At 40.7% G+C, this 288,358-nt stretch overlaps 13 protein-coding genes and 2 long non-coding RNA genes across 24 annotated transcripts; 7 read left to right on the forward strand and 8 right to left on the reverse strand.

Annotated features, from left to right (window-relative positions):
• The first annotated feature begins 2,618 nt into the window (after positions 1-2,618).
• fndc7a (fibronectin type III domain containing 7a) lies at positions 2,619-13,605 on the forward strand. Its single transcript, XM_051953449.1, has 14 exons — positions 2,619-2,675; positions 3,154-3,172; positions 3,540-3,797; positions 5,034-5,294; positions 5,848-6,105; positions 6,195-6,446; positions 7,150-7,404; positions 7,877-8,134; positions 9,641-9,898; positions 10,512-10,766; positions 10,935-11,198; positions 11,305-11,334; positions 12,272-12,308; positions 12,922-13,605. Exons 1-13 carry the CDS (start codon positions 2,619-2,621, stop codon positions 12,301-12,303), a joined length of 2,457 nt encoding a protein of 818 aa, XP_051809409.1. The 3' UTR covers positions 12,304-12,308; positions 12,922-13,605.
• Positions 13,606-26,221: 12,616 nt separating this feature from the next.
• LOC127535504 (fibronectin type III domain-containing protein 7-like) lies at positions 26,222-46,030 on the forward strand. The gene is made up of 8 exons (XM_051953681.1): positions 26,222-26,315; positions 30,010-30,270; positions 37,028-37,282; positions 37,497-37,637; positions 39,255-39,509; positions 42,111-42,368; positions 45,413-45,670; positions 45,762-46,030. Exons 1-8 carry the CDS (start codon positions 26,222-26,224, stop codon positions 46,028-46,030), a joined length of 1,791 nt encoding a protein of 596 aa, XP_051809641.1.
• Positions 46,031-50,535: 4,505 nt separating this feature from the next.
• On the forward strand, positions 50,536-54,771 carry LOC110953513 (fibronectin type III domain-containing protein 7-like). The gene is made up of 6 exons (XM_051953682.1): positions 50,536-51,172; positions 51,269-51,529; positions 51,624-51,914; positions 53,018-53,254; positions 54,251-54,292; positions 54,515-54,771. Exons 1-6 carry the CDS (start codon positions 50,935-50,937, stop codon positions 54,769-54,771), a joined length of 1,326 nt encoding a protein of 441 aa, XP_051809642.1. The 5' UTR covers positions 50,536-50,934.
• A 558-nt stretch (positions 54,772-55,329) lies between these two features.
• prpf38b (pre-mRNA processing factor 38B) lies at positions 55,330-61,135 on the reverse strand. 2 transcript variants are annotated; one of them, XM_022223209.2, is made up of 6 exons: positions 60,693-61,130; positions 59,711-59,779; positions 59,318-59,469; positions 59,080-59,140; positions 57,555-57,793; positions 55,330-56,714 (listed from the first exon to the last, which is right to left on the reverse strand). In XM_022223209.2, the coding sequence occupies exons 1-6, from the start codon at positions 60,900-60,902 to the stop codon at positions 56,036-56,038; spliced, it is 1,410 nt and encodes a 469-aa protein (XP_022078901.1). In that variant the 5' UTR covers positions 60,903-61,130; the 3' UTR covers positions 55,330-56,035. The 2 variants fall into 2 exon arrangements, with proteins under 2 accessions (XP_022078901.1, XP_051809407.1); XM_051953447.1 differs by lacking the exon at positions 55,330-56,714 and adding an exon at positions 58,430-58,484 and having other exon boundaries at positions 57,650-57,793; positions 60,693-61,135.
• A 703-nt stretch (positions 61,136-61,838) lies between these two features.
• On the reverse strand, positions 61,839-69,825 carry LOC110953514 (protein FAM102B-like). Its single transcript, XM_022197562.2, has 12 exons — positions 69,456-69,825; positions 67,470-67,590; positions 67,149-67,178; positions 66,545-66,661; positions 65,969-66,015; positions 64,926-65,029; positions 64,557-64,652; positions 64,234-64,438; positions 63,593-63,729; positions 62,943-63,006; positions 62,584-62,674; positions 61,839-62,477 (listed from the first exon to the last, which is right to left on the reverse strand). Exons 1-11 carry the CDS (start codon positions 69,599-69,601, stop codon positions 62,632-62,634), a joined length of 1,110 nt encoding a protein of 369 aa, XP_022053254.2. The 5' UTR covers positions 69,602-69,825; the 3' UTR covers positions 61,839-62,477; positions 62,584-62,631.
• A 2,788-nt stretch (positions 69,826-72,613) lies between these two features.
• LOC110953516 (calcium-binding mitochondrial carrier protein SCaMC-1-like) lies at positions 72,614-80,557 on the forward strand. The gene is made up of 10 exons (XM_022197563.2): positions 72,614-73,238; positions 73,395-73,521; positions 73,642-73,729; positions 73,851-73,962; positions 74,929-75,087; positions 75,164-75,316; positions 75,414-75,521; positions 76,852-77,019; positions 77,190-77,340; positions 78,974-80,557. The coding sequence occupies exons 1-10, from the start codon at positions 73,059-73,061 to the stop codon at positions 79,153-79,155; spliced, it is 1,428 nt and encodes a 475-aa protein (XP_022053255.2). The 5' UTR covers positions 72,614-73,058; the 3' UTR covers positions 79,156-80,557.
• Positions 80,558-81,555: 998 nt separating this feature from the next.
• On the forward strand, positions 81,556-91,929 carry prkab2 (protein kinase, AMP-activated, beta 2 non-catalytic subunit). Its single transcript, XM_022197564.2, has 8 exons — positions 81,556-81,693; positions 84,859-85,041; positions 85,143-85,300; positions 85,485-85,578; positions 85,971-86,085; positions 86,698-86,831; positions 86,949-87,017; positions 89,232-91,929. Exons 2-8 carry the CDS (start codon positions 84,883-84,885, stop codon positions 89,307-89,309), a joined length of 807 nt encoding a protein of 268 aa, XP_022053256.1. The 5' UTR covers positions 81,556-81,693; positions 84,859-84,882; the 3' UTR covers positions 89,310-91,929.
• LOC110953519 (myomegalin) lies at positions 91,788-143,782 on the reverse strand. Of its 5 annotated transcripts, XM_022197572.2 has the most exons (47): positions 143,503-143,782; positions 139,605-139,651; positions 138,627-138,694; positions 134,299-134,409; positions 128,387-128,463; positions 125,113-125,236; positions 124,868-125,025; positions 124,610-124,766; positions 123,388-123,441; positions 115,004-115,141; positions 114,787-114,906; positions 114,611-114,703; positions 114,260-114,484; positions 113,997-114,155; positions 113,799-113,900; positions 113,104-113,241; positions 112,729-112,908; positions 112,386-112,580; positions 112,098-112,280; positions 111,898-112,014; positions 111,739-111,813; positions 111,515-111,618; positions 111,249-111,391; positions 108,663-108,784; positions 108,373-108,548; positions 107,978-108,290; positions 107,069-107,267; positions 106,835-106,951; positions 106,472-106,722; positions 106,156-106,370; positions 105,830-105,947; positions 105,607-105,724; positions 105,436-105,490; positions 103,119-103,366; positions 102,263-102,520; positions 101,946-102,077; positions 101,741-101,857; positions 101,457-101,664; positions 101,203-101,324; positions 99,762-99,998; positions 99,536-99,637; positions 99,107-99,324; positions 98,879-99,022; positions 98,647-98,785; positions 98,246-98,292; positions 98,012-98,066; positions 91,788-95,089 (listed from the first exon to the last, which is right to left on the reverse strand). In XM_022197572.2, exons 1-47 carry the CDS (start codon positions 143,550-143,552, stop codon positions 94,950-94,952), a joined length of 6,669 nt encoding a protein of 2,222 aa, XP_022053264.2. In that variant the 5' UTR covers positions 143,553-143,782; the 3' UTR covers positions 91,788-94,949. The 5 variants fall into 5 exon arrangements, with proteins under 5 accessions (XP_022053264.2, XP_022053261.2, XP_022053262.2 ...); XM_022197569.2 differs by lacking the exons at positions 123,388-123,441; positions 124,610-124,766; positions 124,868-125,025; ... (4 more) ...; positions 139,605-139,651; positions 143,503-143,782 and adding an exon at positions 116,556-118,617 and having other exon boundaries at positions 111,249-111,388; XM_022197570.2 differs by lacking the exons at positions 123,388-123,441; positions 124,610-124,766; positions 124,868-125,025; ... (4 more) ...; positions 139,605-139,651; positions 143,503-143,782 and adding an exon at positions 116,556-118,616 and having other exon boundaries at positions 101,457-101,646.
• Positions 143,783-148,334: 4,552 nt separating this feature from the next.
• Positions 148,335-149,427, reverse strand: LOC127535463 (uncharacterized). The gene is made up of 2 exons (XM_051953574.1): positions 149,168-149,427; positions 148,335-149,046 (listed from the first exon to the last, which is right to left on the reverse strand). The coding sequence occupies exons 1-2, from the start codon at positions 149,370-149,372 to the stop codon at positions 148,805-148,807; spliced, it is 447 nt and encodes a 148-aa protein (XP_051809534.1). The 5' UTR covers positions 149,373-149,427; the 3' UTR covers positions 148,335-148,804.
• Positions 149,428-150,056: 629 nt separating this feature from the next.
• Positions 150,057-154,550, reverse strand: LOC110953511 (uncharacterized). 2 transcript variants are annotated; one of them, XR_002595858.2, is made up of 3 exons: positions 154,021-154,550; positions 153,170-153,256; positions 150,057-150,841 (listed from the first exon to the last, which is right to left on the reverse strand). It is a non-coding gene; the product is annotated as an uncharacterized LOC110953511 (long non-coding RNA). The 2 variants fall into 2 exon arrangements; XR_007944219.1 differs by lacking the exon at positions 154,021-154,550 and adding an exon at positions 153,355-153,749.
• A 799-nt stretch (positions 154,551-155,349) lies between these two features.
• tm6sf2a (transmembrane 6 superfamily member 2a) lies at positions 155,350-160,530 on the forward strand. Its single transcript, XM_022197573.2, has 10 exons — positions 155,350-155,659; positions 156,488-156,591; positions 156,675-156,772; positions 156,852-156,955; positions 157,038-157,120; positions 157,211-157,335; positions 158,881-158,982; positions 159,088-159,180; positions 159,269-159,388; positions 159,493-160,530. Exons 1-10 carry the CDS (start codon positions 155,568-155,570, stop codon positions 159,700-159,702), a joined length of 1,131 nt encoding a protein of 376 aa, XP_022053265.2. The 5' UTR covers positions 155,350-155,567; the 3' UTR covers positions 159,703-160,530.
• A 1,529-nt stretch (positions 160,531-162,059) lies between these two features.
• Positions 162,060-212,785, reverse strand: LOC110953544 (neurocan core protein-like). Of its 2 annotated transcripts, none has more exons than XM_051953211.1 (20): positions 212,343-212,785; positions 200,522-200,601; positions 194,574-194,771; positions 192,566-192,748; positions 191,794-191,968; positions 190,577-190,704; positions 188,830-189,114; positions 188,132-188,275; positions 187,925-188,014; positions 187,672-187,829; positions 185,779-185,941; positions 181,078-182,193; positions 175,860-175,976; positions 170,384-170,497; positions 167,313-167,364; positions 167,004-167,110; positions 166,557-166,639; positions 165,922-166,066; positions 164,712-164,894; positions 162,060-163,318 (listed from the first exon to the last, which is right to left on the reverse strand). In XM_051953211.1, the coding sequence occupies exons 2-20, from the start codon at positions 200,592-200,594 to the stop codon at positions 163,200-163,202; spliced, it is 3,633 nt and encodes a 1,210-aa protein (XP_051809171.1). In that variant the 5' UTR covers positions 200,595-200,601; positions 212,343-212,785; the 3' UTR covers positions 162,060-163,199. The 2 variants fall into 2 exon arrangements, with proteins under 2 accessions (XP_051809171.1, XP_022053306.2); XM_022197614.2 differs by having other exon boundaries at positions 194,574-194,777.
• Positions 212,786-237,612: 24,827 nt separating this feature from the next.
• On the forward strand, positions 237,613-265,423 carry LOC110953521 (uncharacterized). Of its 2 annotated transcripts, none has more exons than XR_002595861.2 (3): positions 237,613-237,751; positions 247,629-247,723; positions 265,177-265,423. It is a non-coding gene; the product is annotated as an uncharacterized LOC110953521 (long non-coding RNA). The 2 variants fall into 2 exon arrangements; XR_002595860.2 differs by lacking the exon at positions 237,613-237,751 and adding an exon at positions 244,664-244,915.
• Positions 265,424-268,906: 3,483 nt separating this feature from the next.
• Positions 268,907-282,635, reverse strand: LOC110953524 (mitochondrial coenzyme A transporter SLC25A42). Of its 2 annotated transcripts, none has more exons than XM_022197575.2 (8): positions 282,229-282,635; positions 279,318-279,474; positions 278,000-278,111; positions 277,802-277,827; positions 275,846-276,012; positions 275,620-275,736; positions 274,606-274,757; positions 268,907-273,279 (listed from the first exon to the last, which is right to left on the reverse strand). In XM_022197575.2, exons 2-8 carry the CDS (start codon positions 279,396-279,398, stop codon positions 272,954-272,956), a joined length of 981 nt encoding a protein of 326 aa, XP_022053267.1. In that variant the 5' UTR covers positions 279,399-279,474; positions 282,229-282,635; the 3' UTR covers positions 268,907-272,953. The 2 variants fall into 2 exon arrangements, with proteins under 2 accessions (XP_022053267.1, XP_022053266.1); XM_022197574.2 differs by having other exon boundaries at positions 279,306-279,474.
• A 219-nt stretch (positions 282,636-282,854) lies between these two features.
• armc6 (armadillo repeat containing 6) lies at positions 282,855-287,347 on the reverse strand. The gene is made up of 8 exons (XM_022197577.2): positions 287,230-287,347; positions 286,825-286,966; positions 285,498-285,583; positions 284,839-285,409; positions 284,581-284,726; positions 284,364-284,495; positions 284,070-284,207; positions 282,855-283,968 (listed from the first exon to the last, which is right to left on the reverse strand). The coding sequence occupies exons 2-8, from the start codon at positions 286,943-286,945 to the stop codon at positions 283,756-283,758; spliced, it is 1,407 nt and encodes a 468-aa protein (XP_022053269.1). The 5' UTR covers positions 286,946-286,966; positions 287,230-287,347; the 3' UTR covers positions 282,855-283,755.
• Positions 287,348-288,358: the final 1,011 nt, after the last annotated feature.

Raw genomic sequence — 288,358 nt, forward strand, 5'->3', positions numbered from 1 at the left:
GTAGCCGTCCGGCGCTGGGCTGCACTCAGGGTTTGTTGTGGAGTGTTGGGTTCCTCTGTTGTTCTAAAGGAGGTATCAGGACAAAATTCTTGGTCATTATTAGGCCACCAACAGGGCAGATTGGTCAGTGTGAAATAACATTCTCAATCAGTGCAGTTTGTCACATTTAAACACAAATAGAGAATTACCCCCACACACCAGCTCACGCCCTAAGAGAGTGCACTACATTCTATCTACATAGATAGGTCATTTTATATATGATGAATGTACATTACATCAGATGTACAGTACAATGGTGTTATTATTTAAGGAATTCACATTAAATTATTGACTGCACAGCGGCTCAGTGGTTAGCACTTTCACCTTGCAGCTAGAGGATCCCTGGTTCACATCCCTGCTTTGCTGGAAATCTTTCTGCATAGAGTTTGCATGTTCTCCCTGTGCATGTGTGGGTTTTCTGCAGGTTCTCCGGCTTCCTTCTACATTCCAAAAACATGCTGAGGTTAATTGTAATTCTAAATTGTCTGTAGGTGTGAATGTGAGAGTTCTTATTTGTCTGTATATGTAGGAGTAAAGGATATTGTGCAGTAAAATACCTTTTTGAAATACTGTATTACTGAAAAATGCTCATAGTCAACCTGGGAGGGTGTTTCCTTTTCTTGGTTCTCCCTAAGGTGTCTTAAATTTCTCTCTTTAAACCACTTTATTGTTTAGTTTTGGAGGTTAAGGTTGGGATGTTTTTGTAATTCAATTCCCTTTCTTTTTCTCTTGAATCAGGATCAGCAGCTTCCCAAACAAAACTAGAATATGTTTTCTCTTTTTCCTTACATTTTTTTCACATTTATAAAGATCCCCTTTATCACAATGTAAGCTCAGAGGTCTTTTCCACACACACATACATACATACACTCACACTCACACATATATACTGTATATATATATATATATATATATATATATATATATATATATATATACACTGTACAACATAACATAGAGACCCTTTAAACTTAGGTTCTGTATGTTAAAAAGAGTTCCACCATTAATGCTAACCTACTCTCACTAAACCTAAAACTTGATACTTTAATGTCGCATCCATCATTTTATTTCAAATAGAATGTCACAGTCTTAAATTAAGTCTTAAAGGTGCATCACATGCTGATGAACCATGATGATCATCTGTACTGAAGGTAATTTATGAGGTAAAACCGACTCTGTTGCTTTTCTGTTCTCTTTAACTCTTTCAAAGCGCTCATCATCTCATTTCTGTGAAGTCGAACTTGATCAGCATTCTCCTCTTGGCTTTTGTGCACAAAGGAGTTCGTCCGTCGCTGCACCTTTGGGATCCACTGAGCACCTTTTCATAACACACACCTGACGCAGATACTCAGCCACTGGGGAGTAGAGAAGCTATTATTCTAGTGTTGTCTTTGTCGCTTTAGCTGAAACTAGTTGCCCATACAGTGATTCTATAGAGCACAGAAAGGTTTGCTGTAGTTTAAGTTTCTAAATGTTCTCCAAATCCAAATGTACCAAACCAGTTTTCTATGTGGTTACTTAAGCCAGTTTGTTTCTGCTTATTTGTTCGTTAGAGAGTGGCAGTGAATCCTAGCCTCAGGTGACTCTGAAGCGGGAAAATTTACTGCACTTAAGGGATGACCTGATAGCTGGGTGGTTCTGGTTGATCTCAGATGGTTGTGTATGTCCTGAGTAGTGAGTCCCTGCTTTGATTTCCTGTCGCCTTGTCATTCCTTTACTTTTTAGTCCACATTTCCTACCTCTGTCCACTGTCTGATTCAAGTCAGCACAAAAACACTCCAGAAATCAAAAATAACTTTAAAAATATACAATTAACAACACGTGTGTTAGAGAAAATAAATGTGTTGTATACTGTAGAGCAACAGTCTTCCAAAATGAACTAAACCACAATGCCTATATTTACAGTAATCAAATCATCAGCGCTCTTGATGACCTGATAAATCTGTGTAAACTCAGACATTGACAAATTGAGGACAGCATGACCAGTTACTCAAAAGCAGGTGTCATCGATCACGAGATATCACAAGACAGAAAATCAGGAGAAATCAAATACTGTCCTGCTGAAACCTTAACCAGCCAATAAGCTTTAACTTCCTTCCAGTCACCAAACAACAGAAGCAGGTCATCACTTGTATCAAGTTGTTTCTTTATATAACACGTTCATATTTCTCAGCTGGGATGCTAGCAGAATTTCACTGGTGAATGCAAAACATTTAACTTGCAGAATGTAATTCACACCAATTAATGTATTTCAATTGAATGGTTGCACAAACAAAGCATGAACAGCTTTTAATGTAAATCTTTCTCTTTATCAAAGTCCTAATCTCACAAAGGTGAGCTCCCATCTCGCGCTCTGATAGGCCACCCAAACACCCCTGAGGGGAGGAGTTACAGCCTTTGGGCTCTTTGGTATTTTGCTGAAACAATAAAGCACCTGTCGCTTCATCTGAGAGAGGAAGGGAGAGAGGAGGGGGAGAAAAAAAAAGTTAAATCTAAGCCTGAGCTGCTGCCCTGAAGTCACTTTGAGAAACAGCATCACACGTCTGGCCTCCAGGCTCAGCAGGACAACAGAGGAAGGCATGGGGACAATGCAGTTAAAGATGCTGAAACTTTTGCTTTTATTAACTATCACAGAGGTAGGTGATGATTAATTTGAGTAACAATGCACCACAAAGAGCAATCTTAACATACTAAATGTGAAGCAGTTGCATGTTTCTCTTTCTTCGATGTTAAGGAAATTTTACATCTGACTAAACCATGTTTAAAGGACGAAATATACGAACACTGGCTCTTTTGAGTGTCGCTGCTTTCAACAAGTGCGCGTGGCATGCCCAACCTTAGCTCAATAGACAAATTCATTCCGACCTGAAAGAAATACCTGCGCTGACCAGTCCTGAAATCTGTGTTGAGTGAAGGTAATGTGCAGCCTGCTGCCTCTCGTGCTCTGAGAATATGATACAGGGCATAATTTGCCTCAGGATATAATGTGAAATACCAACAGCTTGCTACCCTTGGAATGATGTCCTTGTCTTGAAAACAGTGTATTTCCTGTCAGTTGTCATCAAGGTATTTCCACGTTTCATTCATTAACCTGCCATGTTTTGTGGTTTTCAGATATGCACAGCTCAGAATGGTAAGTGATCTTCTTTCATATTTTCTTTTACATGCAGAAATGATCAACAGTATTTTGTAAATGCAACACCAGACATTTCATGTAGCCAAAAGTTTGGACACACCCTGTCATTCAATGCTTTTTATTTATTTGTATTATTTTCTACCTTATACTTAAGATTAACGCTATTTGTCTTCAACATAATTCCACATGTATTCTTTTATAGTTTTGATGTCTTCATTATTAATCTAAAATGTAGAAAATAATTAAATAAAAACCACTGAAAGAGAAAGTGTGTCCAAAAATTGACCAGTAGTGTATATCTAACAGCACCTCTAAGTCGTTTTGAATCCATTCCAGTCTTTCTTTTCTTCTTCATCTCATTCAGACATCACGCTGTCGGTGTTTACGGTGACATCAAAGAGTTTAGCCGTGCAGTGGAGCTTCCCCGCCGGTGCCAACTCCTACAAGATCACAGTGATCCCCAAGAACTCTCCAGGACAACTGGTGTTCGCCCAGTTCAGTGGCAACACGGTGTTAGGCTCAGTTAACTCTATGTCACCAAACACAGTATACACTGTGATGCTGGAGGCCATGGACAATGACGGCAATGTCCTCAGCAGTGCAGACATTGAGGTGACAACAGGTCAGTAGCTGCAGCAGAGAGAGTGAAACTGACTCCTGGTGGCAATGCAGGTTCTTTATAACACATGAAAGTACAAATGTGGACACACTCAAACTTCATGGGAAATTTTTAGTGGTGGAAGAAGTAAAAGAGGCTATTCCACGTTACAGAAATGCTCCACTATGAGTAAAAGTCCAGCATTCTAAGTTATACATGGCAGTTCTAACTATGGAGGGACTTGATTTTGAAGGTTTAATGCATTGTTTGGCAGTTTTATTCAAAGACAAGCCTCATATTTATAATAGAGCTAAAACACTTGATCAGAATGTTGCAGTGAATCATAGCAGGATAATTTAAAAGTGCACCAGCTTCTCCAATTGTTTTTTGTTACACATCATTAAACTGAATATGTTTGGGTGCAGACTTCACTGGAGATTTTTTTCCTTTTTTTGACAGACCAAAAAATTAATAATGAGATGGGTTCAACACATATTTATAAAATATTCTCTTATTTTGCAAATAAAATTGTAATCTGTAAACTAACTACAAATGATTATTATTTAACAATATGAAAAAATCTGGTAAAAAAAAAACCCACTTAAAATCAGGCAGCAAGGATTCCAGAAAAAATGCAACAGAAAACGGTGTAATACTGCAAAGCTCAAAAACTGTGAAAATAATTTAATTTTATGTAGTTTTAAAGCCAAGAATAGTAAAAAAAAAAAATTACTTTTTGTCAAATACATATATTTTTATGTGTACATTATGTACAGTTTTGATCTGATTTTTTGAGGCAACATCTACATCAATACTTTTTTTCTGTAATTTTTCTATTTATGTGTACATTCACAATATTTTTTCAGATTTTTATAATAGTAAAAAAATAGTGTTTTAATTTTAAGTTTTTTTTAAATGGATGTTATTTACAGTTTTGGCCAATCTTTTATGGTGAACATCTGAATACAACTTGCAAATAGTTACTCCAGGAAATCTGTAAAACAACTGCAGATAATTTCAAAATTACAGTTAAAAAATTTTCAGTCATGTGAGCTATAATAAAAGTATGAGAAATACTAATAAAATAACATATATACATTCTTTATAACTGTGTAAATAGAGTAGGCCTGTAAATGTTCTCTGTTACATTCGACCATTTATAATATCATATAAGGGCATAACAGCACTCTATTAACGTAACTTAACTCTGTTTTAAAGGCTTTTATTTTGCCATTCATCTGTCTGTCATGTGCTCTTTAGCTCCTGAGGTACCGAGCATTGAGGAGGCCTACTCCAAAAAAAGCGACAGCATCACTGTTGAGTTCACAGAGGTTGCCGGGGCGACCAACTACCTCCTGAGGGCAGAGTCGAGGTCAGGTGATTTCTTCTCTGAGACCAATGTGAGTAGTTCTCCGGGCACCATTCGGCAGCTTCAGCCCTACACAGACTACATCCTGAGAGTCATTTCCGTCAACTCTGGAAGGAGGAGTCAGCCGTCACTCGCCACTGAGAACAGGACAGGTACGAGAGAACGTGTTGTACCACACCACACACCATGACCTGAGCGTTCCCAACACCGATAGAAGACCTCTTTTATTGTTGTTACTATTGACAAAATTTCTTACTAAATCTTCATCCCCTTTCACTTGTCTAGACACTACAGGTTAGTAGGAGTTTACTGAAGATGCTAATCAGTGTCTGAAGAGTGAAACGCTGTCTTTCTGTTGTTCCTTTATAACAATAAGTTGTTATCTTACTCCGCCGGCCATAACGGCTTGTCATTTCACTGTCCATTGTCACTGGGTCTCTACGCTTTGCAGCCAAAGCAGGACGGTGGAAACTGTATCCATCCCTCTGCACTACAGCATTTTCAGAAAATGAAAAGAGAAACCATGAGAACTAGGCTGTCTCCCTTCCTGAAGGAGAACTGATTGTAATATGACCCCAGCAAAATTGTTTCCATTTCACACATACTAAAAAAAACGGCAAAGGGAGGGCTGAAGTAAGACATTGTGTTTGTCAATTCCTTCCCTTTTTGTTTTTTAATTCCACTTATTCCCCTCTGACTCTGTAGTTGTGATGGCGCCAGAATTGGAGACGGACGCCCCCACCAACAACACCATCAATGTGACCTGGCCACGTGTGGAGCACGCCGTTTTCTACACGCTCTGCCTCTTCCAGCAAGGCTCCAGCACCCGCCTCAAGCGCAACACCACCGACACCATGGTGGTTTTTGACAACCTCACACCAGGAACTCTGTACTGCATCAAGGGCACGGCCTGGGATGCCGAGGGCCGCACCGGTGACGACCTCACCGTCTGCCAGATCACACGTAAGATGAAGAATAACAACAAGAACCCGCAGCAGCATCAGCTCGGTGGTCACATGGTTGTAGCAGACGGTGTCGCTTGTCATTTCCAGGTCCTTCAACCCCAGATGTGACCCACGTCCAGATGACGCAGGGTCGGTCTCTTGGCATCGCTGTGTACTGGTTGTCCGTGCAGGGCGCGAGGATCTACGTGGCCTTGACGTCCAACGGCAAAAACTGTTCTAGCCAAAGCAATCACTGTTTCATTATACCTGCGGAATGCGGCCAGAATCGCTCCGTCACTGTCGTAGCGTATAATGACGCTGGACCCAGCAGCCCTTCACAACCGGTTACCTACATTACATGTGGGTACATCACACAGACACTTGTAGCACACTTATATACAGCTGTGCTCATAAGTTTACATACCCTCATGTTTTCATTAAAGAATGCTACATATTACAGATTCTGCCAGTACATTTACCACATAATTTATGTTTAACCTTTGAGTTGTGCTGCGGGTCAAAATTGACCCGTTTTAAAGCTTGAAAATGTGGGCAAAATATATATTTTGATAGTGAACTTCTGATGTCCACATTTTCAACATTTTTGGGAAACATTTTTTGGTGGAAAAAAAGAAATGTTAAAAATGTTACTTAAGAACATTCACAAAAAAAAATCAACCAAAATCCAGAGAAATTCGCTGGATTTTGGTTGATTTTTATGTGAATGTTCTTAAGAAAATATTAGAAGTTTTACAGATATATATGTGATCACTTTAGATATGTTTAGGATTTTTTTGGGGAAGATTTTTACTCATTTTTTGAGAACATTCACAAGAGTTTTATAGCTAAATTTTTATTTTTTTAAAATACATTTTTAAGGGAACCTTTTAAGGAATTACTGGAATTTTCTTCCTGAAGGTTTTGCAAATTTTCAGAAATTCTGGGAATCTTTTTGCTGATTTTTTTCAGACAAGGAAACAACATTTTTTGGTGCCCGTAAATGAGGACAACAGGAGGGTCAAAAGAGAGTTTCGGCTTATTGGGAAATGTCTTTCTCTCACAGATCCATGTCCTCCAGAGAACATCTGGGTGGAGGAGCCCACAGCTGGTAACTGCTCAGTGATGTGGGACAGTGTACCGCTGGTGGAGCACTACATCACTTACATAAAAAGGGACGACGGGGCGGAGCACTCATGCAACACCACCGAAACCACCTGTCAATTCTTCTGCATGTGTGGCTACACCTACCTCACCAGCGTGTTCCCCCACAACCAGGCCGGATCCAGCCTTTTCGCACACGTCCGCAACTACACCACCAGTAGGAGCATCACACAGAAGCGCCTGCGTATACAGTAGCACAACAGATACAGTCATACAACTGTATAGCATCTACTAACAACCATCCATCCATCTAATATCTTTACAGGATTCAAAGAAGTATTCTGTGTACTTTACATTAATGGCAACCATTTTGTAAAACATACTTAAACATCTAAAATTTCACTTGTAGTTACTGAACAACCCCTTTAATTGAAGAAACCCTAAAAGCTACATTGCCCCTTTCGGATTCTAACATTTCTGGTTTGTTATCTGACATAGCTTATGGCTCAAGGGCTTTTTCGAAAATCTACAATCTTCACTGACATCTCCACCTTGGCATTGTTGCAAAAATATACCGTTTTAACTCAGATATTTTTAAATGTCACGATGGGAAAAGTTTTATATATATATAGATATTTTTTTTGTTAGTTATATTTTTCACCTTTCTTTGCATTTCTCCTCTCCTCCAGTTCCTTGTTGTCCACATGATGTTACCATAAAGCTGGTTTCTACCGAGACCCTGGAGATCATGTGGTCGCCTGTCAAAGGGTCCGAGCTGTACAAGACGACAGCAGCAGAGACTCACGAGGTCATCCACTGCAACGACACATCACCAGTGTGTGCTCTGTCAGATCTGAAGTGCAACACAGGTTACGCCGTGACAGTGACGTCGTGCTGCGAGTTACGAGGATGCAACACCACCTGCAAAGCACAGATACATGAAACGGGTACAGATTGGAGATATTTTGTAGTGACATCCTTCACTATGAACACACATTTGCCTGGACACACACTTATAAGAGAAGAAGGGAAGATAATCCTTTGAAATAAGCTAATAAAGTTACAATATCCAAGACAGTAAGGCATGAAATTATCCCTTTCTTGCTGAGCATTACAGTGCCTAAAAACGCTTTTCATCTTTGAGCCAAAGTACGGTAAATAAGACTGGGCTTTTTATGTCAAGAATTTACAACAAAAAGACTCTTTATTGTCAAAGTGAAGACAGATGATACCAAGTTTGAATGCTTCATGGTGGGAGTTCTGTGTTTGTGATGATGTGCAGAGTTTGTTGTCTGCCTAACACAGCATCTGGTGTGATGTCTCAACATACCAAAAAAGACGTCTTCCAATTGAATTTAGTCCCTAACATTCCTTCCAGTGAACTCTAGTTGGGCTTTTTTCAACAGTGATTGTCTCTTTGCCACCCTCCCATAAAGTTTTGACTGGTGAAATCCAGTTTTCCATCTCCTATAACTCATTGAGAGGAGTCATAGGTGTCTTGGTGTCCTTCCTCACTAGTCACTTTTTAGTTTTTGAGGACAGCCTGCTATATATTCCTTCCATTTGCTAATGGTACCTTTAATTGTACTCCAAGGGATTTTCCATATCATTCCCTGACTAATGCTTTTCTATAACCTTTTTATGGTGTTACTTTGAGTGTTTTCTTGTCATCATGGTGTAGTTAAAACTAAGACTACTGATTGGTCAAAGACTGGATCTCCCAGATTCAGGTTTCTTCATAATACAGTCACATGAGACACATTCGCTGCTCTCACATAATCTTCATCTCACTAAGTTGTGTCACTTCTCGATCCAACTGGCTACACCTGTGTTTAAAAAAAGAGCATACATACTTGTGAAATCACTTATTTTACTGTTTATATTTGAAATGAATGTACATTATTTTGTAAAAATCCATTTCACTTTGACGTAAAATAATCTTTTTTAAAAAATTCCTGTCAAAAAAGCCTAAATTTGCCATGATTCAGTGTTGAAAATCAATAGGAAGGAAAAGCTTCGAAGAAAGTGAAGACTTTCTACAGACACTGTAGCTATGATGACTGATACCTCTCTCCTGTTGGCATTCAAATGCTACCTCACTAGAGAGGCAAGAGTGGAAATGGAGGGAGAAGAACCCTGTAAAAGTTGTTTCTATTTATTTCTTTTTGTACAGATTTAGAGGTAATATGTTAATTAGAGAGCTTTCAAAGTTTGCTGCCTGTGAAGAGAGCCAGACTAGATTTTCTAATGTTCTGTTTCCAGCATTTATGCTAAGCTAAGCTAACCTGCTACACAGGGTGACTTCAAATTGACCATACAAATGTAGGAGGGGTATTGATTTTGTCAAACGCTCTTTCTACAGAGCGAATCAGTGTATTTCCCAAATTGTGAAAGTATTAATTTAACATAATTTCTCTCTCTACAATAACGTATTTTTGATTTCTTTCTTGCAGCTCCATGCACTCCAGAGATCATGAGTTTGGCTCAGGTCAACAACTCCACATACAAAGTCCTTATCACAAACCCCAACACAGGCGATACAAATTACACCGTCACAGCCACCGGACGCTATGACAGACACACTTGCCACTCGACAAATGACTACTGTGAGCTCACACAGCTGCCCTGTGGCAAGACCTATGAAGTGACAGTGGTGGCCACCTCGGCAGCGGGGAAAAGTCTGCCTGGGTTCAGTAAAATTCTGGAAACAGGTACCACCTCATGACTGGTTATTACTGCATTTAAATGTTACGTTTATATGGCCCATATTCAGATTTACACAAACACCCCTTATTTATATGTTAATGATTGATATATGATTAGTTTTTTATATGTTTTCTCATTTACAGAAAACAAAGCGTATGTCTTTCAGGTTACAGGTGTAGGCTGCTTTCAATAGTGCAATATGTTTGAGTGCTACATAAGCAGTGTAAAAAAACACATAAAAGTCAGGTCCTTATGGGCAATGGGGTTCCAATCTGTAGAAGTCCTTTTCTAACAGTATGAAATGAAGACTTTCAAAGACACCCAGCCCTCTTAAATGATTTTTTTCTCTTAATTTAAAAAAAAATGATGACTACAGGTTGGAAGACTTTTATTCTTTACTCGAAATAGTATTTCTAATGTTTTTAAGTACACAATATCTAAAAACTTTTAAGGTTCAAGACTCTATAAATACCTTACTAGTAGTTTCATGATAGGAAGCTTTATTTATTATTCTAATAACTCTTTTCTAGAGTTCAATTATAGGGTCTATATTTGTTCTGTATGTCTTTCCCCAAACCTCAACACAATTAATCATAGCTCTGTATATCTCTTCCCCAGGTCCTTGCTGTCCCATGTATGTGAATGTGACCCAGGTCACCCAGGCTATGACCAACGTGACGTGGTCTGCTGGCCACGGGGCTCGCTCCTACGTTGTTGCCCTGACGTCCCTTCGAGGACACGCCTCATGCCACACTCTGGACACACACTGCCTGATGGGCTGCATCACTTGTGGCACCAACTACAGCGTTTACCTGGAAGCCATCAGCAGCTCAGGGCACAAGTCAGAGTGCTTGTATAAAGGATTCTCATCCAGTGAGGACAAATACATACTTGTATATTTGTAACATAAATACAGTGGAGGAGAAAAGTTCATACATTAGATAACATGGCATAAAGTAGAATCTGCTCACTGTTAGCAACCCTATGAAAGTAAAATATATTTTACATATTGAAGTAAATAATACTTTCTCTTTGTTCTAGGTGCCTGCTGTCCAACAGGCGTCAAGCTCTATCGCAGGAGCAACAACACCCTCAGAGTATACTGGCGTTCTTTGGGCACTCAGGTCTACAATCACACAGTACAGCTGTCTGGAACCAGAGCCAACAACACCTGCACGGCAGCTGCAGGCAGCATGTACTGTGACATGGAGGAGGGCCCGTGTGGAGACGTCTACACCGTGGTGGTGGCACCGGTGGGTCATGACGGGACCATAGTGGTCTTCTGTCAGGCCAGGTGGTACTCAGGTGGGTCACAGTGGAGATGATTTATATGACACATTTAAATTAGTGTAGAAAATGCAAGAGTCTGTTGTAAACGCTGCTCATGAGCTTGTCTTATTTCTATTCTCAGTTCCCTGCCCAGGAAGTAATGCGGGTATGAGTAAGTATCACTCAAACTATCAGCTTCTGATTCTGGTTTGCTGCAGTTAATGGCGTACTGTACATGTTATGTCATGGGCACTCTTATTGCTGTATAGTGAAGGAGCTGTTTAGCTTAGCTTAGCATAAAGACTAAAAAATAGGCAAACAGCTAGCCTGATAGCATAGGAGCAACTTCAAATGTTACTTATTAACATGTTGTAACTGGTTTAGGGGTCTCATGATGTCCCGGCACTGATGATGACTAATCAACTAAGAAACTTTTATATCATGTCAATAATACACATATATTATTAAAAATCCAGCAACATAGCAACAACATACCACACAGTTATAGTTATAGGCTTTCCTCACGTCCCTACACTCATGTCTTGAGTGTATTTCATTATTTAATTTGCCAAAAAAGCAACAAAACACACAATAAGCATATAAACATGACTGATTTCATTGTTATTATTGGCTTTTTCAAATTTTCTATACATAGTATAATAGTATTTTTACTGTGATTTTTTTCTTATTTGAATTTTTCTTATTACATCTGATATAACAAAATGAATTTATTTTAAATGTAATATTATCAATTAAATTATGCAGAAAGATCCCATGATTATTATTATTATCGTGATTATTACATCATAAAAATCTCATACTGTGACGGCCCTATTTTTGTTAGCTGAATCCTTACAGAAACAGAAAGAAGAAAAACATCATATAGTTTTGTTTATAATGAATATGGACATCAAAATTCAGACATTTTGTCATCACTTTGATGTTTCCAAGTTAATCAGCTGTTGGCTGGAGCTTCATATTCACCGTACAGACTTGAGATTGATATCAGTCATTTAATTGTTAGCAAGGAAAGGAAGCAGCAGATTTCTTATTTATGAAATGCTTGAAAATACCTACTGCACTGACATGTCATCTCCCTCTTCCTTAAGTGATCTCTCATGGCAAACGAAGAATGAATTAAACGTGGTGAGTTCATTTTTCTATCCAGATCGCCGATCATTTTACCTTAGGTCACACGAAAACATCATTATGTAACAGCCTGAGGGAAAAAAGTAATCCATGTGCTTTCCTGTAAACTAGGGTATTAAATGTGAACACGTGAAAGAAATTGATAAAAGTTGCTTTCACATCCATTGTCACAGCTTGAAGGGTATCTTGTGACAGCATGTCAGGGCTCATAAAGTGATTGTACCACAGATAGAATAGAAGGGAATGTTTAAATGGAACAAGAGGGAGCAGCACCGGTTAGACTGATCTTTATCAGTCATCGCCTTTGACTTCTATGGATGCACGTCTGTCTCTAAAACATGAACAAGAATGAGAAGAACGTGACTCGGGTAAATGTAGATGAAAATCTGCTGCTGGAACATTATTGTGTCCGTGATAAGCGGCTGTAAGATGATATTTAACAGCCCTTTACTCTGTACTCAGTGTCTCTAGTTTATAAAGTTTCTCCAAGGACATGATAGGATTCTTGTTTGCACAAAACAGCCATTAGTATGATGGATTAGTTTGGAGCATACTGGAGGTACTAACCCTGTTTAGTTTGATTTTTTCTCTCATCTTTCTTGCCCTACAGTGAACACCTGCCACCACTGACACAAGAGGAAGAAGAGGAACGTGTTTACAATAATGAAACTAAAGGTTTAATATACCCAAATATTTAGGAATTGCTCTGCTATGTTGAACTGTTCGCAAGAAAAAAACTCTAAGAAATATGAAAAGCAAAGCTAAAGCTATACAATTCAACGTGAAATGAGGGTTTTGGGGAATTATAATAACTGTGGGTGTTTATTCGAGATTTTGCTACTTGATAAAGAAGAGATGCATGCCTGATTGTTTTTGCTTTCAGTTGTGCTGGATGTAATTTTAATGAGATTTACTGAAAATGAAAAAGAAACAGAACTTTAAACTTTACACTAAGACCCCTCATTCACATAAATAAAATCATGGCAGTGATCATTAAATGGCAAAATACAAACAATACCTTAGGACTTCTCCAAGTAGAAGACCTCCATACGGCTGCAGTCTGAAACCGTATGACTCCTGGCTGTGAAGCTGACTCTCGGTGACTCAGATCGGGGTCAGTCTGAAAGCGGGGCAGCAGGAATCCATCTCGTTCGCCTGGAGTCATGCGTGGCAAGTCCTGTGGATGATACATCTGATCATAATGCTGGAAATAGGTTCAGTGTTGCTTGCATTGGATTTGTTTGCTCCAAGTTGACAGATGAGAACAATAAAGCACAATGTTTTGGCATTTCAATGCGGTGTGCAGCCAGTCGTCTTCATAGAGGACAGATGTTTTGTTGTGGTGTGGGTGGTTTGATTAGTGAGCTCAGTCCTCCAAAATAATCCAGTGATCAGAGAGGCTTCCTAAGATGGATCTTACTCATACAGCAAACCGGTTACAGAGCCAACTGTCCTTGACCTTAAAAGTTGTGTACCTGACCCAAGTGTCTCTGTCTGAACTTACTGTCACTGTGTTTTATTCGAAGTTTGAATTCAGGTAAAGACATACCCAGCTGAATAATTAAATATTAATGTGAAATACCAGTTTTGTTTGCATTTAAGCACAAAAATGGATAATAATGTCTGCTGCATCAATGGCAGGCAGATTGGTGAGATGACAGGAAACCTTAGGATCAAATTAAGAAGCACAAACTCAAGTGACCATAATATCAAAATATTAAAAAACACAACATCAAAACTGTTCAGTCGTGATGAAATAAACATAAATTCTCTCTTACATTATTGCAAGCTCTTAATAATATGGGCAGAATGAATCTGAGAATGGCATTTGCAGGATTAATTATGTGATTGAATTCATTTGAATTAAAAACCTTTAAAGTGAGCACACTTTAGCACAGCAAACAGACACACTCATCATACATTCATATTACGATGCTTTACAGGGTGAGGTTACAAAAAAAGGAAAATGTACAAGATAAAATACAAAATACAGCAGAATAAAATAAAATAATTAAAATTTTGAGTTCAATAAAGTGTATATTTTTTTAAAGAATAAGTAAAAGTGATTGAATAAAGCAGTAGCGTCCAGTTGGTTGGGCGTTTCAAACAATGGCTTTCTCAAGGCATCACAGTGTATTGTCTTATCTCTGATAAAGGGAGACGAGACAGTTTTCAAAAATTTAAAGATAACTACAACTTAGAAAACGAAGACTTCTTCAGATACCTTCAAGTTAGAACCCATTCTAACCGTGATATAAAGACAACAGAGGAAGGAAATTTTGATTTAGTGAATATTTTGATCGACGCATACAAATCTAAATTAAACCGGAAACTGACTACTCGAATCTACTCCTGTTTACAATCACTTAATGACTCCTCCACTCTTTACATTAAATCCAAATGGGAAAGAGAAGCACAAACAACAATTTCAGAAGAGGAATGGCTAAACATTTGTAAATTCGATTTTTTTATCACTCCAAAAATTAAACAGCTTCAGAAAGGTCAGCCAAGTTATGGTAGGTGCTGGAGAGAATGTGGAAACGTTCAAGCGGATCACTTCCATGTTTTTTGGGATTGTCCGATTATACGATCTTATTGGAGGGATGTAGTAGAGGAAATTAAATTGATTATAGGCTTTGAGATAAAACTTGATTTCTGTACAGTCTACCTCGGTAATATCTCTCCTACAATCAGCGTTCCTGATAAATATCTGGTTAAGATAATGTTAGTAGCCAGTAAAAAAGCTATCGCACGAAGATGGCTATTAAAGGACCCTCTGTCAAAAGAGGAGTGGATTGGAATTGTCAAAGAAATATATGACATGGAAAGACTGACTTTCTCCTTGAACCTGTGCATGGACAAATTTAATTCGTATTGGAGGAAATGGACAGCTAATATCGAGTGACTGCCCCTTCATCACAACAAGATCCGGTAACAGCTGCTGGATAGGACTAACCTCACGTACTGCTGGATATACTCTTTAGGTACTGATTAAGTGCCTAAGTAGGGAGACTTTTGCCTCACCTCGAGGTAGTGAAGAGATTGTGATCGGAGGGAGCTGCAAGAGTCGATATACTTATCTATCTATATTCACCTGGCTCTGGACTTGGCCCTGCCTCTTAATGTGTACACATGTCATCGTGATTTGCCTCACCCCCCTCCTTCTTCCCATCTGTGCCTTTTGTGGGTTTTTTTGTGTTTTTTATATATATTGTAAAATAACTGATTCTATAAAAATAAAGTATAAAAAAAAGAATGAAACAGTAGCAAAACAACATGCAAAAGATAACACACACAACACAATAGAAAAAATAAATAAAAAATAGTGAATTAAAGTGCATACAAAACTGATAACTTAAAAGCAGTGGGGAAAAGATGTTTTTAGCTTACTTAAAATGACTAATTGGAGCAAATATAGGTTCCAGAGAGAGCTGGTTCCAGCAGCATAATGATTAAACACCATTTCATCATGTCTTGTCTAAACTCCACTGACTCGTTCCTGCACATCTTGAAGACCTACAAAGCTTCAGCAAGCATATTTCAGAGACTATAGATAATAAGTAGGTTGCTTAAATTTAGTGGTTTTGAGCAGGGACCTAAGAATCAGAGTTATGCGTGTCTTTGTTGGTGTCCGTCAGAATTCTGAAAGCAGCATTTAGAATGAGTTGCAATTGTCTGTTGTTCCTATCAGTGAGGGATTTAAGGAGAGTGTTACAGTCCACTCTAAAAGTAATAAAAACGTGAATAAGTTTTATTAAATCTTACCTGGAAACCTGTATGGACACTAACATGTAAGGTGAATCAATAAATCAAAGTACAACACAGAACTAATATGAAAACATAAGCACAGCATGAAAATGATCTCGTTTTCTGACTTAGGGTAAAAGTTAAAAATCTCATTATTATTGCTCCTTTTAGAAAAGGGTTCACTTTAGCCAATTGTGAATAAAAAGGGAAAAGATCTGATAGTGTGACCAGTACAAAGCCAAAAGTCCAATCAGATTTATTTAGATGGCCTGATGCTACAGATGACAAGAGAAAGAAGAAAAAGGTTTCTTGGCTACAGGATGCTGCATGTCAGTTAGGCACTTGAATGTCCACACCTCATCATTTGTCACGTAAGGAGATGTTTCAAAGAGCATGATACGATGGAGAATCTGCCACAAAATGTTCTGAAAGTGTCCAACAATGTGATTCTGTTCCTCAAAATGTCCCACTCAGCTTCACCAAGTAAAGATGAGCAAGACAACAGGCCACAAGCAGCATCAAGAATCCCATTAAGTCTTTGTGTCTCAGATGTCTGACCATTACTAACTTGTGATTTCCGCACATTATCATTTCCATTATAGTAGTACTTTGTTGTTTCATCATGTCCACTCTGTTGTAGGGATGCTGTGTGGTGGAACAGAAAATGCCTTTTCTTGTATTCTTAAAAATAATAGGTCGAATTTAATAAAATATTCCATGTTGCGTTTATGTTTTTCTGTAGTACAATAATCACATGGCGTTGCTGTACCCCTGTGACAGTGGAGATACAAGAGTGGTGTTGATGTTATCATCTCATTATCAGCAAACAGTTGGGTTGGATTATCTTCTTTACAGCATACACCACAATGTGCTTATATTCCTCCACATAAACGTGTTCTTATGTCTAAACGCGCACGTGTCAGCATACTGTACTGATTCTGTGTTTTTCCCACCAGAACTAAACAAGGTCATCACAAATCCCAAAGGTGGACTTCCAAAAACAATTAACTGGCTGAATTCGCAAAACGTGCTTACTTGTCTGCACGCATGTGGCAGACACAAGCTGCTCGACACTCTGAGAGATCCATTTCAACGTTGTGACTTTAACGCTCACAATGGGAGGTTTAGCACCGAAGGCAGAGACAGTTCAGGGTGGAGGCAGAGGTGTGGACCTTTTGTCAACAACTGTCTTAGTTACACACTGCAACACGCAACAAGCTATCATGTTCATTTACGTAACGCCCTCACAAAGATACACTGAATTTAAAAATGGGATGCTGTACGTGTTATGAACCCCTCTAGCAATGCATTTTTGGTGGAACAAAGTTATGAGTTCATCATGATCTGGTTCACAAACACCACCTTCATTTACAAGATATTGAGATGTCTGATTGATTGATTTAGAAAATCGAATGAGTCAGAGTTAAAGGACTTAAGTTCATGCTTGTAACAAGTTCCTTTTGTTACATCGTCAAATAGTTTTTTATAATAGATTTAGATTACATGTGTGCAGGAAATGAGGTTTTCGCAGGAATACTAGACGATAGCTGGTGACTTTTGACAGGATATGAAACCTGATTCAAAACTCCTCACTGAAGTGTCCATTCAATTCAGTTTCTACTTGTGTGGCACAGTCAGTCATCAGATCTCTGTCATTCTGTATCTGTAAGCTCCATGCACATTAAAAAATAAAAATTATGTGAGGTTAAAACTTTATGCTGATGACACCTTTCTTTAGTTACATGCTTGTATTTTCAGAGACCTTCTAAAATGTTCGGGTACCCATCAGGATTTCGATCTTATAGATGCTCTCTGGCACAATATTTTTTTAAAGTTTCACTTTTTTAACATTCATTTGTGTCCTCTGTACTCGACATTTGTTTTTTTTTAATCAATACCTGCTGACTCATTTGAGCTACCGTATGAAATCCTGATGTGCTCAGGACATCCTGGCCTTTCTAATCAAAGCTCTTATGATTGGGTGGATCGAGGGGAACTTTGTTTTCATGCTGAGACAAAACAGAGACTGAAGCAAAATGCAGGCCTCCTGATTGTTGAGTATAACTTATGTTCATGTTCACTTTAATTAAGTTGCTTCAAGTTTCATTTAAAAATGGATTGACATTCGTGTTTTTTTGTCAGCCTGCTTTGACTTCAACGTGTCATGTCTTTTTCCTCTCGTTCTGTTGTCTACTACAGAGGATGTGCTGTAAAATCTAAATTAAACACATTTTTCTTCATTCTAAATTGTAAGTTGTTTTAGCTCCAAAAAGGAAGAAAATCCAACAAAAGGTTAAACTGAATGATACATTTTTTCCTCGGTCCTCAGGAGGTTATAGCGGAGGATACATCATGAGTGAAACAAGCAGCCACTGCCATAGCTAAGCCACAGCGTGTCAATGATGATCTCAAAAACAGACTCAGACTTCCAGGGATTCATACATGAGAATTCTAAGGAATCATTTTTGCTTTTTCAAAATCGGTTTCCAGTTCAAACACATATACCTGAATTACTCCAGTATTTCTACTTGCCATTGTGTCGTGTAGAGTAGTTTCAGAGTGGTTCAGCAGAGTCGTAGGTGAGCTGGTGTGCCTGAGCTGCAGTAAGTATGGGAAGGTGCATGTAGAGAGAGTTATATGGATTTCATAGGTCCTCATATTTTAAAAGAAGTAGAGTATGGTGTAGTTCGATTATTTTCATGGAAACGCTTCTAAATGCTGATTTAGTTTATTATTTGTTTATGCAGACAGATGTGAAATAGTTTCTTTCTTTGTACCTTTTCCACTCTCTGCTATAAAGAGATTTTGTTTTGGCTACAGAATTATTTTAATAACATCCAGTATATCTGTATGGCACTACGCTGTCTCTAGCATTTCATTTTTGAGAAATGCTTGTCAATGGGGCTGCACAGTGGAGTAGTGGTTAGCACTTCTGCCTTGCAGCAAGAAGATCCCCGGTTCAAACCCCAGGGTGAGCCTGGGATCTTTCTGCATGGAGTTTGCATGTTCTCCCTGTGCATGCGACCTTCTGGTTGCAAGACGGCTGCTCCACTCATTGAGCCATGCTGCCCCTCACCCTCCCATGCTTTCACTTATTACATTAAATAAGTGAAAGCATTTCCGTTGTACGCTGTATGACAATAAAGTGCATTCTTTTTCTAGTGCCACCAGCTGATGCTTTCACTTATTCCATTAAATAAGTAAGGCACTATAAAAAGAATGCACTTTATTGTCATTATACAGCGTACAATGGAATTGCTATCACATACTGATGGGGGAAGCTGCCATGCAAGGCGCTAACCACAGCTCATCAGGAGCAGCAGTTAGGAGTTTGGCATCTTGCTCAGTGAAACCTCGACATGAGCTCTCCAGGCCAAGGACTGAACCAGCGACCTTCTGGTTGCAAGATGGCTGCTCTACTCATTGACCCTCCCAACTACCAGAAATCAGTATGTTCATCCTCTGTTGACCACCAAATGACAGCACTGTCATCCCTGGAGCTAAGGATGAAATGTTAGAAGTGTTTTCTGAAGGGATGTTGATTTCAAATGCACTATGAGTTGAGTAAGGAGAATGACCTTTTAATGGTCATTGATTAAACCCCTAAAGACTCATCTCCGTCTATCAAAATTCCATATTTAAAAGATTTGTTCCATTAAAACAATCCTCTCCTGCTTGAAGTGGCTCAGTGGAGTAAGTCAGGCAAACATGTTTAAAGCAGACACCTATTCTGAGGAAGAGAAATGATCCACAATGATTGGTTTCTTGGGTTAATTATGTATGAAACGCTGGCCGTCGGAATCTGCATATTTGAGACATTAAGTGATGGCTCTAAATTGCCCATAGGTGTGAATGTGAGTGTGATTGTTTGTCTGTATATGTAGCCCTGTGACAGACTGGCGACCTGTCCAGGGTGTCCCCTGCCTTCGCCTGAGTCAGCTGGGATAGGCTCCAGCACCCCCCATGACCCTAGTGAGGATAAAGCGGTGTATAGAGAATGGATGGCTGCTTTGTCAATGATGTTTACTGGCCTATTTGTTGGCTCTAATCTGCTCTTAAGTTTCGTCTGATATTTTATATAATTTTATTGGTTATTTTAGGTGATTTTTATCTGTTTTTATTCTTCTGAAATCCATTTTTGTGTTGTTGCAGTGAAGTGCATTTTTATTGTCAGTGCTATAACATATAATTCTATATCAAAATTAACTAAAACATGGCAAGACACGACCACAGGATATGTTTTCGTGTATACCTGTTTTTGCCAACCAGGGTGTCCTTTAGATAAGAATGCCTTATGACAGAGAATTTACTAGAAAATGACATCAATCCAGGAAGGACGTATCATGAATCAATTCACCTTTCAGTCAATGTCAGACAAAAGAGTTCAGATTACTTTACAGTCGGCTGATCCTCTTTTCTATAGGAAGGTTATAAAAGAAATATTGAAAAAAAGAGAGTTAAAGCTTCTGTTTTTTGCCTTCAAAACTAAGTTGGTTGGGTTCAGATTAGGTTATAAGTCACATAAATGAAATGGAGGAAGTGCAGTTTGACTGTAATGGGATGGGGGAATGAACGCGACCCCACCTCCAAACCACACACTTGTTTCCTTCTCATGATGACAGGCAGCCCACGGGCATCTACCTGTCCTAATTTCGGACGTCCTGATTGGTTCCCATGAACTTGATCTACAGCACTCAGGCTGTAAAGATTTCAGAAGAGCTGCTGAGTGCAGTAACCACGTATAGATGTAACTTACTGGAGCCCTCACACTGAGAACAGAAAAGATGTGGACGTTTTATTTATCAGTTACCCTACTGTCTGTCATACAGGTAACTACACAATTTAAACATTTCATTTTATTATTCTTTTTATCTGTGTTTTGTAATAGTTCTGCAATTCACTTTGATTTGATTTCTTTGGTTCATTTGTAGATACAACATGTCGTGGCTACAGGTAAGTTTGTATTTTTGATATTTTGCATTTTATGTTTTTATTAGTTTTCATTTTCTTAACTATCTTGAACAATATATAACATTCAGTGTCTTAACCACAGTCTCAGTAGATGCAGAAATAGGAAATACCATAGCAAGTAAAGAAAAAAGATTTATGAATGGCAGTTCAGATGAGGCTTTCCTAGATGACCAGCGTCTTGAGCCAAGAAACACTGACAGAAAACTGAAGGATTGAACTGGATGAGACTTAAGATTAAAAAAAAGATATTTTCCAATATATATATATATATATATATATATATATATATATATATATATATATATTTTTTTTTTTTTTTTTAGTTTGAGCTCATCAAAATCCATTATCCATCATTTGAATACACCCAACAATATTTTAGTCTAACTGTTCCATGACCTAATTAGAATTAATTTGCACATATCTGTTTGGTCTTTTGTCTTTATTAATTTCATTATTTCTTTTTAATGTTCCTTGCAAAACAAAATATCTATTTTCTCTTTTCTTTACTGTACAAAAACATATCAAATGTCTTCTCTCTCTCTTTTTTAGGATGTAATATTGTGTCAGTGACATCTCCTTCAGCATCAACACTGAAAATCGTATGGAGCAGCTTCAGTGGACCTTCTGTTTACTGTCTCGACTTGAGAGTCGTGAACTCTACCACTGTTTCCCCAATAGTGGTGATGCAGTCAGCGCCTAGCACACAGAGAATGATACAGGGTTTAAGACCCGGACACGTCTATGAAGTCACACTGAAGGTCCTTCAGTTTTTTAATGTCACATGTACAGTTTCTGAAATAACCAAGACAGGTAAAGATGCAACAAAAAAAAATTACCAGCTAGCAGAGGTGGACAGAGTAGCCAAAAAAAAAAATCGCACTCAAGTAAGAGTAATGTTACTTCAGAATAATATTGCTCAAGTAGAAGTAAAAAGTAGTCATTCAAAAAATTACTCGAGTAAAAAAGTATTTGGTGGAAAGACTACTCAAGTACTGAAAGTACTGAGTAACTGTTTGACTGTAATGTCTGATTTATATCTTTAGAAATGATGTGATCAGACAGACAAAAATGTAAAATAATGTGCAAATTCTGGTATTTCCAAATAATAAAATAAAAAATAGCAAAATTAAATAACATCTTTAAAAAATGACGAGTTCAGGCACAAGAAACACAAATTTCCAAATCTTGGTTTTTCATAGCATACAGCCAGTCAAACAGTTACTCAGTACTTTCAGTACTTGAGTAGTCTTTCCACCAAATACTTTTTAACTCTTACTTGAGTAATTTTTGAATGACTACTTTTTACTTCTACTTGAGCAATATTATTCTGAAGTAACATTACTCTTACTTGAGTACGATTTTTTGGCTACTCTGTCCACCTCTGCCAACTAGATACAGAATCTTTTTGATAAATGATGCTGATTGTATTCTCTCACATCCCCACAGTGCCTGCTACATCTCAGATCACATTTTCCAAAGCTATTTCAAGCACATCTTTAAAGTTTGAGTGGTCCAGTGTGATAGGGGCGGACAGCTATATCTTGTTTGTGGAGGAGTTGTTTAGTCAGCCCGTAAAGCGATTCAACCAGACCTTGACATCCCTCAGTGGACAAATGGATGGTCTGACTCCCGCCACAACTTACAACTGCTTCGTTTACTCCTCCAATAGCGCAGGAAGAGGCGCCAGGAGTAATATAAGGACAATCACGACATGTAAGTACACAGAAGACGCTGGTCTACAAGGCATCTTTTACTGCCAGTATTTATGAAATCGTGCATAGTGATCTGTCAGTGCATTACATTAATGCCTATATTTTCTGTTGGAAGTGGTGCAGCCACCGACGGGTGTGGCTCTAGTCATAACAGGAAAGAGCACAGCCACAGTGACATGGAATGAAGTGAATAAAGTCCTGCTTTACCAAGTGGCTGTGAGGGATAATGACAACCCCAGCAACCCTCCAGTCATCAGAAACACCTCAGGTACATCCATGGACATCAGTAATCTGGAGCCCTGCTCCACCTACACAGTGGGAGTATCATCAGTCAACGTCTTCCTGATGCCTGGAGAGCCGTCCAATGTTACACACACTACCTCCAGTGAGTATCTGAGTGATAAAATTCATTTTTCAGACTCAGTATAATCCTACTGTTTTGCTGGTGTTGCCTTTACTTCTGGGCCCTGCACGCCTCAGTTTTCTATGTGCGAAAATAATTATCAGAAATTTATATCGGTCAACACATACAGAAGTACTGAAAGTAACATCAGCCGAAGTAATGAAATATGGAAATTCGCCTAAAGCATGATGATACAAAAGCCCTATTCCTATTGTTTCCCAAAAGTGAGTTACAGACAAAGAAGAGTACGGTTATTCTACACAGTGTTGTTCTTTGTGTGGGTCAGTCTGACTAACAGGATGTAGACCGTGGGTATAAACTTGCCACTGGCCATGTTTTTTTACACGATATTCTCTGTTGCACTATCCACATTACAACCTCTGGGCCAGACACCAATCACACAGAAAATGTCAAGTTTTGTAGAGGATTGAAATTGTTCACTAAGGCAGCCATGCTAGTTTTTTTTTCTTTTTTTTTGGTGGATTAGCCATTTATTGACAGTGCTCGCTTGGCTGTCTGCAAATGTAAGAAAAAAAAATCTAAAATTACAATAATTTTGCAGGAAAACTGTCAGTGTATAACACTTGACCTCAGCTATGTTCACTACAATAGCGTTGCAATGCTAATGCTAAACTGCATTTCATTGTTCTATAACAGTGCGATAAGGATCTATTCGATTCTATGCTTTGCTTTGCTCCACCTGGGATGATTGTGATTGGTTGCAATAAAAACAAACAAGCCACAGTGTTTTTTCCATTATAGCAGAATGATACTGAGGTGCAGCTAGACCATATGCGATACTAGTATATTATACTGTATAGTTAAGATTTTTAGATAGATATAAATGAAAATTCATTTGTAGCATACCTGGGTCATCTTCACCCCTCTGCATCACACTCTCCATGTTGTAGATACAGACATGTCCTTTGTTACTGGAAGTGAAAAACAATAAAATGCTTGTTATTAAGAGCATCTAATAATATCACATTTTGATTGGTTTGAGTTTAATCTGATGCCAGACAGATCTAACTCCTTTTCTGGCTGCTGTTACAAAACTCAAACAGAAATCCTAACAGGATGAGCAGGATTTATGACGATAGTGTTACTCCTATCACATACATATATAATATAAAAAACACTGTATTTACACCCTGTGCCAAATTATTAGGCAAGTAGGTTTTTTGGCCAAAACATAGTCTTAGAAATAAGTCCATTCCTTACTACTTTTAAATAGTCTTCTCCTACGCTAACTTTGCATTTGTCAGACATCATTTCAAATTATATTACATTTAACGCAAGAAAATCACCACATATGTCAAAAGTGCATGTGCCAAATTATTAGGCAAGTTTTAGCTTTCATCAAAATGGGACAAAAAAAAAAAAAAAAAGGACTTAACGGCTACAGAAAAGAGCCAAATAGTTCAGTTGCTGTAAGAAAAACTTACTCCCAATAAAATTGCCAAGAAATTGGAAAGACATACTAGGACCAAGAAAAAGTATATCAAAAACAGTCAAGATGACAGAAAAAAGCGAGTTGAAAAGAAAAGAAGAATGTTATCATCAAAGGATCTGAGAAGAATTAAGCAAGAAGCAGCCAGACGACCACTGGCATCAAGTTCTACCATCTTTAAAAGCTGTGACTTACCTGAAGTTCCTAGAAGTACCAGATGCCGCATCCTAAGAGAGTACGGAACAGTCAAGAAATCACCCAAACAGCCTCCACTCAAGAAAAACCACAAAGAAAAACGGTTGGAATGGGCAAAACAACATCTAAAGACCAACTTCACGCATGTTTTATGGACAGACGAGATGAGTCACCTTGGATGGCCCTGATGGCTGGGCAAGAGGACGGGTGGCCAATGGACAGGAAACCCCACGACGTTTACAGCGGCAGCAAGGTGGCGGTTGTGTCATGGTTTGGGCAGGACTTATTAAATATGAAGTTGTGGGTACCTTTCGAGCTCCAGAAGGGGTAAAAATGAACTCTGAGACATACTGCGAGCTACTAAGCAACGCCCTGTTCAAACAATGGTTCAACAAGAAGCCTGCTTCTTTCAAAAAGGCTGTCATTCTGATGCAGGACAACGCACCATCCCAGAAGTTGGTATTTAGATGTTGTTTTGCCCATTCCAACCATTTTTCTTTGTGGTTCTTGTTGAGTGGAGGCTGTTTGGGTGATTTCTTGACTGTTCCGTATTCTCTTAGGATGCGGCATCTGGTACTTCTAGGAACTTCAGGTAAGTCACAGCTTTTAAAGATGGTAGAACTTGATGCCAGTGATCGTCTGGCTGCTTCTCGCTTAATTCTTCTCAGATCCTTTGACGATAATGTTCTTCTTTTCTTTTCAACTCGCTTTTTTCTGCCATCTTGACTGTTTTTGATATATTTTTTGATGGTCCTAGTATCTCTTCCCAATTTCTTGGCAGTTTTATTGGGAGTAAGTTTTTCTGACAGCAACTGAACTATTTGGCTCTTTTCTGTAGCCGTTAAGTCCTTTTTCTTGTCCCATTTTGATGAAAGCTAAAACTTGCCTAATAATTTGGCACATGCACTTTTGACATATGTGGTGATTTTCTTGCTTTAAATGGAATATAATTTGAAATGATGTCTGACAAATGCAAAGTCAGCGTTTTTAAAAGTGGGAAGGCCCAGACCTATTTCTAAGACTATGTTTTGGCCAAAAAAAACCTACTTGCCTAATAATTTGGCACAGGGTGTACATATGGCTTACAGCTGTAGCAGACTTCTGACACCTTATAAACACATAAAATGAGGAAAAGTCATGAATTATTACATTTATAGAGGAAAGTTAAATTTAGTTTTGTGATGCATTAACAAGAATTTTGAGTTACGCTGAATTAATCTGAATATCTTCATCATGTGTTTACATTTTTCCAATCTTTTCTCCAGCTATTAACCCGGTGACGACAGTCTCTGTGGATTACAGCTGCTCCAACGGCATGGTGACAGTAACTTGGGATCTGGTGTTTGGGGCCAACATGTACAGGGCGACGGCTGTTGATGGCACCGGCGCGTCCCTTAACTGTACATCAGCGTCCACCAGGTGCCAGATCACCATGTTGAAATGTGGCGAGAAGTACCAAGTCCACGTTACAGCCATCTCTGATGACTGTGAGAGCACCTCCAACACCTCCGCCGTGTTCGAGACAGGTGAGAGCAGCACTTGCACACGTGAAAACAAAAGTATTAGTGTGCCGCTCCCGTTTTACTGCTCGCATTGTCTGCAGCTCATCCCCTGTCTGTATGTATCCACCTTCTCAGTTTACCTCTTATTTCCACACACACACACACACACTTCTGGACATCCTCTAAGCTGTTTATCATAAACTGCACCATGGCTCTCCCCCGTGGGAGGCTGTATAGGTTCTTCCCATGGTGTCCTGTGCGCTTTTCTCATGCTTTGCTGCCTAACACACCCTCACATTAAATCTGCCATCCAACACCAGCCAATTTGAAGCCCTTTACACTCTATTGAACTCAGGGAATTATCTCAAAGGTCAGCTATAGTATCAGTCTAAAGAGTGAAAAGCTGCTGGAGACACAGAGGCTAGCTAAGGAACTGATCCAGAAACGAACACACACACCGAGCACACAGGTCTTTCTGTGATGATGAATGTCATGCAGGCATAGATGGAAAAAGGAGGTGATCAGAGGGCATTAATGAACAATAGAAAGTGAATTCATAGTCTGTGAAATACACAAACACTGCATCACAAAATTCACTGGTCAATACAAACTTCTATGATGTGGAACTAGTCATATCTTCTCCACCATACAGCCATATTTTTGCTCAGATTTCATGCCACTCTTTGCTTTTATTTCCTCCCATTAACTGTGTTTTAATGTCTAATTCTTCATCTCGTTCCCTTCAGTCCCCTGCGCTCCAGCTAGTCCTCAGACCATCCACACCTGCTCCAGCAATGTGATCGTCTTCAGCTGGCAGCCCACCAACAACACTCTGTACTACGTGGCCAAGGCTGTGGACAAAACTGGCAAAGTGACTGAGTGCAGGACACTAGACAACACGTGTTTCTTCACCAATACGGGCTGCGGTCAGTTCTACACCTATAATGTGTACGCCGTCAGCTCTGGATGCAACAGCGAAGTCAGCCAGTCTGAGTTTGTCCGGACCTGTGAGTAGAATTTGTTTTGGTTTGCTGACTTAGATGGATGAAAAGGAGTCTTTGTTGTGGTTTGTCTGAAACTTTAATGAAGTAGTGTGTCACTATTTTTTCAGTTATTCTTTTGTTCCATAGTGCTTAATTGTTATTCCAAAACTGTTGTAAACAATTAATGAGCCACAGTGGGTGACAATTCCCTTCACAATAAGATAAACACTTTGGAATTATTATCACATACCGCATCCACTTTTAAATTGCCAAAAAAACTACTAATGAAGTGTATTAATCCACAGCTGATAATAGTCCAACAAGTGCAGCTTCGGAAAAATTACACTTCTGTTGAGCTTTTTCTAATAATTAAACAGTATGTTTGTGAACCATTATTTGTACCGAATGAAACAGACTCACACACTGTTAGTTTCTGTCTTTTCATGATATATTCTCACTCAGTAAATAAAGGAAAACATCAACTTTGTCCTGTAACTTATAAATCAGTACTGTTCAGGATCTTGTTGAATAGAATTTACAGTAATTTAAAGGTATTTGAAAGTTTCGTTGTAGGATGTATCAATAACTGTGATATTTTTTTAAATAAGACATTTCGGTCATGTTATAATAATAATCTTTTTTTCAACAATACAAATTCTTTTGTTATAGCTAAAATCTGATATCATGACAGGCCTATTTCAAAGTTTTGTAGAATTAATAAGACAGTAAAACTGATAAAAATGATAACAATAAAACAAGTGTAAATTGATCTGCATCATCATTGTAATATATTAAAATTAGTTTGACTGATTACTTATTTGGTCACTTAAGTGGCTGAATTAGTGACCAGCTTTCAGGAATTTAAGTAGCTTAAAAAAAGAAAAAAACAAATGTTTAATAAATCAGAGACAGGAGCATGCAGCTAATAGTGTTCTATGTTCCTCCTCCAGCTCCTTGTCTACCAACAAATGTGACGACAGGAGCCGGGTGTCACTCCGACATGCTGATCACAACCTGGGACTCTGCTGCTGGAGCTCTTTCTTACACTGTAGAAGCTCAGGGGAACACTGGGGAAACCTACAACTGCACCTCCTCCTCCAACAGTTGTGCACTTACCGGTGTGCCGTGTGGTGAACACCTCAGTGTGTGGATTGTCGCCTCCAATGACAACTGCTCCACTGAAAGGGTGTTGGGAGACATTGCTCAGACTGGTATGTACTGGGAGCCATTACTTGATATTTTTCCTAGTTCCTGTTACTGCTGGAGTGATGGCAGGGATTACACTGTTATTCTGAGCTACTGCCAAGAAGATGTGGTCTTAGACTCTAACCCTTCTTCTCTGTTTAGTTCCATGCAACCCCAAAAATGTGTCCGCATCAGTGGAGTGCAGTCAAGATACCGCAAGAATTAACTGGATGACGAGTATCGGGGCCATTTTCTACATTGCTGTTGCTCGGGATGCAAATGGAAATTCACACAGCTGTATTTCAATGGGGACCAGCTGCTTGATTGAAGGCCTGGCATGTGGACAGAATTACACAGCCACCGTTGTTGGGACTAACTTTAATTGCAACAGCACCACCAATCAGGAGATTTCCTTTAGGACAGGTAGGTCAGAGGGTTGGTCACATGATTGTGTCACTTCACAGGATGAAGACTCAAACACACTTGCTTTAAAAAAAAAAAAAAAAACAATACCTGGCTCCTCCTTCTCCTCTCCAGCACCTTGTCCTCCCACCAACATCGAGGCATTCAGAGACTGCGATGCCAATCATGCTCTGATAGTGTGGCAGAACCATCAGCCCACAGGCCGCTACACAGCCACCATAGAGGATCAGAACGGGACTCAGCTCTCCTGCACCAACAACACAGCCAACTACTGTAAAATCAGCTCCCTGCCTTGTGGAAGGAAATACAACGTCACCGTCACCTACAACGATGGAAACTGTCCGTCCACCTCTACACCGATCAGCATGTACTCAGGTATTTACAGCATTACATTAACTGTGTTTTAAAACAACATTTAAGCAAAGGAGCATTCATTCATTCATTTTACGAGAACACTAATCTCAACCAGGAAGTGGACCTTGTATCAAACAATGATTATTAATCAAAGCACAATAGAACCAAAAGAATGAAACACTTGAATTAAACATCATACCAATACTGAAAAAAGACTGTAACTCTATATACTATCGATATTTTACTTATATTTATAATAAGTTCCTGTACTTTATCCTGTTTGCTCAGTGTAAACACAGCATGCAGTTCAGCCTAGTTTACCTGAAAAGTCACTGAACCTTTATTACGTGACTTTTGTCCACAGCTGAGTCACTAATGAATTTGCCAAGAAGTGCAGAATTTTTAGGTTTTCGACAGAATCTGGTCAAAGACAAAAATGTATTTTTGCCCTGATTTTAAATGAGACATGTAGAATAAAGTGATTTGGATGAAATATCCGAATTTTATATGTTCTGCTTAGATTTGATTTTTCCTGCTGGAATCACATAAATGTTACAATCAAGGACTTTTTTTTTTTTTTTTACAGTTTCTAGCTCCTATAAATGGCCTGATTGGACTAATGTGTAATTAAAATATGCCTTTGAAGCTCAACAACAGGTTTTGGGGGTCAGTGTTAAATAGACCAAATGAATGCATCAGCTAAACTACATGCAAAGGTTATATCAGTTACATATTACATAATCAGATATCAATCTTGTGTCTCCCTGTTTCAGTGCCATGTGGTCCTGAGGATGTGAGGGCCAGTGTTACGTGCGTTACCGGAGAGCTGACGGTCACCTGGAACATCTCCATTCCTTCAGAGAACTACACCACCATCATCTCCAATGGGATGGGCCAGCCTCTGCACTGTAACTCTACAGAGACCCAGTGCACCAGGGGAGGGTTGTTATGTGGAAGCTCCTACGTGGTGACGGTCTTCTCTGTCACCGGGACGTGCTTTAGTCTGCCGAGCCCTGAGGTCACAGTGCAAGCATGTGAGAATCTCATGATTAGTGACGTAGATACAGCATTAGGACCTAAAACACCCTCAAACCTCTGCTTCATCTTTCTGTCCCTTCAGTGCCGTGTCCTCCAACGAACATCACAGCAGCTCACACATGTGCCCCACATCCTGTCCCTGTGTCATGGGTGCCCAGTGGCGGCGCCAAACGCTACACTGCAGTCGCTGTGAGCAGCAGAGGTCACAGGTCTGAATGCATGAGCAATCAAACTTCCTGCAGCCTTCCTGGGCTCCAGTGTGGGGAAGTTTACACTATTGGCGTTTCAGGAGCTGATGACTACTGTACAGGTCAACAGAGCGACACTGTTTCTCTGAATACAGGTAACACAACACACACCAACACTGACATCACTAATGTGTGGCTCAGTTAGATTCCTGCAAGAGCATTCAATGTATTTAAAAAAAGGCCTCTCTACCAGCAAATGTTTTATTCCTTTTCACCTCCAGCGCCTTGCACTCCATCTAATGTGTCCAGTCAGCTGATCTGTAGCGCCAGAGCTGCTCAGGTGTTCTGGGCCTCCAGTACCAACGCAGTGAGCTACTCTGTAAAAGCCACCAGTAATGGACAGACTCTCACCTGCAACAGCTCCAGCTCCAACTGCACCCTGAGCAACCTGGTCTGCGGTCAAGCTTATGATGTTCTCGTAGCATCTTCTGATGGCACCTGTGTTAGCAACTACAGCGCTCCCTTCAGGCAAGGCCAAGGTACTGAGCGGGAAGTTGGACCGCATCTTTCCAGATCTGGCATCGTCTGTGACCGGCTTTTACTCTGATGGAGAAAAGAACATTAATGTTTTATGCAGCAAGTTCAACTGCCATTTTAATTATTTAAAATGGCTTTAGATCAGTGTCTCCAGTAGGGATTCCCAGAACATCCTCACCAAGTTTTCTCAATAAAGTGGCACTGTTTCTTTCCTTTTCTGTTTCAATTTTCACTTGCACGAACACTTTGGAAACCAAAAGGGCAGGAGATTTATTTCATAAATTAAATGAAAACGCTCACTCAGACAGTAGGGAATGATGATGAAAGTTGTGGCGAGTGGTGCTTCCACTCTGCATAGATCCATATCATTAAAAAAAATCACTGTGGTTATACAAAGTGCTGCTGTCACTTTTTATTCTGTCTTAATTCTGTCTGACATAATATGCATGTAAAATCACACAACTAAATACAGTGCATCAAAGGAATAGTTTGAAATTCTGAGAGACTGGCAAATGAAAGGATTAAACAGCATAAGGGACTACAACTATCCCAAGCAAGCAGTATCGCGCATATCTGAATGTTCCTGCACTAAAGAAGAGAAATTCAAAAATTTTAGAAACTTACATCACATTTTACCCATTAAGTAACTGGATCCCACCAAGAAATTGCACGACATGTTCATTAGTGAGCTTCAGAGGTGTTGACAGGTGGTCAGGCAGATTACAGATTCACATTCAAACTGAAATCTTCTCATTTAAGTCAGCAAGTTTTGATTTATGAATTTGTTTTCCAAATATTCCCACTATGTTCTGTCTCCTGTAGTACCGTGCGCTCCAGGAAACGTCACTACAAACCTCATATGTGGCACCACTGACTTAAACGTCACCTGGATCCCTGCTGCTGAGCCCCTCAACTACAGCGTCATTGCTCAGCCACTGACTGGAAATCTTAGCTCAGTCACCTGCCACAGTAACAGTGCCGACTGTGTTCTGAGTGGCCTTCAGTGTGGACATGCTTATAACGTTTCTGTCAAAGCCTCCTCTGGCAGCTGCAGTGGACCATACAGCCCCCCACAGACTGTTCAGACAGGTAATAACAATACTGATTCTAGAAGTAAAATGACATCCATGAACCATATTCTATTACTGTGATTAATTTCACATGCTGTGGTGTCTTCTTCCAGCTGCCTGCTCCCCTCAGAGCTTGACAGCAGTGACAGAATGTGACACAAACGCTCTTCTGGTCTCCTGGAACGCCTCTCTTGGTGCTACCACGTACGCAGTGACAGTAACAGGCCCAAATGGCTACTCTGACACCTGCTACTCAGCCAATCTCACATGTTCTTTTGCCGGCCTGCAGTGTGCCGGTCAGTACAACGTCACATTAACATCGCAGGACAGCCACTGCACCAGCTCTCCCAGTCAAACTGCTGTGATCACAGGTGGTGTTTGTACATTTTGAGGCATTTATGAATCACAGAATAGTTTTCTTCATTTGGAACACATCATGTGACACCTCATTTTAATCCTGCAGGACCCTGTGACCCCGTCAGTGTGACCGGCGTCCTGCAGTGTGGTTCAGACATGGCCACAGTGTCCTGGGCTGCAGCTCCCGGGGCTGTGGCTTACACCGCGATCGCTCGACAAGGCAGCTCTCATCTTTATGCTTCCTGCAGGAGCAACACGACTTCATGTCAGCTGAATCCCCTACAGTGTGGAAAAGTTTACAACCTGACTGTGATGGCCGAGGACGCCACCTGTAACAGCACTGGAGCAACTACAGGAGTCCTAATGACCGGTAAAAGATGAGAAGGGCTGAAAAGAGCAGGAAAAATTAACACATTTACGCCAAACACTTCTAATCCCTGCTCATTTTTCTCTCACACTCAGCTCCGTGCTCTCCCTCCATCCAGAGCAGCACTCTGATCTGTGGCACAAATTCCTCTTTTCTGTCTTGGTTGCCGATGGCCGATGCCACAGGTTACACGGTGAATGCAACAGCTGCAAACAGACATAAAGTCTCATGCAGCTCAGCCACTGCTTCATGCAACCTAACAGATCTGCTGTGTAGTGAAACCTACACGACCACAGTCACTGCGAGAGGAAACCAGTGTGACAGTTTACCTGGAACCAGCACCAACATTACTACAGGTGAGTGTCTTCCAAAAACAAATATAGTCATTTATGCAAAAGTATCTCCTGCCTGGTAAACACACAAACTGTCTTTTCCATTCTTTGCAGCTCCCTGTCCTCCAGTTATCACATCTAAGCAGTATAACTGTGGCACTAACACAGCAGTGCTTGGTTGGACTGCCCCGGTGGGAAGCCTCAGCTTCATTGCTCAGGTAGCAGGAGAAGGATATCAGGACAGCTGCCGCACTCCAAATACCACCTGCATGTTCCAAAATCTTCCCTGTGGCCTGGATGTTAATGTAACCGTCGAGGCTCAGGGAGCGCAGTGCAACAGCGGCCTCAGCGTCAGCGAATCCATGGAAACAGGTAAATGTAGTTCAATAACACTCTCATAACTGTCCAGTATGTGCTATATGGTATAAGGCCAGTTTAGCTTGTCGTAATAAATGGAAACAACAACCAGCCAGCCCTCAGAAATTAGCATGTTTTATCTTATTTTAAATTAATCTGTATAAAAACTCGTCAGGTAACCAACACAGACTTCAGCTCAGAAATCTGTTATATGTTCCACCTTAAAATCCAGATTTGAAGGTGATATGCTTTTGGGTTTGTTAGGGTTAAACAACAAAGATTACTGCGCTTAATAGGTGCCATTAGGGGATTTTTGCCATCTATGGACAGGAACTAGACTTGTTTCTCTCTTTTTCTGAATCTTTCTACATATATCCACAGTGGTTTCAATCTTCTCATCTGTTTTCCTCCAAGTGAAGGAAGGTTTGGCCTCTCTGAAAAAGGCACGAGCACCACTGAAAACATTGAAATTTTAGGAGGTCTTTAAAATGTTGACAGTACCCAATTTTTTGTCATGCATTTCAATTTTTCTATATCGCCATCATCATGGATCCTGTGTAAAATGAGGCTGTTATTGATGTATGATTCATGCTCAAGAGTGAATCATCACTGATTCACTTTAACAAAGACATGCTGTTGTTGTCATCACCATCGAAGCATCAGCTAATACTTAAATCATTTGCTCACTCACTGCAGTACACACACAGGCTGTTCCATCCATCCTTCCTTTATCTATACACCACACAGAAAAATCCCAGGCCCAAGCCAGGATACAAACCGGGGATCTTCTAGCTGTTAACCACTGATCCACTGCGCAGCCCTATATAGTCGCTGAAGTTCAGAAAATCACAACTAATTCCTTATGTATGTATTTAATTTTTGTCTCCTCAGTCCCGTGTGCCCCTCGGAATGTGAGTGCCACGCTGATGTGTTCCAATCACTCAGCCATGGTGATGTGGATGGAAAGCCCCAGTGCTGTAGGATACAACGTGACAGCAACAGGCCAGGACGGACACACACACCACTGTCACACAAACTCCACCAGATGTGAAATCTCTGACATCCACTGTGGTGAAACCTACAGCGTCACAGTCACACCATACTCTCAGACCTGCACAGGAAACCCAAGTGCAGCTTACAGCTTTAGTGCAGGTGCGTGAAAACTTCAAGTTGCATATTCTACCTGTGGAAAAATATCCCCACAATTCAAACCAGAGAGACAACATTAAACCTTTTCTCCCATCAGGTCTCTGTGCTCCCACTAACGTCACAGCGTCTGCAGCTTGTGAGGACAGCACCGTCTCTTGGTCTCATGTGACGGGGGCTGATATGTACATAGCAACAGCAACTGCAGCTGATGGACACACTCATACTTGCAGCTCTAACATTTCAAACTCATGCAATTTCACTGACCTCCACTGTGGGGAAACCTACACTGTCACTGTGGTAACTGTGGACAGGGGCTGCTGGAGTGACCCCAGCTCAGCAGCAGTGCTGAAAACAGGTGAGAGAAAAGTGAAATGAGGATATTTAAACATTGCAACACAGATGTAATAACTCACCTTTCTAATTTCATGTATCATTGTAGCTCTATGTCCACCCACTAACCTGACGGGCCACGTCAGTTGTGATGCCAACACACTGACCCTCACATGGACTCCAGTGACCGGAGCCACCTATGTTTTACATACCGAGTGGATCGGTGGCACACTCCCTCCTGTAGAGCACATAACCCCAAACACTTCAATCGTGTTGTCCAACCTGCTGTGCGGACAGAGGTATGCTCACCGCATTGCAGCCCAGGATGGACAGTGCCGCAGCAGCTACAGTCGGCCCATAGAAATAAGTACAGGTGGGGTGTGTTTCTATAGCAACAGCTGCAAGAGCTTTTCGTGCCGCAGTGGAGTAAAAAATTGATCATAATTTAAAATCAGCATACATAACGTATCCATTTCCCTTTTCTCTATCAGCTCCCTGTCAGCCCACTAACTTGACGGCTCGTGTGAACTGTGGGACCAACATGGGGAATTTCTCCTGGGATGAAAGCAGCGAAGCAGGTTTCTACATTGTCGAGGTGACAGGGGAGCACGGCCATGTGGCTTCCTGCTCCTCCAATGAAACCTACTGTGCTGTCAAACTTCAGTGTGGTCGCTCGTACTCTGCTACACTGGTGGCCTCCACAGAGAGTTGCAACAGCAGCAAACACACCGATATTAATTTTGAATCTGGTGAGAAACAAGAACAGGCTCAAGTTTCTATATATGTTTGTAACTGACAGATGCACATGAATACCTGTTGCAGTAGTAGTCCCATGTAAATTATATATGCACACGTATGAGTCTGTTTACTGATATCAATGCAGTCCACATGTCTACAAAAGAACCAGAATAGGTCTCAAACTTTGTATTTTCTTTTTGAGTAAGTAGTTCATAACTTTTAAAGCAATATACAGTTGTGTGTAAAAATGTGAGATTTAACAGAAAGTTTTGAACAAACTAAATATATTTTGTGTATATCACACACAACACACATCATTTTACTAGATATAAAACACTTCACACATTTTTTTTTGCACACTCATGGTTGAACCTGTGACATTGCACTGATGAAATTTGACTCCAGTGTATGACTCAGAATTGCAGTTATTCATCTTTCTTGGTAGACAAACAACCAGACGTGCTCAGCTAAACATCTGCCCACACATTATTTCAAAAGGTTTGGCCTGAGTCAGCCTCCCAAAGACACTTAAGTTGACCTGTGCTCTGTTGGAATGAACAGAACATTTTAAAAATCCAGTAATGTGGCAGCATGAGAACGCAACCTAAGTTTAAGAAAAAAAGAAAAGAAGTCTGGAGATACATACATATGTATGTATGTATGCATCTCCAAATTTTAATATTTGCTTAATATTAAATGAATTGCTTTATTCATTGGGAGGATTAATCTGTATAACTCTGTGCAGATCAAGAGTGACTGACTAATCAAATTTAACAGTGTCACAATGTCTTCCCCTTTATGCAGTTGAGCTTAGTGCTGGGCAATATGAAAAAAAAAAATCATATATCACGATAACAATATGCATCACGAAATACCACAAGTTTTTCGTTGACCTTCTTTAGGCGATAGAAGAGGTTTGTTGTCTTGGCATCGGGCGTGGGAATAGTCTTGTAGCATAGTTTGCATATGGCCGTCTTTTGCTCCATGTCCGACTTCTTGAACCTCAAAAAAAAGTCAATGACCGCTTGAAGTCTTTTGTGACAACTGTGGATGAGGGTCTTTATTTTCTCAGATGGTAAAGCTATCCATTCTTCTTGGGGAAAAAGTCTCCAGTTCCTGTAAATTCCTGGGCTGTCTTGCAGAGTAAACACAGTTGTTTGACAATAAATGGCTTCACCCAATCACTAACCATGAGTGAAAGAAGTTTGTGTTATCAGTCATATACTCTGAAAGATGGTCAAAGAAATCATAAATTCTGGGTATGTAAACTTATGAGCACAACTGTATGTATACCAAGTTCTTATCTGTAATCAAACTGTGTCCTGCAGCTCCATGTCTACCAGAAGATGTCCTAGCAGAGTTAGATTGTAACACCAACGTGATGAATGTGAGCTGGACTCTGGGATCAGATGACTACACCGCCTGGGCCATCAGCACAGACGGACACAGAGCCTCCTGCAACTCAACATCCGACTACTGCTTCATCCACGATCTAAAGTGTGGCAAAATCTACGAGGTGGCTGTCACCTCCTCCTCCATCCACTGCCAACGCATAGCTGGATCTGACTACAAGATTCAGTCTGGTGGGTGCAGCTCCTTTTATTACAACACAATGCATGATGTAGAATTAATAATCTGATTCTGAAGAACATTTTTCTTCTTTTCTACCACTTGTAGCTCCGTGTAAACCTGAGAACACGTCTGTGGACCAGAACTGTTGCTCCAACGCCGTCACAGTTAAGTGGAACCAGGACAGCACAGCACAGAACTACACTGTTAAAGCCATGTCTGCCTCAGGTGTAAACTTCACCTGCGACTCCAGTGTGAGCAACTGCTCCTTCCTGGACCTGAGCTGTGGTCAGCGCTACACTTTCAGTGTGATGGGACACACCAACGTGTGCATGAGCGAGATGAGCACTCCTGTAGAGATCATCACCGGTACATTAACTTTTCTTTCCAGAACTTTCTACTTTTACTTCACTATTTATCAGGTGGAAATATTGAGTTTTATTTTATTACATGATTCTAAAAGCTTTGAAAACTAGTTACTATGCAAATTAAGATTTTTGCATGCAAAAACATACAAAGATCTTAGAAAATAATTTTGTTTTAATGAATATAACAACCCAACTAACCCAACTGCAGCTAAAATTATTCATTGATTTATCAATTGTGATCAATTAGTCAACTGACAGAAAAGTTGATTGTTTCGAATACTTGTGATGGAATTTGTTACAATTTTTAAGATTTCTTACAAACCAAATAATACATTGAAAATGAATGGAGAAAATAATCAGCAGATTAATACATCATGAACCAAATCATTAGATGCAGCATTTTACAAAATAGTTCAACTACAACAATAATATCCTGTTCTTTATATGTAATAGTATAAAAGTTATCGGACATATTTTTTGCATTCAGTACTTTTAATTTTAATACTTTAATGTACATTTTAAGGATAACTTACATACTTTTACTTGCACTGTTACAGTTCGAGTGGGGTTTGGACCCAAAGTGAGAGCAGCAGAGCAGACAGCAGGCAGGAATGTTTGTACAGAGTTTCATTCACAAAATTTCACAAAAATACTAACAAAAACTATTCACACCACTTATGGCAAAACTCACTACGAGCCGGTTCTTGGACAGGGCCGGGTCGACCGGAGCAGGCTGAAGGTTCATGCCCTCTCTTCACTAGAGCGGCAGGGGAAAAATGGCGGGTTGCTCCGGTAGTTCTATACTGTGTCACGCACCGTTGTCTCTCTGTGACTAGCAGTAGAATCCCATGCTGAACGGGGTGAGGAGACGGTCTTTTTACCGGAGGTGATTAGGGTGAGCTGCAGCTGTGCGCACCAGCAGCTGCTCTCCATCAGCGCTAATTACCTCCACCGGCTGTGACACAAACATTTTTAAGGCAGGACTCTCACTTGTAGCAGAGTACTTTAAGAATGTGGAATACGTTTTTTTTTTAAATTTAAAATTAAGGATGTTAATATTTGTTCCACCACTGCAGGTTTTGTATGAATTAAACAAACATGATAGTGGAATCAGTCTTATTGACAAGAAAGCAAATGACATATTTCCCAAAAACTAAAACACTTTCTCGAACTTTCATGTATTCTTTTGATCTCCCTCCTTTTTGCAGTCTTTTCTTCTAAACCTCTACCTCTCTCCTTTCTCATCCAGCCCCATGTCCTCCAGTCAATGTGTCGGCTAAACTAAACTGTACTACACGTAACGGACTGGTCAGTTGGAGTAACACTGCTGCAGCTGCAGCTACAGCCTATAGCGTTCAGGCAACCTCTACTAATGGACACAACTCCTCCTGCAGCAAGATGGGCACATTCTGTACTCTGAACAACCTGGTGTGTGGACAGGAATACTCTGTAGTTGTGGAGGCTATGCATAGTGGCTGTCCTGGACCTGCCAGTGCCCCTGTCACACTCACGACAGGTGAGTGTAACTCAAATGTTTGGACTCCCAATAGCTTTCAAACAGGAACAAATCTGAGGGAGTCCCTTCAATCCTAATCTAATGGACTTTGTCTCCCTCCAGAGCCCTGTGTTCCAATGAATGTGTCTGTTTACTACAACGTGAGCACTGCCCAGGTGATGTGGAGCGCAGCAAGCGGAGCCACATCGTACTCTGTTGAGGCTGTGACGGACCAGGGACTGACGGTCACCTGTAACAACACCAACACCAGCTGTTACCTGAATGGTTTACAGTGTGGTCACATCTACAACGTCACTGTGAGGGCACGTAACCAGGCCTGTGACAGCGTGACGTCTGAAACCTCCCGCCTCATGACAGGTCAGTTAAGGGATTCCTGCAGCTACAGCCCGGTGTGGTTATAGAAATGTCTTTTTTTTTAATATTCACCTGCTTGTTTCCTCTGCTTCAGAGCCCTGCCCACCAACGAATGTTCGAGCCAGTTTTGCATGCAAGGAACTAACTGCGACTGTGTCCTGGCAGCTCAGTGACCTCGCTGTTGGTTATGTTGCCTACTTTGAAAACCAAAATGGCCACTCCACTTCCTGTGTCGGCACAAACATAGATACAAGTTGTGTCGTCTCAGGGCTGATGTGTGGAACAGTGTACAGCGTCTGGGTGAAGGCGACAGGACAGAAGTACAACAGCTCTGACAGCTCTGTGGTCTCTCTCGCATCAGGTAAAGAAATACTCTCTATACTGTGGCCACTGCAACATCTGTGGCATGTTACTGCTTATTTATGCACAGATGTTGTTGACTTTTGGTGTTTGGTAAGATCTGTCAATCTACTTAAAGCTCAAAGATTCACTTTAATGTTGTCAACCCTCATTTCAAAAAAGGTTCATCCGATTGACAAAGATATTTGCAGCAAAAATTGCTACAAAATTAGTACATATTTATAGTATTTTGCACTTTAGCTGAGTTAAATCTATTAACTAACTTCAGTCCTGATTATAACTGTGAAATATGTGTTTTGAATTCATAATTTGAACCTTTTAAATGCCTGTTTGTTTACAGAGGATTTAAAATAGGAATGAAAATCACACAAATTAATATATTGAATATTATACATTATGTCAACAACAACATTGATTTTGATGCATTTTTGTATTGTTTAATTTTTGTGCAGTGTCAGTTTTAAAAAATCCTACTTGTTACCTTAGAGGACAAAAGTTATAAAAATATTATATATTAATTTAATTTTCCACTTTCACCTAGTCAACTAACTTCAGTCCGTCCTGATTTCATTTCCAAATATTCCTTCAGTTTCCAAATTTTAACTCTTTACATACCTTTTTTCTGTTTTACACAATCCCATTATGTTCCAAATTGGAAGAAATCACAAAAAAATTAAACTTTCAACATACTAAATGTTAGATGGATTTTTTTGTTTCACCATCACAGTGAATTTTTCAATGATTAACAACATTAATTTAAAATTTTGTGCATTTTAAACAACAGTATTGCCATATTCTTATTAACCCCACAGGACCTTGCCCACCGAGCAGCATCGAAGTCGTTGTGGACTGTGAGGGTGGCTCTGCTATCGTATCCTGGCAGCCCAGCGTTGGAGCCCGGTTTTATGTTACAGTACTTACAGCCTCGTCAGGCCACACCGCCAGCTGCACCACCAACCACACCAACTGTGAGCCGAGGCCCCTACAGTGTGGAGAAAAATACAACGTCACTGTAATGGCTCTCGGAGACGCTTGTAACAGCAGTGCCACGATGACCGGATACCTCAGCACAGGTACAGTACAGTATGTTCAGCTTGTTCCACGATGATGCGCTGCACAAACAGAAATACCTCCCCTCAAATGCACAAACCATAGACGTACACGATCACTATATACAGCAAATATAAGTGTCAAAACCTTATTTCGACTCCATTAACATGTTATTTCATAAGCTAAAACTTGCTTTTTTTTTACCAGACGGTTACAAGCCCTGACTGAGCTTTCGCGCGTGCATGCCAGAACAAGTCTGCCATTACTTAGCCTTTACTTTGTCGCAAACTAGCTAGCTAGCAAATAGGTAACTGTCAGCCAGCAGGTGATTGCAGACTAATGTTTAGTTCAAACTTCTTTTCGTTTTTTGGGTTTTTTTTTGCTCCTGTCACGTCTGAAGCATTTGTAATCTAAATAAACTTCCGCCGACGAAAATCTTCCTTATGGACAACAGCAGTGCAATAAACTAATTCGCCATTTCAAACTTCCATAAACATAATGGATAGCATAGAGAAAAACACGGTAATGTAGTCATATTCACAAAGCTTTGTCAATATGCTGATTTTATTTCATTTTATCACAGAAGAAACTGACATTGTTATTAAATTTTATCTACACAAAGTTAAAAGCACTTTTAAAAGATAACTTGAGTTTTTACCTTCTTGCTGCGTCTGCTCCGCCCTGCTCAGTTGCACTCAGCCTGTGTTAAATTGCAGCTAGCTTGAAAAGTGCCTCCCTCCGCAGCTGGAAGTAGTCCACTGCTGTTTTCTCTGTTGTTGCGTCAACCACTAAGATTTGGTTGAAGTACTATGGTTTATCCAATTGAGAGAACTGGTGAGCACCATAGCTCTTCGGTATCATAGCTTTTATTTTTGACTAACCCCAAAACTGTGGTGTTTCTTCAGCAACCTCCCTTCTTCCTCCCCATTTATTTTTTCAAGATACAACTTACAGAAATAAGTTAAATCAGTCCTGACAAAACTTACAAATAGTCAAGACAATAAATTACTTTAAGTTTAATTTTCTAAATCTTATAAACTTGATATTCAAATCTTACTACGAGAATTTGAGTTAAAGAAAACAAACAAGTTCACATAACTGAATGGAGCTCTCATGTTTTACAGTGTAGCATCTCAGTCATTGTGTTTACATCAGAGAAAGCAGAAACTCTCATATTACTGTTTGTCCCTCCAGAGCCCTGTGTTCCTATGAATCTCTCTGTTCACTACAACGTGAGCACTGCCCAGGTGATGTGGAGCGCAGCACGAGGCGGCAGTTCGTACTCTGTAGAGGCTGTAACAGACCAGGGCCTGACGGTCACCTGTAACTCCACCAACACCAGCTGTTACCTGAATGGTCTGCAGTGTGGTCAGATCTACAACGTCACTGTGAAGGCACAAAACCAGGCCTGCAACAACACCGTGGTCTCTGCACCCTCCCGCCTCATGACAGGTCAGATTAGAAATGATGTGGAATAACTATGTAATGTCTCAGTGGAAAAAACACCCCTCTCAAAACAAGAAAAAAAAGTTATTTCAAGGAACCTTTACCTTGAAATATGTGAAAAAATCTGCCAATAGAACAAGTGCAAAATAGTTTGGTAAGATTTCTTGAAATAAGATATATTTAGAATATTGAGATCTCAAAATTCGCTGGGAAAACTTATTTGAAGCTATATTTTACCAGGATTGTCAAGCTTAGGTGTCTTAAAATAAGCCAGACATGCTAAAAAAATAGCAGTTTTTTACTCAAAATTAGATTTTTGCTTTCATGTAACCTCCTAATTTGAGATGTATTAACCCTCCTGTTGTCTTTATTTACGGGCACCAAAAAATATTGTTTCCTTGTCTGAAAAAAATCTGAAAAATCAGCAAAAAACATTCCCCAAATTTCTGAAAAATTGCAAAAATTTCAGGAAGAAAATTCAATAATTCCTTAAAAGTTTCCCTTAAAAGTTTTACTTTTAAAAAATCCCCCCAATTTGGCAAAAAAAATTCTTGTAAATATTTTTTTTAAAAATGAGTAAAAGTCTTCCAAAAAAATCCTAAAAATATCTAACGTGATCGCATATATATCAGTAAAACCTCTAATAATTTCTTTAAGAACATCCACCAAAAAAATCAACCAAAATCCAGCGAAATTCGCTGGATTTATTTTATTTGTGAATATTCTTAAGAAACATTTTTAACATTTCTTTTTTTTCACCAAAAAATGTTCAAAGATTTCCCAAAAATGTTGAGAATGTGGACATCAGAAGTTTGACTGTAAAAATGTTTTTTTTCCCCACAGTTTCCAACTTTAAAACAGGTCACGAGGGTTAAACTTATTTTGAGTTTTCTTGTAAAATTCAACTCAATGCAAGATAATTTCAAGATTGTTTGACTTAACAAGATATTTAAGCTGCGTTGCCTTGAAACGAGTCCCTCCATCTTGCTGAAATGTCACTTGTTAAGTGAATTTATGTTAAATCAAGTGGAATGAGACATTTTGACTAAAATACGATAAACAGACTTGGTAAGATTTTGAGTTTTTGCCGTGCTCTGTATTTCTGTCATGCATGTTTCCGCTTCATTCAGAACCGTGTCCACCTACTAACGTTCAGCCCAGTTTGATGTGTGAGCTGCTCACTGCGACTGTCTCCTGGGAGCAGAGTGACCTCGCTGTGGGTTACGTCGCCTACCTTGACAACCAAAACGGGCACTCCGCTTCCTGTGTTAGCACAAGCCCACACACCTTCTGCACCGTCTCAGGGCTGATGTGTGGAACAGTGTACAGCGTCTGGGTGAAGGCGACAGGACAGAAGTACAACAGCTCTGACAGCTCCGTGGTCTCTCTTTTATCTGGTATGGAAATACTCAATGTGTGATTTTCTGTCGGTTTTGGGGTTTCCATTCATTATTTTCCTGTTTCCTCAGCTCCATGTCTGCCCCAGCAGACAGTGGTAGATGTTGACTGTAACTCTAACGGTGCCGCCGTGGTGTCCTGGAATTCCACTGACGCCGCAGCAAACTTTTCCCTGATGGCTGTCGTTGGTGGAAACCTTCAAACTCTGTGCAGAACTCAGCACGGCACCTGTAATGTAACAGGCTTAAGCTGTGGGGAAACTTACAATCTCAGCCTCACGGCCAGCAATGAGCAGTGCAGCGTCACAGCACAGACACACACGAACCTCACCACACGTGAGTTTGTACGCTTAATCCCTGTACAGTTATTCTGTGTTTCATTTATTCACAATTTAACTCGTCCTTCCTTCAACACCTTGTCTAGGACCTTGCCCTCTGCAGCGTGTAGCTTCCAACCTGCAGTGTGGCTCCAGCACTGCTGTCCTGTCTTGGGAAGAGAGTTCTGATGTCGAACTGTACATTGGAACTGCCATCAAGGCGTCTGGAGGGGAAGTGAAAACATGTAACTCTACAGGCTCTACCTGTCAGTTCCCTGGTCTGGACTGTGGAGAGATGTATAATTTAACTGTCATGGCACACATTCAGGGCTGTGGAAGTGAGGCCAGCAGAACTGTGTTCATCCAAACAGGTACTTTTAAAGCTAAAGTGTGTTTGTAGACCATACTCAGCCATATAAAGTAACAGGTGCACATATTCCAGCATCATTTTACTCGACTTGAGTGCACTTTTGAACATTTAATTTTAAGTATTTCCAACTTATAGCAAAATAAATAAATAAAACTAATAATAAAACTAATAATAATAATAATAAAGTATATAAGGAAGCCCAAATATAGAAAAAAATGAAGCTAAAAATAAAAAAGTTTTTTTTCTGCTCATTTCTTTCTATATTTGAGTTTATATATATATATATATATATATATATATATATATATATATAATAGAAAATAATAATAAAAATAAACTGTTGTGTTTTTTGTATTTTTGCAGTGTGTTTTACTGATCAGAGTATCTTTATTTAATTCCTAATAATTATTTTAATACATATTTTTGTCATTTAATGTGGAGAGTGTATAACATGTCCGCAAAAAATACAATATGTTTAGTCTCACTAAGAGTCCAAAAAAATAACATACTTTATTTACTGTAATTGAAATGAGCAAAAGCAGAAAATCCTTATAATGGATTAATTTTCCTGCAACTATTATCTAAACAACAAGTTGATTATTAAAGTACAAACTGGTCAACAACAAGTGCTGTAATACGAAGAGAGATGTGTTCAAGAAAACTAAACAGATAAATCAGACTATAATGAAGCAATTAGAAAACATCTTTGGTTTCCAACGCTGCCAGAATTTGTCTAATTTACAATGAAAAATACACTTTTTAACCAGAAATAAAAGAATTGCTAACTGAAGTTTAGTATTTGTGGTTAAAAAAATGAAGGTCAAATATCAACAATAAAAGCATGTGAGCTCTAACAGTAGTTAAGTCAAGGATCTGAACAATGCTGCCACTAGTTGCCCTCCTCCTCTCTGCTAATCATCTTCATGGGTATATCTCTCTCTCTTTTCTGTCTCTTGTTCCTCTCAGAGCCTTGCCAGCCTGTGATAGTTTCAGCTCAGGCGCTCTGTCAGAATGAGGAGGTCCAGATCTCCTGGAGCAAAACAAACGGCGTATTGATCTACTTAGTTACAGCCTCAGGGAGCCTCGGATATGTGGAGATCCACAACACAACCCAAACCCTTCTGACAGCCACTTTACCGTGTGGACAGCATTACAGCGTCACTGTACAAGGACGGGGCAGCGAGTGTGACAGCATCCCCAGCAGTCCCGCCTTCTTCAGAACCAGTAAGACTTTTGATTTTACATCACGCACACATTACATCTGAGCTCATATGTAAGTTTTAAATATGCTTTCCTGTCCGTCACTTTTCCACAGCCCCTTGCATCCCCTGGGATGTGTCGACCTACGTGGAGTGTGAGTTTAATGTGGGCTCAGTCAGCTGGGGGCCCAGCGATGGTGCTGAAGAGTACGTTGCCATGGCGACGGGCCTCGACGGCCACACCCACCAGTGTCTCACCAACACCACCTCCTGCACCTGGAGCGACCTGCACTGTGGGGACGAGTACACTGTTGTGGTGAAAGCCAAGGGAGACAACTGCACCAGCCGGCCCAGCAACAGCTCAGTCATACATATGGGTACGTGATGGAGAATTTACAGGAACACATCACAACACTTTGCTTTATAGGTCTGTAATTGACAGATAATGTCTACGATGTAGACTTATTTAACCATCCTGCTGTCTACATTTACTGGCACCAAATAATGTTGTTTCTTTGTCTGAAAAAATCCAAACATTCAGCACAAAAATTCCCCCAAATTTCTGAAAATTTGCAAAAACCTTCAGGAAGAAAATTCCAATAATTCCTTAAAAGTTTTATTTTCAAAAATCCCCCAAGTTTGGGAAGAAAATTCTTGCAAATATTTTTTTTAAAAATGCTATAATCTTCCAAAAAAAATCCTAAAAATATCTAAAGTGATTACAGATATATCATAAAAACTTCTAATATTTTCTTTAAGAAAATTCACAAAAAATCAACCAAAATCGAGCAAAATTCATTGGCTTTTGGTTCATTTTTCTATGAATGTTCTTAAACATTTCTTTTTAACATTTTTTTTCCACCACAAGTTGTTGAAAAATTTCCCAAATATGTTGAAAATGTGGACATCAGAAGTTTCACTGTGAAATTTTTCATTTTTTTCCCACATTTTCCAACTTTAAAATGGCCTGCAGGACAACATGACAGTTAAATGTAGAAAAAATGGGGCAAAATAAAGGGAAAAGAGAGACTGCGTTTATTCATAATAAGTGGATATAGCATAAGAAACCTCTGTTGCATCCTCTCCATCATCTTTTTTTCCTCCCAGATCCCTGTGTGCCGCAGAATTTAACCGCCACTGTGAACTGTGATTCTGAAGACATTTCTCTGAGCTGGGACGCCAGCGACAGGACAAAGACCTACATGGTGTCAGCTGAGGCAGGAGACAAATCGGTCTATTTCAGTACTAACGTCACCACAGCCCGCCTCTCCGAACTTACCTGTGGACAAAGCTACAACCTCACAGTCACACCTCACAATCGGCACTGTCCTGGAAACCACAGCGCATCGGCATTCGTACAGACCTGTGTGTACACTTCATATATGATTACTACAACTTACTATAATAGAACAGCAGAAGTGAGCTCTGGATTTAATTTGTGTCTTTTATCCAGGGCCGTGTCTTCCCATGGGAGTCTCTACCATGCAGGACTGTCTCTCTGGCATCGTCATGGCAACCTGGCAGCCCAGCAACGGGTCCAACTACTATACAGCCACCATGCAGAGCGACTCAGGCATCTCTGAAATGTGCATGTCAGAAACGAGTCAGTGCAGCGTCCCTGGGCTGATGTGTGGACACAACTTCTCCGTCTTAGTCACAGCTTCCAATCAGCAGTGTAACGTCACCTCTAGTCAGACCACAACTCTGCAGTCAGGTGAGCGTTACAGGACTGTTGGGAAGAAAAAAAATGTGGTGTTCTTAACACAGCTTACGTTTAATAACATACAAGCAATCTGATAATAAACTGATCCTGAACTTCTCATCTGCCGTTATTTGAAATCACTCTCTTTTGTTTTTTTTTGCTATTCCAATGAGTTTTTTTTTCCTTGAAATTTACAGACTGAGTGGAAAATCAGTTGAACTGAGCTAAACATTCGACAGAGGCAGCCTTTAAGACACAAATAAGCATTTCGATATGAACATGAAATTCATCCAACAAACCTTCAGCACAAAGATGGTGCAGTGCAGCCAATTGTACTCGGTAAAATTATATGGTTGTGTAATTTATTTTGGTGACCAATTGTGTAAAAGGAACTATTTTTGTATGGGATGCCTTTATTTTACTTTTGAAGAGATTTCCTGTAACACTTTTGTTGAAGTTATATTGTTTCAATACATTTATGGAAAGTTTCATTTCAACGAATAATTCTTGTACTAAACTGTAAAGAAAAAAATGTAAAATAGTTGAACCATCACATAATAATTTACCATAATTAAATAGTTTTAAATTTTTATGTGATAAAAGGTCATATATATTATTTTTGTTTTACTTAATAATGTAATCTAGAGGATATTTGCATGTGTAAAACAAATTATCTGAAATTATGGTCAAACACTACTATAATGCAAATAATCAGGTATAAAATCACAGAAAAGTGTTATTATTCATTATATCATATTTTTTAATGAAAAATGTCAGAATACTGTTTCAGAACTGGTAATGTGGGCTTTAATTGCCACAATACAGTATTATTTTTTAAAATAATTAATTAACTGAATTAAAATGGAATGGGTGTTTTTACATATAACTTTACATTAAAGTGGTGTGCTTTTTAATATGTGCTTTAATGTGATAACGTACGTCCACTTTTAGAATTATTGGATTTAAGTTTTTAAAAAATGTAAAACATTTTAATTACATAAATAACTTGATCTATAGTTACAATAATATATTGTAAACTTTACATCATAACAATAGTATAATGTAACGGATGCAGTAGAATATTGATAAATTCATGTTCCATACTGTGTTAGAGTGTGTGTGTGTTATAGAGATCATTAATTATGCATCGTGTAATGAATAAATACATTGTTGCAGCATGTTCTTCTCACACTGTGTTATTTATACTTTATCTGCAGTGCCGTGTGTTCCCACTAATGTCTCCGTGGTGATGGACTGTCTGAACAACACTGTCCTTGTGTCCTGGTCTGCCAGTCGCGGTGCTGTACAGTACTCGGTGACAGCTCACAGTAGTCATGGCAACGACAGCTGTCAGACCCCCGGTCTCAGCTGCACCCTCAGAAGCCTCACATGTGGAAACAGCTACACTGTTCAGGTAGTTGCCACGGACGACGACTGCTCCAGTATCCCCAGTCAGCCTCTGATATTCAGCTCAGGTGAGAGATACAAAACCAGTGAAGGGACTTTACTACACAATACCAAACATTTTCAATTTAAAACTTGTAGCTGAGGTATCAAGCTGTCTTTGTTTTCTCAGGCCCCTGCCCGCCTCAGAACGTGAGCGCCCGGGTCAGCTGTTCATCCAATGACATAACAGTTTCCTGGGATGCCATCAGAGATGCTGACCACTTTTTGGTTTCATTAACTGGGGAGAACGGAGGAACCAGCGAAATATACAACACCACAAACACTGCATGGTCCTTCAGCAATGCCACATGTGGAAATACGTTCACAGTTTACGTCACATCTGTCAGAGGCAGCTGCCACAGCAGACACAGTCAGACCCGGAGCATCCAGTCAGGTATGAACATTTCAAAACCCCTCCATTTTTTTGCATAAATCGTTCCATCCAGCCTCCAGTTTAACTTTGATGTTTACCTTCTAGCTCCCTGCCAGCCTCAGGGAATCACAGGCCGCCTCGACTGTGTGACCAATTCTGCCTGGATAACGTGGGACACTCCTCCTGGGGTAGACAGCTACTTCGTATCAGCTGCAGGTGGAGACGAGCATACAGCCAACTGCACCACGTCAAGCAACACTCCATGTGAGGTGGAGGACCTGGCCTGTGGTGTGCTTTATAACTTCACTGTCACTGCTAAGAACAGCCAGTGTGAGAGTCCGCCTAGTGCTGCCATCGAGCTGCAGACCGGTATGTCAGTCCTAGTGGAAGTCATGTTAAGGATTCCTTCATGCTGCAGTGTTGAACTAATCAAACCTGTGTCTTCTCCAGCTCCCTGCTCCCTGTCCAGCATCACCGCCTTCACTCAGTGTCACAACTCCACCATCCTCGTGATGTGGGAGCTCATGGAGGGCAGCGAGGGGAGCACGCAGTACGTCGCCACAGCAGAAGCCAGCAACCAAACCTACCTGTGGTGCCACAGCACAGGCACCAGCTGCTACCTCCAGGGAGCACAGTGTGGCCTCCGTTACACCATCATCGTAGCTACTTCTTCAGACCGCTGCAGCAGCATGAGGAGTCCACCCTACAGAGTCAGCATGGGTGTGTCGACCAGATCCGTACATTTTGGGAAATACACCAAAGATCAGTGCCACTCGAACACAAAGGCAATTCAAAGTGCTTTAGACATCTAATAACAGAGGCATAAATACAGGAAAGGAGGGCGAGATGTTTATCAGAAGTATGTAGGGTTCAACAAAACATGTAAAACTATTTTTAACCTGGATTTAAAGGTGGCCAGTTGGATCGGGTCTGATTTGCTCTGGAAGTTTCTTCTAGTTTTATGGTGCTCAGTAACTAAATTATGAAAAACTACATTTCTATGTTGTTGTTGAGACAGAACAGCTACTCTGATTCTGTCCAAAGGCAACAAAATCTGCCTGCGAGAGACTGCACAGCTCCCCAAGTAAAGTATTAAAGTGTGAAAATACCACTTTGTGGTTTTAGGAGAGGTTATGTGGAGGACTTTAAAATTCTCTTTAAAATTACCGAAAAAACTTTAACTTATGACTGATATCTTCAACTAGGATTCTTTTTCTGATTCTCATCAATAGTAGCCACCATGAGCCATCATTTGTAGTAGCTACATCCATCAGAGGATTTTTAATCATGTAACTGTACCTAGCTGGCACCTTTGTACCTCTTTGATGATTATGAAAATATTTTATACTTTGCAACAGAGAAAGAAAAAACAAAACATATTTTTCCATCTCACCAGTAATAGGATCTGAGGTCAGTGGGTGTTTCAGGTCTTTTATCTTCATGCTGTGGTACTCTGGTGACCCGACTGAGACTGATCAGCCTGTCAAGAGGTGTTAGTCCTGATTCGCCCTTTCTGATCTACAACTGTTCAGCAAAGTTCAGAAACTTACATTTATCATGTGATGCACTGGAGGAGTCCCTAACCCTGGATCAAGGAACACTAGATAATTAAAAGCTCCTTTAAAATTGTGGCCTAATTGGAAAATCTGTAACCCAAACTTCAGGATAAGAACTTCATATCCAAATCTACTAGTTCAGACTGGAAAACACTTCTCTTTTTTCCTTTTTTTTTTTTAAAATCACAGAGCCTTGTCCGCCCGGAGACGTGATGGTTAACTCCTCCTGTGAGGACCACAGTGTGCTGGTGTCCTGGACTCCCTCTCCAGTTGCTGAAATGTACCACGTGGTTGCTGTAGCTGCAGATGGACACGTGCACACCTGCAACACCTCCTCCAGTAACTGCAGCGTATCAGAGCTCCACTGTGACCAGCAGTACACGGTGTCTGTGACTGCTAGCCACGAAAACTGCTCCAGCAAAGCCAGTCAGAACACGACAGTGCACACAGGTGTGTGTTTTCAGACACGCAGGACATCAGTGCAAGCACTTAAGAGATACAATCAATGTTTTAAAGTTACACCTTCTTAATCATGTTTCTCTTTAGGTCCTTGCCAGCCAAGTGAACTCTCAGTTATTTTGCACTGCACCAATCAATCTGCGATGCTGACATGGACTCCCAGTGATAATGCTGTACAGTATTATGGCTGTGCTCAGACTGGAAATGGAGACATGCTCTGCTGTCACGGCACAAACCCCACCTGTACTATCAACAACCTGGACTGTGGCACCGTTTACAACTTCTCTGTGCAGGCCTCAGATGGAACATGCAACAGCTCCTTCAGTGTCCCTGAGCAGAGAGGAGCAGGTACAAAGATCAGCATGAAACTCACCAAACGCTCCAAAACTTTGTAATATTAACACTTAAATAACTCGTCATCACACTCGTGTCTCTCCCTCAGCTCCTTGTCCTCCAGAAGCTGTCGAGGTGAAGCTGCTGCCGATGCAGATGGAGATCCAAGTGATGCAGTTCAACTGGACAGCGGTCAGCTGTGGAGACACTGAGTACCTGCTGGCTTTAACAGGAAGTCTGCTGGGAGACAGCCAGGCCCTCTTTGAGATCACTTCCTACTGGACAAACAGGACCAACTTTGAGATTCCCCTCCCCTGTGGTTCATCCTATAATGCCACAGTGCAGAGCAGAAACACTGGAGGCACCAGCAGTAAATCTGTTCCTCTCAGTGGAACAACAGGTAGACTACACTTAAACGAGAGCTATTATTCAGACACATCTTTACATTTACAAGCAAGCCCGAAATTATTCAAATTATGACTTAAAGTTATTTTGCTTGGAAATGACAAAGGTGTTTCCCAAAAGATAATAAGATGATGTACAAGATGCATCATTGTGGAAAAAATAATTTCTCAGCTTTTATTCACATTTAAAAGTAACTTTAAGTTAAAATTTGTTGAATAATTTTGGACATGACTGTATTTCTGGGCTAAATATAAATGTCTTTAATTTAGCAAAGTATTTATTTATTACACATAAGTCTGCACTTACCTCACTGCCACCTTTATTATAGCTGCCATTTTCACTTCTCATACATAGAAGTCAGTAGTAATAAAACTAAATCATACCTTACATTAATGATAATATGATGTTACTGGAGCTAAGAAAAGCCAGACTAAAGAAGATATCAGTAGTGCAAAGTAATGGAGTATATTTATCTGTTACTTAAGTACAATTTTCAAGTACTAGAACTTTCCTTGAGTATTTCCATGTTATGCTACTTTATACTTGCAATCCACTAAATTTGAATGAAAATTGTACTTTTTACTTAACTGTTTTATCACACTGTCAAAGATAAAATCAGTGGTTTCCAAACGTTTTGCAGCTTATAAAAAGCAGTGTATTCAGAGTCACATTTTGGTTAGCAGCTCCACCAAATAGTTACTTTCCCTTCTAAACTTCTCATTTGATTTCATTTCAATATATGTTCAAAAAAATATTGCAGCAAAAAAAACAACAAAGATTAGAGAAGACGAACAACCAGAACTTATTTTTTTCCTCTTTCCTCTTACATTAACCATCTTACCAACTGTGTATAAAGTGGTTCAACCTGATGCTTCGCTGTAAATAATCTAATGAAATCCTAACAATATAGCATTCAGGAGAGCCAAGCTAATACTGCTATTTTAATCATTTAACTACATTTTGCTGCTGCTTTTGTACTTTTACTTATGTAGGCTTTTTTACACGGCAGTATTGGTTCTTTTACTTTAGTAAATGATCTGTAGGACATTCAAAGGAAAAGAAAACCATCAGTTTAAACTCCTATCTCTCCTCTCCCAGCTCCTTGTCCACCATCAGGAGCGGTCTACAGCGGTAACAGCTCCTTTGCAACAGTTTCATGGAACACTTCAGTGTTTGCCACCAGGTACACTGTATTTGACAACAGTGTCACACCAAAGAGGCGGCTGTGCAGTGTACCAGGACTCTCCTGCTCTCTGTCCAACATCTCTTCCAACAATCTGGTGATCACAGCCAGCAACACAGCCGGAGAGAGCGAACAAACAAATGTCACAACTGGTAAGAAGTGATGTGTCTGAGTGCACATGGAGAGGATATACAACAGGGATGTCAAACTGTTTAGTTCAGGAGCCACATTCAGACCAGTTTGATCTCAAGTGGGCCGGACCAGTAAAATCATAACATAATAATCTACAAATAACCACAACTCCAAATTTTTTCTTTGTTTTAGTGCAAAAATGTTCACATTTAAGGAATGATCTTTTCACTAAACATTATGAACAACCTAAATGCAAGTTTACCATTTACACATTACGACCTACAGATCTAAAGGCACAAAACATTTAGTCACAGGTATCAGGAACTGAAAATGATTTAGTATTTTACTTTGTGATCAAAACGACAAAAGTAAGACAAAAACAAGACAAAATATTACAAAAATGAGACACAAAATGACAAAAGAGAAACAAAATGACAAGCATCAAATGACACAAAACAAGAGACACAAAAAATTAGACCAAAAAGTGACAAAGTGACAGAAACATGGACAATCAACACAAATGAGACAAAAAAATACACAAAACGACAAAAATAAGACAAAAAACACAAATGAGACAAAAAAATACACAAAACGACAAAAATAAGACAAAAACCACAAGTGAGACAAAAAGGAAACACAAAACGGCAAAAACAAGAGACAGGGGACAAAAGTTGGACAAAAAAATATAAGAAAACAACAAACACAAGACAAAATGTTACAAACATGAGACACAAAATGACAAAATATCATTGAACAAGCTCGTATTTTACTTTATGGTCAAAAGAACTTGTCATGGTCTGGAAATTATTTTAAATTTACGGTTTGACAAATTTGCAGTTGAGGTCTTCTCTGTAATTTTTACACTTTACAAAGTCGTCCTGTGGGCCGGATTGGACCCTTTGGAGGGCCGGTTTTGACCCACGGGCCACATGTTTTACACCCGATATATAAGGATTGTGGGGTGGGGAGTAAACACGTTTTATTGGCTTTTTAAACATTTAAACTTTGCTCTTTAGTGGTGGCACAAGGACGGAGGAGGAGAGATCTACAAATGGATGGTAAGTTTGAATTTGTAAGAATAAAAATGTAGCATTTTTAATTTTCAGTTTATATTGTAAGATGTTAAAATAAAACAGTCATTGAAAGCTAAGAGGGTTCAGACAGCCTTTACTTTCAAAGCTATACTATTTTCTAAATATATTATCTTTCATACAGTCTGTATTCATCAATAGTGTAAAGGAAAAACCTCGTTCTCAACTCTGGCTCGTTTCTCCCGTCAGCTCCCTTGCTGGATGTCACACAACCATCAGCGACTGTTGTTTCCATTGAGTGGTCTGAAGTGGAGGCTGCTTCCTATTACAGCCTGTTAATATACAAGCAGGACAACTCCAATACCCAGGAACAATACACAGTGTACGGGGAAAGCATCATCCTCACCGATCTGAGCACAAACACGGCCTACTGTTTCTCTGTGTTGGCTGTTTTCTCTGTTGCTAGTGGACCAGAGTCAGAGCGAGTGTGTGTTCAAACAGGATGAGCCATTTCACAATTAAATGGGAAAACACTTCGGTGAACTGAGCTACAGGTTTCTACACCCCCTCATAAAAATGTGAAGGTCTTACTCAGTCAAACAGCAGCACTGTTGAGCGACTCGTAATACACCAGAACGTTAGATCTGGAAGAAAACGGGAATTATTGTGAGAAGCTGCACAATTTGATTTTAGTGCATCCTTGCTAAATGTAAAGACTTTCATGATTTTAAAATGACTATAAAACCCTTCATAGAAATAGGTTTTGTCTGATGTTGGTTAAGGTTGCATATTCTATTTTGGAGCTTCGGTCCTGCTGTTTTTTTATACCCACTTTTGTAAATTATATATTAGGTCTCTCAAAGGTAATATATCAGGAAGTGTTTTAACATGTCCAGTGTATTTACTTTTTGCCATTTCTAAATGTATATTTAATATTGAAGGTATTTTCAGACTGCATTGTAATAAAATTAAAATATCTGCATTCAACCTTCATATTTCCAAACAATGACTGATGTAGTTGGTTTTTTTTACATTTTCATGGTGTTTTACGTCAAAACAACGTATCATTTGTAAAAGTGTTTTATTAGAAAACAAAATGCAACAGAGCAAGAACCCAAACACAACACAAGCAGGACTCAAGTGTGTGTGGTAAAAAAAATTACCCTTTGCAGACTGCCCTTTAGAGGATTAAAACATTCTCAGACCGTCTACACATGATCCTGGACAGAGTTATGTTTGTGCCGGTTGAGCCGCATCGCCACAATACTCAGATCTGAACGTTAACCGTTCACATACACACTGCAACTTTAGACTTTTTTTTCCTCATTTTAAAGTGTGTATTGACTTTTGCACAGCCAGAAAATAATAATCGCTATTCCTGTAGTCCATTACGACTGTGGAGCTGAACCTTCAGCAGCGACTGCACCCAACCCAGCAGGAAATCCAACTCCACCCATTTACCGCGTGTAGTCAGCCTCCAAACATTATGTACAAACCCATGTCTTCCAGGGGCAAAAAACACGAACCATAGAAAATTAAAATGCCATTTTTACCACTTTTCAGATTTAAAGTGGAGACTAACAATGGTCTAACAGGGAGTGAAATAGCAGGAAAACATAAACGTAAAGCAACATTACATTGGCCAAAAGACGAGAACTCCAAAGGTCCGACGTGCTAACATTCCTTCTCTTTAGCACAAGTGACAGACTGGGTAGAAAACAGGAAGAAAAACACAGGAGTAGAAGAAGTAATATTGCTGCGAGGCAACATTTACTCAGTGCTGTGACTCCTTCTGCGTTCGCTGTGTTTACTGTGGTCGTTGCTGGACTCTCGCTGATGGTGGCTCCTCTCTTTGCTACGACTACGTTTGTGAGAACGCTGCTCTCCGTCTCTCTCTCGATCCCTCTCTCTGCTGTGGCTTCGATCTCTTTTCCTGCTCTTTTCTTCTCCTCCACTTTTGTGCCTCCTGTCTCTGCTTCGACTCCGGCTCGACCTTTTGGCCTTCCTCTCCTCCCTGTGCCTTTCCCTGTCTTCTTTGTGCCTCCGCTCGTCAGTCTCTCCTCTGCTCTTCTTGTCCCTGGACCTCTCCCTCTCAGTGCCTCTATCTTTATGGTGATCCCTGTCCTTCCTCCTGCTCCTGTCATCCCCTCCTTCTCTTTCCTTCTCTCTGCGTTCGCTTCTTCGCTCCCGGCTGCCGCTGCGACTTCTTCTGCGTTCTCGCCGCTCCTGGTTTCTGTCTGCGCTACGAGATCGCCGCCTTTCCCTTTCCCCTCGGTCCCCTCTATTATCCCTGTCTCGGTCCCTGCCCTCCCTCTCCTTCCTCTGACGGTCACGCTCTCTCTCTAGCTCTCGGTCAAAGCTGGGGCCGTGCCGGTCTCTCTCGCGATGGTGGCTCCTGCTTCTGGACCGCTTGGGCGACCGTCGGGGGCTCGGCGTCCGTCTAGGTGTCCTGGCAAGAATAATACTATTAGCTTAAAATCAAACAATCTCAATTACAAACACACATACCAGTGCATCGATTCTTATGATTGAATTTCAAATCAATATAACAGATATCCACACAGACATTTTTATAAAGACAAATGACGCCACTTCTGCCAGTTTCGAAATGCAAAGAGACACTTTTTCTAATCATAGTGAATTTTGGTGATGTTTTGGTAATTCATATATCTGAAATTAAAATTACTAATAACTGAATTGAGGACATCTGAAATCTAAGCTTTTCTTATTGAGTATTCTGTTAAGAAATCCTAAAATTTCACACTGGATATCCGACATTGAAAGTTCGATGCACATGAAAGGCAAAAATAACATGATTGATCCTAAGAAGAATGACATTTTGAAGAATAACAACTAAACAGTTCATTCTGACAAGGAAGAACTGAATTATGGATATCTGGAATATCCACACTAGCCTGAAAATGATAAAATGGCTTTCTATGCAGCACTTAAATCACACGTAGTTTATCACAACATGGATCAAATATGACAACACACTTATATAAAGTGTAGCATTAAATGTGTTATGGTTCCCAGCCTTAACAGAAGAAAGTGATCAGCAGAATTGTCCTGCGCACTTCATAGAAAAGATGCAATTGGGCAGAACAACTGACAAAATCTTAGTAGGTATGCAATGAGTGTATGGACCAGTCAATTAATAAACTGTTAAAGCACTGAGAGAAACATCCAGGATACAGCTAATTCAATGCGTCTTCATTCTAATTAGCTACACAAAAGAACGGCAAAAAATAAGCAAACACAAAATATGTTGAATCATGAGCTGTGTCACCTCGAGCGCCGCCGTTCCCCTTGCCTCCCCGACTCTGTAAAAGTGGCCTCCTCCTCCTCCTGTGTCTCCTTTTGAGCTACCTTACGCGGCCTCGCTTTTATCTGCTGGTCAATAATCTTTTGCACAGGCACTGGGATACGAGGGAACAGAGTGGAGAACCACTCGAGTTTGGTCAGGAAGGAGCGCAGCATTTCTCCGACGGTCATAACACAGCCGCCTCCCGCTTTCACGTCAAGCTCCTAGAACCAAACGGTAGGAAAAAACACATAAGAAAACTTAATTAGTACACATGGTTAGGACACAAATAAATGTAATTGCTTTTTCAATCTTGCCTCACATCAAAAAGCAATTTGTGATGACCAAGTACTGAACCTTCACCTCTGTTCATCTAGCTTAATCTCTTATATCAATCAAATGTGTCTGGCTTTACTTCTGCTAATTGTTAATAGGAAACAAAACTATAAATATCACAAAAGGTTTGCCTCATCTAACCTGTCTGGCAGTTTCTGGGATCTGTATTTACAGTGTGAGCTTTAACAATTAAGCAAAAGTTTTGGCATCTGAAGAGCCAACACCCTTCCTTCCCACCATCTGTTCAAAACGGTATCTTTAAAAAGTGGCTGCTTTCATTCTACAGACAAAAGGTGAAGGGAAGGGAGAGCAAAACACAGAGGCACATCCTCATCATGCTGAGGGGACGAAGAGAGAGCAGCCTTGGCTTCCTTCTTCCGTCTCCCAAAAGCAAAATGAACTCTAAGCAAAGATTTTAAAAAAACTGCCCACAGTGTAAGCACAGATCAGAGCAGGCAGGTAAGTGCACACCAGTTGAATAGTTATCAACTTTATATGGTAGAGAACAGCCGCTTTGCACTCACGCAAACCAACAGTGCTGAGATACAATATCCAATTCACCTGCTGCACAATGGGCATCTAAAGAAAAAAACAGGGGAATTAACCAGTTGGGTAGGATTTCATAATGATCAATTCAAATATATTGCAACAGAACATCAAATTAGGCCTGGTTGCACAGCCTGGGATCAAATTATATTTTATGTCAATATGGAAAAAAAAGAAAATCACAAGAGACTTATGCAAGATTTGAAGAGTTATACATTAGTGGTTGTGTTTGTGTGAGTATACATGTGAATGTTCCAAATGCCATCTATCCCAAATTTAGTTTTGTGCAACAAGTCCTGACAAAAGCTTGTCCAAAAAAAAAAAACAAAAAAAAAAAACAAAACAAAGGGCATGCCTTAATATTTACAATGACTAAAAGATTTACTCAGCATCACACATGGTACTTACCCTGATACAAATCAGCAGCAGAGCAGTGAGCAAGTAACCTAGCTACTCAGGTTTAGAGGACAAAAAACTGGGGACAATTAAGCCAAATGAAGGCAAAGGTGAAAAATCAGCTATGAGCATCACAAGGGGGGGGTTAACGGATGGCTTTTAACGTGTGCGGTTTAAGTGTGCATTTCATGGAGAGAAAAAAAACATCAAATTATTACCCGGGCTGACATACCTCCTCATCATCCAGGAAGCCATCGTACCATTCTATCAAGTCTGTAGGGGGCTGAGTGTATCTGCGACACAATGAACAGAGAGCACAGTGATCAGATGTCACACAGATATTTGTTCTTGATTTGTTTCATAATCAGCCTTCAAACATGTCAGGCTAATACAGGCAATAGCTTAAACAAAACTTTCTATGATCTAAAACCTCTACATGTAAGATCTAGAGTAACCAAATCTGTTCATACCTTATGTACATGAAGCCAAGTGCTCTGATGTATGGAGAGTCTGTGTGAGTGATCAGACCCATCAGCTGTTTGCGAGTCAGCTTGAGAGTAAACAGTTTGTATAGAAGACAGAAAGCAGTAGATACAATCCCACCAGTCCCAACTCCACGCACCTAGTAAGGATGAAGAACACATATTCATAAAGCACATCACTGAACAATGTTTACCGCTAACCTTTCATAACTAACTATCAGACTTAAGTACAATAATTGGAACATTATTTGACCAAGTACCAGTAAATTGGTCTCACTCGTAAATCATTTGTTTTCAACAGACTGGTACCTCCACACTAGTACAGAAAACACAGAGGGGGGAAGAGATGGGGAATATAAAAAGCACGTACTTCTCACTTACCCCTCCGCACATTCCAGTCTGACCGGCAGTCTTTCTGCTTCCCTTTTCCCAGGGCTCAACGTGAGTCACCTGTGGACAGAATGAGAACATGAAGGTAGTTCACACACACCTGTCCGCAAGACACGTTCTGAGTCGCCTCCATTCACACCACAAATAGAATGATCCCACCCGTCATCCAGACGCTTCATGAGAAATGCCAAGAAGAATCATCTCAGCCATTAACAACACAGCTTTACTGATATCTTTTCAACTTAAGAGGTACAAAAATCAACTATCAAATTGTTGACTATTCCAAATATTTTACTCCTTTATGACAGTAAAGTATTTGTAACTTTGCTGTAGACAAAACCAGACACCTGAGGACGTCACCTTGGGCTTTGGAAAAACACTGATGGACATTTTTCACAATTTTCTTATAGATTACAGACCAACCAATTTATCTAGCAAATAACTTAAGTGCCTCAATACTTCTTTCTCTTACTACTCACTACTTTCTCTATAATTTTGTAAGGTTTTCATCTTTCTACGTGAAGTGCCTTGAGATGGCATGTGATGTGAATTGGCGCTACAGAAATCACACCGAATTGAATGAAAAGGCAGACCAGCATTGACGAAAAACTAACAACATATGGTAACAAACAAAGTCTGATTAAACGTACCGTTAAAATGCTGTCTATTGTATAAGAGAAGCCCACTGATTGGACCTAACTGATCCAACTTAGCTTAGACGCTATTCTGTGTAATTAATGATACCTTGAAGTTACTAGTTAGCACTCAGTGGTTTAAAATATTCGGTGCGCAGTTACATGAAAACAGCAAATATCTCCCCGTTTCTTAAACTATAAGTTAGTTAAATCCAGCGCAACCTGACCCCAGTTTAACTTGTTACCTGACCAATACTGTACATTATCACCACAATAACGCTAGCTTGACTGGACGTGCTTATCTAACTAGCATGCGGGTTAGCATAAGCTAACATTACCTTGAAATAGATTTCGTCCACAACTTCGTGGTAGGTCTTTAGTTCATAAAGCTGAACTTTGAAATACGGCGAGGACAGTACATTGGTAAGAATCATTGGGTTGAGGTTCATAGTCTTTTCGTTACCCCACAGGGGCAGTACATTTCCATGTTTCCCTGCTGGAGGCTTGCTAACGGCCTGTGCTGGTAGTTGGTTTCCGACGTTAGCCATGTTAGCTGAATCCCACGCCGCTAAACTCAGGTTACCGTTATCGTACCTCCGTCTACACAGCCATCAATTACGGATAGTCAACTGTCGACCGTCAACAATTTCGTCCGTTTAGTTATTGCAGAATTTTGGTTTAACTGATGATAATAACTTCCCGCCGTTGTTTTCGCTGTAGTGTCGTTGTGAGGTGGAACCGGAACTGTAGTGGTGCAGTGTGAACGGATTTCTGCCGGGACTGACGGTGCGTCAACACGGCGAAGGTCTCTTTTCAAAATAAAAGCATGGGCGCTTTACAGCGCAAACAAATGCACATAACACTTGTAAACAGATAAGGTGTAATTATAATTTACTAAAATAATTATGCATTAAACATTTCTGGGATTTTCTGACTTTTCATTTTAAATTAATTGGTACTTTGATTTATTTTTTTCAAAAAAATATTGACCACAATATTATTGATACATGAATGGTTTCATGGTGTCTTTGTCAGGACTTTAAAGGTCCCATATTGTGCATTTTTCCCAAAAAATTAGTCACCCTCTCCACTAAATGTGTCTTTGAATTTTCAGCTTAAAATACTGCAAAGTGGGTTTATTTTTATCATGACTATATCACCCCTAGTTTTAGTCCTGTGATTTTTTTAAAAATAAATTTGCAAGGTGACTTTGTCAGATAATGTTGTGGTTATAAAATCAGTAGTGTAGTAGTGCATAGCATAATATTGTAAATAACTCTTAAGTGAGTGTTGATTGAGATGCAGTGCTAATAGGCTGCAGTTAAGTCAATATTTCATAGTCATTCCATTACGTGAAAACAGAACAGAACTTATTTCCTTGTGAATGTTTATGTCCCGACAGTAGAAAAATCTTATAATTCAAACCATCGTTACACTTAGCCTAAACAACTTTTAGTAAAAAGACAAATGAAGTGCAGCAAAAATAGTGGTCCGAGTGGATGTTCTTTTCTTTATTTAAAAATTTGGCCATGAATACAAATAAATATCAACACATGGAACGTAGTGTATGTACTAAAAAAAATGTAAATAAAGTCTCCACCATCCGTTTTCTATCATTTTAAATATATGGACAGGAGGGACAGACACTGTTCTCTCTCCAGCCACTTATGCTATTATAAATTATCACTGATAGAGAAATTAACCAGTGATTGCCTGAGACTCTCTCCTTGCATAAAATCCTGCGTCCTTCATCCTCCAAAACCCTCCATTAGAACGTCAATAAGCAAAATACTAATACAAAAATGTGTGGTACATAAGGCCTTTACAGTACAGACATTTGACTTTTTGTCTCTAACAATGAAACAAAATCACATTCATACCACAGTGGGTGAACAGAGAAGTGGGATACTTATACCTACTTTTGAAAAACATGGGGCAAGCCTGGCAGCTCAAATGGCACCAAAAGGGCTGAGCAGACTTACAGTAGGCATCCCATGTCCTACCATTTTTCACACAGCTGAAGAAGACCAAGAGATATGTCATCTTAGGAGACACAATGTTTCAGTAACTTGGCCTTCAGCTCCACTTCTTGAACACTAGAGGGCTGTCCCGGCCAACAGAAGCTGCAGGTCAGATGGGAAGGGATTGCATAAGAGAAATTAAATCTCCTGGAGTGAAATGGGAGCAAGTTCCAGCGGCACATCCACTGTTCAGACTTGCGGCCCTTACATCAGTGTAATACGGCACCCTTTGTGAGAGACACATGCTTCCCAAAGCCTAGCGGTTGATCACCACCTGCTCGAAAGCTCCAGTTGCGACCCTGAAAGAGAATGTCACAATGTGTTAGGTGACGGGAAATGAGGGTGGTTATCCGACCTGGCCGAGTGACATTCTTTTATGTGCAAAACTACCACAATGGTGTGAAATTTAAATAGTTTGGACATGGAAATAAACATACAGCATAAAGACAACATACTGTACATGGTTAACTTAAAAGCTCCTCATTTAGCATAATTGTAATGCCCCATATTTGTAGGAAATGCCTGGTGTGTGGCACCCACGATACACAGTTACATAATCAAACCCACCTTGTGTGCTGACTTCCCAAGGCTGTACTCCCACCAGGACCCACAAACAAGCTGAGCCCCTCCTCTGCAACAACACACACACATACAATAGAGAAATGAGAAAACTGGCACACAGTTAGGGTTTGAAAACGCCTTGCTGACACTTTGTAGTTTGTCGGCCTTCAAAAATAAATGACTGGTAACTGGGGGATGTTATAGGGAGCTGGTGAGACAGCTGACAACAAACCAAACAGTCTTAAAACTTTAAATATTTTGAAGGAACATTCAGGGAGGTAGTTTATATTTGAGGGTAGAAGACGACGTTTTGTTCTAAAATGTGTGCACCGTTGCTGAACACAGTAAATGTCTGTCTTCTAGAAACACGACGGCCTTGGTTGAGGACAGAGTTTGTAATAGGACAGCTATCCATCCATGAGGTTAAACTGCCCTTGTGGTATTCATAGAACAGATAACCTAAGCTCTGTAATCAGCAATGAAATACAGTTTACATTTCTGTTAAACTACCATCATAATAAAATCTTTTTTTGCCTTGGGATGTCGCACTGAGCACTTAAGAGACACTGTGTTGTTGCATTGCAATGCCTTCAAGTAATTTGATCTCATCTGCAAGATGGTGGGCAACTTTCCACATCAGGATTAGGTGTACACACCCTCTGCACTGGAGTCCAAGAAGCCATGGCTGAAATCCTGGCTCTGTAGAATTTTCTCTATTATGTCATCAGCATCCACCCTGGTGGCATCAACTCTCTTCAGCTGATTCTCCATAGAGTTCTGCTTTACTGGGTGTCTAAGGGGGGAAAAGAAACAGGATTCAGTGCTACAGATACTGACAAAACATGACATGACCAAACATAAGTAACCAAACTCGGACACACTAGTCTATTCATGAGTTTGTTTCCAACCAAATAAATATGCAATGCTTCAAAACTCCAGAGAAAATATGTGAGAAAGAAAGCTCACAAGGGAAGAAAAACATGTATATTAATGTTATTATTGCATAGTTTGATTATTTCTGGTCATTATAAAGTGTAGCTGAGTCAGACAATAAATTACAAATACAAAGTTTCATTGTTCTGGATTTTGTACATGATGGGAACTATGTGCTCCAAATGCAGTACAACTTGTTAATCGAGAACTATTTTCTTGTAAAGTTGCAACATGCTGCGTTTCCAGCAGCTTGCCCATAACTGATAAACTGTGAGTTTCAGAGTATTGTGGATATTTTAAACTCCAGTCAGAAAACAGGCAAAGACATACATTTTTGGATGTCACTGAGAGAACCAGGCATTACCTTAGAACTTTGGTAGGAGTGGAGGGGTTTTCAGATGCATGATGGCAGATTGCAGAGACTGGAGGAGTGCTCCTAAACTCCTTCTCTCCTCTCTCCGTGTGATCACTGGGTTCAAGGATGCTGCCGATGCCTGTAGAGGCAGAACCTCCTGACCCGCTCCGTCGATGGCTCAGATCTGTTAAACTGGAGTGATTCGAGCTGTAACCTTCAGGGCAAAAGAAAGAAATCTCCACAGTGTTAGTTGAAATGTTTATGATTTGTGTTTAGAAAGTGTGGTAAAATGGTTGCATTTGTTTAAAAGGAATGTGTTGCTGTGTTTGTACCTGAAATTTTTGACAGCTGACTTGCATAGCTGGATGTTCTAGAGTGACCATACATTATAAGCTCATCTGGGACTGACACTGACTTTCCTGGATGGTCTAAAAAAGAAAGACAAGACACTCAGTGATTCACTATGCAAATCACAGGCTTTATGACAACTTTTGTTGTGATCATTTACAAAGACAATTCTCATGCCGCGACTGCAAAACTTGCCAGGATTTTAACCTTTTAATGTTGATTTTTGAATTATAACAGAAGCTACTACCATCTCCCACAAAATTTGTGCTTTTTATGTAAAAGTATTTAAAAATAAAGGTTATATACTGTAAACAACAAAGCGCTCTTTAAAGCCACAGTGTACATATACATACATGTGAACGAATGGGCTATGTGGATGTCCCCTCCTTTCCTGTCCTCAAGGAGACACTCTGCTTCAGACTGTGGAATTCCCAGAGTCATGGCTGTAGATGGGGGACTAGAATGTAGAAACAAATCAAATTATCTAAAGACAGGATCATGCCACTGGAAAATATTAACCCTACAATTGTCAGTTGTTGTAAAATAATTTTAAAGATGTTACAATCACATAAAATGCACACATAAAATAAGTAATTAGTCTATGCCAATTGGGTTTCTGATGCAACAGTCACTAACACAGGAAACTCCACTCCACTTCTGCTGAGGTAATATATTTAACTCGGTAATGAGGACAGAGATGCAGACACAGAATTTAAAAGAAAACAACAAAACAAGTACAACGTCATCTTTCCTCTGTGTACAGTTGAAATTACTCCACACACACACAATGAGTAACACTGTGTGGGATGAATGACTAAGTTTTAGAAATCTCCAAGGCAGCCGCCTGTGTATTATTACACAAAGCAGAGTTGGAAGAGGAATGAATATAAAGGCGCTTGTTGGCTGAAGAAAGCTTAGTGTTTGCACATGGAACAGGCTTTGCCAGGAGTGTGACGTTACATCACATCCTTTGTGACAAACAGCTCTACATACAGCTCTTGATTTTCCTGAAAATGTGTCCTCTGGGCTGAGCTGATCTCATATCAGCTGTTGCTCACTGCTGACGTTGGACAGATGAATGTCTGGGTGAGGTGCTGTTAGCGCTTCGATAAGAAAGATAAGCTCTGAGCTCTAAAATTGATCTTAATTTTAAACTCTGTGGCTGTTGCTAACAGCAGACGAGTGACAGTTTTCAGTTTAGTAACAGGATGTGATGAAGACATTGTCCTCTGTGGTTCAATGCAGACTTTCGGACTTTTTTTTGGTAACCACAACCTTAAGGTTTTGCAGTTGAACAGAGTTGAATGTAACAAACAGTTTACCAGTCCCTTAGTTTCAACGTGAATTCATATTCAGTTGAAATGAACAAATGAATGAGGTCAGGAAGAGCTCTTACGTTTTAAAGCAGGGGTCCCCAGACATAAGTTGTGTGGTGATGACAACCTGTAAACAGACACAACAACAATATTACAATCAGTTTTAGGTAGGCAGGCAACTGTGTATATGAGATCCGGCTTCCTGTGCAGTGTGGTTTCACAGGGTTGCTTTTAATGATGGTTTAGAATAAGATCTTTCAAAGAAATATATGGCGATTGTAGGTATGTGCCCCAAGAAAAATATGCACATTTGAAATACATTCCCATGGTTCAGGCAGGTTGCACACCACAGGCTCAGACATGTCTTGTATCAATCATCGTTAGGTGTTCAACTTTTCCATCTATGTCATCCTTTAAACTTTCTCAAACAGAGAACTCAACAACTGGGGATTTGCTTGGGGGCAATGAGGTCTTGCAAGACTGGGTGGTGTACTAATCTCTGCAATTCTACCATTGTTATTCCTGCATTCAAATTCAGTTACTGCTATTAAAATGTACAAACAATTAAGAGTGAATCATTCAGTGTGCTAGACACTCCTAAGGACATTTAGCACACTGCTTAAAGAGGTCTGTTGAGCTGTGCTTCATTAACATACCTTGAGTATTGAGTTGTCCTGTCTGGTGTTCTTTGTGTCATATCCTTCGAGGAGACATCGTCGAATAGTGCTGCCAGACCCAGCAAACTCTGACAGGTTCAAATCAGCAAAGCCCAGCTGCACAGGGTTAGAATGGATTCAGAACTAAATTTAAACAGCTTAAATATAGATTGTACTAATTAGCCATTTGTGTGCATTTCTTTAATCAAGTGTTTTTGACCGTGAAATCACAATTGAAAATTTATTTTCCATTAAGAATCGTGTTATGGGAATGTGTTGTTAAAAGAGACAGTCTACAAATGATAGGAAATCATGCATATGTGTGAGATGGGACCTTCTAAAATACATTGGCCCCATTCTCTGACCACCGTTAAAGTTAGTGGTTAACATGAGGTATGTTTTACTGCTTTTTCAATCAGTAACCAAAGCCGGAAACTACAACAAAAACATTCTTAGTCATTAGACTCGCCCAACTATAAAGTTCTCTAAGGACGTCTGAAGGACTGCTATCATCTACATTTTTGATAAGACTGTTTAACTGATCTCTTGAACTTAAGCTGCTTTGTTTGCAACATATCTACAGATTTTAATAGAGAAGTATTACCTTTGCAAAAGTCTTTCCACCCTTTAATTCCTGAAATGACAAAAACAAGTGTTATTACATTTCTTTGTTTGTTTTGTTACTATCTTGCACAGTATATTGATTAAAACATTGGTAACTCTTTGCAGTATGATAAAAGTCTACACAAAACCCTTCACTGTAGTGGTGAGGTTACAAATTAACAGCTCCTCTGGTATTATGTAGACTTTCTTCGCACATTCAAGTCTTTATTAACTGCCTGTATTCCGCTATGGGAAACTGCTACTGTGCATTTTTGTAGTGCCAACAAAGCAGAACTTGATGTCAGAGAAAAATGTCCTGTACCTTGCGCACAGACACCCGGCACATACAGGGGTCCAGCACACCTGTCCCAGCACTGGCACTCATCTTACACATGAAGGAGAATCTCTTCTTCCAGTGAACACAGTTGGCTTGGACGGGTTCCCTGTGACACGAGTACAATATTAAGGTGCACTGCTTCATACAGAAACACACAGGCATGCTGGATACTGAAAGAATAGATATTAATCCCAAGTCTGCATCTACATTAGCCTTAAATTATATCAGAAAGATGTGTCTCATACCATTAAGTTGATGAAGAAATGTGAAGTCTATGTTTCAAACAACCCCTCACAAGTTTTATTAGATGACAAACTTTTGCTAACTGATGCTGGGTTATGTCTAATCTCAGATTATTTAAATTAACTAGTGTTATTGCAGATTGACATAACTTCTAAGATGAGATGTTCACAATAATTTTCATACAGCCCTTTGAAACAAATTTGTGATTTTGGGCTACATGCGCAGTCCTTGAACTCTGGGGAGTGTTAGTTAGAAAATGCAGAGGCAACTCCCAGAGCAAAAAAGAAAGAAATGAGATTAAAGTTACAGGAAAAAATTATTTTGAATAATGTAGCATTGTTTATGATGCGGCATTTCTTCTTTTTGCAACATGCCTGCTGAATAATAGATATCATAATAGAATAATAGAGTCATGTTGTGGCCAAAGGAAGAATAATGTTACTTCAGTGCATTCATTCTTCACTGTTGTTGAAGAGCAGGAATTTAGATGAGTTTCAGGCAAACTATAACCCCATACAGGTCCTGCTGGTCACTGTATTTTAATGGCTTAGCTTTTTGATTGCAGAAAACTTTGGTGAATGTTTTTTAAGTGTGCTTTGGAGATAAATCTGGCCTGACTTGGCTGGTAAAATTGACTTGTTAGGGAACATGACGAATGTACACAGTGGACAATGCTAGTCATTGGAAAGACAATAAGGGGATGTAGGTTTGTAGTACATATTTTCCACATGGACAGGGAAAAATGTAGGGATTATTTTTAAAATAACACTGCAATAAATAGAGATAATAACAGTGTCTTGACCCCATATGTCATAAACAAAATTGTCACTATGCTTGTATTAGGAAAAAAAAAGAATAAAAGCAGTGGCTGGACCAGGACAAAAACTAAGAACACAGTGTTTATAGTTTTTAGTGGCTGACAGTTACCATGGTAATGAGGGCCAGCGGTTGACATGTGCTAGCGGTGTCCGTTTTTCCACAGTGACTCATTTAAGTTCTACAAGCAGTTATAATTATGGCTCCACGGAGGAGACTGGCATCATATGCTCCTTTTGCCATGGAAGAAAATCACGTTTTTGAATGTCACTGTCAGAAATCTAAAAATGAGACGGTAGCATAAATGTATAAAATGATCCATCATAATTATTATTATTATCATCATCATTATTATCACCATTATTATTATTATTATCGTTATTATAGTTATTATCATTATTATTGTTATTATTAGCTGGTGTTTTATTGTTTATATTTTATTGTTTAATATCTGACTAAAAAGACGTTCCAGTAAAACCCACCATTAACAGTACTTGTTGCCTATGGACACCAGTATAAACATAGGTTACCGATTTTTGAAAACTCTAATTTCTATCAGTATCTGTGTTTCAATGATAAAACAGACGTCTCTGGCTCTTAAAATCACTTGAAATCACTGTAGCCCTAACTTTTATCGTCTTCTTGCATACAAGTCTTGAACTGCTGGCTGGTAAGTAAAGTTAGCGGACAGCTGGTGTAAGCTAGCTACACGTTAACTAGTGTACACATTACTCTGAAAGCTGTGCACTGTTGTACTTATTGAACTTTAAAAATGCTAAACAGGTGCTTAATAAAAACAAAAACGAATATGGACTTTTAAAGCGGTCATAAGTTTCGCTTCAGTTTAACGCTAGCTTGTTGGGGCAACATGCTATAAATATTAACCTCGCCAAAAATAGAAAAAAATCTTACCGACTCGATTCCTCGCCAAATCCTCCATCCAGGAGCCTCACTTTACAGAACAGTACTTCGTTCACGAAGGGAATCGATGACAACTCCTCCAAGTCGAAATCTACTCTGAATTTGAATCTCTTCTTCTTCATAAGAATGAACGACATGGTCCTAGAAAGTTGTGTGAGGGCAGCGGGTCCTGGCTGACAGACAGCTGGACACTTTCTCTGCTGTCACTGCTGCTCTCTCAGCTGTTCAAACTGCTGCTGCTGCTGCTGCTGCTGTGGACACGATTCAAAGTTCAAACCTCTTCCTTCACACCCACTGAAAAATACCAGCCGTGACGTGGCGGACATTCCGTGGTTTCATTGGACAACTGGGGGGAAAAAAAGGGAAATATCACGACCGATTGTAGTGGCTGCACTGTGGGTTGGATAAGGCACGTTACAGTCTGGCTGAAATTTATTATAAGCGCCTGCTGAAAGGAGAAACAGGGTCTTCTGCAAAAGTGAATGCACTGAAGTACCTTTCTGCTCCCGTGACAACAACATGACTGTACAAAAAGAAATAGGGATAAAAGGAGAAGGAAGAATATCTATTAATCAGCAGGCATGTGACAAAAAGAAGAAATGTTACATCATGAAAGAAATGCAGTTTCCTATTTTAAATCTGCAGTTGTTAGTTTGATTAACAATTAAAGCAATATATGGATGGAAAAATTGCCCACAACCAAAGCTAATATATACCTTAAGTGCTGCATTGTTTTAACATATTGAGCAAAAGATACTTGGAATTTTTCTGGCAAACAGTGGTGGAAGAAGTATTCTCATCTTTTCCTTTCAGTCAAAGAAAATTAAAATTTCTATAATGACAAATTGCATTAATGTGCTGTTATACAAGGTGTCCCATGAAATTTGACATCATTTCGCAGGCCAATAATTTGGCAATTCTTGTTGAAATAACCTCAAATTTTCACAGAATATATAGAAACAGATCAAGATTTTATGTTTAATGTTCAGTTTTTGTTCTGTTTTCAGGTTGAGCCATGCCGTTCAGTCCCAAAGAGAAGTCATTTTGCATCTTGGAATATGCTGATGTTGATGATGGTCAACCAGATCCTTTAGCCCTGCACAAGCAGCCTTCCTCTTTAAATTTTTGGCACCAAGCCCAAATTCGTTTGCCAGTTGGTGAAGTTTTGGTGATTGTGATTGTGTGCGAGCATATTCCAAGACGCAAAATGACTTCTCTTTGGGAATGAATGGCTGTGAAAATTTGAGGTTATTTCAACAAGAATTGACAAAATTATTGGCCTGCGAAATGATGTCAGTTTTTTTTGGGACACCCTGTATTTTTACTGCATTCAACTGTTTCTTCAAAAGTACAAGTATTCACCAAAAATGTGCCTTAATAGCAAAAGTTCCCAATCATTGCCGATTTCATAGAAGATATGTTATATCAATGCTGTATGCCCAGTGTTTTTATATTACTAATGAATCCAGATATCAGTGTCATTTAGTCGTATATCGGATAAGGTGGGGGTTCTATTATCTGTTATATAGACTGATTGATAATTTGACCAAATCAACACCAGTCCAACAATTTAGAAGCAGATCAGGTGTTGTATGTAAAATCAGTTGTTGGAGAAATGTAATAGAGTATTACAGTGCAGCATTTTCTGTGTCTATGACATGAAGTTAAATACCAAAAGTGAAAATACTCCAAAAAAAAGAAAAAAAAGCAGAACTTAAGCACACTTGAGGTAACTGAGTTCAAGTCAGTTCAGATTAATGTGACATCAAACAAAACACACAGAGCAGTATCCACATGAATTTCCTTTCTGACTTAGAGAAAAGTGTTAAAACCTCATTTCTGTTGTTAGAAAATAGTTAAATATAGCCAGCTGTATGCAAAACGTTTCTGAGCTGTTCCACTGGTGGCAAAGTTTTGATCACTGATTTTATCCACATCCTAGTCAGGTATGGCTTGAAAGGATCAGACACTGTGACAGGTACACAGACACTCCTTTGACCAGTGACTATAAAACAGCACTTTAAAACATAGGGCTATTCGTATGTTGATTTACGGCATGACAGTTAGTGAGGTACTTGAATGTCCACAACTCCACCTTTTGTTATCTATGAAATCTCCTTTATACAGCACGATACAACAGACAGTCTGTCACATTATATTCTTGACTGGCATGTACAACAATGTGATCCTGTTGCTTGAAATGTCTGCTGACTTCACCCAGCACTTACAATTCCACCGGCCAGTATGATAACCTCAATAACACTATCCCTCACAGATAAGTGACTCATTACTCATTGCTCTATGAACCCACTCTTCTTATTATCATTTCCCATATAGCGCCTACTTGGTTGCCTCATGATGTCCATTCTGTTGTACGGTAGAATAGAATAGAATAGAATAGAATAGAATAGAATAGAATAGCCTTTATTAGTCCCACAAGGGGAAATTTGCAATGTCACAGCAGCAAAGTGACAGTAAGAAAAATCAAGAGAACACATCTATGAATTAAAGACATACGATATATCCACTATATATACCATATAAATAAGAAAAAAATACACATTAGGATACTAACAACACAATATTTAAGAATATATATACATAGTAAATACACAAAGGAATTGAATTTGGTTTTATTACACATGGCAGTTTGCTAAATGTCATCAAGATAAGTCTTTTATTTCTCCCCACGCCAGAGGAAATTCACATTGTTACAGCAGCTTATGTAGCAATACACATAGTAATAGTAATAAAATAATAATAAAATAGCAGTACTACTATTTATAATATGTACAGGGATGAGAAATGAGAAGGAAAGACACTAAAATAAAAAAAGGAAATGATAATGAAGATTGAAGTAGTATTACACTTTATTATGGAATATTGCCCTTGAAAAAAAGAAACCAAACAAATCTAAACCATTTCCTTGAAGTTTCTTTCAAACATTGTGCCTAAAGCCCGGAATATATATTACATTTTTTAGAAAATATATACTGTCACATTTATTTTGCTCTGTACAGCCTCAAACATCCGGTGGTTTGTCTTTATTAAAATCCAAATAACTTGACCTGAGTGTGGTCCTGTTGTGGTGAAACGTCGCCCCCTGCTGGTGAGCAGCGGCGCTGTGTGAAACTCTACTCTGTGTTTCTCTACTGACACGTTCTGCTAGATGAAGAGATTACATTTCCCCTGCAATGCACCGTCACGATCACAGGAGGGGGGTGGGACGGGCAAAAAGGGATGATAAAGTTAGCTCTGATAACCCTAATCCGGATTATGCATATGGTTAATCCAGGGAGTGTTTCATTTCTGCTCTTCTCTGACCATCCTTCCCGCTTTTCCGTATCGTGCAGCTACGTCGCCCTCCTCGCTCCGCCCTGGACTGCTGCAGTTCCCCCTGAATCGCTACGGAGTACACCTCTCACCAGGGCAGCAGCTTGATCATTTAACTGTCTGAAAGCATATTTTTTTAATCGACAACGCAGAGCTCATGTGTGGATTTTTTGGATTCATGCCTGATGACCATTATGGATTAATAATCGGACCCTGAGCGCAGGACGGCTCGTCTGGACGCTGCTTCACATTAGCTCCACCATGTATCAGACCTTACGGACGCTCTTACTATCAAATGCCCGGTGCTGGGATTCCGACAGTCAGAGGTCATACCAGGACCTGTTCGAGAGGCTTGACACCAACAAAGATGGCAAAGTGGATGTGGCTGAATTACGAGCGGGCCTCAAGGCGATGGGCATATTCCGTCAGGGCGCAGCACAGGTACCTGGGGGGGCCAAAGGGATCCTATATGAGTTTCAAGTCCTGGCCTGCTCGGTTTTGCATGAAATTCCGGAGTAGCACAACTGATCCTCTCCCACACTGATATCACCCCCAGGACGCCAACGTGAACCATAAGATTGTGTGTTCTCTCTGCAGAAAATCGTGTCGTCTGGTGACCAAAACAAGGACGGCTGTCTGGACTTCAACGAGTTTACCAAATATCTGAAGGAACACGAGAAGAAGCTGCGGCTGACATTCAAGAGTCTGGACAGAAACAACGATGGTAGGAGATGCGTGAAGTTGTAGGAGCAGCTGACACATGCCAATGAATGTTTACACTGTCACATATCCGCTGTTTACACTGCACCATATCTCAACAGAGTGTGTTTTTTTCCTGTGTCAGGACGCATTGATGCCTCAGAGATCCAGCAGTCCCTTGCAGAGCTGGGCATAGATGTCAGCAGGGAGGATGCACTGAAAATCCTGCAGAGGTTTGACCTCCATTTCTCAGTTTGTTTACAATCTGACCAAGCATATTGCATGTGCACAGTGCAGCTTAATTGTCCATCATTTGACAGGTGAGAAGTTGTGTGTGTATGTGTGTTTCCTCAGTATGGACATTGATGGGACCATGATGGTGGACTGGAATGAGTGGAGAGAACACTTCCTGTTGTACCCCGGCCACAACCTGGAACAGATCATCCGCTACTGGAAGCACTCCTCGGTATGAGTCACATCACTGTGCAACACTCTGGAATGAATCACATGCAGCAGCGTCCTCATGTGTTAGATATTATGGATTTTCTGGGCAGCTCACACCGAGGCAGCAGCTTTCAAAGTCCAAACCGGTCGAGATAATTGGGTCACAGCAGTGTGCTTGCTCCTACACCTCTTCCTTGTGCAAAGAAAGACACAATTGACTGGTTTGTTGCTTGTGGAGCACGAGATGTTTTGCTCCATCTTGAGCAGAACAGTGGCTCACTTGACAGACCTTCTTTCTGCTGAACCAAACAATACACGTGTCATGGTAGTGACTGCAGGACAACTTGGGTGTCACTGCAGTGTTGTGCTAAATTGCCATGTGTGTCACAGACGGCTTCATGCTTTTGGAAAAACATTGGTTTTGTTTATCTGAAACAGCTTAGGTGTGTGAGACGAGGGCGCATTCAGCTCAGTGATTATGATTTCACAAGCAGTTCTTGCAAAAGGTTAAGGAGCTCAGACCTAATTGGTAAAAGAGAAAATATACTTAGGACTTTCCGCAATCACCTTTTTTACATTTTCAGGTGTACAGTAGAAAAAGTCTGCTATTATCTTGATTTCTGAGATTTTTGGCTGAAAATGTATGTTGCAGGTTGTGTAAATGTTGCTGCTGTGTGCAATTGGTGAATTTGTCAAGGTTGAAAAGAAAGTAGTTGCTGCACGACAAGTAAAAATACCTCAAAAGGAGAAGTTCTTACACGGAAGTTTGTGGGGTTTTTCGTCACGGAGATATATTATCTAAGCCAAAGTAACCTGATCTATGATAATACTCTATTTACCATTATTTACTATACACAGACAGGCATACCATGTGTTTGTGTTTTAAGTGAGAGGAATTACTGAGACAGACAATTCAAATGTACGAGACTCCATGGTTTCAAGTGATTTGAATAAGTGATTTTAAATACTGTGTTTGTGCAATCACTAGGTGCTGGACATAGGTGACAGTCTTGCCATCCCAGATGAGTTTACAGAAGAAGAGAAGAGCTCAGGCGTCTGGTGGAAGCAGCTTGTTTCAGGTGCAGTGGCGGGGGCTGTTTCTCGCACCGGTACTGCCCCACTGGACAGAGTGAAAGTCTTCATGCAGGTGAGTAACATGAAAGAAAAGATGAATAGATGTGTGTATGAAGCTGTCCTGCTGAATGCTTTTATTTGTTCTGAAGGTTCACTCTTCAAAGAGCAACCGGATAAGTCTGGTAGGGGGCTTCAAGCAGATGATTGTAGAAGGAGGTCCGGCTTCACTGTGGAGGGGGAACGGAATCAATGTTTTGAAGATCGCACCTGAGACAGCAATCAAATTCATGGCGTATGAACAAGTAAGGAACTCCACCTCTAAAATGTCCAAGTTTGTAGACGGTGTTCATAAGAAACACTGTGACTACATGTTATTTTCTCTGTGTTTTTCTAATCCAGTATAAAAAGTTGTTAACATCAGAAGGAAAGAAGATTGAGACACACAAGAGGTTTATGGCTGGATCTCTGGCCGGGGCCACAGCACAAACAGCCATCTACCCAATGGAGGTAAGATTAGTCGTCTTACAACATACCTATGTGGCATAGCCGCATGGGATGTAATGATACCACATTAAAGCTCTTTAAAGGACTCAGTGTGCTCTTTGTCAGCATATTAATAAATGTTCCACATGTCCCTAGATGCCCACGAGATCTTTCAGTTCAGTTTCTCAGATCAAAACACTGTAAAGGTGGATTGCGTCCTCATGACTGTTTAACTCTCAGTTGCAGCCCTGGTCTAAATGGGCTGCTTTAGTGTCCATAGCTTTAAATGCAGCTGATCTGCTGCTGTCCAGACAGTCTTCAGGAAGAAGGCTCTCTCTGTAAATGACAGCACAGAGAACAACAATTGCCGCAGGGGAGCCAACACAGATATGAATGAATGTGAGATCAGAAGTGACAATTCCTTTTAGCTTGGGATGTCAATATTATCGGCCCAATATTGGCATAAAAGCGTAATATTGGGTAATATCGTTATCGTTTTTTGCCTATCATGAAAACAGATAAAATAAAGCCTGTATTTCGCCAGCATTTACCGGACTTGTAGAAGGAGGGAAAGTATGAACTGTTGTTTGAATCAATTAAAAAAATAAAAATCATGAATATGGCATTTATTCTATAACTTACGTCGAAGTAGTTTTCTTATTTTGCACAAACAATGTTTAATTTTGGAAAGCCGTTTAGCATTTTAGAGTGCATCCAGTGGGGCATCACAATGAAATTATGCATTATGTGTTCATTCCACGACAGAAGATATGTGATGTCACCTGAAATTAGTTAAATAGTCCACATATGTCGGTATTGGTTGATGTCAGAATTGGAAATTAGGAGTTGGACAATATCAGCATATCGGTTATTGGCAAAAAAGCCGATATTAGACATCCCTACTTTTAGCTTTCTTTCTGAGTAACCATTTTATGCGGAAATATCATCAAATTCACAAAACAGCTGTTATCTTTACCTCATATTTATGGTGAGTTTGTCACACAACTTTGTGAGTATAAAGTCAGTATTTTAGTGGTGCAAAGCAGCTGCTTGGAAATGAGTCTGAACTGACTGCAGATTAATATATGATCTCCATGGGCTGCATTTCAGTCACTGTTTCTTACTCGTTCCATTGTCTGACAACAGAAACAGAAAATACGTAAATGACAAGAGTTTTATTTGGGAATTCAGCTGTATTAAAATTCAGTACATGTGAGCATGAGAGAGGCCACCACAAAACACAATAACAGTTGATTTTCTTATTATGGGACTTCTGCAGTTTCTTCTTTGAAGCAAAACACCACAGAAACCGAAAGTTCAGAATTTGACCTCTTTTGTGTTGTTTGTCTCTCAGGTATTAAAAACTCGACTGACCCTGAGAAAAACAGGCCAATACACAGGAATGTTTGATTGTGCCAAAAAGATCCTAAGGAATGAGGGCGTCAAAGCTTTCTACAAGGGCTACATTCCCAATTTACTGGGCATCATTCCCTACGCCGGGATAGACCTTGCTGTTTACGAGGTATGCAGGCACTTGTGATGTATGCTGCAGCTTTTAGTGCACTTTGTTTAATTACCTCATTTATATGCTCGATTCGTCTTGTACTGCAGGGTTACATTAAATTTAATCAGGGGAATTCATTACAGTAGTTGAGCTCTCAGTTCTCGTATCGTCTCTCTCGTGTGTCTCAGAGTCTGAAGAACACCTGGTTGTCGTACCACGCAAAAGACTCGGCTAACCCTGGGGTTCTGGTGTTGCTGTGCTGCGGGACCATCTCTAGTACCTGTGGGCAGCTGGCCAGCTATCCTCTCGCACTCGTACGCACACGGATGCAGGCACAAGGTAAACTCAGTCTGGCATTTGATAACAGTGATGACAAAAATGAAATGGCACATGATTACACTGTGCAGAATATTTGCCAAGAAAGACAAGATGTTTATGTGGTAGCAAAGGTATACTATTTATTTATTTACTTGATAGGGAGAGTGCACGTTAATGAACGTCTATTTAGACAGCAATGGATGTGGTTATGCCGGATTATAGCAACAATGCTAATTTACATCTGCAGTTCCTAGGCAGATTTAAAAAAAAACAGAAAAAGACATAACAGTGATACATAAGACATTAAGTCACAATAAAAGCACATTGCACAAAGTACACAAAGAAAACATAACAGTAAAACATGCAAGAAAACATAGAACAATAGGTCTCAAAAAAGGACAATATATTACAATAAAAGCATGTTGCAAAAAGTACACAAAGAAGTAGAAGGTCAGTGTTCACAAGACTGATTCACTTTCAGCCACTGTTTAAGGTAACTTTTACAGGTTGGTAACGTTGGACACTCCCTCATGGAGAGTGGAAGACTGTTCCAGATCTTACTGGCCTTCACAGAAAGAACATTTTGTCCTGAGGCTGTTTTTCTGTGTGGGACCTCACAGTCCTCTCCAGAGGAGGCCCTGGTCCTAAAACCGCTGTGAACCATTAATAAAGTCAGACATGGGGATTACAATCTTTGGTGTACAATACAATGTTTGTGTTAGAGCAGATATGTAGAGGAGCATCCTCCAGAGAAGGGCATCCTGTTTTATTTTCACGTAGCTTCTTAGATGAAATCATGGTTTTTAAGTACTTGCTGGTGTAAAGTAAAAATGACTGAAACCAAAAATTGACATTTGAAAACAAAACAAGATGTAATATTTAACTGACACCAATTTGCAAGCGTTCAGGGGATCAGTATTATTACTCCACCAAGGAATGTGGGGGAGTTATGTGATGACATTGCTCAAAAACGGACTAACAAATTTTGACGACATTTTCAGGGAAGGTCAGAAATGAGGCAAGGAGCAATTGAGTAGATTTTGGCAGTGATCCGGCTTATAGTCTGGATCCATGGATTTGTTATTTCTGTATCATTGTGAGGTAGCAGCACAACGTTACTGTAACTGTGACAACAAGTGACACTATGTCAGCTGCCTGCTGATGATCACATGATGGCAGTCCTACTAAAAATCAAGTAAATTGTGGACTTTTAAGGACTTATCCGTCGGAAATGATGCAAGGAACAATTTATTGAATTGTGGGGGTGTTTCTGAGTCCTATCACTTCCTGCCGCACGCTAAATATTTAGGTCACATGATTCAGCATCCCTGCAAAACGTACGCATGGATAACACACGCCTGTGCTCAGCGCAAGTTGATTTTGTTTGTGGGTACATCTATATTAAATGGTCACATTCTATGTCGCCGTGATTTCCGATCATCAGTAACTAATAAACAAATGCTGCATTTATTTTAAAAAGGCTACATTTCCGACAATGCCATATTGGGGAATAAACAGCTTTGGCGGAGTACTGTGCTCTCTGAGTGCTTTTTTTATTAGTTATTAGTATTTCATTTGTGTTACAGACAGCACCGGAATAAATAGTGTGTCTTCAGATACAGCATGACCTCCCTAATTTAATATTTCTTTGCAGCGTCTCTGGATGCATCAGACCAGCCTACCATGACTTCCCTGATGAAGAAAATTGTAGCCAAAGATGGTTTTTTTGGACTTTACCGGGGTATCCTGCCGAACTTCATGAAAGTCATTCCTGCTGTCAGCATTAGCTACGTGGTTTATGAGTACATGAAGACTGGCTTAGGAATCTCCAAATGATGCTGTGAGCCAATGGCGAAGAGAACTTCCTGACTGAAATCACTCCAAATAGACCAACAGACATCAAGCAAACAGAGCATGACTTCCATCAGTTGACAGAAGTTCATCGCATGGAAACCTGTGTGTCACAAAAGCTGTCTGCCAGTACCTAGAGCATTAATCAGTTATGGTGTGCATGCTTTAAATTTTGTCCTAATGCTATACACTCCTCTCATTTACACTCTCCAAAGCAAAGCTTGTCACAAAGACAGTTCTGCACGTATAAAAAATGGTAAGTATATTTTGTTGGTTAATTTATGTCACTGTCATTCCTTGAAACTGTGATGAAATACAAACGGGGCGCAATGAAGGAAGATTTATTTTTTTCTGGAGAAAAATGGAATTTATCCCATGCCATGTTTGTGGTTTTAGAATGAGAGAAATAACACTATGTCAGTTTAAATGTTCACACGCTGTAGTGGTAATCCAACACTTCTGTAGCTTGTAAACACTTGTCCCTGGAGTGACATCAGCTCCTGGCAAACAACACTCCACACGCAGCTGTCAACTAAAAATAAGTGGTCCTCAAAAATCAATACTTTAAAACACTGGACTAGAGTGTGTATGAAGACACACATCTTGTGCAATGTGAAAACCACTAATCCCACATTCTGTATTTGATAGCTATGTGCCTTATAGCCTCTTGGTGTGAACCTTATAACATCAGGAGATTCATTTTGTAGCAATATATATACTGTATTTATGTACTGTATATACATAAACATGTTTGCAGTTATTCATGGGTTCAATAATGAAAACTATAATACGTGATCACTGGACTGAAATACTTGCAAGGAACATATTTTTGTCACATGTCACTTCTCATTTCAACACAACAAACTGCCTTCTACATGCACAGACATTTTGTTACCTGTTCTGTCATACAGCCAAGCGGTGAGGCATGCAAGATGACAATCAGCCTTTTGTGTTCACAAAAATTTAACGTTCATGGGGATTTTAAGAGGCTGAAAGTGATCTTTAGTTATTGTTCCACCTTCATATCAATGGTCTTTTCAGTGCCAGCTTTTCAAATATTGTGGGGATCAGTGGTTTGAAGATCACTGAGATGTGTTGAACGGTCCACCTGATGGTCAATAAAGACAAAACGCGTGGGCGCATTTCCACGCAGAACTGGAATTTGATCTGTTGGCATCCGTACTGGTGTTAAACTTCAGTTATCCAAGTAGCATCCGGTGGAGATACCGTAGTGCAGAGGTGGAAGAAGTAATCAGATTCTTTGCTGAGGTAAAAATATCACGACAGTGATGTAATATACTCCATTACAGTTAAAGCTCTACATAGAATATCTCACATAGCATAAATACTAGAAGCAAGATGTAATAAAGTGCTGATTTGGTCTCTCTGACTGATATATTTTTTGATGTCATTAGATCATAAATGCTGGCGCATGACGATGTGTTTCAGCAGCATGCTACTGTTGTAGCTGCTGCAGGTGCTAGTTTGAATCACTTGATGTACAGTTTTATATACAAGGACTGCAGATTAATGGGCTCAGATGAAAAATGGGGAGAGGAAAAAAGAAAAATAAAGTTCTGAAACATAAAACTAAATTCAGTTTTTTGTAATTTTTCACTAATCTTATGTTTTTTGTGAGAAATTAGATAATTTAAACAATATCATTGGGTAATCATCACTATCTGTTGGAATTATTAATGGCATCTGAAATAAGTCCCTGAGTAAGATATCAGAAGCTAAACAAAAATGGAAGCCACTGGTCTAATCTTTAACAATGTATCTTAATAACTTATCCTCTGTGTAAAATATTTATTTTATTCACAACTAAACTAAAATGTTGTGTAGTGCAATAGTAGAAGTACAATACTTCCCAATGATGCAAAAAAAGGGGAAATACTCAAGGAAAGAACATTCCCTCAAAATTGTCCTTAGATACAATACTTCAATAGATGTACTCAGTTTCTTTTCAGCCCTGGTGCTGTAAGGAAACAGATAAAACAGAAGAGGAAGAAAAGAACAAACAATTCGTTCCATCAGCTTTTAATTGCAGTAGAGTAAAATTCTCCAGTGTAAAATAAAAGATCAGTCATATAGCCTCAATCGACCTAATAAATCACATTTCTTTCTGATCTACCACAGTAGTAATTTTTTCATAACAGGCACTAATTTTATTGTTAATATCTTTATCCATATTACTATTCATATTCGGTTTAGATACAACAGAACAACTGTCGCCCTATACTTACTCTGCTCTAAAATAATATATTTTAATCCGGTATTTCCTCAAAAAAACGTGTATTTTTTTATATATATTTGTGGCCAAACTTTCCCACAGACGACCTCGTAGTCCTTCACCCCATGCTTCACCCTGCTGATAGCAGCTTGTCAAACACAGTTTTGTCCTCACGGCTCGCCGTACTTGAGACTCCACGGCGCTGCAGTTGTGAAGAGGTGGGCTCAGACACACGGAGGAGGGCCCTCCGCTAACTCACAAACCACTGACAGAACAACCAGCTGCTGTCGGTGAGTTTCTTCGTTTTATCGTTCCTACAGGGTCATTAACTGTGGTTTCTGTCGCTTTGCATTAATCGACACTGGAGTCTTAAATGCGTCAAACAACTTGTTAGTTTTCAGACAGCGCCGCTAGCAGCCAGCTAACTTTAACAGCAAGCAGCAGCTAAAAATATTCTGCTGTCGAAGTGACCTGAAGTGGACACAGCGGAACTGCCAGCGGGGATACGGTAGGATACAGCTAGCAAGCTATGGACAATTACAACTATACATTTGTGGCGTAATTTTACCAATTATTTAGTTTGGGAAGTGCGGACTTGTTGATCGTGAAGATGCTAAGCTAGTGGGCGTTTACTGCAGTCTGACAGATGATCGATGAGAGTTAAGCAGTTGTTGTAGTCTGATCTGTTCTGGCCAGTCCAGGTTCACAGACAGTAACAGCCAAGACTTCAGTTGCCTTTCTTTACCTGTCTAGCCTGCTGATAAGCCCTTTAGCCTCTCTGGAAAGCCGTTTAGCACTTTGCATGGATCTGGCAGCTGCTCGCCGAGCTAACGATGCTGTTTGTCACATTAAATGTGGTTTAAATGAACCGTTGACCATGTAAATTATGATAGATGACACAACAAACTGTGGCTAGCCTCAGTATGTGCCTGTCATGTATTGTCATCACGCTGTACTAATAATACATGAGGGGTAAGCCAAGGGAAGTATGGCCGTCATTCACTGTAACTGATCTTAATGATTATCTGCTTGTAATCTGTTGTCAATAATATCTACAGGTTTGTCTTGGTTCAGATGGTCTGACATGAAATAAAGTAGACTTAAAATAAAACAGCACGGCATTAATTCTGCTGCTTTATTAAGTGACAGAGAGAGTCAGCAGGTCCGATTTGTGGCACTGGCAGCGAGCAGTGACACTTATTGTGGCACCACCGTGGTGCCACGGTTAATGCCACTGTTTGGGCAAGATACCACTGCCGCAGCGGCATTTCCAGTGGCCTCTGGAGATGCCAGCAGAGATGCCACGGTTAATGCCACTGTTTAGGGAACATGCCATGGTTAATGCCAGTACTTTTCCCGCTGTTTGGGCGAGATGCCATGGTTTATTCCGCTGTCTGAGGGAGATGCCACCAGGGGTGAAAGTAAGCCGGAACGGTCCGGAACTGCGTACCGGCAAAAGATCTGGTGGCAGAACGCAGTTCCGGGAAAAGATCTGCTGGCGGTACGCCGCTCTTCCACCGGTATCTATGGGTACGCCGGTACCTTAGACTGTATATATAGTGGACGTAGCATCTGGCTCCAGAATTGAAGCCAACCCAGAAGTGTCAAAAAATTGCAATATCACGCCATCCGCTAGGGTTGGCTCCAAAAAGCTTTTTCTCCATAGACCCCAATTCATTTTTGGAAAAAATAAAATTTGATAGACTGATTTTCTACAGCTCAGGATTTTTTACCCGTTAGTTTTCATGGTCAAAATGAGAGATCAGGTGGCCGATCTTAAAATAAATCAATACTGAATTTTAAATAAATGGTTAAATTTGGCTGAGCCAGGGGGCGTGGCTATACTTGATAGACAGCAACAGAAGCCTCTGCGGTAAAATGTGGGCGGGATAAGAGAGTCCTCAGCCAATCCTGCCCCTAGTTGCTCTCCGGTCCAGCCTGTTTGATGACGCTTTTTACGTCACTGGCTCCAAAAAATCCAAAACGGCGACCAGGAAGTAGCAAAATCCGGGCTTCATTTTCTCGGCGTTGAAACCAACGGGTGACGTCACGGTTAGTTTACGCCTGGTCCCAGTGCAATAAATCAAGCGCACATATTTGCTATTGGCTGCTACTGGCCATAACAATTGCTGTGTTACGGAAGTAGACACGCATGCGCACTCACGTACTGCTGAGTGAACTCCGGTCGATATCTATGGATAGGAGGCAGGCCGGGCAGCGTACCGCCGTACCCATAGATACCGGTGGAAGAGCGGCGTACCGCCAGCAGATCTTTTACCGGAACTGCGTTCCGCCACCAGATCTTTATACAGTCTATGACTGGGACGAGCAATAAATTACACGTGAAATTCCACACGTTCTTGTGATTGGCTGAAAAACTTTCAACAGGATTTACAATGGTTAGCATCGACGGAATGGGGTGAAAGTAAGCCGGAATGGTCCGGAACTATGACTAATAGTTCCGGCAAGAATTTAAAACTACTTTCACCCCTGACTGAAGATGAATTTGTTTCACATTACTCCAGTCTGCCAGCATTTGGCAGCAGTTTCTTCCCTGAAATAACTAGTGTCTTTAGCGCCCCTAGGGGCAACGACCACTAGTTCGTTCAGGTTAATACGGTCACCGGACAAACAACAGAATCGGATAACCCCATCCAGATAGTAGTAGTAGTAGTAGTAGTGGCATCTCCCCAAAAGAGTGACATTAACCGTAGCATCTCGTCCAAACAGCGGTAAAAGTAGCCTACTGGCTTAAAATGTGGCATCTGTACCAGACCGTGGCATTAACCGTGATATCCCCTAAACCAGTGGTCGGCAACTCTGGGCCAAGGTGTTATGGTTCATGAGTTGAGGAGTTGGACCGCCCTAGTTACTGGATTAGTTTTGTATAATAGCAATGGCAAGAACAGCATTTCCAAAATTGAAAAATATACTGACAAATAAGAAAATAGCAATTAGCATCTGTATGAGGATGCTCAGCTGTTACATCCTACCAGTTCTGATGTACGGATGTGAGTCTTGGAACATAAATAATAAATGTCAAACAAAATCACAGCAACAGAGATGTGATTTTACAGACACATGCTGCGTATATCTTACATGGACAGAGTAACCAATGAAGATGTTTTAAAAACACTAAACACAAATTATACGCTACTGAGCAAAATTAGGAAACGGCAAGCAAGATTTTTTGGACACATCTTAAGGAAAGAGACCCTGGAATATATTGTCACAACTGGAAAAATTAATGGGAAGAGAGGACGAGGCAGACAGAGAATGAAAATGATAGAAGGACTGACATCATGGTGACACATGGAACGGGCAACGTCACAGTTCAGAGAGCAAAAGATCGGAGGAGCTGGAGAGAAATGATCGCCTACGCTGAACGGCATGGCACTTGATCGATTGAACACCCAGGTACTTGTAAGACATATAAGATGTCCTTTTTTCCCTAGTGACACCGTACATAGTGAGGCATTATGGGTAACACAAGCGACAGGGTGTCTGGAGATCGTCATGGAGGCAAGGCCCACCGCTCAGACAGCAGCGGGAGTCACAAAGACCAAGAGCAAAGCAGCAAGATGGTGGACAGCACAGACGACCCCAACATCTTCAACACCCACGGACCAGATTCCAAGGTACACATACTGATCTACAGATGTCCCATAACATCCTTAGATTTCAAACAGTTACTCGCAAAATGGCTTGCAGCTGACATTTGCATATTTTTTGCTTCCAGGCATCAGGAGAGAAAGAATTCACGCCAGATCTGGATGACCTGGTTAAAACTGGCCCTCAGGCTCGACCCACTGTGATCCGCTGGGCTGGAGGGGGGAAGGAGGTCTACATAGCCGGCTCCTTCAATAACTGGAGCACAAAAATACCACTAAATAAGAGGTAAACACAATTTTTTTTTGTCGCAAATTTAATTACATTCTTCTATTTAATTTCTTGTGTGAGTGAATCCTTTGGTAAATCTATTTACTACTTTGTGCTGACTGCAAGCATGAGTGGAAGTTGTAGGGTTGCAGATTATCATCCTGATGTTGCACCAATACCCTTTCTCTTTCTCTCTCCAAAGCCACAATGACTTTGTTGCAATTCTGGACCTGCCTGAAGGAGAGCACCAGTACAAGTTTTTTGTAGATGGGCAGTGGGTCAATGATCCCTCAGAGGTACAGCAGTGTTAATATTATTTCCATTTTTGCCATTTTCATGAGCATGCACACGAAAGCTGAAAGTATTCCCTGGATGTGAACGGTCAAATTCAACTTACTCATTGTTGCAAACCTCTATGATGGTATAAAAAATAAAACTTAAATGGCATCCATCCATCCAAACTGTGATGTGTCATACTAGTAGACTTTAGCCAGCAAAAAAACATATAAGAACTTTAAAAGCTGTGCTGTGTGAAGGGCTTCTGCAGTAACTGTGTGAAAGTGGTTTCACTCACAGTGTTGTTCTCTAAACCTCTTTATAAACCCAGTGAGATGTGTGCAGTTTCATACAAATGCTTGATCCTTACCTCTGGGATTGTTGCTTTTTTTTTTTTTTTTTTTTTTTGTAGCCGGTGGTAACCAGTCAGCTTGGCACCATCAACAACCTGATCCAGGTGAAGAAGTCCGACTTTGAGGTGTTTGACGCCCTACAGGTCGACTCTCTGGAGTGCTCCGACACATCAGGTCAGACTGCTGTTGCTCTGCTTTTTGTTCAGACAAATAAATGTCATCAGTGATGTAAAAGCCTGGATTAAACATCCAACATTTTCCCAAGTGGCCACAGGTGTCACTGATACTGAGATTAAACAGAGACTGTACAGATATTTTATTAGTATTTTATTTGAATTTGGTACCATACATGTCTCCTGTCTGCTGTGTGTGAACACAACTTGCAGTTCTCCTAAAGAGTCCTTGAATTTATGTCACATGACGGTTGTTTGCCCCTGAATGGCTTCCCAGTGTTGCTACAGATGGCGGGATCTTTTGTTTTTACAGAGCCTTGTTGGAGCAAACTGCTTTTTTTTGGCAAAATTGTCAGACAGAACGTCACAGACGAGTAGGTCGATGACCGTCAGAACATTAATAACCCACTGAGTCCTTCTGTTTGTGGCTCTGATGTTATTTTGGTTTTTGCTGTTTTTTTAAAGACAACATGCATTTTAAAACTGCTAGCAAGTTTTATGGTTCACTGGAGGAATGAAAGCTTTAGATTAGTCTGCAGCTATCAAATCATAAGCAGCAGTTCACATGCGTAGAAGTGTCAGTAGTGTAACTGAGCCTGTTGCGTCTTCACAGATCTGTCCAGCTCTCCTCCGGGTCCATACGGGCAGGAGCAGTATGTCTTCAGACCTGAGGAGCACTTCAAAGCTCCACCGATACTCCCGCCTCACCTGCTTCAAGTCATTCTCAACAAGGACACCAATATATCTGTCAGTGTCCCCACCTTTCACAGTTTACATTTCACATTGATGCTCTGTGATCCCTGACATGCCTGGTGTTTGTTGTCTCTGACTGTTCTCTCTGTGGTTTGTTCTATCTGTTGACAGTGTGACCCTGCCCTGCTGCCTGAACCCAACCATGTCATGCTAAACCACCTTTACGCTCTTTCAATAAAGGTAGGTTCACTGACAGAAGGACTCTTTCCCATAATTTGCAGATGTGATCGACGGAGTATGTGACATTTTTACTTTTATGTTATCGGTGGTTTCATCCGCTATTATCTTCAGTAGTTTAAGAGCTTATTTAAAGTTTTGTATTTATCCATCATTTTAATTATTTTGCTTATCATTTCTTCCAATAAATGTTACCTTTTATTTTATTGGAGCGATTAAACCACAGTCCTTATAGGCAGCCCCCTGCAGTTATTTCAGGTCATAACTGCATTTTCATTTATTGTCATGACAAAAAAAAAAGTCAAATCTTATAAAAATGCTTGAAAACTTTGGCGCAAAATAAGGTTTAAGAAGCTTTTTCCTTACAGCTTTTACTTCTACTGTTTCATCATATTACACAGTGCAACAACATGATTGGCCAGATGTTTCCTAGTTACACAGCAGATGGCTGGCTTTAGTGTCACAGAAAAAATCTCTCACTTAAGCAGAGCTGGGCAAGTTAAGGCGTTATTAATTAACATCGACAACTGTTTCAGTTTTTTTTTTTAAATTACTATTATTGTGAAAGTCCATTGCTCATTGGCTCTGAATAAACAGACAAACCATGGGTGGCAGGAGGGCTGGATGTTGATCAGGACTCAGGATGGGCGTCTCACCCAAACTAACAGTGGAGGGAGGATTCAGCAGACTGGTTGAGAAGTAGAGATAAACTAAAACAAGAAAAGCAAACAAATGCCACAGCGAAGTAGTTATCTATAAACTGTTTTCTGATTAGCATTGTGGAAGATGTCAATCTGAGGAACGTTCCTAGGACCGCAACGTATGAGCCTCATCCTGCATCACTGGAAGGTTTTTTTTTGTGTGTGTGACGATATATACCAGCTATTTGCTCTTTTCCCCGCGTTTCCTGTCTCTCTCTCTCTGTCCTATATATTAAAGCCGAAAAAAGGAAAAAAAGAAAAAGAAGTGCAAACATTGACTAAAGAATAAAAAGTCTTCTGTCACAGTTTGTGTTGGACCACTTCACCTCACTCTAACAGGGACAGCTGCTCCTGAACATAAACTGTTTCTGCTGCTCCCTGATAAAGAAAAATGTGTCTGCCTGTTCCTGTTAAGAAAAAAAGTAAGATTACAGATGTATAAATGTTAGCTTGCTGTTGCTGGGAAGCTTCCTGTTACAATGTTATGATCTGGACTCTGAGGGTAACTTGTTTTTCTATAACAAAAAAGATAAAAAGTTGAGGCCCTTGCCATGACAATTAAATTTGGTTTGATTTGATTACAGTAATGTTTGAATTGAGATTTTAACTGCTACTGTGTAAAGGGAAGACTGCTGTTCAAAAGCGTTTCATTTGTTTAAAGTTTTTAACAAACCAAATGCGATTGCATTTTTGTTCATATAGCAATACTTTTAAAATAAAAGTGCAGAATAGACTTCTAGCAATGAGATCATTCAAAATAAAAATGATTAAATTAACCTTCTTGTCATGCTGCAGGTCAAAGTAACTTTAAAGTTTGAAAATGTGGAGAAAAATAATTTCACTGTGAAACTTCAGATGTCGACATTTTCAACATTCTTGGGAAATGTTTGAGCATTTTTTGGTGGGAAGAAAAAGTTTCTTTTCAAAATCAACCAAAATCTAGTGAATTTCGCTGGATTTTGGTTGATTTTTTTTTGTGAATGTTCTTAAAGAAAATACTAGAAATTTTCCTGATATATATGGAATCATTTTAGATATTTTTTAGGATTTTTTGGAAGATTTTTACTCATTTTTTTGAAAATAATTGCAAGAATTTTCTTGCTAAATTTGGTGGATTAAAAAAAACGTTTAAGGGAAACTTTTAAGGAATTATTAAATTTTCTTCCTGAAAGTTTTGCAAATTTTCAGAAATTTGAGGAATTTTTTGCAGAATTTTAGGATTTTTTTTCAGACAAGGAAACAATATTTTTTAGTGCCCGTAAATGAGGACAACAGGAGGGTTAAAAATTTTAATCGTTGATCAGCACTACTTTTAACGTCTTCTTGTCAAATTGTGTTCAGAAACACTGTGCTGAATATGCTAATATACAAATATTATTATGATTGTTATTCTCTTTTATACTATATGCGGACTAGTTGGCATTATCAAAATTGTGAGCATCTGTTTTTATTTGCTCTATGGATGTAGATCTCACTTATAGCAGCTTGTCTTTGTGTTGTCTTTTCATCTCTGTAGGACGGGGTAATGGTGCTGAGCGCGACTCACAGATACAAGAAGAAATACGTCACTTCTCTGCTTTACAAGCCTATTTAAACCTCAACCTGGGTGCTCCACAGTGCTTTTAGAGAGCAGCATGTTTGTCTTCTGCTGGTTTTTGTGCGTGTGTGTCATCACATTTAGCCAAATCTTGCACTGAAACAAGTTTACAGGAGAGCTGAAGGCCAGCGGCTGTGGCTGAGGTCTGGGTTTTAAAGAGGTTCCACTTCTGACTACATAGGGCTCTGAACAAAAGTAGTGAAGTGTGTGTGTGAGAGACGACAATCATCCTGTGGCTTTTACCTGTGACGTCAACAGATCGACAAGAGACTGACTAAATCACTGTGTGTATTTAAGTGTTTGGTGCACCTTGCGATTATATTCATGTTGGTGTTAAAAAATATATTTTTGTGGTGCACATCCACATCATGTTTGGCCCCGTACGGTAGAGGAGCTGTGGGATTTTAAGTGTTACTGGTGTGGAGCAACAGTTTGACTTTGATACGTGTTGTGTTGTCACATCGTCTCTGATTCTGTTCAGTTTTTAAACTAATTGACTTGAGTGCAGAATAACTTAATCTGGCCTGTATTTATGGTCGAGGTGCTGAAGAGGGCACCAGACTTGCTTGAACTTAAAGTGCAATAATGTGCTGTAAAAAAAAAAGGACTGAATTTTGCCTGTTGGTAGACCCTGAAGCTTGATGTCCTGTTCTTCAGTGTTCACATTGCTTATTACACAAGTTAAAGAGCCCATATTATACACATTTTAATTTTATTTTTGGGCCTGCTAGGGTATGTTTACAAACTTTAATGTTCAAATACTTTTTTTTTTTAATACTGTACATTGCTGCAGCACCTCTTAAAGGCCCCTCTGCTGAAAATCCCAATCTGGTCTGATTGGTCTGACAAAAGCAAGGTAATGACTGTGACTTGCCATAACCCAAGATCTTTCAGTACAGGGATGCATGACTGGGAGGAACAATAATAGTGAAGAAGTAAAAGCAGAATATGAGGCAGCTGGACGTTTTGAAGGCGCACCAAACCTTTGGTGTTGCGGGATGATGTAGACAAGTAACAGGAGAAAAGCTCAGACCTCAAACGAAGCATTTTGAGTGGTGATAAACTGTTTTCTGTGGGGGGAGAATGACTCGGTTTGGAATCGGGCATTCACATGCAGAAAAATGCAGCTACACTGTACACTTTCGAAACCCCAAATAGCACAATATGGGCTCTTTATTTTTCTCCCAGTGGAATCTGCCCCATGAACTGAACTACAATGGAAGTTGTTGGTTTCAGCTTTGTTAATGTAACGGTCACTATAGACAGAGTGCTGCTTCAACAGGGAAACTGGTGTTCAAAGCTCAGTGTTTAAGCTCAGTGTTTAGTTCTGCTGTTGCCTTTATCTTGATGTAAGTTTGTGAGCACTTTACCGTTGTGTGAGCAGGAGTGTTGATGTAAGCTTTTAACTATGCAGCAGACAACTCTGGTACTGTAGCTTCTCTGGACTACAGGCTCTAATTTACACTTTTAGATCTGGTGAACTTGCTGTGCTTCGTGCGTCTGCATCTGTATTGAGATCAGCTGATCAAACAGAAATGTACTGTATTTATCTGTCATGTAGATAGCTACACACAGAGGCCTGTACACTTAAACAGTTTCAACTCGCTGCTGCTTTGCATGCACTGAATGTCTGCAGCTTGTGACGAAATATGGACGCATTTACAGAATGTAGTTGTAGTTTAGAAGATGAATGACAGCACACACCTCAAAAAGTGATCAGAGGCACATTACCAGATAAATTATAGGGCTATGAGGGTGAACAGCTGCCATGAATTTAAATGTTGTACAAAGTTTGCTCACGTGTGTATTCATGGAAACCATTCTGTATTTTTTGGTGTGATGGTTTTATGTTGTTGTTGTCACTTGAAAGCGTGCTGTTGAGTCTTCTTCACTTACAGGACAGTATATGCTCACAGTTGATGCACTCTACAGGCGTATAAAGGGGCTTTCATTAATCCTGTTGGTGTTCAACTAGACAACCTGAAAGTATTTTGTGAATGTTCAGCCTCGCTGTGCCGTTTTGTCCAAAGAATTTTTAAAACGTACAGATATGATAAGGGATTATGGACATGAAAAGTGGCTCGGACAAGGAGTTTCAAGGCTAAAACCAAAACTTGAATTTTACAGCGGTTTTGTGAATGTTTTAAAATGCTTTGCAGAAGCAGTGTGAAGATTCACTGTACAAGGGTTTACTTGTTTGCAAATAAAGAGAGGACGTGTTGGTCCTACTTCCTGTCTGGTTGTCTTCTGTTCTGAAGCTCATAACCTGTATTCTGGATCAAAATCACTCTTCTGGGCTCATGATTAAGGATTCAAGTACAAAAAACAAAAAAAAAAACATAGTGTAGTGATGTGTTGCATTAGTACTTTTACTTAACTATCTCTTTACTACTTCCTCCACCACTGGCCTGTTCTGATGTTCCTCTAATGGATTTGGCACCAGTAAATAGCGGAGTAAACAGTGAAACCACAGGCTCATTTGAAGTGTTTTATTAATTCATTCTCAAAATCCTTCAGCGATAATACTTTTGCCAACACAACACACGGTTAGCTGTCATCAGAGACAGGATCCATACGAGTCCTGTATCGGCTTTCTAGTTCATTATGCACAAACTCAGAAGAAAAGCTGCACCAATCTGATAGCACTATATACATATGCAAGTCAACAACACGTTGGTTCAAACCGACGTTTGATTCCCTTCTTAAATACAAATAGCAAAAAGGCTTTGTTTACGCTCTAACAAGGTGCTCTGTGAAGTCAACGTTTCACAATCTTTCCAGTCATTGGCTTTTTTTTATAGTACACAATTTCCTTAAAAATTTTCCCTTTAACTTTTTACTCATCGAAATACTTGGCAACTTTTGTCCTTTTTCTGAAGACTCAAGCGCAAACAAAACCTCATTTGGCAGAACTCAGGTAGACGCTTGTTCAAGGCCATTTCTACCACTGAGAGCAGACTGAAGAGGCTCTCCAGCTAAATTTAAAGGCAAGCGAAGCAAATACTAATCAGAGCTTTGTTATAGGTGGATGATGTGATCAGTGTCTTAAATATGATGAAGGCATAGTTTGTGGTTACTTATCAGACAGTCTATGTGACTAATTCCTCTAACATACACTGCATATGAACCATACACAGCAGGACGTGAATGAAGCAAATGGACTCGTAATACAACGATGTTTAACATCAAAATAAAAGATATCAAGCTATTGCACAGCTACCCAGATAATCAACTTTGCAAAAAGCAAATGTTGGATGTTTTCACACACATGGACACTCACACACAAGTGAAGTTCATACAGAAAAGCAGGTTATTTACAGCAAAGAAATGGCAAATGTACAGCTGGAAAACACACATTAACCGTAAGGTCGGTCTGCTCTAAATGAGTGAATTATGGAACGATAACCCAACCAGCAACCTGCCAAAGTTTGTATCATCTGTACGGATTTAATAATCCATATTGCCATTGCCGTGGGAATGCTGAGATGGCCTGAACCAAGAGAAATAACAAAAAGACACTAGCATATGGCACTGTGGGAAAAATCCACTTTGCAGAGTTTTGGTCCAAAAAAAGGAGCTAATTTCTGTCGCACTTTGAATAAACTGAACCAGCTGTCTAACGGTTACCGTCTCTGTGGTTCTGAAGGGCCTTTAAAAAAAAGACACCGTGGCAACCCTGCGGTCTGATCCGACCGGGGTTTTGTCATTCGCATGGATAAGGCAAGTCAGAGAGTTCAAAGTTCAAACTTTGGCAAGTATTGGCACTCCTCTGTTCCATAGCTTCGATTTTTTTTACCATTTTACAATCTCTGTCATGCATCAACACTCAAGAAAAAAAAGTAGAACCGCAACACTGGCTGTGTCCTAACATTAGTATGAGTGTGAATAATAATCCAGTGTCACGCAAAGAAATAATAACCCGGTGCAGCATTCAAGAAACATCATTATTGCACATGCTCGTATGAGAACTCCTACAGAGGAGTGAGTACGCGTGTTTAGTCTGGTTCCATTTGAGTACTTGAACCTCTTTGTACATATTGTCGTGAACACAAAGCTTGTGAATCAAAATCAACCGCACGGATAGACCCAGCTTCTACGTCTTTAACCCTCGTGTTGTCCTGCAGGTCAAGTTGACGCGATTTAAAAGTTGGAAAATGTGGAAAAAAAAATATATTTTCACAGTGAAATTTCTGATGGCCACATTTTCAACATTTTTGAATGTTTGTTGGAAAAAAAGAAATGTTAAAAAAACAATTTTTAAGAACATTGACCAAAAAAAATCAACCAAAATCCAGCGAAATTCGCTGGATTTTGGTTGATTTTTTTTGTCAATGTTCTTAAAGAAAATATTAGAAGTTTTACCGAAATATATGTAATCACTTTAGATATTTTAGGATTTTTTTGCAAGATTTTTACTCATCTTTTGGAAATATTTACAAGAATTGTCTTGCCAATTTGCAGGATTTTTTTTTTTTAAATGAAACTTTTAAGGGAAACTTTTCAGGAATTTTTGGAATTTTCTTCCTGAAGGTTTTGCAAATTTTCAGAAATTTGGGGAATTTTTTTGCTGAATTTTTGGATTTTTTTCAGACAAGGGAACAATATTTTTGGGGCTCGTAAATGAGGACAACAGGAGGATTAATTTAAGTTTGCAGTTTAATGCCAATAAAGCATCCATTGGGACCTTAAAGAGGAGGACTTTTTGAGACATTAATGGAACCTTCCTCTGGCTTTTTTTTTTTTTCTGTTATTAATAACGCTTGGCTAATGGCTCATCCAGACGCCTCCCTCCACAAACACAGATACAGCTAGTGCATGACTACTTAGCAGGGATCACCTACCTACTGTACATTCCTCCACTGTGTGTAATTGTTGGTAGGTGTCGGTTTCTTTGCATTGCGTTTGCAAAAAGATGTCCTTGTTAATAAAAGGGCCACGAAAAGTAAACTTGCATTTCTGTGGCAGTCAGAGTTGAGACTGTCTTTGAGTGAGCTGTGCTCAATCACACACATGTATGTGTGTGTACATGTGTGCAGAATTCCTTTCACATACCATTTTCAACATGCATGAACATCTTCTCCGTCCACAGGCTGTCTGGTTCTCAGGAGAGGATGCCCTTAGATGCAGATGGAAGGCTGCATTCGAGAACTTTTGGATGAATTTTTAAAGTTTCCAATGTTACTTTTTCGCCCAAACTTCTAAAAATACAACCTTCTGTGATAAAAACTTCAAACCTACTAGTTTTAGATCTGCATCTGAGGGCATCTTCAACCAGTTCCATCAGTAGGACGCTCATCACTGAAACCACCAGAGGCACATTTCAAATACCTTCTTCTGTCACACACATGACAAGGCAACCTACTGACAGTCACTCAAAGACAATAATAAGTGTGGCGGTGGGGGAGAGAGAGTCAGAAACAGGGGAGAGAGTGTCGGGAGTTGGTAAGGCTCAAGGTGCAGATTACACTGTGCACATGTTGCCTGGAGGAGAGGAGGGTGGAACGGGGTTACAGGCGGAGCTTTGGGACGTTGGATGGGACAGGGGGAGGCTGGTGAGGGACGGGCAGGAGGGTCAGTCTTGGCTGTTTCAGCATAGAGGTCAGAGGTGGTAGCGTTGAGGCTGGTTCTTTTAAAAGTCTAAAGCAGGCATTGGCTGCTGCGCTTCCTTGCTGCTGGACGCTGATTGGCTGCAGCTCCAGCGCCTCCAGAAGCACCGCTGGTCTTCAGGAAACCGTGATCAGCAGGCCGCTCTCTTGCAGCACCTCCGGATTCCTCAGCTGGATTTTGGAGAACGAGATGGAAGTTATTATTCAACAATCCTGGGGAGTTATATGGAATAGTTTGACATTTTAGGGAACACGCTTGTTTGCCTTCTTAGCAAGGGTTAGATGAGAAGATTGACACCAGTCTTATGTCTGTAGGTTAATATAAAGCAGAAACGGTCAAACAGCTGTCCTGCCTCGGCCTAACACTGCAAAAAAAGTCTATTGGTCTTATTTTTAGTTAAAATGCCTCATCCCGCTTGATTTAAGATAAATTCACTTAGCAAGAGACATTTCAGCAAGATAGAGGGATTTGTTTTAAGATAATGCATTGTAAATATCTTAAGTCAAACAATCTTGAAATGATCTTGTTTTAACCCTCCTGTCATCCTGCGGGTCAAATTGACCTGTTTACAGCTTGAAAATGTGGGAAAAACATGTTTTCAAAGTGACAACTTCCACATTTTCAATTTTTTTTCGGAATTTTTTGAACATTTTTTGATGGAAAAAAGAAATGTTAAAAGAAGGTTTCTTTAGGAACATTCAGGGAAAAAATCAACCAAAAACCAGCAAAATTTGCTGGATTTTGGTTGATTTTTGTGAATGGGCTTAAAGAAAATATTCGACATTTTACTGATATATACGGAATCACTTAAGATATTTTTAGGACTTTTTTGGAAGAATTTTATTCATTTTTTGAAAATATTTACAATTTTTATATATTTTTTAAATTTTTAAAAGAATATTTTCTTTCTTTCTTTCTATGTAAGTAATAACCCACATTATTGCATGTGCTTGTATGAGGTCGATGCTAGCAGTTTCCCTTTGCTTCTAGTCTTTATGCTAAGCTAGGCTAATTGTCTCCTGTCTCATTCGTCAAATATTTTTTTTGCATTTAGCCAGAAATGTTACCTATATCAATCCTCTCATCTAACTCTCAGCAACAAGGCGAACCCATGTGTTTCTCAAAATGTCACAGTATTCATGTAAAAACAACCACGGCGAGAAGAAGTCTGCTGTGCAAAGCGTTAGTCGTAATAAAATTCCCAAAACACAACACTTTGCAGATGAAAAGCCGAGTATGAGTGATTAAAGAATAAGTCACACAGACACACACTCATTTGCAGTGTTTCTGCTGTCTACTACGATGTGTGTTGTGGATGAATCCTGGTGTTTATTGCACCACTCGCTCCTCAGCCTAAAGGTCAGCAGTCTGAACTTTCCTAAAGCGGTCACTAGTTTGTGCGTACATCCTTCAGCGATACTGTGACAGCAACCATACAGAATGGAAACTATGCTGCAGGCGGTTATTTTGGCCTCGCTGTCGGGGGTCTGAAGCTGTAAATAGACTCAGCCATAATACAGGAGACGTGTTGGAAGTAAACAGTAAATGGGTGTGTATGTAATTTAGGGTTAGTGTTGTGGCTTCAGGGACAACTTGTGGCCTTTTAGAGCCTCTATTCAACCAGCGTTGGTCTAAAAATACAGGCGTTTACAAGCGCAGAATATCCCTCCTGTTGTCCTCATTTACAGGCGCCAAAAAATATTGTTTCCTCATCTGAAAAAAAATCCCGAAATTGAGCAAAAAAATTCCTCAAATTTCTGAAAATTTGCAAAACCTTCAGGAAGAAAATTCAATAATTCCTTAAAAGTTTCCACTAAAAGTTTGCTTTTTTAAAAATCCACCAAATTTGGCAAGGAAACTCTTGTCAAATATTTTCATAAAGCGAGTAAAAATCTTCCAAAATAATCCTAAAAATATCAAAAATGATTCCATATATATATCAGGAAAATTTCTAATATTTTCTTTAAGAACATTCATTCATGAATGTTCTTAAAGAAACATTTTTTTCCACCATCAGTAAAACTTCTAATATTTTATTTAAGAAAATTCACAAAATAATGAACAAAATTTGGCCAGAAAATTCTTGTAAATATTTTCAAAAATGAGTAAAAATCTTCCAATAAACCCTAAAAATATCTAAACTGATTACATATATATCTGTAAAACGTGGTTGATTTTTTGTGAATGTTCTTAAATGATTTTTTTAATTTGTTTTTTCACCAAAAAATGTTAAAAAATTTCCCAAAAATGTTGAAAATGTGGACATCAGAAATTTCACTGTGAAAATATTTTTTTTTCCACATTTTCAAACTTCAAAACGAGATGACGAAACAAAAAATTTGTAAAAATCTTCCAAAAAATCCTAAAAATATCTAAAGTGATTATAGATATATCAGTAAAACTTCTAATATTTTATTTAAGAAAATTCACAAAAAAATCAACCAAAATCCAGCGAATTTTGGTTGATTTTTTTGTGAATATTCTTAAGAAACATTTTTAACATTTCTTTTTTTCCAACATAAAAAAAATGTTGAAAATGTGGACATCAGAAGTTTCACTGTGAAAATACGTTTTATTTCTCCTTAAACTTTAAAACGGGTCAATTTGACCCGCAGGACAACACGAGGGATACTTGCAGAAGAATATCTAGATCTGTTAATACACACTTTGTGGTTATAACAGTGTCTTGTGCAGGAAGCAAGGTGATTTTATCAATCTTTTAACCACACTTCATCAGGAGAAAGGCAAAGAGTGGTATCATGACATTATTTCATGGAGCTCTATCTGAGTGGTTAGCTTGTGTTCTGCTCCACAATAGTAGCATGCCATCTAATAATAATAATAATAATAATAATACACTCAAAGTAAAAACCAAGACGGATGTCGCTGTTAGACGAGATGGAAAAGCAGTGATGTTCACAGGATTAGACAAGGCAAAAATCCACACGAAGGTAAAAGCTGCCTCAGATTACAGAATCGCATTTATTTTAACTCCTAGTTTAGGAGGGTTAAATTATACAGCCAGGTAATGTAAAAGACCACCTGGGGCAGCAGCTACCTCTGTGCAAGGCCGCACGATGTCAGACAATTACCAGCATAAGGAGAGGAAGAGGAGGAGCTTAGAGAGGAAAGTCTCAGCTCATTCTTCTGGAGGTTGTGAAGGAGACAAATTAAGGACGAAGGAACAAGTGAGACAGAAAAGCCAACGGTGGAGAATTTACAACAGACATCTGGGACACGAGAGACATCACAACATACAGTATAATCCTGATCAACATAGAACCTATGGAATATGAACACAGATTTAGAATATGTAAGCTGCTTACCTCTAAATTTGTCCTCGCTTTTTTCAGCACATCACGAGTCCTTGACACTGAAAAGCAAAAAAAAAAATATTGTTGCTGCATGACTTTCATATGTTACTACAGAAGCTCAAATGAGTAAAAACGCCTTTTTTTTTTTTGTTGCCTGAGTACCTGAGATACGCGAGGCAATCTTGTGTGTTTATGTAATATCATCAGAGGTCTGTGTATTCAGCCTGAGACGTGACAAATCACAAAGTTTATAGTTCCTGTCTAAACCCCAAGATCAAGTTTCTCAGTTCCAAGAAGGGACATGCAGTGTTGTCTGCTGAGAATCTCTCTTTCTGTCTTACCTTACTCGGTCATTTGTTTAACACTCATCCCTCTTACATTTTTTTCACCCTCGCACACTCAGAAACACTCACGCTGGTTGACTATGAAGTGCTCCATGCTCTCCTTGGTGCGGCTGGTGCTCCTCAGTCTTTGTATCGTCCCTTTAAGAACCTCCTCCTGCTCAGAAATTCGCAGCTTCAGGGACAAGATCTCCTCTTGCATACACTGCTCCTATAAACATACATATGTTGAGATTTAGTTCAACGTAAAGTGTTCAACTGAAGCCGTGTGATGTCATTCAATGTCATATCGTGTTCTTCAAACCTTCTTAAGGTTCTGGATGGAGGGGTCAGAGTTCGGAAGAGCTGCTCTCCAGAACATCTTCAGCAGAGACATCGCCTCCTCCAGGATCTGCCTCAGAGTCTTGGTGTTGGACACAAGACTCTTCACACATGAATAGTCCAGACCCTGCCAACAGAGCTCAGTTAGATGCGTGAGTTATTGCTTTTACTATCATTTGTCATTGCTGATGTTCGGACACTGGTAACAGACCAGCTCGCTGCTCTGTCTCTGGCTGTCCTCCAGCAGCGGTGGGCCGAGGCAGGCCTGCAGGGTTGCCTCCATGCGCTGGATGAGACTCCGGCCTTCCAGAACCTGCTGCTGCAAAGCACTGAAATCATCCACATGACCGATGGCGTGGCGACCATTACGGTTCGCAAAGGATCCGTCAGGAGCCTCTCCCTCGAGTTCAGAGTGCGGATCAAGAGGGTCTGTTGGAGATAAAAGAGCTGGAATGTAGTTTGGAAGGACTTCTTTTTTATAATTATGAACCGTGTTGTGTTTAGTGGTTAAACTATGAGGTCACATTACAATCAAAACAAGATGTTATTACTGTTACAAGGCATTCCTTTCTCTTTATAACAAGCCAACAAGTAAAACTTAGATTAAGAAGCAGTGATGAAGTTGCAGTTAAAGTCACACCATTGGCAGTGCTATGGCTGTCATCCAGGTCTGAGTATGGAGGACCAGGAGATCCACAGTTAAACAGACCAATGTCCCTGACTGGTGGAGATGGAGCTGGGTCTGTGGAGCACACAGATACACAAACCAGGCTTGGATACACAGCAAACCACACCACAGCACACCGAGCCTCTCAGACATTTCAGTTGTAGTACGCCGGGGTCATGTTCACAGGTTTCTGACTCACCATGAAGCAGCTGTCGCCTGTAGAAGTTTTCTCTCTGAGGACTGGCAGTGAGGGCGGAGAGAGAAGGAGTCCGAGGCGACCCGACACCCAGCTTCTGTTCCAGCTGTTTATGGAGCTCCAGCTGTTTGAGGGCGCTGTTCTCCTGGACGCTGTTCTGCAGCTGGGCCCGCAGACTCCTCACCTCCCCCAGCAGCTCGCCCAGCTCCACCGGTAGACCTGGGACCTCACACAGATACCCTGAAGGTAAAAAAACACAATAGCTGGAGAATGATGGACATGCCTCTGCTAACACAGTGTGCATTAACTTTCTAAATCCCCAAATTTTCCAGCAGGTTTCAAAGAAATGTTATCTGTACAAAAAAATGGCCAAAGTGACAACATTTATCAGCCAGAAATTGCAAAAACTGAAAGAGTCAATTCATTTTTGACTTTCCACCACTCATCTGTGAAGTACTGCTCCATCGAAAACTTAAAATCTGAAGCTTAATGTTGTGATATTTAAACAAAATCACTTAATTCTACGAGTCACATTTAAAAAATTAAACAATAAAGTTTGCTTTTTACTGCCACTATTTTTTTCCAGTATTGGCAACACTTACTGCCACTTTGAAAATGTTGTGCATTTAATTTAATGTTATAATCAGAGAAATTACACTTTAAAAAAAATAAAAAAAATTTGTAATACTGCATAAAAGGTATTTTTACATTCTCTCTACTTCTAGCAGTGGTTGTGTTGTTTCCATAGAAAGGGAGGATTTTATATTACAGTGAAAATAACTGTGTGAAAACAAGAGGGTTAAAGCTTTGATTTAGTTTGCTGTGAAAACCTGGGTATATATGTGTAGAATTTGTAATTAGATCACCTTTCAAACTCAAAATAACTGAGGGGTCGGTTTACTTCAATCCTGAATTTCTATCCGTTCATCTGCCAGCAGATGGTGCCAAAGTAAGGAATTCTACAGAAAAACTGCACATTGTGACTTTAACCCTCCTGTCGCCCTATGGGTCAAATTTGACCCGTATCACAGTTTGAAAATGTGATTTAAAACATTTATTTTCACAGTGACATTTCTGATGCCCACATTTTCAACATTTTTGAATTTTTTTTGGGTGGGAAAAAAAGCTTCTTAAGAACGTTCACAAAAAATCAACCAAAAAAGCGAAATTCTGATTTTTTTTTGCCTAATTTGGGGGATTTTTCTTATTTTCTAAATAAAACTTTTAACAGAAACTTTTAAGGAATTATTGGAATTTTCTTCCTGAAGTTTTTGCAAATTTTCAGAACTGTGGGGATTTTGTTTTTGCTGAAAGTTTTAGATTTTTTTCAGACAAGGCAACACTATTTTTTGGTGCCCATAAATGAAGACAACAGGAGGGTATGTTTTTATATTTAAAGAAATTCATATATTGTGCGCATCTGGTTGACAATGAATAGACTGACCTTTGTTGGCCTTTGTGCTGGAACACACTCGATCATAAACATGCAGTTCACTCTGCAGAGAGTGGATGAGTTCTCTGCTCTCACACAGCTGCTGCTGCAGCAGAGAAACTTCGTGCTGGAGCCTGAAAAAGCAAACATGCATTATAAGAAATTATAATCAGAGAGCAAACATGTAAACACACATTCAGAAATAGCTTCTATCTGAAAGCCAGTGATGATCTGGTTGAAGCTGGACACAATTCAGACACACCAACCTGTTGGTTTTCTCCTGACCAGCCTGTCTCTCCTGCCTCAGTGTGTGAATCTGCTGCCCTTGTTCCTGACTGTGAGCCTGAAGACGTCTTAGCTCTTCCTTCCACTGCTCAGCTTCCAGCTCTGATTGCTTCAGTCGGGCCCGGGCTGTGAAGACGGCCTCCCGCAGCTGCACCACTTCCTCATTAGAGTCTAAAGGAAATGGAGAGACTAAAGAGAGTCACATAAATATCCCCTAAATCGACATCCTTTCATTGTCTGTTAGGTTTAAAGTGAAGTACTGTACCTGTGCTGGCTTGCAGCCGTGACTGCAGACCCAGGTTTTCCTCCTTCAGGACTCTGATCTCATTGGACAGTTGAGTGACTGTGTCCAGTCCCTGAATATAGATGTTTGTTGGGGCTCCTGGACAAAAAAATCGACATCATGTAATTTCTTACAAAGAAAGAACTGTTGCTTTTTGGTGTAACTCAAGTGTAAGAGGTAACCACACCTCCATCACGCCCAGTGGTGGCCAGTTTCTCTTCCAGCTGCTGTCGGAGTCTCTCATTGGTCCTAATTGACTCCTCCAGGCGCTGACGGAGACACCTCACCTCCCGTAGGTGCTCCTCTATCAAATTTACCCCTAGAGACAAACAATAATACATCAATATATTGTAATATTCACCGACTCTACTGAGACTGCTTGTTCTAGGATTTTCAAATAAGTGTGGGTTACATCTTCAAAATATGTGAAAAACACTTCATGGATGTTGTTGGTCTGTAATGTTAAACATTATATAGGATAATATCATGATAGTTCGTTCTCACCTGCTTGGCTGCTCCCTGGTTGGTGCCCCGATGATCCAGAATAGCCTCCAGCTGGCTGAACCAAGTTCTCCACATCCCACAAAGGCCCTCCTGTCATCAGACCTGAGTCAGAGTTCAACGAGTGGCCTTCAGGGATGCCACCCAGCTGGTATTGTTGAAAGGCATGATGGGATAGCTGGCTGTAGCTTGAGAGGTCATGCTGGTTGTGGGCACCAGGTGAGACGGTGAACAGTGTCTTGTCATGGGGGACTGTAAAGCCTGTAACCACACGCACAACGGGAAGAGACAGGTAAACATGACGCGAAAACACTCGCAGTACAGCAGAGGAAATTAATTTACAACTGAGAAAGTAGAAACAGGCTTTTTCTCCACACACTGCACACTCCCTGGCCCCTCACCCCTGTTCTGCTCATTCATCTGTTTGTATAGCGTGTCCAGCTCTGGGCGAACAGCGATCACAGACAGGGCCCTGGGCCGGGGGTCAGAAGTGACTTCGTAACCCCAGACGTCAGGGCCAGAGGGGACAGAGAGGGAGGAGACAGGTGCACTGAGGAGGGCTGGAGGAGAATGACAGGAAGTGTCACATAAAGGACATGAAGGATGAGTGAAATAAAGAAAACCAGATTTTTTTTCGATGCTTTGCAGCCGTCTGTGGGCTCCGTACCTCTGGAGGACTGACTGGTCAGAGACACAGTGGCTGAGCAAAGCATGTTGGGACAACTGCTGGAAGACTTGAGGAGGCGATGAGGAGGAGGAGGAGGAGGGACAAATAGACAGACTAGAAGAGGGGAATGGAAGGTGAGAGGATAGACTGATATAGATCACAGGCAGACAGAGAGATTAAAGGCAACAATACCATCTGGTTCTGATCCAAGTCCTGTCTGCCGCAGCCGGTGCTCCTCATGATATTCCCTGGCATCTAAATCCGAGCACAGCTCCAAGTCCTCATTGGTCTGGTACTCGTCAGAGACCAGGGAGGTCCTGTCTGAATGGTCGGTAGTCTCAGAGAGAGCGTGGCAGCTGGACGGGGTCTCAGGACGCTGCTGCAGCTTAGTGTGGAGCGACTCAATGATTTTATCTTTCTGCTGTAACTCCTTACTCAACCTGCACGTGCAAACAAGGAAGAGAATCAACTGTTACATTCTGAGCTGATGGTACTGATGAAAAATGTCTGCACTGCTTAGCACAGTTTCTAGCGGAGGTCTTTGTTAGGTTTAAATTACATTATTGTCAATAATAACAAGAATAAGAATTTTTGAAATTTCTAAGGGAAGAAATAAATAAGAAATTTTTCAGTTCCTGCTTCCTCAATTAAAATTTGACGCATACACGATGACTGAATTTCCCTTCGGGGATGAATAAAGTGATTCTATTCTATTCTATTCTATTCTATTCTATTCTATTCTATTCTATTCTACAAAGTAAACACCTTTTGTTATTTATAATTATTTATTGATTGTTGAGCAGTCAAAACTAGTCATTTCAAGACATGATCTTGTTTTTTTTTGTTTTTTTTTTACTATTTTCTGGTATTTAATAAACAAAGCAAATATTAAAGAAAATAGCTCGAAGAGTAATCCACAACAAAAATAACTGTAAACAAGTGCAGCCCTAAAAGAATGGAATTAAATTTTGTAAAGGTGAGAGGAAAACCAGCTGCTATTTTCGGCATTCAAAGAACATATAATACCTGTTGCCCTTTTTGTCACGATGAACAATTAAGAATAGTACATGTGCACAATTTGCAATTTTAAAAATAAAACTGAACTTTCTGTCTCATGAGACTTTGTGATTATTTTAAGCAAACCTTCTGCAGCCATGTAATGACAGAGCACTTCAAACACCCATAAAGTCTAAATTGTAGTGGAGGTTCAGGTTCTGCCAGGCTGGACGACGCACAAACATGAAGAGTATGATCATTTGGCAGAATAAAAAGTAGGTTTGACCATTTGAACACTGAGTGAAAACTATTTTTACAAGTTCAAAGCTGCTTAAAGGGAACACAAAAGGGAAAGCCAAATGCTAAATGGTTTATACGCCTGTGTAACTACGTGCTAGTTTCTCTTACTGTTTCAGCTGTCGAAGCAGGAGCTCCCTGTCTCTTTCCAGCAGCATTTTTAAAAAGCCTTGCTCTCTCGCTTGACCCCGAGCAGTAGAAAAAGACCACAAAGAGTCTCTGTATATGGAGCTGTTCTTAGAAATCATAGTTTTCCACAGAGGAGCCATATGAGAGTCAGTCGACGAATGAAAACAAAGACCAAGACTTGATGCGGTACAGCCTGAGCCAAGCGCGGTTAAATGTAGTGAGAGAAAATCCAACAAAAAATTCTCTGCTATCTTTGGTTCTTCTTTCACGTCTGGAAAATGTTCTGACGAGCCATTAAACAATGAATTCAGGACAGAAAAATACGAGCATGAACAGATGTCAAAAGAAAACTACAAGTAAGTGATTTTAACTAAATCCACCAGAAACAGTCTGCTGCCCAGCGGGGAACGACTGAACGAGGATCCGCAGTTAAAGAAAACAGTAAGACTGAGCGTCTTAAGCCCGCCTGGCAGGACACCTGCAAGTTGACTATTTTGCTAAAGCGACTTAAAGCGCAGGCCTGTGTGCGGATTAACAGCAACCTTCTGTCTCCTACCTACCATAAGCAGACATGTGGACAGCTCCTCGCATGCAGCAGCGGGTCACGTGACCGAGTAAACTAATTAGAGAACAGAGTCTGCAAAGTAAGCTAATAACTTACAAGCAGGGTCCACAGATTACAGTGCTGAGAGTGACACTGCAGTCTTTTCTTGATGAAGTTTGTACAGTTTTTCTGTGGAGGTAATTGTGCGCTTTGTGGGTAACTCGCGAGGAAGATTCTAAATTAGTTGTGGGTCTGAATGCGTACTTCTCATCTGTAAACTGGTATCAATGCTCAGTTGACAAAAGCGTAATGTGTGATTAGACTATGGTACATTACAGTTCATGCCAGCAGCTACAGTGAACTCTGCATGCTGATATCTAGTGCAAATCTTTGAAACGGCCATATGTGCATGTGAGGGGGGTCTCAGAATGTTTTGATGTGCACAAATTACTTTTTTGCACATCATGCTCGCACCCTAAGTCGTGGTAAAAATGCTGCATCTTACATGTTACATTCACACACACAAACATTTAACTGACTCACCTTAAGGCAAGCAGCTCATGGCCTGTCTTGTCATCATGGCTCTCTGCACGTTCTCCTGTGGAAATAATAAAACAGGAAATAGACTAGAGGGAAAAGGACAGAAATACTGTGACAAATTGAAAAACAAAGTCAGTTTCGTGTGTTCGGCTGTGATGGGAAGACGCTCCTTACGTCCACTAATCTTGGTGACCACTCTTTGTGCCAGTGCAGTGCTCTGTGCCAGCTGTTCCCTAAAGCTCTGACCCATGTAGTAATCGATGTCGTTGGCCCGCAGGAGCTCCTCGAAGGCCTGAAAGTTGTTGAGAGTTAGTGTGAGTATGACAATATGAACTTTAAAGCTTCTCAATCTTTGCTAAAATTAAGAAATGAATGAATGAAGATGCATTTGCAGCACCTTGGTGGTGTCTCCCAGGTGTTGGGTCAGGATGTGACAGACTCCTTGCCCTTCTCTCATCCTCTGCCTCAGGTGGGAAAGCTCACGAGCTTGTGCCTGGATCAGAGTGTTGTACTTCCTACAAAGAGAGGAAGGAAACAGCCACAGTTGTTAACAGAGACTGTGGACTATTTGCTGACTAAATACTCCATGTGCATCTGTGGACAGATTCTAGATAAATAAATGATTCTTGAGAGGAGATTGGAATTATGGATAATTCAGGTGTAATAACTAGAGTAAAAGCCCTTCCCAACCCACTCTTTCACTTCTTTATTCTTTCCACTTACCCGGGCCAGGTGGCACATTTTCCCTCTTCGGCTTGGCCTTTACCCTCCAGCCTGGTGCTCTTCAACTGAGCCTCCAGTGACGCAACCCGTTCCATCAGTTCTTTCAGCTCCCTGCTGGGCTTCGACCCAGAGCGAATCCCTTGGTTGTCAGACATCCAACCTTCATCCTCTTCCACACCGCTGGGGGCTGGTGATCTTTCAAATGCCCAGTTTACCTAGAAGATGAAGATAAAACAGAAAAACATGTATAACGGGTACTGCTCTGAACCTGAAGTAAACCTAAAAGTCAGCAGATAATGCAGCAGTCAGTGAGTACTTTGCGCGGTGTCCGCTCCAGGCTGGAGGCATAGTCGCTGGTGGCAGACAAGGATCGAACACGTAGCTGCAGCCCACGAATCACTTTGTGGCAGCGGGTCAGCTGTGAGCGCAGATCCTGGACCAGATGCTGGAGAGACGCTGACTCATCGCCCATTTCATAAGCACCTCTGCAGCTTCCAGCGTACCAACCTCCACCGTCACAGTCCTGATGATGGGACAGTGATGTGCACATCTCCAAGTCGTCAAACTCTGAAGGAGGGAGAGATGAGGACATACCGATGAATGACGAATAAAGATTAGTGAGTGTTATAGAAGAGAAATAATATGATCTGTTTTGATACATCTGATCTGCGTTGATCACCTGGGCTGCTGGTGTCTTCTCTCTCAGCTTCGTTTTCACTGCGGCCACAAGTCTCATAACCCAGATCCTGCAGATCCACCTGCACCTGCTTATTGGCCTGCTGGACAGACGTCTCCGCTGCAGGGACACGAGACAGAAGTTTCTTCAGTCATGTATCGTGTATATCAACAACTACTTTTTGGTTGATGGTAGCTGCATGCCAGCCTTCCTTCATATATGTTCAGAGCGACTCACTGAGCAGATCCCTGTAGTCCTTCAGCTGTTCAGCCTGAGCGTGCACCGTAGCCTCAGACACCATCAGTCTCTCCTGCAGCTCTCTGTTCTCCTGGTGGCTCAGAGCCAGATCAGAGCGAAGACGAGTCGCCTGCTCATGGAGACCCTCCTCTATACCCTGCCACAGCGCTCCCACCTCACTGCTGGAAGGTCCCACCTCCTGCAACAGCAAAGTGTTTAACCAACACCGATACATAAGGAGGATTCACAGGTATATTATTAAATGATTTTAACTTATGGGAGCTCGTGTTTTAATTCACATGAATTAACTGCATTAATATTATGACATGGAAAATCAGGCACACAAACAAGGTATTTATATAAAGAATCATGAGACTAAAAGTGAGGTCAAGAGGAAGGGCCCACAGGCGAAGCTGCTTTAGAAGAGCTCTGCTTTACAAGCAGCAAACTGAGGTTTTATACTGAATTAACACTCACAGAGAACAAATCAACAAACCACCTTGTGCTCTTAAATTTCTCTCTGGATTAATAAAGTATCTATCTATCTATCTATCTGTCTATCTATTAAAATAAACAGCTGCAATTCTTTCAGAGTTTAAAAATTTTGTTCATTTATAAATGATTCAATACAGCAGTAACCTTGATTATTGATGTTATAATGTTACTTCATGACAGGTACACAAATAGCTAGTAATACTTGGCTTCCAATACATTTATAACTTTACCTGTCTTTATTTATGAATTTAATTAGGAGATTTATTGCCCCTTCCATCCAGCTGTTACATCTCTGTCAACTCTGTAAATAATTTGAGGACTCTCTCCATCACCATGCATTAAATCATCTGCTCATTTCTTGCCTTAACAACTTTTTCTGAATAGCAACTGTCACATAAATGTAGAATGTTTTACCGTCTGAAGCTGGTGTGTGCGATGGTGTGAGCTCCGTGTGCCCAGATCCAGAGTGTTTGGCCTCATGCAGTGCCTCTTCCCAGATTCCTCACTCAGAGTAACACTAGGAGCGCCTCGCTTCCCCACCGGCATCGGAGTTGTTTCCACTTCCTCATCTTCTTCCTCAATACCCTGATCCTCTTCTTCTTCCTCCTCCTCCTCCTCTTCATCTTCTTCCTCTTCTCGGTTCAGACTCCGGTGATTCTTCCCTCCAGCTCGTTCCTGGTGTTCTTTTAAAGTCTGGTTCTCCTGCTGCAGCCTCTCCAGGGCGCTCCTAGCAAGAAAACAGATAGAACCATAAGCACAGCAATAACGCTGAATCCAACAACATTAAAACAAATGTGTCACATATTTACCTCATCTGAGCCACAGAGGTGTATCCATCCCTCTCCAGTTGTGACTTTACTTCTTCAAGCTCGACTTCAAGTCTCTTCTTTGCTTCTTCAAGCTGCTTTACATCAGCTCTCTGGGACAAGAACCCCCTCCCCAGCTGTCCGGTAACACTATTAAGTCCACGAGCCTTCATAGGTGCCTGAAAAGTCATGGGAAAAATTCTTCTATTTAAGTCACGAGGTTTTCTGAACGCTCTTCACAGTCACTAACTGCATGAATTTAAAGGAATACACGAAGGAAAGTAGTATTTTACCTGAACAGTGGTCAAGCTTCTGGTCGTCACGTTGTCGTCATCCTCCTCTATGCTGTCTGTGAACTCGTCACTGCTGCCATCTTCATCGTCTCCCTCCTCCTCTTCTTCCTCTGTGCTGAGCTCTGGAAACACAATAACCATTTAAGGTCAATATCTGTAGATCTTTTCTTTAAATCTTAAGCCGTTCGTCTTCCTATTCTTCCACTTTAAACGTCTCTCCCGCCCTAGTATCCACTCTATATGCCATTCTTTCCATAGTTCTGCCTCTGCACTGAATCACCACTTTGGCAGTCATGGGACTGAAGGGAAACGTTATGTCATACAGACCCTGGCAGCCAAAAACACACTCAAGCTGGTGGTGCAGCCCACTACGAATGAGTATACATATTAACTTTGAGCACTTAAAAGTCATACAAATGTAATTAATCCTGGGTAATTCATATTCAAACACATTAAAGGAGATAGTAGTGATTGTGCAACATGAATCATCTGTGTTTTGTGTTACTAAAATAAGATAAACACACACTCTCACACACACAAAGAACAAGGGAGGGACACATAAATACATGTTGGTTTGGAGACGCCAGAAGTTCAGTGGAAAATGACTTAGAGGAATTTTTAAAGGGAAGCTGCTTAAGGCCTCATGATACACAACAGACACACACCACATAGCACACATGTATGTGCAGTGTTGTGCCTGAAGCAAAGCTGTGGGTGTGTAGCTACAGTTCCTCACTGCATTGCTGGGGCTTATTATAGGATTATATCAGTAGGAGGGAAAGTTCAATGGCACCTAATTACTGAAATGTCTCCACCCAGGTATGAAAGTTAAATGTACTTAATGTCTTTGTGCCGCTAGAGAGAGGGCAGGGAATTCATGGAGCGAAACCGTTGGGCTATTATTGATTGAACAATGTGCTCTGTAAGCTAAACTGGTGATTGTGGGGCCCTGTTTACACTCTGTGGCACTACATAATGTCACCACTTATACTTGGGTCATGTGGAAAGAGGTTTTTTTTTTAAACCAGTGTTCTCATTTTGTGTCCTCAAAAATATCAGGGATATTGAGAGAAAGGACACCCAAGCGTCCCTATTTGTTGAGCTGTGAATAACTGACTGGGCATTGCAGCAGAACAGCCATGCAAACATGAAAATCATGCCACAATCTCATGCATGAGGGACCAGGAACATGAAGATAAACTCATTTGGACTGGATATGTCTTGTAATATGCATTATTATTTGATGCTGATGTTTACATGTTGTTCACATTTGAATTTGTGGCATTTCAACACATTTATAGGATGTGTTCTTATACAGTTGTACATTGGGACAAACAAGACAAACTCAAGACTTTGGTAATGGTTCGGAAATATAAAACAGACTGTGGGTTAATATCTGGGGAAAGGAAGGAAGGAGTATTAAGGACCAAGTGGGGAATTTCACACTTGGGACATTTTTAAAGCAAAATTCCCAATTAAACACAATAAAGAGAAATCCATACCAGAAGTGCTTTTGACAAAAAGCCAGCACATGTTTATTTGTGATGCATTTAAAATACAAAAAAGAAGTGTTGACAACGACTCCATCTCTGAGGCTAGGTGAAAGATTGGGGCACAAATCCCTGGAAAATGTATTCTACCCAACATAAATATTTAATGTGCACGTATTACTTCTGGCATTCACATCTCCAGTGATTAATAGAGAGCACTGTGCAGACTGCAAAATGGCTTAACATTATATTTTCCTGCTCAACTGACAAGCAGATCTACTGAAAATTATGCAAATATTAAGTCAGCATAGCGTTAATTTAAAGTAATCAGCGTGCACCTACCAGTGTACATCTACTGTGGCTCTGCTTCTGTTTCATGCATATCTGTTAGACTAAAACTAGAGCAGAACAGGTTCATAAAACTGTGTATAAAGGCTGAAGCTCAAGGCTAACACCGAACTAAAGGAAAGTAACGTGGCCATCTTTTAAAATCAGTATCTTGGGCCCTTGTTAAGTGTGTACATCCTCTTGACAAACAGATGATATAAAACAAAAGATGGATGGTGAGACGTTTCACTGTAAGGCATGAGCTTGAGTTTCTCCACAAGACGTAACTTCACTGTGACAGTAAGGCTGGAAGAGTGACACTGGTGAGAGACGGTACACAGAAATGGCAATACAGAACAATCAAACTACAAAGCAATTTGCAGGCAGTTTTCAAAAATAATATAAAACCTTTTTCACACCACGCTCACAAAATATATTAATAAATAAAACTCTGCGTTGCGCATTTCCACTTCACACCGTTAAGGTTAATCTGAACACTGAGTCGTGCTTGAGCTATCTGGACGAAGCTGCCTGCAGACTGAAGGTCAGATTATGGTTAAAATTCATACTTCAAATGGACTGCATGTCATTGAATTCACTTTAAGACCCTAACTCTTTACAAACCTGACCATTAGTGGTTACAGACAGCTTCATCTCACATTAAGAGTGTCAGTGTGACTCAGTGGTGCCATGTTCAGACAGAGCATCAAGGAGCGTTAGTGACAAGTGCTGCTTGCAGCCCTGGAGGCTGGACCCTGCCCATTCCCACCTCCAAAGTCAGTCTGCCTTTTAGCTGCCCTTTCCAGCACCAGGGTCATGTTACGGGTCCTGGCCAGGACCTCCTCCAGCTGCCCACGGAGTGCCTGAACAGAATCTAGTTCAGTGTGGAGGGCCTGGGTCTTCTCTGAGCTGCTGCAAAGTCAAAAAGAGGGAAACAAAAAGGGTTTCTTTATAGCAAACACACAAAAAAAATTCTAACTTGGTGTATTGACAGGATTCTGGGCTTCACAAAAGACCTGGGTGCAACATTCCTACCTGTCACTCTTGTGAATGTGAGTGAGATTTTGGTATAATCTCTTCTCTGCCCTCAGGGCCTCATTCAGCTTGTTGTACTCTGACACTAGCTGCTCCAGCACACACTGGTATCACAGTGGCAGGTATGGTTGAGAAGGACAGAGATATATATTAAAATTAGTCATTCTTAATTAGCACAAAGGCCTAAACATTGTCTCAGTGACACAGAAGAAGCAAAGCCCTACTTGGTAATCAGTGTTGTCTTCTTTGGCAACTCCCTCCGACTGAGTTAAAGATAAACGCAGAGCAGAGATTTCTTTCTGCAAGGAGAGAAAACAAACTTATGACTTGAAATTAAAAAATAAAAACTGTTTTGTGTATGATCTGAATGTCCACACAGATACCTGAGCCTCTATCTCCTTCTTCAGAACCAGCTGCATCTCCTCCTTCAGAGTCTTCATTTCTGCCTCATACTCCTTAGAGAGCGGCTGCATGGCCTCTTCCTGGGCCTGCATCAGCTCCTGTACAGTGATGCAATATTATATGAAGATCAGGTGACAGGAGACACAGACTCAAAGGCCAAGGGATATGCACTGTCACCTACCTTGATAAACGCTTCCTTCTCTTTGAGCAGACATCGCAGTTTTTCCGCCTCTCCTTCGGTCTCCCTCTCTTTGTCTCGTCTCAGTTCACTCAGTTCCTGCTCTTTCAGTGACAGCTGTCTGCGGAGCTCCTGCAGCTGTCCTGTCCGCTCATTAATTACTAAGGAAAGCCTGTAGGAGTAGTCCTGACAGAGAAAGAGCAAAGAGATTGAAGGCATATAGTTGGGCACAAATCTATTAGCTAATAGATGCAGTCCCATATCGACTTCCATGCCAGGCACACGGCCTACCTGCAGATACTGATCTTTGGAGCTGAGAGTACTGAGCAGATCGTGGATCTGTGCTTGGTGTTCATTAGACTGGCGGCTGCGATCTGACAACAGCTCCTGGAAGAGCTTCTCTTTCAGAGCCAGCCGAGCCTTCAGCTCCTCTACAACCTCAGAGGGACTGGCCTGAACTCTGGCAACAAGGGCGGCTGTCAGATCCTGCACGCAAACACAAATCATCAGACACCCAGAAAGAGCAGTGTCAGCGCACCTGTTGTATTTGTGAAACAAGTAACACAGGTTTGCCTACATGGGCATGGCTTTTCATTTGAAGCCGTGAAAACAGAGGCCTGTATGTGTGTGTTACCTGTGTCTCCTGACTGCGTGTCTGCAGAGCTGCCTGTAGCTGGTTAATGATGCCGTCTTTCTCTCTCAGAGTGCTTCTCTCCTTCTCTTCAACCTGCTGTTTCAGCCACTGGAGGTTCCTGTAGGCCTCTGCTGCTTGCTCCAGCTCCAGCTCTTTGCTTCGCCCCAAACCATCCAGGCTCTGTTGGTCCAAATCACAGGTGTAACCAAAAGGACAAATATACCACCACATTTACTGTTAACAAGATGCACCCACCACACCACCTGTCTATTTCTGACCAGAATCGGGTGACAAAGCGACTCTTATCTGGTCTTTTCTTCTCAAACAATCGTACTTCATGGATGGGCAGTTCTGATATGTTTGTAAGGAGCGTACCGTGATGGTCTCCTCATTGTTGGACAGAATGCAGCGGAGTCTCTCCAGGTCTCGCTCCTTTTCCCTAAGGGCCAGCTGCAGCGTCCTCACCTGCCCCTCACGTTCCTCCAGACAGTGGAACTTTTCATCGATGGAGCGCTGTGGGCAGCAGAGGGGGAGGAAATCACACTTCATCATGTTCTCGACAGCATACTGTATTGTGGTTAACAGCAAAAATAAGGACATTTGCGGTGCTTAATTCCTTATAGAGAAAATAAATCAAATGTATTAGATTATGGAATTTGTATTATGTAAATTAAACTTCATTTATGAAGAAGCTACTGTAAAATCAGAGCTTTTTATGCTTACTGCTGCACAGTAACAACTCCCAAGATATTTTACTATAACGGTGATGAAACTTTATTGTATGCTGACTTATTGGTTTATGAGGAGCTTGCATTATTGTGCAGCACTGGATCCTGACTGCTGCAACATGCACACTTAGCTATTTTATGATAAAAAGCCTGTCTACTATCCCTGCACCAAATGCACTGCAGTTTGTACTGTCCCACGTAAGCGGTACAGTGAAGCAGCTGGAGCAGTGGCTGAGAAACAATGTTTTCAGCATTAAAAGCATTTTTGGGTTGTACCATTATTTCTACCAAGCTGCCACAAATCCCTGGTGTATATATGAATGTACAGTACATGTGTTTTACCTCCAGAGCTCTGTCTCGGTCTTTAATTCGCTCCCTTAGTTTTTCCAGCAGGGCATCTCTTGGTTTGGAGCTTCCTGCTGACTCCAACATGTCTGAGTACTCCTACAGATATGAACATTTTTAGTCAGGATCAGAAATCTCTGCATGTATGTATATCTGCGTATATGTATGCAAAGTGTGTGGGATTATGCTTGTCACCTGTAACTGTTGCTCCTTGTCCTGCAGAGAGCGCTTGAGCTGTGCGATGCTGCTGTCTTTTCCCTGCACCACAGTGTGTTTCTCAGCCTCGCTCTCCTTCAGAGCTGCTTCTTTAGCCTGAAGCTCAGAGCGCATTTTCTGCAGGGTGCAGCGCAGGTCCTGCAGCAGAAAGACTAGAGGTTAAACGTGCTGCCTCATTCCTGCTTACAAGAGTTCTTTCAGTTGTTTGGTTTGCTCACCCATTTACAACCACCCTAACTAACCTGGTTGTGTTTTTCGGTGACCTCCCTGTGCTGTAGCGCCTCCTGCAGATCAGAGTTGAGTCTGTCTTTAAACCTCAACAGGTCGTCTCCTTGTCTCTGGCTCTGTCTCTGGCTCCTCTGGCTGGACTCCAGCTCCAGGCCGAGGGAGAACAGGGAGCTCTGCACTGCCACCAGCTCGCCTTGCAGCTGGGCCAGCGACAAGGACTCACTCACTCCCACTGGAGGCTGCAGAAGGAATGACCACAGACCAAGGTCAGACAGACAGTATGACTTCACCTTGAAGACAGGATTTCTGATAAGGAATGATTCTGTATCAAGGTTTCCACCACTACTGTGTCCATCAGGTCTCACCTTGCATTGAGAAAGCTGGTTGCGATGGGCCAGTTCTTGCAGCTTACATAGTGTGGTGTTCTGCCCTTCAATCAGCTGGTACAGCTCCTGGGCCTTTGAGCAGAATGAATCACAGGTGTCAGCACATTTAGAACAGGTTCAGATATAATCATGCTGAGTATTCAACAAATACACACCTCACTGTCTTTGGTGCTAATGGACTCAGTGAGGCCCTGAATGGTTCTCTCCTGGCTCTGAGCAGCCTCGCGGAGTGAACGCAGCTCACACTCCATCTCATTCAGCTTCTCCTGCAGCTTCTACAAGATGGAGACAAACATGATAGACTAGCATCAGGCCTCAAACGCACAATAATAAAGTCAACCAGCCAATCTGAGGCGACTTGATGCGGCGTACCATATTGTTGGCCTCGCTCTCATGGATTTTGGCCTGCAAAGATTGCACCTGAAGCTGGGCCTTCTGTAGCTCGCTGACACACTGACCAGCCGCACACTCATACTGGTTCAGTTGACTCTGCTGCTCTTCGACGAGGCTCTGTAAGAAGTAAAGAAAAGAAAATATGAGAGTTTCAACTTTTCAACCCCTGCTTACTCTCCTGACCAAATCCAGCAACTGAATTATTTCTAACTTTTCTTTTGCTTAAATTCATAAAAAATACAGAGGCTGCAGGCTGCATAACCACCACAGTGGATTGTGTAATACTCTGTGTGTACAAAATACACATCTGCTCATTCATGTGTGTAATTTGTAAAAAGCTATGAGAAGGTAAGAGCTGCTGGAGTGGTTTGTGAGCATCTGTATGCATGAGTGAATGTGCTAAAGTGCTCTGTGCTCTGGTTATCTTTACATAACCAGAGCGCTTCCAACTTTCACTAACTAGAGGAAAATCTCCTCACGTGTTTGCCCATGCACTCATTTACACTAAAATTAGCTTGTAGTATAGTGCAGTTAAAAAGATTCATTTAATAAATGTTTGTTGTTTCGGTTTTTCTTTTTCTTTCCAGATCAAAATGACACTGTTAACACATCATAAAATAGTGTTACTGTAGTAGCCAACCAGTGGTGAGGCGACTGGGTGGTCTGACATTGCGTGGATCACTTTGCCTCAAGGGCTCAGAGTGAAAATAGGCCAGTAGGGGAGTCACTCTGTCTTAATATCTCCCCACATCTAACCTACTTCAGTCCGTGCACAAAGATCACATGCTCTTATTATGGAAAAATATCTAATTCAGAGAGAAACACCTACACTATGTACTGCAGAGGAATATTACTATTGCAAACCTACACTTGACCTTTCATAAAGGGGCAGTAAATCTTGCGCACAACGCTCGAGAAACTGTGAGACTCATCTGTATGAAGGCTGTGCTCGGGATAAAGTATTTAGCAGCTCTAATGCTATAAATCCTCAGCTTCCTTCAATGCTAATCTAACATTAATGATTTCGATTAGAAATTACATATTAACTGTTGATCTGTTGATAATATTACAATATTTACAGCTACTACATATAAAAAAACAAAACTGTGCTTTCATGCTCTGCTGTCAGCTGTATTGACATTACTAATAGGCTCTTTGTATGTGCAGACTCACGCCCACTCACTAGCTAATTAGGCCATGTCGTGTGTCACCGCTTATGCACACCTGACTGCTGTTCTAATACGCGGCATCTCCACACCACCGTAGCTCACATCCTCCTAAGTAAAAGCTAGTTGGTGCAGCTGTGGCTAGAATATAAGTGACTGACAGCAGGATTATGTGGCTAGCTGAGCTTAAAAAAGCGGTGAGAATAATCGTTTTGTGGGCAGGCTTCACTGTCAAACATCAGAGGCTGTTGGGTTGCTTTGCTCAGGGTAGCAGCTGCAGACGCTGCAAAATGCACTACTACACTAAGTAGCATCATCCTGCAGTGGTGAAACACCTCTTTTCCATTCTCATCGAGGTCGTATACCTGGTGGGGAGGTGGGGGAGGATACTCTTTGTACAAATCTTCCAAATAATCCTCCATGTCAGCCATGTTCAGGTCATGGTCCACCTCAACATCCAACCTGATCAGAGGGGTCTCGAGCTCAGGTGTTGGCATGTGGTTGTCTCTTTCGACGTATGGGGTACCATAAGACAGTCCCAGAACGGGATCAGGGAAGGCCAGCCTCGAGCCTCCGTTACGGGGGCTCTGTCGGTGCAAGACTGGCAGCTTGCTCCCCTTGTTGCTCCGGACGGGTCTGTAGACAGCGTAGCTTTGGAGCAAACAGAGGGCCAGAGAGAGGCTGGGTCCAGGTGACGCTTGGCCGTGTGAAGTTCCCATGTGCTCCTCAGACATGGAGTCAGATATCCGGTCTTCTATGGCTTCCTGGGGGGAGCTCAGTGGTCCATCTGTTACTGCTCCAGGCCGCATGTATTCCTCTGCTGTCTCCAAGGATGCGACAGAGGGGCTGGAGCTAGCTCGTCCGGCCAGCGTGCGATCGCTGTCGGATGTCCTCGATGGGTCCTGAGATCCAGGGACCAGAGTTAAAGAGGAGGGGGGTTCTTCTGAATCATCCACAGTTTTTCTCTCTCCTTCACCACCTCCTCCAGTCACGCTCCCTCCAATAATGCTGGCTGAATACCTGGTTGACGGTCCGCAAGAGATGCTCCGTGCCACCTTTCTGGGCACCTTACAGACAGCTTCATAGTCAGAGTCAGCCACCCTCCAATGGGAACATCCCAGACACCTCCTGGGAGTGCTGGGTGCACAGCGCTGAGAGCCTGTGACCTCTGACCCTGGACCAGCAGGACACTGAGGGTGGTGGTGATGCTGGCAGTCCAGGCCATCTTCTGCCCACGACTCATACAAAGAGTAGACCAGATCGTCCTGGAGCAGGGCGCAGTACTTAGCATGGGTAAGACCAGAAATATCCACCATCCCATCTCCTCGTCCTTCATTCGGTCCAGTTACTGTCACAGCTCCCTCCTCTGAGTTGGTTTTCCGGTAGAGCCCGCCGATACACTGCCTCAGCCGGTGTTTCTCCTGCAGGAGCCGCTGCAACCTTTCGATGGACAGGGCCTCCACCCGGGCGATGACCGTGTCGAAGCGGTACATGCGGTCCAGCATGAAGATGCACTTTGAGCAGGCAAACTCCCCCCTGCCGTCTCGGGTCAGCTCCTGGCCCAGAGCGTGAGACAGCAGCACCTGCAGGTTGAGCTTGGCAGTCGGGTGGAAGATCCATCGCCTCTGGTTACCGCAGAGCTCCCGTCCACAGATGCGACACGCCTCCTTCATCCTGACATCAAGCATTCCCCCCAAGCTTGTAATTATCAAGGAGTGGCTGAATCTACTACTGACTCTAACGTGAGGGTGTAAGAATACCTGGATCCTTATAATGAATCTGATCCTTTAGAAATAAGAAGCAAAAAATGTCCAGCTGCATCAGATTTCACAATAAAAGAAACAGTGTGATGCTCTTAAGGACACCACATTAAATAAAGTGAGATGAGGTAGAAGAAAGAGCAGTCTTGGCTTGTAGAGGATGGTTGCACTTGTGGTTCTTGGCAGGACAGAAAACCAGGCAATGAAAGCGGATCAATAGATAATGTGACTATAATTGAAGGTTTCCTTCAGCTCAGGACCATTTGTTTTAGGAGCAGGTGCACTGGGAATATGGCGCACACCGCTCATGTTATGTCCCTTCAGTCAGATGTTGGGTTTAGAAGTAAAATGTCACCAAACCACCGTTTCGCATTTTCCAACACCACCGCACGCGCCTCTGCACCATCACTCTGCTGTCACGGACACGCGAACCGCACCGCGCGCCGCCGGGCTCATCATGAGGAGGGAGGAACCGATAATCCACCGGCCTGCACGCGGACACGCAGCGGTAACACGCGTCCCGGGACGATCCTCTTCCGTCGGTGTCTGCGTCCGACGGAAAGACGGTCCGTTCATCTCAGGGCTGTTACTGACCGCTACACAGACACACGCCGGTGCGCGGTGCTCCGCTCAGACGGGGATCCTCCGGGCAGATAACGATGTGGCTGCCCGAGTCAGACCTGCAGCGGCGGAGCGCACCATTCTGGGCAAACGGAGGGGTGGAGAAGCCCGGTGCAGTCACACAGAGCTAATCATAGACTGATATTTAATGTGACACTGACTCAAAACCGCTATTCCCCTTCTGAAACACACACACAAATTCAATCCTAGAAAAAAACACTCCTTATTTTGTGTCTATTGGTAAAAAAGACAAAATGTGGTTCCCCTGGGAAACTGTTACTTCCTCCTGCCCGGTTTACTAAGCTCTGTTCGCCTGACTGAACAGGTGAAATGATCAGCAGCACGACGCTGGGAAAAATTGAATATCGCTGAGACTCTATTCATTTGAGCAATTATTTACTTGCAAATTAAAATTAGCTTTATTTACACAGCCACAGAGCTGACACACTGTCACACCATGCCATGCAAAGCCCAATTAGGCAAGAAGTAATTAAAAATGCACGTTTATTCAATAATAAAATTACTGAATGTGTCAAAATATGCGATTTAATAGCAAATTTATTCTGCTATCTCTTCCATTCTATTGTATATTATGTGTTAAAGCAGGTCAAGGAGGGGGAGCCAAATACTATAACATAGATATATATATAGGCCAGCAGAGCAGTTCAGTAACAATGCCACAGCTTCTCTCCCTCAGTCACAACCACACAATAGGTTCTGCACAAAGTCAGCAACAATTGTACAACCTTTACAAGTCATCAGGTCACTACACACAATTATAAAGTACAGAATCAATTTCATGCTTTTCTATTAACGAGCCCTGAGTCATGCCCCAGACCTTTAGTCCTTCATTTCATCAGCTAAAGAGGCAGATTAAAGGCAAAGAGGATGCGTCCTCTACTACACACATGATGATCAGTGAGCGATAAACATAACAAAATGATGTATATATTGAGGTTAAACAAGGCTTCTATTCAGTGATCAACGACGTTGTCTGAGGCCCCATGTTGTGCTAAACTCTCAGTAGAGGTCATTGTCAAAGTAGCCGCATATTAAAGTCACTGCTTGACAGATATTCATTTTGATATCAATAAATCACTTGAGTCAGTTGTCATCAAATACTTTTAGCTGCAGGTTTATAATGCGATTTCTGTTCTCTATAAAGCAAGCAACAGTAGTGGCATTAAGCATGTTTGTGACAGCTCTGGAGGCACGGCTTACTTGTAGAATTTGTAAATATGTAAATATGTTGGTAAATGTTACATGTTCATTTGTTGACTGTATTAAACATTATAGTAAAGGTATAATCTAACTGTTGTAGCGAGTTTTGCATCTTAATAGCACCCCCGTCACACCAAACAGAAGCGTCCAAAACATGTTGTTGCCTCAAGGTTATTATTGTTTTTACTTCCTGTTGCCATGGCGCTGATACTCAAACAATGATTTCAATGTGATGTACAAATAACCAAACCTTTATCCTGCATTTGACTGTGTTAGTTCATCTCCACAGTGACCATCGCTTTAATTTTGACAAGGGAGCACAAACAGATGGTCACGCTGTCACGCTGTGACTTCCAAACTGATACGTAATGTAAAATCCCGTCGGCCATTTATAGACTTTCATCCTCAAAGCTACGTCAACGTCTTTGATTGCTGAATATTTGAAGGTTAATTACTGCGGCTGAGTCATTTTATCAAACACAGATGTTTTTGCTGCAGACAGCCACATGTGAAAAAGATGCAGTTGGATATTCTTTCTGGTTTCACTGAGAAATCTAATACTAACAAATACAACCATATTTCATGCTTTAGAGTTTCTCAGTGTATGAGTTACTATGATATATTCTTTTAAAAAAAAGAACCCTCGGAAATAAAGGTTTCAGATTAGATTTATTTCCAGCTTCCTCCTCTCTGTGGTCATATATTGACTAAATGTCTGTGGTGTCTGGGGAACTAATTAAGAGCTCTTATGGCGGGTGCCTGTCTGAAACAACACAACTTGATATCAGTGTCGGGATCCCTGAGCACTCAAAGGTCACTCTGACCTATCGACAACCCGACTGAAACCAGAGCTGCTAAACTGCCAACCAGAGAGATGAACTCACGCACATATGAAAGGAGGCACCTCGTGAAAATGTACAAACTCACACACATGCACATGCCAGACCCCAGCTACAATGATCCATGCATTACGTGTTTTGAACTCTGCGAGGAGATGCACATGTAGCTCTGAACAGACACACTGCATCAGTTTCTGTCACTGATTTTAAAGACAACAATATTAGAACCTTTTAAATCTATAAGATACAACTATGTTTCCTAAATTCAGTATCCAGCTATGCCCTGTAGGATGCACAGAAATGCAGAGAAGTTCATTTTGATTTAGCATTAAGATAAGAAAGGAAAAAAGTCTGACTGGCTCAAAAGAGGGTTCATTATCGGGGCACAGATGGCAGGAGCTTTAGCTACAAAGATTGCTCATTTGATTATTGTTTGAATAGGAACAGCAAACAGAGTCACATCTGCAATTTGGTCAGTAAATATGAAAGTTGTGGCAGACATCTGATGACTGTGGTGCTCATGCATTTGTGCAGCATGCAAGAAAGAACAGAAGAGCAACTTTTCCACAGGAGAACGAGAATGTAAGGACGCAATCACCACGATTACAAACAATAATGCACATTTGAGAGGTCAGTGTTGAAAAAAAACCCAGAGGAACTGGAGATGTGGAAAATAGTAATACGATCAGAGTTATCCTTCCTTTAATTTTGACTAGTGGGTGAGTGCAAGTGTGGCACACACCATGAGACCGGTTCAAGCCTGAATGTTTGACTTCGACAGTGAGGGGATCTGGTGGCTCTGTTATGCTGTGGAGGGCATTTTGCTGGCATGGTTTGGATCCACCTGTCCCCTTAGAGGGAAAGGTCACTGCTAGTCAGTACAAAGTTCTTCTAAGTGATTGACTTTATCTTGTGATTAAATATTTCTATTCTGATGGGAGTGGCCTCCTTCAGCTATACTGCACAAGGGGTCACTGAATGGACAGAATATGAAAATGATGTAAATTGTACGCTATGGCCTTTACAGTCACCAGATATCAATCCAGCTGACACACATGGAAGATTTTGGACCAATGAGACGTCTTACGCTGGTGTTTGCTGTAATCTGTCACTCATCTGTGCTCTTCTAATGCTATACAGTGCCTCACATGCACATTTTAACCACTTACACAACAAACAACTTTCATTTCCTTCCAGTTCTGCAAGTCAAACATCCTCTGCACGCACCCAATGTTATGCATTTCCTCATGCAACAGCTGTGCTCATACTGGTTCTTTATCTTTTCTTATGTGTACCTAGTAAATACTCAGACACAAAATACTGATTATCCTATGTAAATTGTACAGGTTCTCTAGTGACTAATGCTTTGTACATACAGTGTAGTTGTCCATCAACGAACATTCAGCTTTGTTTATTTTCTCAGTGCACACAGAGAGGCTCACATTCACACACTTTTATGCATACATGCATACAGTGTGAAATCTGAGCAGAGAGCCTGCTTGGCAGCTCCATTTGCATCCTTCATTCAAAACTGATTTACAAGTTAAAACTCCTGTAGAGGCACCGTGAAAACAAAATGCTGCTGAAAATCAGCCAACAAGTATGTTTGCAGCAACGCTGACACATGAATGCTATAGCCAAAAGCCAAGAAGCAACACAGCACAGACCTATAAGATAAATCTGACTCAAACGACACTATGATTACGATTATTAACTTATAGAACTAACAAGATAAAGATTGCATCAGGATTAGTGTGAGCTACTGTTAAAGTAATGGTCTCTCTACATTTTCAGTTTCGTTATGAATCAGGACAGAAATGTGTCCTTGGGGATGTCACTGTTGTTAGCGCCTGTAAATGTAATGAGATTCTGGCACTTAATGTGATGAGATAAGCCCTTTATAAGAATGCCTGTACTTTCAATGGAAGCCAAACATATTGCATCATCCACTGCAGGTTTCATAAGCACACACTTCCTGTTGTTTCTCCTCCATTCTATTTTGTTTGTTACCTTTGTTGAAATGAACTAATCCACTGGCAAATAACTATCATTTGCCAGTCTGGCTTGGAATAATCCATAAAACTAATGATTCATTGAACATCCAGAGTTATACTGCACAAAGATAAGCAAAATTTAGCTTCCCAGATGATGTTTCACTGGATGGTGGATGATAAATTATTTTTTGCCACAGCGTTGGTAACAGTCGGTTCTTTCAGCTAGGGTATAAGGATGCCTTTGCTCTGGCATTACAGAGAGCGTATTGATTTGATTATGGTGATTTCTGCACAAAACATTCTACAGAGCCAGAAGGCACTTTGGGAGCATTTAAATGCTGCACCTTTTTCAGGGGCAAAAAATTAGGAAAAATGTTCAATTTTTGTAAGGATTTGTTGGTTCTGTACAAAAACTCTTGAAACTAGCAGTGAATGCAAATCTATTCATCACAATATAAAACTTTTTATCTGACTCCATCTTAATTACTATAGATAGATTCTGTAAAATGACATGGAATCTAAAAATTATTCAAATATATTTCATGTTTTATCTCCAGATGTCAGCTCTTGTGTGAAAATGCTATGTGTCATTTCTCCATGAGGAGGCAGAGTCAGTCTGACATAACACGCTGCACTCAAATAATGAGAACTGTGATGCTGCTCTGACACTTAGTGGAGAACTTAAACATAACAAGTTGAGGCGAATGACACAAAGCTCTTGTCAAGTGATTCACCCAAATTCAGCTACAATGTTCCACATACCTGCATCTCCTGTTCGATGCGTAGCCTCTCTTGGCCAAGTTCCTCCTGGTAGAACTGTGAAACGGAGAAGACGTATTATAAACCTACTGTATGTGCTCTTAAATTTCAGAATTGAAAAGTCAATATTTATATTCAGTTGTAAGATTTATGAAGAGCAGGAACACATACATCTGCACAGAAATTGTAAATTGTTATTTTGATCACATAATCTTATGTGTGTGTGTGTGTGTGTGTGTGTGTGTGTGTGTGTGTGTGTGTGTGTGTGTGTGTGTGTGTGTGTGTGTGTGTGTGTGTGTGTGTGTGTGTGGTTGTTAAAGTAGTGTTTGCCGGATGCAGACAGCTCCTGCAACCTACAAGAACAGCTGTTAAAATAAGACAGAGGAATGCCACATATGCCGCTTCAGGAGCCCCTTTCTTAAATAGAAGTGTGGTGGTCCAGTAGCCTAGCCGCGCTAGACCCAGCTCTTAAGACACAAGGGTCTAGGAACGCTCGACAGGGAGGGAGGTGGGCTAAAAGGTTGTCTTTCAAATCACTCTGCAGCAATTGGGTAGGTATACAACCAATCAGCGCACTGAATAGGCTGACGTAGTTCCTAAGAGCGCCGGATTGTGGCTAAGTCCCATTAGCTTCCCAACCAGCGGAGCCAACTGGTATATTAAGGATTTGCCATATCCCGTCGGCATAAGTCCAAATACGTCTTTCTTTTCAATGAAACACTTCAGTGCTGTCCTTTGTTTATCTTACAAGTTGAATTTTAGCTTCAAATCTTTAAGGGCTGTGGTCAAAGCCGAGTTGAAAGATAACTGTTTATTGTGCGCCGGTTGTTTCTGTCAGAATCGTCGCGCCTCTGTCGTCACTTCGTTACGCCCGCCTTCTGACTCTACACTTCATGGTGATTCGTCCAGCCAGTTTTAGGAGCATCCAACCTCGAGCCTTATGGAGGGTAACTAGACCCACCCTGGCAGAGAATTAAATTTGTTGCCGTGGGCTGTCTAGCGCGGCTAGGCTAGTGGTCCATAGGAATGCAGTAAAACTAGAAGCTCAATATAAATTGTTCCAGGTGTGACCAAAACAGGTCAAACTCTGCACCAAGATAAAAAACGTTTACTGAAAGGTCCTACATTTCCTCAGATTAGAGAAAAGAAACACAAAACAATGAGGACTCGGCTGCAATGAGGTGACACAAAACAATTTCTGGAACAAAATAAAAGCCATATTTACCTCTACATCCTTGTCCTTCTGTAGCAGAGATGAAGACAGCTCCTGAACTTGTCCCTCCAGCTCTCCCACCCTGAGTGTGAGTGTTGTCTTCTCTCCACACAGTTCAGTGATGAGGGCCTCTTTGGAACAAAGCTCTTTAGTCAGCTCCTCTATTAACCTGAACATAGACAGACAGAGGCTCAGCGGTCAATGACAGAGAACAATCGATTTAGTTTGGTGTTCATGATGATTGAGGGGATTTTTTTTAGTGTTTTGTACCTGTCTTTATTGGTGTTTGATGGGGACAGGATGCTAGGAGGCCTCTCATCCTCAGGGATATCCTCCATGGCGGTGTCTAAGGACAGGAGGGAAGCATGGGAGTGTGATCCAGCCAGCGAGGCCATCCGCTCGGCCTCGCTGCGTGCAAGCTGGGCCTCCTGCAATGCACACGCAGCGGTTATGATTTGAAAAAGCAGGGACACTTAAGTGCTGGTATCACTAGATGACAGGATGAGTAGACCAACCTCCTGCAGGAGCTGAATCTTTGTTTCAAGCACCTGCTGCATATGGTCAATTTCCTGCTGTCTCTCCTGACATCGCCTCTGTAGCTCTGCTTCATTGTGGTTGGTCAAGCTCTCTGCTGTTGTGCTGAGCAAGACAAAAAGTCAGAATTAATCACCACATCTGATCAGATGTCAAACTAAACTGGATGAACTTAGCTTATTTTAGGGTGGTAAGCACAGGGGAATCCTGGTTAAACTTTCTGTGCAGATCAAAACAATATTTTGCACTCATTAAGGCTGTGGTGATGGATCAGGACTTCCATAACTTTAGTTAAGGTGTAGAAGTTGGCATGTTACCACTCTATTTCCATCAAAATAATGAATATCAATCAACATTTCAGATTTTCTGTTCTTCATCTTACGTTCAAGTTGTGAACATTACCTAAACTAGCTAAATCATATTTATACTGATTAATTAGTAGCTACCAATTCTGAATGTTAAATTTATTTCAAATCTATAAGAGATCTGAAAGGTTTCAGATTTGAAAAGTACATTTGGATCCAATAAAATTATTTCAAACCACAGCACTGGTTTATATTCACAACCAAATGTAGTCAGAGGGGTCAGTTTTAGGATACGATGGAGACATTAGCGAGAGCCAAGAAATAATATGATGTCATCACCTTTCTGTCTGGTACAGTGCTCATGGGATTCCCTTACACCTTCCACTTATAGCAGAGATTAAGTAAGTGCCCCACCCGTGGTGTGTTTTGTTTTTTTTTTGGTCTTATATCTCTACAGAAGTGATATTCAGACAGTCCTTGGCTGAAGGCTTGATTTTATACAAGAGTAAATGCAATTTAGATATCTATCTAGACATATTAGATACGTCCATTCCCACTGATAATAACCCGGATTTTGGTAATTATGCATTGTCTTCAAACCAATGCTTATGTGCTATAAATGTGATGGTTTCCTGTCAGAATGTGGTGAAACACTCTGCTGATACACACAGGTAAAGGTGTACTGGATATACATGAAAAGCACATTATTTCAAACGTTGACATTTCTTACAAACATCTTCTTTTGTGTTCTTCTACAAACATGCCACGTAGCTCCTGGTGTGTTTCCCTCATTTCTTTGGACTCCAACTGTGCAAGCATCTGTCTGTATCACTTAGTCAGTCAACGAATGTATCCCAGAATTCCTGCTCCCAGAATGGCACACGCCGGCCTGTCGCCATGAGTCCTGTTCTGGACCCTCTCTACATACATTTTTAACTCTATCTACCAAATGCAGCAGCTCAGATAACAGGGATATTTTGAACCAGTCTGAGTATTGTAGGTGTCTGTCTCGTGGACAAGTGTCCTTCATCAGAAGTGGAAGACCTTCAGACTACGTGGACAGTCCAAAAACCACACATTCTATTTAGTCATCTTTATCTGTCCACACTGTAAACATTTTGAACACCCATCACACCTGTACCTGAAGCAGTTGAGTCAACTAAAACAAAGAACGAGTAGAAATGATAAAACGGCAGTAGCAAGGCAAAATCAATGTGAGACTCCAACAACCGCCGTCTAAAACATCTCACACAGAACAGTGGTTCACATCATATTTTTATACTGCTACTAATACCGCAGAGAAGGAGGCCAGTAATTAAATATAGTTTATCTGCTCCAAGAGTATCAACAGCTGGCCAGTGATGCAGCATACTGATTTAAAGGGCAACAACCATGACCTTAAAGCAGCAACTCATCAAAGCAATATAAGGCCTAACAATTTTGAAATGTAAGTACTAGACTGTGGCAGCTGCAGTGGCACCAGGGTAACAACTCAATAGGACTTTTGCTTACATTGGCAATTTAATCTACAAAGTCACTGCATCAGTTTCAAGCTACATCCTAGAAACAAGCCTGTCACAGTTACTAAGGTATCCCCTAATCATTATATAAGCTAACCATGATCATTATGTACTATCCTAACATGTGTGAAAAGAGCTATATGAAAACTAAAAGAAATGCCATTTTTATTCAAATTTCCACATTGTTTTCCACCATTAGTGACCCCTTCTTTTGCACCAATTGTGTATTTCGAGGTACTTAGCTTGTAATATTTGACGAGCTGCATTACAATGAGCATGCACTGACATTAATGTCACCGATTTTGATCAAACACCATAGCAGCACTGTGAGCACATTTTGGTTTTCAGTCAAATGAAAAAGCAACAGTGCAATGACTTGTCAGAGGTGATTTGATAGATTCAAAGCAAAAAGTTGGTGGGCAATGGCGCTAATGCCAATACCTGAAATAATCTGAAATTTTATGGTTGTGACAAGCCTACCGCCACCATGACCAGCAGGTAGTGGAGAACAACTGTTCTACAAAATAGTGGTGTCAAAAACAGAAATAATTTTCTTCAAATCCCATTCACTGGTCGCCCTGTCTGTTAAACTACACATAAAGTCGATCAAATCAGCCAAGTTACTCTTTATACACCACTTCAGTTTAAACAGAAACTCCACTGTTAAAAGTAATGACATTTCCAAAATACCGAGATATTTTTTATGTGAAACTGATCATCATATTTAACTAAATTTGGCACTGTATTGCTGAAAGGCACTTATCAGGGTGGATACTTGCAACCAAAGCTGGAAAACCTGGATTTTACAAATTTTCTGAGAGAGGTTTATGCAACACGTTGGAGGCTGACACTGCAGGTTGCATAAACATATTGTGTGTGTATGTGTGTTTGCATATGCGTGTGTGTTAAATCTCTATCAGCAGCTGCATGGCATATGAGCTGTTAGAGGTATGAAGTGTTACAAGAGGAGTATGTAGAGAATCACAGCTAATCTCTGGCAAGAACACACTCTAACACCCGTACATGGAATTGCACAACCACATATAAACACACATGCATCACTTTCATCAGCCACAAAGTCCAACAGATGAATAACAGAGTTGATCTGTTGTATCAAAGGCAAAGCCTACCAGAAAGGAAAGCTAAACAATTCCTGAAGCAACTTTTCTGTCAGCGCAGCAGCACACAATGCATTATATTTATTAAAGACTACAAGTACATTATTATGTCACACAGTTGATAACAGTCTGTCTTAGCTATGAATCATTACTAATGTTAAAGAGCAGGAAAGACCTTTCACAGTGTGCTAATTCCAAAGCTAAGCATTGATCTCTACCTTTTAGTTACGGAAAAGTCATCTTTGGTGTGAAGAATCCTTATAACTTTGAAGAGAAACTGTTTGGATACCAAGATATTATTTGTAGACTTACAGTGCTTTGTCCAGAAGGTCCTGTTTCTCTTGGAGCTCCTGCTTCAAGCTCTCTACTTCCACCTTCAGCTCGATGTTCTGCAACAGATGAAGAGCAAAGAGGTGATCAATTACTCAACAGTGTAGTCAGACCATTAGCAGAATTACTTAGCATGATCTTCACCACCAACAACAACATTTCAGGAACATAAATAATGTAATTATATTGACTTGTAATTATATAGCCATGTGTCCTGGTCATGATAATCTTAAGAGCTTCAGAAGTAGTCAACTGGATTTCTCTTTAAGGTTTCAACCCTCATCCAAGAGGCTTCCTTGGTTTTGGGTAAGACTTTCATTCCACTTATCGTGAATGTTTCAAACGTGGAGTCATTTTGTTTCTGTTTCTCTGGTTGTGATGTTGCTTTGGCGTTATTTGTCCTTGACTGCAATGTTAAGAATTTCTATTACTGCTATGACTGTGCTGAGTTCATGTACTGTCATTTCAGGGTCTGATCACTCCTGTCCCTAAATGCATCAGTTGTAAAATAAAGTCATTTTATTGTCTTGATCAGCTACTGGTTCTGTATCTTTACTAGATCCTGTTCTGCTATATGTGTAGTTAAGGATAAGTCTGTGTTTTTCTGCATCTCAGTATGAAACAGAGGTGATTCCTGTAGACTGAGTCTCCTTGATATCAAATCATACTCTGCACCATAGGAGGAGTGTTCGTCCCAAAGTGTAAAACAGCACGTATCTTGAATGAGAAACATTTTCAAGAACCAAAAAAAGAGCCTGGTTGCCTTCAGCTGAAGCACTTACAATAAACTGCTACACCAATGACAATGATTAGTGGATATTTGAACCTTTAAAAAACAAACTACCAAAAAAAAACCCTGATGACACCTATTAGGGTAAAACCAATAATAAAATGATAAGCAGTTTCCCAGTGGAAAAACAACAAAAACCTCAGAAGTCAAAGCTTTCGAAATCATGTAAAGCTTCATTATGATGCTCTAAAAACACAATATGAAGTCATTTTCATCGGCTATTTTGTCTTAAACAGTTAAAGATTAACCATGTCTACAGAGAAACATACAGACACGTAATCACTTTAACAGCTTATCATACATGGCAGATACAAATGGAAGATCATGTGGTTTATATATTATTAATACAATATATTAATAGCTCATCACTTTTTGTAGATTGCATCTGTATGTCTGATATATATCAATGCTTATATGTTTCCTGGGTTTGTCTGATTGTCAAGGTTACCTCCTCTACCTCTCACACGTTCAGCTCTTTTTTGTCTTGTTCCCTGCTCGGTTTTTCTCAGCCACCACATCTCCCCATCTCACTGTAATCTCTCTGTTCCTGCCGTGTGGGTGTTGAGTGTCATCAGTGCAGAGCATCTGACTGTGCTGTCATGGCTGATCTATTTAGAGCTGCAGAATTCAGGGCAGCTCAAATACTCACTCATGGTGCCAAAGGCTGAACGCTACAGTTTGTTTACCTGCAGGTATCTACAGGGGAGAATTCAGGGGGCAATCAGTGCTCATTTACTGGGCGAGGGGATTTAAACAGCGGGAACGGTGGGGATCATTCTTTCCATTCTGACCTTAGACAGGCAAGAGAGGACAGTTTATCAGTCTGTCAGAGTCTGTCTGGTGGAGTCAGATCAGATGCTGATGGTGCTCTCATGGGTCTTTTTTTTTTTTGACAATGTCAATTTTTAATTTCACTTCCTCTACATGCAGCCTGCTGACCTTCACTTGTCCCTGCCAGAGAGCTGCATGTCCATTATACTCACAACAAGCAGTTCCACACATGCAGCAATGATTGCAGCCTGAAACCTACCAACAAACATTTTTCTTAACAGGAAACATGAGCGTTCACATACCTCTGGTCGCCAAACACACATACACATCCATTCTACACATATGAACAGTGTACAGGATAATCACAGCGTTTAGTGAGATCTGAGCAGTACAGACACTTAACTATCACACATATTATACCAATACGACAAGAAGAGCTGCAGTGATTAGTTGTCAACAATTAAACGAATCGCTTTGGTAAACAATGAATCGACCAAATAATTTTTCCATTAGTTAATTGATTAATTCAACAGATAAAACAACAATGACAATAACTGTTATTTGCATCCTTATGGACAAGTATTATACTGTGATTTTTGTTTGCATTGTCAGACACGAAATAATTTGATTTTTACCATAAAATAACTGTAAATAATATGATATAAAAGTTAATAGAAAACTGATTAGCAATGTAGTAGTAGTAAAGTAATTCTCCAATAAGACGTTTTTCTGCATTTCTTACATCACTGCAGATTTTTGAAGACACCGATTCTTAGATAGGCATTTTTCTTTCACTGTTTTTGGCATTTTGTAGAGAAAATAATGAATGAAAATGAGTAGAGCCACTGAAGAAGACAATAATTGTAACTGCAGCCCTACGGAGGTGAAAACACTTTTTGGATTTCAAGTAGTTTCAGTATTGTGGAAGACAAACAGTAAGAAAAGAAGGACGATAGCAGTTTCTTTTGAAGGACGTTAAGGTGGGTGGTGTTTAGTGAGACAAACAAGATGCGTGCTTCATCACTAAATATTTCCTAATCAGACTGAGCAGTGTTCAATGCAAAGAAATCTGTAACTATAATAATAATAACATGACTCACAGATGTGTGCTTCTACTGATACTGATCATTTAAGTTGCTCCAATCCATTCATCTCTATGGACTCCACCACATGTATGGTACTAAGCAATGCAGTCGTACCTACAGCTTATGCAACACCTGATCAGACACATGAACTGCACAGCTATGGACAGTAAATCACTCGACTAAATGCTCTGAAAATAAATGAAGTACCACACATGCGAGGAGAACAAGTATTCCTGCGCGTGTCAACAACATGGTTTACAGTAAGAGAGATGTTTCCCAGCTTGAAAAGAGCTCTATATATAGACACCATCACTGTGCACCTGCTATTCTGGCCTCTCCTGGGCGGTCGGACCTCAGCAACAGATCCGCTTTTAACTAAAGGAGCGGGCTGCATTTGAAACACTGACGGGACGACCACACATAAAGAAGCACACCTGCACCATTGTGAATGAACACCCACTAGTCAAATATTATCACAGAAGTTCATTTAGCTTAAATTCATATAATAATAATCCTGCTCATTGTGCACTAATCCACTGTAAAGATTCATATAATTACAAAGTATGATCTCCAACATTTTAGCAATTTAGAATTATAATTTTTGTAGTATAAACAAACACATTCACAGGATCCAGTTTCTTAAATATGAAGATTTGCTGCTTTTCATTGACAATTTGACTTTTTTGAGTTGTTGACTGTTAGATTGACAAAACAAGACATTTGGCTCTTCAATCAAATTTATTAGGAAGAACAGTGAAACACATAATTCCACATTTAAGCTGCAGCTCTAGATATAAACATATTCTGCTTCTGTAATAATATATGTGAATCATAACATGATAAATGGCATTACATGACTAAAAGAGAAACAAACATACAAACATGCACGTGTTATAATGCATGAGTTGTGTCCTACGGCAAACCAGCGCACTGAAGGGTGCTCTATAAATAGAGGTTCTCGAGCGCTCTGAGAGATCACTATGTGCCCAGGACCAACACACTTAGTCTGCACTGTATTACATGCAATACCTCAGAGAGAGGATGGGAACACTGGTGCTCCATCACGATACTTGATGGGAGCAGCTCAGGTCGGGTCACTTTCATGGAACAAAGATTTAGTCTCCAATAAAAAGTGATTCGACTGATTAATCTTCAGCCACACGGAGTGAGAGATCTTTAAATTAAACTCCAGCTGCATGTCTGTGCAACGTGAGAGCAGTTTACTCAATCAGCGCTGGTATGCAGTAATAGTGGAAGAACGCTCAGGTCTTGTTTGGCCGGATCAAACCATCACATATCGACTAATTGTTGGTGATCAGAAGGGCTTTAACACAAAGCGAGGAAAACAGAGTTGAGTTCTAAATGCTGGCTGGGTTGTGCAAACAGACAACAGCTGAAGTGGGTCACCTTATTGTAGGTGCATGTTTCACACACACACACACACACACACACACACACACACACACACACACACACACACACACACACACACACACACACACACACAGATGGATGCAGACACATTTAGAAACAAGCAGAGGAAAACAACACATTTTAAAAACAGCAGACTCACAGAGGCCCAGAGAGAGACAAGTAGGATAAAAAATAGTGCAATTTCAAGGCTGCAATTAATGTTTAATCTGACTGGTTTCTGATTCATCAGTCAGTAATTATGTAATCTAGCAAATGTCAAAAAACATCGTGGTGAATTTGTTTTGTTTAACAAAAAAGCTCAAAGCCCTAAGACATTCAAAAAGCAGAAAACAGTCACTTTATTAATCCAAAAAAGCACATTTGCTGTCCATTTTGCATAATTTTGAATCCCAGCGACGAAACAGCAACAAACTACAATAGAAAAACATTTGGCACTGAGCATTAGTGACAATATGATTGGTGACTGGAGGGACAAATAGGAAAACAATACTTTTTGACACTTTACTGTGTTGTAGACCTTCAAACTCAATAATATACTGTATGACTCAGCCATCCTAAGGAAACAACAGGTGAAAAAAATCAAAACCCTATTTTTAATTTGTTATCAAGCAGCAGATTGTATCAGCTAAGGTATCTCATGCTCTCACACGTCTCGAACACGTGCCCGGTGTGATAAAATGTTTGCCTGGGAGCGTTTAAAGCCCGTATTTCCAAAAATGGCCTTTCATGGCTAAAGCGGCACAGAAGAATAACAGGTCTGAACATCTCAGTCTGTGGAAATATTGCATAACGTTGGCACTGTTCTGTATGATTTTTTTTAATAATCTGGGCAGAAAGTTGATGCCTGCAGGATCGTGAAAAGACATCTCAATGAGCAACATTATGTTAAAACAGGCAAAAAATATATATAAATAGGTTAGAATTTTACATATCTGAAGTCATTAAAGGTGGGAAAATTTTGAAGAGGATGAATGTGAAAAAAAATATTGTCTGAGCTCAAGCAAATATAAGAAAAACGTCTTGGGTGTAACACTAATTAAAATCAGTATTTTTTAAAATTTAGATTAACATGCAATGATCCAAATCTCTCCCTGTACTGATCCCTGTAATACTTCAGGATATTTTGCCAAATACCAATCCAATACTAGTGCTTACTTTGTTTCTGATTTGATCTGGTTTGTGTGATTTTTAGAACTTCTTGAATACTTTGTGCCGCTGATTTATTTTAACAAAACAGTATTGACATTCAGCATTCAGTGCTACTTATGGCTGTCACTAATGTTCTGTCTTGATAGGTTTTTCATAGCCCATTTTCAGAATTGTCAGGTTCACAAGGTTTTTCAGACTTACAAAGTGATTATTATTCTAGTGTCTCTGGGCTGTGAGGAAAGATTGAATTTATTCAGTTTAACCATCAGGCATGAAATCTTCACAAACGAGACACCAATGGACAGAAAACTGAGGTCCTTCTGGGCAAAGATCTAGTTAATGTGTACTCTTTCACGCATGTAGCAGTCATATCTTAAGCAAGCACTTACTAAAGCAAACACATGGCAGGTCACATCATCACAACCAGATCAGTGCGACAGCTGGGTCAACAAGCAGTAAGTAGCTTAGTAAAGGAATGGTTGATAAAGTAGCACTGATGAAAGGACAAATTAAATCTTCTGATTAACCCCTCACTTCCATATAACGCAAAGTGCAACTGTTAGTGAAATAACCATTTAAAGAGCAACCACTTACAGCCCCATTCATCACCAGCCAAGCCATCTCTCATTCATTTCCTTTAACTAGAAGAGAGGCGTCCTACTTACTGTGCGGTAGACATCTTCACTGCTCTCCTCGTACTTCTGCTGTATCCTCTCCTCCAGGAAGTAGATACGGAGCTTGAGGCTGAAGTTCTCCTTCTTCAGGTCATTCAGGTGCTGCGATAAAGTACGGTAACCGTTAGACATGACCGTCAAAGAGCACCGAAACGGCTTGACATGTCCGTAATAGATCAGAAATCAGTCGACTTCGACCTCTCCGTATCATCAGGGAACACGGAGTCCATATTAGAGGACAGCCACTATCAAGGCATGTCCGTGTGTTGGAGTCCGGTAAGCGACAGACATGCTAGCTCCTTCTCCAAAAGAAAAATCCCAAATTTTTGAAAAACTGGCCTCTAACAGTCCATTGGGATACTATCTACAAAACCACACACATGCACACACACTAAAACTAACACACACACACACACATTCACACACACTACAGTTCAAAGGGGCGTTTGCAGTGCAGAGGGCTACTCTGCAGCCCGGCGGTCAGAGATGCATCCATGTCAGCTCCATGGTGTGTTGTGGTCTGCCCGGGGATGGGACAGGAGCTTATTTTACTGGAAGAGACATCCGTGGAATCCCAGACCGCCAGGGGACATGAGTGGAAAGGGGAGATGAGGGGAGGAAGGAGGAGGGGGAGGTGAAAGGCTCACAGGCACTTGTGATATGAAGGCAAATCTCACCCCTCCGCAAAAAAGGAGAGCTGACAGGAACAAACAGGAGCTTGACAAGAAAGGAGACACTAATGAGTGGCTTTCTCTGCTTTACATTTTATCTACTGCATTCTAGATAATTATAATAGATGCTATTAATTATATCCTCTGAATCCGAAATCCAGTTGGTTATAAAATGTCAAAATTAAAGCATTAATCACACCTAGAAAGTATAAAAACAGAAGGAATGGTCAGATTTTCAGCCTTTTAACATTCACTAAACTAAATAAATGGATCTGAGTTTAAAACTGGCCTGGAGGCTGTGTTATCACAGGGCAGATACAAATAAAATACAATATAGTCACTATTTTTTTAAGCATTGCGAACATCTGTGGGCACTTACATATGTTGATTATAGTAGATTATATAATTTCTTTAAATTTTTTGCAAAAATCAGTATTAAAAGAAATTCAACTTTATTTTTGAAGCACGTTTTAATTTATGAATTATTACATTCTAATCATGTGAGACTTCTTAAAATATATTTTGGAGTTCTATTTCCAGCTATTGTTGTGCTGTTTCAATACAGTTGCAGGACTCCATATTGCAGTGAAAAATTAGCCCACAATGAGTAAAAATGTGACCGGAGCAAAGAAAAGAACAGCTGTAAAGTCAAGACAGACCATTCTACAAAGCCCAAAGTCAGCGTGAGAATAGCCACAGAATAGTCAAGGTATGAGCGGCTACTGTGGTAGTATAAGCCAGGAGATGGCTATCTGCCTGCTGAAACACAAACTGGTTTGAAATCAGGCACTGGTTTCAAACCAGTTCTCGAACTGCTTTTGGTGGAAAACAGGTTATCAGGGTACTGATACAACTAACAAGTTTATTAAACTGGGAAGCAAAAAGAGTTGTCTTTGTTTTAGGTTTCACTTGTTTTGTGGAGGCACTAATGAATTTTGGAATTTCCACCTGTTCAGTATCACTCTCTGCAAAATGAGTGGTTTTCTGAACTGCCTCATCTCTTCCTGAATAACAACATGCAGCATGTCTGACTGAGAGTTGTGCCAATAAAGTCTTCTAATATAGGCTAATGTTCTAGAAGGACTCTTACAACAGTCTCAGTTTAGATAAATTATTGTTTTTACATAAATGTCAATATTTATGTCAAATGTCAATGTGAGATACCTCAATGTGTCACTAAGTTTAGGCTGAATGAATGTTAACCAGACTGCATAATAAAGATATTATTTATTATACAGTCTATGATGTCAACACTGGGTCACATGAAACACTTAGACAAACAAAAAATTATCACCCAGCTTAGGAGCTATATGGAGCTTCTTACTTAAAAAAGCCGTAAAATTAGGAAATTTACAACAACGGCAAAAACAACAAAACGGGAAAGGCTGGTTTACTTCCGTAGCATCAAAAGGCAGACAGAAAACACGTTAGCAACGAGCTAAAGCTAGCTAGTGTAGCTAACTTTAGCAAGCAAAATACCCAGCAGCTTCTCAGAGCTAAATGCAGAGTAAATATTGAACTTACAGTTGATGTGTGGCAAAGAACATGAGTATAAATTAGTGCTAATGTAAGTTAACTCTGTGCTAACACGTTAGCTTTGGTATGTTTTGGTGTTCTTGTGCTCCCTATTGGCCAAAATAAACCTAATGTAGCATTTAGCTAACAAAAAAGTCCCAGACAGACCGAGATACTGTTTCGTTTTCTTTCGTTACAATAATATCATATGAATGACCATTGAGTTTGTCGTTGTTAAAGTTAAAAGAGGCTGGTGGGAGCATGGACAGACAGGTGAGTGTAAAGAAGTAAGAGGAAATAGGAGACCTGGGAGCTGTGATCGACGGTGCTATTTATAGGGAGGTGTCCTGAATCTCAGGGAGTGGTGAATCCCTGAATGTCCCTCAGAGACATGAGTGAAAGAAGTAACCTGAAGTGTAAAGACAGGAACAGGGTCCGACAAAATTTAAGCTTTTTTGTCACAGGAAGCAGCAGACCTCAGCTGGCACAGAGCTTGCATAATAAAGTGACTGAAACAGAGAGGTTACGTCATTTTTAGCTCTAAATGCATTCAGTGAGTGTGCCCATTATAGTGTCATATTACATGCTGGAGCTAAATAATTCAGTGCAAAGATAGGCCAGGCGCCAAGCTACGGCTCCATATAACATTAGGGATGACATCATGTATGTGGTGTGTATTTTTAAGACTCCACACACACACACACACACACACACACACACACAGTATAGTCACGCCTTTGCACACACTCACTTTACAGCTCTTGATCATAGACAAATAAACAGGAGTGATGGTGTCTGAACATGTGCATGTGTCAGGTGTAAAAGTGACACATCCATGAAGTGGTAGTCATGTAAGCGACTCCACATGTGAGTAGCACTAAAGTCACTGCAGCTTTCGTGACTGGTTTGTCACACCTCCTCATTTAACAGGCCTTAGCTGCTCCCCCAGCAGTGTGTTTTATTCTGATCTGGTGTGTGTGTAAAATGTCACAGATTTCAGTGTATGTGGTGGAAAATGTGCAGGAATCAATACTATGCAACACATTAGGTATTTTAGAAAATAATGAGCCATTCTTGTGCAAATTGTTTTACAAAGACTATAAGCTGCCACTATTGGGTTTATAGAAATTATTATTTAGGAATGCTATAGATTCTCTGTGTCCATTTTCTTTGCTCCTAAAGCAAGATGTCTATTTGCTTTCTTGCCTAATTGGAGGATCTGCAAACCTCTATGTGTTAATTATGAAGCTAAAAATACATTTACTAGCACCTCTGTGTGTTTCTTTCATCCACACACAAACATACATTTAAAAACAAGATTTTTATCGATAGTTCCATGCTGTACCTATTTAAATTTAAGACTGTTTACCAACTAGCTTAATCTCTCCCCAGTGAAGCTGCTACCTAAAATCCATCTCTGTAGGTGTCTGTAGATGCAACTAGCCTCATTGTCCACACAACTATCCTAATTAGCACAAAAAAGCATATGTTAATATGAATTTACACTCATTCCATTTACATAAAAAAAGTACTGTAACCCTGTTTTGTTTCATGTGGCAAAATGAGTAACCAGCATAAGCAGCAAAACCATTCTGAGTTTCACATTCTTGATCATCTTCTTCGTCTCTAGCGTCAATCTTTCAGCGAAGCATAAAAATCAGGGAATTTGTGTCATGTTCAAGAACATTCACAACAGCTGCCTACGGCCAGACATTAAAAGGAATATTCAAGTGCTTTCCTCTAAGATGCGACTGCTACAATGTCCAATAATAGAGCGGAGGAGACTGAAAGCCTAAAGTGGGCCATGCAGTAGCCAGAGGGAGGTTTAAGATACCAGGAGAGTTCTGGGTGTTTTCCTTCCAACATTCCCAGCTGCAGGTGCTCTCCTTTTCTGCACACTATATTATAAAATATGCGCTCCAGATGGTTTGGATATGAGCATGAATTTCTGTGCTCAGACTCCTGATTTCCTCAACACCGTTATCTTCAATTGTACTTATTAAAGCATGCAGCCACAAGATGGCACTGTGAGTGCCTGGCACAAAATTCAAAGACAGAATTCGTCATCACGTTGAAGAACAAGGCAGGATCAGTACATGGAGCTCACTGATATATAAAGATGAAGGATCTGACCTGTTCAAACTGCTTGAGTGTGTGAAGCTGAAGAGGAGGAGAGTTGTCTGTTTCATCACTACACAAATCTGAAAAGGAGAAACATGTACATTTGAAAACCCTTTGTAATTCTTTATTTTATCAGGTGAGATGAGTTTGCAGTTTCTCATTTACAATGATGACATGGCAAGAGGCCCCAGCAGGAAGAAAGATAACAAATAAATAATACATATACAAAAATGCAACATCTGATCAGACACATGCACTGCAGACACACCAACAAAAAAACACATTAAATGAATGCAAAAAGGAAATAAAACTACCAAAAGGACACACAACTAATACAAAAAAGGTAAAACAACCACAAACACACAAAATTAATACAAAAAGATCCAAAACAAGTACAAAGACACACAAAATGAATGCAAAAAGCCCCGAAACATTCACAAAGAGACACAAAACGTAAGCACAAAGACATAAGACACTAAGATACACAAAACCAATACAACTGATGGAAAACTACAAAGAAATGCACATTAATGCAAAAAGACGCAAAACAACCACAGAGAAAAAATTAATACAAAACAGCCAAAAAAAACTAGAGACACAAAAAAAGTACAAAAAGACCCTAAGCAACCAAAAATAGAATTAAAACATAAGAAAAAAGACCCTAAATATTCATAAAGAGATGCAAAATGTAAGCACAAAGACCTAAAATAACCACAAAGACACAAAACCAATACAAAAAGACATAAAACAACCATAGAGACAAACAACAAATGCAAAAGGATGGAAAACTACAAAGAAATGCAAAATTAACACAAAAAGACGTAAACAACCACAGTAATAAAATTAATACAATAAGAGCACAAACAGTCATAAATTGACTTAAAACAAATGTATAAGAGCCTAAATATTCACAAAGAGATGTAAATTTCAATCAGGAAATGTGGAAATCATACGAGAGCTGATGTCTGATAAAAACGTAAGCTTACATACCTGTCATGTGACCTGTGAGTTTGGATGATGAATCCTCTTCCAGAGTACTATGAGAGACACAGCAGAAATCATTGTCAGCATAAGCAACAAAACACAAACACAGTGCACAAAAAAATGACAGTGATAAATGAAACCTACAGCAGCATGCTCATTCCAGCATTAATGGCACACAAAAGAGCAACTAATGGTCTTATTTGGTGATCCTGTTAAACAAAGAGCTCTATAGAAATTTAAAAGCCACTACAATCTTCTCTCTATAACAGCATGATCTCATTTGCACCTCTGTAGGGGACAGGAGGGATGTGAGGTGTTGGGAGGAACCACTGAGGGTCAGAGTTCAACTGAGTCTCTGTACAAATGTCTGGGAGTTTACACTGCAGTTAGTCTTAATCTGGTTACAACCACTGATTAGACTGCAGGCAAACACACTGAATGATTTACATAAGGGATTGTCTGATTGGCAAATGCACTCTACTTAAATGAAGCATCCCTGACCGTACACTGTTCAAAAATAAAAGAAAAAAAGTCTAGCAGCAACTGGGGAAACATGGCGGAATACTGTAATGCTTACAAAATTGTTAAAACTGTGAAAATAGTGGGTGGCAAACATCTGTGAAATAATAATATAGATTTTTTTTAGCTGATTTAAATGCAGTAAAAAAATGTGTAATTTTACAGTCACACTATATAAGAAGAAACTAATATATGTAAAAACACAGTCTATGGGCAAATTAATACTTTTTTCTGTCATTTTACTATTATTTGTAATTCAACAACAAAAAAAATCACTAACATAACAGTTTTTAAAAACTTCAGTCCTTAATTTGCTATACATAATTTTCTTTCAAACAGCAAATATCTCTAAAGTAATAATATTTTTGTTGATTTCAATAAGCTTCTAAAAATAGGATTATTTTACGGTCAAATGCTGTCAAAGGATGATTCACAATTTTTAAAAATGACTCAAACCAATAGATGAAAGAGAAAGTTAAAGCAGATTCAATAAATAACAAGAAAAGCAGTCAGAGAGCGCAGTACTCTGCCAAGGCAGCACAGTTGTTGTATGATTTCCAACAGTTTGGTCCCGATAAGTCCGTAGCAGTGGATTTGCAGGAGGATCGCAGTCATGTGATCGTCAGCAGGCAGCTGACGTAGCGTTCACTTGTTGTCATAGTTACAGTGAGGCCGTGACGCTGTCTGAATCCATGGATCCAGACTATAAGCCGCATCACTGCCGAAATCTAATCAATTGGTCCTTGTATCATTTCTGACCTCTGAAAATTTCATCCAAATCTATTAGTACGTTTTTGACTAATGTTGCACATAGATAGAAGGACAAATGTACACAGATTGTCACATAACTTAGTCCCTTGGTGGAGTGACAATAAAAAAAAAAATCATAAAAGAGGTGTCGACACTAAACCTTTCAAGTTTACAATAAAAGTACAACCACTAGTGAGCCTTTCCACAGAAAAACCTCAGTGATTGAGTTGAAGGTTAGGTTGTTGTTGATCATTATCCCCAAGTACTTGTACTGTTGGACAACTTCAACCGTCAGACCATGAACAAAAACAGCTCCCTTCTTCAGTTTTGGACACATTTACACTCAAGTATGACTGTGCATGCCAATCTGTGACATTAGCAACACAATGACAAAGTCATCTACAAACCTAATGTTGGTCTGTCCTCATACTGACTGTCACCCATTTGTCCATAGAACACATAAAAGCAGTGAGAGGACAAACCCCGGGGGGGAAACAATGGAAGCTAAAAGCTGATCGATATAATGTCAATCACTCTCACTTTTTGGGATCTATCAGTTAAAAATCAACCAGCTGTGATATTAAGGTCAGTGTTGTAAAAGCATAAAACTGATGAGTCCCTCTGCTGAAATGTGAGGTTGGACACAGTTAAAAGCTGTGGAGAAATCAATAAAAAGCTGTCTTTTGTTCCCTCCAGATGTCCCAGAACCATGATCTGTTTAGTGCACATGGCATCCTCAACAACACTGCCTGATCTGTAAGCAAACTGTAGTGGGTCCAAATTCACCTGAACTGCCCCCTCAATTTCATTTGCAGTGATTTTTCTCAAAGCGTGCGCTACAGGATGACAGTTATTAAGACATTTAGGGGCTTTAGACTGAGAAACAATCACAGATTCTCTCCAGAGTTGAGGACCCTCAAGAGGCTCAAGTAATTTTGTAAAGTTGTCAACCACCATTAGACCAGTACTTTTCCTCTCCTTCACTCCCTGGAAGAGCTTTGAAACCATGTCCCTAGGCACATGTCCATCTGCTCTGAGGAAGCATTGACACATACAGACAGTTCCCTACTAAAATCAAGAGTGCATGCGGACGTTATGGACAGTTTTGGGCTGTTAATACATACACTTAACTCTGTAAAGACCCTGTATGACCCAGACAGATAGATAGATAGATAGATAGATAGATAGATAGATAGATAGATAGATAAACCCAAATATAGAAAATCTTTTTACAAAAAATAAAAATAAATAGATAAATCATTGCATATGTATATATATATATATATATATATATATATATATATATATATATATATATATATATATACTATATATATATATATTTGTAAAATATATATCTAAAAATATGAATATATAATATATAGAAAAAATCTGCAAAAAAAATATATATATAAACCAAAATACAGAAAAAATATATATATATACACAAATACAATATATCTTTTTTTTTTTAAATTTTGCTAATTTTGTTATAATATATATATATATATATATATATATAGAGAGAGAGAGAGAGAGAGAGAGAGAGAGAGCGATAGATAGATAGAATAATTTAAAAATATAAAACTGATGTATAACAGTGGATTTTAAAGGGTTAACATGTAAATCATTGTTTTTGTTCTGTGATTTTAACAGTTATAATCTTCAAAGAATTACAGGTAAAAACTGTTAAAAGGCTCCCATTTTTTTTACAGTGTGGCCTCCACATGCAGACATATGGACACCTCCTAGCAGCATTTGCTCCCTGGTTTTCCTGCTGCTGCCTCACTGTCCACCAGGCCTGTTCTGTCCGTCACTTCCTCCTTTCCAGTCTGTGCATTGTAAATTCTTTAGACAGCTGCTGGCTCAGAAAATGTAAAGACAGTTGGTGCATGCCAGGTGGATAAATAGCCTCCATGCTGCATTATTGAGGTGGGCAGGGCAGCGTAGGCACATTTTAGGCAGTTTTTCTCCATGCAAGCTTCAGTGGGATGATCCATGTGTGGCCACAGAGGACTGGGAGATGCAGTAACCCACATCTGACACATTGCATAAACAATCTGAATCAATAGGAGAAACTGTGAAAGACTGTGAAAACCTTGAAGGAATGTAATCTTAGTAATCACTTCTAGGACAGCTGCATTAAGTGTCTCCTGGGCTCCACTGGCCAAATTCACAACCGGGCCCTTTAAATAGCCTATTTACTGCATCGCGATTTTTGATTTCTGCAAAGTAGGACACAACTAGCGCATCTCTAGTCACATATTTGACCAGAAAACCAGCTGAATTTAGCCATACTTGAAGGAAAATACAGAAATCTGGCGCAACCCACCTATCAGTTTAAATTTGTGTCGCCAGCGGCCTCAGTAGCTCCATCCATAAAGCATGCAGGAGGCTACAGTAGTCACTGTGATGCAGCTGCTTCTGAGAAAATGGCCTTTATTTGAGCAGAGGATGGATGACTGCTGGGATCAGCAGTATGTGGCAGACAAGACACAAAACACGCGAATATAACCAAAACAGATGCGTTCATGAGCCCAAACCCCAGCTGGTTTGTGTGTCGTGTTGTGTTCAGATGCCCACGGATTGCTGCTGTTCTTCCCCCCTTAAAACAATCGTCTTGATGCCCGCTCACCTCTCCGGATCTCCCCAGATCTGCTCCGGCGGCGATGAGCTCCAATCCATAAAGGCTGCTCCTTCGGTCCTTCAGTCCTCCATGCCTTCAAACCGTCCGTAGCTCATTTTCAAAGAGGAAACACGGCAGCCACACCGGGACGCGGTATCTGCAGCGGTCGAGGCATCGCTCAGGTCTGAGGGGGTGTGTGAGGGTGGAAATAAAAGCCCCTCATCCCTCAGTAGAGCCCCGCTGGTAGAGCTGCCCACCGCAGGACCTGCTGCCAAGACTGACTGTTATGTTAAAGATACAGCTCTCACATTGTCTTTGGATTTTTTGGAAAAATTACACTTCCCTAAATGAAATTAAAGCCCTATTTCCAAAGCAATATGTAACCTACACTGTATTTAAAAAATGTAAAAATAAAAAATCTTTTTAAAAAAACTGTGAAAATCTGACAGAAAAGGTTAAAAAAAACAAATAAAAACAGTGAAATGCTATCACATTAATATCACTGTTAAACAGCACTAACAACAACAAACATTTGTGAAAATTATATTCTTCAGCAAATCTGAAGAATATAAGAACAAAACATGTCTGATGTAGTTTTGGCCTGTGTGATTTTTTTTTAAATTTAAAGTCACCATATAAATTAATATTTTTTTCTGAAATTTTATGTATTATGTACTATATAATACTATACTATATAAACTAATATGTACCATAAAAAATAGTGACGTAGTCCTGCTCTTTATGTTTTATATATTAGACACGAACAAACGTCTAATACTTAAAACTGCACAGCAAAGGTAGAAGGCATAGGCTACTTCGATCTTTGAAAAAAATTGGCATATTTTTACATAGTTTTTGCGATACATTTTTTTAAAAGATTTTTTACGTATAAAAAATTACAAAAACAGAATTTGTATGTCCATTATAAAAAAATAGAAATTTCTAATAACTACAAAATTATTATTGGTAAAAGTGCAAATCATTATATCTATCAACTATCTTTCTATATAATTATAAATATTAGTATTTTATATTATAGACAATTTCATTACTTGTAAATATTAAGAATTTAATATTAGAAATGGTTTAAAAATAGACACAATTTCATGTAAAGTTAAATTCTAATGCAAAAATTAGAAAATGACAATGTTTTTATGAGATTTTTTTTTCCATTATTTCACTTTTTTGTTTGATTGTTGTTGTTGTTTGTAGTGTGGACTACAATACAAATCTATTTACATTTTCCATTAGAAGGTTCTTGTATACGACTTAAAAGCCAAAGTAAATAAGCATAATCTGATTTTATTTCTTTTTTATAAACTACCGATGCATAGGTGGAGGTAAAAGTAATTTCACTTCACGAACTTACTGCTAATATTTTCTACCATTAAAATTGTAACGTTAACCTCATTACTCTATTGAAAAGCAATTTGGATCGATATCTGTTGTTTTAAATGTCCCTTTCAAGTAACAGTGACTTGGTTTGACTTGGATTTAGTCACTGCCTTAACTGAAAAGATGAGGGTTTTTTCTACTGTTTACAGAGGTGATCTCATGGCCTTAAGCCACGTCTGCTCTTATACAGCATAAATCTGTACAATTATACCTGAATACCTGGATTACAATTGAAACTGGCATTCAGTCCAGCTGTGTATGATACACAATTAGTGTATGAAAACACTAATTTAGATGTTGTGAGGTTCTGGGATGTCCCACAGCTGCAGAGGCTGATGATTATTTTATCTGTTTGAAGATAGTGATGTTGGGGAGCGCTCCAGAGGAACCAGAGGGATTAGGGGGGCATAGTTAATGAGATTATGTAATTGTTTGCTTGAGCAGTCACAGCTAGAGGGTGTGGTGAGGGATATAGTTTAGGTAATCTTGTTACAACGGAAGTATAACTCTGGCTTAAAACATAGACACAAAAGAAGCAGCTACATATGAGATGACCGAGCTATTAGCTGAACATAAAGAACAAATAATAATTTATTTTGCCTAATAAAGGAGTAAGAAAAAAAATCAGGGTAAAAATGCTCAGCTGTAGGTGTTGGTTATTGGGAGTCTGTTTAGATGTCACTTCAAGGAGAACATCACATCCTTCCAACCAGAAAATGTCTCTGTGGCTCTTTACACGTGGCAGCATGCAGTTTATTTTTTACCACAGCGCCCTCTACTGGACTGAAGTAGCAATTTAGTCACTCTGCAGGTCTTTGTGGAAGGTGTGTGAACCTTTGTGCACATTGATGAACCAGCATTGTTGTGTGAGGGCTCCAGCATGTAGAATCCAAGCTGGCTTTGTTTAGTTCAGACTGCAAGACAGAACGTTGCTGCTTGTGTTGTTATTTATGATGAAGGACAAATTATAAAGTGGCATCCCGTAGCAAAAAAGTGAGACAATTGTGTTTTTTATTAGTATTATTACTATTATTATTTGGGTTTACACTTACAAAAAAAAGGTCCAATTTTGGAATTCAACCCAGATAGTTGGTTGGAACTGAAAGTATATTTGACATCCAACAACCAAACCTTCTCCACTGCACCTTCTTTTGTGTCTTTTATCTGATACAGTTTTAGTAATTAAGGTATCTGACCTTTGTGATTATGGACAGAAAACCACTGCACCAAAAAACATTTAATTCTTACTATTTACTTAAAGTATCCTACACTGTTCTAAAAAAAATGCTCTGTCAAATTTAAGGCAAAACATTCTGGATATAAACACAGTTACAAGCAAATTTGGTTGCCAGCGTATTAAGTTTATTTTACTTGATGTTTGACTTATGCACATACTGTCACTGTATTAAAAAAAGCCTTGCAAGAAAACTGAAAAAAAATAAATTCAAGCAGTGTTGTAATCCTTAATAAATATTAAAGCAGCCTATAGATAGACATGCTGTTGTATCTGGTCAGCAATAACTCAAACTAAGACAAAGGTGCTAGATAATAGATTAACCTGATTTTTGAATGTGAATAGAAGACTACTGCAAGACCAAAGTGACAAGAGGACTGTTTGTGTTCCTCAAACTTGCAGTGCTCATGGTGGAAAAATAAAAACCAAATAAACAACAGAATAAACCTAGTTTTTCCTCTTTATTTCAGTGGGCTATAGACATTAAAAATACACCAGTGTGTCGGCTTGTGATTTCATCAGGGTGTGGAGACACAAAGACACAGTGTACCGGCAATTACAGCAGCCGTCACCGGTGTCCAACACAGCACCTGCATCGTTTTCTCTCTCTAGTCTTCTGGGGGCACAACAGAGGAAACACAAAGGCAAGGCCCTCTGCTGACAGACACTTTCTCAGTTAAGGATGATGCAGAAAAGGGAAGATAAGATGCACGTTCGGAAAGCAAACATTTAGATCAACATCAGTCAATAAGATGAAACCTTAAATACAGATGCACTCAAGTAACGTCAGTAGATACAGTATATATCCATGATGAGGAAATCAGGCTGAGCACACTTGTGAAAATCAATTTAAGGAGATAAAAACAAAAAACAATTACCTAAATTTACAACACATACTATGTTTTTGAAGTTATCACAGCCAGTAACCTAAAGTTATTAGCTTTGAGGCCCAGGATGGAGATAAAATCATACGTTTGTGCCCTGAAGCCTACCAGTTCCCCTGATCTCAAAGAGGATTTTGTCCTTTCACCTGTCTTATAGCCATGACCTGGGTCGGAAATTATGGTCATTATTCTTTATTTTGGTCTTCTTGTATTGATATTTCTGAGTGTTTTTCCCCTTTAAACATCCCTTGTGTGCGCTAAACCTGAATTCTTCATTCAAAATGTCATAAACTGATATTTCTGTTGCTAAAGTAAATCTATATGTGGTTTTATCTTAGTTACTTATGTTGATCTAAATGTTTGTTTCCTTTTGTCTACACCATCTTTAAAGAGAAAAGTGTTTTTTTAACAGCCTGTGAGAGGGCTTTAGTTTTGTATTTCCTGTCTTGTATTAGCTGTGTGATGCTCCCAGAGGACTAAAGAGAGAAAATGATAAATGTAGCTAGTGTTGCATACTTGTGGGTACTGCAGCTGTAATTGCTATACTTTTTGGCATCTCCACAACCTGAAGAAGATACAACGAATACTTGTTGGTGTGTGTGTGTTTTTTTTATCGGCTGTTTACCTCCAAAACCAAGCTTGAGTGTCCAGACCTGAAATTTTGATGCCATTTTTTGGTTGCAATTATTCGGTCCTCCTTAATAATATTATATCTGGTCAGATGTGCAGTTTTTGCAGTGCAAGCCTTTGATTTAAAGATGGATATCAAGATATATGTAAAGGAGTCAATAATAAACCATCCTCTGTTGGACGTATTGTCTATTTTGACTTCTTATTTTTCAGATTCCTAGTAATTTTTTAAAAATCTCCCCGCTTCAAGTATGTAAGTAGGGAGGAACACTTCTGAATATATAATGCATTTTATCACCACCACTGCAGTGAACTCCACAGTAAAGACATAATTGAATTCATACATTTCTAACAATGTCACATTTGTGACACTGTCTGCATTTCATTGTTTTATTCATTCAATCAAACTTACAACAGTTAGTTGTTACGTGATTTTCAGTATTTGGACTCCACTTCACTGCATAGGACTTTTCCATTAACTAAAAATATATTTATAAATATTTAAGAGCAACCTAATAGGGGTTTTTATTTACTGAATTTTATTCTGCTTGTGTTTATTAGAAATAAATTAGTATCCAACACAGTGGCATCGACTCTTGATGCTTGTGATGATAGACTTACACCTGTAAAACATAGTACAGCGACAGCATAAATATGACCTTAAATCCAACATTTTTTCACATTAGTTCTATCTCAAGCTGTGAAATGATCATTTTAAATCATAGACTACTTAGTTTAGTTTAGTTTAGTTTAGTTTATTTAAAAGGACAATGTGCAGTAACATTAAAAAGATGCCTGCACCAGATTTAGCACAAAGCTAATTTCCATCTGCAGTCCTTTGCACAATAAAAATACAGATGTATACAGTGACTATTGTGCTAAGCTCATTTGAATCTTTTCTGTGTGCTAAATGATTCAGCTGCAATGACCACAGCAGACACTAGAGGTCCCTATAAGACCGATGAAGCATTTAGCTCGTATGTGGATCGAGCTCCCCTCCTCTTGTGAACAATATAATACATTCCCAGTTTTACACAGTAAAGCTTCATTACAGCAGTACCATCCACAAATCCAGCAATCTCAGTATTCATCCAATCACATCAAATACACAAAGTCTGCATCTTCAACACAATCTCAAATCTGATTTTATCTTCCAAATGTATTTCCCTCACATCAAAGTCTTCTTCCCAAACACCACTCTGGGTCCTGTCTTGGTCCCTCGTGGTTCTGCAGAGATGATCCAGATGGCGGGAGCTTTCATGAAGTCCCTGTCCAGCACCTTGTTCTCCTCTGCCCGGGCCATTGCCTCTAGTTCAGGAGAGGTTTCTGGGGACCAATCTGCCATGAACTTATCCTTGGCCTCACAGTAGTTCACCACCACTTCCTCTGGCTGCTCCCCAAACAGCCAGTCTGGAAAACAAAAATACAGCCAAGAGGGTAGAAAGGAGAGGAAAGCACGGCCAGGAAGAATATTTACTATCTTCTGGTTTACTTATTCTGGTTCCAAGAAGTTAAAGGTAGAGTAACAAACCTGCACAGTCATGGATGAGGTCCTTGATGAGGTGTCCGATGATGGCATAAAGAACAGACAGCACGATGAAGACGGCCATGATCAGGTAGAGGACGTAGGTAGGCAGGTGGATGGCATCCCGAGAAGGTGGAATGTAGGATTCAAAGAATACAGTGCCATCGTCCTCCTTGAAACGAACGTTTAAGCTGTCCACTGGTGGATCCATCGCTGCCTCGTAGACTCTGCTGTCAGCCAGTGAGTCCACTTAATATCTCAGTGTCATCGCTGTATTAAGAACGCAGCATAAAGATTTAATCTTACAATGCGTTCTCTGCAACCACAACACAAACAGATCAGGTAGGAACACGATATTCTCCAACTTTAAAAGTAACACTACTTCTGTGCTCTTACATAAAGCAACCACAAGGCTACTCAAAGTCAAACAACTAAAGTATCAGTGAATAAAATACTTTTACATACAATTCAACATCCAGTCTTTTGGCTAAACACTACAGTAAGCAAGTCGGATTTGGATTAAACGTACACTCGTACAACTATATCGCACCTTGAAGAGTTTTTCATTTTATTTCCTTGAGCAAACTCCTTATCTGTCGGTCTGTCTGTCTGTGGAGCTACGCAGAAGGAAATTAGATTAGCTGCAGCAGCTTGAGGTAGACTACTCAAGGTCAGAAGAACGACTACGAGTGCAGGATCTCAATGAAGTGGAGTATTTACCTGCTGCATCTATCTACCTATCTTTTTCATGCTTACATCAGCATTGACTAGTATTTAAAATGGCTGCTGCACAATAATCCTTGACATTTATAAATAAGGTCATTGCCTCTGACACAACCAGCTTTTAGAAGAAGGTAAGATGGATTAACGAAAGCAGACAAGACACAACAACACATTTGTTTGATTCAGTAGTTTACTTGAGAGAAGCTTAGTTCAACACCAGAACAGGAAAACTGATGTATGTTTACTGCAGGGACACATCAGCACGTCTTATAATGGGGACAATTTCACTGGTCAGTGAGGAAAATGCTTAAAAAGTCTGTTCATAATTCATATTTTGCAGTATGTTCAGTCTGGTCTTACACACAAAGTCAACGTTGCGCTCTCACATAAACATCTTTTTACATATTTCATTTACATTTTGTAGCTTTACAAACTAGGTAGCGAATATTAAGACAGTAGAATATAATTAATCTGGATCATGTTTACATTTAAAAAGAGATGGAAGAAAGCTTTTTTTTTTGTAAAATCAGTACAAGCTACACCTACAGTATCTGCTTTTACATAAAACAAACATGCCTGAGCTTCAGCACTACTACAGCAAAGAAAACACTGATCACTGCACCAAAACGATAAAAACTGATATGAACTGCTGCTGTGACAAAGTGATGACAACTCAAAGGGAAGTGACATAAGGGGCGGCGGGGCAGGCAAAGGTTACGCTATGGATGGATATTCTTTTTTCTCCAGGGCATGATGGAGCAATGGCGCTTCTCAGAGGAGGAGGAGTGAACGGACGGCCTTGGTGGAAACCCGGCAGCGGTCCGTCCTTTTCTCTCTCCATCCTCAGCTTGTCATTCTCCAGCTGCTTAGTGGGATTGCTGAGGCGCCGCTCTTCCTCTATTTCCCCTCGTCCTCCCTCTGAGTCATCCTCCACTGGTTTGGGCCCGAACATCCAGTCTGGGAGGAGAAAACAACAAGCTTACATTAAATAAAGTAATGTATTTTTGTGGCTTCTCAGTGAGAGTTTCAAAGGGGCACTCGAGCAATTCAAAACGGTCGACAAAGCCTGTTTTACAAACTGGAGAAGCGGACGTTTACCAGTCCATGGAGACCTAATTATGGTGCAAATGAGGTTACATCTACATCAGTACATTTGAATATCTTCCATTTCTTCGTAATTCTTAAAATGAATCATATGACCATTCATGGACACTGGACATGTGAGTGTTGGTGTAAACGTGAAGCAGCAGGTCGTTTTTGTTGTTGCTGAATAATACAATAGAGGAACAGCAAAGGTGAAAAGTAGAACCTGAGATGTCCTTAACTGCGCAACTACTACCATAATTAAAATGTGATGTGTCATGTATAAAATGTCTAGATGAGTATCTGCGCAATTCTTTTCAAAAAGTCTGCAGTAACAGCATTTTCAAACTAAAACTGGGCCAGCAATGTTTCCAAAAGTCTCACTTTCAGGCATCCAAAAACACAAGAGTTGTGTGTATGCATCACAAGTTCTGTGTTTTTAATGTAAAATGTATTATTGTGGATGTAGTCTCAGTTGCATCATGGGAAATGTAGGATTCAGTGTCTTTAGAGCTTCACCAGTACAGGCTACTAACCATCAGGTCATCTCTGCCTTAATATTACCAATTCATATGTCTTCTGCAAGCTCCCCAGCTAAGTGGAGGTGCACTACTAAACTGCCAAAGTGCCCCTTTAAGATGTTATTTTAGCAGCAGCCAATTGCTCAAAATTGCTCAGTTTTCTGGCATTCACCTGAACGGAATAACAAAGACACAGTTGGGAAGGATTTCCTCTGTGCACAAACCACAGGGTGAACATGAAGGAAACTGCCATCAGACCACAAAGTCAGCCAAAAAGGGTAAAAAAAAAAGAGGGAAAATACAAAACGCTGATGCAGCCTGAGCTCAAAAGTTGAAGGACAGAATGGACTCAAAGCCACCACAGACGACAGAGATGTTGGAGTGGACGGGTAAGTAAGAGAGGGGGCATGAGTTTGGGACATTCCTGCTGTGACTGTTACCTGCCAGGTCATGCATCAGGTCATTAATGAGGTGTCCCACTATGGCGTAAGTGGCCACTATGACCAGCATCACCCCCACTAGGACATAGACTACATTGCGCGGCAGAGGAATAGCATCTCTCGCCGGGGGAATGTAGTCCACAAAATAGGCCTCCTCCTCCTCCTTCCTTCTGGAGAACTGGAGGAGCTGTCGGTGCTCAAACACCAGCTGTGTGAGGTTCAAAAGCAGGGCTCCTCCTGAGGCGTTCAGGGACACAACCTGTTGTTGGTTCATAGTGTGGCTGCTTTGTCTGTTTAAAGAATGCGCGGAAGCTCTGAGGCTGCTTCTTTGGGTGATTTACTGTCTTGCTGCAGATCCCAGCTTCTTCAGTGCACTGTGAACATTCGGAAAGCAGGTGATGCGCCAGAGAGGAGGAGGAGGGAGAGGAACTGAGCATTAGAAGATCTGGAGCATTTTCTTGAAGCTGGAAAGAGTGACAGATTTGAGTGACAGGTGGAAATGTTACCATGGTTTGATAATATGAGTGTTGTCTTTCAGTAGTGACACTTTTCGGTCGCAAAGTGGCTCGACAGAAAAAATGTAGTTCACCAGACAAATGATACTATACGTGTGCCAATTCTGCTAATCTTTTGTCTAGACTTAAATCCCAACATTCCTCCTTGTAGTCTTTCACACAGGGGTCCTCGGTCATGTTTCCAGGAGAGCGAGGAGTGTGAGACGGAGGAGAGGTGAATATAGGACAGACAGAGTTAATAGGATTGAGTCTGTCATAGAGCAATATCAGCTTTCCATCTGCAGGGATTAGAGATATGAGCGAGGAGAGGTGGACAGTAATACCCTAAAGAGGCTTACCGTCGTCCATGACCATGTTGCATATAGATATGAAATGATACATATATTATAGTGAAACCACTTCCTCCTGGGTTTAAACTGGTATCATGTTACAGATGCACCATATTTTAAATCCATCTTAAGCACAGCAGGTCCACTTTGTATAACTATAAATATCTTGTCACATAATTCACTAATACTATATTTTCACGGCTCATTTCTTGCTTCATTTCGGAGCAGATGGTAATATTTCAAAACACAATCTGATGGATAAACAGAAAAAAGTGTACACCATCAACTTACATGAAATAAATGACAAAGAACAAAACACTAATTCTCCTTCTACAAAAAGAAACATGACAAAATGCTAAACATGAAGAGGGGCAAATTAAAGAAAAACAACACTCACCTGAAGTCAAAACATGAAATCTCTCTGTAGCTCTTCTCTACTGAATGAAAGGACTTCCAAACTGGTGTGTATTGTATGGAGACAGCTCTGGAAATAACCACAAAGACACAGCAGAGAGTTAAGAGCATGTAAACAAAAGGGTTTCTGTATTTGCTGCTCTATCACAGCAAACCACAAAACCCCACCATCATTGTTTCTCTCTGCAAGTGGGCAGGCAAGCAGTGATCCAAAAACATATTTTTATCCTCTCAGGTCTTCTTGGTGCAGCATCAGGACGCAGATGATTTCCTCTAGGACTGAGGCTGAGGCTCATTTTCTTTTTGTGTCTGTAGTCTGATGAACTGAGAGATGATAAACTGCCATTCAATGATGGTGATGGCTACGTTTGCAAAGAGAATGAACCAGGAGACCGGGTGCAGGCCGTAGTAGAAGGTATGCATGATGAGATGTTGGAAAAAAAAAGACGCAAAAGTATGAGGAGTGACAATCAAATCTTCTGGCAAAGGAGAGGCAGACAAGACGAGGTGAAAAAAGCAATGTCAAGTGTCTGAATGTGTCTCGCGATGAGCCTGTCAGGGGAGTAACGCCGCCTGCGTCAGTATCAAGGTGCTCTTTAGTAATCCAGGATTTAGTTGACACACGCCACTGTCACCAGCAGCACCTTTTCACCGAGTCAGCAGACAGTAAAACAGAAGATGGAGTTCATTTAGCATCATTTAGCTGAAGAATCTGGCAGTAGATTTACACTGTCAGCAATAAACCGTACCATAGAAAAATTCACAAATAACAAAAACAAACACAATTAATTGCATTTTCTTGTGCTAAGGTTTTAGATAATCTCCCAGTATTACCTGTAAGACGGACTTCTTCTTCATTTACTTGCAGGATTCATGTAGATTAGTATTTTATTAAAGTTCAAGTAGATTTCCAAGTCTTCTCCGAGTAAAAAAACGAAAGAAAAACAGAAAGCAGAGTGAATGTAAATAAGACCCCACAGGAAGCACTAGAAGCTGAACTGCTCTTGCAGACTAGTCCTAAGCGAAATAACCCCCAGTCATTCAGTCAGCTAGATCCATATCCATTCCGACTGCCTCAGGCTGGAGTGACCACCCTTTTGGGTTTGTCTTCTGGCTCTATTAGCCACTTGGAGTAGACATCGCTCAAGATGAAGGCCCAGTAGACGACGGTTAGGGAGGTGTTGACGGTCATGATGGCGATAATTAAAGGGTGCAGCATGGTGGCAGAATGGGTGGACTCTTAAAAATCTGTGTTGCCCTCAAAAAAAAGTATCTGCTGTTTGGGTGAAGGATTGTCTATGAGTAGAATCACCTCCCTGCCTGCTTCTCCTCTCCTCGTGGACTCCCCACCCCTCTCTACTCTCTCTTTCTACTGGTCACTAAGTTTCTGTGGCAACAGCAGCATAATCCTCTTCAGCAGCTTTGTTACAGAAGATAAAGTTGCATTAGATGTAAACCTGCTTTACAAATGTTATTCATCCATAAGATGTTGTTGCGTAACACGCATATTTATTCCTGGTATAAAACAACACTTTGATATGGAAACTGTACAGTAAGTGCAACAATGATTTGTCGCTTCAAATTACGCCCTGACTGAAAAAACATAATCTTTGTAGTGAACTTTATGTTCTCTGGCAGATATAATCCACAATCTAATCAAGGCTGGAGACATCATACTGAGGAGTTCTTAATCTTACCCCAAGCAGGACAGATGGCTCCTTAAATGAACCCCAGGGGCCACCAGAGCCAGGCAGCACTTGCCCAAACAACATGTGGGGTATGACCTAGATTTTGTTGACCTTCTGTCATTTCAGACTCATCTCGTGAAACCCAGAATCCACAAACTGTATGATAATACAAGTGTTGTGGGAAAAGTGTTCCTGCCTGGAAAGATATTACTAAAACCGAAAAGTTTGGCTTCCAGCAGGTGGCAGTCTGTACAAGCACAGAGTGAATGGTGAACGACTACAGATGATATGACTTGACTGGGTTCTTAATATCACCTACAATCACCTGTCTGAGGTTTTGCTGTCATCAGTTATATCCAGTCCACCAAATGCGTAATTTGCGCATGACGCATTCTATTACCTGAACTTTGAGCTACTCTCCCTTTAAATTCTCACTCATTAGACGTGACTCTTGCGTTGAACTTTGAATCCTACTCGATAGCAGACTGACTGGAGCAGCAGCGTTGCTTCATCACAGATCAAAAGGCAACGAGCGACACTCCTTTAAATCATCTCCTTCTCTCGGCGGCACTGGAGAGGGCGCTGACCTTTAACATGCACCGTTTCATTACCAATGAACGCGTGTAGCTGGGAATATTTCTACCTGAACGGTTTTTAACATACAGCGAAGAGGTCAAGCGACACGTTTGCAAGATGAGGCCGCCGGCGGAGGTCAGCGTGTTTCTCCTTTCTCTCCTGGCTCCTGGAGTTTTGTACATAATGAACAACATCCCTGCGTTTCAGGAGTAAGTGTGTGCGCTCTAATAACTTTCAATCACTTCTTGGCCTGCTGTAGGAGTCATGGCACGGTAAATCCGATAATATTAATAAACTGATGAAGCGGCCCTCTGCCTCAAAGGAAAAGGAAATTGTCCAAGGCGTGTTTATCCTGAGGTGACCCAAAGCTGCTGCTGTAAAGCGTAACAGAAACCCGAGATTCACACAAACCTTGAAACTAAAACAAATTAGAAATAGTATAAACTCCAACTACTTATTTAACTATAGATTCTTTCCTTACTCATATCATGTGGCTGCAACACTGCTTTAAACCTGACCAGTGTTACATCTCAAATAATAGTGAGCTTTTGAATTTCACCAAAGAGAACCTGTCATTGAAATGAGAGTAGGGACACCAGGAAAAGTAGTAGGAGAGTTTGAATCGAATAAAACTTGAGATGAGTATTTTCTGTTATAAAAATGGGTGACATAGCAGGTTATGGAGGCAGTAAATGGATTTTTACAACCTTTAAAGCTTCTAACCTCCTATTTTTTGATGAGAAACATGAATGTGAGAGAAACTGGAACATATTTATAAATCACATCATGGAACCTGCAAATTGCTTTCCAAATTCAAAGCATCTAGAACCAGTGAATAGTGAGCATTTGTTCCAAAAACAAAGATAACCTACACGACTAACTGATCAATAGAATGGTCCCTGATTCATTTGCCTTCTGTTAATTAATTAATATTGATTATTAGATTAATTGCTCAGCTTATATCGGAAAGCTTGGCAGATGTAGTCTGGCACAGAATAATTGATCCTCCTACTGTGACCATCACCGTTATTTCTCAGGCCTCTTCCAATCCTGGGAATGGGGATGGTCGTCCTGGGCTCTGTCCTTCTCCTCCTCCTCCTCATTGTGCGACACAAGACAAAAGTGGACCCTTTATTCTATGGTACAAGCAGACAAAGACACACTTTAATATTACTGAGTGAAATAATTGTGGAGGTATATTTAATTTTGCCTCTGTGTGTCCAGTGTTTGCAGAGTTTTCCTTCACCTGCATGGTGGGCTTGACTAACGCGTTGGAGCAGGACGGGTTCATCTCTGGCTTCATGAGCTTCTACATAAAGAAGGCAAGCTGTCCAATACTGACTTTAACTTCAGCTTTTAACTTGCAAGGTTTGTATTTGATCTGATGTTTCGTCTCTTCAGGGGGAGCCTCATCTGAGCACTGCCTACGCTGTGATGATGTCTTACTGGGAGGGTGTTGTTCACTTCATCCTCTTTCTCACTATCATCCGCCGCATGTTTGCAGGGTGAGCTGCGGCATCAGTAAGATGACAACCTGTCAGCTCTGCCTTCACTCTGATGAATCCTGTTGATTTTCTGTCCATGCAGGAAGTCCTATCGTAATCTGAGTCTGCTGTGGGCCGGCTCCTCCATCGCCCATCAGATTGTTTTCATCCCAGGGGTCGTAATCGGTGAGAACAGCCCACAGGAGTGCTTCTTCTGGTCATTCCGGCTGTGGTTATTTGCGTCCGTCTGTACTGACAATATTCTTATTTGTTCAGGTAAGTATGGGTCAAACATTCGACCGGCCTTCTGGAGGAACGTCCCCTTCTTTTTGGTGCCTTTCTGGGCAGCATCCCTGCTCTTCAGCAGACCTACAGAGATGCCAGTCATCACTGCAGACAAGGTACATTTAAGCGGTTAAGATGTGTACAGCATACATATTTTTCCACAGAGTACCTACCCTGGTCACAGCATGCATGTGTGTGAGCTGTCAGCAGTGAGATCAAAGAGAGATTTTTCACTTTCACTTTTTAGTTTAACCATGTTTTAGAAACTTTCAGAGGAAAAATGTACAGTGTTAAACTACACAGCTAGAGAGATTATGAACATCGGAGAGGACTATGACAGAAATGCATGCTTTATTGAAAAGGAGCTTCCACTGGTAGTTATCTAGGTCAACATTTATCTACCATCAAGCTTTATTTTGACAGATGGCACTAAGAGTAAATACATTACAGAACATTTTGTCAGTACCAATATACACTAAAAAAAACTCAGGATGCATTTATTTTCTTACTTAGCAGGTTAAAAAAGTGAAAAAATAATTGTTGTGTCCAGTTAAAGGCTACATTTATCCGGTGGAACATAAAAAGTTTTTAAGCTGCTCAATTAGTGACAAATTCTAGCGCTGACTTAATCCACATCTTTATCAGGTGTGGCTTTCAAGAACAATGATCAGATAGTGACCAGCACACAGACGCTCCTTGGACCTGCAGCTATAAAAGGCCTCCCTGAAATGCAGCTTTATTCAAATGACAAGATGCCACAGATGACAAGAGAAAGACAAGAACTGGCTGCTGATCTGCTGGATGCTGCATGTCAGTTAGAGTCATAGCCAGACACTTGAATGTTCACAACTCCACCAAGAGATCATTTCACACAGCTCTTGTGCCTGACAGCATGATCGTGTCCTCCAAAATGTCACTTAACTTCAGAGTCCTTCAGGAGGAAAAAAGGACAACAATACACAAGCATGGACAACCACATTCACTCTATCCGTCACAGATATCTGACTGGTTACTGACTTGTGATTTCTCTCTCCGTCTGCCTATGAATATTTCTGATGTAGTTCTTTCTAAGTTGTTTCATGACGTCCATTCTGTTGTAGAGATGCTGAGTGTTTGAACAAGTACCTCCTGCAGATATCTTGAGCCAGCTGGGTGTAACACTCTTTGGTTAAATTAGCAACACTCACTGTGAGTGTCTTATCTGAGGTCTGTCTATCTCTAAACTTGTAAACTCTAAACGAATGCACTGACAGGTCAGACTGGTGCAGCAGTGTTGTCTCCTCACATGTCAGTGCTGTCCCCAGCTCCTGCATGTCAAAAAGAATCAAGAGAATTAAAAAAAAATACTACATGCTGCTTTTATATTTCTGTTAATTATAGTATGTGAGATGGGCACCCATTTAGCTCAGCTGGCTGAATTGGCGGCCCATAAAATGGGCTGTAGTCCCTGACCCATGGCCATTTACTGCATTCCCCTAGTTTTCTACCCATGTTTCCTGTCTCTGTCTCCGCTGTCCTATACACAGTTACGGCAAAAAAAAAAACCCAAAAAAGTAAATGCGAGACAAGCCCACATCCATAAAATGAAATAATCTTGCTTTAGTCCATATCATTGTGTTAAATATACAGCAGCTTTTCTAACTGAGGATGTATCTCTGTAGGTTGCTGCAGAGCAGAAGAAGAGTCTCCTGTCTCGGCCTGTCGACCTGCTTCTGTCTCTTCTGTTACTGGGCTGCATGGCTCTGTCTGTTTTCAGAGGCTTTGTAAGTAAAGCAACATGAGGCTTTTCTCTGTTAGGCACTTGTTCCTTTGATTGCACTCATTCAGACATGTTTGAATGCAGTAACCCTGTTTCTGTTCTACTCCAGGTGGTGCTGGACTGTCCTCTGGACTTCTGTTTCACCTACATCTACCAGTATGAGCCGTACCTCAAAGACCCAGTGGGCTTTCCCCGGGTTATGGTCAGTCTAGAGAAAAAGAGTTAAAGCAAATCTACTGTGTATTCCCCTTCAAAGTAGTAACATGTCTTTTTGTGCAACGTTTGTTTAGATGCTGGTATATCTGTTCTATGCTCTGCCCCTGCTGATCCTCCTTACATATGGCCTGAAAACACCTGGATGCAGCTGGATGTTGGACTGGACTCTCTTCTTCGCTGGTGCCATGGTTCAGGTAGCTGAGATTAAAAGGCCTTAGCTGTTTTATAATACTTCTTGAAAAAGCAGAATCCAAAGCCTCGTGTTTACTTCTTCCTCCTACTGTGCTGTTCTCTGCAGACCCAGTGGTGCCATATCGGAGCATCTCTGCACTCCCGAACTCCCTTCACGTACCGAGTTCCAGCAGACAAACGGTGGCCTGTTATCGCTCTCAATGTGCTGCTCACTGCTGTGCCGGCTCTCCTGGCCCTGCGCTGCCACAACAACCCCGCTTATTTTATGAAACCTGTTCCCAAGGGACAGACCAACAGCCAGAAGAAGAAAAACTAGACCTCACAGGAGGCACGGACTGTCGAGGAATACTTCACGCTGTGACAAGTCTAATGTTTTCTGGGGACTTTTTTTGTTGCACAAACTGCTATAACTACACAATCCGTCAACCCTAAAAACATTGCTCTCAGAGTCAACTGTTAAAAATCAGTCACCTCATGCAGCACTCCCTGCATGGACTATTGGACCCTGATAAGCAGGCTGCTGATGGAGGCGAGGACTGTGATCAGATCTCGCAGCTCTCAGGTGACTCATGCAGATACAAAGTTGGCATCTTTAGTCTACTAACCTGGATCGTACAGGCCAGCAGCAAGTTCTGTGACAGTCCTTAGTGTACTTATTTCTGTGCAGAAATCCAGACTTAAACTTCACAGCTTGCAGATTATTTTTGCAGGGAAAACGAGCACAGCTTCCATACTTTTCAAACTGAGTATGTAATAAATGTTGAGGGGATTTACCGAGTACGTGGAATGCTGAATAACTTAAGATTAGCTGATAAGGGAGATAACTTACCCCAGCTGCCAAACTGATGAGGTAAAAAAAAAAAAAAAAAGGAGGGGGACACTGTGGAGCATATCCGGTAATCCTTCATGTCTTCAAATGATTGGTTTTGTCTAGACAGTCCAAAAAGATAAATATTCCATATATGATGATATAAAACCGATAAAAGTGCCACATTTTAGAAACTGAAACCAGATATGCTTCAAAAATGAAACTAGTTTTGTCCATCTGGTAATCCATTAAGTGATGTACCGTTTCAGCTGTGACCACATCGAAGTGTCTCCATGTTAATGTTCTTTATTTTGCACAATAAAAAATGGAACACTGGATTGTGGTTATTTTTGTTATTTAGGAATTGGAGAAAGATATCTTGAGCCAGCTGGGTGTAACACTCTTTGGTTAAATTAGCAACACTCACTGTGAGTGTCTTATCTGAGGTCTGTCTATCTCTAAACTTGTAAACTCTAAACGAATGCACTGACAGGTCAGACTGGTGCAGCAGTGTTGTCTCCTCACATGTCAGTGCTGTCCCCAGCTGGTGATGTCATTGTGCTGTATGTGCAGTGCTGCAGTTGTCCCACTGATAAGAGATGAACCCTGGATTTAGGTGAGCTGTCACACACGACAGCAACACAAATTATCACATGGTACACTGGTCAGCCGTCCATGGTTCAAACAATCGTTTTCCTGGATGCCAAAGTGTGTCGTCATCGTGGTGAATCAAAATTTGGCGTGTCGAGGCATGTAGCTACTGCTGAGGACACACAGGTCATGACCTTGGATGTTCTTATTCTCAGATTTTGTGGACTAAGGCGGACTTGATTTGCATTTTATGTATACACGTCTTATGAAGCACATCGCAAAGGTACAAGATCAAGTTTGGGGGGGGCACAAAGTCTGCATGCTTCATCTTCTGGTTACCATAGGTGTTATTCATTATGCTAACACATCACCTTGCTTCTCATCTTCTCTCAGTGAGAATATAAGAGAAAGAGGCAAGGACAAGATAGTTAAAGCAGCCAGTAAGACCCTTCGGTATATAGAAGCAGCAGGAAGTGATACGAGTTCTGACGTGGCCAACTGCTGTATCATTTTTTCAAATTGAGCCAACATCAACTAAGGTGCAGCATTAACACATCACAACACTTGAACATTTCAGGACACATCTTTTTCTTGTTCTAAGCTCCTCATTTCACGTTCTTCGAGTTGCATTTGAAGAGCCCCTTCACCTTAAAGCTGCAGTTTACCGATGACAGTCTCTAAAACAGATTCCAAGAGACAGGGTTTCATACAAAACAAACCCAAGGAACCAGGTAAGCATCATTCAGTCCATACATGAAGTTTCCTATAAACCAAAATTATATGACCTGAAAACATTCACCTGTCTGACACGGCGTTGAGCACAGTTGAAAACTGTTTGGCTTCCTTTCCCCAAACTACAGACCTGACTTCATTCATTCATTAGCAGGTACATATGGGTCACTGTGGCTCCTAAAGCCACACCCACACAGTCATACCAACGCTAACAATAATCAATACAAATAAATCATATTTTGGCTCCAACGCTTATGTATACTAAAGTCTGAAAAATACTAAAAATTTAACAGCTTTCTTGCAGATTTTCCTCATTTTGTTAAAAACATCTTTATTTTTTACTAATAGTAAGTCTTTGACTGTATTAAAGAAGCTAAAAAAAATGTTATATTACTGATATTTGCCTTTATCAGTTTATTTTAGTTTTTAAAAATTACAGTATTTTATAGTTTTTTCCCCCCCATTTTTTCTGGCACTCTTGCTACGAGCTTAACACTGACGATCATTCAAGGGTTTGTTGGTAACAAAAAACAGAAATGTCATTATTTGTTTTGTTCACTTTATTAAGAATGGAATACAACAGCAGGACAAAAAGTCATAAGAACACCAAAAAAGTGGATGACCGATCAAATATCAAAGGGACCAAAGACAAAAAAATAGTGACATTCTACCCATCATGTAAATATAGACGTGCAAAGATTGAAAGTATTTAGCAGTTCAGATACAATCATGTGGTTATCTCAGGAAAGTACTTTAAAATCCCACTCACACCATCTCTGTCAGTGGGACGTGTCCGCCAGCTGACGGTGCTTATGGGGATGGGGGAGTCTATTTGATTGGACAAGGTCCAGCTATCGATCAGGATCAGCCAATAACACACACCACGATATTTACAATACAGAGATTAGAGGCAATCAAATGATTAATTTTGTTACTGACTGATTGTTGGACTTACATACTGGTATAGAAAAAATGATGTTACGTCGGCTCTCTGAAGTATAAGTAAAAAAAGAAAGCATATTCACTAGCAAATGATTCATAATAAATAGTAACATTACACAAACATAGCAAATATTAGAAAAAGAAGCATGTCAGTAGAATAAAACAGCTATTCAGGTGCTCTATGGAGAAAGTAACAGCTACAGTACACATACAAAAAGCTCGGGGTTAACAGGGACTGAACGCTATCTTGCATCAATTACGTCTGTGCTTTGTAAACAGAATACTAGGATGACGGTTTGTTTTTCATGTAGAACAAGCAAACTTTTACAAAAAAAAGTGACTCTTCTCACCTCTCTATGTTCCTGTCTTACATGCATACGCTCACACACACTCACACACTGCTGTCAGCGCGACAGACCAGCACAGGGTTTTAGTTTGTAGACGGGTGGAGACGTCAGGGCTAGAAGGAGTTACGAGAGTTATAGTTAGTGTTCGCATGGACCTCAGTTAAAGGAAGCAGAGTGAAAAGAAAAGGAAGCATCCAAACACCCAAACTCGGAGACGTGGTTATGAAGAGATCATCGTCTGTGTGTTAGAAGAGGATAACCTTATTTATCAGGAGGAGTGAAGCTAAGCAGAGAGCAATGGTTAGAAGCAAAACATGGAAGTGACGTGAACTACTGTCTTTCTGTATGGGCCATGGTTAGCACCTAGGCATTGCAGAAGTTGTATTATTTGGTTCAGTAGTAGCTGTGTGCGTCCTCTCTGGCCTTGTGTCCGTCTCCTCCGTGTCTCCTGTGGCCGCGGCGCTCATGGTGCTGATTGTGGTGATGACGTCGGTACCGGTGTGACCGCCGAGCTGCAGGGAAACCAAAATGTTTATCTATACGAGGGGTGTCAAACTCATTTTAGATCAGGGGCCATATTCAGCCCAGCTTGATTTTAAGTGGACCAGTGAAATTACAGCATATTAACCCATAACAACTCCAAATTTTTCCTTTGTTTTCAAGCAAAAAAGTACGCTCTTAAAATGTTCACATTTAATGAACACATTATAAACAACCTGAAGTTTCTTCAGAAAAATAACTTCAATTTCAGCAATAATACGCCTCAGTTTATCATTTACAGCTGTCTACAAAGGCACAAAACATTTAGCCGTGATCAAAACAACAACAGTCGGACAACAAAAGACAAAAAAACAACAAAAAAGAAGACAAAATATTACAAAAAAGAGACACAAAATGACAGCAACTAGAACAAGACAACAAAGAATGAGACAAATTACACAAAACAGAAAAGAAAAGAGACAAAAAATTATCAAAAAAAAGGTACAAACAACAAAAACGAGACAAAAAAACTACACAAACGACACAAGCCAGACAGAAAAACACGAAAATAATACACGATCCCACTACAGTCATTTCTATGCACTTGTCTCTGTCTTGAATTTATTTAACATATTATAAGGTATATTTTAGGAAGCTTAAGTTTGTGCTTTAGACCTTTAACATTTTTCTATATCTTATATACATCTCTATATATCTTTAATCCTTTAGAACATTTAAATTGTGACCAACAAATGCAGTAACTTCTTAAAAGCCACACCTCATTACCTTAAAGAAATGTTTAAATCAAATTTTACTGCAATTTCTTATTGCTAATCAACAACATATCTGCGATAACCTCACATAGCTGATACAGCATGTCGGTAGGGAGGATTTATATGCTGCACATCTTCTTTACGCCTTTATTAGTGAGTCAATAACAGAGGGATGACAGGAAATTAGATGGGAGAGAGACTATGAATCATCTTTAACATAGCTCCCCGGCTGGTTGCCGTTCGTTGTCGGCCACCAGGGTGCTCCTCGTTTGCTCTCCTCACTTTGATTTGACTGTAATTTCCATGATTAAAATAAATGAATCCTATTTTACTGCTGCACTAACGCTGTTGTGACTTCCTGTGAACATCAAAAGACCAGAAATTAGGTGACATTTAAGCAGGAAAGGCAGCTAAAACTAATAATTATATACAAAGGCAGCCTGGCAGGACTGTTGGAATTGTGGTAACTGGGGAGCAGGGTGAAGAAAAGACAGTAAAGATGTGATATTTAATTCTAAATTTGTAACAGTGATACAGAATTATAATTATCGAGCCTCAAAACCAACAAAATGGTGAATCAAAACAATCACATCAACGAGGGAATGCTAAAGCTGCGTGTTATTTCCTCATTCCTCATGACACTAAAACTCACACTTTGTGCAGATGATCCGGGGTCGCTCCCAGCTCCCGTCGGCCCGGCAGCGTGCGGTGGGGATGTGGCGCTGGTAGAAGCCCTCAGAGCACTGGTAACGCACCACTGAATGGATGTCATAGTGAGATCTCCGCCGACCTATCAAATGGGCGTTCTCCACTGCAGGAGGGGTCCCACATAACACTGCAAAATGACAAAATCCGCATTAAACCAGCGTACTTTTTCACATCTCATCCATCTGTGTCATACAAGAGTGTGTAAAAGATCTCCCTCCACCATTAGCAGGTGTGTTCTGCCTGCAGATGGCAGCCTTGCTGCTGCATGTGCCGACTGAAGGAGCTGTGCGAGGCCCGGGGGAAGTAATGTGTCTCTGCAGCAGACGGGAGCTACAGCCAAACCACGGAGCCATGAGACCGCAGCCAGACAAACACACACTCTCAAACTACTTCATCCCTTCTCTCCCTGTCCTCTTTTATCTCCCTGCTTCCTCCTCTAACGCCTCCTGACCGTCCTCCATGTCTTCGGCGTGCTCTCCCTCCATCCTACAACATCTCACAGCATTCAGGCTGGCTGCGTCCCAGAGGAAAGGTGTGGGAGAGCATCATCAAGAAAACCTGGCAGGATGTCTCACAAAAAAAACCCATTTCAGACGATATTTGTGAACAGTGCAATAATTGGCAATAACTGCAACTTCAGTTCTGCTGCCCGGACAAGTGTAAGTGGTGGGGGCCAGAGGAGGAAGAGATGCCAATAAGAGGAAGACAGAGATTGAGGTTGCCCTCAAAAATCGATACAGGTTTTATTCTGAATCACAGGCTTCACTTAAGTTTGTTTTTGTTGTCAATTTTTGGAGCATCTGCTGCTTTCACCTTTTATGGGGGAAAAGAGCAAATGACATGAAAGAGATACTGAGCTCAGCCTCTGATGCTTTGTGAGACAGAATCTTCTACACACAAAGAACTGTGATGAACACTGATGACTAACAGGTGTCCATCTGGTCAGTGGTTAAACTAAACTATATGAAGACAGGAAAAGTCTTGAACTGCTTATGCAACGGTGAAACGATGAGACAGCTTCTTACTAGACTTGAATTTCTCAAAAGAGAGCAAATATTATTAGCAATCTGCTAAAGGAACTGAATGTTTTTACCTATTGTGAATACAGCGCGGCCATTTGTTTGGTTGCATTCAGTTCAGCAGTGTTTCAGTACCTGTGCCTTTCTTGCAGATGTAGGGCAGGTTGTAGTTGCAGGGCACGTCGTTCCACTTGCCGTCCTCATGGGCAATGGTCACCACACAGTCCTCGCCGCCTGCAAAGAAGTTATCCGGCTGGCTCTCCCTCCAGTTCTCATACACCTGCACGGCAAACAAACAACGCACTTCAGCTGCATCTGCTTTCATTCATCAGTCCTATCAATCTGGAAGCCTTCACTCTTTTCTTTTCATTGTTTTTTTATTAATCAAACCCAAAAAATTCACACCGGTATTTTCACACTAAAGCAATTTAGACGATTACCCATGAGAATTTTGCACATAAATGAGGACACGGTTTTAATTTTAAATTAAAAGGTTTTTTTTTTAAATAGAAAAATTCCCCTTTGGAGCGATGAGGTCCTACATGAACACAAAATTGTCTGCCAACATATTCCACGTAGGATTTATGTTTTTATCTGAGACACTGTTTTGATGCTCGTTTGAGTAGATCAGAGATCAGTCAGAACCCGGTTGATGGATTGCAGGGCTCGTTACGTCTGATCAAACCACACCAGTGTCGGATTGTTGTTGCTTTTTTAGTCACAAGTGTCATGTTTTGAAGATTTCTGAGGCAGAACTACTGAAAACTGACCAGATCGTTGCCATCGGTCCACTGAAAGTCCTCCTCCACTGTGCGATCATTCAGACCAATCCAGGCGTTGTCATGACCGAGACCTAGAATGAGCAGCAGCAACTGTTTTAGGTAAATTATAACAGTATCAATCTATTCTTTTGTCTGTTTTCCCACATGATTTAATTTGTGCATCATTTTGTCATGTCCCTCTTCCTCACTCTCCATTCATTACACTGTAAATGAACAAATCACTACATTTATAGATACTTTTATGCTTCAATTTTATTGTTTGCACTATATAACATTTATGCTTTTCCTTTACGTTTTGTTCCTTACTCTGCAGACCCGGGTGCGTTGGTTGATATTTGAGTCTTTTCAGGGGGTTTTCCTCTTCTTTTTTTTTCAGAAAAATGTATAAAATTCGATAAAAACCCAATCAGCAGCAACACAAACAGACGCACGTACCGTTGATAAACTCCTGCTCGGTGCCTGAGGTGACACTGCTGAGATGAGCGCTGTGCTCTCTGCAGTCTTTCTCTGCGTCCTCCCAAGTGTGTCTGTGGGTGAAGTACCTGTGGGAAGACGCAGCGAAAGTGGAAAATACATATTTCATATATAATGCAGCGAGACAAGTTTAAATAGTACAGAGCGGTACGGTAAGTATGTCAGGGATAATGAAGAGTAATGCATATAGATGAGTCACCTATGGCTGCAGGTAGCAATAATGGGACTGCACTTATTTGCACAGCGCAGTGAGTTTTGCGTCATTCCTACCTGTAGCAGTGGCCGTGGAACTTCCTCCAGCCATGTTCGCAGCCTTCGATGTCTGCAAAGAGGAGAGGAAGTGGGAGAGGTTGAATGAATTCCTCCTAAAATCATAGTTAAGGCTGGAGTAAGATTAAAATAAGGCTGGATAGGATGTGAGCAGAGAGGAAGCTGAAGTGTTCCGTCTCATTTGGCAAATAAAGACTAAAATATATGACTCTGGCATCTCGAGAAGCTAAATACACCAACTGTAATTACACAGGCTCATTTTCAATTCGCAGCACATGTGGCCCTCTCTCTGCACGATTGGTATTCATTAATAACACCAAGGTCTGAGGAATCATTTATAACTGCAAAGGTTAGATATTCATTAATCCTCATTACTACCAGTGCACGACACACACACACACACACACACACACACACACACACACACACACACACACACACACACACACACACACACACACACACACACACACACACACACACACACACACACACACACACACACACACACACGAGGAGGAGAGATCTGGAGCTGGAGGTGGCTAAAGCTAAAGCCAGTGAGGTGATGAATCAGCATGTGTGTGTGTGTGTGTTACAGAGGGTGTATGGGGGGCGGTTAGTGCCACAGAGACACTCGTGAATTTTGCCTCTGTGTTTGTGTTTATTATTCACAATGCACATACTCATGAGATTAGATTGCCTCCCCTTTTTTTGTTGAGTTATGGACAGACGAGCGCCGAGTATTTCTGGGTTGATTGCTGCCCCACGCCTCGATGATTACCTTCAGATTTTATTTTTTTCTATATTAGATTGCCCGCATCAAACTATTTTACCTCCAGCCAGTTCAGTCCTCGCTTAGCCTGGTTTATATTTAGAAACAAAGCTTCGCATCTGCCAGCTCGATTTCACTGATTGGTTTCTCTGCCTCCCCAGCCTCGATTCTGACTGATTTTTACTTACTTTACTTGAGCATGAAGGCTGGAAACAGGGAGAAGCTTTAGAGAGAACTTTTCCGAATCAATTGTTTCCTCTGGCTTTTTCATGTTTTACAAAAAATGTCCTCCAAGTTCTGCTTGCTTTTATATTGTATACCGTCTCCTCAGAAGATGTATTTGAAAGAAAAAACACATTATTAACAGCAAATGTTTATATGAGAAAACTGCATTGGGTTTTACCTTTGGACGGTCAAAAAATAAAATGGGAATCCCTGCTTAGTGTTTCCCAGGACAATAGAGATAATAAATTAAGCTGAAAATACATTTAGACAAATTTCTCAGCTGTTAATAACAAAGATGGAAAAGATTTTGACTTTCTTGCAGCATATGTGCAAAATTATTAATATACAGGAGGGACAAATCTGCCACCTCTGGATAAAGGTGACACCTGCTCCATTCTCCTGGGTCAAAGTAACATCTCATTTAAAGATAAAACACTTTTTCCTGCATATATGAAAGAAAATGTTATCAAGAAATGTGTTAAATCGGTACCTACTGCCCCACGCTAGCTAATTCTTATGAATGTAATTGTAATTTCACTACACTGAAAGATACGACGGAGTAATACATTAAAATTACAATCTAAAATAATGTGTTTTCCCTGTGGGACCAAAGAAGACACAAAATCAATGGAGCTCTATATTATGTGGGCGTGAATGGTCAGAAATTCAGCAAGGGTGGGATTAAGAAAGCAGCCCGGCATAGGGCTGTAGTTTAGCCTAATCAACAGTTGGGGGTATTAATGTGCCAATAAATCAGGTTATGTGCAAACTGGAACACAGAAGAAGGAGGAAGATCTCACTGTGAAAAAACATTCAGTGCAAACATAGCTTTGGTCTCTTTTCAGAAACCTCAACAGAGGACCTTTAAACCTCTAAACGCCAAAAGCTGCTGCCAGGTTTGAAAGGCATGTTACATTTTTTAAAAAATTACCATAATTATCATAGAAAAAAAACATTAAAAACAGGAGGAATGATCAAATTCTCAGTTTTCCAACAATCTTCGTTCTAGTCATCTGTTAAGTTGTATTGGAAAAAGTATCCAAATCAAGCTTAAAACAATGATTTTTCATTAAAATCACTTTACTCTGCATGTCTCATTAAAAAATGGCAGTAATGTGACAATATCTCAGGTGCTTTTTAACTGGACTCGGCTGAACTGCAGGCAGTGTTTGCACAGAGCATAGAGGGGACAGGTATGGAAGCGGATTTTTAAAAAATGCAAGTAGAAAAACATCTGTAGTATGTAGTCGCCTGTGGGCACAAAATGTTGCATATTTTTTACATTTTTGTTAAAATAAATTAAAAAAAACTTTACTTTAAACTTTTACTTTTTTCCTGATTTACTTTGCGATACTGCACAAAAGCCTTTTTTTGCAGATCTTTCTCTACTTCTAGCCATGGTTGTGCTGATTCCGTAGAGATTCAGGACTTTAAATTGCAGTGAAAAATGAGCCTGGAGTGTGGAAAAAACGTGACAGGAGTGAAAAACAGCCCATAAACTGCTTAGGTTTCAGATAAAATACAATCTTGAACCATAAAATAGTATTGCTCTCACACCAAACACAATAAACTAATGTCTTTGATTCTTACAGTCCACTACACACTCGTATAGGAATGTGTTTGCATGAGAGACGTTGACTTTAAATGTGCAAATAGCAACTGATGCTTAGAAAATGGTGTATGTGTCTTTTTTGCACGCAGTAGATTCAGTTTATGTTTGTCACCCTGCGGGCCTGTGAGACACACAGATACATCCTCTGATAGCTGTGAAGAGATGCAGCCTGGTGATATTGTGTTTTGACATACAGCGGTAACAGACGCTGCACACTGATCAGGATTATTTCCACCAGCAGCACGGTTAGCAACAAACCTTTTACAGCGAGTATCAGATGACTGGGGATCTTAATAGGTTCACCGCTGTGGCTGCACACGCCACAATGCAATGATTTTGTTGGCGCTACACAGTCCGGCAGCATTTCATGTCATCAACAAACGTGTGATAATTCATCTCACAACGCCTCGGAGTAATCTGTTATTTATCTACGAGTGCGCGCCACTTTATTCTGCCTCTCACCTTTCTCACACGTGTCTCCTCCGTAGCTGGGCAGGCAAAGGCAGAGGAATGAATCAATCTTGTCGATGCAAGTGCCTCCATTTTCACAAGGCTCGGACTGGCAGTCGTCAACATCTGCGAGGGAGAAAAAGCAGCGAGAACAGACGGGACGCAGATCTCATTAGGGCTCAGATTTAAAGAACGTATTCTGATGAAGGGATGTTGTTCACACAGAGAAAACACAAACTGTGTGAGCTTCCATTCAGGTTCCGACACACAAAATGAGCTGGTTATTAGTTCTGCTTTAAACACTGAAATGTGTCCTTGTTGGTGAGAACATTATCATAATTCAAACAGGGTGTGAGGAGAATACAGACAGCCTAATCCCCCTTACATTCCTTATTTATCCCCATCCTCTCACACAGGAAGACACTCTAAAAGCCTTTGGAGTGTTATTACCTTCCTTTTTATGCGTTTACAGAGCTTACAGTTGGCTTTATGTATGTCTAATTTATTCTTTTGTCTCTGTCCATTGTCTCCATTTACAGACAACTGCATGACGAAGAAAAAGCAGCCTGCATATTGCATTGCTTTTCCTGTAATGCAGTTGAAAAACAGATATAAATTTGGTTGATGAGACTTCCTCCAAGCTGGAAAGGCGTTCAGCAACAACCGAAATCTTTGCCAGCTCCAGGGCTGCTGCTCTGCGGCTATCTATGCTCTCTAACCCCGCTGTTTGAAAAAAAGAAAAAAGGCAGGCAAAAGGAACATTTCTCCACAGGGATCAATAAAGTATCACTTTATCATTGTAAATGGAGGGCATGTAATCTTCTTTCAGCACTGTGGGTTTTTTTTGGAACCCAGAATAATAGATACACCCCAGGACTGCACAAATCTATTAAAACTCACAGCGAGAGCGCAAAAAGAAAGCTACTTACACGTTCAAACTCACTTCAGAGTGTTTCCTCACATCTTAATGGTTACTTAGTTCCGAGCAAAAATCTGAACGGTGAGAAAGGTCAGTGGCTGCGAAGAGCTAAAAGTGTCAGACAGATCAAACTCGACTGACCTTTAGCCTTATCCAAGATTTTCACATTTCAGACTGTCATCACTGGACACACTTAGTTCTGGCTGCAGAGGGATTCATTTTTAATCTGGCCTAACTTGTGGTTGGTCAGTGAAGTATGTTGCAGACTACTGGTGTGAGACTAAGTCAGATTGTTTTTGAGTCTTTTTGTAAAATCCAATGTTCCTACTTTTGGTGCTGCTAAGGATTAAAAATAAATGATCTCACTTTAATCTGGCAGCAGAGGTTGCTTATCTGTTTGTAAAAATGGTAGCTCTTTCAAGATGAATGAGAGAAAATGAGGCAGCTTGTTGAGGACTTTCACAAAGTCCAAATCCAGAGATTTATACTAATGCTCCTTCTTTTAAGATTTCTCACTCTTCCAACTCGTTAAAAGTTATCCTCAGTGAAGCAATGTGCATGTGGGAGATCAAATATCAGTTTAAAAGTCTACTTCAGATCTCAGATTTCCTAAAAATACCATCTTTGATAATTAGATTCAGTTGTTTAAATCATACAAGGCCAAGATGTGTAGGAATTGGAAAATCAAAAACAAAAAAAAGTCAAGATTTGAAACTTTCTAACCGTTCCTTAACTAACAGTGTATGGTGTGCAGTTTCATTAGGAAAATTACCCAAATGTAACCTTAAAATTGTAATATTTTATCAAAAACACTTGTCTCCTTTTTCAAAATTGCCAAAAATAACTTTTTTTGCACTAACCAGATTTCAGTCCATCCATTATTTATACATCACTCATTAGGGTTGTGAGGGGGGCTGGAGTCTATCCCAGCAGACACCCTGGACAGATCACAGGGCTTCATATAGAGACAAACAATCACACTCACTATTCACGCCTACAGACAATTTAGAATTACAATTAACCTCAGCATGTTTTGGACTGTGGAAGGAAGACGGTACCTGGAGAAACCCACACATGCACAGGGAGAGCATGTTAACTCCACACTGACAGAAAGCTCCCAGGCCGGGATGCAAAACCAACAAGTTCTCATATTCATACGACCGCATTGGTCGTTTGCACAGTGCACCAGAATATGACCTATGCGGTCGTATGAACGTTTGCGCCCCTACGGGGAAAACGAACGCATTACGGGATTTAATTCGCGAAACGGCTTTTCCGTCGCAAAACGGCTTTTTTCTCACTTTCTCAGCACGTTTTTAGGGTTATGGTTAAGGTTAGGGTTAGGGATAGGGACAGGGATAGTTTTAGATAAAAGTTTGTTCATGATGACGTTTCACCTGCGACTCCAGAGTGTCGATATTTACTCAACCGCTAGAGGTCGCATACATCAAAACGTAACACTGGGTCATAATACGGGCGTGTACAGACGACCTATGTGGTCGTTTTTGTTTGAGGACAGGCTGTGCAAAACAGTGCTAGCAGTGCTAACCACCAAGCCACTGTGAAGCTCATTAAGCACATTTATTTAAAAAATAAAATAAAACAAAAAATCTACACTTCTCAGAGCTATAATGGAACCAATCAGTGACTCAGCTATGACCAATAGTATCATGACAAAAGCTCAAGGACTTTTCAGCTGAACTCTGCTGAACTGCAGGCTGTGTGTACTGAGGACTATTAATGGATTAGTACAGAAACATACTGCAGGCTCATCATTTTCCCACAGTATTTATAATCTGCTGATTTGAAGTATTTTCTATTTTTTGATCATCAAAGAAATTCAACTTTTGCTTTTGTATTTTTTAGGATTGATGGCATTCTAACTTTGACGTACAGCATCAAGACATTCTTGACTTCCCTCTACTTCTTGCAACGGTTGTACTGCTTCCATAGAGGTTCAGGACTTTATTTTTGCAGTGAAAATGATCCTACAGTGAGAAAAATGTGACTGGAGGAAAAAATGGCCACAACTTACTTAGGGTTCAGAGGGTCAAAATAACTCATGTATGTGCAGTTCAGTCTAATAGAATTCAAATGTTGTGAGGAAAAGTTTAGCGAAAAGATGTTTGTTTAGTCAAAAAGTCTGGTCTCTTTACATAGTGACGGAGGATTGTTTTTTTTCACATTTATTCACTTTGTTATTTTTTCTGTTCTTTATCAAGTGGAGAAAAGAGCTGCCCTTGAACAAGCAGTGGCTCAGACCTCAGACTCGTCACAGAAATACAGGTTGAATGAGGACACTAATACAGAAACCTAACATATAACATTTTAAAAAGATAAATATGAAACTGCCCTTTTCCTTATTATGAGCATGGTGACCTTGGGTGACCTTAAGATGAGAAAGTTCACGGTTAAACACATACAGTTTAACACACACCACCAGCTCTGTCCTCCATTAAAATCAGTCCAGCTCTTTGTTGTTCGGTACGAAAAGTCTGATCCCATTGTCCCTCTCATCCATTATGCAGAGGGGGAAGTTGCTCTTCAGAGAGATAATACTGCAAATTCTGCAAATCCATAACAAAGCCTAGCACCATACCCACGCATCAGCTGCTGCCTGTCAGTTTGATTGTCTGTCCGTCCATCTCTCTGTGATTCTGAACACGCAAAACTTAGCAAGCGCTGAGCGTTCACAGCCCGAGCAGGACTTTGAATGCAGATAAAAACGCTACTGTATGTGGCTGATTTATTCATGATGTGTTCGCTTCCTTGAGGAATGGCTGCCTAATGAGCTGAACAGGTGTTAATGAACAAATTAGGACCCCTAAGACAGATTTATACCTGAGTGTCAAAGTGTCACGGCACCTGTGCAGAGATGTCTCTGGTGTCTACTTTGGGATGTGGAGGGACTCGACGAGGCTCACAAGCTTTTCATTTAAAATGCAGCTGGATGTGCACAGTATTCTATCACAATATGAATGCACAGAATCTTAATATAACTTTGGAAATCTATACCGATATTTTGTCATATTTGAGCAAATTAGAGCAAGGAATTCACCACATTGTTGAAATAAACATTCACAAGCACAGGTGTGATTATTGACATCAATGCTGCAGTCCATTTAGATGATCTGGTTTCATGGCTCCATTATTATGCATGTCGTGTTCACCATCATGCCCACAGAATGTATAAAAAAGATGGACGTGAAGCCAACCAATGGTTAATGGACTACTGCTTTAAAAAAGAAAGTTCTGAATTTATCATGTTGGTGTTTTGGCAAGTGAAGGATGAATGTAACTGACAAGTGGTTTCATCGTCTATTTTATTCTAAATTTGGCCATAACTTACAAAATAAACATCATGCTGTATTGAAGGAGACTTTAAATTGGTGATTGAGACCATAAACTCATTTCGGAGATGTTTACTGAGGTAGCAAACCCTGTGAGAAGTCGTTTTATTTTCTTAAACATTTAAACACCCCCTGTTGGAAGTTAGAAAGAATGCAGTCAAATAAGTAATTTAATTTTTCTTTTTTTTATTAATTTTTTTTTGCTAGACTTGAAGGCATCTTTTAGAAACAGTCTATGGCTCAAGTGACTTTATATCTATCCATCCTCTATACACCGCTTTATCCTCACTTTATATCTATTGTTTTCCTAATTTGAAAGTCTTGAATTATGTCCCAAATCCCTCCAACAAACTCACTCATTACAATATGAACTCTGTACTATTTACCACTATTATATATACAATTTTATACTCACATTTACAGTACAACTTTGGAAGCTGCTGTCCATGGCACTTCACAAAACGTTTTTTCTCAGATTTAATATTAAAGATTTGTGTGATTGTTTTTAGAGTTGATTCGCAGCCACCGCCAATCTATTGTTTCAGCTGTAAGCAGCTTCTCATCTCCATTGTGCATTGCATTATGGGACAACACTGTCACTCAGCTGCACACTCAACAGTAAGCTATATTTATCCTGCATGTCGGCACTTTTAAATATAGTTTATATCTTCGCTTTGTGAACACACAACTGTTTTGAATTAATGCAGAGCATATTTGCTGCAATCCATAGTTTCAGGCACAGGTTTGACTGTAAATGTTCATTTTTATTATTAATAAAAACTTCATCTGGAGTCGTCATAATGCAGTCACACCTCACACCCATCATTAGGAGTTCAGAATGGTTAGAGAACTGTTGAGCTGATTCTTCTATGCGACCATTATCTAGGTCATGCATCCTTCAGCAGAAATATGTATATGTGCGTATTTTCCTTTTGCTGCTGCGTTACAGTACTTTAGCAAGGAAGTTTATTGTGCAAAATAAAAATCCTACAAGTGAAAGCTCTCAGTTTGACCTTGAGGAAATGCATCTCCTAACTCTCACCGTCTGAACATAACCTTTAGACCTCAACCTCCCCTCACATTGTGACGGACAGCTTGACCTCTGACCTACAAATAGGCCGTTAAGCCATTGTTAGAGACAGATGCCGGGCTGACTTCATTATGTCTGCGTGCGTGCCTGTGTGGGATGTGTGAGTGTGTACGTGTGAGCATCACCCACCAATCTCACAGTTCTCCCCAGTGTATCCTTGTGGGCAGTAGCAGCTGTAGCCCGTTCCCTGTGGAAGGCACTTTCCTCCGTGCAGACACGGGTTTGTCACGCAGGGCTCCACCTCAGCTGAAAGGGACGGACAACAGATGGGGAGAGGGGGTGCAGTCGGGAGAACAATGCAGTTAATTGGTGATACTGTAAGCGAGAATGTTTTCTATAATGTTTTTGGTGTTTTGGCAAGAACGAAGCAGATGTTTCTAAGCTGAAAATACTTATTTCCCCCCCTGCTCAGATTTTGGACACAAAAAAACAACAACAAAAAAAAAAAAATCAGTGTATGACTCAGTAAAACACGCCGCTCTAATTTTCCATCAGCGCAGCTCAGCCAAAACCAGCGGTTACAACACGTGCATATCCATTTCACACTCCGTCTCTTTTCAAAGGGATCAGAAGCCAGAGAGCCTCAACCTCGCCATCCACTCACAGCCACAGTTGTCATGGTTACCATATGGAAAGCAAGCCTTGGCTCACTCCAGCGAGCGTAGCGGGCAGCGTGAGAACTTCAGACATTAGCCATCCTCAACAGAAACGAGCAGACCCACCAGCGAGCGCCTCGGCCCGGCTATTCACTCCCTAAATGTGTGCGTGTGTGTGGTCCCCGTCCACAGTTACAAATTTCCATATCAATTGACACACCACCACGTGTTTCTCCCCTGAGCCGCTCATTATAGCAACTTAAGGTCTTTGAAAAACCGCCATTCGTCCGTTCTGGCCGCAAAAGCTCGGCTGTGGGAGTCTTTGTTCTGCCAGCTCTCTCTGTGACACCGAGGGCTGCTCAGGAGGGGGTGGTGTGTGTGTGTGTGTGCGAGGTTGACACTGTGCATGTCTGTGTGTGTGTGCAGGCTTGTGTGTTTGTGTTTACATGGTGCGATGAGCGAAAATCAATACCCCGGCTATGATTAGCCCCGAGGCCGAGCCTGTTCAATAACTAACCAGAAGCGGGCATCTCAAGCTCACATCTTCTGAATTACTGTCAGGGCGAAATAAAGGTTCAGGGACAAAGAGAAGATTGAAGGTTTTCAATCAAAAAGGACTCCTGTACAGAGCAAGATTCCACAATGGCTGCGAGTCTATGATAAATTTCGCGATCTATACTCCCACGTCTGCTCATGCTTTGAATTCTGCTGAAGTCAGGTGCTAAAACCAGCCATGCATTTCATTTAATGTACAGCAGTCTGGCCCAACCTGCACTTGCCCCCTCTGCATCAGTCAAGGTCATGGCACGTCTTGACAAATATCAACTGTTATGACAAGCAGATTTACTATGGCGTGTGCATGTGCGTGTGCGAGTGCGAAAGATAAACCTTGTGCGATTGGCCGTTCATTAAAGCGAGCGGTGCAGAAAAATCAATAGTCTGTAGAAGGAGCTGACAGAGTGGACTGTCCCTCGCTCTGCTCAGCGGCTGACACCACCGCTACAAACAACAATAAGCTGGCAACAGCAAAAAAAAATCCGACTAATAAGTTTACAGAGATAGGACAGTTAGGGGATAATACTTTGCTGCGGCAACGCTGAGATACCTGTAAGTATTAATCCGCACGTCACACACAGCTTCAAGTAATCACAGACACAGAGAAAATATGGGTTATCTAGGAAATGTGATTTACGGATGAACACTGCCGGCCTCACAAGTCGGAGCTCGTATTTGTGAAGGCAGGAGAGCACAAAGAGAAAGGTGGAAACAAAGAGACTGATTATAATTTAAATGCTACAGAGGACTTCACAAAATCTGTCTAAAAACACAATACTAAGCAAAGAAGCTCGCTCTGTGGTAGTGCTTTGTTCTTCAAGGTCCTTGAATCCAACCTCAGGCTCTCATTTTCTCTGCTCACTCATTGATTGAACTGACTGATGAAGTGCTCTGTGATCCAGTCAGGAGAGCAAATACTGACCACCACCATGAAACCGGAGCCACCAGGGACTTAGCTGGAGCTCAGAATGTGCGCATGAGAAAGAGATGTAAGCTGACAGCCATTATTCTGTTCCAATCTCCTGCAAGCGCATCCATCCACCTCTATTGTTTGTGTAGCAGAGATATCAGAGCATGTTTGTGTGTTTATGGCCTTCTGCCTGCATGACTCCAGGGTCTCTCAGTCAATCAATCAGCCCTCGTACTGTGCACCAGCAGCCCAGATGGTTGCCCTCGGCTTCTTGTCGATACAGTTTACAGCTGTTTTCCATCCGCAGACTCCTCACACTCGGAGCAGGAGCCTCACCATGCCTGCCGCTGACATGAGCTGCTTTCAAAGGGAGGAAGAATAAATCACCATAGAAATGTATGATAGCATGATGCCCAAGGGGCTTCCCAGCACTCAGTGATAGGATGTTTCCTGTATGTGCTCTCATTATCAAGCAAAAAAAAAAAAAAAAAAAAAAAGTAGGTGGCCAGCCAGGAGCTTCACTCACATGTACTGTGCTGCAGACTTAATCATCGGATTGTGTATGTGCAGGGATGTGGAGTCTGCTGATGGTGGGAGTAAAAGATACATAGATGTGGAAAAAACACAGCGAATCTTTGAATTCACAAGCCAGTGGCAAGGTCACAGGAAAAGAAATGAAAAGGCATTCTCAAAAGATAATTACCTTTTTTTTTTACAACCAGGGCCTTATTTCTGTGGTTTCTACTCACATTTCTACTGGCTACGAAAACACTGAACGGAGCCATTTGTGAGACCTTACTACAACGAATACAACACAAAGTAGAAGTCAATATCAACTAAATGTCAAACTGCTCTAAATTGTATCACCACTCTACAAATGCGGTCTTTTTAAGTTGACAAAGCGTATCACTTTCCACGGACAATTAAAAACAAATACTTGAGAAAGACTATTTTATAATATACAGCTGCTTCAAAGTACAAATTCAATGCAACAAAAGTAATCACTGACACGGAAAGTAGAGAATCTGTCATTAGTGAAACAAAATTGAGGGCACCTGAAATTTCCAATTAGCCTAATTGCTTGAACACAATTATAAAAAAATTACCTGCGACTATCTCAATCTATCTGCATGTCTGTATCATGGCTCCACATGGAATACAATTACCAAAGGAATCCTTAAAAAAAATGGAAATGCCATAAGGCTTCACCAAAATAGAGAAGGATACAGGAGGAATTTGTGAACAGCTTAAAATCAGTGGAAACACAGCTGCAGCAGTAATCAGGAGGTATAGAATGAGCCATTTTACCACTAATGAGAGCCACAGTTTCTGTCCAGCTAAAATGACACCACAGACAGCGAGCTGGTTTCAAAATCTAGCTCCAGAAAAAACAGACAGGCAAATGTGTCAGACTTGGCACAGAGGTTATCTGCAAAATCAAAGTTTCTGTGGGAGCTCAGACAGCGTGAAGGTCGTTGCACAACATCAGCATCTGTGAACAGTGTCCAAGAAAAAAAACTCGGTCTCTCTCGGCACAAAACTGCAAGATTAGAGTTTGCTAAACAACATGAAAAGATGCCTGATGGAGCGCGGGACGGTCAAGGTAGATTTGTTCAGCTAAGACAGGGTCGGACATGTTTGGTGTGAACCTGGTCAGGACGACCTGACAGTGAAGCACGGAGGTGGAAGTATAATAACAAGAGGCTGTATGATTGCAAAATGTGTTTGGGTGATGATAGATTTATAGATGTCAAATTAAAAAGGATGAAAATTCTGCATCACAAAATTACGGTGGAAGTTTGGCAGAGGAGGAATGTTCCAGCACAATAATAATCTACAAAATGAATGCTATAGCAACACAACTCCTCCAGCAAAGTGCAGCTGAAATACAAACAGTGTGAGTTGGAGGCCAAAAGCAGAGCTAATAGACAGTGATTGGGACCACTGGATCAGAAACACAACTCCAAATGAAAGCTAATGTTGCTCCAAAACATCTCAATAAGCAACTTTTTGCCGACAAGTTCTCCATCGGCTTAACAGGTGATATGTCAATGTTTCCAATTTAATTTCCTGCCCACAAGTGGCAAAACAATCAGTCATTGCAGCTTTAACCCTCCTGTTGTCCTCATTTACGGGCACCAAAAAATATTGTTTCCTTGTCTGAAAAAAATCCTAAAATTCAGCAAAAAAATTCCCCAAATTTCTGAAAAATTACAAAACCTTCAGGAAGAAAATTCCAATGATTCCTTAAAAGTTTCCCTTAAAAGTTTTATTTTAAACTAAAAAAATCCCCCAAATGTGGCAAGAAAATTCTTGTAAATATTTTCAAAAAAATTAGTAAAAATCTTCCAAAACAAACCCAAAAATATCTAAAGTGATTACATATATATATGTATATATCAGGAAAACTTCTAATATTTTCTTCAAGAACAATGACAAAAAAAATCACTGAATTTTGCTGGATCTTGTTTGATTTTTTTGTGAATGTTCTTAATAAACATTTTTAACATTTCTTTTTTCCACCAAAAAATGTTAAAACATTTCCCAAAAATGTTGAACTAAGCAACAAAGGAGACATCAGAAGTTTCACTGTGAAAATATTTTTTTTCTCCTACATCATCAAATTTTAAAATGAGTCAATTTGACACACAGGACAACACGAGGGTTAAAGAACATCCGAACATAGATCAACTCCAGTTAATGCAACTCTCATTCCACACTCAGCATCTATGAACACAACCGGGTAATTTGTCAACATGGATAAGAGAAAGTTAGCTAAGAAGACAATAAAAAATAAGCACATTTCCTCATCACATTCGCCTTACAGTCCACATTGCTACAGTTCTCGCACGAAGCTGATGTGTAACAAATAAGTCCGGCCACTGAAGGCACAGAGATGGTGAGACAGCAGAAATTAGACTCCCACAAAATGTTGAAGCAGCAGACAAGATGATATTTTGGCCAGAAAATCAGAAGCACTTTTGTTGGAGGAAAAAAAAAGGACAGTGAGCTAACTCAAAGTCCATAATAATCACTCACAGAAGGCACAAGTGCTTGCTATTCTGAGTACAATAGGTCACAGATAAAACAGACAGGCGGGACAGAAACAGCTATGGACTGTTAGAGCAGAAAGTTTGGATAATCCTCTCATGGCTTGCCTTTGTTTTCTCTCCCGAATAAGACTCAATAACCAGCGAGTGTGTTTAAACTATGCCTGCCTCACTGCTGATGCTGTTTTGCCAAATTGTGCTTTAAACACAATCTGATGAAGACATGTGATGCTTACCTGCAGGGCTGAGAGTTGTGGTACTGATGTTGGCGCCTCCTCTGCTGCTTTCTTCCTCCATGTTGCCGGGTAAAAGGGCCCCGGACCCCACGGCATGCGACCAAGTGGGCTCCTCCTCATCTGTGGGTCCGGACAGCGACGGTGGAAAATCCAGAGAGCCGTTCACAACCGCCTTCTCCACTGGGACCAAGTGAAGCAACGTGGACGGGTCAAAGAGGCTGTCCTGGTTGTCTGAGAGGGGAGACGGAGTAGAGACTCCCAGTCCGGCAGTCTGTGACGGGGAAGGAGGTGATGACGGTGAGGGTGAGAAGGACGGGGTTTGGGAAGGGGATGGAGGTGAGGAAGTGGTTGGAGATGGGGGGGAGGAAGAGGAAAAAGACGGGACGATGGACTGGGATTCGGGCAGAGATGACTGAGAGAAGAATGGTGAGGTGGACGGAGATGAAGACGGGGCTTGAGTTGGTTCTAGTGATGCCGTCTGGGAGGAGCTTTCTGTTGTTGGTGAAGCAGATGCAGAAAAGTCACTTTCTGTTCCAGTTACGGTCAAAACTGTGGCCTCCAGAGTGCTGGTGGCGGCGGTGGTTGTGGTTGTGGTGGTGGTGGATTGCCCTTTCCTGTGACCCCTCTCTCTGGATCTTTCTCTGGATCTTTCTCTGGGTTTGCTTGTTCCAACTGGTCGGCGTGAGACTTGTATCTCACCTTTGGCCTCTGCACCAGTAATTTCACCGCTCCCTTCTTCATCTGCTTTCCCCTTCTCCTCTCCCCTCCCCCTGTCTTCCCCTCTGCTTCTGTCCTCCCCCCTGTTCTTCTTCCCCCTTCCTCTTCCTCTCCCGCTGGCTCTGGAGGTCACCGTCTCCTCCCTCCTGTCGCTCGGCTGGGTCGTGGTCTCCGCTTCAACCCGGATCCAGGTTTCCCCGGCAGAAGAGGTGATTTCAGGCGCAGGGCTGGAGGAGGTGGACGTCTCTGAGCTTTCCCAGCTCTTGGTGCTCTCTGCAGTCATGGAGTTGGAGGAGGCAGTCAGAGTGGATGCCAGATGAGTGGGTGAATCTTCGCTGGCTGGTGGGGTGCTCTCCCTCGAGGGGCTGGTGAACCATGAACTTTCCCAAGTAAACAAACCTGTGCGGGTTGCAAAAACAAACACAAAGAGAAAAACAGGGAAAGTCAGGAGTGCAATTATAGCAGACAGAGAGAACGGTTCAAAAGACAAAGTGAAAATCATCTTATGGATTCTCTCCACTTTGCCAAAGGCAGCAAAACAAACTCTTCTAAGCTGTCTGGGATTTCTGTCAGCTGTTTTTCTCTATCACTGCAACAGCAGCATCTTCACTTCAATATTAGCAACACCAGCTGGCAAAGCTCTGAGGACAACAAGAAGAAAAACACTGAAAGAAAAGGTCTTGATGGTGCTGAACATTTTCCTCTATATCATGTTAAACACTGAAGTCTGGGACAAACGTAACCAGAGAATAGTGTGTGTAGAGGACAGATGAAGAAATAAAAATATATTACAGTTACAAAGGCGGGTGGACAGGTGAGCGACATCAGACTGTGTAAATGTGAGCTTTCAAAATATTACGCTGTGCTCATGTCACAACATAGTTTCTGATTTGTAAATGTCAACATGTGAGTCATAATTACCACAAAAGTACCATGATTTTTTCTGATACCTCTATTAAATCTGACTTCAGAAGTGCCTGAATACAAAGAAAGATCATTTACTCAAATTTATTAAAGTTAAACTGGAATTACCACCTTGTCAGGTTGGAGTTTACATTCATGTCTGTCCAGACTTGACCTTAAACCTATTGAATATAAAATGCCATCACTTCATCATTTATCCAGACACACGTGTGTGACATTTTGTCTTGATTAGTGCATGAACTCTTGAATTACGACCAAAAATGAGCTGTTTTGTGAGGTGACCTTTGACCACCAAAATTTAATTAGCTCATCATTGAGTTCATGTGAACATTCATGCCAACATTTGAAGAAATTCCCGTAGAACATATACCACACTGATGAGAATAGACAGCACCAAAAACATGAAAATAAAATTAATCGATACGGTTCTGTATTGTCACTATAACGCCATTTTAATTCTCACACAGCCTGCTTTAGATATCTAGTTTGTATCATCCATTTCATGCAATTTCAGTGCAGCATTAGGCAGCTGACAATACTGGAAAGACATAGACGTCATTTGAAATACAGAACTTGTTTAATTATAGTTCCCTGTAGTGATTGCATGATAGACTGTCCTTAAAAACGCACATAAATGCCTCAGTGGAGCCACACAGATACAGACATGTATCTGTCACACACAGACACAGACACACACACACACACACAGTCAGGCCAAACAGAATGAAACTAAAAACCACTACAGTCTCACAAACGGCCATCGAATTGAATCAACAACTCTGTAACACGGTTTCAACAAACCCTGAATGGAGATGCCCGTCATTTGGAAACCACTTTCATCCACTGCCAACACATAAAGAGCTGTAAACCTGCAGGACCCCTGAGACGTAGGAAATGGGGAAACGAGTTGATGAGCTGGATTTCACACTTTTTCCATCATCTGTCTGCATTTACATTTGAAGGAAACTCAAATTCTCGTGTCTGATGGACAGCTCATTCTGTAGATGCACTGTAAAAAGAAGTAAAATAAAATCTGTACAGAGATGATAAAAACCTGACTGCAAGAAAAAAATACGGAAAAACATGTACTGAAGAACATTCAAAACTGCATAGACGTTGAAAATAACGGCAAGTATCTGTAAAATAATAACATTTTAAGTTGAATTGATTGAGTAAAACAATGTAATTTTATGGTCACACATGGTGAAAGAAAGGAAAAAGACTCGTGAAAATATGTTTATTTGATGTGGACGTTCTGCACGGTTTTTGCCATTTTCAGTTTTTACTTATCTTACCTTTTTCAATTATTAATTTTTTGCATACTTTTCTTTTAAATATTGGCACTAATATCTACAAAATGAAAATATTCTTTTTGTGAATTTAAATACAGTAAAAAAAAAAAAAAAAGTGTAATTTTAGTCAAACACTGTAAAGAATATTTTACCATTTACAAAAATGCAGATTTTTGATGTGGACATTTTTTAGGGTTAACGAGTGTAAACCAATTGGATTTTTTTTCTGTGATTCTACCATTTTTCATATGTATTTTAACAAAGCAAGGAACACCTGTAAAATATCTGTGCAAGAAGAATTCCAGCTAAAGACTGTTAAAAATGCAATTTTTTTACAGTGTAGCGATGCAATTCAACAGCTTCATCTGTACTTCAAATGACATATAGTGATCTGCTGAATTAGGAGACATTTAATTAGATTTTAATAGAGAGATTCGTCTAAGAGCTTGGACATAGTATCCTCTTTCCTGTCTGCATGTGATTTATAAGCCTCCTTTAAACTTATATTACAGAAATGGATCAATTAATGTATGGTAAATTGTTTTTTAAATCACCTCTTGAGGATTCCTTTTAATATTTAATTACATTTTCTTAATATTCATGTAAATGTAGATTACTTGACACAAGCATGTTCCATACAACTGATAAAAGTTTAAAAACATACTGTTTTACACATGTAGATTTGATCTCAGGCAATAATCTCCATTCATAGTAACACGCCTGAAATGAACACACCTTCAGCTAAGAAGGTTTCTAACTGAGTGAAATCCTCCACATGTTGCAGCCGTGATAAGAGCACCTCCAGTTCTTTAAATTCTAAGGAAAAATGCTTCAGTGATTCCTTTCTTATCTCCTTTAACATAGAAAACACTGGTCTATCCTACATAAAAGAGAAAGAGATAACACCATCCCACAATTCCATGCAGCATCAACATCAAAGCGACACCATCCAAGGCAGACACGTGTCAACATCATCTGCTGTCCGATTACAACGTAGCCAAGTGTAAGAGCAGATTGTCTTGGCACCTTGGTTCTCCTTTCCAATGTCCCCTATAGATTCTCCTTCACAAGCATTCTGGGAAAAACACAGGATGTCATTTTTTTGGCTGTTCCACCACAGCCACAGTGACGAAAAAGTGTGTCTGAGTCATGATTTCCCAAAAGGCTCATTTTCTTCTGTTTATACCAATACCGTCACCCTGGAAGGAATTTTCCAAAAGGCCTATTTTCGGTGACCTAAAACTGCACATTTGAATGAGGATGAAAAGGCAAAAAAAAGAGGGAAAAGTACAATATGCTACATTTTAAAAGCAGCCTCGGAGGAAAGCAGGTGCTTCTAACTACAACTCTTCAGCTGTCACATCTGACAACAACAGCAGCCCTACAGGAGAGGCAGCCTGAAATACAGAGAGAGGTCAGCGAGACCTGAGCTTGTCTCCAGACTTCAAGCTGGTTTTCACTTTTCTTACAGAAGCAGGAGTTCATGCTGAACAGAACTCCTCTGCTCTCCCCACCACAAGCCTCTGCTCCCTCGTTTGTCCCGTCAACGTCCTTGTTTTCTAATAAACTTTGTTCCAAGCTGCTTGTTTGCACTGTAATTAGCGTGGCACCGTGTTAGGTTGCCAGCCCCCAAAATCACAGACTGTGCAAATGACAGAAAAAATCCACACCCATATGCTGCCATCAAACCTTGTGCTTCATAACACAAATGCAAAGCAAAATTGGGCAACCACTGTCTGATTAGTACATCCCACAGAAATCTATTCACCTGGTGATGTTGAACTGGATGGACTTGACTCTTCGTCAGTCTTTTTTGTAGCAGCGTTCTCTTTTCCTGCTTCTTCGCCTGGTGTTTGGGTTCCCTCCTCATCTTCAGTGCCCACCAGGTAGTTCCAAGGCTTCCAAATGGACTTCACGATCTTTGAAATTGCCTAAAAAAATGGGTGAACAGACAGTACTTTAGTGGCTCTGCTTCAGTATTTAAAAATCTGAACACTCCTGTCACATTCCTGCTCCCTGTCGACAAATCTTTCACTGCAATATAAAGTCCTTCACCTCTCTGGAAACAAGTAGAAAGAACTCAAACATGACAAGCTATAATGCAACAAATAGCTAACACAATGCAGCATTGGAACACAGGAGTGATGGTTGCTGTTCCTCTGTACCCCTATATAGATATTCCATTACAAATCAGCTGTTTCCAGCTAGAATAATAACTTGCCACATTAACAATGTCATCTTTCTGCATGGAGTTTACATGTTCTCCCTGTGCATGCGTGGGTTTTCTCCGGGTACTCCGGCTTCCTCCCACAGTCCAAAAATATGCTGAGGTTAACTGATTATTCTAAATTGCCCGTAGGTGTGAATGTGAGTGTGATTGTTTGTCTGTATATGTAGCCCTGTGACAGACTGGCGACCTGTCCAGGGTGTCCCCTGCCTTCGCCCGAGTCAGCTGGGATAGGCTCCAGCACCCCCCGCGACCCTAGTGAGGATAAAGCGGTGTATAGAGAATGGATGGATGGATTAGCAATGTCTAGACTGGATTTCTGACTCATTTAAAGTCATCTTCATTGAAAAAAATGTTTTTCTTTCAAAAATAAGGACTTTTCTAAGTGGGCTCCAAGCTTTTGACTGGTAGTGTAGATATTATGATATTTATATATATTTTTAGTTTCTATACTTGTCTCCTTTCTGCTCCACATAGCCTGCAGTTCAACCCAGTTCAGCCAAAAAGTCACAAAATTGTGGTCATGTCACTGTTTGTTGCTGCAGTCACTAATGGCTTTTTTTTTTTTTTTTTAACAGAATCTGATCTAGGGCTGAAAGGCTTCCTCGAGTAATATTATTACTAAAATACCTCAAAGAAAAATTCTCTGCCTCAAAGCTTCATTTAATCCACTACAGACTAGACGATATTTGCATGATGCAGTGCAGATGTCCGCCTGTGTTCCGCTTAACGGTTATTTCTGTTGCACATCGCGCTCACTTCTGCTTTTGATGCTGTAACATGCTTGCCAAGCACGGAATTCAAAATGGAGACAGATGATTACTTGATTAATCGCCACAATAATCGATAGAATACTCCATTATTAACCCATTGATGCCTGAAGTTATTTACGATTTTTTTTAAAAAAGTGTGTGTCTTTGCTTTCCAGCTGATGCTAAAATAAGTGGAGAGTGTTAATTTTTCTATTACACATAGAACAATAAGAACAGATATTTAATAATTAGGTCCCACTCTGGTCCTACAAGAAACTAGTGCTTGCAAAAGGTTCCAAGGTACGTATTGAATATGCACAAACCAGCATTGGGGGAATGGATACGCTATCTTGGCTAAATGAAAGTGGTATGTTGTGAATTTGAACGATTGGCGTAGAGGGGTTAAAATAATCAATATCTGCAGCTCTAATCCGATCTGTTCAAATAGTTTACTTATGGAATATTTTAGGTAACACATAAAACGATTCAAATGTCAAGATGTTAAGCTTTGATTCGGCTAGGTTCTCTGATGGAGCTGCACATCACAGGTGGGTAGTTCAAGGATTGTAGGCAAGTTGGAAATCCAACAAATCTTTCTGCTTATTAATGGTGTCATTTTAAACCTGCTGGCAGTTTTTAGGGTTGAGAGAGTTAAAACGTCTTAAATGAAGATAAAGCCGACCTTCTTGTCAGCAGGAGTTGGTTCTACTGGAGGTCGGAGAAACTCCTCAGAGTCGGGGCCAGGCTCCAGCGGCTCCCCCCAGTCAAAGGAGCTCTGTCCATGGATTAACTGGAGGGTCACAAATGACCTTGAAGACTCTGAGGACCAGGGGTCTGAGGCTTAAGACGATAAGGTAAACGATTATTCACACCTTCTTTGGATATCAATAAAAGCAGTCTTTCTTACAAGCATCAATATGAGCGATCAGGCTTACCGGGGTCAGCGGTGTGTGGAGAGGTCTCCTCCTCCAGGTCAACCAGGCCGGTCCAGTTAGAAGGTGAAACATCGCTGCCATCTGAGGACCCTGGACAAAGCAGATGGATGAAATTGTACTTGAATCTTTCTTACTGTGTCGATAAAGACTGACTGGGTAATTAATCAGTTGGCTCATGCCACGACAGACAGTAGTTAAATGTGAAACCTCTGCTGGTGGTGGTTTGCTGTGTAGTCGGGTCAGAACCGTGTGTCCCAGTAGAGTCGGCATCACTTGAGCTTGTTAGATAGCTCCAGGGCTTCCACAGGGAGGTGTAGATCTGAGAGATGGAGTCGGAATTCTTGACTTTACCTACAAAACAAGTTGGAGAGATTTTCTGTTCACCTGACAATCTCCAAGGAGTTCCATGTCTGCAGGCTTCACTGTGTTTTAATTTTGCCTAAACTGGCCAATTTCAGTCAGCACAAAGGCCTGAGCTGACGGCTGAACATCCAGATATTTATTTTCAACATATCCTGTTCTGTTTTTTTCCCTCTCTCTCTCCCACGGCTTCTGTCAATCCAACAGCTTCTCAGATACACGATGGTGAGATGCGTTCTGTGGATCACAAATCAGCGTTGCCATAGCTACAATAGTGGCAATGACATTTATTGTCATTCTTAATGCATTAACAGCACTCAAGGCTTTAGTTGGGAGTGAGATGGTAGCTATGTGCTTGTATTTATACTTTTCTGTGCTCATGTTTAATCTGCATACTATATTTATGACGTTAACATGAAACTCCTTCATGTTAAATTATCTTATCACACTGCAAATTCACTGTATTCATGCTTCATGCTGCCTAAACCAACAGTAATGAGTTACATTTACAATGAAAAGGTTGTTTTCCTCCTGTGGTGCAGTACCTCTGTAGCAGTAAGCATCATATAGTGCTGTAGCATTGTCAGCAGTGCTGTTGGGGGAGACGGTGTGGACTCCTGACTGGCTTCCTCCACAGTCGAGGCGAGGCCAGGCCACCGGGTAACGGACGCTGCCATCAGACAACCAGCCTGGGGCGCAGCTGTCCAGGCCGGCCCTCCAGGCCAGATAAAGCTGTCCCACCGTGGCCAGCTGGCCCCCGAGGGACACACAGCGGTCTGAGGCTGAGGACAGCGATAGCCTGCCGGGGACTGAGGAGTGAAACACTTCACCTGGAGGAAGAAACCAGACTGGGGCTCGTCAACAAGCAGATGATGTCTGTTGAATTTCTAGTAGGTGGACACCTTAGTTAGACAACTGTAGATACTCAAACCACACATGGAGTCATATTACATAAAGCTGCAAGTGCTTATTAAAGAAAGGAGGTTTTATATACTTTCATTACTTCCCTACGCTTACTGTTTGAAAGGTTTGTTGTCTTTGAAAAGAATTAGCCAAAATTACACCATTTATTAACGAAAGAAACTGTAAAAGTAGAACAAATTTTCCAGTTTTCAACTTTCTGAAGGTTTGCAAACAAATCGTGTTTTGATGTGTGGTTTCATCACAAAAAATAATCAAATTTCAGCTTACAATTCTGATAATTCATCAAAATCAATATACTCTACATGTCTTTTTTTTTTTTAAAACTTGCCAGAAATAAAAACTGCTCCAACCACATTCTGTAAAACAACAAAACAAAGAAAGACTATGCTCTCCATAATGCAACTGTAAAGCCATTAGCAATTCAACTGTTTTTTTTGGCTGAGATGCAGGCTGTGCTTACACAAATCCAATAGAAGACAAGTATGGAAACAAATTAGAAACATAAGCACTAAAATATCTACACAATGAGAGCCACCACCTGTTTTTTCAGTGTTGCTAACACAGGTGGGCTCATTGTAAAATGTTTTACATGCTGATCACAGTTATTTCTATTTTTATAAAATAAAGAATAAAAGAAAATCAACTGCTGTTTTATATTGTTTCTTCTTGTAATTGTCATACTGCACAAAAAAAAAACATTTTTTAGTACTCCCTACTTCTAGTTATGTTGCAGCTATGTTGTACTAGTTCCATAGAGGTGCAGACATTTATGTTAAAGTGAAAAAATAGCCCACAGTGAGAAAAAATGTGACAGGGGCAACAAAATTTTTTTCCAGGAAATGCTTGGGGTCCTGATACAAGAAATAAGTGAATAGCTTCCTTATTTCAAAATGCTAAATAATTTCCTAAAACAAATGGAAAATGCTACTTTTAGCAAACGGTACTCAAACAGGTGTAATCTGTGTTTTTGTTAACTATTTTAAGCTGTTCGTTACTTGATAATTTGTTAAGGTATCAATGATTTACAGCTGCAGGACAGGAGACTGTAGCAAAAATGAGCCACTCTACATGTGTAATATTATAGCCATCATGTCACTCAGTGCAACAGGTGTGTTTTTCATAGATTTTACACTACAGTGGAGCTCTCCAGTTTACAGTAAGCAGCTGGATATCATTGTTTGGCTGCACAGACAACGTGTACGAGTAGAATCAGTTCATGGGTGTTTGTGTCTTTGTATGGGATTCACAATGACAAAAAAGATAAAAACATCACCAGACTTGTCCTTGAGCAACTGCAGCAGAGTATGATGCAAACATCAGTGTTTTGAAGTGTTTTCTGTCTGCATGTGCGTGTGCTTGTGCGCATACCATCCAGTTCCTTTGCAAAACAGTACACATCAAACAGCTCTTTCGGGTCCCTCTTCCCATAATTCCTCACTCCAGCTGAGTACTCCTTGTGTCCATAGCAACCAAGCTCTGGCAACTGGACAGAATAACTGTGGAGAAAGCCATGTGGGAGTCATAACTGGGAATCAACCGCTTTCTTTTCAGTTTTATTTTTTTTAAACTCATAATATGAAATAAGAAGCCTAAATGTCTTGTGGACATTTCACTGTATGAAGATTATGTCAGCTCACTTATTAAACAGTTTCCTTTCATTAAGATTTTAAATGTCACTTAGGAATAAATTCTTATTTGTATTGTTTTTTTAAAGGGCAATGGACGGGAATAAATTAAAATACAATTAACAGCAAAGAAAGAGCAGCAATGAAAAGAAGAGCATGTTTCTGGAGCAGATGAAGTGACAAAACAGAGGAATATTAATTGAGATAGCAGATGATCCAAGAAGAGAGGGAACAAACAAGACACGAAACAAAGTAGAGGACTAGCAGGCTCATTAAAAATGCATGAAGTCACCAAAAGAAACAAGTAATTATGATAGTCACCTTAGGTTTTGGCAGATAAGAAGTTCAGCATTTGAGAAACACTATAGTTTGCTTTCTTCAAAGAAGCAACAAGCAACTGATTAGCTTAGCTTAGCTTAGCATAAAGACTGGAATCGTAGCGGAACAGGCAGCCTGACTCTGCCCAAATAAAAGAAAATCTGCCTGCCAGTACATCCAAAGTTCACTGATGAACACATTTTTTATATTTCATTTGTAGATTTGGCTGATGTGTTGTGCAAGAGCATTTCTTGGCAAGGAGAAATTGTTTCCCCCACAATTCCAGTATTTCTAGTAAACAAAGCTACATTTTCATTTCAGCAAAAGTCTCAAAAATCACTGGTTCCAATTTCACAAATGCCAAAGTCTATACGTTTTTCTCATCATCCTTTCTATATTGTTTATATTTCTGTAGATTTTGGACTGGCTTCAGGGGAAAAAAAAGCAATTAAATATGAAAACCTGAAACTGAATCTATTTAGTCGGGAATTAATTAGCATAAAAACTAATTTGCAGATTAATAAATAATAAGAGAAATCATTAGTTGTGATTATTCTTCAACGAGCAACAGGGCTCACTGCGAGTAGCAAGAAACGCAGTGAAGCTGTGACAAGAAAAAGAAGTTAGTGGTCGTCTCCTCACCGGACGGTCTGATCATCCAACCAGCCGGCTGCACAGCTGCTGAAGCTGTCATGGTACGCTGCCCACAGCTGGGCCGGCGTGGCCATCTGAGCCGAGTTTTCCTGGCAGGCTCGCTGGGCATCAGAAAATGAGAGGGCGTACCGGGCGCTGGGAGCCTGGTAGTGAAACACCACACCTACACAGACACAGACAGGTGGCCAACCTTTCTCTTAATCTGACGGCTACACCGGCACACGGCCGAGTTTAAAATCAATAAATCAGTGGAATGTAATCAAAGAGCATGTTATTGAGGCCACAGACAGATCAATCAAACACAATGGGAGCTTCGGCTGAAATTTCACAGATGAGCACACAGAAAAATTGTCATTGTTATTCAGTCCAAACGCTTTAATTAAAAGAATTACACAATTATTCGAGTGGAAAACTAGATAACAAAAACAAGCACTGAGAGCGACACTAATTAAGGCAGTCATTATAATATTGATATGCTGAATCGATGTTATTAATGTTTAATTAAATAAAGAAAAAAGCCAAAAAGGGGTTGGCTGTGCTCCTGTTTTAAATGCTGCCATTATCGGTCTTACATTAGCACAACAAGTCTAGACTGCAATAAAACACAAAAATCAATTAAGCTGGAAGAAGAATTTTAAAGCCTTTTTGTGTTAATGCAGTTCAGACTGCGAGCAGCGTTTCTGCTCACTTTAAATGTTTCCTTTGGGAAGATGTGTGGTGGTGGCACTAAACTTTCCTCGTCTGTGACTGCGGGACTTACCGGAGACCACCAGGGGCACAGTGTCTCTCTCATAGTCGTTACCCACGACAACCTGACAGTGATAAGTGCCTGAGTCGTTGGTACGGAGACCGGAGATCTCCATGGTAGCATTGAGAGGACTGGCAGCGTATCCTGGCAGCATGACGCGGCCACTGAAAGCCTTATTCACCTTGATTACATCACCTTTGGCACAGAAAGACAAGTTTCTTCAATACAAGTGTCTGTTGGCATCCTGCAAACTTTCGAAGTAAAAAACTGAACTTAAAAAGGGTTCCTAGATATACACCCATGGAGTTAAGGCCTCAGAAACATATTTCTGATGTGTAATTATCAGTGATGGAGTCCTACGCTAACATTTATAATCATTTTCCTGGAAAGATTTGTGTATTTGCCTTTCAATCTTTTCACTCCAAAATTTTAATTTTTTTAAAAATGTGAGTGCCAGAAAATATAGTAAAAAACCAGCACATTAAAACGGTATTCACCTCAAACATGCTGGATAGCGGTTAGTCTCTCCTACCAAGAAATTTATAGTCAAATAAACAAAAAATAAATATAAAAAACAAGAAAATATCACTTATTCAACAGTAACCTTTAAATGGCAGGCAGATAATGGAAACCTACAGATCATCAACAGAAAAAACAGCAGAAAAACACTGTAAATAAATTCAAATTTGTGTTCGAAAGGAAAAAACAATACATTAACATGATAAATGAGAAAAATCCACTGCAAAACAGAAATCATCAACATTATTTATACTTTTTTAAAAGCTTAATGTGCAAATGAATATGTTTTTTGAATGATTTTACTAGTTGTTATGTATAATTCAACAAAAGACAGAAAATTTTACAATTAAAATATTTTTTGCAGTGTACTCTCGGCTAAATGAGGGAGAGATGTGATGTCAATATATCTCTGGACTGATCAGGATTCAGTTTTAAGGCCACAATTAACGGATTCTGATTAAACCACTTCCACACCGTCCTGATGAAACAGATTAGCTCCATTTTTGAGAGTTAAAGCCCTAAAAATAACATAATATAGTGTTTATTTGTCAGCAACATTTTATGCTAATGAGGAAATTCTTGATCTAAGTTTTAAGCAGTTTTAAAATTCACAATGTCACTTTGTTTGTCTGCTACATTGACAATACTGAGCTGCATACTAAGTTTAGTGATGAATTTTACCTGTGCTTCGTCATGATTTTGCTAATATCCTTCCAGTCAGACAGTTTATCTCTGAGGAAATCCTCCACTGAGCTGGTTTATCTATTTCTAATTTCAGGAGGTGATATTGAGAATCAAATTCACAACTTTTGAGCAAACAGCTCCCTGTTTACGCATCGAACAGACAGAGCAACATTCAATCTGTGTCATGCTTGTTTCCACCTGCTAAACATTCACTCTGCTTTAATCTTTTAAGTTTTCTCTACACTCATATCTGAGGGATATATGGCTCTTTGGCTGCTAAATGCTCCGTGCTCTCCAGCTAACCTTACGTTTTTCATTTGCTACAATGGGTATTGAGAGCTTTTGCACTAAAACCAGCTGCCAACTGTGTGTGATGATGTGACTCCTGAGAGCTGTGAGACTGAACCCAAACTGTAAAGTTTCAGGCTGTAAAACCATCTGAAAGAGGTTTAAACTTTAAAGGTGCCCTATGGATGAATATAATCTGCACTGTGCCTTAACGGTGCTAAAATCATTCCACTCAGAACATTTAGACGTATAATGTAAAACCTCCACAGAGAAGGTTTATCTCACTTTAACTCCAGGAGCTGCACCTGTCAGATGGTTAAGATCTTTTTCATTGTTTTCTTTTGAGGCCTTAAGATTTATTCTCGAAATAGTCTGAGGTGGGTGGAACTGCACAGTCTGGTGTTAACCGTCTGTGAATAACCTCCGCTGCATTTGATCCATTGCTAATGGAGAAGTACAGAAGAATCAAAATCTGACTAAGGTGAATATAAATCAAAAGCTACATAGAAACATTCTGTGGTTGCTTCACCTTTCGCAGAGAGCACAATCCTCTCCAGAGGAGCCTCTTGTCCTCTTGCTGGTAGCCTGGTGTGAGTCCACAGGAGGTGGGCAGGCTGCAGGGAGGAGCTGGTCTGGAGGGTGAAGACACAGGGGAGGACGGCTCTGCCTGCCAGCGTTTGTTGTACCGTAGGATGGGTGATCCTACGCATGTTCACTATGGAGGAGGCTGCACCTAGAGACAACAGACAGTACCCTGATTATGCAATTTTATACGTTGGAGGACGCGTTGTAAAAACAATAGTTAGTAATTACAAGTAATGATGATCCAACAAATGTACTGCTTAAGCTTAAAGAAGAAAATGGCAGATAATGACTTTATGACAAAGACTTGAATATGTGTGCTGGTTGACTGGAGTAATGCTGGGTTCTGCACTGAGCAGTGAAGATATATAGAAAGTGTAGGCTGAACTTTAGCTTCTAACAAAGTCGTCTTCTAACAAGACCTCTGGGATTCATTAGCAATTTTACACTCATATTTCTGCACAGAAACTTGTGTTATCACTACAGCAAAGGAACGGGATGCTGAGCTACTATAAGGGCTCAACACACACACACACACGCACACACGCACACACGCACACACGCACACACACACACACACACACACACACACACACACACACACACACACACACACACACACACACACACACACACACACACACACACACCTGTACACAAGAGGCCACAGTGGTTCAAAGGCTCTATCGTGATTATTTAAATTCTATTTCTTATCTTTCTTTTCTTGCTATTCACACAAATGACTCCTCCTGACACTCAAGCTAATTAATTTAAAGGAATTTCCTGCTACAGAAATATCAGTGGCACTGTCACCGTACGACGTGTTTGCTTCACAGATTGATATCAGGACTTCACCTCGTCTGGTCACCATGGCATACAAGTTCAACGTAACCATGACAACACCATCACCTGTACAGACATTATGCTGTATTTCCTACATCACAGCGGTTTTATCATCTCTGTACCTTACTGTAACAGGATTCTGGTATTTTATTATACATATTCTATTTAACCCTCATGTTGTCCTGCGGGTCAGACTGACCTGTTTTAAAGTCTGAAAATGTGGGAAAAGAATATATTTTCACAGTGAAATGTCTGATGTCCACATTTTCAACATTTTTTGGTGGAAAAAGGAAAATGTTAACATTTCTTAAGAATATTCACAAAAAGTCTTTTTGTGAATGTTCTTAAAAAATTAGAAGAGTTTCTGATATGTAACCACTTATATTTTTCAAAATTTTCAGATTTTTTGTAAACATTTACAAGAATTTGTTGCCAAATTTAGGGGATTTTTTAAAAATACAACTTTTAAGGGAAATGTTTAAGGAATTATTGGAATTTTCTTCCTGAAGGTTTTGCAAATTTTCAGAAATTTTGGGAATTCTTTTGCTGAATTTTTGGATTTTTTTCAGACAAGGAAACAATATTTATTGGTGCTTGTAAATGAGGACAACAGGAGGGTTAAAATATCACTAAAACTTGTTTTTCTTAAGCAGAAGATACTTTTTATCCCAACTATAAAAGTTAATTTCATTATAATTTAACTACCTAATTAAATACAATCATATCATCACCATGACAACTGGGCATACTCCATCCACGAGTGATACAGCTGAAATCTCCAGAAACAGTCAGAAAAAGAGCTTGAGTTCATTGGTTTTTTTTTGTCAACTTTCATTTATTTTTTAAAGACAGCAATCAAAAACAAATGTCTGCATATTCATTCATAATTCACATTAAACTGAAAATACACTGTTTCTGCTCCCTCCTCCCACTGGTAGTCAACTGCAATGCAATTTGCAGAAAACTAACATGAGCGTAACAAGAGAACCTGTGTGAAAACCCCCCACAAAGCCTTATTTGGAATAGTATACACAGTGGAACTGAATCCCAGAATGATATTTCCATCTGCATTTAGATTGGACGGCTTTCACAAGCTGAACCCCCTGAGAGCGACTCTCTGCGCTGAAGACGCCCCCGCTGCCTTCCCCCAAATCAGATGTAATCACAAATAGGAGCAGAGAGCACGAGTGCCAGAACAAGGCAGCGAGCAGGAATGAGAGAAATGGAGGAAAATGGGTAATGAATGGTGGAAGGTGAGAGTTTGGATGACAAGCGTAGCCTGTAGCATGGTAGTGACAGATGGGACAAAAGAAAACAGCCTAAAAAGACAAACTTAGAGCTAGAAGTGACATGAAAGGATACTCTGTCACCAACAGACCCATCTCTTTTTCCTGTCAGTCCTCCTCCAGAGTCCACTGAGCTGTGCAGATTACTGATAAACTGTAAGAAGGGTTTCAAGGTGCATGTCGGTGTGTCTTTTACTGAAGCTGCATGTTGTGTTGACTAATTGCATTCAATCTTTTCATGCCAAAAACAGTCTTCCCTATATATATATATATATATATATATGTATGTATAATAGAGACACAGTACCAAATACTAATGAAGCAAGATATTACATACTGGTATATTTTTAAAATTCTAAGCGAAAATGTCCACTTTTGACCTTTGAAATCTTAACTTCATTTAAATCGTAGCCCAAGGAGCTCTAACAAGCTTCTGCTAGAAGGTTTAACTGCATCTTTCAACCTTTCTTAGAACTTTAACAGTTGTCAAGTTGTTGAAAATCCAAGACAAAACTAAATATTTCTCCCTTGAGGGAACATAATCAATATTAGCCCACCTGTTATGCAGATTAAACCTGCAGAAAAAAAGCTATTAAGTGTCAAAATATATTTAAACTATTTACATGTTTATGTTGCAGTTATTTCTACACCCACTTCTTCTGTTCAGGGTCACATGTGGCTGGATTAGATCCCAGACTCCCAAGAATATTCATCACAGCGTATTACAGTTGCAGCACCGGCTGCTGTGCATTATTCATATGGACAAATGTTGCTTGATATTGTTCGCACAGTATTTAACAGGCACATACGCCGATCAGCCACAATATTAAAACCAGGTGAATAGAAGAGCGCTGATCTTGTTACAATGAGACCAGGCATTCATGTGGATGCTGCTGTGACACGTAACACCCAACTAAACACGTGCAATACTGGTCACCATTGTTGGCACCCATGAAATTTATCTCCTGAAAAAGTGAACCAAGTGAAACAGCTTTAGTCAACAGACAACTCATGTTTGATACTTAACAGCTTGTGATTAAAAACTGCAATTTTAAAAAAGCATTAGGAGGGAAAAAATAGAGAAATTGAACAATTGCACTGTGACATCAGTATTGGCACCTTTTACATCAGTGTAGGGAAAAAAAAAACGTTTTGACTCGGATGTGATTAATCAGAAATTAGAATCACCTGGTGATAAACTGTCAGTGTCCACATGACATGAATTAGCCAATGAATGATGACTTTAATGTTCTAAAAAGCCACATGTTATTCCCTGTTACTTCTAAAAGGTATAGAAGAGTGTACGCCATCTCCAAGGACATCGGTATCCCCGTTTCAACAGTGTGCAATGTTATTAAGAAGCTGGCCAAGCATGGAACTTTCAAGAACCTGCCTGGATGTGGGGAGAAGAGGAAATTAATGAGAGAAGTCCTTGAAGGTTGGCGTGAACTGTGGAAAAAAACACCACGTAAAACATCCAAAGATCTGAAAGCTGACCTGGAACAATCACGTAGCATATGCAGCACACTAAACCAAGCAGGGCTTCACGGTGAAGGCCGAAGAAGACCCCAATGCTGAAGAAAAGGCATAAAAAGGAACAACTGATCTTTGCCAAAGAGTACCTGGATAAACCACGATCCTTCTGGGAAAATGTTTTGTGGACAGATGAAACAAAAATAGAGCTTACAACATTTAGATGAAAAATGATAATTTTTGCTAAATTACTTTGGACATCCAAATATAAAATTGTGATCATGTGAATTTGGTGCATTTATTATTGAAGATATTGGACAGGTTATGCAACAAAGGAAAGGGTGCCAACAGTGGTGAGCAGGACTGTAACTAAGCACACAACCTCATTGCAACATCACACCTAAACACCAGGCGTCGCCCTGAGTAGGACAATGCGTCCTGCCACACTGTTAAAAAACTGCTCAGGAATGACACAAAGAACATGATAAAGACCTCAAAGCAATAATCGGCCTCCAAACCTCCTAAATGGCAAATGCGGCAGAAGCCTGATCCATGGAGGCCTCATCCTGCAACCTACAAACCAAATACCACAGGACTCCTCCAGAGGTCTCTTATTTGTGTCCCGACAGGCCAAAGCTGTTTTCATGGCACATTATTAGGCAGGTGGTTTTAATGTTGTGGCTGATAGATGTATATTATATTGGGATATGACATAATAACCCTACGTAGAAATATATTTCACTACACATCCAGCAGTTGGTTTTCTTAGCTTAGCACAAAACCTGAAGACTAAGGGAAACAGCATGCGTTGCTTTGTCTAAAGGTAACAAAGTGTGACGACCAGCACCTCTCAAGCTCACTAATTAACACCATAAATCTGGAAGCAGTTACTTCCTGTAGTGCCTCGTTTCAACCCTCCGTGCAAAGCGAAGTTAAACTAACCAGCAGCTTCACATTTACTGCACAGACACGAGAACAAATGAACATACGTCACAAAATGTGGAACTATTCCTTTAAAAACAAACATGCCCATCATCGAGGCGGTAACATGATCACATTTCAGAGGCTCCTCCAACTGCCACAGCTACTTCATGTCTTGCAGCAATCTGTCTCCCTCAAAACGTTGTGCAAAAAACAAAGATTTATTGACACATTCAGGTGATTTTCATCAAGTCTGAGAGTCAAGAAATGTCATGTGATGATGTGGATCCTCCACAGAGTTAATTTGTTCCTACAGACGGGTTCATTAAACTCCTCTTGCTGTTATTAGCAGGCTGACTGTGTTGTGAACCACAAAAACATCACAAATAAGTTACATGATTATTCAGTATTTAATATAAACCTGCACACTGCTTACCATCTGTCTGTTGTCATCAGCTCATCCTATAAACTTCATTACCCGCATGCCGCATTTTGATATCTTGTAGCACTTTGTTGTGTGCTCGAGGGCAGCTTTGTGGTGATGAAATTGGAAATTACCGACTCAGACGATAAAATGTTGTCAATTCGGGAGAAATCCTGTTTATTTTTTTTCATTTGAGCAAGGAAAGAGATGCTTTGGTTCGCATCGTGCAACAAAAACAGAGACAACATGACTGAATGCGGAGAAAGAATTTTATGCTGTCGGAGCACAATGTCCAGCAAGGCAATGTTTTAATTTTGAAATCGTGAGATGCAGCCTCTCTCATTTTAATGAAAATCCAGGCTGACCACCATCACGCATGCCAATCGCAGTAATTAAGGAGAGGAACTTATCTTTACTCCAGGCAGTCAGCAGGCTGCATGTGGGACCTCAGACCTGCGATACTATCCAACAGAGACCTGCAGCTCTGAGATGTTTTGTCTTTTGTCCCGTAATTGTGAATTTTATGCCGAGTTGTAATGGAACAGATGGTCGACTAAACTTGCATAAATGTGTTTGGAGGTGTTCCAGCTCAGTCCCACCGAGCATGTCTGCAAACATCCTCAGCATGTCAGCTTTCACTTACAACACTCGAATTAGTGCAGACCTGTCTTGTGTTTTTATGGTTTCGGAAAAATGAATGTGGTTGCTTTGTATTCTGCTCCAGCTATCCCTCCTCCTTTTATTCCTTTCTGCCATTCTTCCTCTCATCTATTTTCTGCCCGGTCCTCTTATCCTGTACCTGTCCTGTCCACTTGTGCGCTGGCATCATCTGTTACGACTGATTGTTATTTCCGTACATCCAGAACTGCTGATTAATTCCTGCAGCAGCTGGAGATGAAGCTGCTGCTGGAGAAAATAAAGGGAGCGGGAAGGAGACGGAGAACTCACCCGAGCCTAAAGAGAGCAGCAGCATCAGAGCAAAGAGGATCTGCCGCCCAGCTGCACACAGAGTGAGCTCCATCCTCGTCCTGCAGAGAAGAAAACAGAAGAAGAAGAGTGAGGCAGTGGAAGGGTGAACCACGGGTTAGGAATAATGGTAAAAATGTACATAAAATAAAGCTGTACATGCTCAAATACATTCTGACATTTAAGTTTTATGCACGGTGTCAAGGCACTTGCAGACATTTTTTATGTGCTGTAAATGTGTGTACATCTCAGATGAGTTACAGATACTTGACATTTATTAGTGTCTTCATCTTAGAAGAAGAATTCATCAACATGAAATATTTTTTCAGCCATACTTGCATGCCAAGATGACAGATTTGTTCTTACATCCGTATCCAGTGTTGATACCCGAAGCACTAACATGCCCCTGGAAGATACTGACACGTTTTGTTTGCGTACAAAAATGAATTATGTGACCCAAATATGTGAATTTGTGCTCATCATGATCACTTCCTCAATGCACTCACCGACATTATTCCAGGTTATTAACTTTGTGTCTTCTCTCTCCTATAGTTTGTACTTTTTTCCTCTCTGTACCTCACTGCAGGTATTTCAAGTGTTTGTTCTCTTGTTTGTTGTCTGTCTCCGTTATTCTTTGGTCTCTGCTCTTTTCCTCACCCCCAACCAGTTGAAGCAGACAGCTACCCTCCCTGAGCCTGGTTCTGCCTAATGTCTCTGCACAAATATGCTTGTTTGCAGAAAATCTGTGAATTTGTTTAGTTTTTCATGATTTTTTTTTGTAGGATCTTAACTTAAGTCTTAAAGTAGCCAGGAAACTCTACATATTTAATAATACTGTTGACCTTACTGTTGAATTTAGTCAGGTAAATTAGTGTATTATAGAATTTTGTAAGGTTTAACCCTGATTTTTAATATTCTCGGGTCAATTCACAACATAAATACCACTTCAGGGTCTTAATCTTAGCATTTAAACTTGGTAAGTACATTTCCAACACCAATTTTATTTCTCTAATTGAAAGCCCTTTGGCTGAACTGCTGCTCTTGTCCGTTTACTTGATACAATACATGGCAAATAGCGCCAAGGCTGCTAAAACCTCCCAAAACAATCCTTATTATTAAACCTACAGCATGTACAGAAGCTTACAGTAAATATTTTGGGAATAGAACTTATTTTACGCCGTCTAATAACCTGAAACTCTTACACTTCGAGTTTAGATGCACTTAACCCCAAATTTCCCCCGGGTGGTAGCTTTTGCTGCATGCTAGCTAGCTGCCATTGGTGTGAATGAGTGTGGGTGTAATCAGAGAAGTGAGAGACAAACTAAAAAGTACTTTGGATAAAAGCCGTTTATCGATACCATCCATTTTTGTGTCAGGTGAAACATTTTGGTGATTTTCCTGTTTGAACAGATGAGGGCCTGCTTGTTCCTCTGTGTGCCTGAACAAACCCACAGCTGTTTGGTTCATCAAACCTTTTCAAAGCTAATTAGTCCAACTCCAATCAATAACTGCTGTGACAAAATCAAAGCCGTGTTGCTCCATGATGAAGAGCTAAAGATTCTGAGCCGTCTCCACCCAGTAGAAACTCAGAGTGTTGCTAGAAGAGTCCTTCTCCAACTCTAAATGCCCTGTTCACATAGACTCCAACACATGGCGCTCCTCTGGGTGGGCTGTCGACCATGAAAGCAGCTTTCACATGTTGTGGGATCCGGCATCTGTGAAGCTGCCACAACTGCTTAAGGAGCCACATCTCAGGTCTTACCGACACAAAAACTAACACTGACCTTCACAAGGGTTTTGAATGGAAAAGTTCCTCATCTGTTATTGTTACAGCCTCCTCCTTACTGCCAGACAACACCTATAAAAATATCACCAAATGCCCCGAAATAGCCTGAAACACTGAATCATCGAAAAGCCACTTCCAGCAAACGGTGATCCGTTTTATTTATTGGTGTTGTAATGTCAAGACAAATAAACAAGACTGCGACACAAACATGATTCAGTGCAGTTTGTGTTCGCCGTTTTCCAGCTGCAGTATTGTGCTGTAAATTGTTGACACTCAATGAAACAAGATGGCCTCTGAACCCCTCCACTCCTGGAGATGGAAGGAGGCACTGCTGGATGCATTATGTTCATTTAGCAGGAGCTTTGCTCCACAGCCACTTACATTTTTTAACCTGCACAAATATCTGTATGCAGCACTGATCTTGTATCTGATGGAAATAGGCCATTAGACTTAGTAGGTCTGACTGGATCTTGTCCCAGACACAGTTAGCAATAAATCTAATGATGATAACTTATGACAACCACTGCAAAAGTGCCTATAAGATTGGGTTAACTTTAATTATGCTGCAGTGTAAATGTTGATTTTGGTGCATTCCTACAGCAACAACATTGAAGAAATGCTTCCGCACATCAGAGCTGAGCTGCTGACTTTGCCAGAGGATTTGGCTCGAGGCCCGAAGCTTCTCAGCTCAATGGAGAGATGCCTGAGACAGAGCTTTATTGCCTCATACTGGTATTAAACTGAGATGAAGAATAGAGCATGCAGTTTGAAGAAAGCACAGCTCTGTCTCATGATGCTGACTTTAGGGGGGAATTAAGTAACACAAGTGTCTCTAAATTATTCATTTTCTTGTGGACAAAATTGGTTCTTCATGCCACCATGACTATGCAGGCTTCACTAACAGAGGTTTGCTCACAGACTCTGAAGAATTTAATTCAAAAAGTTCAGTTGGAGCAGACATCCGTCCATCATGTTTGTGCTGTTTAGACTCCAGTTACATAAAGTAAACAATTTATCCAAGAAAGCAAAAGACCTTTTTACATTCACCAAGGTAACAGCCTCTCATGCCAACAGCATCCCTCATGCTTAGAAAGACGATTATGCAACACCGGTTCAAGCCTTTATAAATTACAGGAATAATGGTCGCTCTCTTTCCTGATTATGTGAAAGCTCAGTAAAACCTTCAGCGATAAAAAAACCGGAGCGTGTGAGTTGAAGAAAAACATTCCTCTCGGATAGTAAAGGCTTACAGTGACACCTACCAAACTACACTGCCATTAAATGATAACTTCTGGTGCAGTTTTTGATAGTGGGCAATCATTTCAGTGTTGAAAAGAGGATTCTGGTGCGAGTAAGACTGTGCCACACACTGTGAGGCATCCCATCTCCAAAGGTGGGCTAGGACCTTGTGATGGGCTGTGACAGATTGGGGTCGAGCTATTGGACTCCTTGCGTGTTGAAGGCCTGAACCATTGGTGGAGCTAGCTGGGTGGGTGACAAGAGATTTCTAAAGGCTTGGAGAGGGTCATGACACCGAGGAGTTTGCCCAGTCTTAGAAACGGAGAGTATTAGGGAGTGTTGTTTCTGAGGGCCTGGGACTGGCAGCAGCCCAGCAGCCACCATCCACACCAACAGAATACAGAGTTCAGCCTATGGGCAATCTCTATGGATGCTATACAACACACAACAGCGTACGTCTATAGACAGCAGCCATTCAAACTTTTACCAGAGGGGATTTACGACATACGGTGCACTGGTCATCCGATCACACCAGCAGCATACTAACCAGCAGCACCTTTTGTTGAGGACGAGACATCAGATGTTGTGAACACCTCCCTCTAAACCGCCTCTCTTCACTTTCACAGGCACAGTTGTGTCTTGAGGAGAAAAGAGCCAGAAGTCTCTAAAATGCTTCAGTGGACTTCAATGTGGATGTCCATCTGACACATTTTCACGATGTTGCCTGAATAGGACGTATTCTCGGCTCATTGTAAGAGCCAGCGAGCGGAGTGACAGAGATCCAAAGAGAGCTAACAGACGAGGCTGGCAGACCTACGAGGCTCGGCACTAAGCTGTCAATCTGTTGAAGCAGGAGAGAAACCGGCCTCATGATCATCATGACGCAGGCAAGATGGGCCCCTCGACCCAAATCTCCTTCAGGCCTGCGGTTGGTGGGAAAATATCTTAGAAAAAACAAAGCTTGAGGAGCCTGGAAGACGTCACATCAGCTGCTGCTGTGGACGAGATAAATCACATTCGTGTGCACAGCATGACGGCTTTATGCCTCCGTCATGCTACACACACACGTGTGTACGGTCACAAAGGGTGAGCGAATGAGGCCATGCTGGGTCCCATGTTGATTTGTCTCTCTCTTTCTCACACACACTGCTGTAATGATGCAGCTACAATAAAGCTCCTCATCAAATCCCTACACACAACGCATTTTACTTTCTGCATTTGCGCACACAAACTCTCATTTGTTGGCCCTTTTATATTCTGCAAGACAACAAATAACCTTCATGTTTAATTTACTGTTGCTCTTCTAGTCCAGCTTTTCATTCCAGCGTGCCATTTACTGCACACATGGACACTTACAGTTCAGTTTTAACTCTAAAATCTCTGTAATTTGTGAAACGGTCATTTCAGACAGAAGTATCCAAATGCAAACTCCTTCAGTTGTTGATTTTGGTGGTTGAAACAACAAAAGTCTATTTTTATCAGTTTATATCGCTGATAAGTGGACAATTAACACCATGATTTGGGTGAAACTGTGCCTCCAGATGACTTTTTCATATTCCCAGCCCACTCATTTCAAACTACAAGAGTCCCAAATGTGCATTTTAAGGCAACATTACACATCTATTATGCTAAAGACCGTCATTTATCATGATACACTACATGTCTCTCACTCTTACAAGAAGTCTGCATCCTATTAGTTAAATTAAAATGAGATGCTTTTTAGGATAACATATTAAAACATGGGGAAGCAACACTGAGATTCAATGTATTTTTTAATAGGGTTTTACTGTTTCACTTGGATGATGCAAAGCTGATGGATTTGGGAACCTTAACACTGTAACAGGCAACAAGAGCATAGCTGGAGTCGTGCTAACTGTGGTAAAATAAACACAAACCAGAGCACAGTTTTTAATGTTTACTGTGTTAACACCTTTGTTTCTGCATAGTGGATGAGTCAGCCCTGAATATGGTTGTTTTAAAACTTAGTAAAATAATGCAGTTTGTTATTTATGTGTTCTGAAAGTAAAGTTCTGTCACCACCACAAGCCGAAGACAACTAGCTTTACTTCTTACCATTTGTAAAGAATATAATGTTTGATCTAATAATATAGCATTACTCGTAACTTTTGAGATCTTCTTTATGCATTGTCTTTTTCTTTTTATCGTAAAGAAGCTCTCTTTTTTTGCCTTTGTGATGGCAGAACATTGAGAGTTTTTCTTGTACTCTGGAGGAATTAATTTCTGATTAAAGTAAAATCCGACAGCCAATACCGGAATTTTTTAACAGGGAGTTCTTTAAACATATCTTTGGAAAAGCCATGATGACAAGAGGAAGCAGCAAAATCAATGTCTACACATGCAATGCAGAATAAGAATTGCTGCAGGACAGAAACAGAACCAGTTCTTCGGAAAAAAAAAAAAGAGTCAAACTGTGTGTCTTGTATCAGCTACAGGCACCTGACAAGAAAAGGTGATTCTGCTCCTTTCAGTCTTCTTTAATCATATCTCACAAAACTATTACCTCCAGAGAGCAGCGGCGTGAACAGCAGAATAACAGCTCCAGATAAGTGACAGACAAAGTGGTGAGAGGGAAGAAGATGAAGGAAGAGGAATGAAAGGAAGGTCATTTGATCAAAATTGTGACAGTAACACACCGCCATGATGAAAGCTGCACAGGAAATCTGCTCTGTAACTCCCCTTAATTTGTTGTTTGTAGGAGAAAAAAAAGGCTGCAGTCGGTCCGTGCTGAATAAATGTGAGGCTGAAATTTGAATATCTGTTCACAGAAGCAGCTTTTATTAATTAAAAAACAGCGAGAGAAGGTTGCAGTGGTGATTTGGTGCCATAAAACAAGCATCAAACCGGAGCATTATTAATTGCTCAAGAAAAACTGAAAATAAGACCAGGACACAGCAGAAGGAAAGTAAACTGAGCTGAATCAGATATTCGCTTCCTGCAGACGAACACACAGATAGCCTTTGAGTTGAGCGTGTCTGTGTGGTGACTAATCACACTCAAAGCAACTAATGACTCATGCAGTTCTGGCCCGGGTTTCGGATGGAGCGAGGACTCTGGAAAGCTGCTGGTCCATCCGATTCAAGATTACACACTCATCCTCTCACACTGACACCATTGATCTCGCTGGGCAAGGGGACAGGGGTTATTTAAAGCTCGATAACACGCTCAGGAGAGGCCAAGATTTGGCTAGATGTGAGCGCAGCAAAGCGCAAAAAGGAGGCAATTTAGATCAATCTGAGGGATCCTTGACAGACAGGTCCAGTGAGGAACAGACGGAGAGGAGCAGCTCTACAGGTCACGACCTGGAATTTCTAATAGCTGCAAGTAGGTTTTAGGTAGCATCAACTTTTTGGTTTATTATTCAGTGAGAAAATACAGAGCAGGGGTCCAAACGGAAGTATACTGATGTGATGTTTAATGCATGTATCACCAACGATTTGTGCGTACCTGAGAGAGATTGACAGCTCTTATGACATCCATCTGTTTCCTACCTTCCTGTAGTGCTATTAAGCTGCTGCGGAGCTGCACTCAACAGACCTGCAGCAGATGATCTCAGATATGCTCATTTTCTCTCTCCACCTCTTCATTCTCAGCCTCTTCCTAGCACCGCCGGTGGTGTGTGTGTGTGTGTGTGTGTGTGTGTGTGTGTGTGTGTGTGTGTGTGTGTGTGTGTGTGTGTGTGTGTGTGTGTGTGTGTGTGTGTATTGTGCAAAAGGTGTAGGTTTGACTATGTGAGATTCAGTGCAAAAATCAATTCAAATGCATTTGATTAACATATGAGGGAGACGCATTATTTATAAGTGCGCCCATAACTGCGTGAGGAGGGAATATTGAACCGTAGCTTTCAAAGGAAATAGAAACCAGGGGAGCACCGTACGGAGGCCTCAGTGGAATCAATCACTGCTCATTTCTGTAACGCATCAAAAAGGATCAAATCACACAAACCTCGATCGATTTCTAACCAGTGAACCTCGTTTCTGGAAGAAGAAAAATGTTTTCCTTTTAAGTCGTAGAAAAAGCACGCCGTTTTTTTGTAAATATAATGACATCTGTAAGTAGGGAGTTAAAATTAGTACATGGAGTAATGTGGTGGACCTCAGGTGGGCTATTTCTACAAGGAAAAATAAAAAAATTATGAAAAATTACTCATAGTATGTAAAAATTCTGAGATTATGAGTACAAATTATTTAATACTAATGTTTTAAGAGCTATACTTAAAATATCGATGTACTTTTGCTTAATTCTACCTTATATCTTAATTATGACTTGAAGCATTGCAATTTTTGGTTAAAATTGAAACTTTTTTTGGCTTCAACTAACATTTTGTGCATTTTTAAAAAAAAAAATTTTTCTTCCTCTGCAGAAATGTGCATTAATGGGATGCTTTTCATGTCTCTATAAATACAAATATGGGAAAAAAAGTGGATATGGTTTTCTTTTGAGAGTTGCTAACTGTGCTATATATACAGCTAGCTAGCTGGCTGGAATGCACAAAAATGGAAATGAAATCAGCAGTGTAGGAGTCATGTTTTTGATTGATACAAGTCCAATATGTACTCTTCTTTTCGCTCTGTTTTCCTGTCAACTTACTTGTCAGAGAAGTGCATTGGTTCTTTAGCAAACGCTCTACTGCACTGCCAGCTAGTTGCTAAAGTTAGTTGCATGGAGAAAATAGCTAAAGAGGAGCAGTAATAGTGAATCTAACAATGAAGCTGCAGCAACAAAACCACAAATCTGATCTAAAATAGGCTAAAAATCCTCAACATGAATTCTACCATCACTTGACCCACTGTAGAAAACGTTACAGCAGCGTAACTGAGTGAATTTGAAATGATGACGTTTCAATGTTGTGCAAAAAAAAAAAAAAAGGTCTGTTCAAGTAATGATTTAGGGGTCAGAGGTCAAAAATAAGCAGCTAGAGGGTTGTTAGGATGCTGTCTAATTGGCCACTACACCAGCTGTGTCTGAAAGACAGCAGAGGTCAAAGTTCTGAGGTTTGCTTTTGGTAACAAAGCCGATAGAGGATCAGGTGCAAGAGACACAGCCATCATCCTGAGTGTATTAACTACACAACACACACACACACACACTGCATGTCTTGTGTCGTCACAGCCACCATAAACGGGCCACAGTGAGACCACGTTTTTTATCCACAGCAAAAAAGCGGCCAGAAAAGCAAGTAGCTGTGAAATAAAATGGAATAAAAGGCACAAACATAGACATGCTGGTGGGACTTCATCCAAGAATTCCTCGTCTTTAACGATGTGCTGAGTCTGTGGAATATCAACGAAGCGAGAAAGAAGAAAAAAAAAGAGCTCTGTCCTTCAAGTGTTTATCACCAGTGCCAAATACCCGGAGAGTCAGGAGCTATCAGCTCATTCTCACATCAGCACTTAACAATAACAGGGAAGATTTGCTGAATGGCGATATTTCAAACACGATGGCATTACATATCAAAAACTAACATAAGTGCAATCACCAGTGAGCATGAAGAAAGTGGCTAATTATTCTAATCTCTGTGCTGCAGAGGCTGATTAAACTTTGGTGCTGCCTTAAAGAGATTCCTCTGTGCTACTCCAACTGTAAAGCCAAACATTTGTCTTCCACCAGACCTTCGAGGAGAGCCCCCGGCCAAAGACAAAGAGAGGGACCTCTCTCTTTGTGTGGGTGAGCTGTTCAGCTGTGGTCTCATCTACGCTTGTAACGATTGGCCTGGTGGGCTGCTTTAGTCCCTCCCAGGCTAAAGACTGAAGTTGATTGATGCATCGGTTTGTCCAATCCCCTTTGGGTGTCGGCCAGCAGGCAGATGGGTCCCCCCTATATAGAGCCGGGTTCTGCTCGAGGTTTCTTCCCTGTTAAAAGGGTGTTTTTCCTTGCCACTGTCGCCTTTGGGCTTGCTCTGGGGGTCAGGCATTTGGGTTCTGTAAAGCGTCTTGAGACGAGTTGACTGTAATTGACGCTATATAAATAAAATTGAATTGAATTGAATTGTTGGCGGTGCTCGGCAAGAGGTTTTCCATATTCCACGGAGAGGGAGGCAGAGTTCAGCATCAAGTCCCCATCCATCCAGCAACTCAAAACACAAACCGTTCACCGCTCTTCTCCCATTTGACAAATGTTTGTTGTTGGCTCAGCGGACTCTGTGATTTGGGAGCTGTCCAGTGCTGAAGACGTGGGCAGTTTTCACTCCAGTCACTGTGAAGTCATTGTTAGTCCAAAACCTACTCCCCTCCTGGCTGCAAATGAACCAGAAAGTTCAAAGAGATCATAAAATTCCCACTTCAGCTCACAGTGTAGTTCACAGTTGCATCTGCTGCTTGTGAATTGCATCCAAAAGAAAACAAAGAAGTCTCATACATTTGCTGCATCGCACAATCACACTCCGATTTTAAATGAAACACGTTCCGAGGGCAACAATCATAAAGCAACGAGCCCGTGGCTCCTTTAGAGGTGAAGCTTATTTTGATCATACCTTGGCTGCTGTAAACGAGTGCTGGTACTCATTTGCATTTATATAGCCCTATTCTGTTAGCTATTAACACTGTATTAGGGGGGAATAGAACCCATAATCACCTAAGTGACATATTAGAGTGGGCACTTTCTTACCACAGAGAATAATATCAAACCCTGACTGAGAATTACCTTTGGCTCCTACTGAAAATACGCCATCAGCAAGGCTGTAGAGATGCATTCATTTAAGCCAACTGTGCAGCTAAGAGCAGCATGGCTGAACTGTCTGGTTTAATTAGTTTGCTAACGATTATCTTTCATCATTAAATTTTGAAAAACAGCTACTTCCTTCAGCTCAAAATGACCCAGACATTCAACTGCACACTGATAAAAAAACCTCATTGTTTCAGCTCAAATCTGGCATGGTTCTCTGTATAAAGAGCTGGAAAGCAGTGAAAAGCTTCATCAGATTGCTCGTTTTGTCCAATAAATTCTAACAATATTCAGATTACATCCATGCAAGACAGAAAAACAGCTAATCCTCACACTTAAAAAGCTGGAACCAGGTGAGGATTTTTGCATTTTAGCTTCAACAGTGATCTAAAATCGGTGATTACTCATCATGTATCGTCTCTACAGTATCGCCTCCATCTAAAAGCATCTCGCATGACCCTTTCACCCCCTCATCCACTGATGCAAAGTGACTTCTCGAATTGCAGACGGCTCCGAGCCAGACGCGATAAACAATGCTGAGGCTGAATGAGTGCAAAGTGTGCAGCAGCAGACAGCGAGGCAGCTGAACCGAGCTTGTACTCTATTTTAGAATCAGACCCTTCTCTCCCCCACTATGCCGCTCTCTGATCCCTCTGCTCGTATGAGTGCACTCATCTGCATACACGCATGCACAAACAAACACGCACGCAACTGCTGCTTGCACATGGATGTCAGCAGATTCAAAACCTTCTGCTCAGACACACGCATACGCTCATGCACATCCGGACAGAATGAAAAATGCATGCTGTAAACTTTCAGCTGGGTCTCTTTGCCTCATTCCTCACTACTCTCATCTCATCCCACAGGCGCTACCTCTCTGCCTCTTCTGTTGCCGCTCACAAACATACATTTCCTGAGCTGGGGCTCCTCTATAGCGCGGCGTTGCCTAGTTAACCTCATCCTGCTTTGTGGCACTGACACGCAGCTGGTGGTGGGCACACTAACAAGGCCGGAGAAGAAAAGGACTTGGACTCCTTCAGACTGAAGTGGTGAATGGAAACAGAAAGCGCTTCACTGGGCTGCAGGGGCTCTCATATTCTCAGACAATACAGCTCATTTGTCAAGGTGACCCAAACTGTTCTCCTCATTCTCTGCGATTTGTACATGCCAGTGTTTGTTTACAGAGCATCAATATAAGACTCTAGAAGATCAGCTTGGCACCAGGCAATCAATCTTTTCCCCTTCTTTGGCTCACTTTTCGAGCATTTTCCCTCTGGACTGAAGTTGGTTTGCAAGATAGTGCACACTGCTTCAATGTGAAGATGAAATAGTGCGAAGCAGCCAGCAGCAGCAATCCAGTTTCTATAGAGGATCTTTGATGTCATGTCCAGGTGACAGCACTGGAGGAGGACCAAAATAAGGTCTGATCCTGGCAGATATTCAACACATGTTTGCTCAGGGGGGGAAAAAAGGCTCTGATATACATAATAGGTTTCACAAACACCTGTTCAAGTGTTCAGATCTGCTTCCACAATTACATCACCCAGCAGAAGGCATCCTCACCTCTGATTCATTTAGTCAGGAACATTTTTTGGAAGATTCAAGTTCTCCTCACATGAGGAATATGATCTCTGGAGATCATGAAACCATGTAAAGGGCACACTAACAAGGCTACTTGGTGGGATGATGATTTATGCATAAACCTACATGGCTCGTAAATATAGACCAATATTAAAAGCTTTGACCTGTAAATAATTAAAGATATCCCAAACGAGTGCGATTTGTGCGCGTCTCGGAGGTTGGAGACGGTGCGGAGGAGAAGGCATTGATTGGTAGACAGGAAGAAATACTTATTACACTTGCATTTCATTAGATATGCGAGAAGCACTCCTAAATGATCAGAATTAACTCCCCTGTGTTTTCGCACCAGATGCTCCAAAAGTGCTTTTTTGTTTTCCCCTCCCCAACGCAGCCAAGAAATTAAAGCACTTAATCTGAGCGGTCTGAGGCGCCTGGAGATATGACACACTGACCAAATGACTGATCTCATAAAGCATGCACGCGATTAAAAGGCATGTTCTGGCGTTTCACTCCTACCGTGTCTCACAAACCAAAAGACGCGTCTTAATGGTGCAATCCTCCGGAATGTAAAGCGGTGCGCCTCGGTGCAGGTGGTGCTCTCCAAAGCTTCCCGGAGGGTGCAGAGACGGCAAAAACGACGGAAACAAGGGGTGAAACAGCACTTTGCAGAGGCAGAAGAGAAGCGAGAGGTGGGGGGTGCGGAGGAGGAAGAGAAGGAGGATGAGTGCGTAACCGAGCGCTCCAGGTGCCGGACTTTTCTCACTCCCTCCTCAACATGATCCTGTCCTCAGCGAGCAGCAGCAGCCCTATATGCGCCGGTCATCCCGTCAGACGCTGTCAGTGTGGAATAGATGTGCACGGAGAGAGAGAGAGAGAGAGAGAGAGAGAGAGAGAGAGAGAGAGAGCAAGGTGCTCCCTCCGTCCCCCCTCCTCACCAGCAGCAAACGCCGAGGGGAGAAGAAGCCAGATCCGTTTGAACAAAGAGGCAAGCGGTGACAGGCAGACGGCTCCGGCGCCCCCCATTCAAAGTGAGGATTGGGGGAGAAAACGAGAGTGGGAGGGGAGAGTAGAGGGGTGAAAGGGGGGAGGGGGGGGGGTGCACTTTATATGACCATAATCCGAATCCTACATAAGGCTGATCCGGTGTCTGTGAACTAAATTAGAATTTACCCACGAGCTTACAGTCTGACCGTCAGTTCAACCCCCCCACATGGACCCCCTATTTCTGCACATTTTCACACACATTCCAACCAGAGAAGCTAAAAAAAAAAAAGAATTAATAATAACCACGCAGCATCCATCTAATGAATATGTGCAGGAATACCATTTGACTAATGCTGTGCAGATTTAATTGCAACAGCTGCCTGAGATGCATCTTCCCCCAAACCTGCCAACAGGCCACATCTCCTCAGCTGCAGCCCGGTCAATACCCAGCAAACAGCATCCATCCTCATCACGCTGTAGAAGAGAGAAGACTCCTCTGTTGGTTGCTGATGGCAGCTCTGAGCCACCTAAAGACGCCCGACCAACAGGTTCAGCGCCTACACCGATTTCTGTCGGTGATAAAGTGAGAAGAAAGAGCAGCAGACTCCTCTTTGTTATTCATCATACTGTAGGTCTGCAGTCTGTTACTCTGTGCTCAAGATGGTTCTGAATTATGCATCTTCCCTGGTGTAATGAAGGCAGGAGTTGGTTTTGGAATCTTAATAGAGCCACTAATCATGATAATCACAGTGACTCTAAAGTAAAAAATCTTTGAAAGTTGTGGAGAATTGGGCTTTAGCTGTGCAGACGGGAGGCTTTATAATGTGCGATAAGTGTAACCTCATTATAAACCAGCTCACTCACCTGTTGGTCACAAATCATAAATTCTTGCTGTAAATCCAAACTTTGATCACATCTGCTTAAACTTGAGTTGAATCCAACAATAGAACTCAAAGATATCATGCTGATTTTTGAGGCATGTGTTAAAAAACATGCAAAAATATAATTCAGCTTGATGGTGCAACCATGGACCAAATATTTCACTCATACATCATGTACAGCATATTATACAAGCAGACACTTTGGTAAAAGAGGATTTTTTCTAACCTTAAAGCTACTTAAACTTGCATTAACTGATTATTGGGACACGGGGGAGCAACAAGCAGCAAACGCGACACTTTTTCACATTATGAGTGTGTGATGGTGAACATGCAGCAGACATGGAGCAGCATTCACTTGGAGTCATGTAGCGACTAAGGGTAAATATTTCTTTTTTCCTGGAGAAAATATCTGGTGCTTTAGCAGCCAAATGCTCCACCACAGTTCAATGCAAAAGTTTCGGGACTCCTGGGAATATTTTGCAGATTTTTGAAGTGAAATGAAGTAAACACAACCCCTGCAGCAAACCCACAGTGAAATGAATATTTCTTCAAATGTTAATGTACTGCTTCTTTTCATGGAAACTAAAATACAAATATTTTTTATTTAGCTCCAATTGTGGCATCATTAATTTGTTAATCAGCATGTTAAGATCTAGACTGACGCAATCCAGAGTGGTACTGGAAGCAAGTGCCGTGGACAGCTGATGGAATGGTTGGGGAGAATTTCAAAATCTAGACAGGAAAAATATGAAACTGGCTCTGAAAAGCATTTACAATCTGTAGTATACAGCTAACAGCCACAACATAATGCCCACTGACAGGTGGAGTGAAGAACATTGATCATCTTGTTAAAATGCAACATTCTGCTGGGATACCTTGAGTCCTGACATTCATATGGATGTTTGACATGCACCGCCCACCTAAACACTGCAGGTCAAGCAACCCCACACCATCCACAGCAACAGCAGTCCTCGATGCAAGTTTCCACTCTCAGCAGGACGATACACCCTGACATGCTGCAGAAAAATGCTCGGGAATGGCCCAGGGAACACGACAGAGCTAAGCTACCCAGGATCCACACTGTCCAGATCCACATCTTATTGAACATCTGTGGGATATTGCAGGATAAACCTGATCTAGGTAGTCCTTATCCTGCAACCCACAGCACCCACAGAATTCACTGCCACCATCCCGGTGCCACAGGACATCCCCATAGGTCCTGTTTCTATGCCCCACTGGGCCAGAGGAGTTTTAGCAGCATAAAAGGGACAAACACAATATTAGACAAGTGGTTGTAATGTAATGCCTGATTGCCTCATGTCAAAGCAGGCTTACTAAGTTCTCGCTTTGACTGGTGCTCTCACACGTCATCAATACTTTTGCTGTTCTAAGTTCATGGGATAAAAACTAAAAATAAATGATGAAATCGCATTCATGTGCGTTTCCTGCAGGGATGTATTTGTCTCATTTTATTTAAAAAACCAACTAAATATGAAACGAGCACACAATGAGCTGAAAGATGCTGAAGCATCTCCACAGAGGGGTAAAGTAAGGGTGGAACCGGATGACAGGAGCATAAACATTCATAATTTAAGGTATGGTCTTTCAGAAATTTGAAAGCATAGAAGTTGTGCTGACATCTCAACATATTCTGTGAAATGTAATGCGGTGATCCTCAGAAAGTGAGGACACTGCAGAGGAAGAGAAGACACCTGCATGAATATGACAATCTTTATATTGTATGTTTCTACTTGCAGAGGAATTCAGAACTAACAGGGGGATAAACAAGATTACATATAAGGGGAAAGATTTGTTGTAATTCATCTGCAAAATCTGATGCTCAGAATTGAGGCCAAGGGCAGATCTTCTGTCCAGAGTTCCACTGATCTGATTCCAGTCCTCAGAGGTTTGGGAGGTTCAGAGAACAAGTCATCTTTGTGTACAGTGTAGACTTCTGAAGTAAACACTGTGGGCATTGTGTCATTTTTTTGTTGTAACCCGATATATTTAGCACTGACAGTGATGTAAGAACAAATGTGGCACACATGTACATCCGGCTGACTCAGAAGCTTTTCCTTTTCCCTGTCAGCTCATAAATGTACAGCAGAACGGCTGCAGAACCAAGCGACTAGACAAGACACCGTATGCGACAGCGAACCCCGAGCCAAACATTTTCTGGGCAAATGCTTCAGTCAACCATCAAAATACCTCGTCATGCTCCTTTGATGCTTATGTGTTTCTCAATAACTGCACAGAATGCAAATTTAACGAAAAGTTTCCCCAAAATCTCCATTTCAAATGGAAAAATTCAGATAAAACAAAGCTGCCTGATGTCTCAGTTCACTGTATTTTAGTCATATTTAATCGTATTTAGTGTGTAAACATAGTTGGTTTTGCCTCTAATCTCGTAGCAAATGTTAGTGTTTGGCTTGATTTTGTTGGCATCCAAACACAGTAGAGTGTTTTAGAACACTTTTATGAGGCAGAGGGAGAAAATATATGCAAATATCAGTCACTGACTTACAAACACACACTAGAACAGTTGTGCACCATGACTTCAGAGCACATTACAATGACTTACATTCATTTCCATGAGATTTACTGTAACCTTAACCTTAAGGGCAACTTGCTGGACCCTGGCTTTAACCTAAACCTAACCTTAAAGGTGGAGTATGCATTCCTAATCTAACACACTTTCCATCAAATTCTGTGAACATTTCTGCCCTGTAATGGGGAATAAACAACAAACTGGCTCAACCTGATCCACATAACACTATTCTCATTTGTATTTTGTGCTTGTGCATGTTCATTCTCATGCACAGGACATGGGGTAAAGGCTGCAGTGTGAGTGACGATCAGCTTGGCACATGTTAACTATCCAAAAATCAACAATTTTGCCCCAGAACTGCAGACTCTCCCTTTAAAACATGTCTTCACCTTAATATGAAATGATTTACATTCTGGTGGCTTCCCTTTTCACCCCATTAGGAAGACTCATCCCCATAATGTGGCTGTGTAAATAGATTTAGTTCCCTACAATCTGAGTAACACTTGGACCACACGCAGGAAAACAAGCAGCAGTAAACATCTTCCACAGATGCTCCTGATCCTGTCAGTGTGTTTATTTTACAAGCATTTACGGACAAGTTTGTTGACGGGGCCCTCATCAGCGCTGTGCGAGTGATGGGGAGAACAGAGACAAACCGAGCAGTGGGGGATTCATCAGGCTCTTACAGCATCCCGAATTCCCTCAGAACATGACAGGAGGAGGAGCGGGAAGAGATGCAGAAGCACTTAACACAGCTCTGAGAGTTTTACTGCAAAGGCCTGGAGGAGCTGCTCCAGGGAGCCGTGAACGTGTGAAATACCCCGAGATTATCAGCACACTAAAACTAACTTTGCGGGATGGAAATATTTGCTCTCTGCTGTTTTTTTATTTGCTTTGTAGCTGCGCTGCTGCAGCACGGGGGATGTTATATAGACAAAATACCCTAAATTACATTTATTCAACATATATTTCACTGCTGGAAGAGAAAGTGGACAACAGAGTCTGTTTAGGCTCAAAGTGTATGAGAATAAATATTGGATTGCACAGTTTTATAGCACACACATACTGTTGGGCGCACATCGGCAGCGATTCGTGCCCACACAGACACGTGAAGAGAGGTTTGGCTCAGCCTTAATGTGAGCTGTGACTTTTAGAAATGTCAGGCGCCTCGCCAAACAGACAAACAGTGTCAATCACTCTGCAGCAAGGGAGCAGCCATCCTCACACAACGGAGAATGCACAGCACACAAGGGAGGTGGGATGAGGATGATGACACAAAAACGACTACTGGAAAGCCATTATGGCATCTTAACGGGAGCAAAGTGACGCTTCCAAGAAACGCATGCTGCCCTCAGTAGGAAACAGAGAGAGTAATGAGGCTTTCAGTGGTGTCATGATTTCTTCATGCTGCTCGAGATGCTGTGTTTAGACTCCCGGGTTTGCTTATTATTTGCTGGGCATGCCGTTAATGGGAAGAGATCAAACAAACCAGTAACCAAGCCACATAAAAAGAGGGGAAACAGGATATCTCCCAGTAGAGAGGAGTCTAAAATGAACTGGATTTTATGAACTCCGGTGTGTGCTGATGGGGCAGACTTGGTTTTGCCTCCACGCTGAGTTTAATGTTTCCGAGCCAAACGGCCCCATCTGGGCAGCAGGAGGAAAGTCATGGAGGAAGTCGGGGAGACGTGGTTGGCACCGACACTAACCACATGTAATACCTCCGACAACAGGCCCACTGCTTTATGTTTGCTTTGGCCTAATTTTCCCTTCGCTGGGTCCTTTAATACAAGCTGCTATATAGATTACCATGACATGCGTTATGATATCTGTGGTAGCCTCACTGAAGAAGAACTTTTCCTTATAAGGCTTGAAGCTTTGCATTGCACTTCTGCAGAGGCAAACATTTATTCAATGAGTCACATTCTGAGACACTGCATAAGTAAAAGGCTTACAATATTATCAGTTATTTTGATCATAAATGTTTGTTCTTTAACATTTGGCCTTTATTCGACAGTCAGCGCAGGGAGATAGGAAATGGAGGTGCGACACGCAACAAAAGGAGCCCAGCTAGAGGCCACACTTTAACATACCATCACCATGACACCACCAGCATGACCTGGAGGTTCATTCTAGGCCTTAGAAACAGTAGCTACAATTAGAAATCTTAACTCAAGATCCTCTGAATAAGTCATAGGAAGAATCACATCAGAAAAGGTTGATGGAACATGCAAAATTAAAAAAAAACTTCCTAAATTTCCCCCCAAATTTCTTTATATTCACTTGATGTGTCGAAAACAGGCGTGAACTAACCGTTGGTTTCAACGCCGAGAAAATGAAGCCCGGATTTTGCTACTTCCTGGTCGCCATTTTGGATTTTTTGGAGCCAGTGACGTAAAAAGCGTCATCAAACAGGCTGGACCGGAGAGCAACTCGGGGCGGGACCAGTCAATGGGACTGTCAGTCAAGTATAGCCACACCCCCTGGCTCCGCCAACTTTAACGATTTATTTAAAATTCAGTATTGATTTATTTTAAGATCGGCCACCTGATCTCTCATTTTGACCTTGAAAACTAACGGGAAAAAATCCTGAGCTGTAGAATATCAGTCTATCAAATTTTATTTTTTCCAAAAATGAATTGGGGTCTATGGAGCAAAAGCTTTTTGGAGCCAACCCTAGCAGACGGCGTGATATTGCAAGTTTTTGACACTTCCGGGTGGGCTTCAATTTTGGAGCCAGATGCTACGTCCACTTTATATACAGTCTATGGTCGAAAAGGAGTTAATGCACTTCATGGAAGATGGGAACAACTTTTCTGAATGTACACAGTGAAGATTTAACTCACATGAATGTTTAGCTGTTTCTGCTTGTAGAGACTCCAGACAGTTTGAAACATCGTTGACACCAGCTGACGTGGGAGAACAACTAGAACCTGCTTACCTGAACAGAACTCCTGAAGGCCTCTTTCCATTGTTCTGTCAGAGAGCCACTAGAGTGGTTTGGTTCTTCTTTGACTTGGTTTATTCAGTCATGTGTAGCCTATACTGCCACCTTCTGACCACAATACACAGCCAGATTATTAGTTTGATCATCGTTAATGGTAACAAACCTTTTCATTGTGTCATTTTAAGAGTTTGATTCAAATTTGCTTTGCACACTATGTAGCTTTTTAGTCATTAGTGGCTAAGCAGGTGGTTTTTAGGCAGTGTTGGTCTTGTGTCAGTCAGTCCACACTGAATATCTCCAAAACTAGTCAGTGGACTGTCATGAACTTTGGTACCCACGTTTAAGGCCCTGAGAACCGACGGTAAGGATTTTGAGGCTGACATTTGCAGTTTAAATCTAAATATCTTGATAACCTTTGGATGGATTAGGATGAAAAAAATCATTTCTACACATTCATATCCCCTTCGTGGCAAGTTTAAATGAATTCTCTGAAATTGTCCAGTGCTTATGGCCAAATACCTGCAAGACTAATGGCAGCGGCAATCGGCCAAGTAATGCGGTAAACATGGAAGAAATGGTGCCTGTTTTTCAGAGGCGAGGTTGTAGCCAAAAACGTACGACTGAACTGCTCTCAGTGAATGTCAAATCACTGAAGACTCCTCGTTTAACTCTCCAACTTTCTCCGTCGTGCACAATGATGCCAGATAAAATCATTTTAAAAGCATTTTTCCACAGCTTTGAACAGCATCTCGCAGTCTTCATCAGCAGATACAGTTTGCCCAGTTGCCTTGGAGGTGGTCCAGCTTCCATCACATGATATAAGCAGTGACCTCAGCTGATGGACATCTGGGGAAAGATCAAGGAAGACGTTCACATCCAGCGCCAGATGCCGTCTTTGATCAAAAATAGCTTACAATCTCCTCACAAATGTGACCGCTAGTTACCATGTCATCACTGTTCAGGAAACCATGTAAACCCAGAACATTAACTTTTCATGAGTTAAAACACTGCCCTCCTTTCAGCTTTGGGGAATGCATTTTTCAGAGAATCTAAATGAGTAATTTTACATCTGTTTACTGAAAACATCCAGCATCATCAGATCTGGAGCTGCATGGTTTTCTATTAACACTGGCGCGTTAAAAATTGAACTTAAATCATACGACGACAGCTTAATAATCTCAGTAACATCTATGCAACCACTGTCTACTCATTATTAATGTGAAATGTGGTTGAAAGCACCCGAAAAAGCCATGAGTCAGGATTTATTTGGTCATTTTGCTTTAGGCATCAAAGTTTTTAGGACGGGACAGAACAGTAGTCTAAATTTATCTTGATGTTAAGAAAAATATTCAAGTGGAATCAAAGAGGAAGATGATTTTGGCAGCCTGGATGAAAAAAATAAGAGATCATACACAGCAGTGGAGAGACTATAAGCAAACAAGGGAACAGAGAGTTTAGAGGAGGAGAGAACAAAAGGAGCTACAAATTCCCAAATCAAAAATAGTTTTGCAGAGATAATAGAAATGTTTGAGCTCCATGCCTCTGAGACAGAGTGAGGCTATTTTTGGTGATGCTTTTCTTTGGATTATTTTTGATCTTGTAAGTGCATTCATTTTTAGGGTCGATTTGTTTGTGTGTATCTGTGCTCGCCTTACAGTTTGGCTGATGTGCGAGGGCTTTTAAATCAGACTGGACGACAGCTTTAAGACCCCCAACCCCCAACAACATACACACCCGCACGTAGACACACATGTAAGCATGCACACTGGAAAAAAAGAAGAAGCAAAAAACCTTTTACACGCTCAATTAAGCACTGATCTACCTTGGCAGTTAAAATTCAGGTCATGTGTGGAGGAGCAGCTGTGAGTGTGAGTTTTATGTGTATGTGCGTTGACGCTTGTGTACTTTGAGTGTGATTGTGTACATTATCATGCATGGGGTGTGTAGGTATGAATGAAATTATATGTTAGCATGTGTGTGTGTGCGTCTAATGAGCTCTCCTGTGCAGCATCTGTGGTCCGTGTCACACTTAGCCTTCGTCCCTCTCCTCCTCCTGCTTTCATCCAGTCGCTGTCATCACAGTCGCAGATAAAAATCACACGGCTTCGAAAACAGGAAGCTCTGCTGTCAAAGCATTTGGCTATTACACTATCCTTAAGACACATGTATACACCGACAGAGACACACTGCACACAGCGAGGAAGTTATTTATATTTCACCTTATGCACAGAGGTTATTCAAAGTGCCTCAGAGTAAAATGTGAAAAAATAAAATAGAACAAATGCATTGAAATAAATGAATCAAAAACAGTAGAGACAAGCTGAAAAAACGTTCACACAGATTTATAGAATAATTAAAACTGATTTACTAAAACAGCTAAAAAGACAAAATGAATAACATAAAAGTGTGTGAGAAATAAAGTGTGCAATAAAACAGAAAAGAACTGAATTAAAATGAAGTGAGTAAAAGTGCAGACAGGTTTAATAAAAGTACAGGCAGTTCAGACCAGATGTCATAATAATCATGATTTCTTAAAAGCAGCGGGTAAAAGAACATTTGTCAATTTACTCTTAAAAATGGCTACATTTGAGGCAAGTCTAAATTCCACCTAGAACTGGTTCCAGCGGCGTAATGACTAAACACCATTTCACCATGTCTCTTCTGAACTTTCCCGCGGCCCTAGTGAGGATAAAGCGGTGTATAGAGAATGGATGAATGGATGGATGGATGGATGGATGGATGGATGGATTGGATAGATGGATAATGGCTGGATTGGATGGATGGATGGATGGATGGATGGATGGATGGATGGATGGATGGATGGATGGATGGATGGATGGAGGATGGATGGATGATGGATTGGATGGATGGATGGATGGATGGATGGATGGATGATGGATTGGATGGATGGACGGATGGACGGATGGATGGATGGATGGATGGATGGATGGATGGATGAATGGATGAATGGATTGGATGGATGGATGGATGGATGGATGGATGTTCTGAACTCTGGGCTCCAATAACTGACCAGTTCCTACAGATTTTAGCGACTGTCCAGGCCTCCGCACACATATGTCCAACATATTTTTGGTTCAGACCATTCAGATCTATTTCGATGCAATGCAATTCAGCATTTAACAGAAAGCCAGAGGAAGAACCGAAGAATCTGAGTAATGTTTTCTCTCTTTTTGGGGTTCGTCAGTGCTCTATCAGCAGGATTTTGAATGGGTTCCTATTGTCTGATGGCCTTATTAGTAAGGCCTGTAAGACTTGTGTTACAGCAGTCCAGTCTACAGGTAATAGAAGCATGAGGGGAGTTTTATGAATCTAGCTTGCACACAAAGTGTCTCACTTTGTCATTAGGATGCCAGAAAAGAGGATTTAGTCAACAATTTTTGTCTTGCTTTTGTTTATCCATTTTTATTTATTGTTAGAAATTTTGTTGCATGCAACTTCATTAAAACAATGAAAAAAAGTCTATAGGACCAGAGTCATTCGGTGTAAATTCTAGATAGATAATAGTGTCGTCTGCGTAAAAATTACCCAAACTTTTAGAAAATTTGAAAAAGTGGATCAAGAACTGCATTCTCTCCTCTGATATAATGTTCTGTCATTTCTCTGTGTTGTTCTTGTTTTCCAGAGACTAGTCTAGTTTTAACCAGTGCGATTTCATAAAGGGCACTGAGTGTTTTGGACTTTAAATGATTAAGAAGATCGTCTGCAGATTTTGCATTTAACATCAATGAATTAGGCAATGATCAAACGGAGCATTGGTGTTCTGTAGGGAAACTAATGGATCAAACATAAGGAACACATATTCAGACAGAGCCAGATTTATTGTTTTACAGTAGGAAGACTAAGACCCTTGATGATAACCAAATCTAGTGTGTGACTCTGAGATTGAGTTGGGTTAGTTACTTGCTGCAGTTCAAAGGTGTCAAATAGATCAAGAAGTGATGTCGTCACTTGAATTCTCTTTTGAATTTTCAAGTTAAATAAATAAAAAAAGTGTAAGACGGTGCATATAACAGCATTTCAGAGATTTTCACTGAAGCTTGCACAGGATTTGGTGGTATTAAAATAATGAAAACATGGAAAGGAGGATGTTTTAATCAGAACTTTTGCATTGCTGTTAATGTCCAACCATGTTTCCATTACAAGCATGAAATCTAGCTTGTTTAGGGTGATACAGTCATTAATTAAAAATGACTTCTTAGTGAAAGGGGCAGACATTCAAAACAGCCAGCTTTAAAAAAAAAAAGAGAGAAGGGACCAGCATGTGAAGTGGAGACTGGTTGTGGCTAAACATGAACAGATTTAGGGTGACTGAGAGCAGATGGTCTATGATTACTACTATGTGTTTGACCGAAGCCACCGGCTGTTTGAGATCAACAAAATGTTTAAGAAAGTGGCATGAGGTCTGTCTCATCTGTGACGGACATTTGAGTGAGGATGCCTCCGGTTATTGCTCTGTAATAGTTCATCAATTTGGTTCAGCTTAAGTGAGGCAGCTTTGACTTGTTCCTTGATTTGTAATTGAAGAGTTAATTTGCAAAACTTATTTTTTATTGTTTACTTGAGATAATAATAATAATAATAACAACACTAATAATTTATTTTTTCTCTATTTTGTCATGTATTTTTCTACTGAGTCAAATCCATTCAACTTCAGTTTGATTGATATTATCTCAAGTAAACAATAAAAAAAAGTTATCTGAAAATTTATCAAAACTGAGTTATCTGTTTTTGCAAATGAACTCTTCAGTTGTAGTGAGCTGGGGCAGGGATATCATCAGAATTAGCATCAGAATCAGCTTCACTGGCCAAACATGCCATGTAAACGTGAAAAAGCATGTTGTAAGTGACCTAAAGTTTTAGTGCAAATTAGAAACAGTTCAGCACAAAAACAAAGAGTACAAAGTTAATGACACCTTATTTACTAGGGCCGACCAATTTATCGGCTGGCTGATTATATATAAATTTTTCGTAAAACGGTAAATGCTGTTAAGTATTGGAGTCATGCAGAATGATGCTCTTGTGCTGTTAGTCCAATACATGAAGCTCTGACTCCATTCAATCCTATGTCCTCTGCTGTCTTCTCAGTAACATAAAGGTGTAAGCTACAGCCAGGCAACATTACAGGAATGGGCTGAGTCAACAGGTAAGTTCATAACGACATTAACAATGACTCAACATATCTCCCGTTTCAGTTTAGCTCTCTTTGTCATGTGTCATGACGAGTGACACGTGCTTTGTTGCATCATGCTTTTCATTTACGTTGCATTGCTAAAGTTGTGCTAACCTAGCTTTAGTTACTCCCTATCTGCTTATGTTAGCAATAACATCGCTGTAGTTGCCAACCTGGCATCGCATTAGATAACAGCTTAAAAACCAGTAAGTAACTCCTGAAATAACATAAGTGTACAAAAGATTTCAGAACAGAATGACCATTTATCACTCTGTCTGTGTGTTGAGGCGCATTTTAGGAGGAGTGATGTGAATGCAGAGGATGAGGGGGTTTATTCAGTTAAAATGATGAACATTACTGTCTGTCTTCAGCAGCTGTCATCATGTCATGTCACTCAGTTTTACTTTGTCAGAAAATAGTATAATGTGACACAGGCTGTAACAGCAACTCACCGTGTTTGTTGTTATTAACGTTAAATCACATTTTCTCGACTTCATTATTTTCTTTGTCATGAAGTCAGGACTTATATGAACCAAAATAAAAACCAGAAACATCTTTCTCAGATGTTAAAACATGTCATCTTCGACAGAGTTGCATTTTAAATATATAATGGTCACAAATAGTCCGACACTAATGTTCCTTAAAGGTCATCAGAGGGCTGCAGAAATAATGTTTTATACAGCATATATATAAAACATACCTCTAATTTTCAGAAGTACAAGACAAGATGTATTCCATAACTCATTTATAGATTGACGCTTTTTTAAGGTTATATAATTTCCCAGAGGTTTAATGCTTTGTTGCATGTTTTTGTACTTGAAAAATCCTCTCTGTTATAAAGTTAAACAAATACTCAAGGACAAAGTATTGTAAAACAGTAAAATGTTCTGCCTGTAATTCGTACTGTGTTGTAGTATGCATTAAGGGACCAAAAAAGAAGTTATTTTATTCACTATATATTTTTTAATTTTATATATTTTTAATCTGCCAACTAGTCAGTTATCTGTATTTTTTTATGTCAAATATCAGAATCGGTATCGGCCCCAAAAAATCCATATCAGTCTGGGATGAAATATAAACATGTAGATCCTCTGAATCTGTTAGTAAATGTGGAGCAGAGGGTCAAGCAAAGGGGAACAGAACCCGACCGTCTGTCTGCATCTGCTGTCTTTCATTCTTATTCACAGGCTCAGATATGGCATCCTGAGGGCATGATGTTTGTTGGTGCCAAGCCGTCTGGATCGTGTCATGTTTGAATGAATCCAATCAGCTTGAAAGAAGATATTGAAGTTGTCAATAAATTTCATCCCACGAGTGAGCCATGCATTCAGGCTAAGGAGTGTACTAAAAGATTCAATTCCTTCTCCCAAAGTTGAAATGGGGCCTGAGAATAACACGTTTTGACTGACAGTTGCTCAGTTTATCCAGTAGGAGGGAGAAGTCTTTATTCAGGATCTCAGAGTCAGTTTTCTTTCTTAGAATGTCAAAGGATCCAGTAGGAAAAATAATCCTCATATCACCTGGATGTGTAGAGAGGACTGCTGGCAACAGCTGTGTTCGCTCCCTGACAGATCTCTCAGCCACATTTTCTGTCTTTGCCAGCCTCACATGCTTGGTAATAGCAGGGAGGATTTTTATGTACATTAGTATTGCCTCAGACAGACATCATTATCAAATACAGCATATTGTAGTCTATGGGAACTGAGCTGTACTGAGCTGTACTTTACTCCACTTTGCCGTGGCAAGTCTACTCTGCTTTATTCTACTCTATATGACTTTATTTTACATCCAGTTACCTCCGTCATCCTGTTTGTTACTCTTCAGTACTTCAAGGTAAATTATATTATTCTTTACAGTACTTCAAAGACAGAACGCATTGATGAAAAGTGGTTTGAACAAACTCCCAGCTAACCCAAAAATCAGCAAAGAGGTGGGGTTTGTGTCGCGTTGATGTTGGCCACGCAAATGTCTCTTGGTCATGGACTGTGCTATGGAAGAACCCATGTGTTACTCAAAGTGACCATGCTTGTAACTAAGCAGAACTTTAATCATTTGATGTGAAAATATCGCCCAATTGACACCATAGCTGGTATTTTTAACTCGTGGTGAGGTTGCAGGCAATATTTGTGTTATGAAATGAGTAGTTTTGTTTGAGAAATGGCTGTGTAGCTGGTTAACATGTGATGGAAGGGGATATGTTTTCGAGCACAGAGAGCAGGAGAGAAGCAAAAAGATGTAAACACATGACTGAGTTTTTCCACAACTCTCTCTAAAGTCACGTAGCATAAGTAAATGCTGATGTGGCTCGAATGAGAGAGCCCCATCGTCTACGGTCAGCAGCAGCTCGCGCAGACTCCACAATTCCACTTCCTGTGATCTCTTTGATGCGGTCAAGCCAACTCACTGCAGATCTACCTCTCAAGGCAGTGTTTTCTCAAGGCAGTGATGCCTGGTAACATGACCAAAGTAGCTGAGTTTCCCCACAGTGTTTTCTCGACTCCTAGCTCCGTGAGTACAGATGCTGATCTCAGTAGTGGGACCTTGAGGGATGAAGGAAGCTTTGCAGTATGCTTCAGGTCATTGCTAGTCTTCTTTTGATCTGTTGGGTGCAGCTCCCTTTTGCGCTGATGACCGGACCCAAAAACTCAAAGCTTGCCAACTCTTCTACGACATCACCGTTAAGAGAAAAGATTCTATCTGCATCACTGTGGCTATCATCATCAACCATGATCAATAAAAAAACACAGCAGTTCACTCCTTCCTTCCTTTACTGGTTTTGAATCAGTCTTTTTGTTTGGGGCATTTGATGAAAGCTAACCGTAACACCAAGAAAATGTCCTGTTGTTGTGGCTGCCATCAATAGCATAAGTAATAACAGGAGCTTCAGTTCCTCAAATGCTGGCAGTGCATGAAGACTCTTGTGTTCACTTTTGCAGCCAACAGCAGAACATTTGGTGTGTTTTGCTCGTGGCTGAGACATTTTAAAGTCAGCAGAAGCAGCTCTAGACAGTAAATAAACCTGGTGAGGCAACTGCTCATTCTAATTGGCTCCCCTGGATGCAGTGAGAGGCAGATTATTAAAAAAGTGAGAAAAAAAAAAACCTGTTATGTAGCAGCTCAGTAGACACGTACTGACCTGAAAAGCTGGAGGCTGTCTAGTTATCGAGGGACTTGAGAAATGGCAGAAGTCAAGGTCTTTATATCTTAACAGTTTTTCCTTTAGACCTCCAAGTTTAAAACAACCACAAAACACAATAAAAATTAATTTTCACCATGTGTCCTTTAACTTAATTTGCTGTTTAAAACCAGTGTTGGGCCCCTATACCTCAACTCTGCTTTAAACTACACCAATCTTTCATATTGTAGCTCCACTCTGAACTACTCCACTTCACCTGTTCTGCTATCTTCTCTGCTTTCTGCTGTACTGTAGTCTTCTAACTCTAATTTAATCTACTTAAAGTCTCCGCTCTTCTGTCCTGTAATGCACCTATATTCTACTGTAACTTCACACTATGATAAAAATTGCACTATAATGAAAGAATGAACCAAATGGGTCTTTATTTCTTCACCGCTGCAGGTAAGACATGCCCTAGTTGGCCTGATTAGAGAGTGTGTTTCCTTCTTATTGCCTCACTCTGCCTCCCTGACACTGAGAGAAATCTGACTAAATGATCAACTAGATCTTCAGACTCCCTCCTTAACCTACTTTACTCCAGTTTTAACCCTGTTTCATCACCCAGGTCTTCTATCTGGGGTTCTTTTTTTCAGCCTCATTCTATTTTGCTAAAAAACATGCTCCACTTTCTCTCTGTGCCAACCAATGATACTTCACGATGTTCAAGGACTATATTTCATAACGGAGTAAACACCTCTCTAGGAGCCTTTCATAATGTCGTGTCTTTGTCTCCTACCGGTCCTCTCTGCTGCTTGCTTTTGAGGTGGAAAACATGGACCATGGCCATCTCCAATCACTGCAAACACAGGCTGCTCTCCACAGAAATGTAATTCTCTCTTCAGCTAAGAGGATGCAAGCTTAGTCCGCAAGTAAAAGAACAAATCAGATCACATTATAATACGGAGGCCAAAACAGATTGCTCGATAAAAGTTGTCTTCTATAAAATAATTATTGTGATCATAAAAATCACGTCACGGAGAACCTCCAGTGGTTTTGTTGGTGATGTTGATTACATTGTTTTATCTCCAAACCTTCATATTAACCTTGAAATTTAAACTCTTCCTCCCTTTTTCTGTGTCTTTCTATCTTTCCCACACACACTCACAGTAAACGCCTGTAATGAAAATGCCCATCTGTGTGTGTTTTTCCTAATTGCAATACATTTGGCTTGTCACAACGTTAGCGCAGCGTGAATCCAACATATTTTTCCAAGCACAAAACGCCCGCTGAAATATGGTGCATCTTGAAGTTACACGACTATTACAGGAGAGCCAATAAACACTATAGCACAATCTCATAGAGATTAGCAGGTTGGTGTAACATCAAATTTACGAACATCTTTGAACTTCAAACTTTTTGGGGGGCCTTTAATTGGAAATAAGTTGTGAAAGCAGCATTGACATATCACCGACGACTGCTGATTTGAAGAACTTGTTAGCAAACAGTTCCTCATTTACACATCAAACACATACAGAGCAACATTAGCTTTCATTTGGAGTTATGTCTAATATGCCCTCTCTTTTCAGCTCTGTTTTTCAACTTCTCAGGGAAATATCTGAGTCTATAGCTGCTAAATGCTCCAATATGTTCACCAGCCAAACCCCTAACCGGGTCTGTCTGCAGTTTGGTGCTAAGCAGGTAATATGCAGTCAGTTATTTGGAGCTCTTTTGCTGGAAACAGCTGCCTGCTGTGGCTAAAAAAAACATCATGTTAAAAGTGATCCAAACCAGTGAAGTTGTGAGCTTGACAGCTAAACAATGAGCCGAGAGCAGCTGCAAAGCTCTGTGAAGCTGAGTCGCAACTTGATACATTGTTTTTATGAAAAATGTTAAGCTTTTAAGGAGCCACAGTGAAAGTAGAACTTTAGAAAAGTCAGAAAAACTCATTAAAAATCCCACTGACATCAGAAAATCACACCAATAACCTGAAAATACAGCTTTGGAACAGCGAATGTCTCTTCAGTGTATCGTTTGTCAGACCATATGTTCAGGTAATGAAAGATATTTGTTGCTGTTTGTGTGATTTTTATGGTTTATGGTGGCAGAGATTGACAAATTTGAAGAAGTACTTCAAAAGAATTTGAATTATTATAACATTATGGACATGAATGAAACCTGGTTATAACTGTATAAATGTACATGTTGCTGTATGTGTTTTTTCTGTGCTCAGTTTTTCCTTTTCTAATTGACTCTCGTGCCGTGGATGCTGATTTGTCTCCGCATATGGAAAGTAAACCCCGGGAACATGTTTTTCCTAAAATCCAGGGGGGAAAATGCTGAATGGGAGCTTTCTTTCATTGACGTGGATTTGACATCAGGACTCCCACACCATATATCACATCATTTATATCCATTAGAGAGCTTTCAGAGGCGCTGCTATGTTGAGCTTCTTTAAACAGAGGCAGACGAACTGTCCCCTCTTTGCTGACAGCTTCATATTTACAGTAGAAACATGACGGCAGTTATCGGCCACCAGAATGCAAATGAGGGTATTTCCCAAAATGTCAAGCTATTCTTTGAAGTACAGGCTAAATGTCCATTAACTCTAAAATTTGCCCTTCATGCCTCATTGTGATTCTGTGCAACCAGGTCGTCCTTCATTTGCCCACTAGACTCTGAGCATCCGTCTCCTCTTGTGTCTGCTGCGTTGTCTGTCTGCTGAGGTGAGGGCGGCGTGTTGTGTGAGGATTATGCAGACAGGCCTGTAAATCCTTCAGCAGCAGAAATATCCATGCTTCACGGGCTGCACATCACAGCACCACTGTGTCGCCCTTGACGGAATGAGCCACTTAAAAGCACGGGAACCTTTCTTCTTCGTTCTCGTTTCTGAGACACCTGAGCACACACCCATGCGCACTCGCAGACACACACCCAACCAGCAGGCCGCATTGATCAGCTGGTCTTTAACCTCCTGGGTATAAAGGGCAGTCTAATTGAAACCTCAGCAGCCTCAGGAGAGCTGAACTGTGACATTCAGAGGCCTGATAGCAGGTCGCCTTCTCTTGCCCTCTGTCTCCTCCTTTCTGCAGCACTGGGCCACTAATGGTCTCATCACTGCAAGGCAACCAGTCGTTCTTTCTCTGCGTCTCGCTCCCTGATGCCACTTCTGTGCTAATAAACATTTGGTGCAACTTTCTTGAAGGACACCGAGATGTTTCTGTCTGTCCTTGATGCTCCGATGAATTAGACCTCAGACACAGGAAGCTGTCTCAAACATCTGTAACACCTCTGCCATCACTCACTGACACCATAGAATTACAGATGTCAAAAAACTTTGTGTTATAAAAACCTTAACAGGACAAAATTGTTGTCATCTACATCACCTTTTAGCTGTAACTCAGTGTGGCTTCATATTAGGGAGGATGATGTGCAGGATGCAGGCAGAGTGAGCTTTTAGGGCCATCTAGTGGCTGGGATCGGTGTCACAGAATAAATAAACCGTTTTTAAAAAAAAAAATCAAACAGGAAGAAGAAGAAAAAAGAGTGACATTAAAGTGACAGAGCACAATAAATAAAAGAAAGCAAAATTAAATGTGTACTAGCAGAAATAAAATGAAAAAACAACAATTTCTCTCTTCAGTGTGTGGAAGAATGGATTATTTTTTTCTTATATAGCACATATTGTGAAAGAAGAAAACAAAATACACCATGATTACCCACGACAGAGGGTTGCAGAGACCATATTGAAATAAAAGTAGGGCAAAACGTTTGTTTACTGGTGATGAAGTATTTATACAGAGTGGTATTCCTACTTATTCCCAAGGAAGGAATCTGAGTACTTTCTGTGTGCCACTGTACCATACAACAGGATAAATTAAGCTGTTAAATGTGTTTAAAACCTCAACCTTTTCAATCACACAGTAAAAAAAAGTAAGAGTCATGTGTTTAGACTTATACTGAAGTAAAAATAATAGTAAATAGTACCAAAATTAAAAGTGCTTGTTGTGCAGAATGACTTTTTTCCCCTAAAAAATGTATGTCATTTCAATGAAACTAATGATGCATTCATGTGCTCATCACTTTAATCTGGAAGGTGGTAAAAGTGATTTAACTGCTTTATAGTTTGTGTGCTGGGCAACTTGTGGTTTTTCCCTCAGGGATGAATAGAGTTTATCTTATTTATAATATCAGATCAAAAATGCACCTGTTTATTATAGTTTGTATCACTAAACATGCAAAATGAGTAAAGTTATTGAATAAATGGAGAATAAAGTAGAATATTTGCATCTGAACTGCAGTGGAGTTAAAGTATAAAGTCGTGGAAAAGTGCATTGCTTAAGTACAAGACAAGTAACTCAGAATTGTATGAAAGTAAAACCCCTTAAGTAATTGTACTTAGTTACTTTTCACCACTGCATGTTGATACATTAATAAAAAAAATAGCATCATAAGAACAAGAGGCTATTTTTCCATGCACTGAAATTTTGTAAAGTCAGATTTTGCTTTCCTGTTTCTTACTTAAGAGTTTCATTCAGTCCAACATGGAGACAAAACAGCTATTTAAAGCTTCCTGTGAAAAGCCACTCTGCACATCTTAAAGTAAAAACACAAGGGTGGGGGAGTTCAGGAGCTTTCTGTGCTGTTCACAACTTGTCCAACAGAGGTCACCTTCTGCCTCTGCTGCTGCCTCTTCATGAGGGTTTGTCCTCCTCACATGGAGCTGCAGTCCTCCTCCCATTCATCAGTCTGCCTTTATTCACACGGACAAAAGAGACATCAAATGGGGAGGTGTGGGAAAACACAACAATGCATTTCAGAACACAGACACGGACTAATATATGCAAAGTGGGAATAAAGGGTGCTCATGCAGTGTGTGTGTGTGTGTGTGTGTGTGTGTGTGTGTGTGTGTGTGTGTGTGTGTGTGTGTGTGTGTGTGTGTGTGTGTGTGTGTGTATGTGTGTGTGTATGTGCTTGTTTATAATTTCTTCTGTTTCTACTTTGTTGACTATTTTATCATTTAATTGCTCAGTTTTTACATAGTTAAGCAGCATCTACATTAAAGATTAAACATGTCTCTTTTTTTTAATTTTGGGAAATACTCATGAAAAAGGCGGGAATTCTCTCCGACAGCGATACAGTATTCATGCAAGAAAACTCAAACATATTTTTACTCGCTGCCATTTTTGTCAGCCTCTCCCAGCACCCACATTCGGCAAAATGAACCTGAAATGATGTGTCTCTCTCCTGGCTGGCTGCTCGCTGTTTCCCACCCGAATCAAAAGGGGTGAGTCGTGGGGGGTCATGTCTGGCCACCCCTCAGGAGAATAACGGGGTCTCTGTCTGCCCCCCAAACCACCAACGGTTCTCCACCGTCCCTATGGCAACAGCCAAGGACCCTGGAAGGCCCCCAGACTGGGGCGTCCAAACAGATGCCCATAATTAACGTTGCTATACGGAGGTGTCAGTCCTGCCAGTCTGCCTTACATGGAGGCAGACCCTCTCCCAGACCTGTCAGAGGCCCACAGGGCGGAGTGAAAAATGACTGCCCTGCGCTCTGAGTGTGTGTGAGTGTGTGTGGTGGGCTGGGGGTGGAAAATGTCTGCCCACCAGTGCCTACCAATTCCTGCTTAAGACTGACTGTCATGCACTGGCAAAAAAATAAAAAGAACTTCTTTTTTTGGTCCCATTGAAACCAACTTTTCTCAGGAAGAAACATATTAAATTGCACACATTTACAAAGGCCAAGCATAAACGCGACGGCTTTAAACTGCATGAAAAAGATTAGATTTTTTTAAAAATGAAGCTAAATGTGTTGTAAAGTTACTTCATCCCTTGTCAGTCAGTTTGGTCTCTGACATGCTGTCTGACTGTGCACGGCTGGCTGAGGATGAAATTGTGTCTGAAGACACAGAAATCTCCATAAGCACTGAAACTACCAGACCATGGAGATGCACATGAGACCTCTGGACTTTAATCATTTTATTAAGAATTATTATTCTGCAAAAATAATCCACTGCTGATCTCTGAAAGTAAAAAAATCTATGCATATGTTCAAACATTAGATCAGGCAGAACAGCTATCAGTTATTTAGCACGTAATAGCAACGTATGAAGAATTAATAAATGTTTTCTAACAAACTACTACATATTTTAAGTATTTACAAGGACATTTAAATGTTTTTCAATGTATTTTCCAACGATAAATTCTTCAGAGAAGCATCAATAGCTGTGTATAAGTTGTTTAGGAGGCTGCAAAACACATTTGTGTCCATACAAATCGTGCATTTATTCATTTACAAATATTTCCTCTCTCTCTGATACGACTGAACAACCTCTTTAGGAGGGTCATAAAATGAAACTGAAAGCTCTGGGAGAAAATCTAGTCAGTCTAGCTTAAGTTTTGCTTCTTTTGTCAGATGGTATCTCTGGTAGTTTAAAAAAAGTTTAACATTTTGTGATGAGAGTTACATATATAAAGAGTTTATAGCACATTGTATTGTATTGATCATGTATCATTCTTAAAAATAAAGTGTTGCTGTACTGTGTCATCAATGATGTATTTAATGTTTATACATTACTGTTCAAAAGTTTGTGGTCAGCCAGATTCTCACACTTTTATTCATGTGCTAACATAATTGCACAAGGGTTTTCTAATCATCAATGAGCCTTTCAACACCAGCTAACACAATGTAGCATTAGAGCACAGGAGTGATGGTTGCTGGAAATGTTCCTCTGTACCCCTATGGAGATATTCCATTAAAAATGAGACGTTTCAAGCTAGAATAGTCATTTGCCACATTATCTGGACTGTATTTCTGATTGATTTAATGTTATCTTCTTTGAAAAACTGCTTTTCTTTCAAAAATAAGGACATTTCTAAGTGACCCAAACTTTTGAACTTTATTGTACATCAGTTAGGATTAAGATAATGATAAAAATGACATTTAAAAATCTTCAGTGGTGTCTAAAATAACTTGTCACCATATATTCTTGTTGCTTGAATAACAATTTAGCAGTTTTTTTTCATGCAGTTTGCTCTTCCAGATGCAACAGTCCCCTGAGATAAGGCCATCGCCGCCTCCACAGGTCAACTGATCAGTGCTGATTGAGTTAAAGACACATCCGTCTGCTGTCCAGCAAGTGACACCAAAGGTCACCCGATGCACTGTCCACTGGTCCCTGAGTTCATCATCGGCCTCGCGGTCACCGACACACTCCAGGGCTCAGAGGAGGGCAGAGGTTCAGCTCACCTCTGACCTGGCCAGCCCTCTTTGTGGTCATTATGTTTCCCTCCACACTGATCAATCTGTTTCTTTGAGTTGGACCTCAGAGAATTGGATGTAAACTGTCTTTATGAGGTTGTCCGGCCTTTAAACTCCAGCCGAGGAGGTCTGTAAAAAGGACGTATACGGGCTTGTAAACAGGGAACAAAAGGAAAAGCTGCGCGCTGCTGAGAGGTTCCATCATTGGTTTTGTTTAGTTTTTGTTTTTAGCTGCAGGATTGAGATGATCAGAATGACCTAACTGCAGATGTGAAAGCCAGTTTTACATCTGCAACAGAAAATAAGAAACTACATAACAGCAGAGGATAGAGCATTTTAAGTCCTAATATGAAAAGAGGTGGCGTGAGGATAATAGAGGGATAACTTGCTGATATGTAAAACTCTTTACTTCTCAATCGCAGACAGAGCTGAAGAATCCAAATCATGAGTGAGGGCTTTATTCCCTCGGGGGTCGTGGGATCAGCGAGCCAGACACTGTTTTATGGGACCTCGAATGCAGGAACATGGGGAGGTGGGACAGCGCTGTCTGGGGCTGAACCAGCCAATTATACTGTGGCGAGACACATCACACTCACACCCCAAACATGTGGGAATCTTCTGAACTCACCCTCTCACTGAGGTCCTGCTTATGCATATGCAGACACCTGGACCAGGCTGAAACGACTCGCAAAAGCTCGACAAGACGCAGATTGTTGTATGTAATCTATACTGAAATATAAATATTTAGCAAATCGGTGGAAAAATGAAGTATAGCAAGTAGTTGGAGCAACACTGAAAACACAGCTTGTTGTGTTTGTGCACACATAGCTTACTGTAAAGCACACAAAAAAGGCATGTGCAGAACTAAGATATGCTTAAATTTTCTTTTCAAAAACTGCAAAGAAAAATGTGACAAGTTCAGTTATTGTTCAGTCACACTGTGGAAAGAGACAACAAAATATCTGCGGTGTTGCTATCAAAGCTGGTGAAGTTTAATTTCTGGTCCAGTCTGTTTTTTTTTTTGTTTCTTTTCATGATGAGTTGAATGTGGGTGGATGGGTGACAAGAGTGTGTGTATGTGCGCTACGGTTCAAAAGTTTGGAGTCACTTATAGCAATGCCCTTATCTTTGAAAGAAAAACACTTTTTTTTCAATGAAGATGGCATTTAATTAATGTGGAATGCAAATGATTTTAAGCAAAATTATAAAGCGTACATGTATTATACATATGGATGTTTGGTGTTGGATTGTTGCCAGTACCTGAAAGTTTGGGGTCACTTATAAATGTCCTTATTTTGGAAAGAAAGGCAGTTTTATTTAAAGAAGATAACATTGAATAATTCAGAAATACAGTCGAGACATTGCTAATGTGGTAAATGACTATTTTAGCTGGGAATTTTTAATGGAATATCTACGTAGGGGTACAGAGGAACATTTCCAGCAACCATCACTGCTATGCTCTAATGCTACATTGTGTTAGCTAATGGTGTTGAAAGGCTCATTGATGATTAGAAAACCCTGGTGGCATTATGTTAGCACATGGATAAAAGTGTCATAGAAAACATAAGATTGTCTAGGCATCCCAAACTTTTGAACGGTAGTATGTTGTTCTTTAGGTGCTGCACAGCAAATCTCATTGTACTGTTTGGTACAAAGACAATAAACCTTTCTGATTCTGATTCTGGTTCTATATCATAAGACTGCAGAGTTAATGTTTTCAAGAAAATCAACAGAAAAAGGCACAACCATTGCTGTGAAAATATGCACCAGCACAAAGGCTTAAATTAAAGAAACAGAATGTGAGTATAGTAAATGGAAATGCTGTGTTTTATAAAACAGAATTAAATCATTGCGGGGCATTTACTGTCTTTTAAGGTTTTGAAAGGCGCTACATAAATGTATTACGGACATTTTACGTACTTCCCTCACTGCTTTTGAGCATTGACTTATAACATCTGAACTGCAGTGCCCTTACATCCCTTAAACATTCACTGATCACCATTTTATTTCAAATTATTACTCTGAATCCTAAATGTTCTTCAGCTATTGTTTTCTGCATGTCACAAATGAAAACTTTCCATTTTAACTTGTCTGTCCCCACAGGGCCATTGACCTTATAGGCGAAGGTGCCCTCTCAGGAACATTATTAAAATCTAAAGCATCCAAATACACACACATATCCACAAACAGTAGCAGCGTCATTCTGGGTGCACACATGGCCCTGGCCCAAAAAGAACTTTCACTGCTTCTCCAGCCTTTGAAAGCTTTATTCTAGGAATTAATTTCCTTGTGCACATAAAACAGTCATGCAGACTGTGTCAAACTTAATATTTAAAATGGATAAAATCATGACTTTAAATGCATCTGTTCATGATGAGTGTTGTTTAAATGTCTGATCCTGTAAATAAAAAAACACCGAGTGGTAGACAGGCAGTTTGGGCATTATGGTGCTTTTTTTTGCCAATATTTGGGCCCTCTGTGATCATTAAGTGAAGCAAACCTTTCCAAGTGAAACAGCAGAACATGTAAATCTTCTAAATGGTGGATTAAAAAAGAGCCACAGTGGTATTTATTTACCAAACTGTGTAATAGTTGGACCTCAGCTCACTTGTGGAAGTCTTTCTGTGTGTGTTTACTTTCCGTGTTGTGTGAGACTAACAGCAGCCTGGTGTCGGAGTGTCGCTGACAGCCTCCCAGCGGTCTCTGCTGCGGCTCAGTCCGAGGTGACGAACTCTCCCACGGCGGGGAGTGCGCGCCTTTTTGGAATTAGCCACGCGGCACGCCTCGCATAGTAATGGAGGCTCGCGCTTTGAGCTTGAACTTGACCGGAGGAATGCGGCTCGTGGGAACGCAGGCTGGAGGCTGGCCTCCTCCATTCAGGGCGCACAGGTCGGTGTCAGCTCTGATTATCATAAAACCCAGCCGGCCTCAAATTAAGGCACGAGGGGCTCCCGGTCCCTCTTTCACTGCAGACTGACGAGCAGCTCACAGGTCTCCGGTAAGAGCTCCATCTCCGCTTTTACGCACAGACGCGCACAACTTTTTTGTGAACTATTTACAGCTGCTTTCATCCAAAAACGCCTTTTCTCGCTTTCTGTAAACTGAGCACATTTCTGCTTCTTTTCAGCTGAGATTTTAGCAGCCTTTCAAAGTGTCTGCCTGATAAGATGTTTCAGTGCGTTTCTACGAAAAACAAAAATCTTTTTTCCAGCATCCAGGTGCTAAAATGACACGTGAAAATAATCTATTTTAAACCTTTATCCTCTTCTGATTTAGTTTATCAGACTGAAAAAAATCCAAACTGTTTTCATAACTGTGTCACTCACATAGCACACGACAGCTCTGCATTTATTTAATTAGGAAATGTTTATTTTGCATATTTTGTGCTTTTCTTGCTGAAAAAGGGAGCATTTAATAATATCTGCCTTTCCTGCTGCCACATCTAACACTTTCTGCAACGCATTTCTACATATTTATTAAGTTTTAAATGCCCTAGTGTTTTTTAATCTTCATTATCTCCATGTGTCTTTTTGTCTTTTTGTTTTGTCAGTTTTGCGCAGGGAATATTTTCAGAATATATTTATGCAGCATGGAGGCTGTAAAGCTTCTAATCTGATCTGATTTAAGGTGCAATTTTGAAAATGCTGACTTCAGATTTAAAAGGTTTCAGTTTATTGGCTGAACAGAACTGTGCAACTGTGTATTGTCATTTGAATTCCCTTTAAAATGTATTTTATTATGAGCATGCATTATGGAAAGATTAAAATTTCTACTCCTGCATTTACTAAGCTTCTGTTACAGATTTGAAAACCACACTTTAGTTTTTATTTTAATATTATCATTATTTAATTTCCAAATTGTGTTTTGTTCTGCAGCCTGGTCTTTAATTGATGCAAAAACAAACATTAGAATAAAAAAAAGAGAATTAAATGCCAGCCATAATTAAAGGATTAGAAATAACTGATTTTTTAAAATGTAATTTGAATCTGTTATTTTCTCGAATTACTTCACACCAGAAATCTTCCTCTACAGGCCAAACCTGAGCCTGATGCAGTAAAACCAGTGATGGATGCTTCATTGGGTCCATATGAGGCCTGTGAGCTCCACAAACACACAGCATTAACACCAACACTCTCCTCAGACTCTACATGAACCAAATACCGGCCAGAACTGCAGAAAGGAGGGAAATATTTCTGTATTTATGACACCACGAATTGTCATCTGCCTTCTGGCATTTAATTCAGCCCAGAGATGCAGAGTGGAAAACTGTAATTCACAAACATATTGTGCAGCTAAATTTTAAATTCTGCTCAATATTTACTGAGTTAAATCGTCTCATTTAGGATTATTGAGTTAGAAACACTGCTCAGAATAAATACCACATTTAAATCACACTATTTTATAAAGTTAAAAAGAAGGAAAGTCTATGCATTCTCCCTGCTTCATCTCTACGTAAGAGACGAGGCCGAAATAAAGAAAAAAAGCACATTATTTCATCACTATTGATCAGCTCTGTACGATCCTGGAACTTCATAAATGTACAGAAAACTTTAAAAGTTCACTGGATTCACAGCTGATTCTAAACAAACAAGCTGAAGTGTTTTTGCAGCTCATATTCCACACACTGTCAGACACCTTTTAATTCCTTTTTCCACATATGAGCACTAAGGTGAATGAGCTCTTATCATCCAGTGTATATTAGGTAAAGCGTAAATTAGAATCTAAAATCAATCATGCAGAGAAAAGGTCTGCCAGAAAACACACAAAACTAGTCAAAATATTTAATTTTTAGAGATCAAAATAAGCTGAATGCACCTTATTAAATAAGATCATTATTTGAATAGTTCACACTGTCTGAATACAACATGTCAGGATTTATTTACGAGCTCAGGGACCAAAATAATGTTTGCAACAAAATTTTACTGGTTTAGCGAGTTAAATTATATCTCAGTGTGTGTTTTTTTATGATCTAACCTCAATCTAGAATATATATTTAATGATTCATTGATGCTAAGACTTAAATTCTGCATCAAAATCTATTCTATTTTAGAAAAAAGGTGAACAGACACCACCGTGAGCTTAAATGTTGCTTTAAAGCTTCACAAGTGATGCAAAAAGAATTCAGTTTCAGTTTGAATTAGTTCAGACCTCCTGACTCAGACAGACTTTATTTATTGTAAATAACGATGTAGAAATAAAGAATAAATAAATGTAGCAATATGTAGATGTGTGAATTAAAAATCACACATAGCCCATCACCAAAAGAGCTTTGATAATAATAATAATAATAATAATAATAATAATAACAAAGCATGTGGAATATGAAGTGTTTTAAAGATTTTCTTTCAGTCAACTTTTTCATCTTTGAAACTTACATTTCAGTCTCAGTTTCAACAGGTGAGCTTGTCTGACAAAAACTAAAATATGGATCATTATTATAACATTCAAATGTTACTTAATGTAACATACAAAATATTATCCAACACCATTCTCCCATTAAAAACAAAAACAAATACAGTAGAGTAAAGCTAATTTCTACTTGTGGCTTTTATTTAATTCCACTATCTTTTTTTTGCATCTCACAGTACATTTTCCAACAAAGTAAATATAATTTTTTTAGCCCACAAATGGCACGTTTAAGTCATTAAATTCTATATTTGGTCATATTACGTTTTCATTTAGATTTACATACTTTCTTTGCACCAGATTAAGTTCTATGTCTCTCACTCTCTTTCCCCTTGTTTTCTTTTATTTATCTCTGAGCAAACATCTTTCCACAATAGCTAAATATTCCCATTAAAGCCTCCAGAATCTTTCTACTGTAAACAGGCTTTTTGCGTGACGATCTCCTTCCCTCTCACCAAAGTGTGTCGCTGTTTCCTCCTGTCGTATCTGCATTTCTACTGTACGCTGTGCTTCTTCACTTTACGCATGTGTCTGTTGAAAATAATAACAATAATAATCCAGGAGCTCGCAGCATATCGTTCGACTTTAGCATCTGAATCGTTAAAATTCATTCCTCCTCCTCCTGCTCCTGAAACTGCCATATCCTGCTACAGTGCAGCAGCCGATAATAATTTATTATTCCAATGTAAATGGCATTCTTCTCTGTCATGGCTGCACCGTAAACAGGCTGTAAACACCGCCACATGCGGCATTGCGTTGCGTTATTAGAAAGCAGAGCTGCGTTTATTTGATCAGCGCGTTTCTCAGATTTAACAGCGAAACAAGACAGAAACGGTGTCAGGTTTTGAGGTTTGGCAGCAGAGTGAAGCAAGTGAGGCTGAAAAATGGAGGTTTGGTGAAGCCAAATCTTAAGAGTGGGGTCTTATTTTAAGCAGTGTAAATAAACAAACCTATATATAATGTGAATGATATTGTAGATTGTGTAAATGCGGAAGAAACGGGCATGTTTGGGTTCTATAAAAACAAAAATAATAAAAGCAACACAGATGTGCTACTAAGAAAACGCCTTTAAAATAAGAGTTAATCATCCTGGAGGTTTTACATCACCTGCCTGATTCACTGATTTTTAAAAAAATCTAATCTTTTCTGCTTTCAACTGAACCCAGCAGCCAACCTTCTTTCGGGCTGTTTTTATATCCCTCGTTTATTCAAGCTCAAATATTATAGGGCCTGTTTGACAAATTTGATAGGCCCTGAGCCGTCTGTACTCCCTCCTCCTCCTCCTCCTCCTCCTCCTCCTCTTCCTCAGCATCACCATCCTCCTCCTCCTCCTCCCTCCTCTCGCTTCTCTCGCTGCCCGCAGCCGCAGCTCCTCACACTCCTGTTTGACCCGCTTTATCCGGTAAGAGAGGATTTTTTTTCTCTTCTTCTACATAATATCTTTACGCAGCAGGTGAAAGATTCTTTTTGGAGTATAGATCCTTCTCTCTAAATATGGAGCCCAGTTTGTCTTGGATCAAGTGCAGGATGAAGAATGAGGATTTGAATTTACAACCTGCTAAATGATGCATTTAAAAAAATAAAACGACAAGTGGATGTCTTTTTTTTTTTGGGATTATCCTCCAGTAATTTGTAAGTAGCCTTTAATATTTATAAAATTCGCGTGGGTGAAATGCTATAACGTGTTGAACATCATTTTTGTAAAGCCTAAATATCAAAACTGAGCTTTTTTCCTCCATTTAAATTCATTTTTCTCATTCATACGAGCATAAAAGAATGATTTTAACAGAATTTTTTGCTTTGATTTAATTTCAAAATTAAGAATAACACACAATAAGGCCTCCTGATCAGCTTATACTTGCTGCCAATTAATCTCTAAAGTTTGGCCCCCTTTTTTTTCTCACCATGCAGGGAAGAATGTCAATTAGGCTGCTTTGAGGTTTAATGCAAACTCCGGAATATTTAATGAGGGTCTTCGCTGCTCATGTAAGAACTATTCATGTGGTAGTAGAGCAGGAGCAGGAGGAGGAGAAGGAGGAGGAGGAGGCCCCAGGCAGCGCTGCAGTGCAGAGTTCAGCAGGGAGATATTGTTGTGAGCCTGGGAAAGTGTAGCGGGGCTGACGCCAGACTCTGTTGTGCGGGGTGGGGGACCTGGAGGATCCCAGACCTGATTGTCATGTAAATGTCTCTCCGGCACGTTGTTGAACTTGATGTTGACTTCTTTCTCTCTTTTTTTCTTCTTCTTTTTTTTTTTTTTTTTTGGAGGGGGGAGAGAAGGGAGGATGGATGGAGGGAGCAAGGGAAGGAGGGGGCAGATTTTCCCTGTCACTTGTTTGTGGGAAAATCCATCTGAGGACACACACACTCATACTATAGACATATTTTACAACCCTGCTGTGCAGTTTAAAATCCCAGGAATTATTAGTAATTTTCTAACACAAGAGCTAATGTTACACACACACACACACACACACACACACACACACACACACACACACACACACACACACACACACACACACACACACACACACACACACACACACACACACACACACACACACACACTCCTGCAATTTTTACTCATTTCATTGCATCAGCTTGTAGCTACACATCTGATTATTGCACCAATCTGTTGATAAAACAATGAATGCACCATTTCCTGATATTTGCCCCATTTATTTTTAAACCGTCATTCCACTGAGCCCATCATGCATCCCTGCAAGTTTGCAAGCACATTTAACACAGAGCTCCACGTGTACCTACTCCCACCACTTCCTTGCGCATGCTCAGGTGCAATTATGAGCACCTCTCTCATGCTAATCCTGCAGGAGTGATTTTATTTTAAACTACACGGGACTTCTCGCCTCTTTTTTTTTCTCTCCTCCTCTCAAGCCAACGCAGTCTGTGGCGTAAGTTCAATTACAGGATGACAGCAGCGGAGGCCACAGCTGATTGCATCTATTTATAAATGATGCAGAGCAGAAGAGGATTCATACAGTACAGAGTCCGACCTGCGCTGCAGCTCTGACAGGAGAGCTGCACCTCCATGATACTAACAGATTGCCCATGCGCAATAATCAGATATGTAACTGCTATCTGATGCAAGCGTTCGTTTGAAAACCCGGACTGTAGCTCCCTGCTTCTGTTATTGGTTGTTACACACACACACACACACACACACACACACACACACACACACACACACACACACACACACAGATTCCTGCTGCTTTTTAAATATCCTTTCAAACTTTGGGGAGATATTGCAACTTGCTATCCGCGTCTTGTCTCCGCCACTGGCTTCTTCTATCAAAGGGCGTGATTGTTATCGTGCTCACTATCTCATCTCCTCAGCCCAGGTATCACTCACATCATAATATCGTCCTCGATAAGGCTGCATACATCCTCAGTGCTATCAGGATTTGGCTATATAGGCGTGGGGCCTCTCCTGCACCAAGGACACAAACCCCTGAATTCCTCTGCACACACACACACACGCACACATTTTATAGCATTTAAATTAATAAAAGAATTGATGCTATGGCAACGTTTGCTTTCCTTTATAGAGCATCTGGATACTGGAAAAATCACTGAAGCCATCTAATGCTTCTGTTGCTATAAAGACAAACTGCATTTTGTCATAATAATGCAGCAATAATGTTAAAAATCTCTAATTGGCTCACACGGTGCAGTAATGAGAATGTAGGCCACCTCATTGACCTTATTTCTCAGTGCTCCCATAAAATGTAGGCTATGTAATCATATATTTGGAATTGTACAAAGTGCACAGCAGGAGAGCAAACTGGGCTCACGATTAGTATTTGAAATATCTTACATCTCAGTAACTGACTCTTTTTAATGATGAAAAACATCCACCAGATTGTGTTTTCTTTTTTTTCCGCTTTTTATCTTTTTTTTTGTGGTTTCTGGAAATGATAGGCATAAAAATACATTCCACTTTTTACTATTTCAATAACAGCACTAATCAAAAGACGGGCTTTGAAGATTATTTGCTCCCCCGGTATATCTTAAAAGCCCTAAAGAATATCGTGGAGGATTAAAATGAATTTAAGAAGTTTGTGCTCCCATTACGCACGCGGCACAGGACCGTAAAGCTTCTGTTTTTCAAAAGAGAAAAGCCTATGCACATGCGACATAAAACGAGACTTGTAAAAACAAGTTAATTAAGGGAAATTTTACAGTAATTAATTTCTGAAAAATACAGCCTCACTCCATCCATCTCCATCTGCACCCATCCTGATTTGCGTTTGGAAATCATTTACGCACGTCCCTCTCCACGTTAAGGCCTGACTAATGAGCATAATTGGGGGAAATCAGCTCCTGATTGACTCACACCTGCAGTCATTTTCAAATAGGCTTTAATAATTTCAGATTCCCGCCTCTCTCTCTCTCTCTTTCCCTCCCTCCCTCCCTCTCTCTCTCTCTCTCTCTCTCTGAGGCGGAGTTTATCCCCTCTGCTCACCGTGTGGACTCTCCGCACTTGTCAGTCACAGCCTGCATGCGTGAGGGAGAGGACAGCGTTTGGTTGCTTTGAGAGTCCACAGAGAGACAGAGGGAGAGAGAGGAGAGACACTTTGTAGCTGTATTATTTCACTCTTTTACACTATTCTGCCCTCGTCGGATGCGCTCGAACCGTCAGGCAGTGAATGAAAGGAGAGAAAAATCCGAGGCAGGAATAGGGAATCACTGGAGGACACTGACTGTGGTGGAGTGGAGTTAGCCTGATGTGCAAGTAAGTGGGATGCTGACTGATGTAACCGGTATGGAAATAGCCTCGTGGGCTGCTTTCATCATTAGGTTTGATTGTGGCAAGCGCTGTGTGGTCTGGAAAGCTGTGACTTTAACGGCACAACTGAAGGCCGTTTAAAGGTAACTTTGCCTGTGCGTTAGGATTGATGCTCCACGAAAGAGGATGAAATCTGGCACAAAAAGCTCCTAAAAATAAGGTTCCAAATGGTCAGTTGCCTGTTCGGTGTGTCCGGCCTGCAGGTACATGCACTTGGGATGCTCCATGTGCAAAAGAAAAGGATGCTTTGGCACCAGACTTGTGGTACACTTGTAAAGTATACGCCTTCTTTCTGTTTTCTTTTCTTCCTTTTTTTTGGCTTTTACGCACCAGTGTGCGTAATTGTGGCTGCAAGTTAAATTTCGGGGTTTGATGGTGGGAGGTTGTCATAGTTGGGGAGTTTGGGTCTCTGTGGCAGTTAAAGTGTGTGAGAGTGAAGGTGTGAGTGTGTCCGACATGAACAACCTGCACTTTATCTCCGTCTGTAGTGTAGTGATGGATATGTGAAACAGATATTGGACAAATGTATTTTCTTATAGTGTGTGTGTGGCTCTCGGATCAGTGTGACCACCACAGCCAGCCTCTCTCTCTCTCTCTCTCTCTCTCTCTCTCTCTCTCTCTCTCTGTTTTCTTCTGTTTATCGGAGAGGCGGCCCCTTTAAGAGACGACGGGTTAGTTTGTGTCTTTGGTTATCTAGCTGTATGAGTTTTAATTTCATAAAGCTAGAGAACCGAAAGTACGAACTGACGCCGAGCACTTCGGAGCCGGAGGGGTCCTCTCTCTCGCTCTGGCCATGGAGGAGGAAGAGGAGGAGGAGGTGATGATGATGCCGGCAGCAGCAGCAGCAGCAGCATGGAGCAGCATGGAGCAGGCGGGAGGGACGAGATGCTGAGGGGAAGCTGAGCGCCGCCACCGCCACCGTTGCCGAGGAGGAGTGGTGGAAATAAGAGGGGAGGGAGGATGATTTTAGAGGTGGTGGTCCACTTTGTTCTGGAGACACACGTCCAGAGAGCCACTGTCTGTCATGCGAGGGCGTGAATGTTGCTGTTTTATTGGGGGGGTTTGGGCATCGCCGTGATGCTGGGGCCTATTTGGGCATCAATAAATCTGCGTTTCCATCAACTTTATGGACACGATCAGGAAGCTGCGTGTGGCAAATCATGCTCCAAACCCACAGTGCGTGCTGTTGTGTAGTTGTCATAGCTGTGTGGGTGTTACAACAGTAATATCTTGAGGGGTGAGACAGAAATAGTTAAAGGGGCCACACGATTGGTCGGATCGGGACTCACGTGATGGTGTTGGCAGCAGCAGCAGCAGCAGCATCAGATCGCTTTCTAAGATCTCACATGTTGGTTCTGGTGATTTCTTGTGGGGCCCCAGAAGTTGGAACAGGCTTCATTAAAGCCACTAATTAGACATTATGAATTGGTGCTGCAGAGCTGCATGCAGTGCAAGTGCAGACTCCCTGACTCCTCTGATCCTCTCAGTGTATTTCCTTTATGAGTGGTGTAGTCTAAGTGATGTCCCCTGGCTGTGATTAACTTGACATTAGGAGTGTGATGTATAATTGGATGCACATGCACATCGCTTGGTGCAAGATGAAGAAACTACTAGACTGTGAGCTAACCTGCTATCAGTGTTTTTCCATCATCTGGGTGTCACATACCAACTGTTTGGTTCTTTGCTGCCCAAACCAGAACCTGCAGGGTGCAACACATCACCACCACACTGCACCAGGCGTTTAGGGTTAAAGAGGCCGTCCTCACCCCTTTCTGAACGAGCTCTCGAGCTGAAACCGAGTTAGACATGGCAGATATGTTCAAATTTGTGTGTCGCTGCGTGGATTATTTTCGTGTTCGCCTGCTAGATAAGAACAAAATAGGACATCGGCTCAGAGTTTGATCTATTCTTAGAGCAGAATCAGCAAGCCTCAGAGATGACTGAATATCCCTGAAGTCCCAGCATGCTCTATTTAGACCATGACTGACAATATTTGATGTGCGCCGTTAAACAAGGGAGCTCAGATGCTGTGTGTGTGTTGTTGACGTTTGCCAGGGTGCAGTTGGAGCCGGTGCATGCGGTTTGACCTGCACGTCCTCCATCTTGACTGAACGCAAAGAAAGTCAGGGATTAAAATGTTGTGGGATTATGCCATCTGCATCTGCACTGTGATTGTGTGGCTTTTTTTTTCTTCGCCTTTTGTATGCAACATTTTTCTTATTCTGCATTTTAGTAGCTTAGCAACTGTGATGCTGTCCAGATAAAACATTATGCATACCGTCGCTTTGTGGTGTAGTTATTCACTACAAATAGTTCTGTGTGGCTTTTCCGTGACATCTAACATTTTTTTGGCTCCCCACAAACACTTCAAGCATGATTTAGTGTACACGCAACACAATATATATTTAACCTTGCAGAATAATGAGAAGTGCACCAAGAAAAAAAAAAGAAGCACTTGTGCCGAAAGTAAAACAAGTTTAGGAGACTGCTTTTAGCTGCAAGGTCAACACAAATGCATTAATTTCTCCTTCCTGTCTTGTGCTTTCTTTCTTTGCCTTACGAGCTGCTAATTCAAAGCTAAAATTCAAAGTTTTATTAAAGATGAGAGCTACATATGTGACTTCACACTCACTGATTCTCTTTCCTTTTGTCTTTAAAGGAAAATGCCGGCGTGGTCAGGCCTAAAGTTCATATTAACTCACAATGAAGACAAAAAGCCACCGGACAGAATGAGGAGCAACAGTCGGCCTGCAGGTAAATATTCAAAAAATATAAAGACTTGCATGTGGTTTGCTTCCATATGAACGACAAGCCCTGATGTAGTCAACTGCCGAAGCAATATGCATCCTCTGCCTTCTATATTTTGGGTATAACAATAAGTACACGGAGTTAAGAGGTCAAACTTGAAGATGCTGGAGGCTTGCAAATAGTTTTGTATCATCAGCCAGCGATGGAGCTTTGCTGGTGGTTGATTGTTGTCCATATTTTGTGTGGCTGGAGTTGGCTGTGTGTGGGTGTCAAAAAGATGCTGGAAAAGAGACAGCCTGAGCCTGAATTTTGAAATATTGGGAGTCTTTCTTAAAAAAACGCCTTATTATTTGCATCAAGAATGATTTCTAATGCTCTGCTCCAAAAAGGGGGAATTAAAAAAGACATTTACTGCCCATTTTTGCTTGCACGCAGCATAAATGCCAGCTTTACACTATTCACGTGTATCTCAGAATATACATACAGTGTGTAACAGCAATAGAGCATCCTGCAGCAACAGAGGGTGTAAACGGCCTGATTTGAGCGAGTGAAGTAGGGCCTCCATGTTGAATTCCATCATTCCTTTCTCCTTTGAAGTATTAACATTTTTTTGCGTTGTACGTCAACCCCCCTCCTCCTCATCCCGCTCGCACTCAGACACACGCAGCTCTCTTTTTCATTCTCATACATTCAGCGTTTTATCCCTTTAAACACTATGATCCTATTTGTCAGGTAGAGTGTGTGGTAGGTGCAGGGGAGGTTGCCGTGTAATCTCTGCTGCGGTTCTTTATCCCGTTAGGAGAGCGGAGGCGTAGGGCTCACCCAAGGTTTGGACCTGCTCATGTGGAAAGAGCGTTTGGGTGGCTCTGTCCTTTTCGCCCCTAATGCCTCGACGAGCCACCCTCCCCTTGTCCAGAGTCTCCTGATTACTGCCAGCAAGAAATTGATTTGCATGAAGGTACAGCAACATGCATAATTCAGCGACGGCAGCATTAGGTCAAAACAGTTGGAATATATATCGTCTTCTCCGAGATCACAGCCTGCCGAGACGTTTTTGGTTTTCACCCTAATTTCAAAATTAAAATTCACATTTTACAGTTCCTAAGACATTAAAAAAAAAAAACCTCTAAGAATTTATTATTACAGTTATTTCTGCAAGGTGGCAACAGAAGCATTCCCGGCTTAAAGGTTGTCGAAATGTTCCCTCCAATTCCCACCTTAAATCGTTGAGAATTAGGAATTAAACAGTAAGTACATATTGTTAGCAAGGTCAAATCTTCATGGTTCCACAACCTTGAAGCTCAATAGAAAGTTCAGTTATTCAAATTCAGTATGGAGTTCTTTGAGTCACCCAGATTTTCCCAAGCTTTATATTAGCATATGCAAGGACCGGCCTGTGCTGCTGTTTTCTAAAGTGGATGTAAATTATAACCTCAGTATTATACAGGCTGATAGGAGATAAATCTCTGCAGTAATGCATTGCAGCGAATGGCGAATGGAGAATGGGGGTGGGGGGGCGTGTAGTAGAGGGTTTGAAGTGTGTGTGAATGTGTGTGTGTGTGTGTGTGTGTGTGTGTGTGTGTGTGTGTGTGTGTGTGTGTGTGTGTGTGTGTGTGTGTGTGTGTGTGTGTGTGTGAGGTACTGTACAATAGCCTGTGGCAGATGGAATACAGACTAGCAAAGCACTTGCTAATAGTCATGCTAAACTCTCTTTTCATCGGCTTTAGTTTCTCCAGATTTTCTGCCTCATTTCGGGGGGTGGAGTGGGGGGGGGGGAGAGAAATTTTTGAGATGAACATAAATCAAGTCAGAATTTATTTTTTTTTATCACAGCTGCAATTTAAGCGAAACGGGGCTTTGCAAGTGTGCACACATCGTTTTAAAACAAATATTAACACAGGGAGATTACTAAGTCGAAATTTGCACTTGTGCGGTCCAAAAGGCTGAGGGGCTTCAGACCTCACGAGCAGAGTGGAGATCTCTTTGGAATCCCTATGCAAACTAGGGCTTGAATAATGAGATGTATTTATGAAGGGCTGGGAAGGGGGTCCCGCTTTTGAAAGCCAGTAGGCTGGAGCCTGAATGGAATAGAAGGAGGGGGAGGAGGGTGGGGAGCGGGGGGGAGTCGGACAAGGGGGAACTGAGGGGTGTGTGTGCAGGGGGTACAGGGGGCCCCCAGCAGTCCAGGCCTCGGCCAGGCAGCTGTGAAAAGGGGTCCCGTCTTTTTCCCACGCCCAGCAAGACGCGAAACAGTGCCGCAGCTCGCTAGGGTCAAGTCCCATCGCTAATATATACACACATACATACACACACACACACACATCCACGCAGAGATCGTCTGTAAAAAGTTGTGCAAATTAACAAGCTGTCTGGGAAGCTCTGTGACATGGGGACACCTGCTATTCTCCCAGAATGCTTTGCACTCCCATCAGGGGCCACTGGGCTTGATGAGACAACAATTAGGTCATAACTTCAACTTGAACTTAAAATTCTGCTGAGGGCTGAAAAGAGCCTGGATTATGATTTTCTTTACCCCCTTTGCTCTTCTTGCATTTTGAAAAACTTGGCAGAGTCCGCTTTGTTCTCATTGTATTTACAATTTGGAAAATTTTAAACATTACCACAATTATTTTCGAAATTCAATACTGCAGAATAACGTAATTTTTAATTCATTTGAAATTTTACGGTTTCATTGTGGAAACCTTTCATAGAAATAGTGCAATGTTTCTGCAGTTTTTGTTGTGTCCATTCACTTGGTCTGTGAGGACAAACTTGGCCTTGTGCTTGACCCGAGACCCTAACTGTCAACTTGGCATTGTCTGTGTACACACAGACACACACACACACACACTTACACTTATTCAGGGAAACACAAAAGAAAAATTTAAACATGAAATAGAGGGAGGCTGGCAAATTGGCAAATGATATTCCAACTACAGAGGAATGTCTCTGAGCTGAACTCTCAATGTGACCTTCCATAAATACAAAATGTGAGGAGCTCCAAGAAAACGGCAGCGTTTTATACAACATCCTGTCTTTTTATCACCAGTAAACTCAGTGATTTTTAACAGTAATTAGTGTGAACAGAAAAGGTAAACGAAGGAGAAAGAACATCCCACATTTACTGAGTTCATTAGCTTTGTGTCTCGTTGTTCCACATGTGTTGTATTGTGCTCATTTCAGTTTGTTCAGTCGCGCTAAAAATCAAATCAAGCTCCTCATGAAGCTCTGTGAAATGCCGTCCATGTCAGCAGCTGCTCTTTTACCGCCTTCCCCATGAAGGTGGGGTCCCACCCATCCCTTCCCTCTATCTCTCTCTAGATACTGGCACACCAATCAAAATGGTGCAGCACTCACTTCCCTCCCCGCTCGCCTCCATCGCTGCATCAGAGCCTCGCGGAGCGGTGTCACACTAATTCAGTTCCCCCTGCCTGCGTGAGCCCCTCGCTTTAATTCCACACTATGAAAAACACAGCGGCTATCTCTGCGAATATATTAGCAAAGCATCCTCTCTTGCGCTCGGGTATCGACTCCTTTTCTCCTCCTCGCTCCCGACCATCCCTCCTTCTCCATCTCGTTCTCTCCTGCTCATTATCATGTTCCCTCCTATTCAGATGAGTTTCAAATAGAGAGGGGGACCCTTCTAATTAGCTCTGTAAAGATGCTTTGTTGCGGTCAGTGTGGCCACCAGTGTGTGCATTGAGAGAGGATGTGTGACAGCTAGTGTTAGCATTGAGAAAGTGTGTATGGGCCCTTAATGAGGTTTGTTAGCTGAGTGTGTATCCTGCTGTTTGAATACACCCTCGGCAGCTTTAGAAGGAACAGAGATGAAGAGAGAGAAGGAGGAGAGAGGAGTCTTTCAGCGTGGCAGGTTGCAGAATGCAGATGATGCATTATGCCCAGCGTGCTTTCTATTTGAACGGCAAATAAGAGGAGGAATAATGCTCTACTTGCGTGTCGTCCAGGAAAACTGTGGGAAATATACGGGGGTCACGGCGCTCATCAGGCATTGGGCGGATTTTCCATGCCTCCGAAATGCACGGCGACTCCATTACATCCTCCGTGAGTTTGCTTTCAGCAGATGCTAGAGCAAGTTGAGAAACAAAAGATTCAGTTAATCATTTATGCAAAGCAAAAGAGTGTAAACCAGCTCGCTAAAGAAGAGAAGGCCTGTCGGAAATCCTATTGCACAGCCTTGCTGCAGCTCTATTTTCCTTTGAAGGCCTAAAATTGTTAAAGGTGCTTTAATGTGCAGGTGATCAACTCAGGACAGAACGAGAAAAATTACGTTAAAATGCAGACAGAATGCAGAGGAAAGGTGGTGTTTGTGGTGGAGGAACGAGGGAGATTAGAGACGGCGGGAAACAGACGAGAGCCGAAGGTGGAGGGTAGATGGGGAGAGAGGAAAAAAAAATCGGTTGGGGAAATGAGGGATTGTATGGAGCCAAAGAGCCGACCTGCTGGGCCTGCCTGCTGCCTCAGAGATTGTAAACTGTCACTCAGGATGCAGACAGACAAGCAAGACAGACATCATTTACCCATATTACCCTCTAATACTGAAACTGTCGTCCATGCAGCCCCCTCTACTCCCCTTCTTCTTCTGTTTTTTTTTTTATCCGTCGCTCCATTTGCAGGCGTTTTTGTATTTTTTTTATTTTGCCCGTGCGCATGCATGTATATGAACTCCCTAATCTATTTTCCCTATCTTCCCCCAGTCACAGCTCCTCCAATACTTTCTCCTTTCTGTTGATGAAATGAGTCAGCTTGCAGTATGCTCTCCCCTCTCATTGTTCGATGGTTCGTTGCCTCTCCATAGGAGGTAGAGAGTGTTTGGGCTCTTTCCCCTGTTTTACCAGTTTACCAGTGTAATCCTTTACACTGGCACAATGAGCTCTCACTCCAGCCACAGGATTCTATTAGGCTCCCAGAGAGACACTGGATCTCCATAAACATTTTCCAGCTCCCCGGCCCCCCCACCACTACCACTACCTATACCGCCTCAAACTGATAGCTTCCTTTATACATTTTAAACAGAAACCTCCCTTTTTGTTTTGCCAGAGGAGATTTCACCTGTCTGGAAATGGATGGCAGAATAAAAGCGCGTACACTTACATTACCAACGGCTTGTTAACGCTGTCAGGTTCACTCCCAAACTGACTCCCAAAACAGTGTTCCTTTACAACCGCAGAGTATATAACAAGCGACCGCGAACAAGCAAATGCTTGTTATATGGTCTTTGGAGAAACGCTAAAGATGTTTCAAAAATGCTGAAATCATTGGAGGATGGGATTCCTGCTCTCTGCTGCAAACATGATGCCATTAAAGTCTGCAGATATCCTTCATTTTTGTGCACATATTGTATGTCAACTACACAATCTGGCTCTGTCTTTCACTGAACTGACAAAAGTAAGACATGCAGTTTGGTATTTCATCTCCATTACATCATATTCAGGAGGAAAAGTTGTATCCAATTACAGGGCAACTATAAAAAGAAAATGCTGATGCTTTTATTAACTGTTGCTAATGTGCTACTACATGTATATTTATTACGAGATAGCAAAAAGGGAAAGACAACGGATTTCAATAGTCAAAATCAAAAGTGAGATGTTGTAGTCTCATGGTATATGTGGTATGTGCAATAGGTAATTTAAATTCTACTTATCAATGTGTGCTGTTTCATAAAACAGGCATGTGGTGTCTCAGTCACTGGTAACTGCAGCTGATATGAACAGTTTAGACAAGCTCTGATCTCAAGCTTTATATTGAATGTTGCTTAAAAACATTTAATATATATTCTATTATATCTATGTCTTTTAAAAAAAAGGGCCTATTCAAACTACAGAGTTCAAGAAGAACTTCAGTAAAGCTTTTTCTCTTTGCTGAATAATTTTAACCATTATAAGTGACCTTCATAAAACAGAATGTAATTTGCAGACCTTAAGTGTAATTAATGTGCACAAATGATTTTTCTTGTCTGATGCTGGTTGCTTGTAGTCAAGTAAACTGATAAGCGATATACGGCTGCAGCACACGTGAAAATTTTGCTGTCGAAATTTAGCATTACACGAGCACAAATCTTCATTGAAATATTTTTGTTTACGTTTTTTGTGTGACTAATCAAAGGAGGACTTCTCAGCATTTATCCGTCAGCGCTAATCGGACGTGACGTGTAACCAGTCAGACAGAGCTGTGGGCGGGACAGAGCATCAGAGTGGTGACTTCAGATACAGAGTGGCAGCTGCATCAGATTCAAAATAGTGGGCTTTTTTGTTATCAATAATCCCAAAAAAATTAACAATGTTTCTGATAATTAGCGAGGCCGAACATTGGTCAACTCCTGCACCAGGACTTCATCTAAACTAACAGACGACTTGTTCTACAGCTACTGTTTCTTCTCTACAATTATTCTACAATAAAACAACAAAACTAGTAGTTATCTTATATAAATTAAACACTATTAAATATCAGGTATTTAGAAATATTTCTCTTTTTACGACTGGTTTGTTGTAATTGATGCTATGAAAAGTTGCTTTAAGTGATTAGGAGATATGTTACCGAAGCATCTATTTTTATTTTATATATTTAATGCACAATAATCAACACCGCTGTAAATAAAAGAAACAGATTATTTTCAGCTGTTATCCTTCCTAAGATGGACAATGTGCAAAACCAAGCATGAATAAACCGAGGTGTACTAAACTGTTGAGTCTGATAATGGATGTCTTGTTGAGGTGGACGTATTCCTACAAAGTACTCCTTTAAATCTTGTGCATCTTCACTCGTGTGGGAACAACGATGCTGCTGCTGCTTGCATTCGTGACGTCTCTCTGTTTTTGTTCCTCAAGTCCAAAGCCATGGGTCACAGGGCCCGTCTCTCCCCGAGTCCTCCTTCTACCTCCCTCCTCATACACAAACATATCCCTCTATCTCCTATTCGTCTCCCCCCCGCTCCAGCCTTCCCTCTCCTCGCATCTTGATAATGCAGCTCTTTTCTTTTCTCACTGGGTGGAGGGCTGCCCTGAACCAACATTGTCCCCCTACGCTGGCTCTAGTGGGGGGGCCCTATTGTGTGTGAAGGAATGGCGAGTTAACACCCATGTCTGAACCCTCTCAATGGGAGCATTGTGTCTGAATCTTCCTCCGGCTCACCCAATCTCACCCCACGTCACTCCCCCGCCCCACCCCATCCGTGCGCAGGCCAAGCTAGGGGGCTACTCGGGTTGCTCCTCTATTATACGATGAAAACATGCACATAGCAGCAAAGTCACTAACAAACCATCCCATAACTGACCTTGGTCGTTTTAACCCGCTACTTTCTGTGTGTTGTTCTAGCGAAGCACGTCTGAGCTGAATGTGTCTTTGTTGCTGCGTTTGACTGAAATTGGGGCCACTGGGTGTTTGGTTGCTGAAGGAGGCCCCTGCAATTCATTTTTTCCTTATAACAGAACAAAGAAACACATAGAGGGCTATATCGTATTAGCATGATAACAGATTTCAGCATACTTTCAGGGTGCCTCGCAGTAAAGGAATCCGTTTACATCATGTTATTCATCTGGAGAATATTTGTGCGTTATGTTTAATCATTTTAACCTGACATATTTAGATTTTCTGGACAAGATTTCGAAAATCTGAACAGAAATGGATGCTCCTGTGTTTCCTACAGTATGTCGAGCATTTTTATTTGTTTCTGTATAGCAGCGAGAGCCTTGGGGCAGGTTACAAAAGAGCAAGTTGGCGTTTTCTTCCCACATATTTTTAATCAAAGTGTTAGTGTTTACATTTGCATTTGCATTGAGCAGAGGGATGCTGAATGCCAAAGGTGAGATTTTGAAAAACACTCTCTATTTTCCCTTTTTTCAGATGGAAACAAGGGTGGGTGGTTGGAAGGCTGAATAAAGGCTGGTAGATGACTGAACTCAGAGACCCGGCGCAGCTCATCATCATTGCCATGGGCTCTCATCTTCTGCCTCTTCCTCCTGTGGCTCGTACCTCCATCCAGGGGTCCAGCAGAGCCAGCGAAGCCCAGGCGGGGAGCTAGTGAGTGGGCTGGGAAGGATGGAGAAGGTCCCCAAAGGCTAGAATCACCTCTGGAGCTACCGGCATGCAGGAGAAATCAATATGAAACACAAAACCTTCACAGCTCTGAGTGGGGTTTCCTGTGTTTTAAGTGTGTGGCCTAGGGCCCCGCAGACCTCCAAAGGACAGGCCCTGCGTGGCTCTCCCAGCTGCAGCTCTGGCTCCTCAGACTGGACCTCAGTCCGGATCTCCATTGGCTGTGTGTGGTTCTGCTGAAGGGGATTTCTCCCCAAATAATACCCAATACCCAGATTGTTGAAAGACTGCCAAGAGGGATCCTCCTTTCTCTTGATTTTTTTTCTCCATCATCAGATTGACACACCCCCCCACCTTCTGCCTCCGGCTGTTTAAAAACCAGTTTGGGAGTTCTGCTTTTGACTCACTCTCCATCCTCAGCTCACCCGTTGTTTATTCCCCAACTAGTTTTTACATTTGACAAAGAGACAGTGCGATCTTTATTTTCTCTTCTGCTCTTGGCTTGCCGTTACTATGGTGAGCTGTAGACACGTGTCTGTTCAAACCTGAAATACTGGCACACGAAGTATGAACCTCTTTTTTTCCCTCCACGATGTCTATTATTATTCAATTTCAGACTATTTTTTTAAAAAAACTGACTGACTGAACAGTAAAGAGGGCTGAAGATCACAGAGCAGACAGACCTTGTAGTGGAGATGGTAAAATGGCAAGTATCTCTCTTTAGCACTCCACATTTTCCACTCTATGAACAAGTCTGAATGTGCTCTCATTACCTCATGTACTGCCTAAAATAGCCTCTGTGTATGTGTGTGCGAGAGAGAGAGAGACAGTAAGTTGGCACCCTGTGAGGATGATTTAGGATGATGAGTACAGTGGTGAAAGGTGTTTCGTCAACTCTGAGAAATGTTTGGAGTTAATTTAATATTTTTCATCATAAGATGTCACTCAAATCTGAACATTTTGATTCATAGGAGACGGCTACACTGCTCTATATTCCTATTATCTGCATGAGTATGAATGGATGGTATGTGCTTGGCCTTGAGAGTGCTTGAGCAGCAGCAGCAGCAGCAGCATCGTGCACCCACAGCTCCCAAACTGCTGTCGTCGTCACAGCAATGCAGTGCGGTCGTTTCCATCCAGATGGGCACAGCTTCAGACAAAATGGCCGCCAGTCTTTCCCCTCTGCCAAAGATGGCGAGAGCATCTCTCTTGTCTGCCATCTGTGCATCCGTTAGCTGTTGTCGAATGCAAATCGAAGCTAATTGCATTTGCATAACCTCCAACCATAGTCTGGTTGGCATGTGCTGATAATTGAGCCTTACGAGGGCGGCGTGGTGGCGAACAAAAGTGGGACTGAAGTGATATTTTTAAAGCGCGTTCGGTGTCGTTTGGGTGTTTTTTTTCCTTTCGGGGTTGCAAGTATTCGCGCCCCGAAATGTGTTTGATAGGTGCTCAGCGCATGTGAGATCAAGAGTCTAGACATATACTGGGCCATATGGCGCGTATGTTTGCATGTGATTCGCCCGCATGCAAATGTGACACTGTACAAAAGATTAAGCCGAGGCTTTGTTTAATCAGATAGCGCTCTGTCACGCATGCACACTCACAGGTTTTTTTTTTCTTTTTTTTTTTTTACACGAGGACATACATAATGCACAGATGAAAGCATTAAGCAAACAGAGCAGCTCAGACACGCACACGGATTCTAATTAAGAAGGGATCCATAGGCCCAACAAACTCCAGACAGACAGACCATAATAGTCTCATTTTCATGCACATGGGTGTCTGGTTACCATGGCACTGAACAAATCGCGGGGTGACTGATTTTGCCAGAAAAGAGCTGCACATGAAACATATAAATAGGCAGCAGCACAAAAATTGCTGCCTGAAGACCAGCTGAATTGCAGCTTTGAAGTATATCAACGCTATTTCCCAAAGAACACACCAGTTAGAGGGAAATAAGAGACGAATCAAGCGCTTCACATCTATTCGAGACGTCGAAAAAAAAAAAGCGCCTTTCACGAAATGAAAAAAAATATTGAACAAGCCTGATCTCATAACTTTGCATAATAACATCCAGAGCTGCTTTCGTAGTCGGAGGATTGAGGCGCTGTGTAAATTAATATGTCACGTTTTCTGCATTATGGCAGAGCGTCGTTTTTTGTGGTCGCATTTGATTGAGCGGGTCTTGTGTTTTCTTTTTTTTTTTCCCCCCTTGTTGTTGTTGGGGTGGGAGTGGGTGGGGTGTTAATTCATGCGACCGCTGAGCAACAATGCAGCGTTCGTATTTGCATTTGCCCATCAAGGCAGCTGCTGGGCTGTACAGTTAGCTCTACTGTGGGCAGCAAAATGGCGGTCACGCGAATCATGGGGTTTGTCTGCTGGTCGTGGGAGCTGAGGAGACGAGAGGAGGGGGAGGTGGGGCGGAGGGGGGGGCAGGCGGTGGGATTTTGGGGTGTCTGGTTTGAGAGAGGGAGAAGAGAGAGAGAGAGAGGGTAGTCTGATCTAGACTGTGGGGTGGTGGGGGGAAGATGGAATAGGGGGTGTAAGTGGAGAGGTTATTATTTTAGGAGGGGGGCGTCTGGTTTTAGGAGGGACCATTAATGAGGGACTGGAGGGTTGGTGGTGGAGGTGGAAGGAGGGGTTAGTTTGTCTGCATTTGCGAACATGTGTCTGCGTCTCGGTCATTTGCATACGGCGACGAAGGGCGTCCATATGCTGCGCGGCGAGGCAAATTCAGCCATGGCGTTTTTAAACAAAAACGTGCAGAGTGCTGCAGCCGTCCACGTCCTGACAGTCACATTATCTGTAGGAGAGCAGGAACACGCTCCAACCCATTTCTCACAATAACACTTAAACACTCCTACTATACAGGGAGCCTCGTGTCGGTCGCATCACTGTTTCTGTCCGTTGCACCGGCCAATGAGGGTTTGTGGAGCCGCGCTCGGCCAATGGCGAACGGTAAAGAATCAGGAAGAGGAAGGAAAGGCAAAGGGGAGTCATGAGTTTACCCTTGATGTGCCGGAGGAAAGGGAATCAACACAACAGCCTTAGCGGAGATTGAAATGAAGAAGAAAGAAAAGGATGGTGGGAACAATGTGAGAGCTGTGATGAAGCACGTGTGTTGGACGGCGGCACACAAAATAAAGTGTTTATTCGAGACGAGACTGAACACTGTCACATGTTCTTTGTGTGCCAGTCAGACGGGAGATTAAAGAATACTTATATATCAATTGGAAGGGGGTGGGGAGAAAGAAAAGCCTCCCCTTTGCATTGAGTCATGAAGACGGAGTGGTCGCCATGACTCCCAAAAAAGTCAGACAGCCAGACACAGATACAAAGCAGATCTCCATAATTTCCCGTATGAATAAAGTGCTGATCGTCTCCCGTCCTGGAGGTCCGAGCTCGGAGCGTGGGAATCCACGGAGAACATATGCAGAACAGTCAGGCGCTGGCGAGACAGCACTGCTAGCATGAATACTGTTGTAGCAGGTGAAAGAGGACCCTAGAGTTCAGGGGTCAAGGCCAGTGGAGGGGTTGTCTGGTTCATGAGTGTGTGTGTGTGTGTGTGTCTCGGGCCTCTTTGGTTGTCGTCTGGGTCTTGTAGGATGCAAATGAAGTTGCCGGGCTGTTTGATAAGCACCGCTGTCTATTATTAGCTCAGTCTGGTTGCTCAGAGAGGACAAGTCTGGGTGTAGAACTTGGACAAGAGCTCCTTCATCATCTTGTAGTCGCAGTGGAGTAGCAGACAAGCAGAAAGACAGGCAGCCTAAAGTCAGACCTCCCCTGCTGAAAGTGTGATTGTGTTGTCTGGAAGCCTTTTCTCCCCACATCTCTGCTTTCTGTGACATTTCCTCTCTGAGTGACACGTTGGTCTCAGGCTTTCCAGTGTGGTGCCTGTCTTTGTTTCTCGCTGATTGACGGCAGCTTTGTACCAAGACTCCACATTTCATGGAGGAAATCGTCAAGAGTGCGCCAGTTTAGACGCTGGATTTACACCGTTTTCTTGCAGCTCTTTCATCTTAAAGGAGAAGGATGGTGATGCTCTGAGTGTCAACAAAAAGTCAATGTAAAAAGGAATCTCTTGTTTCTCTTCTTTTAGTGTTACGTTAACAGCGGCACTGATGTGGCAAGGTTTCATCCGAAAGAGCGTTTTTGTCATTGAAAGAGCTAAAATCAAAAGCCATATAGATGCTTCAGATGAAGATGGAAGAAATGTTATTTCATTCAGCTTTTTCAGCTATAATTTGAACATTAAAAAGATTCCAATTAACATCACTAAGCTTTTGAAAGAAAACAGATTTGTAGTGTGATCTAAAGAAATATTTAAAAACAGTAAATCTACATCAAGCTGAATTTCAAAGCCTACAGTGTCTTGGTCCTTGGTTCTACTACTGTCCAATTTTTTTATAAACACTGTCTGAGATTTTAACAATAAAGATAAGCGCTGCATTGAAAAAGAAGTCTCACATACACTGCTCTGCTACCATAAATACTTATTAAAATGATAAATGTGTTTAAATTTGCAGCTGAAAATAGTCTCCAACTAATGCTCTGTTAGCAACTGCTTGAACAACATTTGCTAAAACCTAGAGTGACTAGCCATTAATAGAAAATTAAGCTATGCATTTGTGAATAATTTCTAAAGATTTACAGGAAGAAGGAGTGCAAGAAATGAGCTAGGAAAGCCGGAAAATACTAAAAGACAAACTTGGAAAATAAAAATGTAAAAATCGCAGCATTTAAACAGCTTTGTAGCCCATCAGAAATTGTGTTTTTGGCGGGGAGTTTTTGTCTGTCATGTAATCCAGTTGATAGTGAGCAGTATCTTGCGTGCAAAAAAAATTATTTTTTTTCCTGATGTAAAGCGGTGCATGCGTAAAGGTGCATTACATATGGTATCCCTTTAAGGGAGTCAGCATTACCTCATCAGGAGCTGTGCAAAGGAAGGAAGTGAGTGAATGGGTGAAGGAGCGCAGTGCTAACTCTCTCCACTCCTTTATGCTGGTGGGTCCAGGCTTCATTAGCTCTACAGAAAGGGACGGCTCCCTCCCAGTCCCCTCAATAGACCCATAGACCTGTCTCTGGCACAGGCTCTGGCTCAGCGGGAGGGTGTGTGTGTGTGTGTGTGTGTGTTTCTGAACCATTGACACACCGCTCATAGTTTCTCACTCATGCCTAAAGGAAGCCTGGCATTGACACTTTTTTAAGACTCACATCTCTCTCGCTCTCTCTTTGTCCCTCATTCTCTTGTTTTCTCTCACATGTGTCCCATTATTCTCCATTTCACTATTTTTCCTCTTTAAGTCGCTTTATTGGTCTCTGCCTCAGATGTCTCACAAAACTGAACATTCAGTAAGCAGCCATATGATATACACGATTCAAACTATTATATATATATTTTTGAAACTTCTCCTGGTGTTTAGTTTCAATTTAGTTCAATTAGTTTTGTTGGCATGACCTTATAGATGTACAGTATTTCTGAGCATTATGGGAATTTAACTGAGACTGACATATTATTTGTGATACTGAATGTCTGTGTAGAAACAGAGAAAATGGAAATATATTAGTTCTAAACATGATATATAAGATTTAAAACTAAAACAGAGGACAAACGGCTGTGTGTGTGTGTTTGGGTGGATTATTCATTGTCTCTTATATTGTTTGAGGCAGATATGTAAAGTTCTGCTAAAACACAGCTGACTTCATGCTAACTTTTCGGATTGACTTTCGAATTCTCCGTATTATTGACTCTTTATGAAGCCTGTGCCTTAGAAGAAAGATTAATTTATATAGAATAATTAAATGCCTTTACAGATGAATGTCTAAATCAGTCTTTAAACTACTCACAACATATGATATGGTCACCTTATATTTTTCAAAAAACTAAAAACATGGTGAGACTTCTATTGTTTACAGTAGTGAGATTCTCCTATTTTTTCATAAACGCTGGCTACAAGTTATATCAGGAGACTTACTCATACATTTGTTGGCGACCTGGTGGCCAAGCGGTGAAGGTTCAAACCACACGGACTGAAATTCCCCCAACAGCTGAGTCCTCGGTTTGACTTCTGTCCAGCTGGACCTTTGCTGCATGTCATTCCCCCGCTCTCTTTCCCACATTCCCTCTCCATCACTGCTGCATCTATCAAAATAAAAGCAAAATGCCCAAAATAATCATCTTTAACAAGCAACAAAAAAATGAATACCTCTCTTTAGTGACCAGATTTGATTCTAATTCAAGCAATTTTCTTCGTTTCAGGCACTGCTTTACAGGCTAGGACTAGCTTGAGTACCACTTTTGAGAGACATGATGCCTAAAAGCACTTTGTGAAAAAAAAAATGGAAAAAAAAGCTTACAATCAGCTGAGATGATGGTGGCAGGCTTCTATTCTTTTAAACCTTTGCCATGGTACATCTGATTCCCATCAGGCAGTGTTCGCAGGCAGCTATTCGGGGTCCTCGTCTGGTGAGAGGGAGGAGACACACATATAGGCAAACGTGCTGGACGGTGGTGGGATAGAAGAGGCGATTAGCATGGGCAGCCGCCATCGCTTCTTCTTCTCATTGTGCTGCATTCATGAACCCAGTGCTGCGATACACAAAGATAGAACAGAATAAAACACACCAAATGTCCCCCTTTTATTTAGATCACTCACAAAGAAGCACACAATTCATTTGTTCAGTGAAATCCATGTATTTTCACCATTCTGTGAACTCAAGACTAACTGTTAGATAGCTCGTGTGGAAGTTTAGCATGACTGCCGGTGATTAGTTATTCTTTAATTATTGATTTCCAGTCGACTTCGGGTCACGTCTCTGGGGGTTCTAAACTCGAGTGAAAGTAGAGTGAGAAAAACTTTGTTATACCCTGAGAGAAATGCAAACTTTGACTCAGAAATAGAAGAGAGAGAGAGAGAGAGGAATGAGAGTACAACACTGTGGCCTGGTTTGTGGTTCCAGAGGGAGAGAGACACTTTCGCATTTCCCCTGCAAAACGAGATAGGATGAGCTCTTTTAACACACACACACACACACATACCCTCACATATACTTTTGCACACACACCTTGTTCCCTCCTTCTAAGTGAACCAGGACTGGAGTCGTGCAGCTTTGTTGTTGAGGCAGCAGGAAACGTATTGCCCCAGATTTAAAGCGAACCTCCTCCACAGATGCAGCCCTAAACTGTTAACACACTTCAAAAGAATCAAACTGTTTTAATTTAATCACAGCTTCTTTTTTTCCCCCCTTCATCATCATTTCTCGGTTATGAGCAACATCCAGAAAAAATGCATGTGTCTATACATGTTCATGCACGTAACAGACAGCCTGACCTCTGACCTCGTCCTGCTGGGAAGCTTTCATTCCCATAGGCCGAGGCTGCGCGCACTCACTCACACACACACTCACACACTGTTGGCTCTATTGGTATAGCTGTCGCTCGGCCACCCATTCAGGGCTCAGTCACGGCCACTTAGAGCGCAGCAGACTCAGGGATTCAGACGAGCTGTGATCCAATGACATGTATTTATAATGAGGGGGCTGCAGGGACGTCTTTGTTGGACGGACACAATGTCAGGATAAGGGTGTGTGTGTGTGTGTGTGTGTGTGTGTGTGTGTGTGTTGAGGGAGGAGGGGGCAAATACAGAAAGAACGGGGGAGAGTCCCGTAGACACCCCCGTACATTTACACCCCTCTCATGGGCACAAATTCACGCTTTTTCTGTGTCTTTTTACACCTCCTGTACTTTATCAACTCCGTCTCACACACACACACTTCTTGTGCTTTGCCTGCTTAACGTGTGGGAAAAGACTTGCTTGTTTTCCGTGAGTTATCACGTACAGATTGACTTGTAGGAGACGTGAACAATTATGTGAACAGTGTGTTGGAGAAGTTGGAAAAGTGAAGTGTCAGAGACCGTTTTTATGTACTTCAGCACAAGTTTAGTCTCAAAGCTAATCTTTAAAGGCAAGTCCAAGTTTAGTTGGAAGTGTCGATGAGCATTTTGTTGTCAAACCTGGTAATTTTGGTCTTAATAATTCAGCCGTTAACATGTATTAAAGAGGACCTCTTTTGCAGGTTTCATTGGTGAAAACCTCCTGAGTTTCACAATAGTCCACATAAAATGTCAAGTATCTGACCAAATTTTGCTAAACCGAACTGTTCTCCAGCACTTTAAGCTTTACTCAGCTGTCTGAGGTTATTTTTAGTTTTCTCATATATGGTCATGTGACTTATAGACTACCATAGTGGCCATCTGGTGTTATTTTTTTCCACAAAGATATTAAAACTCCCGTAGTTATTTTAAGATTATAAGAGAAGGGAATCAGAAAAGACAGAAAGCAGAGAAGGAATCATATTTTAAGATACGCTGTGATTGGAAATAGTAAATCCATCTCCTGTGTCTGTGTCTTCCTTGAGCTCATCTTCCTATTTTTGTCTCCTCATTGCTGCATCGTTTTTAGGATCACAGCAATCCTCTTTTACTCCTGCTTTTATTGAAATCAAAACTTGTGTATTTCGCATCATATTGCGGTCTTTACAAGTGTCTGTGCGCGTGGTTAGTGGAGACAGGACTGTAGGCTCCCCTCTGCATACATTAGCTGGTTGTTGGGACAGCGTGGGCAGGAGAGGAGCCCTGGAGAGCCCTACAGGCCTCAGGAAGGCCCCTCATAATTGCCCAATGTCTGAAACCCTGCATCCACCCGGGGACTGGAGTCTAGCTCTGATCTCTTCAATCATAACTACCCACTTCCTCCTCCTCACAACCCACACACACCTTGAATTTTTTTTTTTTTTTTACTGCCCATCAGGCTGCGCTGTTGGAGCAGCAGGAGAAATAAGACATTTCAAATCTATCAACCTGAAGTGATTGTAGGTTTTATGGAGGGTTTTGCTGAATAATTTAAACGTGCAAAGGGTCTGTCCTCTTGTCGCTGCTTTTCATTTATGGTCGGGATTAGAGTCCAGGCAAATTAGGATTAGCTGCCTTCTCTCTTTTCTAGTCAGCTCCTTATCTTGCTCAGTCATGACGATGCAAAACCAGACAGCAGAACCGTGTGTGTGTGTGTGTGTGTGTGTGTGTGTGTGTGTGTGTGGGGCTCCCTGCAGACTGTGTGTCCTCTTGATGCTCCAGACTTCAAGGGTCAGAGGTGAAGGAGTGCAGACTCAAACACAGACAGATATTGGTAGTCATGTGGAGGGAGTCCCTTCTGTATTCCTCACCAGCACCTAAAAAATAAAAAATAAAAAAATTGGACTCCAAATCTGCTGCGTCAGTCCTGTGACAGTCGCATCTCAGGAAATCTCACTGTCCTCGATGTTCCAGACTGTGAAAAACACGACAATTTCACCCTGTGTCTTTTTTGTGCATCGCTAATTTTCTCTGTCTTCTTGTCCTCTCGCAGATTGATGGCGTTCTGGAAAAATCCCTGATTGGCTGCGCTTGACTCAAAAACTGGAACAACTGGAGCATTTTTTTGTGCATTTCCTGCTGTGCATTTAAACCTGTGATACAAAGACCTTGTTATGTAGAGGTTAACAATCCAACACTCAACAACTCTGTCACTGAATTGTTATATTAGATATTAATATATATTTGTCCACCAGTTGTGCCTTGAGATGTGTCAATAAATTTATTAAAATATGTTACAATTTAAGTAAATATTGTGTTTTGTTTTTCAAAAGAAACTAGTGTTTGAATGCATTGTGCATGAATTGTAAAAAAAACACATCTTCAGGTTTCACTGCCGTATTTGTTTTTTGGGTTTAGTGAGGAAAACATTTTTTTCCCCAAAACACTTTTAGAGCTATTTTTAACTGAAAAGTCAGACTAATCACAGCACACTCTGTCTAGATGTCAATGCTGAGTCACTTTAAAAACACCCTGAGGTCTTTCTGCTCTGTCATTTCCTTAACTTACCTCTTTGTCATGTGTGTTAATGAGGTGGACAAAATATTAGAAACACTTTTAAATGTAATGCAGTCCAGTGTACCAGCGGTTATTATGACCACAATGATAATAATCAAGTAAAATCATCACCTTTGTGACCACAAAAACTAAAAACATAGAAGCCTCATAAAAACAGAGCTCTTTGTAGATTTCAAAGGTGTAGCTAACAAAGTGGTGTATACATGTGAAGTGAACATTTATTTTGACCATTTGACCATTATTTTCTCCAGTAAATAATATGCTTTTCTAAAATGTGTAATAATGCTGCAATATAACGACACAATGCTGTCACATTTGTGGCTACAGCCGCAAAAAATAAGCTTTTTAATACATTTTAAGACGTGCAGTTTACAGGAGTTTGCTTCATTAAATTAAATTAATTCAAGCCCATTTTTAAAATTTGCTTTAAAATCAACAGTTACAGTTACAAAAAGAAATAAGAAATAGTAAGGAATTCTATAGCTTTTTAAAAATATATTGTCCATTCTTCTCCCCAAAAAAAGCTTCAGACTTCTGTTAGAACGCTTTTATGGTTTTAAAAATGTATTTGTTATTCTTTTTTGCTGTTTTGTTGCAGAGAAACAGACATCCTACACTAAACTAAAACATCACCAAATGGAAATTATAATTGCTGATTATTTCACAGGCCCACAGCTAACTGAGCTACTGTACGGGCTCCTTAATTAATATGCCGTCTATTAACCCTGATCCAAGGACTAATACTGAACTGGCTTTTAGGGCAAAACGGCAACAAAAAGGCTCCTACATTTGTACTGTTAGATGCGATTGAAAAAAACTAAAACAAATGTACAATTCCTCTCAACTTCAGGAACAAATTCAGGCTATTAAACTGTGCACAGGCCCAGAGTACAGTAGGTGGATGGGATGAGAAAGGATTTTACATTTTTTGAGTAACTAAATGAAAAAATAGGAAGAAAAAGAAGAGACAATCTGGTTCAGAATCAAATAGCACGGCTTTCTGGCATTTAGCTCTGTGACACCATTAAATAAAAACAGCCTACTATTAATAATATCCCCCAGAATAGCACATGTATTTTTCATCAGCCATAAGTAGGTTAATGCAGTATTTTAAATCTATTTCCACTGGGTTTTGCATTAAAATAAAAACTCTTTAAAAAGGGAAATTCATTTATACAGAGGGAAATAATTAAAATGGAAGAAATGGTTCTTTTGCTCCTTTTATTTCAGAGAGAGAGAGAGCGAGAGAGAGAGAGAGAGAGAGAGAGGGACTGTGGGAGCAGCCATCATCTGAATAAATGCAAATTGGCTCTGCCTCCATCCGGCATCATGCCAAGTATCTATAGCAACCACATCCTCTGACAGCCTCCATCCATCCCTCCCTCCTTCACTCTCTAATTAGTCCTCTATCTTCCCTATAGCTGCTTTCTTCTACTGCTTTTTTTCTTCTTCCAAAAAAAAAAAAAAAACTGCACAAAGAGGCTGGTCCGGTTGAAGAAGAAAACCTCGGACTAAACGGAATATTTTGATTAACAAAGAAGCTGAATTAACAGAAACGTCTGGTTAAAAAAAAAATCCTGAAATAAAATGGGGGTTAATTCCCTTCTACAAACCCTTACACACATCTACGTCTTACCTCGCACGTCGTCAGTATTTTAATAATTTCAGTCATTTTAATTAGTCCGGTTTTAGTCTCACAGTGCTCGGTTTAGTCATGTGTTGCGTTCACGGTCAAGTTCACGGCGGCAGCTCGGCCTCGGGCTCATCAGCAGCAGCAGCGGCGGCGGCTCCATCTGACCCAGCTCACCTCCCCGCCTGCAGCTCCGGGAGCCGGGCGGCACCGCCACCTGCCGGCCAGAAGCAGGGACTGCAGCCGGAGGAGGTTCGTGGGGATGGAGCCCCCTCTAGTGTCGGTGTGAGCTCATTACACAACACGTGTCCCCCGAGTAAACAAAGACACCTCTTGGTATGGGAGGCCAAAAGTGACGCAAAAACAAACGCACAACCAAACAAATAAGTGCAGATAGCTGAGAAGAAATAGAACTTTAGGCCAACGTAATATATGTTTTAAATGGACCAATTTTGCTCATAATTGATGTGTGTATGCACACATTTATTTATTCATTTAAATACATATATTTATTTATTTTATCATATCTTCATGGTGACATTAATTTGCCTTTGTTTACATTGCGTTCAACATTTTCTTATTTTCAGTGATTTGTTGTTTGTTAATAACCTTAATTATTAAAGAGAAATGTGGACATTAATTCATTAACTCACTACATAAAACAAATAAATATGCTTTTGTATTTCCCTCTTCCTAGATTTTAAGACGTACAAATGCTGTGCTTTAAATCATATTTTTGATGTGATACATTTGTTTTGAAATAAGTCTCTTGCATACATACAAAACAAATAAATAAAAAGATTAATTACCTGCTTAGATGAGGCCTCAAAATGGCATCTGCACATCTTCCCACAACCGAAAAAGCCAGAATCTGCAAATACACAAACATATTTCTTTAAAAAGAAAAAACAAGTTCCTGGCTACAAGTGGTCATTTTTCCCCCCCAATAATATGCCCCTATAAAATACATACCTGATGACTAAGACTTAATATTTATGGAGAAAGAACAGCTTCTGCAAAGGGCTGCGACATCATTTTATAATTACACACCTGCCTTGTTCTTACAAATAATACATTTGAATGCGACATTTCAAATTGTTTTCCATCATGCAATGACACAAAGACAGATTATTGACTCAAAGTACAAATACTGAACAAGAAAAGTGGCTTATCCAACTTTGATTTACATTTTATTATTTTGATTTGCATTTAACTACTTAGATTATAGTCATTATTTCAGGAATTATATACAATCGATATTTTTTAAAGTTAACATTTTATAAAATCCTTTCTACCACCTGAAGTACCCCTTAAGTACCAGCAGAGGTACTCATAGCTCCATTTGAGAAATACTCACCATGAGTGTGGAATACAGGTTTCAAGTTTCCACCATACACGGATGTTAGTTGCCTGTTAGTGCAGGTACTCACCTCTGACTCAGGTTTTAGATATTTTTTAAATTTCTGGACCCATGTCTGCACAGACACCAACATCCAAGCGAAACATTAATGATCAAAAACTCATTTTGTTTCCAAACACAAGCTTAGCTCCAGTGAGATAAGAAGACACAAGTCGATCCGTTATCAACATCCAGTTTTATTTGAGAATTCGATATTTCAGAACTTTCCTACAGATACACCATCATCACTACAGACTGGACACAGGAGGTGGTTATTAGTAGGTACGTTTACATTCAGTTGGCACAAATCACCAGGATTTACAAAACAATGCTGCACTGGAACAAAACCATACGAGATGATCTGTTGCAACACAAATACAGTAGAGTTGTATGCCTGCATGCCTGCGTACCCACAAAAAGAGGGTTTAAACTGTTAAATTAGATTTAACAAGAGGAAACAAAGTCACAACTTGCACCAGTTAGTTGTTGTAGTGTTTCACCATTTCTTCTCATTAAGCCACTGTCAAAGATTATTTTAGTCCAACAAAAAATAAAAGTTTTTGGCATTTAATGATTGTCTGGGAGTTTCCCCAAGTCCTACAGACTCTCCTTCTTAAAGAGTGCTTCACTGGTCTACCTCGTTTCATCTGAAGATAGATCACAGCGAGATAAAAACAATTATCTTTACATTCTTCCAATTGAAATCAGGGCACAAAAAAAACAGTAAATGTGTTGTTAAATTCGCCCTACATTCCTCTACATTAGTTCTAAACTTGTTGGAATGAATCGGGAGCTAAGAATCACATTTGTCACCGTAGACAGCGATATTCTGCAAGGCAGTTTTAAGTTTTACAAAATTCACATACAAAAACTGGACCTGAAGTGATACATTCAGTCACAGAGTCTAACAATCATCCAACTCTCAAACCGTGTGCTGCCTCGTAAATACTCGTAACCTCAAGACTGAAGCAAGGCTAGAAAATGGAAGCAACCTTCAAAAAGGTTAGTAGAAGTAGCTCAGTCATAGTAAAAACATTACTATTCCTTTACTAGGCACTTAAAAGTCAGTAACTACCCTTTGTTCAGCTGTCAGTTACTGTGTACTTTCAGTCAAGCAGCCCTGTTACACCCTCAGACAGAATATGTGCTGGTTACAGACCAAGCTGTCATTGATGTAAATCTCCCTCCTGCTACCTAAGGCAAGGGGCAAAGATAACTAGCTGATATTAAAAGATTAAACTTGCATCTGTCTGCAGCTGATAGAACTGATGTGCGGCCACTGCAAACATCACACTTGGAGCGCCACCAGTCTTCTCCACTTCAAGCCTCTCTGCTAGAACCAAAACGCTACATATATCCTGCTTGAAGACAATCACAACATCCATGAGCACAGAGAAGATGTGGATGAAGAGGATGGCGTGAGAAGGGCAGGTTAGCGGACACTTCATCGATTAGTGATGAAACTTACTGAACGACATGCCAGGTTGTGATTTAAACCACAACTTCAGCTCATTTGTGACTGCTTCTTTGCAACATTTAATGTTTGAAATGTGACTGTAGAAAATGCAAGGCGTCAAAAAAAAAGATTAATTCTGATGTTCATGAGGAAACTCGGGTATCAAATCTGCGTTAGCATCAAAAGTTGTCAGTCTTAGTAGTGAAACAATCACTGGATAAATCAGTCAGTGAACTGAAAAAAATCAATTCCAACCTACTTACTGTAGAAGATTCACAAAGTCCAAGAGTTTCTTTTTCTTCCTAATAATAACTCTAAATAATATTGTGGTGAAGTCGTCTGCCGGTCACAACAATTAACATCAAGATTAAGTTCTGGCATCCGTTAAATGGAGGTCTGTCTTGATATTAGTCAAAAAAAATCTAACATTAATCACTAATAAATAATCATGTATGCAACCCTAACTGAAAGTTAAAAATTCAAATCATGTTTTTTATTCCCTGTTGAGTTTCATTCTGCTTTTCTCTGGTATAGTCGACACTTTCTGCCCTCTGCCCCACTTGGCTCCAGCTGCTGGCTCAGCTCAGCCATCCTGCCTCGGCATGTGTGGTCTAAGTATAGAAACTATTGACACTCTGAAGCCTGCATCAATACTGTCAAAATGTTAATTTGTCTCACACACAGCCAAAGCCCTAAAGTCCCATTTTTTTGCCATCACTCCACATAACACACTGATACAATTAGACGAACACTAGATTTTGTGCTGAGGTAAAAATACTGAGAATGGAAAAAAAAAAATGCTCTAAATTATGCCGGCAACAGAACTCGAACGATCTCTTTACTACGTGTTTGCATAAATCCAGTCGAGTCAGTCCGTTAGCAAATACTGCTACAGGTCTACACTGTGAGTTTGAAAGTTATTTCAACAACCTGTCACAGTCTGAACTAGTGTTTTGTCAAGTTTTCAAACAATACAGGCTTGAATGGCAGAGCACGCAGCTGTCACACTGACAGCAAATGGAAGACAACATTTGTACACCGTGTGTACTCCGTGTGTGTCCAACACAAGCAACAGACACATGAGGGTGACAGTATTATGCCTCTCAACAAATTGCAATCCAAAGCAATTTCACGAAAATAACTAAATTCGGCAAATATTTAAAGGACCACCTCTCACAAAGCGTAAGCAACAATGGGATGCTGTAAACGTCACAAAGGTGGTTTAGTGAGGGCTGCCGTTTTGGATTCCATAGACAGTGCAGATGTTTATACTAATCTGTTATATTAGAGTAGAAGATCTCACATTTGGAAAATTGCTTATCAAATTCCTTGATGTGTTTCACTTGGGACTGCATGCCAAAAGGAGGTTAAACTGGAGTAAAATCTGCATTGATACTAACAAAACTGTCGACCACAATTAACACTCTTCCTTAAACCCAATGATATGATCACAGTGAAAACAAACACAAAACAATATGGGCACTCTTCATATCTGTTGGCACTGACATAAAATATAGCTCATCTGTCTGCTGTCACAGCGAAACTATTAAAGTTGTGAATTCAATGCTCAAGAGTCAGGATAATGGACTTATTGAGGCTTTAATCTATTACTCTACCTGGAGCAGCTCCAAGCTGCTATAAACCTCTGTGATGGGAAACACTGCGCTAAAGTCTTACTTAAACATACTAATATCATATAATCTGCAGCTATCAGATCATAACCTTTGGTGTAATTTCTAAAAACAAGCTCTGAACAAGATGAATCTCAAGGGGGCATATTTCACTCTTAACAAATCAAATGATTCTTAAAATTCAATAGCAAATGAGTGAAAACCTGCATTGCATTGGAAAGTGTTTGTTTTCAGCAAACACACATGTAAGCTAGGAGACCTCTGTGTGTGAGAGCATCTAAACTCTCTGATTGATTAATGCCTTTAGAGGCCTGAGGGGTGTAACACGAAGCAAGTCTTCCTCTTCAGAGTCCGTGTACACTCATACAAACAGTTCATATAACGCCTCACATTAGAATGGAGAAATGCATTAATTGAAATGTGACGCTGTATAAGTGCATTTAGGTCTGGTACTGGATAGGATACCTGGGAAATCATTTAAGTTTTTGGCCAAATTAAAATGAATGTTACTAATTGACTATTCTCTGTGATAAACACCAACAGATTAATCCATTTTCTAATCTGAGTTCTATGAGCTGCAGCACCAGTGGTGTAAAATGGACCAAATGAGGACCAAGTTAAAAAAACATATCTTCATTTTCTGCATCGCCAAATGAATACATGTAGAGTTCCCGTGGCAGCACGATAAACACACTTTGCGTTACTGTAACTGCGTAGCTTCATTCAGTGGGATTACTACTGTTTAGCTTAACATGTTTACAGATGTAATGTATTCTTTTTAGCTGAGAATTTGCACAGGATCAGGAAATGAACTGGTACCCAACTATCTCACTTCGTAATACACCCCTCTGCTTCACAAGGGTAGATGCATTACAATTTATGTGTAAGCACATAAAATCATTGATCATATTGCACTTAGATGTACAGAACAACAGGGTGTACTCTGTACCATCCCACTTGCCTCTGTTGCACACAAAGCGAGAGAATAACTTAATATTACCCACGCATCCTGAGCCACTGTGCTTTTGCTTCCATCCAGCAATACATTTTCTTCACTCTCACTCTTTGTTTCCCTTCAGAGGACGTATGGGGATCTTGTCATCCCACTGTCCCCGTTTTCTTTTCTTTGTATCTCTATTATCGAGCAGTGTAGCCCATTTGATGCAGCTTCCTCAGGAGAATCTGAGTAAGGTCAAACGTGGTGAAGCTGATCCCGACCGCGATAGGTCCTTTGACCCAGTTCATACTGAGGCCTTTGTAGAGTCCACGGATAACCCCCTCCTCAGCCACAATCTCCTTCATGGTGCCCAGGATGGTGCCGTACGTGTGACCTGTGACGCCTGCAGTCTGCATGCGACGTCGTACCACATCCAGAGGATAAGACGCCGACTGGCCAATCAGACCTGCACAGGCTCCAAAAGCCAGACGTTCATACGAGTAGGGCTGCGGGCGGCCACTTTGCTCTACATGGAGGAGGGTGGAAGATACAAGCATTTTATATAAACAACAACGTAGATCAATACTTAGATACACAAAAATCTGCAGATTCCATGTTGTGCACATTTTCAGCCAATAGAGGGGGTCCTCAGTTTACGATGTCATCGACATACGGTGTTCCGTCGTTATGTCGGAATTGGTTACGTGGAACTAGTTCACAAGCAGACCGGACAAATACATTGTCAAGTGGCCCATAAGACAGCTTTGTTTACATTCTCTGGTTGTACGCCACCCTGGATTGTGCTACATTCGCTAACTTTTAGCTCTTCATTATGGCTCCCAAGCGTGAGTCAGACTCTTCTGATGGCAGTGCTTCGAAGAAAAGGAAAGTCAGCTCCATGGAAGTGAAATTAGATATAACAAAATGTTTGGAACAAGGTGAAACATCAACGAACATCGGTCAAGTTGTAAAAACAGTGCAACATATTCAATTGTAGCGACCCTCTGTGATGAAGGAGAGAGACTTTATCTTGTTGTCTCGTTGCTTTTTGAACCTTCACACAGGCTAGCCAACACCAAAACAACTTCGGTACAAAAACTCGATAATTTAGCTCCAGAACTAACCGCCGTTCCCAGTTCTCTCTCGCTAGACACATACACTGCTGCTGACTCTCAGCCAATCAGAGGTGAGCTAACTAAACGTGGCACGTTCACTGACATTAGGTAAATCTTGAACTGTACAATAAACATTGAAACCTAAACATCAAAAACATCAGTCGATTGCAATATTCTGTTATCATCTTGTAAAATGACTCATACATGCATGAATGTCATTGGTGTTCATGACTTTTCCGAAGATCTGATTGATATCATGATGCACATAATGGTTTTGTTCACATTTTCGCCGGAGTTCCAACTTACGTTGATGAGTATGAATTGAACTCTGACATAAATCGAGGACCCCCTGCAAATCAAAATTCCACATGTCCTCAGAAAGTCTGCAAAGATGACTCATTGTGCAATGGCAATATAACTACATAATATAATTTTAGTCCTTGTCTAATCGGGTCAGTTTCTGTAGCTTTACATACTGCAGAGCCACTGCTGCCCCTGTCAGGGAGAAGACTCTGTACATCTGTGTTTGGTTTCATAGTCCGTGCACAGCACCTCAGTAAACTTCTTACTGGCTTGTAAAGCTGGGAGACTATCTAGTTGTGGACAAGCTTAAGGAACGGCAGAAGTAAATGTTTCCATCTTACCAGCTTCTGACCACCTTCAAGTTCATAACAACCACAAATCACATTAGAAGGGATATTCACCGTATGGAACTGTTAAGAGCAGCAATACAGTACCTGCATGTAATTTCTTCAGTGTCTCATAGGTAAAGAAGCTGAGACCAGCATAGGGAACGACACCCAGAATAGTGGGAGTAAAGCCTCGATACAGTGTTTTCAGACCCTCTTCTCGAGAAATTCGCACAAACACGTGTAGAATATTACTGTACCTAAAACAGAAATAAATAAAAACACATAAAAAACATTTTTGTAGCAGGAAAAAAAGTGGAAGCGATACTCATGAGCATATTCTGGCTTGCTGGTTTGCAGAGTCAAAAAAAATGAATAGCTCAGAGTTAAACTGAACTGCATCAAGCTAAACAGTGCTGTGTCGTGTCAATGAGGAGCTGGACAGGAACACAAACTACAGTAGGTGTCTATGCAGTACAGTCATAAAAATAATATTTAAATAAATTATATTTTGATTGTGACATCTTTTTTTTTCTGACTAGCAAATTCAAGACCCACTATCAAGTTTATACCTACGGATCTTGGCTAATAATCAGTGCGTCAATGTTCCACAGTTTCCATGACAAAAGTCTAATATACAGTAGATATAAGAGCTGAATCATGCTTTCTTTCTGCACATGATTTTCCAGTTATGTAATGTGGCATTTTTATCTGGCTGTATATTCTTGTGAGGTGTTTTGACTTTTGATTAGTATAATGTGGAATGCCATCCTAAACATACACGACCAGTCAAAAGTTTGACACACCTTCTTATCCAATGGTTTTTATTCATTTGTATTATTTACCACATTGTAAATTAATATTGGAGATTAACATTTTATTGTTTACAACATAGTTCCATATGTATTCTTTCACAGTTTTAATGTCTTCAGTATTAATCTACAATGTACTAAATAATTAAATAAAAACCATCGAATGAGAAGGTGTGTCCAAACTTTAGACTAGTAGTGGACATCATGTGGCAACACCTTTGCATTATTTGCTGCCATGCATTGGTCACTTACAAAAAATCCCCTAATCTTGCCCAATTAAAATTTATTTGTCCCAAAAAAATGAGCTTACATTTCCTTTGGTGTTACAGCCATCCTTGCTCGCACCATGTCGAGAGGGTAGGTCAGCATGGCTGCTGTGGTCCCGGCCATAGACCCGGCCAGTAACCTTGGTAACGGAGGTAGGGCTCTGAAACGGACAGTATAACAAATCTGTCTCAGTTTTCCAAATTTTCATGACCTCCCATTAGACAGACGTTCAAAATCAGGTAGAAGAAAATAAAAATCGGGACACTTACTTCCCTTGAAAGCCGTAGTAGCCTCCCAACAGCCTCTTGTACTGCTCATGTGCGCAGAACTGGATGGCAGCGTATGGGATGACTCGCACCATGGTGGCAGAGTTCCCCCGCCACAAACTGAAGAAGCCATCCTTCAGGTAGGTGCGGTAGATCAACCTGTAAGCTTCCTGCAATGCAGCGCAAACACGTACACATTTTCAATTTGAAAGAACAGTAATCTACTTTTGTTACTATTTTTGCCTTTCAAGCCTCTCCAAAAATTCTTCAGGTCTGAAAACAAATATGAGTATGCATGCATGATTTTAACTGTGAATCAAGCTAAACTACACTCAACAAAAATATAAACACAACACTTTTGTTTTTGCTCCCATTTTTTATGAGATGAACTCAAAGATCTAAAACTTTTTCCACATACACAATATCACCATTTCTCTCAAATAATGTTCACAAATCTGTCTAAATCTGTGACAGTGAGCACTTCTCCTTTGCTGAGATAATCCATCCCACCTCACAGGTGTGTCATATCAAGATGCTGATTAGACACCATGATTAGTGCACAGGTGTGCCTTAGACTGCCCACAATAAAAGGCCACTCTGAAAGGTGCAGTTTTTTTGTTTTTTTGGGGTGGGGGCAGGGGTGTCCACGCCTCTTAAATGGCCGTGCGAAGTTGCTGGATAATGGCGGGAACTGGTACACGCTGTCGTATACGCCGATCCAGAGCATCCCAAACATGCTCAATGTGTGACATGTCCGGTGAGTATGCTGGCCATGCAAGAACTGGGACGTTTTCAGCTTCCAAGAATTGTGTACAGATCCTTGCAACATGGGGTCGTGCATTATCCTGCTGCAACATGAGGTGATGTTCTTGGATGTATGGCACAACAATGGGCCTCAGGATCTCGTCACGGTATCTCTGTGCATTCAAAATGCCATCAAGAAAATGCACCTGTGTGCTTCGTCCACAACAGACGCCTGCCCATACCATAACCCCACCGCCACCATGGGCCACTCCATCCACAACACTGACATCAGAAAACTGCTCACCCACATGACGCCACACACGCTGTCTGCCATCTGCCCTGAACAATGTAAACCGGGATTCATCCGTGAAGAGAACACCTCTCCAATCTGCCAGACGCCATCGAATGTGGGCATTTTTCCACTCAAGTCGGTTACAATGATGAACTGGAGTCAGGCGAGACCCCGATGAGGACGACGAGCATTCAGATGAGCTTCCCTGAGACGGTTTCTGACAGTTTGTGCAGAAATTCTTTGTGTATGCAAACCGATTGTTTCAGCAGCTGTTTCAGCTGAGTGGCTGGTCTCAAACGATCTTGGAGGTGAACATGCTGGATGTGGAGGTCCTGGGCTGGTGTGGTTACACGTGGTCTGCGGTTGTGAGGCTGGTTGGATGTACTGCCAAATTCTCTGAAATGCCTTTGGAGACGGCTTATGGTAGAGAAATGAACATTCAATACATGAGCAACAGCTCTGGTTGACATTCCTGCTGTCAGCATGCCAATTGCACGCTCCCTCAAACCTTGCCACATCTGTGGCATTGTGCTGTGTGATAAAACTGCACATTTCAGAGTGGCCTTTTATTATGGGCAGTCTAAGGCACACCTGTGCACTAATCATGGTGTCTAATCAGCATCTTGATATGGAACACCTGTGAGGTGGGATGGATTATCTCAGCAAAGGAGAAGTGCTCACTATCACAGATTTAGACAGATTTGTGAACAACATTTGAGAGAAATGGTGATATTGTGTACGTGGAAAAAGTTTTAGATCTTTGAGTTCATCTCATAAACAATGGGAGCAAAAACAAAAGTGTTGCGTTTATATTTTTGTTGAGTGTAAAACATGTGGGTTACGTTAACTGAAATGGACATAAATTACACTGTTATGAATGAGAAGCAGTCAAACAACATGAAATATGGGATGCTCAAACGCACCTTGGCAGAGAATCGTGCTGAAGACACTGAAAAACAAACCACATGAACAATATAAATAACATTTGTGCAGAATTTTAGTGACACCAGAAACACATTTTCCTAATTTCACACTGCACAACATATACCAAGTCATTCATTCAGGTCATTCGCAGTCTAAAAACACTTTCCACTTTCAGACCAACAGAGCCTTCAACTTGCCTTGGAAGATGATTTTAGTTCTATCCAAAGGGGCGACAGCTGTCTTGGCCACAGCTCCTGCTAAAGCCCCCGAGAAGAGCGAGTTGAGGACAGACCGAGTGTGCTTCAGGCCCTGCACAGCAATGGAGGAATCGGATTTAGGGTCACCAACAGCAACAGAGTGAATCCTGTAAATTTCCAACCGGCTCCTTACATGAACAAAGTTGTGTTTGAGATGCTGTTGATGATTAAGCCAGAGTTTCATCAGGATAATAGATCACATCTGACTAGCCAGCTCATGAAACCTCACACATGGGAGCAGCTGTCGTTAAATGAACCGAAGTGGCAACGAAGCTACCGAGCCTGGCTCAGTTCATCTCAGAACAAAGACACTAAAATAGCATTGCTTTATCATAATATTTCTGTCATTCATATTCTATATTTTAATGTAATAATATAGCAATTTTAGCAATATGTCTGGTTCCCTTCGCCATACGTAATCACAAAAATGACAACTGTGGATGAAGAAATCTATTTCCAATATATAATTTTATGGCATGTTGATGTTTCAGCAATGTTTTACAGTTGTCATTATTTATACACAAACACACAACAGAATCAAAACTGACAGTCATTCGTGAAACTATTTAATATTGCACATAGTAACTCCAAGCCAGTAGAATTTTAATAAATCCCAACTGTGATGTCCCAGGAGTTGTCTCATATTCACCGACAACTGACCGGTTCTGTTTTTTGTCTCTAAATGAGACAAATGATCAAAATTCGCTATAACTGAGCTGCATGTCGCAAGCAAAAGATAGGTGACAAATTAAAGGAAAAAAATTACTAAATAATTGGGAAGCACCTGCATTCATTGTGTTTCTCAAATCGGTGCACAAACCTTTAACATCCAACCATGTTCTGTGGGATGTATAATAATGCTGAGCGGCTTTGTATCGAAATGGGGAAAAGATCTGAGAGACTTTGAGAAAGAGTTCATTGTCGGGGCACAGATGGGAGGAGCTTCAGTCACAAAGACTGCTCAGCTGGGTAGCGTTTCAGCAGGAACACTGAATAAAGTGACACCTGCATTTAGACCTGCAGTAAAGAATATAATAAATAGGGTTGAAAACCGCAGTGAATAGGGAACATTTGAAGACCATAATGCTCATGCATTAGTGCTTTGTGCAATGAAAACCAGAATGACAGCTCTTCCTAAGATGACTGGGTGTAGGGTTACAGCGGAGAAACCCTTCGTCACGAAAGCTGAATGCACATTTGTGAGTTGAGTGGTGTTTTTCCTTTAATTTGTCACCTATGATTTTACCTCATAGCTCACTTCTGATTGACTGGACGAAGCCAACGGCAGCACTTCTCCCTGCGTGAGTGATGCCCGTTGTTCCTGGACTCCACTCCCCATCCCCAAGGACTACGCACTGAGCACGCTCATGAACTCAACCACCGGGGAAGGGGGAAGCAACACCAGGGGCTGAGAGCTACCGAGGAGAGAAAGAGGTCAGAGGAAAAAAAACACAGAGGTCAGCTTTAGGTTAGCCTAAATATAAAACGAATGTCAAGTTATTTGGGTGAGCAAGCTTCTCTTAGATAACAGCTTCAGGGTCAAGTGACAACCATGACTCTGACTCTGAAGGATTGTCATTCAAACACTGTTTACAAAGAAGACAGAACAGTGAGATAGTCTCCTAGCACTCACCCCCTATAAACAAAGTCTGTTTAGTAGTTCTTTGCATTCCCTTGCTGACTATAGATGTGTCACGTAAACTTGTGATAACAGACACTGGGCAGTTATCTTTAAAACAGAAACTATAAACACAGTGCACATTTCAGGTGAATAGCTGCATGAAGCATAATCCAGTCCCCCTAAGCCCACTGCCACGCCTATGAAGGCTATATAAAAAAAATCTCTTGAAGGACAGGGTTGAGGATTTGTAGGTGAAAGGTGTCTGAACATCGCAAGCACATTGGAAGCTCCTCTCTTGATAAAACACCAGACAGCAGTTTAACCACATTCCTGCTCTTCTAGTTAATAAACATGAGATTAACTGTTGAGGACAAACATTATTATTCACTACTTTTACAAACAAGCACATCTTCATGGTTTTCAATGAGCTAATCATTTCAGTAGAGAAATCACCTATTCATGTAACCTTCAGCCCCTACAAGCTTACTGGTTTGTTGTTAAATAGCACACAAGTTTAGCAGAAGACACCGTTTAGAACAACTTCAAAGTTCTCAACTGTGCAAAACCTGCAATCTTTAGGCAGTGTTTAATGTCCAGAATATTATGTATATCATTTAAGATTTAGATTTGTTTCCAGGGACATATTGTTGCTGTTTGCTTAAAAAAATATTTTATTATATTTAATGTTAAAAGAATATAACTCTATTTTGAAATGGTTCATTTATTTGCACAGGAGTAAAAACAACAGATAAAGCTGCTGAAGAAATATCAGAATGAATGAAGAACTAACTCCTGAGGGAAATATTTGCCACTTTAGGCCCTAAATGCTGCGTTATCTTCACTTTTTTTCTGAAAACAGCTGTCTACTGTGGCCTACGATGACATAAAAACAGCATGTTGTGTGCCAGACAACTGAAAAATACTTAAACTCCCTAATAAACAATACAAGGCTTAAGGGAACTATGGATGTAAGTGATAGTTCAAAGCACACCTATACAATGTCATTTAATACATAGTTTTACTCTACATATGTTGGTTTTAGCCAAGATTACCATTTCCAAACTATCGTAAACTAGCTGTCACTTTTACACAAATACCAATTTATTGATCTAGTTCATGTCTGAACAGTAACAATGGTAAAAATTAGACAAAAACAGCACATCCTTGATTGGATAGAAGCAGCAAACTGCACTATTCTAAATTGATGATTTACTAGAACACTTATTCTCATGCTACAGATTCATGTTTTACCTTTCCTCTACTGAGTTAACAATCTAGGTGTTCCAGCATTAGACTGTTACATCGAAGTGCACCTTGAACAGATACAACCTTTAGCCTTTAATACTTCACCAAATAGAGGCTTAGTCCAGAATTTGTAGATACTGAATATCTGTTAAAGCATTACTGGGAGAACAAAAGCACACTAAGAAATATCAGAGTTCAAAGACTTCAGCAACAGTGAGAAGAATCGAGCACAAAAAGATGGAGAGAGAAAGCGATGAGACAAGAGTGCAAACAGAGGGTCTGCCGAAAAGCTGGGTAGTCATGGGCAACTAATATTGGCATCAGTACAACAGGGCTGCAAGCCAGGTCCTCAAATGTGCACTTAAACCCCTGGTACGGCCCCTTTTCACCTCACCCGCTGTCCTTACTGACAAGTTGTCCCTCACCCCTCCCTCTGCAGCCTCCTTCTCTGTGCATATCACTTTGCAGTTCCCTGTTCCCCGCGGCTATTTATGTTTGCTTTGTATGCTTGATCTATGGCTCAATACCCCGTTCCCATACTATGCATGCTGCAAAGGACAGATATGGCTGGCCTCTGCTGTAGATTAACAGTGTAATTCACAACAGGTGCTATTTGTAATCAACCTGTCCACTCAACTGAGTTACCTAATGGTTGTCAGAAAAGAAAATGTATGAAAATTATGGTAACTCGAAAGTGTACAAAGGGGACAGTACAATAAGATCCCTTCAATTAACCGATTCAGATCAAACAGCCATGCAAAAATGCTGCATTTGGGAAGTTTATGATGCAGCTTCAAACTGCCTTTTTGTCAGACTAACAGTCCAAAAATCTAATAATATTCAACTTATACATCAATAAAACAAACAGGCAAAGGGTGCAATCAAATTAATAATCAATTATCACAATTGTTTGGGATGAACTATTGATTATATGTTGATCTAATGAATGCATATGTATCTTTTATTGCTGAAAATTGTATTTCTGTAGTGAGCTGGACTATACTGTGAGGTGTTCATGTTATTTTGTCTGACTCCTGATGCACAGACTGTTGCACGGTGTTAGGTAATAGTTTGGTAAAAGCTTTATATCCCATATGTCACAATTTCCCTTGGACGTGTGGTATTATTGTTGTTATTTGAGCCAATACAGACACACTGGTCATATTTCAACATTCATTCATGAGATAAACACCGAGGCTCTGTCTGCTGCTGGCTTGTCTCGTCGAAACTTGCCCACTAACATAACACAACCACCCCTTGCAGCCAGCTAGCTGTCAGAGCCCACAAACACAACATTTCTTACCTTACAAATATGACACCAGCACGACAATTTCTGACGCTTTGATATTTCCCCCCTCGGTGCGTTAATTCGAGTTGTTAGCGGCTTGTTCGGGAGATGTTTCTAATTCAGCCAAATGGCAGGTTAAGTAACGTAAGCTAGCTGCTAGCTTACTGCTACACCAACGCCAGTGTTACTCTGGTCAACAGCGCCGTGGAAACATCAATAGGAAACCTGAGTCTTGACAGAAAATATGTCCCGGTGTTGAAGGCACTGCCGTCTGCACATTTCTCAAATCCATCAGCGCAGCGGTGACTTTAAGTGACAGGCATCCTCCATGCTGCTGTGTTTCTGCCGTTACTACTCCTGTCAGCGACCCGAGCCAGTTCACGTTAGCTCGGCCGCCACAGCGAGGTTTGACAAGGACGAGCGCAGATGCATTGTGGGAAATGAAGTCTGATCGAGGTGGGGCACGCTTGGATAGGTCGGTTAGAGGGGCGTGAACATGAGACACACTTGGCAACGAGATTACTTGGAAGAGTCTCTCAAGTCTTTTCTTGTCCGTCAAGTAGCCTGGAAGTTAATTTTTCTCATTTTCATTTGCTGATATGAATACCGCAATATACACACATCAAGATAAAGAGCCAAAGTCTGTTTTATCATGCAGAATATACAGTTTAATGTTGTTTTACACTGTAATCATGAATAAACAAAGTTATTAACAAATTTAAAAATGTCCTATTTGGCTTTAGTATTAAGTGTAAGGCATCCAATATCATACATTTTACTGTTAAGATGATTTTTTCACATCAGACAGGCAGTTAAATTGTTCATTCGGTTGAGTATTCAGCTGTCTTGATATTTTTTTTCAATCTTGGTAGAGCAGAAGTTAGATTATCATCACACTTGGACAGGATTTTTAGCAATTAGGAAAATCTTAACCAAACTAGGCAATTAGTTGTTTTAACATTTTGATAAGCCTGCATTTAGTTACAAGTTAATATTACACTTCACTTGATGATGATTATCGTACCGTGGCTCACTATCACAGTGGTGGGTATGTCTGAATAAAGCCACAAAGAACATCAACGTCAAAGAATGAGGGAATGCCGTCCCTTTATAGACTGATTAAGCCAGAATTGTTATATATCCCATGTCTGAAAAAGGCTATAGAAAAGAGCTTGCACCTTACAGCGCAACTACTTGCATACCAGCAAATGCATTTATATTAACCCATTGTACAAAACACACATTAACAAAAATGTGATACAAAAATTCAAAGAAAACATGTGCAACCAGACTGTACTGGAAAATATATGCAACTTCTCGAAGGCATTGTGTGCCGAACTGATAATGTTGCTGTTCACACTACCTGCAAGTCTTTTCTACAACTACACCGTACAAATGTTTAGCTAGGCAAGTGCATACGCTTCAGCTTTTGGCCATACTGTATAGTATATACCAACATCACAGCATTTCATTTTGTTTAAAATTGCTCTCAAGCAAACTCATTGTAACGTGTATGATAATCAGTGAAGCTCTTCTCCACTTTCAGTTGGTAAGGCTGCCATGTTTGCCGGTCCACAACTCTCGAAGCTCCACCTGACATCCCAGATCTCTGAGGGCTGCTTTGGCCACGTCACCACAGTCCTGATGGGTCTTCAGTGCCTGAGCTATCAGGGTCTCTGCTCCCATCTCCAAGATCAGTTGGCTGAAGTTACGCATACGCGAGACCAAGTTTCTCAACACCATGCATCCTTGTTTCTGTTCATAAAAGAAAGAAAAAAGAACATAAAGAGATGGAACACGATTTGAGGGCCGGTGATTTGAAGGGAGCATATCAGTTATCAGAGGGGTTATATTACCTGTACATTGACCGCATCAGGATGAGCCTTCATAGCCTGAACAGCAGCCAAGGCGCCTCCATTCTCCATGATGACTTTGCAGTTGTTGGGTTTGCGTAATGCAAGGACAGACAGGCATGCACAGCCCTGCTCACACACCTAGGGCAGAATGTGAACATCGTCTTGGAACATTTTGTTGCATCACTGTATGACTTGACTTTATTGTCTCACCTAAAATAACATTTTTACTGTGTCACATCCAGAAAGAAAAAACCTGACTAGTCATTTTGCATGCAAGTCTGACATTTAACTCACTGCAGCGTTGCTCATGTGTCTGTTCATGGCAATGACAATGAGCTGAACCCCGCCAGCGTTAACAACTGCATCTTTCACGTCATCATTTCCAGCTATGGCTCGTATTGCACTGAGGATCTGCCGAACGAGTTCCTGCGCACAGAAAAACACATCAGTGAGAGAAGAAACATGGAAGTTGCATCTTGAATTAATGTGTATCATAATCCTCGCTGTTTACCGCTGACTCATAGCTGTCTGCAAGCAATGTCATCATGAGCTTCAATCCACCCAGATCACAGATGTCTTGACAAAACTCATTCCTTACAGCCAGACGGGACAAAGTTGCACACAGCTCACTCAGAACAGAAGTATTACCAAGGTGAGCTGTGAGGAAGGTACAAAAGAAATAACGATACTGCATTAATATAATGAAAACGCAGCAGCTAAATCTATATTACTACGATAAACACACATACAAGAGGTCAGCTTTCCTTACCTTTTGCAGCTTCAATTAAAACCTTCAGTCCATTGTGCTCAAGAACAATAATCTTGGCATGTTCATGAGCATGCCCAAACGTAACCCGGACGTCATCATCGAAGGTCATGACCCTGAGAGCTGCAGAGGTCTCCTTGACCAGCTCGGCACATCCACTGTGTTGAGTAACGGCACCAGTCAGCAGAGGCAGGACGCCACCTTTCACCAAATCCTGCCTGTTCTGTTCATGTTTTAGGCAACAGTGACGCACAGCGCAGATGGCGACGCACGTCACCGAGGAATCTGCCTGGTACTTCTTTAAGACATCTAAGAGGAACTGCTGGCCCTCCGCATCCAACAAGTCTGGCTGTCCATCTGTCAGAGCAGCCAGAGCGGACAGCGCAGCCAGCACCGCTTCTTGCTCCTCCATGCTCTTTTTGCAGTAGGAGAAGATGATGGGGTACGCATCTTTTTGGGCAGCCAGGTACCTCTGGGCAAATCCAAGAGAGCACTGCTCAGCGAAGCATTTTATGTCTGCCGTCACCTCCTTTACACTAGCAGAGTCTTTTCCAATACGGAGGGAATCCAAAGCCTGCAAGAGATGAACACAGTGTGAGATTTTCAGAGCAGATATTTTGTGTAGAAAGCAGTCCCTTTTCACCAGACACTTCAGTACTCACCTGTAAGACCTCATGTGTTTGCTCTTCTTGTTTGTCCTCGGACGTCACAGCCGGTACAGCTTTTACTATACAATTGAGGTCCACACCTGCATCCAAACATAAGATTAGTGTCAAAGTTCTGAGTGAACACCGCATCAAATCCGGGGTTTTTCCACCTTTGGGGGTCAGAACGCACAACAGTAAAACAAATGACTCTGTTACCATATTTTATAGAAATCTACACATTTTGCTGTCATTTTTGACTATTTGATGAACAAAAATGTATATCATGCTTGAGCAAATTTAGTCCCTTTTGATCAAACTAACTTGAAAAATCTTGCTTTAAACTATCGTTTTTTATTATTCCGTCACTGGTGATTTTCCTTTTGTGTTGCCTCAAACCTTTTTTGGAGGAGCAACAGAAACTCCCCTATGCAGGAAAATTCAGCAAGTGCACAAGAGAGAAAGTCAAAACTGCAACATAAATTCACAGAAGAACTAGCATCTCAGGAGTGGACAGTCAGCATGAAAAAATGTGACCAGTGGCTGGTGTGTATAAGAGTATCTTTCTTTGAATCTGCAGAGGGTGTGGAAGGATGGGTGGAGAGAAAGGTGGGGACTGAATAGATTGGCACATTGCAGAGGAAACAACGGTGTAATTAAATCTAAGTCATTTCAAGGTAGGAAGGGATTGCTTTCATGGAAAACTCAGAAATTTGTTTTTCAGTGTGAACTCAATGACTGGAGAATTTTTTCAAAAGATGTGTTAGATAGGCAGCTATTGTCAATTTGTAATTTGAGAATATAAAAACACTCCAAAAGCATATTCTCTAAAATGGTCACATATTTCTTGAGCACTATTCCATATTTAATATTTATCATCAGACCTCATGGCTACTGTAAAATGTCTCACTTGAGACCATGCTCCGGTCCTGATAAATAATTTAGTAGGTTTTAGAAAGAACAGCATCAGCAGTTTGGCAATAAATGATGCCATTGTCTTGAGAGAGGAAAGAATATATATATATACATACACATACACACACACACACACACACACACACACACACATATATATATATATATATATATATATATATATATATATATATAATGTCTATAAATTAATCATCTTGTATTAGAATCAGAGTTTTTAAGTCTTATCCTGCCTTGCTTATGGCATCTATTTCATCCTTGACTGTGACAACTTGTACAGCACCTTGGTCAACTAAGGTGGTGTTTTAGTAAAATTCGATTGGTCTGTCAGTCAATACCAATATTAATACAAGTGAGCAACAAAAGTGCACATTAGCCAACGATGAGACACTCTACTTTCTATAACACTTACCTTGAGACTCAAACTGCTCCACAGCCTCCCTCAAAGCTTCATCTGGGTCCATCTCGAACTCCTCCATGTTTTCCCTGACAGCAGCATCAAAGGTTTCCTGTGTGATCCTCCGTTTAGCCATTGTTCCGAGTTAAGCTCTAATCTGAAATAAAAATGTGTTGATTAGTAATGTCAAAAGCATGAGAAGCATCACTTACGTTGAGTTGATGGAGTCCTGCCCAAGCTAGCTAGTGATAACGTCAGCTATTGTTAGCGAGTGGATGCTATTTTTCTTCTCCTGTCGCTTTGGTCGTTGTGTTTAGAAGAGTTATCGTTCAATAAAACTACTGCTGTAATGCATTTTTTTTAATTTTTATTTAGGAACATGCACTTAAATAAAATGAAGTGAATTCCCTTAACTCTTACCTCCGCCCAGTGACAGGCACTCTGCTCTACTAATCAATGGAGTTACGCACTTTCCGTTGCCGGCTGTTTGGTCTCTTGATACATCTATGGTTTGGTCGCTGCGAGCTGCGTAAGAATAGTGAATAGAAAGTTGCGTAAAATGTCCCACATATATATTTGCTCGGCTGAAACAAAGCCTGTAAACGACATGTTCCAATCAATTTTACGTATTTTAAAGATCGAGTATGTGACTCGTGAAAATATAAATGTAGTATTTAAGTTTAAAACATATTAGATACTTTACTTTAAACTTTATTTCAGACTCCATTGGTCCATAAAAAATAAAAATAAAAAAAATAAAAAAAAATAAAATAAAAACACAGAAAACATTACAACACTAAAAAACATACAAACACTTCATCCAATGTTTCCACAAACTGGATGTATACCTTGTGCTACTCCTTATAGGCTCAATTAAAGACAAAATAAGCTCATTTTGTGACACATTCAAACGACAAATAAAATTATACATAACCTTCCTAATCACAGCATGCATAGTGAGAACATTTCGATTCACAAATATCTGGCTAGCACTGGTCCACCTGGGAAGTCTCAACAGGATCCTGAAAGCATCATTATAAGCCACCTGAAGCCTCCTTAGCTTTGCCCTGCTATAGCTACACCAAAGGTAGGCAGTATAAAGTGGCGTACAATATGCTCTAAAGAGAGCAATTTTAACATTCTCAGAGCAACTGCCAAATTTCCGACACAACATGTTGGCCTGCGCATATAGTTTGCAGCACTGACGCTGAATATCATCATCATCACATAAATCGTCCCTGATAATGTGACCCAGGTACCTGACCTTGTGCACAACACTAAGCGCTTGGCTGCCCAAATAAAACAAAGGAAAATGTAACCTCTGGTCTTGTTTTGCTTTAACAATCATCACAACACTCTTCTTTTCATTAAACTTTATATTATATTCCTCACCATACTTCGAGCATATTCTTAATAATTGCTGCAGACCAACGCTATAAGGGGACAATACAACGAGGTCATCAGCATAAAGTAGATGGTTAATCAGACTTTCTCCTATGACGCATCCAGTCTTACAAGTTTTTAAGCTCTGAGACAACCCATCCATATA

The sequence above is a fragment of the Acanthochromis polyacanthus genome, chromosome 9 (assembly GCF_021347895.1).
Source record: "Acanthochromis polyacanthus isolate Apoly-LR-REF ecotype Palm Island chromosome 9, KAUST_Apoly_ChrSc, whole genome shotgun sequence".
Taxonomy (NCBI): domain Eukaryota; kingdom Metazoa; phylum Chordata; class Actinopteri; family Pomacentridae; genus Acanthochromis; species Acanthochromis polyacanthus.

What these genes read in the sequence shown, in the direction of transcription:
- fndc7a (XM_051953449.1), top strand. Translation starts at nt 2,619, where the DNA reads ATGGGGACAATGCAGTTAAAGATGCTGAAACTTTTGCTTTTATTAACT. An exon ending in CACCGTCTGCCAGATCACAC is followed by an intron (nt 6,106 to 6,194) that starts GTAAGATGAAGA and finishes TGTCATTTCCAG; the next exon opens with GTCCTTCAACCCCAGATGTG. An exon ending in ACCGGTTACCTACATTACAT is followed by an intron (nt 6,447 to 7,149) that starts GTGGGTACATCA and finishes TTTCTCTCACAG; the next exon opens with ATCCATGTCCTCCAGAGAAC.
- LOC127535504 (XM_051953681.1), top strand. Translation starts at nt 26,222, where the DNA reads ATGTTGAAATGTGGCGAGAAGTACCAAGTCCACGTTACAGCCATCTCT. An exon ending in TGACTACAAGATTCAGTCTG is followed by an intron (nt 37,283 to 37,496) that starts GTGGGTGCAGCT and finishes TGTCTGCCTCAG; the next exon opens with GTGTAAACTTCACCTGCGAC. An exon ending in AACCTCCCGCCTCATGACAG is followed by an intron (nt 39,510 to 42,110) that starts GTCAGTTAAGGG and finishes TTGTCCCTCCAG; the next exon opens with AGCCCTGTGTTCCTATGAAT.
- LOC110953513 (XM_051953682.1), top strand. Translation starts at nt 50,935, where the DNA reads ATGGTTAACTCCTCCTGTGAGGACCACAGTGTGCTGGTGTCCTGGACT. An exon ending in TCCTCTCAGTGGAACAACAG is followed by an intron (nt 51,915 to 53,017) that starts GTAGACTACACT and finishes CTCCTCTCCCAG; the next exon opens with CTCCTTGTCCACCATCAGGA. An exon ending in GAGAGATCTACAAATGGATG is followed by an intron (nt 54,293 to 54,514) that starts GTAAGTTTGAAT and finishes TTCTCCCGTCAG; the next exon opens with CTCCCTTGCTGGATGTCACA.
- prpf38b (XM_022223209.2), bottom strand. Translation starts at nt 60,902, where the DNA reads ATGGCTAACGTCGGAAACCAACTACCAGCACAGGCCGTTAGCAAGCCT. An exon ending in TGGACGAAATCTATTTCAAG is followed by an intron (nt 59,780 to 60,692) that starts GTAATGTTAGCT and finishes TTCTGTCCACAG; the next exon opens with GTGACTCACGTTGAGCCCTG. An exon ending in GCTTCCTGGATGATGAGGAG is followed by an intron (nt 57,794 to 59,079) that starts GTATGTCAGCCC and finishes GTTTGGTTCTAG; the next exon opens with GAGCTTGACGTGAAAGCGGG.
- LOC110953514 (XM_022197562.2), bottom strand. Translation starts at nt 69,601, where the DNA reads ATGTCGTTCATTCTTATGAAGAAGAAGAGATTCAAATTCAGAGTAGAT. An exon ending in GTGGAAAGACTTTTGCAAAG is followed by an intron (nt 66,662 to 67,148) that starts GTAATACTTCTC and finishes AACCCTGTGCAG; the next exon opens with CTGGGCTTTGCTGATTTGAA. An exon ending in CTTGGACTCCAGTGCAGAGG is followed by an intron (nt 63,007 to 63,592) that starts GTGTGTACACCT and finishes GTGTTGTTGCAG; the next exon opens with AGGAGGGGCTCAGCTTGTTT.
- LOC110953516 (XM_022197563.2), top strand. Translation starts at nt 73,059, where the DNA reads ATGTATCAGACCTTACGGACGCTCTTACTATCAAATGCCCGGTGCTGG. An exon ending in TCTGGACAGAAACAACGATG is followed by an intron (nt 73,522 to 73,641) that starts GTAGGAGATGCG and finishes TTCCTGTGTCAG; the next exon opens with GACGCATTGATGCCTCAGAG. An exon ending in CAGCCATCTACCCAATGGAG is followed by an intron (nt 75,522 to 76,851) that starts GTAAGATTAGTC and finishes TTTGTCTCTCAG; the next exon opens with GTATTAAAAACTCGACTGAC.
- prkab2 (XM_022197564.2), top strand. Translation starts at nt 84,883, where the DNA reads ATGGGTAACACAAGCGACAGGGTGTCTGGAGATCGTCATGGAGGCAAG. An exon ending in CCCACGGACCAGATTCCAAG is followed by an intron (nt 85,042 to 85,142) that starts GTACACATACTG and finishes TTTTGCTTCCAG; the next exon opens with GCATCAGGAGAGAAAGAATT. An exon ending in TTTACGCTCTTTCAATAAAG is followed by an intron (nt 87,018 to 89,231) that starts GTAGGTTCACTG and finishes TCATCTCTGTAG; the next exon opens with GACGGGGTAATGGTGCTGAG.
- LOC110953519 (XM_022197568.2), bottom strand. Translation starts at nt 117,878, where the DNA reads ATGCTTGATGTCAGGATGAAGGAGGCGTGTCGCATCTGTGGACGGGAG. An exon ending in ACAAGGAGCAACAGTTACAG is followed by an intron (nt 113,901 to 113,996) that starts GTGACAAGCATA and finishes TCATATCTGTAG; the next exon opens with GAGTACTCAGACATGTTGGA. An exon ending in ACGGCTGCAAGCCAGCACAG is followed by an intron (nt 101,665 to 101,740) that starts GTACAGTACTTC and finishes GACTCTCTTTAG; the next exon opens with TCTCTCCATTTCCTTTAGAC.
- LOC127535463 (XM_051953574.1), bottom strand. Translation starts at nt 149,372, where the DNA reads ATGGATCCACCAGTGGACAGCTTAAACGTTCGTTTCAAGGAGGACGAT. An exon ending in CCTCATCCATGACTGTGCAG is followed by an intron (nt 149,047 to 149,167) that starts GTTTGTTACTCT and finishes TTTGTTTTCCAG; the next exon opens with ACTGGCTGTTTGGGGAGCAG.
- tm6sf2a (XM_022197573.2), top strand. Translation starts at nt 155,568, where the DNA reads ATGAGGCCGCCGGCGGAGGTCAGCGTGTTTCTCCTTTCTCTCCTGGCT. An exon ending in TGGGCTTTCCCCGGGTTATG is followed by an intron (nt 159,181 to 159,268) that starts GTCAGTCTAGAG and finishes ACGTTTGTTTAG; the next exon opens with ATGCTGGTATATCTGTTCTA. An exon ending in TCGCTGGTGCCATGGTTCAG is followed by an intron (nt 159,389 to 159,492) that starts GTAGCTGAGATT and finishes TGTTCTCTGCAG; the next exon opens with ACCCAGTGGTGCCATATCGG.
- LOC110953544 (XM_022197614.2), bottom strand. Translation starts at nt 200,594, where the DNA reads ATGGAGCTCACTCTGTGTGCAGCTGGGCGGCAGATCCTCTTTGCTCTG. An exon ending in CACAACTCTCAGCCCTGCAG is followed by an intron (nt 175,977 to 181,077) that starts GTAAGCATCACA and finishes CGTCCCTTTCAG; the next exon opens with CTGAGGTGGAGCCCTGCGTG. An exon ending in CCGGATCATCTGCACAAAGT is followed by an intron (nt 163,319 to 164,711) that starts GTGAGTTTTAGT and finishes GTTTCCCTGCAG; the next exon opens with CTCGGCGGTCACACCGGTAC.
- LOC110953524 (XM_022197574.2), bottom strand. Translation starts at nt 279,398, where the DNA reads ATGGGGAGTGGAGTCCAGGAACAACGGGCATCACTCACGCAGGGAGAA. An exon ending in CAGCACGATTCTCTGCCAAG is followed by an intron (nt 276,013 to 277,801) that starts GTGCGTTTGAGC and finishes GCTGCATTGCAG; the next exon opens with GAAGCTTACAGGTTGATCTA. An exon ending in ACTGAAGAAATTACATGCAG is followed by an intron (nt 273,280 to 274,605) that starts GTACTGTATTGC and finishes TCCTCCATGTAG; the next exon opens with AGCAAAGTGGCCGCCCGCAG.
- armc6 (XM_022197577.2), bottom strand. Translation starts at nt 286,945, where the DNA reads ATGGCTAAACGGAGGATCACACAGGAAACCTTTGATGCTGCTGTCAGG. An exon ending in GGAGCAGTTTGAGTCTCAAG is followed by an intron (nt 285,584 to 286,824) that starts GTAAGTGTTATA and finishes GTTTGGATGCAG; the next exon opens with GTGTGGACCTCAATTGTATA. An exon ending in AAACACATGAGGTCTTACAG is followed by an intron (nt 285,410 to 285,497) that starts GTGAGTACTGAA and finishes CATCTCTTGCAG; the next exon opens with GCTTTGGATTCCCTCCGTAT.